Source organism: Spodoptera frugiperda, chromosome 6, assembly GCF_023101765.2.
Source record: "Spodoptera frugiperda isolate SF20-4 chromosome 6, AGI-APGP_CSIRO_Sfru_2.0, whole genome shotgun sequence".
NCBI classification, from domain to species: domain Eukaryota; kingdom Metazoa; phylum Arthropoda; class Insecta; order Lepidoptera; family Noctuidae; genus Spodoptera; species Spodoptera frugiperda.
Genome location: NC_064217.1, coordinates 461,199 through 699,043, shown reverse-complemented (window position 1 = coordinate 699,043; position 237,845 = coordinate 461,199). Strand labels below are relative to the sequence as shown.

The following is a 237,845-nucleotide window of genomic DNA, read 5'->3' as shown; positions in this document are numbered from 1 at the left end:
TATCCTCTTAATAAATTCCAATCCAAGAAAAAACTAAAAACATGGCTTCAAAATCTCAATTACGATCCTACCGAATGTCTACTTAAACCTACAAAATAAATTAATACCTAGTATAATATTAGAGAGCTACACATATACATATATAATATTATTTACACCTATCATAATCATAATATTATTTACTTAATCTTAATCATAACGCATCCATAGTCATCAAACACTCTACACACACATACATCCTCTACACTCAACACACACTTCCACCCTTTACACTCAACACAATATACATTCATCTACTAATGTTGCATTGTCCTAATTTTTATAGTTCCTAAGTATATAGTTCCTAAGTATGTAGTTCCTAAGTTTATAGTTCTTAAGTTTAATTGTTGTAATTTCAAATGTTTAAATTTCAAATGTTTAAATTTATTATTTTATATTTTAATTTTTTATTTTTTTTTTATTTTTAACCTAAATTTGATTTAAATTTAAATATAAATGTTATCCTACAGTATTTTTTTTTTTTTTGAATTTCTAATTTTAGACATTTCAGCTCTTAATAGCCTAACTTTAGTTAATAAATTTAACTTTGGTTTAATGTTTATTAGTTTTAAGTTGTAGATAGCTACTGAGTCTATTGTTTTTTCCTTCTGAACTTAAATTTATTTTCTGATAACCCATTTCACTGATCTCATTTGTACCTGATATAGTAATTATGTAATAGTCCATTTAAGCCATAGTGTTATGTTTATATCAATTAACTATCTTAGAATTTGTCATATAATTTTACTTTATAAACAATGCGTTGCGTCGATGGGTTGGCCTGGTGATCTGTAAGACAGGTTCTACCTACAACAGACACCAGTCTCTAGTTATTATATCCAAATTGTTTGCACTGTAATATGATAATGAGAAAATAAATGAATATATATATATATATATATATTACACTAGGTATATACCTAATGAGCTGCGGACAACGTAAAAGGTTACCGGGGCTCCGGCTCAAAGCAGGAGAAGGAACGGGGTGGTTTTTAGTCAGTAAGAGTCTGACACTCCCTCCCGCCTCACCCAAGGCGGGAGAAGTCATTGGATGATTTTCCCCCTCAAAAAAAAAAAAAAAAAAAAGGTATATACCTAATACAAATATACAAATAGGGGTAAGTTTTACCTTTCACGGTAACCCTGAATTCAGAGTGACGTCATAGTGACGTAGATTTTTTGTCCCTTTCAGCGACACGCTGTGTAGGATCCTCTGTGTAGGTGAACGGTTTATTAATTTACCATCGAGATACATCTATTCTGCCTATAGACAATCGTTTCAAATCATTGGTCCATCTTATAATAGTTATTATAAAAAAATGAATCGGTTAATGTGTAGCTAAATCTCGAGAACAGTTGAACCGATTTCCCTAATAACGCTAATTCTTTTTTGTTGGGTTTGTTATTGTTAGGTAAGATTCTTATCCAAGAATAAATTAAAAAAGAAGTATATCCAAGGCGAAACTATGTTCGCGGGGTCCGCTAGAGTGTATAGATTTGAAGTAGACGGATCACCTGATGATTAGCAATCAGCGCCGCGCATGGAAACATGCATGCTGTACCTGAGGCTACGGATTCGAAGATAACTTTAACAGTTAACTCACTCGGCGAACACAACGCACGCATTGTTATTAGAGTCCGACCGAAACTGGTTTTCCAGCCGAAACCGAAACCGAAACCGAATATTCGGCCGTGGCTTTAGTTTCGGCCGAAACCGAAACCGAAACCGAAACTCACGTGGTCATGTATAAAATTACTTAGAATACTGAAATTTGGTACATTTTATCGATTATTCTGCATTAATTATTAATTAGGACATGAAATGGAAACACAGTATATTAATCTTCTTGTAATGATTTATTATTTAATATAATATAGAAAAATATTAATTAAATTTTTCAATTTTTTCAAATAAAGTTGTCATAGCAAAATGTTTATTTTATAAGTTTTAAAATTTCATAGAATTAAGTAGCTAGGAATAATTATTAATCTAAACTAACACATTATTTACAACTTAAAAATACCAAAAAAATAAGGAATAAAAACTAACTTAAAACTAAAATAAAGGCAATAGGCGTGGTTAGGTGAATGTTTATTAGTTATGAATAATCAAATTACGGCGCACGACAATTCCCGAACATGGCCGCCAAAGCGTTGCTGCGAGAAACGACGTTAGGCGAGCGTGCACGACAACTTCCGAAATCAGTTTCGGTTTCGGCAAAAATTTCGGCCAATTTTGGCCGAAACCGAAATTGTCGCCGAAACTTGATTTTTGGCCGAAACTCGGCCGAAACCGAAACCGAACTTTCGGTCGGACACTAATTGTTATATTGTTGTTTAAAGCACCAGCATAATTATCTCTGAAGATGACAAATTACAATTTTAGTAAATGCGTGCCGTTGGAGACCTTCGCAAGTTTCAAAGTTGGTATATCTATGATGTTTTTGTTGTTGGTGGTGGACGGCTATGAGGATAGTCAGAGATGTTAAAAAAGGACGTCCGTTTTTTAGTAATTAAACCTTGTTGGTATGAACAACATAAAAAGAGATTGAGAACTCTTTGTGTTGACACGTCACGTGTCACGTTGCACTCGCGCCCGCCATGTGCCAAAGACAAAGGTTTAAGTTAAGAGTCTAACAGTAGAATATGTACTTACGTATAATATATTATTAATTACGATAGGTTCCTCTGCCTACCCTTCCAACTGCATTTGCGTATGAAATTCTTAAATGGTGTTGTGGATGTCAAGTATTCAGCTAAACAGAGTGTTCGTATGAGAACGATTCTGGCTGTCGGCGAATACGAGACTGGAAGCTGAAAGTCGTCATCCCATGGAAGCTCCCGGGCCGATAGCGCCGATAGCGCCGATAGCGCCGACAGAACATGGTAGAGCACCCGCGCCTTCTCTACAGCCGACAGTGGGTCAATTGCTCTGTCAGACAAAAATAGTTCTCATCATAATTGCTCTCGTTATATTGATAATAATTGCCTTTGTTCAACTCGTGATGCTACAAGTGCCGTTACAGGTCACGTATGTCAGCCCAAGGAACTCGTAGCTAGTGCAGGTACGGACTCTGGCTGATGAGTAAAAGTAAGTAAGTATCTAATGCCCGTTTTTACCAACCTCTCTTGGTTTTATTGTCCCGTTAGTTTTGACGTATTGTAGTTACATTGTTCCTACATATATATACAATAGATAAATAGTGTATCAGAGAAATTGTAAAAAACTTCTTTTTTAAAAGAGTAACGATGGAGTTTCTTGCTCGTTCTTCTCCATTCGAAGCTACACTTTGGAACGAGCGCCTAGCTTCACTGACAGACAGACTGACGGACAATTCAATTTGACGTTTCAAAAGTGCCTTATTTAGGATTAATTGAAATAAATGCTTTGACTTTGACTTTCTCTTAAATGTTTGTGGAACCCCTAAGTTAAGTGACAGTTAACAACGTTTTGAAAACTAAGAAATGGTTTTTAGGAGTGGCTGGTGAGCACGGCCATAAGTTGTACAATACTACCTACCTAGAATATGGTAATACTTCAATGTAACTTTGTACATTGTGCAGAATGCCTACAACAATAATACCACGTGTAATAGGTATCTAAATAAAAAAAATAAAACATTACATGGTGTAACCTCTGTGAGTAGAGGGAACTACTGCTAGTCTACTTAAGTGTGAGAAAGATTTTGATGAATGCTGCAGCGTGTCTGTGTGTGATTAAAGCATATGAGAAAGAACTAATTTCGAAAATAAACACACTGTAATTCGATTCCGTATCTCTAAACATTAATAATGAGTTTTCTAAAATGTTTACGTTGTGCTGTCCATAGGCGGACCTTAGCACTACGAAATTTGTAAGTCAATTTCCGAAAAAAGGAAATGGCATTCTTATCCTACTATTTTTGACATACATTCTTTTATTATTGTTTACTAGCTGTCGCCCGCGACTTCGTCCGCGTAGCATAGTGACTAAGTGCATCAGTAAGACTCAGTACATCAGCTACCTGCTAATAAACTTCCCGTCGAAATCGGTCCAGCCATTTCAGAGATTAGCCAGAACAAACAGACAGACAAAAACTACACAAATATGATTTAGGTGTATTAAACATCATGTTATTACAATAATATTACAAACAGACACTCCAATTTTATTAATTAGTCGCCTTCAACGGACGTGTGTCCAGCTTCAGCTAATGATGGACCATACAAGGTGGAGCTCCTATTTACTTGGTACTCATTTGTGACGACATAAATCGCCACAACTTGTTCATTTTATTAAGCGATTTTAATGAAATAAACACTAAATGTTAAGGAAAGGAAGGAAAGGAAAACATCGTGATGAAACCTCGACTTATAATTTCTGAGATTGAGATAATGGCATTTGTAGAACGGGTATCGTCTTGACATGACCAAGCAAATGGCGATGCGCCGATAACGAAAAACATAATTTGCACTTCTGTAAAGGGCACTAATGGCATAAACCTGCGAAATGTTTCGGATAATCATAACTGTATTTTGTTATAGTGGGTCATCTTTGGCGACTGTACTCTATTGTATGGGCATCAGGAATGGGGTAAACTTCCAATAACTTTTGACTCAAGCAAACAAACGTCGCGTCCTACTATTAAATCAAATGATGAAATTATGTCGTTTAATTAGTAGATCCTTCATCAGACGTTGGTTACCAGTGTGGCATATTTTTAAATAATAAATAGGGAAATAATCCTAATCTTCTGTCTTTTAACTTCTTCTCTGCATTCTGTACATTAAAACTATTAAAAATAAATAGTACAGGGTGTCACTAGGTAGACAGTCTTATTGACTGAAAACCATTCCGTTCCTACCCTTGCTTCAAGCTTCGAGCCGACGGCGTATGCAAGTGGCTACTGATGGTGTATGTAATTGTTGGCAGTTATTGAAATAGAGCGCGATTACGTAAAGCACTAGAATGAGTGGGGAAGCTGACTCCGGTGACACTTGAACTTTGGGCCGGGGGTGGCGCGGCGGCGGTGGCGCGGTGACGTGGGCGGCGCGCTGCGCGGCTGCGCGCTGCGCGAGGCGGTGCGCGCGGCGCGGGTCGATGCGGCGGCCTCGGCTCAGTCGGCCGCCAGCCGCCAGCGCCCAGCAGCGCACCGAGCGCAGCCCCGCTCGCCGCCGCGATCCTAGCCGCGACTGTCCGAGTGTTGCGATGAAGGTATAGAAGCCCCCCATCCGTAGCGCGGTAGTGTATGCCTTAGCTGTAAGTAGCGGCGCGCAAGGCTCGGTACGTGTAAGCTAGCGGCCGGGGAGCGCCGCGCCCTGCCACCACCTCGCCGCGCGCCTCTCCCCGACACACAAGGGCTCCATTACCATGTATCCGACTCATGTATACCCTGGTCACTACACTCCATTCCAATACCTATATTATGTATCTACTACCAATTAGTACAATCAACTTCAGACAACAGTATATTGGGCGTCTTAGCTATGACTACAGAAAAATAGGTCTCAGTCCCCAATTCTTTCAATTTGTTATTGAGTATTTCCGGTTTTCTAAAAATGGCAGCACCCACAATATTCTCTGTTGTAAGTAGCTACACCCAGCGAGGTGCGCGGTAGTGCTCCTGCCGGATCGAGATATTTTACTATTTCCCTTTGACACACCCAGACTCATATTGGTGAAGCGAAAGAAGTATGTAAGATTCGTAATTGGCATTCCATTGTCTCTGCCTACCCCCAGGGAAGACAGGCGTGAGGTTTTGTATGTATGTAGCTCTATACGTATGTATGTTTGTATGTACACCCAACCCAAACTCATTTAATTTGTCAGTCAAAAACGAGATTCATGTGATCTTGTCCCTATACGAAGTAGATTGATATTTGGTAAAGCAGTAGGTATAGCACATATTTATGAACTACGTTCGTTGTATATGTCATGTATAGGATTCATACAATCACTTCGCAATAAATATAATCACATTATTACGTATACTTTTGGTTTCTTTGTCATAAGCATAACTGCTGAGTTCCACTTTATTCCTATTTTATACAGGTCCTGTTTGATGTAATGCCAATTTTGTCTCCTCTTTTCCATAAAATATACCTGGCAAATACGTGTCTGAAGATGTTTTTATTCTGTACCTGTCTGTACTTACTAGTACTATGCTGCAAGTAGTAACACATGGAATACCTACTTAATACTTGCAGGTGCCATTCCAAGCAGTGTCGAGTTGCATAACAAAATGTAAGTTGTGCTTTATTTGTTTCAGCAACACGAAGCATCAATAACAAAATCGTATAATGCTAAAGCTACCCAAAGGTCTTAAAAAGAAGAAAAAGGGAAAAAAGTCCAAACGTAAAGGTGAAGAAGAGCTTTTTACTGAAGAAGAATTAGAAAAGTATAGAAGAGAGCATCAGCAGCAATGTACTGACAGTGGTGAAGGTACTACCAAAGAAAATGAAGAGTGGTCTAAATTCAAAGATTTGACTACGGGCATAGATACGGTACTAAAAAAAACACAAGGTGACCTAGACCGCATCAAATCCACTTCATTTTTTCAACGCATTCCTCCAAAGCAGGCCGAACCTGAAAAAAAACAGTCTCCACCTAGGCCAGTTGTTGAAGTTACCGAAGCAGACTTCCCACAGCTTATTCAAGCTCAAACAGAAGCTGACGAAGATCGGAGTGAGTACGGCGTGACCGACGACGAGTCCGAGGAAGAGGAGCAGGACGACATCTTCGATACCTCGTACGTAGAAGCTGTAGAACGCGGGGAAGTGAAACTCGGGTACGTGCCTGACTCGCCGGAGGAATTCCAGGATGACGACATCTTCGATACATCGCACGTCGATGCTTTAATAAAGGGGCAAGAAGTCAAAACCTCCAAAGGAAAAAAGTCATTAGACATCGGAATAGCTGTTGGTGTTCTTACTGGCAGAATAGATAATGTAACGGTTACTACGAAACGATCTAAGAGAGTAATTCCTGGTGATTTATTATTAGATAATGCTGACACAAATGACGAGAGACCAACTGAAACGATTACTGTAGACGAGCCCATTGAGAAAAGTATATTGGACCTCGATGCAGACATCCCTATAACGACACCTATTGACTTAAGCGTATCACTTCACACGTCTTTGATTCAACAAACGAAAGGTGACACAGAAAAGGCGCCTGCGAAAGATTTTTTTTCTGCAGATCAACCACCGGCCGATGAAGAATTTGATGAATTTACATTGCTTGCAGCAAAATCGCTTGAAGTCAACTCAGAAGTAACAAAATTAGGAGAAACCGAAATAAAGGCGGAACCCGTTTTACAAGAGTCGTGGTCAGCTTTTGAAGCTGATAAAAATGAATTTGTGTTTGCAGAGAGCATCGTTGAAGATCAGATAGATGTGCTTGATCCATACTTAGATCAAGACGATCCGTTTGATACTAGTTTTGCGGACGCTGTAATTCCTGTGAATCAGTTTCAAGCGAATAGAGAAGCAGTAATTCTCGAAGACGACGACGACTTTGATCCGCGTTCTGAAGAAGTTCGAGTAAAATTAAACAACAGGCGTAAATCTTCAGTACGTATTCATTTAACTGATCCGTCAGGCGTCCGAGAATCCATAACGTCTGACGATATTATTGACAAAGAAGATAATCAATCAGTCCGGGATTTGTTGGGAGGTAGTACCACAGACTTAACTCAGCTAGGAGACTCGCCACTGGATCCAGTGGATATCAATAACTGTGAGATTGACCCATTTGACACTACTATTGTTGATAGCATTGTTGCTCCTGGCAAGGTAGAGTTAAAGCTTTTAGAACAAGAATTAATAAGTTCAAGTTCTTCTACAATATATAGAGTGCCAAGTGATCCTGATTTTGATCCTAGGGCGGACGAACCAAAACAAGCAGAGCGTCGAGCTTCTCGTCCTGAGAACTTAACAGTTAGTAAGAGTGTTGTGTTCAACGTTGACTCAGACGAATCATTAGGCGTCGACACAAAAGTAAAGTCGAATAAACCGGTCACACCTTACTATACTCGGGAACTTTCAATCACTGAAGACGCCAGCGAAGAAGCGGAAGCAGCGGACAGTGTACCTGATACGTTGACACGCACACGGTCTGACGAAGACTTGGCACCGAAAGTCAACTATCAAAATAAAAGAAGACATTCAGAATATTCTCGGACAAGTGACATAAAGGCTAGTGACCTGTTACATAGTGCTCAAGTTGAAGTTAAAACTAAGGTACTCACACCTTCGGAGCCAGTGCAACCGGCGACGATAATTGATCCTTTCGATACTTCTTTTGCTAGTAATATCGTTCCTTGCAAAACTGAATTAAAACTTTTAGCCAAAGAGTTTTCTTGTGAAGAAACCGATAGCTCAGAAGACACCAAGCACGATTTATTAGCTCCATCTGACGACATATTTCAAGCGAAAGCTCTAACTCCAGAACCTTCAAGCTCTAAATTGATAGATACAAACTTCGACCCATTTGACACATCTTTTGCTGGTGACCTGAATCCGGGCAAAACAGAAATAAAACTTTTAGAATCAGAGTTTTTAAACAATTAAACATTAATTAAAATGGCTTACAATCCATTCCTAAGTATGAACGAGCCGAGCGCTCCAGCCACTACGGATGTTCTTAATCCCTTTATGATTGCTGATGCGGAACCTGAGGCAATTACTTGTGAAAATCCGTTCGCTACTAGTAATCCCTTTTCTGATTTTGGTAGCGGATATGAACCACCGGCCGGAGATACTGTACCCGTAGATATTTTTAGCGGTATAGAACCGACTGGCATTGGCGCCAAGCATTACGAAGAATTTTCTGAACAAAAATCTACACCACTGGACATATTCACAAGCAGTCCAGTGGATCAAGACCGATTAGTGAAACCAACTGAACTCGATTTAGTGGCTGCTACGCTCGACCATCCATTTTCGAATGAAGAAGAAGATCAAAGTCATCATTTGCCAGCCCGACCTTTGCCACCTGAAACGCAAAATTTAATCTTAACTGTAACTGGTCAAATGGAATTTACAAGTTCACATCTTTTGGACCGCATACCCCCTACACGCACTCCGAGTCCTGTGTCGGTGCGAGACATTCATTCACCTAGCCCCACGCCGGAGCCGGAGCACGTGGATGAGCCACTAGGCGACAACTTCGATATCAATCGCAACAAACCGACACGGCCGCCGCCGGCCCGGCCGCCGCCAGCGACTCGGCCGCCCCCGCCGCGGCCGCAGCCGCCGCGCCCGCCCCCAGCAGCGCCGTTGACTCAATCAGTAGCGCCACCACCCGTGCAACAATCAGTAGCGCCACCACCCGTGCAACAATCAGATGACATTAATCTATTCGATGCACCCATGCCTGCCTCTATCAAACCTACTAAGGAGGCTATTTTAAGTCTATACACGGCACCAAAAAAAGAAGAAAAGCCCATAGATTTCTTAAGTGACGATTTATTAGATGACGTCACTCCTAATGAAACATTCAACATTCCACAACATGTTCCCGGAGAAGTAGCGACGTCTGTCGGTACTGTTCCTGGGCCAACTAGTTTCGAACCAGACGAGCTCAAATCAGTGAGTGTGACAGCAAACAATGTGTTTTCTACAACAGTAGACTCCTTAGCGGACACAGTGGCACCTATGGATTGTTCGGAGCCACAGACTGAGGACGCCACTGCGACTTGTAATACTTCCCCATTTGGAAACGCTTTGAAGGACGACTTCTCAGAGCAACCGGCCGGCATAGATGTTGAACGGAATCCTTTCGAGAATCCTATCGATTCTGTAGACGTGGCAGCCCAGTTACCTGAAGCTGTAGATATATTTGGCGTGACATCAAATGATATTGTAATGACAAGTAGTAACGAAGTTTTTAGTAACACGAAAGAAAATATTTTTGAGATTTCATCCATAAATGAAGGTCAGCTGACAGGCGAAACTCCACGCGATCCATTCAATTCGGCTCCAAGTGGAACTACTAACGCTGCTTCACTCGCGTCTCAACCACTGGACCGACAGCCGGACGTTAGTGGTTTGTCACCTTCAACTACTGCTGACTGGGGAGCCCCCACAGAAGTAACTATGCAGGATGCTTTCCCCAGTAGTCAAGATGCGTTTGACGCATTCTCAGCGAAGTTTGACGCCACTGCAGCAAATAACTTGAATTCAGGTGAGTAGCAGAGTAGCAATGTGACAGTGACTGCGCCAGCAGTTTGCCTAATAAGAGTTTGATCCAGGAGCTTGGGGCGACGACAGCAGCGCGGAGGCGGCGCCGAGCGGGTTCGAAGCGGAGGCCTTCGACCCGTTCCTCAGCATGGGCGCGCCGCCGCCGCCCGCCGCCACGCCGCGCCTCGACCACCAGCCCTCTCGTGACTCGGTGGACGACACCTTTTCAGTCTTCATAAGGTTATTCAATGATCCTTTTTTACAGATACAGATAGAGAGATAGCGCTAAACACATTCACCCCACATAACATAACTCACATTGAGGCAGAACAAAGCTCTGCTCTATTCCTTTTGATCGTAGCTTGATGTTTTATAGCCTATAGCCTTCCTAAAAAAATGCACTATTCAATACAAAAATAATTAATTCAAAATCGGTACAGTAGTTTAGGCGTAAAGCAGACACAAAGACGTGCGTTACTTTCGTATTTACATAATTTTTCACCCACTGCTTGGCTCCTATTAGTTGTAGCGTGATTTTTGATAGCCAACTATCCAACACAACAACAATTATTCAAATTGGACCAGTAATTCCGGAGAGTTCAAACAAAGAAACTCTTCAGTTTTATACATAATATATATTAGTATTTATTAGTTATTGAAAAACGTCTACTCATCAAATGTAAAAAAATAATAATTAGTAATTAATATAGTATATAATTATGTAGTAAGATAGATTTCGCTTTTAATGTTAATTTCAAAATGACCTATACTCGGAAACTCAAAAATGAAGAAACAAAAGGAAACATATAAGTATGTGATAATTTTCTTAATTACGCCTACTCATTACTAACAATAATAGGTATCTATATCTTACTTCGTTACTTTATTTACTGTTCAGATCGTTAAATGCACTTAATCTTATTTTAGACACGGTGGTCCCAAATACATAGCTGAAACATCTGGTTAGTCTATTATTTCATCGAACTTTCTTCGTTTTGGAAAATCTTGTAGGTTTGGGGGGTTTGCTAGTTTAGAAACAGTGGCTAAAGATCGGAAGAAGAGGATCCTCGGACCAGGCGAGGTGACCGACTTGGTCTATCGGGCTATCTGGAAATATACAAATACGATTTTGGCCAAAACTAAAAATGTATAATTGAGATCTCTTACTTGAAGTCTATTATATTTTTCATAAATGATTTTAATCAGGTCTGGGCTTTATAATCGATCTTCCTATAATCGATAAAAGTATCAACACAGTGTGTAGTACTTGTGTGAGCTGATTGACGCCGCACTGGTACTCAGTGGCCGTACGCTGTATTCGTTCGTGATTGTTGAAAACGGCTATCTTACAATCCGTTAACTAGTTGGATGTTGAGTGACATTTATTCAGTCAACGTTCGGCTAAGTCATTCAATTAAATGTACCTGATGACTACAATAATATGTATAGTATGTATACAGGATAAAATAATAAATAAATAAAAAACATAACCCGCCCAGATGAACAACTGCCGTGTCTGCCTGCTGGCGATACTGTACGTATCCCCGTTTCACTAAGTGGAGGTAAGAGCAATAAGTAGGATGTTTGGTGTGCGGCAGGCCGAAGGAGAGCGAGGCGGGCGGCGGGGCGGAGGGCGCGGGCGGGGGCGCCGTGCCGGTGCTGGCGCCGCCGCCGCGCCCGCAGGCGCTGCCCGAGTCCCCGCGCGCCAACCCCTTCGACAAGAGCGGGTTCGAAGAGCGCAGAGACCAAGTGTTCGGTACGAACTTATCACCACTTACCTACTTCCAATATTCTCACTACGTACCTAATTACTAGTCTACTACGACTACCAGCTCAATAATACCTATGTCTGTGCAGAGCGAGGCGAGGGCGAGGTCGGCAGCGAGGGCGACGGCGAGGGCCCGCCCACGCCGCTGTTCGATGAGGATGTGTCGCAGCCGCTGGAGGACTTCCCGCGCACCAAGTACTCGGGCCCGGGCTGGGAGATGCACTTGCGACAGCCTAATAAAAAGAAAATCACAGGACAGAGGTGAGCGCCTCACACACACACACACACACATAGAATGTGGTAGTTCATACAGAAATACAGTATCATATGACTTAAATGAAACTACAAGTAGTACTCGTCCACAGAAACATAATACAACTAAAATATATTCAACGAAAACCGAAACAGTGAGAACAACTCCATGTACGTTGACCACAGAAGAGCTGTAATGTTGCAGGTTGTCTAGGAATGTTACAGACATGCGGCGCGGCTGTTGCAATGCCGTATTTATAGTGCTTAAATTAGCTCAAAGAGAAAAACTTTTTGGCTTAACTACTGGACCTTTTTCACTCACGTTTCGTATTTTGTGAGCCAAGATTGTAACAAATATTATGTTGTTTAAATTAAGTCATATAAATTTTCTTTTACATATTATGTGAGTGAAGCGACTGGCAGACCGCTTCCATTGCATTGCAAAATATCTGTGTATTTAGTGATGTTCACACTGCTGGTGCTGGCCACTGGGCGCTGATAACGTACAGGTAGGCGGTGGAGCAGCTGCGAAGTGGGTGCTTCAGTTTGAAAACTGACATTCACCAGAGTCGATATATGATGTCTTGGAACGAACTGCCGGTTCCCACTTACAGTGAAATGTAATGTAATAATGTGAGGGATGGTGCATGGCGGTGCAGGTTCTGGAAGAAGATCTTCGTGCGCGTGGCGCTGGTGGGCGACAGCCCGGTGGTGCAGCTGTACAACAGCGCCACGGACAAGGAGCCCTTCCAGGAGCTGCCGCTGCAGGCCTGCTACTCCGTGTCCGACATCGGCGCGCAGCAGTTCGATCAGTTCGGCAAGATCTTTACCGTCAAGTTGCAGTACGTCTTCTACAAGGAGAGACCTGGCGTCAGGTACTTGGCAGTTGTTCTTGTTATTTTTACATTTTGTGTTCCACACTGCTGACGCAGAAGTCATGCGTCATGCGTCATGCTGTGTAATAGTGATGTGTGGCAGTACTAACTGTGTCCCGCGGCAGGCCGGGCCAGGTGACGAAGGCGGAGCGCATCACGAACAAGTTGTCTCAGTTCGCGGCGTACGCCATCCAGGGCGACTACCAGGGAGTCAAGGAGTTCGGCAGCGACCTGCGCAAGCTGGGCCTGCCAGTGGAACACGCGCCGCAGGTCACGACATGCTTATAATCTAATATTTCTGTATTATCTTGGATAAGTCCAAATGGTGTAATACCTACATAAAATACTTGTTTTTCGTTTATGAACAAAAATGAACGATGGAAATCAAGATAAATAAATAGGTTTTGATTTGAAATTAAAAATAAAATGTTATTTTATGTAATTTTATTAGTAAATCAATAAAAACTATGGCCAAAGATTTAACGATACTTCGCATTCAAGAACCGGAGTACATAAACCGACAGGAGATAAATAGGTACCGAATAATTAAATACAGCCCAGTTAAAAACGAATGTCAACGTTGAAATCAAACACAAATTCAGAATAAAATCAATATTAATGTCAATGCCAAAACGAATACCAAAATTAAATCAATAATATAATCAAAATTAAAACCAACAATTAAAAAGCAAAATGTTGAGGCTCTAGCGCCGTGTGGCGGTGTACCAGTTTGTATAGTTTGTGTGCGTGTAGGTAATACTGTGGAACTTGTAGCGACGGAGCAACAATCAGAGGCTTGGTGTGCGCAGGTGTCGCAGCTGTTCAAGATCGGCTCCCTGACGTACGAAGACGTGAAGCAGTTCAGTTGCTGCGTGGAGGAGGCGCTGTTCCGCCTGGCCGCGCACCGGGACCGCGCGCTCACCTACAAGATGGAGGAGGTATCGCACGCGCTGCACTCTGTGCTCACACACGCACACACACACACATACACCGACGGTACTGACCGCTCGTGGCGCTGCAGGTGCAGATCACGGCGGTGGACGAGCTGTACGTGGAGCAGGACGCGGAGGGCTCCGTGCTGAAGCAGATCGCAAGAGTGCGACTGTTCTTCCTCGGCTTCCTTAGCGGTGTGTACTCTGTCCTGTCCGGCGCGTTGCGTGCGCTGTACTGTACACTGTACACGGAATGTACACGTTGCAGGCATGCCGGACGTGGAGCTCGGGGTCAACGACCTGCGGCGGCAGGGCAAGGAGGTGGTGGGCCGGCACGACATCATCCCCGTCGTCACGGAGGAGTGGATCCGCGTCGAGGACGCAGAGTTCCACGCCTGCGTGCAGCCCGAGGAATTCACAAACACGCAGATCATCAAGTAACACCATTACTTCCTTTTCATTAGTTCTGTAGTCGTTCACGCGACGTGACAATTATTTGATTTCCATTCTATATACATACGTATAAAATATTGTAGATTGGTATGTAAAATTGTCAACATGACCTTCACTAAAGTGGCCACCGGGTAGCTTCGGGTTATTTTGACCCGCTGTGGTAACTTTGACAAAAACTTTCTATTAACGAAAACCGCACTCGATCCGGTGCATCGATCCAGAAGCTACGGAGCATAGACAATAGAAAGTGACGCAGACCGACGACAGGTCCCGCTTAAATGTTAGATGAACAATACTACAAGAACGCGGTGTGCAGGTTCAAGCCCCCGGACGCGTGCTACATCGAGCTGATGCGGTTCCGCGTGCGGCCGCCCAAGAACCGCGAGCTGCCGCTGCAGCTCAAGGCCGTGTGGTGCGTCACCGGGAACAAGGTACGTACTCGCAGCACTCGCAGCACTCGCAGCACTCGCACTGTTGGCGAAACGTTACTAACCCGATATGTCTTTCAACACTTACCTGACATTTATCAAGGAAATGGTGGCAAACTTTTATGGACATATTTTACCAACTCATGTCGGTATCATAGATAAATCTTAGGATTTATACATTGTAGTTCTAATGGGGAGATTTTTGGGTGAATTGGGCGAATCGTTTTCCACCCGGGAGATACGAGCCAGGTAGTAGTAAATAGTTAGGGTGCACCTACATTAATTAGGACTCCAGATGAAATGGGGACTGAGAATAGGTGAAATCATCCAGCGGGTGAATAAAATGGGATACACCAAAAAGATGTATAGGCATAATACGTATTACTGCCATGTATCGTATAACCGTGATGCCGTGCGGCAGGTGGAGCTGCGCGCGGACGTGCTGGTGCCGGGGTTCGCGTCGCGCAAGCTGGGCCAGGTGCCGTGCGAGGACGTGTCCGTGCGCTTCCCCATCCCCGACTGCTGGATCTACCTGTTCCGCGTCGAGAAACACTTCCGATACGGCTCCGTCAAGTCTGCGCACAGGTACTCACTATACTAACACGCTCGTGGTTCGATTATATTTTAATTTATCCGCATGCCTCACACTTTCCATGTCTTTGGCCTTATTTCAATGGCTGATTCACGTACTTATAAAATCATCTTTTGCGCCATTCATGCCATGACGTACAATATTTATAATTATTTATTTAACTTAATTTTAGGGACAACCAACAGCTATTATAATTATATAGGTAGGTATTTTTATGTGGACAGCCGTGGACACGTGGGTATTTTAGTGTCGGCCGGCGTAATACCACGGCCTCACAGAAAACAGACGTTAAACACAAAAAAAAATAACAAGAAGTCCGACACGACCGGAGAGTCGGATTATTCCTAATTAGTATCACATGTTTCTTCATTTAAGAAATAAGTTTGGTACTGAATTTCAAGTCATTCGATCGACAGGCGGACGGGCAAGATAAAAGGCATCGAGCGGTTCTTGGGAGCCGTGGACACCTTGCAGGAGTCTCTCATCGAGGTCACCTCCGGCCAGGCCAAGTACGAGCACCAGCACCGCGCCATCGTGTGGCGCATGCCGCGGCTACCCAAGGAGGGGCAAGGTGAGTCTACTCACTCGCCGTACCACCGGGCCAGGCGCTGGCCCGGGGGCGCCGAGTGACTCCGTGTGACTCCGCAGGGGCCTACACCACGCACAACCTGGTGTGCCGCATGGCGCTGACGTCGTACGACCAGGTGCCGGCCGAGCTGGCCAGCCACGCCTTCGTGGAGTTCACCATGCCCGCCACGCAGGTGTCGCACATGACGGTGCGCTCCGTGTCGCTGCAGGACCACGACGGGGACCCGCCCGAGAAGTACGTGCGCTACCTGGCGCGCCACGAGTACATGTGAGTAGACCGCGGCCACGCCGCCGTGCAGCTGCACGCCGACTGTATACGCCGGTACTAGCGAGTGGCGCGTGTTGCAGAGTGGGCATCGAGCGCACGTCGGGGCAGGCGGCGCCGGCGTACGCGCTGGCCACGGCGGGGCGCAACGCCGAGCCCGCGCCGCCGCCCGCCGCCGCGCCGCTGCCGCAGCCGCCCTCCTCCGACTCCGACTCCGACTAGGGCACCGAGAGAGACGCTTGCCCTCACACTTGCCTAGGACAAACCTAGGACTCGACGAAAATATATACGGTTTTACCAGGACTATGAGTAGTTGGTGATTGCTCTCAAAGGAGTCACAGATTGCTAAATATGTTTGTAAACTAAGATGCATTCTCCCTCTCCGTGCATCCTCTGAAGGAGCTTGGGATTAAAGTATTGAACGGTTGGCGGTGGCATGTATGTGCTGTAGCACCGCCACGTAGCCTGACTTGATCTTAAATATTAAGTACCTATGTTATATGTATAAGCAGCAAGTTACATGTATTTAACGATTTCATCGTACATTCCAAATAATCATTTTCTCGATGTATAGCCAGTATAATATCTATTTGCCGACGGGTAGCCGCAGTAGGTTAGGGTGAACACTGACCACTACTGAGCAGTGAGCAGCCCTACTGAGGCGGACGGCTGACAGCTGACAGCTCGGTATATCATGTTCCATATCTATTGTCTATTGTATGTACATAATGTGATAAAGGTCGTAAACGACTGCGGACGAAACCCCACCGTCGCTGTGTAAGTAGGAGACGCATGCCGCGCCGTGTGCTGCACGTGTAAGCAATATTGTAATGTTGGGCACACCGGCCGACTGTATGGGCCCGACGTGTGACCGTCGATGTTACTCTACGCAATAAATACGTTCCCGCGTATAGTGACGTCACAGACTGCAGCGCTGCAGCCGCCTGTAACACGACGTTGCGGTACTTAGTGGTTTACTTTGCGAGTGTACGAGTGTACTCACACATACACAGTGTAGTTAGCTGTTGTGCTGTTAGATTGTATGATAATGTATTGTTGATCTCCTGCGTACTTGCGTAGCCTCACCGTCAGCCTAACTGACTACTGACACAATAATTAATCATATTATAGTAACACTATTTAGAGGGCATTGTAAAATACAAAATGATTATTTATGTATTTAACTATTTACTCCTAAAAAATGCTAGTCGCGTTACACACAAATATATGATACTGTTATATGATATACAATTACTTAACGTGTTGTAGGCGCTGTTTGACATCTGTTGTAAGTATATTAGTACCTGCCGACCTACATCGCAGACCCTATGTTCTGTTGTGAATAAAATAAAATAACATGACTGCCTGTGTACACTTTATTACAAACCTCGCCCCCTCCTTCCCCCACCGCACAGCCGGCGAGCAGTCGGCCACTGAGTCCGACTCCACCAAGTCTCACTGGTAGGGATTGCAATCCGGTCCGGCGGATCCGGTAATCCGGCGGATCCGGCGTGTTTTTGGACCTTCCGGATCCGGTGAGTCGGCGCCGGATCCGGTGGCGGATCCGGTAAAGCAAAAAATACATTTCAATACCTAACCGAAAGAGAAATAAAATTCTGAGCTCAATATAAGTTCACAATGCGATTGTGTAGTCGTGTATTATTAACTTATTACTTGTTCAGTCAGAATATTTACCTGCTTTTTTTTGTTAAATTCAGAACGGAAATGTTTATGTATCTAGGGTATAGAGGGAAAGTTAATGCTAAAACAGAAACAGATTATGAGAAAATACTTAAAAAAGAAATGACTGTGTATGAAGTAGAAGGAGTAAAATGGAAAACACATTTCGCTGATCTACAGTTACTTGATGGCGATTAGGCAAACCAGTGTTGAGGCAGAAATGGCCTTTTTTGCCGCAGGTTATATTTGTAGTGCCATCAGAAGCAGACTAGGAGACAGTACAATAAACACTATTTGTTTTCTTAGATCGTTTTTTCAGGCACAGAATTATTTTTAATTTGAATTTTGCATTGCAGAAAATAAATGCTTCTTGTTTTGTTTCTTAGGATTATGAACTGAAGTTGTTGATTTTATAAGTACAAATTTAAAAGACTGTTTTGTTATATAACTGTGTAGATTTAAGAGTTTAATAGAATTATTATTACTTAAGTACTTTCAGATACTTACATAAATAGGTACAGCAATAAGTGAGAGTCAGACTGATTACTTTATTATTAAAAATAGTTTCATAATTTGATTTAGTACAAATAGTACCAAAAATTACAATTAATACCAAAAAATATAATTAAAAGTGATTTTATTTTCCATAAATACGTATTTTATTTTCTTTTTATACATTATTATCAAAACTATAAACCACTAAATACTAGGCCCTAAGTAACTTTAAAATCCGGCCGGATCCGTCCGGATCCGGCCGGATTAGCATCAATCCGGTGAATTCCGGCCGGATTGAAAATCATACCGGATTGCAATCCCTACTCACTGGGAGCCGCCCACTAGCCGTCGCTGCAGTGTTATATGAGTGGACATGCATGATGCCTGATAAACCTTACGCTGCCACGATGCTATCATTCGGTATTTCCGTATTTAAAAATAATATTATTACCTATGTGTAGTCAAATTAAATTTTCACTTTCTTTTTTATTTATTTTTTTAAGAGGGGAAAATCATCCAATCACTTCTCCTGCCTTGGGCGAGGCTAGAGGGAGTGTCAGACTCTTACTGAATAAAAACCACCCCGTTCCTACTTCTGCCCTTCAAACCGGATCCCCGGTAAACCCGCTACGTAGCTCGCAGTTCCGGATCAAGCATCAGCCCTACTGGGCCCCAACTGTGGTGGTCTGATAGAGGCGTCTCTTTTAGGCGCGCGCAGGACGCGACGCGCCGCACGCACTGGGACGGGTCTGGTTCTGGTCGGGCGGCGAGCTACCCTTGCTCGCCGTCCGCAGGCCCGCACTTACGGTGGCCGGAGATCATCGCGCGATCCCCGACGCCCGGAGTGTCTCTCGCGACGGCTGGGGCTTGAGGAGTTTCGTTCTCCCACGCCCCCGCCTCCTCCTTAGCTAGCATGACTGCTTCGCAAAAGGAGGAGACGGCATCCCAGTCCCCCTCGCTCCGTACCCGACCGTGGCCTGAACTAATGCCGGACGCGAGAAGTCGCCGTCGCCGACCACATCCCTGAGAACACGGCAGTGTTCAGCCCATGCAGGGCACACCGCCACCGTGTGTTCCACCGTGTCCTCCGGGCGGTCTTCACAATGATGACACCCGGGCGCTTCTTCCCAATCAGAAACAGGTCCCTGCGTCAGGTAGTAGCTGGGCAACCGGCTGCCGCGCAACGTATAGCGGGTTCTATTCCCGTACGGAACCGCTCTTTGTGTGATCCACATGATGTTGTTTCGGGCCTGGGTGTCATAATTATGTGTAAGTGAAATTGTATGTTTGTAAACGCACTTACGAACCCACGATATCTTTTTTTAACGTTAGAGTGGATAATACTAGTGTAGGTAGGAAACGTAAAGACATTATTAGTGTGGATCACACTAATAATTTCTTTACGTTTCTTGTAGATCACAAAAACAGTAGCTCCCTGCGGGAATCGAACCCTCTACACGTTGCACGGCACCTTTGAAATCAAAAGTATACTTCTCTGTGGAGTAATCATATCCATCTGTCTCATAATTTATTATGTACAATTTTTATGAGACCATAACTTAACGGCACACTATTTGTTAAAAAGTAACTGCCCGCTATAATTATACCAAAATACGAAATATATCGTTAATTACTGAGTGATTTATTATAGGAACGTATAATGGTAAGCAATCAGCGCCGCCCATGGACAACCCGCAACACTACAGTAACGAGTGCGTTGTCGTATACGAACGAGTTCGATAAATTGGACACATTCACTGGAAACACTAGGGGAGCGCTAGCTAGCTGTAACAGTAGTACCTCTACATACAGTACAGCGGACTGTACACTTGTACTCCACCAATACCAAGTAGTTAGTAGAGTAATTTTTTTTTTTTAATGGGACAAGCCCGCCACAACCTCCCATACCGCTGCAACTCCTGTAAGCCAGGATCTACAGTAGATACAAACATGAAAACACCGGAACATTGAAGTCCGGCGCGTCCCAGGGACATGAATGACTGTCTTGGATCCCGCAACGAAACAAATCAGAAGATGTTATTAGAGGAGAAGAAAAGAAAACGATAGTTTCCACTTCCCTCGGTGAATTTAATGCAGGAGACAGGATGACTTAAGCCTTAAGGCACAAAAGAGACTGCACAACTGGGAGAAGCCCAGTCGCCAAGCACCACGGAAATTTTTACTTAAAACTAAAATATTAAATGCTAATACTAAATGGGTCCTATGCGTGAGCTGTTATACTTGCTTCCAATAATAGGTATGGCAAAAACGCCTAAACGCACGGAAATTTGCTCGAGACTCCACAAGGTCCGCGTAATAAACTACACCTGATGAAACAATTAAATTATCCAACATAGCGTTACGCTCAGATTGCCAGAGACCACACTCCCAGAGAATTTGATGGGCGGATTGCTCATGTTGCAACTCCGCTGTCGAACATTGGCACCATGGTGAATCAACGAGTTTAAATGAGAAAGTTTAGTAGAGTAATACCCGTTTTCACCAACTTTATCTCTTAATTTTTTAGGAACCTCTTAACATAGGTGCCGTTTAACTACATCTGGATTTCCAGCAACCCGTTAGTGACACTTTACGGTCTGTACCCTTAGTACGAGTTTGTTCGCCGCTCTGATTGGCCGGCTCGAATAAACCAACCAACAAGAGCGCCGATCGCGCTCTCGTTTCGATTACTCTGATTACTTTAAACGTAAAGCAGTCATACTAATGATAATGGTACAGAACAGTTTAGGTGCTGACTGCTGCCTCACGATAAATAACTTTTGGTTACGAGTTGGTTTTAGAGTGCTTGGTGATGGCAAAACGTGTAAAGGTATGTTTACACTGGTACTGTTTTTTTTTTTTGAGTGGGGAAAGTCATCCGCTGACTTCTCTCGCCTTGGGCGAGGCGAGAGGGAGTGTCAGACTCTTACTGATTAAGAACCACCCCGTTCCTACTACTGATTTTCGAACTAGAGCCCCCAGAGCTTTGGATCAGGCATCAGCCCTACTGGGCTCCATCTGTGGACACAAGTACTGTGCGGCGGAACCACTCGCTGGGATATGTAATATTGTAAGACAATAAACTAGTTAATGCCTAGTCCGCACTACGCCAGTATTGTAATAGAAATGAGAGAGCTTCTACTTGACTATAGCGACTAGGTAATAGTAATTTTTTTTATTACTTCTGTATTTTTATTACTTTTATATCCAATATAAAACATCACGTTTACGCTAGGAGCCGAGCAGCGGTTGAACCGCGCGGGAGTGGCTAGTAAATAGTAATACATTACGGAAGTAGGGACACGTGATTTATCGGACAGGTTTTGGGACAAGAACAACACGGCTTCATTGAATTCAACGATCAAATCATCGATTTAACAACAGTCGAACACTAAGAGTAGCAACTCGTTGCCAACAAGTCCCAAATGGGCAACGGCACGCTTACGTAACCGCTACGTTAGGCGCATGCAACAGGATCGTGCGTAGCAGGTCCGTGGAGGCGGAGGCCTACGTCGGTACACGTCGCGGCTGGCACGAGGCGCCGAGTGCGAGCAGTGCAAGCCGTGCACTACGTGCGGAAGTAGGGCGGGCAGAGCGCAGGCGCGCGGGCGGCGCGCGGGGCGCATGCGCGCGGCTCGCGTCGATGGGGCGCGCGACAGCCGCGCTGTGCGCGACTCGCACGTCCGCGGACAGCTGCGCCGCGCCCGCCGCCAGCCGCAGCAGCGCCGCCGCCGCCCGCCACGGCCAGCCCGCAGCCGCCGCGCGCCCCGCACGCCGCCCGAGCGGCCGAGAGCCTCCGCTGGCTCTCTGTGTTCCAGCGACCTCGCGCTCTCCGCCTGTAGGAACGCGGCGCCGTCCTCGGTCATCAACCCACGAAGCATATTATTCGATGTACTTACTTTGAATGATTTATGTGAACTTTGACAACTCAGGATGGACATAATTTCACGTTATCACCATGATTGCATTAGCCACAATATAAGATCATAAATTAATAAGAATAAATAATTTTGGTTCTAATCCTCCAGTGACATATTTTGACTATGTTTAAATTATCTACTAAGGAGATAGATTGGTGTACCTTTTCTAGTTGTAGGCTCAGGCTGACCACTGAACTATTACACACAGACCTGTAATATTAATATTAATTTGTACTTGACCGATTACGTTATGGTTGCGGTAGCCCGAGTGATCGTGATGGTTGTTGAATGGCGAGTGTGTTGTGTGCAGCGACGGCGGCGGCGCCATGCGGCGGCAGTAGAGACAGCGAGGTCGCCGGCGGCCGCGGCCGATGGCGGCCAGCAGCGCGCCCGTGCGCCAGCTGCGCCGCGGGCCCGCTCCGATCGCCTCGTTCGATCACGACGTCTCTGACGAGGTGAGACCGCCAGTATGTATCTTTCATATTCTTCTACTTTCTGCTTCGTTTATTGCTAGATTGATGATGTTTCCTATGTGTGTGATTAAAAAAGTTTCGACCGAATTATATCGGTTCTTAGTCTCTATACAACGTTTCACAATGACGAATAATTATGTTTACAGTCCAGTCCAGAGACGAAGCAAACATTTCGACTTCCGGAGATTCGCGAGGATCCCGCTAACGCAGCCCGCGGCGCGAGCTCGGCGCTAGCGCCTCCCGAGCAGCGCGCGCGCTCTCTGTCGACGCCGGCCGTGAGCTCGGGCCTGCAGACGCCGGCCGCGCCGCGCATCGACATCTCGCGCGCTTCCAGCTCCAGCCACCACGACTCGCGCGACAGCTCGCCGGAGCTGGCGCTGTTCGCTGGCACTGGCAGCGAGGACACGCGTGGCCGCCTCGAACTAGGCTTTCGTGAGGACGGCGCGCTAGAGCTGCGCTCGTCCACCGAAGAGCTGGCTTTCCTAGAAGGCGCGCCTGGCGAGCCTCGCCCCGCCGCGCCACCGCAGCCCAACTCGCGTCGCCACTCACGCAAAGACAGTCAAGGATCGGAAGCAGCACTTCTGGCCGTGTCTGGTCGCACTAGTCGGCTTTCTAGTGTTGGGTCGCAGTGTTCGGCGCACTCTGCACTCTCGGCTTTTAGTCATCAAAGTCGACATTCGGTAGGCCGACTCTCGGTTGTTTCGGGAGTCTCGCGATCTCCATCACCACACAGGATGTTACTGGAAACTTCGTTTTGTGGACCAAAACCTATTGAGACCGATCCAGAGATCTGCGCAGCTGCCGTAGAGGAGCGTTTGTTGGAGATTGCAAAGATGACCGCGGCTTCACCACCAGGCGTAGTGCCACACGTAATTGACGCTCGAGATCGACGCGAAGTACGCACTGAAGCTACAGTGGAGCGTCCCGTCGCCCGCGCTCCGCCACCCTCCCCGCTGCCTGTACCCCCGCCGGCGGCCAGCCAGTCGACTGCAGATTCAACACCAATAGCAACAGTAGTGCCTGTCACGGCAATAATTACACCGGTTACAAGTTCCGCTGTAGTGACTACTCCTGCACCTACTTTAACTTCTGCACCAGATGATGATAAACTTCAAAAAGAATCCCAAAATCGTGCGAAAGCCCAAGAAAGACGCGCACGACCTCGTGTGCGGCGTGAACCGTCTGAACCAGAAGTTTATAAGAGCGCAAATCGTTCAAAAAATATCATTCGAATTAAACTGAAACCTGACGACGACTACGAGGAAGAAGATGATGATGCAGCACCAGTAGCGGCGGCAATCGAAGCGGAGATAAACGTAGAAGTAGCACAAAAGCCTGCCAGCCTAGAACTGGCGACGCGTGGCGAGCGCGCGGTGCGGCCCACGGAGCTGGTGGGGCGCGGCGAGCAGCCGGCGCCCGCGTCCCCCACGCCGGGCTCCCGCCGGCTACCGCGCGACAGCCGCACTCCCTCCCCTGCTGGAGCTGCTGTCTCGCGAAAGTCTTCCTTTTGCTCATTGTTCAAATCTCGTGAAACAATCGCTTCACCCGATTCACCATCAGATGCACTTCGTCGCAAAAGGAGTCTAACAGAAGGTCGTTCCCGTAGTAAAAGCCGCGATCGTTCTGCGACACCCACTTCTGCCGGAAAGATAAGAGGATCAGTATTATCGCTATTTCGCACACCAAGGAAGAGTGCCGCGTCTCCTTCACCGAGCTCACGCGAAGGTTCTCCTATAGTTCAGCCACAAAAACAGATTACAACAGTTACGCCACAAATTACTGAGCGTGTTCGGCAAGGTGATAAACTTAAGTATTACGAGGATACAAAAGATGGAATCATACACATTCCGTTACGGACGCCACCTGATGAACGGCCTGGTTCGAGTGGAGCACGTCGTGACACAGAGTGCAATAAGACCACCGCTGAGGTTGTAACGCACCGGGAGCCACCTCGACCGGCTTCCGCTCCACAGTCTAGGCCCGTTACAGACTGCGAGTTTACACCGCAAATTTCTCACAAACCCACACAACGGACCGTTCTTCCTGATGGCAGCATTATAATACCTTTACGATCACCTACGGAGCGAACTCCAAACGAAAATCTACCAAGTCCACCTGTCGTAGATACAACATCAACGGAAACGACTCGCTCCGTTAGGGAGGAAACACAATCCGTTGTGCCAGTCGACGTCCCAGCTCCAACTACTCCTGCACAACCTCGGCACTGTGAAGACAGCGTGCCAATGCCTATCGCCGAAGTCGAAAAATTAGAAACCGCATCGAATACTGAAGACGGACGAAAACGACGCAAAGAGCGGTTCGTGTTTACGACCCATGTCGGCAGCCGAGAGCAAGTCTTTAGTACACAATTCAGCATAACGAAAACTCCCAGCGTGACAAGTGAGATATCAGGCTCCTTTCCAAGTTTTGTCGATAGTGAAGAGATGCGGACGACAACATTGCGCGATATCGCAACGACGGCCGAGAGCAGCCCGGCCGAGAAGGAAGCGCGACATTCGGGCAACACCTCGGGGGTCGGTACTGCAGCGGCGCCCAGTCCGGCTTCGCCACAAGAGCCAGTACGAGATTCTTCCGAATCCGAGCCCAGCTCGGAGTCTGCGCCGCCTCCCGTGGGTGACGAGGTGGAAAAGCGTGGGCTCGTGGTGCAGCAATCGTTCGAAGAGGAGCTGCCCTACGTGCCCACCACGCTGCCGCAGGAGCGCTCCGTGGCACTGCCCATGGTACCGGTGCGGGAGCGCGGCGGCGTGCTAGTGTCGGGCGTGTCGCGGCCGCGCGCGGCGGGCCCCGGCGGGCCGGCCGGGCCGCGCGCGCCGGCCGCAGCGGGTGCCACCAGCGGCCCGCGCGTGCCGCGGCCGGCCCCGCTGCCGGCGCCGCCGGCGGCCGCGCAGGACAAGCTCCGCATCCGGCTGCCGCGCCGCGCCGGCTCGTCCGCGCCCCCGGCTCGCCCAGACCGTCCCACTCGCTCGCGTACCCGTAGCGGGAGTGACAGTAAGTTATCTAGGCTGTCGTCAGTATCACCACCATTAGGATTTGTCAAAATTGAATGACATTGTTTTGTCAATGTTTGTGCCTCTATTCTCATAATTATCGATTCACCGAAAATGAGCTTATAAATCCATACTATTATAACCGGTACCAATCTAGACTTCGTGCTTATACTAATTTTATTAAATTGTAATCTTATCTCACTACTAATGTTATAGATGCGAAAGTTTGTGAGTTTATATGTATGTTTGTTGCTCTGTAACGTCAAAACGGCACAGAAGGGTTCGGGATGAAATTTGGAACAGGACTTAATTATGGTCTAGAATAACACAGGACACTTTTTATCCCACGGGACCGCGTGTAAGCCGCAGGCAGAAGCTAGTCAGAAATAAAAGGAAGACCATGAATTTGATATGTTATATATTTACGGTCACGTTGTCATGGAGTCGTTGTAGTCGGACACCCGTATAGTAGATAGTGAATGAACCAGCTGTTATATTTCAGCATTGTCATATTGTTCAGGTTACGACTCGCGTCCAAAAACTGAGTGGATAGACTTCGAGGAAGTGCCGGAGCGACGAAAACAACCCAAACGTATACAGACGCTGCCGGCGGCGGCGGCGGCGGAGGGCGGCGAGGGCGCGGCGGAGGGCGCGGGCGTGGTGTTCAGCTACGTGGAGCCCGAGCACTGCCGCTGCGAGTGCCACGCGGCCGGCGCGCGCGACGACGACCAGCTGCCGCTGCTGCACGACGACCTGCAGCCGCTGCGCGCCAGGTACCCCCTCACTCGCGCGATCACTAAATAACCACTATACTAGCCATATCTCATCATTTTTCCTCGGTTAGGTACCTGAGTTGCTGACTGTTATGTTCGTGGGCTCTGACTCGACACATTTGTTTCCCCCTGTCCTGTAGTATGCCAATACCTAACACTGTAGGCCGGGAGATACTCACTTCCTCACCCACTCTTGGTACGGAGGCGTACTAATGGGCGTTACACACATACACACCGACATAACAAATGTTGTTCGGGGCAGGTGCTATGGTTTCGTTACCTCGTTAGTTAGGTTTGGCGTCTATCTGACATCGATTGAGAAATCGCGTAACGCCCCTAGCGGGAAAGTGAGTTAACAATATGCAGTGAGTGAAAGTACTAGTAGTGTTTGTGTTTTTTTCAAATCCCTCTGAAGCCAACCCTATGAGTTTTGTTCAAATGTGGTTTAGTTACAGAAACCTACATGTATTGTGCAGCCGTTACTACATCACATTATACAATATGAAAACATATTTTATGTTAAATAGTTAGATAGCTGTGGTAGTAGGTAGTATTTATGACGGGTATTCTAAGAGTTTTGACTGCAACTTATACACATAACATTAATGTTTTGTTGCAATGTTCAGTTCGTCGTCGTTGGAGTGCGGCGACGAGGAAGCGCACGTGCAGCTGCGAGTGCAGATTGCGCCCTTCACCGCCGACCTCGACCTGCATCCCGAGCCGCGGACCGACGGGGTGAGCTGTAGCCAGCACTAGCACGGTCGTGTGTATGGCGGAGTGACGGCCGGCCTGCCTGGTACTAGGCGAGCAGTGTCGTGTGTATGGCGGAGTGACGGCCGGCCTGCCTGGTACTAGGCGAGCAGTGTCGTGTGTATGGCGGAGTGACGGCCGGCCTGCCTGGTACTAGGCGAGCAGTGTCGTGTGTATGGCGGAGTGACGGCCGGCCTGCCTGGTACTAGGCGAGCAGTGTCGTGTGTATGGCGGAGTGACGGCCGGCCTGCCTGGTACTAGGCGAGCAGTGTCGTGTGTATGGCGGAGTGACGGCCGGCCTGCCTGGTACTAGGCGAGCAGTGTCGTGTGTATGGCGGAGTGACGGCCGGCCTGCCTGGTACTAGGCGAGCAGTGTCGTGTGTATGGCGGAGTGACGGCCGGCCTGCCTGGTACTAGGCGAGCAGTGTCGTGTGTATGGCGGAGTGACGGCCGGCCTGCCTGGTACTAGGCGAGCAGTGTCGTGTGTATGTCGGAGTGACGGCGGGCCTGTGTGTTCCAGGAGGCGCGGCCCCTGTGACGTCACCACGCGAGCGCCGGAGACGCCGGCGCCGATGCCGCCCCGCCGCGCCAGGCGCCGCAGCATACTCTACAACTATAAAGTTATGAAGATTATATCTTACCGGCAGCGGCAAGAGATATTATCATTTTTGAGATGTAAATTTACCCAGTTCATTAGGTATGTAATGTAATGATGTATATTTTAGGGTCGTTTATAAATCTCCTATTAGCCACCGTTGATCTTTGCATTTTTTGATGTTTATTGAATTGTTTGACCGAAGTGTATATTGTAATTTAAATAATACGTTATGTATGAAATAGTTTGATATGAATGAGAGATGTGTAAAGATGACGTACGAGTATGTATGAAGTAAACATTTATTCGACACAGGTTCGTGTCCGCACAACTGCCTTATCCGCATCGGTACATTATGTACCTAGGTAACTACTAGGTGCTGAGAGTACCGCAGTAAGCCAAGCGTCGCCTGCAGATCGAAACTGATAGTGATTGTTACTCGCTACTCGCTACAAACTATTAAATTGCCTATTGGTCGAAATAAAATGAAGTTATTTTGACATTATTCTATGGAGTTTCTGCCAAAAACCAAGGTATTTTGGATTCAGCTCGACCTATAGGTTCCTTCACTACACATATACTCACGCTCGCGTCACACGTGCTTGTTAAACGTACTGAATATAATATGTTTTTTTTTGTCAATTGCCTATAAATCTGTACTCATACTTACATAGATCATACTGTGTATAGATAGGTGCAAGGGGTATCTGCCGGCGAGTTAACACTCTCGTACTGATTATTAGATTATGGGGAATACGTAGGATCTTGTCACGGGAGACGCGAGCTACTGAACCTGATTTCAGGAATTCCTTCCGTTAATTAATTTAGTATGTCTCACGATCGAAATCACACAAATATAGCTCGATGGGTTCGGTTTGATGTTACTTACACGCAGCATCATTGAATTCTTCTTGTTCCAGCATAATTTGTGTCACTTTCGTCACTACTTATTTTTAATCATCGCAATCTTCTTCAGTAGCCCCAAACACCAATTAGGCACTGCAACTATTGCAAGCTGCAACATCGACGTACACACGGTTGTATTATGGTTCAGTGGTCAGTAGGTGCTGTGGGTGCTCACATGTGGGTTATCGAAGTGATAAGTACTGTTTATTGTATTGTAACACAACTGACTAGACTAGCTGACACCCAAATCAGTGTATTGGCGTCGCTTTGATCGGTTTCTGATTTTCATAATAAAATCTATATTTAGAATTTGATTTATAATTATTAGGTACCTATATTTTGTTTTAAGTACCAAGCAGAGAGTACCTGCCTAGAAGGACATATCTAAGGGTGTCTAACACAACGATCTAAGCTTCCTCTCCCATACGATATCACTGAGTTACCGATGCATTGCAGCTTTAGACGTGCATAAAGAGGAAAGGTGCTGGAAGTTCGTATGCCCATAGACTCACAGGTTAATACAGACAGTCGTTTTGTTTATAAGTATTTAAATACACCTATCGACATTAAACTCATAAGATGCAATCTAGTGACTAGTGAGCGAGCTGTTCTTGTATAAGTTGCACGGTAGCGATGTAAGAAGTGGACCAAAACGCAAATTGTGACGTGTAATGAGGGGCAGGCACAGCCGTGCAGCGGGCGTCGGGCGCAGGCGTCTATTGTGTAACGTACTTACTATGGATATAATTCATTGCCTGTGGTGAACGTTCTCTTTTACTATTTTATCACTATGTAGGTACTCGTCCGAATTAATTAAGTATTTTGGAAGCTTTTTGAATCATGGCAAGATATGTCAGTAATTCTGTGTGCATGTTATTCATTAAACAATACGTTGAAGGAGGTGAGGGTTGCATTAAAATATTCCGTAAAATATAAGTGATCTCTGTCAGTATAATCACGCCCGTGAAGGTCCGGATGGAGTAGTACAAATTCACTGTATCTAAACTAAACATTCAGTAATAATAACAAGCACTGTACAATGTAATACTTCACAAGCATGTCCACCTTGTAGTGCTTAGTGTAAATATTCCTTCCGACAACTTAGTATGTGAGAAAATACGCCGATTTTGGCTCAATGTCCGAGATAAGTCAGTATTGTACCTAAATTGAACCAAAGTATTGTTACATAAGCATCCATAAAATTAGAAATATTAATAATTAGTTCGACTTGTCACACAGAGATCACCTATATTTTACGCAAGCACCGCGCGCAGATTAAACTTAGAGAGCTGCGTGGCAACCAGCACCTCATGGGAGCTCCTAGTTTTAAAGTTTGAGGGCGCTGTGGGACAGGCAGCTCATGGGTGCCCCTAATTTTTTTAGCACCGCCACCACTCTATGGGCAGTAGGGCACGCGTGTCTCGCGGCGCCCCACGTACTTGCCTAGTATGCCATAGCGATAACACGGCTCTGAGCTCAGGTATAAAAACCGTCAATAATAAAATTGTTGTCTCCCTATTTTATGCTTTTACGGTTATCTTAATTACCTATATTGTGTAAATTGTATTTTGATATTTTCTCTCATAGAAATGTTACCTATAAAATCTATAAATATTTGGCTCGGCTTGATGCAATCATTTCTATTCAATAGGTATTCTGTGAGCTTCATTCGTTTGTACTACATACTTAAATCACTATAAAGCTGTTAATTCAATAGAATTTGTGGTCTCATGCAGTGACTGTTGTGTTCAGTAAGACAAAGTGGAAAGAGCGCGGCCACGACCATATGCTGTTGATACTGATAACGTGACAATATGTTTACATTGTCTGCACATTCTATTGAACCGAAGCCGGACGATACGTCTGCAACGTGTAGCGACACCACTGTACCTAATGTTGTTAGTTCATTTTGTTAAAGCAATTTAAGATGTGTATGTAATAATGTTAAAGAAAATTTATCAGTTAGGCAAAAGTCTGAGAAGTAAAAAATATGAATTTTGCTTTCCATTGCCTGCTTTTTATTTATTAATTCCTATCTCGAGACTGTTACCATATATGTACCAATAAAGAACAAGTAAGTAGGTACTCACGTACCTCCAACAACCGACCGCTGGATCTCTTCTTCGCCTCGGAGTTGGTTCGTGACATCTACACTAATATTATAAAGAGGAAAACTTTGTTTGTTTGTTTGGTTGTAATGAATAGGCTCAAAAACTACTGGACCGATTTTAAAAATTCTTTCACCATTCGAAAGCTACATTATCCACGAGTAACATAGGCTATATTTCATTTTGGAAAAAAATAGGGTTCCGTAAGATATTTAGATTTTTCGGACACAAACTGAAAAAAATCAACCAAAGAAGTTACTTATTTTGCGTACGCTGCCTAAACTACAAAAGATAGAACCATAAAATGTTATATTTAATTGTAGATCTCATAAATATCTACAAAAAAGTCCGCGACACACTATACCTATCTATGTCGAGTGAGGCACAACAACCACATTTTTATTTAAAAATCTTGAATTTTTTTTGGACTACATTTAAACGCGTTTATTTTACTCATGCTATAAATCCTTATCAAAATAAATTATTTCATCAATAAGTACAGTTTATGTTGATAATATTTGGTCTTTGAATGATTAAAATTGGACGTTTGGTTTTGAAGTTGTGGTGAAATTAAAATATTACGATTTCTGCTGCACGGCCCGTTGCGAAGTGAACGTCGCCAAGGCCCTGTGCGCGTGCGGGAGAGGGGTGTTTAGATCTATGAGTAAGGTACCCCCGAACATTTTGATGAAATTTGGTACAGAGATAGAATAGACCCTGAAGAACAACATAGACTACTTTTTATTGCAAATAAATAGGGGAGAATGGGTAAAAAGGGGGGGGGGGGTGAAGGTTCATATGGAAATTCGTCATTTTAAAGCTGTTACAGTGAAACTTTGTATTTAGACGCTTAATGGGAAACGAAAGAACATCTAGGCTACTTTTTATTTGCAAAATATAGGGGAGAGTGGGTAAAAATAGGGGATGAATGGTCATATGGAAATTCGTAATTTTTAAAGCTGTAACATTGAAACTTTGTATTTAGACGCTTAATGGGGAACGAAAGAACATAGGATACTTTTTATAGCGAATAAAAAGGGTAGAAGGCGTATTAATTTTGACCACCCACCACTAACACAACCACGCGGACGAAGTCGCGGGCAAAAGCTAGTAGACTATACAATATATGTATATTGGTTCGTGACGTCGTCACACGAAGTCGAGAGTGGTGTTCACTCATTCAGGAAATATAAAGTTGAAGTTATAGTAGGTGTTAGTGATGTATCTAATGTGAATATTGACTTGAGAATTTGGACCAATAAAATTTGTCTAAGGTTTTATTTTGACAGTATGCTTGATGTGCGACTTCCAAGCCACTTGTACATTTATACAATTACATTTGTTACTGTTCGGTTCGCATCAACTTCTAATCTGGTAAGTAAACATCAAAACGTTAGTTAAAGTGGGTTGTAACTGGAATCACCATTAGGAATAAATTCTAGAGATCCCAGGAAAAGCGCGGGACTGTTAAAAATTATAAGCTTGCCTAATGAGGTTGGTATTTTTTTTATTAAGTATTAAAAACCAGTACCATTTTATAAAGGTAGAGCCGAAAGGCGGTTGAGGGAACTCCTCGGCGACTTGCAGCCATATGACCCTGTGTTTGAATTATTTGTATTGATGAGGATTTCACATTTGGATGGAATGTGATTGTCATTAGCGGTCTGATAATTACAAGTATGTACACATATCAAAAATGTGCGAATATTCGCGATTGGGAACTATCGTTACATCACATCACTATTAGGTTGTTTTTCTTACTTACGCCCGAATTTTTGGAGTCGATACATTTTCTTCTTCGGGTCAAAACAATTTTTATAAAACGGTAGGATCCCAACACGACTTTACTCTTTATTACAATAATTCTGTTATTATTATCCTGCCACGATACGTTAATTAAATCACGATCTTGCGGGAATTCTGGGATAAAAGACAAATTAAAATCCCCAAATCGACTCGATCAATGTTTGTTCACGCATCCAATTCACCAACTGTGTGTTCTTTTTGTGAGGATGTTCTAATTAATAGTTATAGTTAATCGAAATTATTTCCCTGTGTCTACATGGCAGCTGTCAGAGTTGGATGGTTGATTTCAAATAACTGCTCTAATTAAGCCTTTGATTAATTGGCATAGGATTGATTGGTATCAAGGTAATATTGCTGCCATCATAGTTAATATATTATTCTTAAAGGAAAGATATAAATGTGCATAAATAAAAAAACAATTTATTTTAACTGCCCATTCAGGATTACAAAGACACGAGTCTCCGGTCGGGCAGACAGCGGTACAATACAAAATAAATGCAAGTACTTTATACAATACAGGTAAAGCGAGGCGGCGCTCACTTGAAGATCTTGCCCTGGTTGAACTTGCGGCCCTGCTTGTCTACACCGGTCCACGAGAAGTAGTCCTGCACCAGCTTCTTGGTGTCGGGGCTGGCGGGGTCCAGCTTGGTCCAGTCGTACGACTCGTAGTCGATCTGCCAGTCGGGCGACAGTGGGAAGGCGAGCTCTTGCCCGCGCCAGACCCAGACCCCGGAGATGGTGGAGTCGTTGTCGGTTCCGAACAGACAGACGGAGGCGAAGGCCTGCTTGCGCATCTTGTCCAGGCGCTGGAACATGCCTGCAACACAAGGTTCATTGCAATCGCTTGTCTAGTCGACACGTAATGATCTATCATAATTATGTTACGTACCAGTGATAAGGTTGCAGCTCATAAACACTTTGGCGAGCTCCTCGGGGTATTTGTATTCAGCATACCAGATGGAATAGTTTTCAGGGTCAAACTTCTCCCAGAAGTAGGGGATGGACTTGGCCTCATCTTCATTTGAATAACAACGTTTGAAGTCATCCATGTTGAAAGTCCTGAAAGATTACAAAAACATGGCATCAACAAAAGTAAGCTATTTGTATAGTATATATTAGTTATAGTTGACAGAAAGTTACATACCCTTTGGGCATGGAATCGAAGGGGTCTTTCGACTCCTTGGGTTTCTCATCTACTTCGTCAGCTAGTTCTGGCGCAGGTTCTTCCTTCTTCTTAGGCTGTTCCTTTTTTTCAGGTTTCTTTTCCTTCTTTTTGTCTCCAGAATCCTAAAAGTCAATAGGATTAAGGACACCTTCAAATTTGTACAATAGTTTTCTATCGGGAAGGAAGGACTTAGGGTGCCTCGAGCTAGTCACTAAGTGCAGCACGACGGCAGCGATGCGAGGCAATTGCTTCTCAAATATCTTCTTTATGGTAAGCCAAATATCTCTTAAAAAACTTTTTTATGGGATAAGAGGCACACGCGTGTACGGATCACCTGATATTAAGTGATCAGCGCCGCTCATGGACACCTGAGGAGTCACGGGTGAGTTACCGGCCTTTACTTGGATAAAATCTTCATCAGTCCATATCATTCACATAATGTGATGATTTTCTTGGTTGGCTTATGGAACTCTTTGACACTTCTTATTATGATAGCTGGTAGAAAGCGTCAAAAAACAACACAGCACGCCGTCACACACAGCGTCAAAGAGGGCAGACGGCAGTTTCGTGACTACCGATACCGACACTGTTGACATTCAGCTGATTTTGGTACTCCAAAAATGTATGTAAGCTACAAGAAAGGAAAGACGAATACCTTCTTGGCGGCGGGCGGCGCGGGCGGCGCGGCGCAGAGCGCGGGGCGCGGCAGCACGGCGGCCACGGCGGGCTGCGCCGCCAGCGTGCTGAACCAGCGACTCACGCACGGCAGCCCCGCGCGCAGCGCCGGCTCCAGCACGTGCTGCAACACACACACTTACACTCGCACGCCGCACACACACACACGTCCACGTCTGCTACGCTGGGCGCGCGCGTTACCTGGAAGGCGTGTATGAGCGTGCAGAAGACGACGATGTCGGCCAGGGTGACGCGCTCGGTGACGAGGAAGGTGCGGGTGAGCAGGTGCGCGTCCAGTACTTTCAATGCCGCCAACAGGTCCTGCTTCGCGCGCTCTACGTTCTGTAACCACGATTGATATTTTTTTTTTATTTTGAATAGAAAGCCTCATCCCCGTATCACATACAGAGCCGTATAATCTATAAGGTAAAATAAGCTAGTGTCTAGGACACTGTTTGTGGAGCGGGACCAATAATATTTTGGTGACAGCAGCACCAAAACATATTAGAGACCATCAAACCTAGAGAGCATCTTCACTGTCTAGATTTAGTCCACCTTTCATCACATTCATTTATAAGCTACATAACAAAATTAAATGTATATGTATTGTATAATGGTTGCATTATGGGTGTTGACCTAGATGGCCAACACCATTGTACAGCACAATTAATAAATTGTATATTGTAAAATAAAAACAAAACATAGAAAGTAGTATCAGTACCTGTTTGTTGAACTGCATGATGCCAAGATATGGGAAGACCCAGGCGCAGGATGCAGGCAGCAGCTCACTGTCTGCCCAGGACGCCCACTGCCAGATGCGCGCCTGCGTGGCCGCGTCCGTGCCTCGTAGTGCAGCGTTGGACACTGGCACAACAATCCACATCAGCAACATCTATTCCATTACACTGGATCTTACAGTATCAATGAAAAAATACAGTACCAATAGCCTGTATCTAATTGCCCCCACACTATGATTTTCTTGTGTTTACAACAGTACAAATTCACTTACGCAACCTAAAATCATGATGGCTCAAACAATTGATAACAGTTGAGGTTAATACCTACTTAATTTTGTTTTCTGAAAATGTAATAATGAATAATAATTCAAGACATTAAATCATACATAACTTTTAGACAAATTAACAATCACTTCTTTTAGCTTTATTATTATTTGAGCTTTTTGGTCATCATAATTTTTAAGAGTGAAATAGGGTAATTATTATTTGATTGTACTCTTAAAAATAGGTAATATATATTTAAAGTCCTCTAAAATTACAATTTTAAATTCTATTTATGAAATATACAATAAAAGATTATTTAAAAATATAAAAATAGGAACCAAACAGACAGAAATGTCCTCACAAAGCGTGCTGTTTATTAGACACAATATTTAATTAGTTACTATGTATCAGTAAGTTTATTGTTGTTATACAAGTTACTTAGGTCATTTAGCAATTTCATATTTCTTAGTTAAGACAGGACTTTAACAGTGAGGGATTATAATATCCTAAGTAATATTGAATCACTTAAGTAGATCAGTGCTTATAAAAATGTAACAAAATTATCATTTAAGGCTTTACAATTTAGATTAGATAGCCTGCTATTTCTATCTAAAGACATGTTATCCAAGGAACTTTGGTTATTCATGGTTGGATACTTATGTACTATTTTCCTATTTCCCCTTAACCTATGATTTTGTTGAAATATTCCTGCAAACAGTCCAGCACATACCTTTTACTCATCAATAAAGGAATTCCATCTATTGTAGCCTGTAGCTAGGGTATCCACATATCCTATTAATATGGGATAGAATCCACTGCGACTTCACTTTTTCTTTTGACATTGGAATCTTAATATTGATTCCAATTCTATGCTCAATAAGTATACTTATAGACTTAAGCTGGATTCTAAATACATTTAAATTAATAGCTGTATTGGATATTAATGATTAAATATTAATATTATATTACAGTTGATATCTATATTGGAATAAGGAACCAAGTCATTTAAGAGAGTGTCAGCTACTGCGGATACTAGCTGATAATGATTAGGTTTGCTTTAGCAGTGAGTTCAACTCTGTAATTATAGATTTAAAGCTGTACCGCAACATTTTTAGGTTATGTGGCTAGCAGCTGTTTGACATTTCTAATTAACATACTATGTGTACTCACCATAATAAGCGATAGCATTACTTTCGGATAGTAGAACCTTGCCGTCAGCACTTTCGTAGGCTGGAACCTACAATTATAACAAAACTTACACGTCATCCTCACATCTTTTTAAAATTTAACTTCAGTAAGTTTCCAAAACATCCACATTTACGATCAAAGAGGCACTCACTTTACCGGCTGGAAACTTTTTCAAGAACTCTGCTGACTTATTAGTTTCACCGAACACAAAGTTAGGAGCCACTTTCACGTCCGCTCCCGAGTACTGTGCGGCGATCAACGCCTTGTATGCACGGAAGTTTTCTGGATAGGTGTAAAGTACCTATAAAAATAAAGATAACACACATTAATATGGTTCTAATGTGTGTTTCTTTGATAATATTTATAATATTTTCGGTTAGATTACGAAGATTTTTTGTGATAAATTCAAACCTACCCCGGCCGCCATGGTTGGAACTTCTGAGAGAAAGATAGCGGCAGACGAAGGGAGGGAGGGGCCGGTCAGATACCGTTTCGGTGACATTGACATTGACAAATTTGACAATGTCAATAATATGTCATAATTATTGGACGCTAACTGGTACCCAAGAAATTGATAAAACTGTTATATTATTTTCTAATAAGTATAAGATTATTTACGACGTATTAGCACTGCCACTGATATTAGTTATTGTAGTACGTGTTACAATAAAATAACTAAATGTATGTTCTTGGATAGATTACCGTAGTATACACACAATATCTAAACTTGGTCTAAACCACAAATAAATACTACATTGATACTACAATCTAATTATATTCTAATCAGCATATTTCTGTTCTGTTTCCTACTCTATTACTAACGGAGGAAAGAGTATTTTTGTTTCCCACAAGCAGGTTGAAAAAAAAGCAGTTCCATTATACATACAGAAACATAACAGCCATCGGGATAAACATTCCTTATCGCAAAGTAACGCGGTGACGTATTTCTAAGGTGGGCGGTTAAATGTGCCTGTGAGTGTATTATCAAGTATATTTAACACATAATTTTAGTTCTGCGCCTTATTTGCTGGTAAATATAGGTATTAATGTATAGTAGACGTTTATTCAAGGACCGATAAACATATGTCATTATTCTAAAAAAATACGGAAGCCTCAGTAAAACTTTGTAAAACAGTTTTATTGTGTTAAAATTATGAAACTGTTATTATTTACACGTCCGGTGCCTGCCGGACATTAATTGATATCGATTAAAATATACACGATAATAATTTGTTATAATGACTTACCTGAAAAAAACATTTTTTTAGTGTGCTCTGCTCTGTCTGTTGGGACTTGGGAGCTTGTAGTCTATTAGAATTTGGTTATCTGTGCTATCATATATAGTCTGTAGTAAAATAAAAAATTTAAGATTGATATAATCTGTGCGTTTATTTAGATCGATGGTGTGAAAGTGCAGTGGATTTCATTTGCGACGGATTACATTTTGCAAATTTTTTGCTAGTCGCTGATAGATTTCGATCGTAATACAAAGTCTATTTAAAAACAAAACAAAATGGTTAGTAAGATATTTCTGAATAGTGCTAATTATTTTTAGAACAAGGAAATTAGGAATACAGGATTGACGATAGGTCCAAGCCAGGCCCATTGCCATCTAGATGAAATGGAGCCGGTGCTCATAAAGACAGAGCTGTTTACCGCCACACTGACAAAGTTTCTTACAAAGTCACGTTGATTTTTCTATTGAATAAATCAAAACGTTATGTGTTACCCAAACAGTAATCGTGTGCCTGTTCACTTTCCAGGGTAACGAGAATTCTATTCCCATGGAACTATGTTCAAACTGTGAGTATTGTACTTGATGTATCTACGATATCTGTCCTTTCTGGTTCTACTCTTATTTTGTCTTTTCATTTAACACTTAAATAACTGCTTAATTCTTGCCTAAAGTGTTTTAGTCATTTTTACGAGTAGCTTAAATATTATTAAATACCTGATTAAATTCCCAAAATAACAATTTGACAGTAACAATATACTTTGATGACAGTAACTTCTTATATGAATTCCACATGAGTAATAGAGTAATTAATGCTTTTGATGTACTAACATATAGCTCTGTGGCTAACACATGTGCTCACCCCCAAATGACTAAGTGCGGTCGACTGAGGACCTCTCGTGTCCGTTTGAATGTATACCATGTAGGGTGTGCAAATAAAGCATAACAAGAGGTTTGTTTTCAGCGCGTGTAAACTGCATTGATTTTAAGGTGGAGAACTGTGAGTGTCGTAGTGTCACTCGCCTCCGATGTTCATCTACATGTTAGAGTACCGCACGCACACACATTAGCGTCCAGAACAATTTTTGTCTTATTTGCTAGGATGGTATTAATTACTAACTGGAAGTTGAATGCAGCCATCAACATGACATCTGTCTATAGCTTATACTCCTAGAGTGGCTTCAGGCTGCCTATACATGTCATTTTGTTGCAGCTCTTTTTGAAAATAATATTTTCTTGTGTACTAATATGGAAAAAGTATTTTATTTTCAGTATTTCCTTTACTTTCTTATATTTCTTCTTTATTTTTATTCTATTTCAGCTTCCTGTAAAATGTTTTTAAATAATCAGGATTATTGTGCTGTATTTTGCATAATTCCTCCACCTTAACTTAAACCAATGCTGTTAAAAATTGTTCTGGATGAGTTTTTACATGAGATCCATAGTTATGTTTTGTTAGTGCATCCGCGTCACAGCCAGCCTCTAGTTAGATTTTTTAAGCTCTGGATGTTAGAATGTTACATGTACTAATTAGGTGAGAGGAATCTATGCAACGGAGAGAGTCAGCTAACAACTTCCACAAGTCTAACAGGCTTTATTCATTTCTACAAAGAAGTACATTATAGCATGTCAAGTATATTATAATCAGCTGCTGTGCCATGTGTGGCTCTTGTGATGGCCACAAATAGACTAGAAACATTAAATTAAAAATTGCAGAGATAGAATCTGAAAAAATGAAGTGGTGACATCTGTGACTTTACATTCACAAAATCCTAACATGGAGCAGCAATTGACTAAGAAAAAGTATGCTTTGAAAGACTTATGGAAGTTTTAAAAGCTCATACTATACACACACATTTAGGTGCAGTGTATGTGTGCTTTTCTAAAATATTTGGATGGACTAGTAATTCCAACTACTACACCCACATACATCAAATTTAATAAATGTTTGTAATCACACCTTGAGGAAACAAATAATGTACATACTTTTTTGTTACCAGTAGTGGTGGCCTCATCCTGGGTACTTAGCAGGGTCCCCCCCTTTTTCCCAGTTGCCTACCACTTGTTTCATAAATGGGAAGAATATGATAAACCCTTATGAGTGGTGGATCTAGAATGGGAATGTTTTCTGTTGACAGGCTTAGTAAACATTATGCTGGCCTACAGAAGTACAGAATGTGTTATATTACTATTTATTATAATTGCTGGTAGTATTGATCGACACTTACTAGGTGTGATTATAAATGGCAGTTATTGAAGTTGTTGGGGTGTCTTGTCTTGAATTATTATTTCCATAATATTTAACTTGTTGCCAAATCTCTTCCGTACAAATCCGTGGCGCGAGATGTCATTCGTCTTAATTCTTTGTCCATTTTCACTCAATTGAAGGCAATGTATGCAGCTTCAATGTGTTTTTAATCTCAATGAGTGTTAGTTAATTAAATGTATTTTGGCACAAATTGCACGACATGTTGGTTCCTTGACTCTCCTGAACGGCGTAGCGCCACGGGTTCTCAAACTTTTCAAGTTTCAAATCATGGAATTAAAAAGTGACTTTAATGAAACTTGGTATTTATACGCAACATATAAAAGTCTAGAATTTTACTTGTGATTATTTTAAATCCGGTTTAGTAGACCCACGATTTTTAATTTGAAAGTTAAAATGAAAATCCGTGTCGCGTTAACGCTCTGAAGGAAAATGGGCTGAGAAATGTTGTTGAATGATTATGGACAAAGAACTCCGATGGTTGGCTCCCCGCTCGGACGGGTAGCAGCGTAATGTCGGCGCCAAGCCACGGCTCGTTTCGTTGCGCTTCGTGTTGAGCGAACGTTTGCCTGGTCGTAGATTGCTAAGCCTTCTTTGATTTTTTGTGGACAGTATTTTGTTCATATTACGCAAACTGATGTGCTGACCTTTTTCGTGGCTTGTTTAGTCGGTGTTGTGGGTCTAGGATGTTTACTATTGTTTCGTTCACTGTAGGGCTGCGCAGTCGTTCAAATAGATGAGCATACGGAACATCACGTGTGCAGTATATTCCACATTGCGTCATTTGACAAATGCATGCGTTAAAAACGATAGGCGTATTTAACGTTGCTACTTGGTGGCCAGTTTTCATTGTTTCTAAGTAAGGTGCAAGCATTTGTCATTTTTAGGCCGTTTATTCTTTATGAAGGATGCATGTATTCGTCAAATGACGCAGCGTGGAGAGTTACCCTAAAGCCCCTCGCTCCCGACGACATTTTTTTAGCTATTAACACATGTTACTTGTATGTGCACATCGCGACTATATCGCTACAAAAAGTCGCCGTGGCCGAGGGCCTAATTCAACTTTATTCTTTTTTCCCCGATCAATATGACATACAAAGGACATATTATTTAAACTTTAAATTCGTCTCCACGTGTGCCAAAATTAAAAACAAATCTGGTATAAGTGCAAATACGTAACAAACATGAACTCAAGATTTTATCAGCTACTAACAGATATTTTGCCGTGATATTTACATAAGATTATAATATATATCACTTCGATTCGATGGCTTATTGTGTTCAATTTTCGTCAAACATAAAATATCTACTTACCACATTTTAAAAAAATAGGTAACATTAATGTTATGTATCTGGTACTCATAATTTGAAAGTTATGTTTAATAATATTAAAGTACATAAGTTTCTGTAATATTAAAATTAGCTTAAAACGTTATCAAATCTCGTGTAGTGTAAAATGATTGCCAAAGAATACGTGTTGACCTTATAGTGAGCTAGTTGAGAAGTTCATGGCAGATGTTGTGACGCCGCGCCATTTAAACATCAGTGTGACCGGTCCGACAAGTTGTCTGCTGGAAACACCTCACTGCACGATTATAATTACAATTCTTACAATTCGACAATGATTTACGCGAATCTCCTAATTTGAAGAGTGTCTCATTCTGAAACAAACTCCTTAATATCGTATTACGTATCTTACTGATCTGTAACTACTTACAAGTATATTTATCAGTGTCACTAGGTGTATGAAGCGCAACTTAAGAAGTAGAGCAATGTTGTGTATGAATTAGTAAAGACGACAAAAGAATTAGAGCAAGGATGTTATCGGAGGACGGAGTAGCGCTAGATGATACACTGGCTTGTGTAATATCAGTGGTGTTTGTGTGGCGAGTAGCGACTAGCGAGCGTCCCTATTGTCCGACTACAATACCTACTGACTTGTGTAGTACATGTGTAACTAGGTGTGCATTTATAATAGGTTTCTAAATGATATGTATGTATGTTCTGAGTAGATGTTAATTCATTATTGTTGTATTAAAATGTATTTTTTCACATTCTGGTGTTGCGTTGCATGTCTTTGCGCTACACATGAATTACCTACTTGTTTAAATGATGCAGGCTGAAGTCAATTTTTATAACACAACCTTAAATACTAATAATGGGCCATGATAAGTGTTATTTAGATCTTTTGTGAATGCTGCCAAAAGGGAAGTGTTGCATAGTTTTATCTGGGTGTCATGAGAATTATGTACATTTATTTGTAAGCTGCCGCCTGCCGCGGACGCTCCAATGTGATGAGTTCAGCTGAAGCACCGTGTTATAAAGTGTGACAATGGCGTCAACGCACTGGATGCACAAATAAAATTGTCTTAACAAGCTAAACAAGAAAATACCTGTACATGTCAACTTTATAACACCAATGGACTCGAAATTAGATATTATACTAATACAATAAATGACAAATGATCCAAATGACACACAGACAAAAATGAATAAAGTAGGTATGTAGGTAGATATTTGATGAGCAATGTGTATTGTGTATATACACGTAGCAATGTGCGAGTGTCTCATGGTTGGCCTGCCGCCGGCCGGCCGGTCCCTCTAGACTAGTTCCGCTCAAAGTGTGTGTGTACGCAGTCGACGCAGATGAGATCCGGCGACTGGGCAAGAGGTTCCGCAAGTTAGACTTGGACAATTCCGGCGCACTGTCCATCGACGAGTTCATGTCCCTGCCAGAGCTGCAGCAGAACCCGCTTGTGCAGCGCGTCATCGACATCTTCGATGCGGACGGGAACGGAGAGGTAACGCACTCTGCATCGTTGTCTAAACCAAGCATATTTTAATAAGGAAGGTGCTCTCTCTTGTAGTTTGAGCAGTTACCATGAGTTACCGGTGCGTTGTTGTAGGTGGACTTCAAGGAGTTCATCCAGGGCGTGTCGCAGTTCAGCGTGAAGGGCGATAAGCTGTCCAAGCTGAGGTTCGCGTTCCGTATCTACGACATGGACAACGACGGGTTTATCTCCAACGGAGAACTGTTCCAGGTATGTATGACGCAATGGTGACACTAGGTGGTCCCGGGACCAGCAGTGTGGTTACTGCGAGCGTGGCTTGTTGCAGGTGCTGAAGATGATGGTGGGCAACAACCTGAAGGACACGCAGCTGCAGCAGATCGTGGACAAGACCATCTTGTTCGCCGACAAGGACGAGGACGGCAAGATCTCGTTCGAGGAGTTCTGCAACGTGGTGGGCAACACTGACATACACAAGAAGATGGTGGTGGACGTGTAGGCGGCGCGCGCCGTCCCGTCCGCTCTAGCTAGAACACTATTTCAATTGGTGTCGGTCGCGTCGCTACTCCTATATTCTTCGTTAGGCCGTAGTCGAGTATATTGCAATTTATTTCATTACTTTGAGTGATATCAATTTAAAATACTTATCAATTTGCTTGATGCTCGCCTTTGCTATCGAGTCGACATCTCGTTCTATCGCCTAGTGTTGGCCGGTGACCACGATGGCGTAGTGATGTAGTTATGCCGGAACCACGCGCAGATAAAGCCGGCGCGATAGTCTGGGCGAGCAGCGCGGCGGCGGCCGACAGCGACGCGACCGACCCGCGCTAGATCTATCGTAATACATTAAATCAAATCTATTTAACTTTAAGTAATACATACATTTTATTATAGTTATAAATCATTAGAGGATCTTTATCGTAGTCGAATCGGACGTAGATTTTTATTGTAGTTTTTGTTGCAGTAATTTTACTTTATTTTGTTATTTAGTATTTTATTTGGACAGAGCTTGTAAGTTCATCATCGGTAGTTTGGGTTGAGGATTAGCGGACGGCTGCTGACTCGACTGTGTTGTCAACGGAACTGTTTGTGCCAACACTGAGTGACGTCACTCGCCGCTGTCGTGAAGCCGCGCAGCACAGACGAGATGTTTAATGTTAAGATGTAGAATGTATCTACTCCATGTTTTATTCTTGTCCACTGACACCATGTCAATCGACAGAGTCCGCGTCGAGCGGACCTGCCCGCTCCCCGGCAGGCACTATGAACGAGGTCTGATCGTTGATTGGTTTCAGTGGACGCAGAGCTCTCGTAATAATCTCGTATAGGTACTCGTTACTACTATATAATAATTCTATACACTGATCTTATCGCCTTATCCGAATTTTATACAGTTAAAATTTTACGATATTAGTTGTTTAGACGTAGCTGTGTATAAAGTATGCGTCACTCAGCCCGTGCCCCCCGTCCTGTCTCACCCCCTCTCCCCGCAGGTCCTCGGCGCCCTGAAATGACCGCGGCCGGCGCGCCATGTCGCGGCGCAGGCTGGCTCGGTCCCACTAAAAGTGAATGTACAAAATATTCTTAGTATGTATTCGAGTAATTTTATTGTATTCATTATGTATCAATTTTTTGTAATATATTGTAGGAATGTTTCAGAGCTCATCCGTTCGCGGCCGATTTGTCAGTCGAAATATACATAGTTATTTATCATGCGATTTTAATTACGCATAGTTAATTCTTATAGTCGTGTGTTGTTTATATTATAATAATTAAGTCGTTTTACATGTTACCGAGTTGTCAACGGCACCTTACGATACTTTAGAAGCGAACGCACGTGAATCTTAATATCTAGTCACAGCTGTTGTGCATTATTATATGGATCATATACTTAGCTCCTTGTTAGTGAGTGACGCGCGACTGCACACGTCCAGCACGAGACAGCTTGCCTGCAGCGACTAGTCCACCCGACCACAGCTATGAGTCATTCAACGTTCAAAGACAATCTGCGTAGTGCTATTGTTTTAAGAACATTCATTTGGATCTAAGTAAGCGAAAGTTACATATGACGTCAAGTATTTCTTTCTCATAATGAAATGTCTTCAAGATCATCATTGACAAGACATCTTGAATAATTCTAGCTATTAAATATGAATATGCAAGTGCATCGAGTAGTTACACCTCCTGAGTGCTACGTACGACGCATGATTATGTTTTACCTACATACGATGCTTGGAACATGGCGGGTGGGCCATAATGTGTTATCAGTTAGTGGGCAAGTTTGGTACATATCTGTGTAGTGGGTATAGGAACTGTTAATGCTGATGTCGTGTCGTCTGCTCATCTCCATCGGTAGGTAGCTTTACAAAGTCTACCCTAAATGAAACTGAACATGTTTTATTAAAAATTTTCAAATTTCAATGATCATGGTTGTTTTATTTCTAATTCTGCCAATTTAATATCGGGTTGTAAGTCATGACATACAACAACAGCACGGAGTTTTTTGCTTTGGATAAATGAACAGCTGGTTGTCAGCAGGTGGACCACATGTTTACCACCTTTTTGTATTGATATATACCATGCTACATTTCTATGTTACTTAACATTCCTATATTGCTTAATGTTCAACATTACAAGTTAATAGCTGGGTGACTGGGTCAAAGCTATGCCACTATAATATTTGTCACACAGAAGTAAGTAAAGAAAATCCGAGTGAGGTAGGTATAATGTGAATAAATGAAACATTACCAAGGTAACATGTACAATTTATGAATATCTACATTACTAACTTACATCACTAGTATAAACACTATACAAATCTTGTTGCTATTCCTAATAGTTTGGTGTAGTCTGCTCCTTTAGAATGTGTCTTCTCTTTGAGTATGGTCCTCAATATAGTGGGGATTGGAACATGGATGCGGTTGCCCAGTGGGGTTCCATTGTCATCTATTAGCACCACATTGTTGCTGTCAAACTTGGGCACTTTAACATTTTGTTTTTGTTTCAAACCCACTAAGATACCTTTCTTTTTTTGCCCCTTGATGGCTACCATCACTCTGTCACCAATGTAGCCCACATCTGAAATAAATGATAAATAATTTTAAATATAACATAAGCTTTGGTACTGCACAGCAGTTCATATACTAGTGGAGCTCTGCTATAACTTGTATTATTTAGACGCCAAACACACTAGAATCTGTATGAAAACTAGTTGGATTATGTCTGGTGTATTCAGCATTACACTCGCCCCCATTAAACTATATAACATCTAGTCTTAGCGCTAGTATTTTTATAGTGATGTTTTCGTTCACAAACATACAAATTTACATCACATCCAGGCCCAGTACAACAACTGCCGACAGAGTTTGGAATTGTAACAAAATTAATGAATGAAATGTGAGTACATTCTTGATGCTTTCAGTAGGGTATGTGTAGGGTATAGTAGCAGTTAAAAACCTTCCATTCACAGCTCTAACTTCTTCATCGGGTTGAGTACAAGAATAAATTTATTAATAAACTGAATGTTACATGGCACAAGGTAATAAAGTGGTACTAGATGCGCAGTACGCAGCATTTTATAACGACTTGTGTAAGAGGATTACTTACGTTTTTTGTTGTAAACACATATTACTTTAGGAGGTTTTCCTTCAGCCATGGCTCGTTTACCGATCTCCGAGTTGTCGACCACTCTTAGTCGACTCAGTAGGCGTACCTCATTCAAGCAAGCGGTGGTGTGAAACGTGCGAGATGTTTGGACACAATTCAACTTGGTTATCAGGGATTTAAACATAATGTATGTTTCACTTAGTGTTTATTTTAAATACTTCAATAAACTATGAGGTTAGAAATTTCCACAAGATTCCGACTTCAGCTATGACACTTCTGACAACGTCAATCTGACATTGACAGAGTGATGAGTGATGGTGCCATGAAATTAAAGGCAGAATACATTCCAGATAGGGCCGTAGTATCCCATCAAATGGAACTGTGAACCGAATTTTAAGGTTATTTATTAGGTACTAGCTTTTGTCAGCGGCTTCGTCTGCGTTCCGTCACGGTTTTGCGTTCCGTGGGATAAAAAGCCTATGTGTTATCCCAGACCATAATCCACCCCCCCCCCTGTTCCAAATTTCACACAATTTTATGTCGTCCACATTGGTACATTCTCGTCTACCCGTGCACATTATTTTTCGGCCACATGTTTTCACGATTATACAACGTGTAACAAAATACCCATATACACCAAGAAGGGCTGATGAATACAGGTTGAATAGAGACTCTACACGAAGTTTCAGCTTAAAATACGATTAAAAAAAATTGTACCAAATACTTGGTATCGCATAATTCTTGATTTTAAATCATACAAACGTGTCACAACACTACAGGGGTCACTCGCTAATATTACGAAACATTTCTTCTGTCAATCTGATCGCCTAGTACCTGTCTACCTAATTTTGAATCACGCGGCGGCGCGATTTGAAAAATTCATAACTTGGTACCATGAAAACATGAGTTTAAAAAACCCTTACCGTATCGTTTGTTATGTTATCTAGAAGCCATGCAATTGATATGTATACCCCTTTTTGTTACACGTTGTATAATATGCACTCTCACTCACATGTCCTCTCGCCTACATGTTCCCTCGTCCACTTACAATCACGGTCACATACACTCACATGCGCTAACCATCAATATGTGTACTACTGTCACATAGTTTGTAACTATCATTGGCACTCTGGAGACCTAACTATCACACATGCGTTATCACGCAAGCTAAACTGTCTCACGCGGTAGGTCATATCAATATTTTATTTCATGTCTTGCCCGTAACGAGCACTAACCGCAAATTGGTAAAAGTAACTATGATCCAATGATTTTATTACATTCCTAACCCCCAAAAGGCCGACAACGCATCTGTAACGCCTCTGGTGTTTCAAGTGTCCATGGGCGGCGGCGATTGCTTACCATCAGGTGATTCGTCGGAACGTTGGCCGGTTAATTTTGAAAATCAACTAACGAAAACGTAGGCGTAATAATTCGAGAGGGTCATCAATCCGTGGAAAATCTTAACACTGAGATTCAGAAAAATGATGTATTTGCAGAACGCCATCTATGGGTAAATAGATAAAACGTCAAAGTGTGTTAATTGTGCGAGCGGCATTTTGCTTTTTAGTGATTTTACATTATCTCCGAAACTGTATGACCTATTGATATACTGTAAATGGCATATCTTATCTGTATGATGTCCTTGTGATACTGAAATATATTATGATAATAATTTATTAATTATTTATTTTGATAATATTTTGTTGCTTAATAATCAATCAAAGTAAGTAAGCCGAATTTTTTTTTAAACAATAAAAGATAAAATATAAAAGATAGAAATAGTGACGCGGACTTTTTTGTAGAAATCGTCATCATCATCATCATCAGATTGCCATACATTGTTTTCAATTTCCAGCAACTGTTTAGGCAGCGCATCAGCATGCATATTATTCTGTTTTATGAGCTATTTCTGTCCGACTTGCTAGACAAAAGTTGTGATTGCTTGATATATTGCTTGTGATACATGTTATAAAAATAATTTAGCCTATATCACTCAGGAATAATGAAGCTTCCTACCAGTGAAAAAAAATGTAGGATTGGATCATTAGTTCCAGATATTGCCCCCTACATACAAACATCACACCTCTTTACAATATTAGTATAGATAGTTCAACATAGCGTTGCGATTCTGTATCACACGCATTCCATAACGAAACACTTTTATTCGATTCTGTTCTGTATTCTGTCAACAATAAGTAGGTACGAATTATTGAAGCGAAGCCAGACTCGAAATTTCTTACTTAGCATCTACTAGATATGCATTTTTCATCTTCATGTTTTGTAGGTAACCGAAACACATCGCTGGTGTCGCAACTATGTAAGTATGTAGTAGTAGTAGGTAAGTCTACACCATCGTTCTAGGTTGCTTCCACTCTGCTAGTGAAATCGACTTTGTACCTATTTGGTCGCGCGCGGAGATCACGTAGATAGGAGTGTTAGGACTCAATGAAGTATTAATATTTTTGATTTGTGGAATCAAAGGGTATTGATTACAAGGAGCCGGCGCTGCGTATTGATTGCTCGTCGTTACTGTCGTTAGGGCTCGGCTCGGTTACATTGCAGAGCGCGGCGCGTCAATGATTAAAGGCGGTAACCCAATAAGGAGCGGATTGCGGCGGTTATCGGAAACAAAACAAAAGAGTGCGGGCTCGACTTACGTCATTAGGGGCGGCGGCGGGACGCGACACCTCGACTCAATGCTTTTAAAGACGTTCCTTTATCGTCCTTATAATGGTTCGTTTTCGCGTTCGTATCCGCCACTATTGTGCTGCTGTCCAAACACCGCTCCCCCCACACGTTTGTTTAGCTGATGGTCTGCCTGTCACTGCCTTTTATTGGGACAATAGGTTCAAGCTTTTAGTAGAACTATTAGTGAATTATAGTTCAATGTTTTGGTATCCTATAACGTAGGATTAAAATGCTTAATAGCTCCTCGACTCTTTTACCATTACCAGGTACCTATCAATTGCATTCGCAGTAGACAAGTTTTAGGTACCTATCTAGGTAAGTAATTCATTGCTGTGTGTTTGCAGTTAGTGGAGAGCCGCCCCTAAGATGACCCATCGACAGAGTTTTGGTGCAAAGCAGTGCCTCGGACCTGCATGAAACACACAATTATCAAATTCAAATATACATAAATAGGTAGGTACACATTTATCTACAGAAGATCCTTAGGTGATAATAATACCTAAAGCAGCTGTGATATTAAGTAATGGATGACATTGAATACTTATACTCGTTTATATTAATGTGTAAGTACGGTAAATAATTGCAATTTAATATAAATATGTAGGTAGGTACCGTAATTATTTCACACATGTCAGTGCTAACATAGTATCCATTTTAATTCTATTTTGTCACAGTCGCGTAAACAGTTTAGTTGGGACACAAACACATTGGTCTCACACACACACACGCGAACACACACGTCACACAGTCACACAATGCACAAGGCTATTGCCAGGAAAATACCAACATGATAACAAATAGCACAGTAATAATTATCAGCCACATGTAGTGGAACGAATGTATAAGGAAGGAAAAAACAGTTCACTCTGCCAGTATTAGAGTAGGTTACTTATGTAATGATTAATTATAGTTTAGTTGTTATTTATTCAGAGAATCATGTAATAGGTCCGACGACAAGGTAAATTATTGGTACTTGGTTATTAGTGGTTATTATATTATTATGCATCTTGATGTAGTCCGTTAGTTAGATAATGAAAATGTTAGATACACAGATTCTTTTATTTAAAACACGAGGTGATATAATGTTTCTCAATGGCTAGCACTATACGGACGTTGTCTTCGTGCTGTTTAACCGTTACGGGTAGAGGTAATATACCTATATACCTACTGGTAAGCACTGGCAGGTCAGCACGTCACCGCTCAGTATAGAATGTAGCATGAAATCATCCGGAGCTGCGGACTACCTAGCGGGTTTACCGGGGCTCCGGCTCGAAAAGCAGTAGAAGGAACGGGGTGGTTTTTAGTCAGTAAGAGTCTGACACTCCCTCTCGCCTCACCCAAGGCGGGAGAACTCATTGGAAGATTATCACCCCTAAAAAAAAAAAAAAAAATTCTTCATGACATCACACGAAATTTATTACTTTATAGCGTAGAGACCTATCTTTTATGACGAAAGGCTCAACATAATAATACCTTTAGTCTTAATAATAAGTAATTGTGCACGTAGCGTACTTATCTCCGGAGCTGCAGACTACCTAGCGGGGTAGCGGGTTTACCGGGCCTCCAACTCAGTAAGCAGGAGTAGGAACGGGGTGGATTTCTATCAGTCAGGTTAAAGAGTCTGATTATTCCTCCCTAAAAAAGAGACTTAACTACAATACTGATAAGAGTCACAACAAAAAAAATGATTAATATGATTAATATAAAAATGATAATTGAAGTATAAAAAAATTACCGGTCCGATGATGGCCACAAAGTAGTACCTTGTAGTAGTATCACTTAGGTAAGTAATCCGTCTGCTCGTTTGTCGATAAATGGTATTATATAAAGTACCAAAACACAGAATCTCGACATACCTAAATAGGTATTTAATGCTGGTTGCCTGGTATTAAATACATTCAGTGTTTCAGCCGGCTCTCCTCTATGTATAGGTTTGATTTTTTAATTGAAGACACACCTTTATATAATAGTTTGCGTTACATTTTGGTACAAATTCCTGGATTTAGCCTACCTACAGTATTATTTTTGTTTGTAAATCTATTAACTAATGGATTGAGTATTGAATAAAAATTAGAAGTAGGTGGCGCAGACACTCATAAAATAGGTTTTTTTTAAATGACATATTTATTTTCATTTTATCACGGGCAGGACCTTTCTTCGGCACGATTGGCCCGGCTCGGCCACAGTAACACCTCGGCCTTACAGAAAATGTAATCACGTATGCGCCTCAAAGGCTATAAAAACTACACATTCATGCTTCCATATTCTATACCAGTATTATAAATAAATGCAAAAGTCTGTCTATCTATCTCTTCTTCACGTCTAAACCATTGAACTGATTTGGGAAAGGACACAGACAACACAAGGGGTAGTTTTTATCCCAGAAACAGGAGCTATGCGTAAAAACCCAGGAATCCTAAAAATATAGAATTATTTTAAACCACTTGGCACTGAGCCTATTTGAGTGAAATGCGATGCGATGACAATAGTTTCAGATCACAGAAACGACGTGTCTATAATTGTGTTTATCGGAGATATTCCGAGACTATACACCATTTGCTTTAAAATCCTTTAAAACCACAGTGGCTAATATATGAGTGAAATTCGGTTGTTTGTTGATTGTTTGAGACCCGGGAAAGGACATAAAGATTTGATCCCAAACATCTCACGGGAACGTGACTGCAGGGAAAATGCCCTGTGCAGATTGTCTATTTTTTAAATCTTGGAAATTAACAGATGCAACAAACTTGTACCTACCTCAATCAGTCTGTTATAATTTTTATGATCTCACCTCTCACTATAAAGATACGTACTGACAATCGCGTCACACTGACTGCAGGGTCATGCAGAGACGTCGCGGCCGGTACTCGGGCACAGCTGATATTTCGCCAATTAATCCTTCCTAGCTATACAGAGGTGAGAGCATGTTGTTGTGGTGGGTTCCCTCCATCACTGGTTTTTTCCGCCATATTGAAAGAGGTGGCGAATCAAATAATGGAGAAATAATTTAATCAACACGCCCTCGTGGCCGCTTGGATTCTAAGTAGTGGTGTTAGGGTGTAATGTCGCGCGGAGCCTGCCGGAGGGTGGCGAAAAAATGCGGCGCCTCGTATGTGCAGCCGCCTTAATAGCCACCTCCCGTGTCACCCCGTGGACGAGCCCCCCTCCCCTCCCCCACCGCTCCGTGGCACCCGCGAACTCTTTGCGGTCGCAAATTGAAATGAAATTGCATAATTCGCGCACGCAGCGCCGCGCCGCGCCCGGCAGCGCGCACTGCTCGCCTGCCACTCCGACGGATGCGACAACATTTTTGTGCCTAATGAAGTCTTTTGACTTCCATTTAGATTCCATCAAGCTGCTTTGCATTAATTTTTGGTTCGCTCTGGGGAAATTACATCATTATTCATACTGGTGTATATTCAAGGAGTGTTTCCATTCACTCGTGTTTTGAGTTTCCACATACCTGCAACAGTTCAGCTTCAATCAGTCTTCATCGACAGACCTGCCCAGGAAAAAATAGATTTTCAGCGCCTAGCACTTACATTAGTCGAAGTGAAATTGATTCGATTCCGCTTATTTTTTTGTAGTTTGTGACACAAATGTTCCGTGATAAGTCTGCCTGCTGCCTGTAAGTTTTTTTTATGAAACACGCCGATAACCGAGCAGACGTATCACCTGATGGTAAGCAATCGCCACTGCCCATGGACACTTGAAACACCAGAGGCGTACTTGCGTTGCCGCCTTTTGGGGGTTAGTAATTTAAGGGTTATTCGGGAATCGGGGATTGGGAAGATTGGGAAGGGGGGAATTGGGCCTCCAGTAACCTCACTCACACAACGAAACACAATTAACGCATGCGTTGTTTCACGTCGGTTTTCTGTGAGGCCGTGGTATCACTCCGGTCGAGCCGGCCCGTTCGTGCAGAAGCATGGGTCTTGCACACTCAAAAAAAAGTTGTATTACTCCGCTGTAGACAGTACAGTCTGTTAGAAAGAATTGATAACAGACCTGTCGCTTCGCCCACGAGACTGGAGCTAAAATTGCGAATAGATGATTTTTATGGAGTTTCTTATTAGGTTTTCCCCTGATGTTTAGCCACTATCTCGCTTGGTGGTAAGGCACAATGCGACCTAAGATGGAGCGCGTCTGCTCATAAGCAACGTAATTCACTATTTCCAAAAAAATAGATTCCGGCAAAGAATTCCGTTCCTTAGCGGTTCGCACAAGGAAGCTTGAAGCGAAGTGCTTCATGCGAGTGGGTGGGGTATCGACCACGATGCGGTGGCGTCTCTCGATGTGGTCAAGCATATCTAGCTGATATTTAGCCGAAGACAACCAAAGACGAGAACAACAACTCCATACAGGACCGAACCTGTGCTTGGTATACCTACTGTCAATTTACAATGATTATCAAAATCCTTCTTTGACAATTGTGCTTAAAAGTACTGGATACAGGTCCCTTCGACCGGTCGATCTGGAGACCATTGGGGGTAACCCATGTTTAGCAGGGGACGTCTTGCGGCTGATGTACTCGGCGACGAGCGGCGAGGCAACAACTGTCAGGGTCGTGAACAAATAATGTAGTACTACCTACGTGAAAATAGCAAATAATTTATATAGGAATATGTTGCGTCGTGAGTATTTCTCGTGAATGGTCGCATACGAGTACACTACATTGTATTTTAAAGCAATCTACACGAATACCTATCGGCTAGTGTACCGATACCATGGATTGTTGGACTAATGTCCTCGCCTGAGACTGACGACGCCGGCTCCACCTCGCCAGCAGCAAAACAACATGGTTATGTTGCGTCACATTGGCAAGTCTGCAAGCGTCGCCACCGCAGTGAAGATATATAGTTGCTGTACTTTACTACTACGCTACTGTAAACTGCAGCTGTCGATTAATTAAATACGCATTGTAGTCCCCGAAAGGGCAAGCAGAGTTGCATATGTATACAATGTAGGTACCACCCAGTTCCCATCAATGATGTTATGAGTGATTCCTGTGGTATGTAATAAATATAAAGCGAGCCTATTGCCGATTCGCCATAATTTTAGGGATTCTGCTACGCACTATTTCAGACTGTGCGTGCTGATATTGAGCATTACCCCAAAAATCCTAAGATAATGGCTTGGTACAATGAAATTTTTGTCTTCATCCACCTGTATGTGACACCTAACAGTACAGGTTACAGGGTTAGTTCAGATGCTTTATTACGCTAAGTAACTTTTAGTTAAGACATGGTTTAGGGGTGGTTGGCGAAAACGGTCAAAAACTATCAATGAGACAACATTAAAATGGTTTTTCTTATTTATTATAATTTACCAACTAATTATTTATCTGGTAAAAAGGATTTCAGTACGTGGACTGGCTGAAACATGTGTAGTACAATTTCCCTAACTAGATATCTATGTGTGTGTGGTTGTAAGTTTTAGTAGTTATAAGAATATTCCGACACAGGTAGTTTAATATCAGGGTTTCTATCAGTGGGAACCTATCATTGCCTTCATATAGCTATACTTGTTGTTATGTCATATTTCTGTTAGATGTTGGTTCTCTTAATATAAAATAAATAAATACTATCATTAGAACTTGAGACGGGATATTTACCATGTTTATTTATTATTTATGTCTATGAGTTTCCGATATTTCGACACTGTTGTAAGTGCCATGATCACGGATGAACTGATGATGATGATGAACATAAATAAACATGGTAAATATCCCGTCTAAAGTTCTAATGATAGAGTTAGTGCCCATGTCAGTTTAAAAAAAACTATGTTACTGTTGACTAAGTCCGTATTCAATCCCAGCTCGATGTTGGTGTTGGCGTGCTGGATGGCTGAGCGGCGGGCTGCTGCTTCACAACATGCCGCGGGGGAACAACTCTTCATGTGGCCACTAATATTGTTTCCTTGTGTGTATTTTTTTTTTTTTCAGGGGGCAAAATCATCCAATGACTTTTCTCGCCTTGGGCGAGGCGAGAGGGAGTGTCAGACTCTTACTGGCTAAAAACCACCCCGTTCCTTCTCCTGCTTTTCGAGCCGGAGCCCCGGTAAACCCGCTAGGTAGTCCGCAGCTCCGGATCAGGCATCAGCCCTACTGGGCCCCATCTGTGGTGGTCTGATGGCTCTTTGTTGCGGGTTTCCATGGACGGCGCTGATAGCCTACCATAAGGTGTTCATAAAAAAAAAACAAATTAAACTAAAATAGATACTTTATAATTCCAAAATAACAAAAGAAAAGAACGGTAACCGTTTAAAAACGACTTCAACTTGCTCTTTTTGAAATTGGTTAATATACTAAAAACTACTAAATCTGCTCCTAACTGTAACAAACACATCTAAAAACCGCATCAAAGCTGGTTCGGCATATAGTGAGATAATGGCGTACAAACACATACATATAGTTACATACATACAGGTCAAACAGAGTATCTCTTTCTTTTTTTTAAGACGATTAATAAAAAGGCTACGATGAAATCGGAAAAGTAACAAGACAGGTCCAGAGCGGATGGGTCAAGATTTAGTAAAAGTTGAGTGCAGCCAACATTCTAATGTTCTAATTAAGAGTAACAACTAAAGTTGCTCACACATTATGTTATGCAATATGTATTTTGATTAAGAGGACTAAGTAACTACATAATTGCGTCAATTGTGAGTGGATGTAGTGGTGGAAAGAACCATTATCTTTGATGTGTAGATTACCTATACGTTAGAAATAGCCACGATATATATGCTGTTGTGAGTGGCGTAAATTGATATTTCAATTTTAAAATATCTCCTTAGCAAAGGAATTTCACATTTTCCAATAAAAATCTTCAATAAAAGAGTGTATTCTAATCAGTATATTATAATCAGCCGTTAGAACTCTTAAATATTAAAACCTCACCACTAGACTCCTTAAATGAAGTAAACAATTATTTTTCGAACATAGGTTCTGAACTAGCCAAAAAAATTCCTTCCGGTCTTAGTCCACTTCCAAACAATGTCTCAAATACCGACTCTATCTCTAACTCTCTTGTTCTCCTCGAGACAACTGAAGAAGAAGTTGAGAAGATTATTATTAATTTACGTCCTGACTGTGGTTCGGGCTGGGACAACATTTCTCCAGTTGTGTTAAAGTATTTAAAAAACATCATAGTTCCTCCTCTTACTTTTATCCTAAATAGATGCCTGACAGAAGGTGTTTTTCCAAAATGTCTAAAGAAGTCTGTAATCGTGCCTATATTTAAAAGTGGGAATAAAGAGGATGCCTCTAATTACCGACCTATAGCTATGCTTCCAATCTTGTCAAAAATATTTGAAAGGATAATAAATAATAATCTTATAAAATTTTTAGAAGACAAAAATATCCTTTCCAAAAACCAATATGGCTTTAGGAAAGGTATCTCAACCACTGATTGTCTACATAGTTTTAGCGAATTCATTGTTGACAAATTGGATAATAAGAAAAAGTGTTTGACTATATTTTTAGATTTGCAAAAGGCTTTTGATACAGTCTGTCCACGACTCTTGGTAGATAAATTAGAAAAACTGGGTATTAGGAATAATCAACTAGCTCTTTTTCAAAATTATTTAGAAGATCGTACCCAAATGGTTCGAATAGGAAACACATTAAGTACAGAAAATGACATTAACATGGGTGTGCCTCAAGGCAGTATTTTAGGCCCAACTCTATTTCTTTGTTATATTAATGACTTATGTAATTTAAACATTAACAACTGTCAAATACTATCATATGCAGATGACACCACACTAACCTTTTTCGGAGACACTTGGGACGAGACATTTAGCTCTGCTCAAAATGGCTTTAATATAGTTACTCACTGGCTCGCTATCAATAAGTTAACATTAAATGCAGCCAAAACTAAGTACATCACTTACTCAATACACAATTTCACATCCATCCCTAATAACTTTAATATTTACGCTCATTCTTGTTACTCCTCTGTTTTTAATTGTTCTACTTGTCCAAATATATCCAAAACCGACACAATAAAATACTTAGGCATAACAATCGATCAAAATTTAACTTTCAAAAAACATATTTTTAACTTAACGCAAAAGACTAGAAAACTTATTCATATTTTTAAAAACCTTAGACATGTTACATGCTGGAAAATAATAAAAACTGTGTATAAATCACTCTGTCAATCTATTCTCTGTTATGGCATTTCTATTTGGGGTGGCTCCCATAAATCTCACTTCCTTACAGTCGAAAGAGGCCAACGATTAATTCTAAAAGTAGCACTATCCAAACCCAGACTTTACCCAACTACTTCATTGTATAAAGACAGCAACGTCCTTACAGTTAGACAACTTTATATACTTGACATCATCCTTAAAAAGCACACATCTATTGATCTCCCTTCAATCCGAAACAAACAAAACAAAAGAAGATACTTTGATGTTTGTAATCCAGTTCCAGTCCACACATCCTTTGCCCAAAAATTCCTCAACTATAGAAGTAATAATTTATATAATAAAGTAAACAAAAAACTTGAAATCGTCAAACTGTCCAAATTAGAATGTAAAAAAAAAGTTACTCAATGGCTTTTAGAACTAGATTACGAACAGACAGAACAACTACTCACTACTTTATGCTAACGCATGTCATTGGTCACACATTCTCACAACATGGTATACATGCATGCGTACATCACTTCACACACAAATATGTATTACTTTTCACCACATACACACGCACACGCGCGCGCGCACACACACACACACACACACACACACACACACACACACACACACACACACACACACACACACACACACACACACACACACACACACACACACACACACACACACACACACACACACAGATTGGTACTTTTTAAATTTTATTATTAATATTTTATTATAGAAGAAGTTTTAGTTTTGTTTATTTGAATTTACTTTCATATAAATTTATATAATTTATAAAATAATTGTCCATATCCGTGAGGGAAAGGCCAGGAGCCCATAGTACAGGTTTTCCTAGTTTGGGTTCCTGAATCCCACCACTTGTTATTTCAATTGTTTTAAACCTGGTCGTGTAACTTGCTACAGAATTTATTATATTATTAATTATTATATAAGCTTAGTTTTTAAGACCAATGTCTGTATAAATATGGTGGAAAATAAATAAATTTTATTATTTTTTATTATTTTATTCTTTCTTAAAAGGCCGGCAACGCGCTTGTAGATACAAATGTATCTTTGGTACCACGCACTGTAGTTTTATTTTGGAAAGCTCAAATTATTTATTTCGTTACAGTAACTCACCAACAATATTGTGTAAAACTGGGAGACACTGATAATTCTTTGTAGGTATTATTCTGTATTTTTTATCAATGTATGTATATTAAAATATGAAATATTGATAAATGATAAATGATAAATGATAAATGATATTTATTTTGCAAATAGGTTATAAAATAACACTTTTACACGTCAATCTCTTAAATAACTAGATGAGGATTGATTAGTGGTATTTTAGATTACGATTGTAGGCTATTTTTTAACAAAATTTATGCCAATGTTTATTACACTAAAAACAATATAGGTAGGTACTTACTTATAATGACGTGACCATTTGTAATGATAGTGAAAAATAAATCATGGGTGATCTGAGGTCGGGAAAAGGGTGGATAAAAAGTCTGTTGGGACTAGCGGAAAAACTATAAGTCTTACGAAAATAAAAGGTTTGTAAAATGAGCAATTTAATAAATAAATTTTGATTACTTTTATTTTATTTTTGATGGCCAGAACTGGCACACGACCGTGCCTAGAAATGGCTTGAATATGGCCAAAAATTGCAAAAACTCCCTTTTTTTTTTGTTTTTTATACAATTATTTTTCTATTGGATGTTCTTTAAAAAAAGGGTATAGGTAGGTGCAATAGGTAAAGCAATTAATAAAATATATATTAAATGACTTTTTACAAGAAAAATGTTCATGATAACAAAAACTGAATAAAAAAAGTTAAGAAAGCCTCAAAGTCGACAAAATTCTTAAAATGGCCAAAACCGGGTCACCTGCCAATACTTACTGATAAAACTACCATGTTTAATAAAGAATAACTCTAAACGGACTAAGATTTGGAACTTGGCGCCATAGTAACTTTTTTTCAGCTTAATATTACTTATCCAATGATGTAACACATAGCTATTGAAGGTGGGACCAGATTTCATAGAAAAGCGTGCATCCTCCTTTTGTAATTATATTTTTCACGTAACCTCAAAATGGAGGCGAACATTCAAAGTAAACACTTACATGTTTATGTTGTAAATACATTGACTTTTATATCACATTATTTATATTATAAACTAGCTACTTCCGCGCGGTTTCACCCGCTCTACTCGGCGCCTATTGGTAACGGCGTGATGTTTTATATATGCCTATAGCCTTCCTCGATAAATGCACTATTTAACACAAAAAGAATTATTCAAATCAGACCAGTACTTTCTGAGATTAGCGCGTTCAAACAAACAAACAAACAAACTCTTCAGCTTTATAATATTATATTTTGGGTATATTGTACTACTATTATCTTATATTTTTGATGCTATCGTCACTGGATAGTTCAGTCGTATCGAATCAAACGGAGTGATACCACGGCACTACAGAACTACACAAGCGTTGTTTCACGTCGTGTGACTGATGTTAGTGAAGTGGAGACGCAATCCCTCTTCCATAAAAGATTGGCATCGCTCTTGTAACTCCTCTAGTGATGCAGATGTCCATGGGCGGCGTTAAATGCATATCTTCAATTTGCCGCCTATCAAAGTCAAAGTATTTATTTCAATTAATCCTTAATTAGACACTTTTGAAACATTGAATTGAATTGTTCGTCAGTCTGTCTGTGAAGTTAGGCGCTCCTTCCAAAGTGTAGCTTCGAAAGGAAAGGAACGAGCAAGAAACTCAATCGTTACTCTTTTTAAAAAATGTTTTTTACAATATCTCTGATACATTATTTGATCATTTACCTATTGTATATATATGTAGGAACAATGTAACGACAATACGGCGTCAAAACTAATGGGACAATAAAACCAATTTGTAAAGAATATAAAATAAAATAGCGGGTTGTTTCAAACATAGTGCCCACATAATTATGTACACTTATCGAATAATATACACATACAGTGAAGGAAAACATCATCAATCAATTTCTAATTAAAAGTTTGACTTCGCCAATCCGTCCTGAATTCTCTCTGATCTCTCGCTCATACCTTCTCCGTGTGAGAAGACGGTTTTCCTCAGTAGAGGGCACTTATAGACTGTTGATGATAATGATGATGATTTACATTGTGTTTGTTGACTCACAATATTTGACATAAGTACTTTCCCTCCGTGTAAAATTGTAATTGGACAGCGAGTGTAGTTTTCCCATTTTCAGTAGGTTGTATGCTATCAGGGTCGCACTTTGCATCTTACATGGAACTTATAACAAGTGAAAATTGGGTGATGTTGTTATGCCCAAGTGAATGGACGGGAGGACCTTATTATGTTTTTATTATAAAAATCTTTTTAGTTTTATTTTATATGTATATAATTTATGTTTACATTTGACTACCAAATACAATAACAGCAGAATCGTCGTTATTTTGCACGTATGACTTCGTTAAGTAAATATTAAAAAGTTGATGAAGCGAAAGAGGTGTGTCAGATTTGTAGCGATTGGCGTTCCATTGTCTCTGCCTACACCCATGGGAGACAGGCGTGAGGTTATCTATTACAAATGTAAGTAAATAGGAATGCAATAATAAAATCAACAACGTCCAAGCTATGTTTTACATAAACTTACAGATTCAAAATCCTGTAATTAAAACATCGAAGTGACACAGAAGGTAGATGACTCTCAGAACTTTCAGGTAGTGCTGGTATGACTCTAGCTTCATTAAGTAAATATTGCCCCTCACTAGGATTTTCAACTAGGTGTGGAAAATTTTAAAAAAATTCCAAGGTGTGTCAAATTATGTGTTCGTAACTACGAACACATAGTTTCACATACACGTGATACCAAGACACGGAACAACAATTTGTGAATCACTTTATATAGATAAGTGTTTACTGAACTGAACTAGCGTTATTTTAGTATTTGTAATGTAGTTAAAACCATGATATTATAAATCGGTACCAATGGACATTTGAAATGCTAGACCGACGCCAAATTAAGAAATATCGATGTCTAAATCTCTATGTTACCTTTGTAAAATGTACTAAATCAATTCATCACAACAAACAAAATTTAATTGAACTAACCTGTAACAATTTGTAGCGAAGCTAACGTCAACTTTAGGTACAGTACAGTTGTATACTAGGATACATGAAGACAAAACTAATAATGAATTATCTTTTCAATTGTACCAAAGCTTGCATTGCTTGTGATGATGTGACGTGATGCTCACTGATCAGAAATTAAGAAATGTCAGATCTAGAGTATTGGACTCTAGTAGTAGGCATAATAAAGTAACTATGTAATGTTCATATAATTGAGATCCACATTGAATGTAAGTAATACAAACAATTAATACGTAACAGTAAGCAGGGCCTTGGTTCGCTGCACTAATTCCCACATTATTAAACAATTGGCTATAGCACTCAGGATGCTGGATATTGGAGTCAATTGCTTAGGTATTGCTTTTGCTTAATTGTAAATAACAGATATCACGTATGAGTAAACTATAGACCCTGTCGGGGAAAACGGTGAAAAATAACGCTCTAGTAGTCTTCGTAGTGTTGAAACTTCTGAAGTTTGTGCTAACCCAACGTAACCAATTTTCAGTTCCTTTTTCTATTTTTAATAGGGTGGCGTTTGGCCACCATTTTGGTGGTAAGTTCAGTGAGGTGTACAATTACATACGTAAAACTGGTAGAATTTTACAATTACCAGTATTCATAGAACCCTGCCACGAATAGTTGGGAAAATGAGCAATCAAAGCATCCTAAAATGATAAAATATATAACGCTACATTTCACTGTGGTTCTGGTATCTTTGCACCTTTCCGTTTTTCTCATTAAAATACATGTCCATAGATAATGTTCTCAAGTATAAATTGAGAGTATTTAATTGCTTTAATGCCTGCCGGCACGAGTTGTGAGTAAAGTAAAAAATTACGTATTGGTTAAACGATGTTTAATTTCAATAATTGTAAATAATGATGAATGCAGGAATTATATATGTCTCAAGTGGCGTACATTAATTCGCGCGGCATGTGCTATCGCTCCATTATGTAGTACGTACAAGTACAAGTACTGCCGCCGCGCAATATTTCCCCAATGATTAAAGCCGCGGAGTCACTTCACTCCGCACTCCATTATGCGAAACTGTAATCATGGAACTATCCCCACAACCTTACCACGTAACCGTGCAACAAGTCAAACCCGCACGTTTACGTTACACCCACGTACACTCGATGCGGCACAGGTAACGGAAACGCGATTCGTGACTCGAGCGACTACGGGGTCTCTGCGAGTTCGCCTACATAATTATTTAAGTTAATGATATACTACACCTTTCTTGCTATAAATGATTTCTTTTTGCTGTGCGTGCGAGCAGGACAGGGCGAGGCGAAGCGGCGAGTGTGACAGAGAGGGCAGCAGCAGGGTGGTGCCTCCCGGCGGTAATGCGGGCTCTTTGGATTATAATATCGCGGAGTCCGCGGTCCTCGACGGAAGGCAGTGGGCTGCTTTTAATCTTGCTTACTTATGTACTCGCCCACGAGGACCTACCTATGTACTTGTGTTTTATCATTCCGCTGCAGCTTTACTTCACTCGCTTCACTCGGCGGGGGTTTGTTTGTTCTGTTACTGCGGCATAATATTATTTAGTATGCACCATTATGACATTCAATAAAAGCGGATTACTAAAGTATTCGACACAACTTGTAGGTATCTTTAGAATATTAAATAAAAAATGAGATTATTTGTACAGGATTACGTAAGCAACACATTGACAAGCTATAGGCATTACAACTGCTTTTGTAACTTCTCATTATATTAAGAATCATGTGATCAAATGAACTAAAATGGGTTTAAAAACTCTTAATTATTTAATAAAGATAACCCAAACACTACATACACATGGACATACTAAGTACTCTAACTAACGTATTATATTCGTTTGAACTCGTGAATTACATTTAAAAACCGAATAAGGAAAATCCACGAAGAAACAGCTATATGTTACATAAAAGTAAAAAAAAAACCTATCAACTATTGTAAATCAAAATGATGGTAAAAGGTTTGGATAGGTTCCATAGTGAAATCAGTCAGCAATGCTGTAAGTATACTACTTAGTAATGCCTATCAAAGGGAATTAGATCGGCCCAACCTAACCTTACTTAGATAATAATAATGTCACACTACGACACACTTGAGCTAAACCACAAGGAATTATGTTATGTTACTATTCTCTGCAAAACAATTGTTGAAACCCACGTCAATTTCGTTTAACGTTAAAAAAAGTTTAAATACACACGCTGAAAATTAGACAATTTGTTGATTAAATCATATTTTGTTATTAGGACAAAATAAACGAGAACATTGCCATATTATGGCATTAAGTCTGCCTTATGTGCCTTTATATTTTGTTTGCATTCAAGAGTAAGTAAATAAACACATTCTTATGTTATATCAGGAAAAAATGATAATATGTGAATATTCTCATAAGGAAACAGTTTTCCAGACAAAGAAAATTCTTTAATGATAAGGATAACAATAAATAACATATCACACAAATATTATAAATGTCAAAGTTTGTTTGTTTAGATGTTTGTCCGTCAATCACACTGAAACTACTGAACGGATATTGATGTTTATTAATTACCTATTATATAGACAGGGTATGTGCTGACTTTGGTGATAGGAATTTTTTTATCCCACGGAAACATGGACGAAGTCGTTGGCAGAAGCTAGTTATTACATATTTGATTATTAAACAATTTTTAATTGTATTTTAATAAAAATCTTCTTTTGAATGAATGAAACTGGAATAAAATGATTCTAATTAGGCACATCCTATTTAGTATGCAGTATTTTGAAATAGGCATGAAATGTGCACTGACAGTATAGTACATATTACAGCTTATTTAATCAGCATATTAATGCTGATTATGTATAACATACAACGGAGTATATTATACATAGAAACTGTGACATGTAATGCAACCAATGATTTTCCCTGTTTTTCTGTTTTTTTCTTGAATTTCTCCAGAATTTTCTTTGCTATCAACTTCACGGAGCCCGAGACCTTTCCAACGAATGCAAAACTGTGGAAATCGGCTGGTGCGTATTGAAGTTCGCGTCAGGAAGGAAAACCCCACTTATTTTTATATTATAGATTAGATTTTGCCCGCGACTTTGTTCGCGTGGAATAGTGACTTCCGGCACGGAGATTGTCCAAAACTGGCTATTTTTGAACAGGCTGCTCAACAAAAATGTAATTTACCAATTTTTATTTATATTTTAGTAAATGTCTGATCCTAATAACTTTGTATCAATTAGCAGTATAAAAAATCACATTCATGTATTTGTTATGATAACCAGTCAGTTGACTTTGAATTTGACTTCAGAACTGTCAATCTGTTGTGTTTTTCGTCAAATGACAGATAAAATTCGCTTTGTTCTTTTGCATTGTGAGTGTTGTTTTTCTAAGTCTTCAATGGATTCTGATTCTTCACTACTACTACCTACTATGTGTAACACATAAGGGCGATGGTTCCTATACGATTGAATATGCAGAAATACTGCCAGCAGCCTACTGGAAGGTTTCCCGCTCTCTTCAGTCATAGCATTTATTGCGTGGGAAAATACGAGTAGAAACATTAGTAGAACAACATATTTTGTATATATATTATATGGAAAACACTGAAGGGAGGGCAGCTATAAAACAATATTGCTGCAACTGCATTGGGCCGTAGAACAGTAGATTGCTGTGCACATATAATGACTATTATTTGGTTTTTGAGCTGGGCAAGGTACCAGGAAAATATTAATCCACCTGCCCAGTTGCTAGACAGGATTTTAAGTACATTTGAATCAGATTAATAAAGAATTTTAATAAAAAAATTTTTATTTCGTGCATAAACAGCTTCACAGAAATGTAAAAAAAAAACTAAATATAAATGGATACAAAACTAAGTTTGTATCTTCATTCTTACTGATATGATACTATTAGAATCAAACATATATTATTAGTCTGAACTGCTTGTTCACAAATACCAAAGTCCCATACAAATTGGTCAATCAAATTTTGGTTTTAACCACATTGTTAAGAAAAGAAATACTTGGGCTGTATAATAGGTACTGGTATATTTATACAACGGATTATAAAAAACATGAGAAAAATATGAGGAAAAGAAAACAAAAGAATTTTTTTCGCGCGACGCGCGCATGTATGCTTGTACAGCTGCTCGGGTGTCGAAAGTGGCGAGTCGCGATATTCCCTTTGATGCCGTACTTTTTCCGTCGCCAGCCTAGCTAACAAAAAGTATTTATACATAAGGTTTTATGTTCGTTCAACGTTTCCGAACACACATAGTTCCCGATTTTAATTTATTCAAAAATGAGATGTAGAAGATATTCCAGGGAACTCTTCAAAAATCTACATGTCTGAGCTCTGCGTTTGAATTTAATAGCTGTATACTCACTTAGGGCATTGAAAAAATAGTTTAAAAACGGACTTAAACTAAAGATTTTTGAAAGTAAAAACTATCCTATGTCCTTTCTGGGTTCTAAACTATATCTGTACCAAATTTCAACCAAATCCGTCAAATAGTTGCGGAGATTAATGGTATAAGCATAGAATAGTGTTCGACGTGATTCTTTAATTTGACATAACTTTTTTACATGAACCGATTGACATGAAACAAACACTAAATGTTAATTGAAGCCTACCACAATATATTCGTGAAAACCGCATCCAATTCGGATCAGCCGTTTCTGAGATTAGCGCGCATAGACGCACAGACAAACAGACAAATAGACAAACAGACAAACAGACAAAAAAAAGTTACTTACATTTTTGGGTTCGACATCGACATAACAATAACCCCTGCTATTTTTTTTATTAGGATTTTCAATGTACAGAGCACTTTTCTACGATATAATTATATGTATAGATTAATAGATACAAAAAAAAAATTGTACAAACTGCGGCCTGTAATGGTTTCAATGGAATATACGTAACATGTTACATTAAAGGTGCATTTACTTGTTAAATAATATCTTAGTTTAGACCATGCGTTACAACACACCCTGAAGTATCATAATGAAACATTGACAAAATATGTATTTTCTTTGTATTGTATTTTCTTCTGAGATAATATCTTCTGATTTATTTCGTCACTCGCACTTTTAGCTAGTATTTTGAATCTCTCCAACACTACTCATGGCCCTAGGACGTGTTGGACTCCAGTGTCGCGATGTTTTCATGGTTGTATTTACTGTAGATACTAATGCATATAGTTGTATCGGAATTGAGAGATTGTGGCGAGTGCCAAAACAAAACATGACGTAATATCACGTCTTAGGGTACGCAAAGGAGCATATAAATGGAATACCAGTTCGTTATGAATCCGACGCAAAAGGAGAAGTAAGTAGAAGTTGAGGCTATTGATTTAAACTGAGCATAATTCTAGACTACGTACTATTGAATAGATATTAATTTAAATGAAACTGAAAAAAATAAAACGAATATTGGAAAGATTAACAAAGTGGTACAGCTGTTTTTTATATTTAGTTTTTATATTCTTATACATATACTCGTATACGGCATTCTAATGGAAAATACAAGTATATGATTTATTTTACATAATAAAACTACAAAGGAAACAATAGCTACGTAAAGAAGAAATAGTTTCTCTCAGGTATACGTGGTGTAGTGTAAACTAAGACAGGGTGTCGTTTGCTCTCTACAAGCGTACTATATTTTTGTGTAACATCTATCGGAAGACACATACTAAATTAATTGAGCTTATTAAGTCACGTGAACTAATTCAGAGAATTCTACTGTAAATAAAGTTTCAAGAGGAAAACTATGTAGTAAAGTTTTTTGTCAATCATCTCATTTACTTGTAAGGTTTAATTTATGTACAAATATTCTTGAAGTATCGCTGATTAGTTAGTTGCAATTACATCACTACATAGTATAAAACAAAGTCGCTATTTTTGTCTGTTTGTCTGTATGCTTAAATCTTTAAAATTACGCAATGGATGTAATGAGGTTTTTGTAATAGGTATGATTCAAGATAGTTTATATGTAATACAGGCGATAACTTCACCATTGCACCCGATGCGAGCTGGGGTACGGGTGGGAGTAATCTATAAACACATAATACGATTCGATTGAAGACTGCCTCGTTGGTCGAGTACTTGCAAGTGCGACTGCCGGTACAAGGGGTCAACGGGTTCGATTCCCGGGTAGGCGAACATTACTTTCTTTTTTCGGTTTTTCGAAAGAATTTCTCATTGGTAGCACAAGTCTGGAAATGTACCCGGTATATGGCAATAGGCTAACCTATTACATGGGATAATTATAACATTAATTGTGAAATGGGTGTACACATTGGCAACTTACATGCCATAATGTGCACTCTGCCTTTCCTGATTAAATGATGATATGTATGTATTATGTATGTACAATTCGATTTAATCTCACATTATGTCGACGAGTCGATGCTTGCGGTCGTTGTTTTTTGCCATTGTCGTGTCAGTTAGGGGTAACCTATTATTTATTAGTTATTTAATGTTAAAATAATGAGACTCGCGTTATTTCGCGGCGTGTGTACTAACGACATGCTAATATTAGACAAACCAATATTGCAGAAATAGTCGTAATGTTCATTACAACGATGGATTTATAAATAGAACATTCTTTCTCCTTATTATTATGAGAAGAAGCATTTTCTCAGCAGAAGTGAAATTACAGGCTGATGAAGAGGATGATTGAAATAGAAGTAAGAAATATACCAAGTACAATAAATAGTTACTATGCTTTGATTATAATATATCTAATTATATGAGTTTAATATGCATACCTCGAGTCTTGACCCAGTGGGCATTTATAAAAAATCGAATCGAAATGATTAGAATTTTTGACAGTGAAATATTAATATAATATTATTAGTACCGTAAATTTTTGACCGTGCCAATTTGAAGTATGTATATGAGGCAAAGTTGTACTTCAATATAACCACTCTATATTGTCTTTAATTCAATGCGATTCAACTAGCGCTTTTTAATTAAATGAGTTTTAACGGACCATCGCGTTAAAGTTACTCTCCAAGAAGGATTTACAAACATACCACACATAACAAATAGGTTGCGCTACTTTCTATCTGAAAATGAGCCTGTAACAGTGTTACATTTGTTCGTAATTGTGGTCGTATTCATATAGTTGTATTTCATATGCTTCCGTGTGCTTTACTTCTATTGAAGTTCTTTGTGTAACTTTTTCATAAACCCCCTTCCAAAACTTCCTTCCCAATCCCTGATTCCCCAACAACCCTTAAATTCCTAACCCCGTAAAGGCCGGCAATGCACTTGTAACATCTCTGGTGATTCGGGTGTCCATGGGCGGCGGCGATTGCTTACCATTAGGATGATCGGTGAAGCCGGTAAACAAGCACCGGCTTATACAATAAAAAAGTATGGAGTATACAAAAAGCCTTAGACATGACAGAGCAGCAATGTGGCCACATTATATACCGGGTTCTGTCCGCGGCCACATTATGTGCACACATGTACATAAACACGCGTATATCATTAAATGAGGCGAGTGGGCGAGTGAATGGAGCCCGGTGTCGGTGAATGAGTGTGTGTGTGTGTGTGTGTGTGGCGTGATGTAATGACACGGCACATGGGATTTGTTTTAATTGTATGTGCTATGTGATGGCACATTACGAGGGAGGACTGTAAAGGATCCATGTGTATGCAAAAACAAAAACAAAGAACGGTTTGCCGTCACCTTGTGTCGTGTTAAACTAACATGCGTATATAATTATAGTCTATGTATGTCATCTAAGTATATAGGTATAGGTTTCTGGAAAATTAATTATGAATTATACTTTGATTCAGCATTTTTTGTTTCACTTTATTTATATTGTAACTTGTTACAAACTAATGAGACATGAACCATATTCTTTGTGTAAGAAAAGTGATACTTCTTACAAGTTAACTCCGTTGTAGTTTCTGTCGGTACTAGCGCCTGGGAGGAGTCTCCGCGCACACCGCTCCAAGTGTGCATTGCTCTAGACGAGGAGATACTTATCACTTAGGACTTAAAGCACAATTTAGCTTGTCACTAGCCGACAAGCCCTGTTAGACATCACATAATATGTTTTATTTTTTGGTCATCTGTTTAGACTTCTCCATTAAGCGTATTACATAAATACGTGGTAATACTTAAATAAAAATAACGGTTTTACGGCGATAACGGTAGACATTATGATTTTGAGGATTACTCAACTTACTTAAGAACAGTGACTGTTCTACCTGAAAGAAATTATGAAGAAATAAAATTAATCAATACGTGCGTCCATTATACCACATTCAGAGGTTACAATTTCTTACAATTTAAATGTACTTGTGTACGTTGCTGGTGGTTGGCGGCGCGCTGTCTCCTGCCTACTGAGTGGGTGAGGTTCCCATGTCTAATTAGATGAGGCCTCACAGGGCCGCGACACTAGCGCCCTCTCCTCTCTTCCTATAATCCTCCGTAATCTCGATAAATGCAATCATCTCCGCTTTCATCAAACACTGGCTCTACATCACAGCCAAGCCATAGTGAACCTTATCACATCGACATACAGGCCACGGAAAATGATTTGATATTTTGCCTGTTTTCATCAGTTAGGGCTGTCAGTAGTGAAAATTGCTTCCGATCTTATTAACTTTTGTAACAGGGATGGAACCCCGCGACCTTATACATGTTTCAATAAAATAAAAATGAATTTTTGTAATCGAAACAAATCTCACTGGATTTTGTTAGTACTAAAACTTTTTTCTCATTAATAGAAGATAAATGTAAATATTGTATTGTAAATAATAACTTGGTAGCAGTGGAGCAAAACAACGTTCCAATTATTACAAAATAGATCACGATTTTTGTTGGACGTAGGTATACCGAATACTTTAGTAAAGTAGGCAGTAGGTGTGTGTGTGTGTGTGGTGTCAGCCCTGCCGCCACTTACAGTATTAGGGCTCCTTGTTCGTCGTATAATTTGATAATTCGCGGCTCCGCCATGTTGCGAGCCCGCAGCCTCCAGCGACGGAGTCGGCTATTGATAAATAACATTACGCTCGCTATATCGTCAATTTTCTCATAGAAAACGAGAACGTTATCACTTGTATTTTGGAGCAAAACGCTCTTTATATTAACCGTACGAAGTAAATAAATATAGATATTTTTCGATCAATGCCAAAATAGAAGTTTCATGCAAAATCGAGATGAAGTAAGAAATGAAAACAATAGCTACAAAAGTTCGTAGCAACTGCTACGCAATCAGATTATATTCTGTTTTTCTACAAAGTCAAATATTATAATTTGCATTTTACTTACATCATTGTATCGAAGTATTGTACAGTAATCTAATGTGAGAAAAGTAGTAGCCAGTCATATTGTAAACATGTACTTTTGTAAACCAAGTGCTACGCGCGTAGCCGCTACGGCGTAGTAGCAGCGTAGAATGTCTTAGATGCTGTGTAAATAGTTAATTTATGCATATCTACAGAGCTTGTACATTAGAAATAATTTATAATAACTCTGATCAATGTCACATTGTTATATGGAGGCACATATATACAAATATATAGGTAGTATAGTAAACGTACTGTCTGTCCGTTTATATAAATCCGTTAATACTTTACTTTGAGTAAATGTTAAAGTATTTGTGGAGATTACAAGAATAGCATGACAGGAGAGTATATAAATATGTTGTAACAACAAGTAATAGCACTTACTTGGAAATGTTTGGCAATCGCTCGCAGAGTAAATCTCATCGGGAGTTTGATCTCAGTAATGTGTCTGTGAGGCCATTGTGCGGCAGACACATTGATCTGCTTTAGGTAACTATTAGAAAAGGCTTTTACGGTAATTGTTAGTGGAGCGAGTCACCGATACATGAGCACTGTCCTAGAGTACGTAGCTTGCAGATTGGACACACTCAGGTGTTCCTATACCACTACAATATAATTATACAAAGTCAATGACGATATAATAATGTAACTACATATCACCCTATCGATAATATCGATGACTCCGCTTGTTTTCTTCCGCCTGTGTTCTTTCATACTAAATGATAAAGCGATCAAAATGAAATACACTTCATGTCCTATTTGGTACAGTGATTCTCAAGATATTTATGGTGTATCCAAAGAGAAACTGGGATTAAATGATTTTTCTTGTGACGAATAGATTTTGTATGTTGAAACGTTTTTTTTTTGTATTTGATGGGTCGACGTTTGGCCGCTATCTCGCCTGATTGTAAGTGATGATGCGGCCTACGATGGTAAAGTAACTAAATATGTAACTTGTGTGTCACGTAAGTCAATGCATCTATCACATCTGCGAGTTGTTCAGCGGTGCAATGACGGGCAATAGTGTAAGTGCTCAGTTAGTGGCGCGGGCGGCACTCACTCACTCACTCAGTGGGCACTCACTGTAATCACTCGTATCGTATCGTATCACTGATCTAACTACTAGTGCATTGCCGACGACCTGACTCAGTTTACCATAAGGAATGCTAGTACCAATAATTCAAGATATATGTTTTGTTAAAATTTGCTTTCAGAGATTGAGAATCCTAGTTTCTCTTGTTCAAGTACGTAAATTAAAGTAAAATATGTTGTTTTATACTCCCTTTTCAACCAATTTCACAAATTGTGCCACCGCAATAGGATTTTCTCTTGACTCGTGGTTGTTTTGAAAAATATTTAGATTCACATTATATGTCACATACGGATTCGGAACAACAACTTGAGGATCGATTCACACAATGATCAATATTATCAATGCAGAATTCTAATAAATTCTTCGACAATCAGTCAAACAGTTACTTTACAAAACCCTCATATATCACCTCATGTAGTGATTTTAGCAAGTTGACATTTATTTAAGAGATATGGCGTATGAGGGACCAGTACTTGAGAAAAAGTCAGTGATAGCATGATGAATTGGGTGAAGATTTTGTTAAGACATAGTTTCAATCGTAACATGACAATGAGTTGGCTGAGTTAAAAATTCTAGGTACATACTTCAACTATTGTGTACTCAACTCATATGTCGAGTTCATAACCTTATATTTAATTATGATTAATAGTTTTTCGACAACTTAAATAGTTGAGCTATGTACATAAACTTTAACTGTAACACTATGTACATATGTACACACGTTCTAGTCGCGCGCAGGTACATAGCTACATACATAATGTACTCACGAGTAGTGCTGAGCGCGGGTCGCACCACTCACTGCTCACCACATAATTATCGCGTTGAAGGCTGCACGCGTTATTTACACCAGTAATCAGCACATGGGACTGTGTGCACATAACTAGTGGTGCATGTACGCGTGTGTGTGTGTGTGAGTACAAGTCTGTGATTGCTGTGCTCATTATCGCGATGACGACGGCGGGCGCCTGGCGAGACACTTTCGATAGCGAATGCTACGCTGCGATAGAATAGAGACATGGGAAAAATATTAGTTGTAGATTTGAATGTAGTCTCATATAATTATGTTAGATTTATGACATAGTTCGTTGTAGCATTTTGGTACGTAGGTTAGGAAAACTGAAAGTACGAATGATAATAAACTGAATAATGTTCGTTTATAACTTTTTTATTTCTTCTAGCAATCCCAATTTACATGCTTAGTGATTAAATATAACAAACCAGTCTCATATCATTAATAAAAATATATTAGAAAGCTTATAGAAATAATCGTAGCGTAAAAAAGATTTCGAAAGCGATCGCACTCCTATAGGGCACCGAACTCAGCATTACTTGATAGTGCATTTGATATATTTTTACATTCGGTACATTTTCCATTTGGTACAAAACGCTCATTATGGAAGGCATTCGTTAATGAACGAGCGTCGTGCGCGCATTGTGTGAGGGGGGGGGGTTCAGTCTCAATTACAGCGAGCAGTATATAAGGGGTATGACATGCTTGGCGTGGCATGTGTTATGTATTATAACTTGACAATGCTTTTTGTGTATTTTTTATAAAAAAAAAGAGCTATACATAAATGAAACGCCGAAACAAGCACGTACGAGTAATGTTCTAATGATTCAATCAAATTGGATGACTGGGTTTCTACTTCTCTAATAAAAAATGTCACCATAATCACGCGAAGTCACTGAAAAAAGCTGCTCATGCTCTCATGAGCAGCTTTTTTCAGTCACAACGACAAGAGTGTCGTTGTGACTTGACACTAGTAGAGCTTTTCTCAATTTGACAAATTTCACGATTCACGATAGTTTTACAGAAAAAGGTTTTTATGAAAATTCATTAAGGAAAATCGGCCAATAATACTTGTGGGAAGCTAGGTAGAAACGATATTTATAAAATAATCATGATTTGCAGTAGTTATGCAATTATTAAGTTATATTTAATTTTATTTACTTTTGAGTTATCGGATTAACTAGTCGCACCAAGCCCTCCCTCAGAAGTGAATATATATCGTGTTAGCGCCAGCACACACTTTTACTGCAGGCAGCTACAGCATCAAGCTGCTAAAGTTGACAAATACCGTTATATATGAGTTTGATTGGTAAGTATCAATTTAATTGCTATTTACCACGAGTGGTTCACGTGCTGGTTCATTTAGGTATATAATTTACATAGCAGGTATATAAGGCACAGTGGGCAGCTCCGGCGCCAGTCGGCTCACAAATGGCCGGGTACATGGCAGCAGGCTTTGTTTCAGCTAACGACGTAGTTCCGGCCCGTAACGATGTCCTCCCGGTAATGACTCCCCCCTCCCCCGCGGCCCGCACCCCGTGCCGTCATCAGCCCCCGCGACAATGACATTAGCGAGAATAGTTTTTATACACCCACTCTGATGACAATATGGCGGCGAGGGGGGCTCCCACCGGCCGCGCTACCGGCTGCTAAGAGATTGTTTTCAGACATTCTTGTGATTGCTGAGCGTATTGTGGGGGGAGGATCCCTGCGGAGAGGAGGGCAGCACTAATGTGCGGCGACTGAGGACACGTAGGTACATATAGGGACGGGAACTCCCTAACTCGTCCCCGCAATGGTATAGCGAGCACTACGCTGTAATTAATATTGATTTCTTAAAAGCAAATCACAACAGACTGTAAACTTGTACAATACGAGTATATAAGTGAATAATATCTGCGAGTGACGACAACTGCTCAGCAGTGCCGAGTGCACAGCCTGCCTACATAATGTATGGCGGCATGTTATATTCATGAGCACTGCGGGTCGATTCCCAATCGCGCCGCTACATAAGTTACTACTAAGTTATCGTAAGTTATTCAAGTGATTTGTACTGACGGCACAACCTCGCCCCCCTCCCCCCTACAGCGCCTCGACCAACACCGCCGAGACTTATTTACATTTATATAAAGAAGGTGACACATCGGACGCGGTTTTCCAATGTGTATTTGTACTTTACTGTTCAAACATGTCATGTAATGCTACCTAATGTTATATAACTCGGTATATAAGAAATAATCGATGTAATTACTATTGCAGATGCAATTTAAGAACAGTCCGCAATGAGAGAACAAGCTGCGAGGTAACAGCTGCCCGATTATTATGACGAATATTCTGAAATGATAATTGAATAAAACAATGGGGGTAACATATTGTATGGTACATTCTTCTAAATTATTTAATTCTATGTTAAATACTTAAACTAATTGTGAGGGTTTTGTTTCAACAGAGAACAAAAGACATCAACGCACGACATAATCGAATAGCAAAACGAAAACTTGTAATTTATTCTTGGAATATAATGTCAAGCAACGACATCTAGTTGACATGAGTGCTACATAAAGTGGAGATCCATTGTGATGTTTCATCCTGTGTCATACTCAGGTATATAAGAAAGTAACGACATAAGCCTGTGTAAAGCCAACCTTACAGCTCGCAGTATATAAAAAGCACATAAATTATACAAGGACATAATAACGGCGTCCAATTTTCAAAGAAACCTCTCATTTCAATGAAAATGTCGGGAGCCGTCGTTTGATGCGGCCTTCGTTAGCCGCGGAGGGCGCCTCAAACAAAATAATATGGAAATAAATGAGAAAACATCAGACGAGCGCCGACACCGACACTGATCCACTCCAATCAGATAACAATACTGCTTTGTGGACCACCGGGGGAACGAGGCTAGGGAGGGGGGGTGGGCAGGGAGAAATATAGGTATTCATAAAGTAAAAGAAAATTATTTCGTTTCAATCCGAGTGTAAGTAATGAAGCCTTCATCATTGAATTGTTTACTCGCCGCGTGTTGTGGTTTCAGCACCAGTTTACATATATTATGTAAAGTATGTACGTGTACTGTGTTACTACGGGGGTTTGTACAAGTCACAAACTCGATAGCTCGACAACGTGTTTTTAGTAAGTTACATAATAAAAACTTTGAAGTAACATAATAACCTTATTCAATTATTAATCATATGGACTCGATTGTGACTCAGAGTTACTTGAAAAGTTATGAGGATAGTAATGAGACAAGGTAAAGGTTTATCTCAACTCTATTAATTGGTAGTTTTTGAGATGGTCGTCAGGCATTGTACACCTGCTGCTGCGAGAAACACGGCGACGGATACTGGTAGCAAATATTTTACAAACATTAACGTGCAGTGGGTTAAATACGACGTTTCCGTGCCTGGTTAAACGCGACACTAGTCAGGTCGAGTAATAATTATATTATACCTAATTTCAAGTTTTGTTATGTATCAATATATAGGTTTATTTGATATACATATTATTAATTTTCTATTTTAATTTAATATTATAATTTTAATTTATGTGAGTATCGTATTTTCTATGGGCCATAGGTGCCTGAAATAAAGGGAAAATTAAAAAAAAATATATTTAAAAAACATTAGACGCCATTCAATAATATCTATATATTAATACGTGATGCAAAAACTTTGGACCGCTATTTACGAAAATTCCGCGGACGTAGGAGCATAAAATTTGGTACACTTATAGTTTATGTGTAGGAGAGTGCTGAACGCTAATATTTTTCAAAAATAATGCTTATAAAGTAAATTAAATCAATAAATAAAACATTACACACACATGCATAGTATCTGATCGTATTTGACAAAACGTCAAAATCGATAGACATTGCGATGATATTGACGTCTCATATGAATAGAGTTTTATAAAAGAGTTTGTTTGAGTTTGAGTTAAATAAAAATTATCCTTGAACGTATGTTAAGTGGTATTGTAAATTAAATCGTATATGGTTGAATTTCAACCACTAGGCGACCACTAGTATTAATTATTGTGCTCGTGTCTTGCAACATTTACTCATGTACGAGTAGGTGTAGAGTACGAATTCGACTCATAATTTCATGAGGTACCTAGAGAAACCAACGATTGTACTAGTTGAGATATTGCACTAGATCTACTAAAACGTATTCTTCTGTCACAAAATTATTAAATTGTCTAAACCTAGAACAGTAATAACATAATTTTATCAATGTCAATGTGATGATATACTCGTAAACAGCACATTTGACAATTCGCTTGTAATTCAATAAAAGTACAATAAGATGGTCGTTACCTGGCTTCTGAGCATTTTGTGGTGAATTCTATTTAATTTAAATCAAATTGTGATTGTCGTGATCTGTTATAAAGGTGTATGAATGAGTGACACAGCATCCTTGTATTGTTGTGACAGCGGCGGCCACGCCCTCTGGCCCTCACTCCAGTGTTGTCAACACAAACAACGGCCTCCGGTTACAAAGCTGCGCGTACGCACACACAGTGTGCACTGTATTGTCATACTGTCACACAGCATCGTGACAGTCGTTGCTGACAATAGTCCGCAGCGTGACATGGTGTGACAGTAACGTGACGCGGCTGTCATGTCGCTACTGCGTAGGTATACTACAATACCTACATATCTTGTTTGTTTAAATAAACAATTTATTACTAATAATATAACTTATGTATTATGTTAAGGAAATGTTCCTGAAAAGTTTCTTAATCTCGCTTTCTCGGATGTAATTCGGGCCCTGAAAACACAAGTTAGTTGACATCATTAGTTTATATTAAGCGTAATATTAATGGGTACAAACATCGACTACTCGGATTACAAACCGGGTAGCAGTCGTATTAGTAGCCACTCGATAACATCCAGATACAAGAGTGTGGTTAATTATTTTCTCATTTAATACTTATATAATACACATAGTTTGTGTGTACTACATTTGTGAAAACTATGACTCATGAACGTGGCACTTACAAGATCATAATTTGTGTGTAAAAATAAGCAAAATGATTATTGCCAAAGTAAATTAATTCCGATTAACTTTATTTTAATCTTACTAATTCAAATTCATAGTTCTTGATTGTGGATCATAGGTTTGTACATAATACAGATAAGCCATGTCCCGCCCGTTTGGCATACAACCATCAGGTATAAGGAGTATGAGTAGCATATGCATAAGTGCAATTATTTCACGACTGAGGGAGACTATATTGTAGCAGTGATTTGTTCGATAAATACAAGAAGGTACGCTGTAATTGCCTTCACAGAAGTACTTACCGTATGTTTCTAGATAGCAAAATAAAAGCCAATGATTTGTGGTGCAGTTGAAGATCCCACGCCTCTCACCCCCAGCCTCACCCCCCACGGACCGCGACACAAGTAGCGACACTTAAAGAGTTGACAGTCGCCACCACTGACCACCGTCCGAGGCCGACACTGTCTGTACTTGTATCAATATGTTGGTTCACTTTGGTAAATACGAGCAAACTATAATTAAGGAATTACAATTTTCCTATTCGTAATAGTTGGTTAAAATGAGGAAAGGTATTCGTTTGCTTGCATTTTCTGTACTGAATAGGGTCTAAAGTTACTGGACGTAGATTATAAATTCTTTCATTGTTAGGCACCTTACTTTGGATGCCTTTTGTTCTAATATTCTTGGTCGAAGCTACAGACAGACTGCTAGAATTTATATTCTAAGTAATTATCTTGCTTCAGCTTGTAGCTTGTTTACAACATGAATGTAATGACGTGCAGTGTTCTGGACAGACTCAGGCGACCGCGGCGAGTTAAAACTGTAGCTCAATGAAACGTACTGAGATACTAGTAGGTGGAAAAATGTGGATATTTGTGATATACAGTACTTGTGTGTTATGATTGAATTTTAGAGAGAACTATTTAAAACTATAAATATTCTTACAGTGCCTTCTCAATTCATTTACGAAAATATTATGTACGTGAGAGAAAATCAACAATTGTTTGAAAAAAGAAGCGACAGACACTATTTTAATACGAGAGGTAAAAATAAGTTAGCTATACCGCAATTCCGATTGTCCAAAGTGCAGAAATCCTTCATGGGATTTTGTGTTAAATGTTACAATAAACTACAACTACCATACTGAATCTGAACGAGAAAAAATTTAAATCTTGTATAAAGCGTGAACTGTGTAAACAGGCATATTATAAACTGTCAGATTATATTGAAGACTAGCTACTTTAGCGCGGTTTCACCCGCTCTGCTCGGTTCCTATTGATTGTAGCGTGATGATTTATAGCCTATAACCTTCCTCGATAAATGCGCTATCCAACACAAAAAGAATTATTCTAATCGGACCAGTAGTTCCGGAGATTAGCGCGTTCAAACAAACAAACAAACAAACAAACAAACTCTTCAGCTTTATAATATTAGTATAGATAAAAATGCGTGGCAGCATGTTGGTCCGGCTCCACTGGGCACTCGCTCACACTAGACAATGCTCTAATACGATCACTAGTTTCACGTTAACTTAAAGTATTAATTTATTCCAATGTAGTCTAGGGATCCTGTGGCATCAAGCAGTAATTTTTTTTTGATTTGAAAAATTAAATTAAAGATTATTTTTTATTTGTATAGAAGCATTATTTCAAAATTGTAAGTGTACATATGTGGGCACTATGTTTGAAACAACCCGCTATTTTATTTTATTTTCTTTACAAATTGGTTTTATTGTCCCATAGTTTTGACGTCGTATTGTCGTTACATTGTTCCTACATATATATACAATAGGTAATTGATCAAATAATGTATCAGAGATATTGTAAAAAACATTTTTTTAAAAAGAGTAACGATGGAGTTTCTTGCTCGTTCTTCTCCATTCGAAGCAACACTTTGGAACGAGCGCCTAGCTTCACTGACAGACAGACTGACGGACAATTCAATTTGACGTTTCAAAAGTGCCTTATTTAGGATTAATTGAAATAAATGCTTTGACTTTGACTTTGTGTAATGACTATTCTGTGTACTATATACACTGCTACATGCGTTCATGTTCCCCAGCCAGTTAACATATTGAACAGCAATAACCGATGTCTCAGGGTGGCGGCGGGTGGCGGCGCTGTGTTCAGGCGATTTGCGATTTTCTAAAGAGTGCTCACACGAAGCACCCTCTACGTAACCGTGCACCTCCCCGCACGCCTCTACCTCACCCCTTCCCCCCTCCGAGACCCGCTGGAGAGGATAGAGGGCACTTCTTTAATAGCACCTTGTGACGTGCCTTCTTCGAACAACGGCCTTTATTGAGCCAGTTTGTAAGTGGGAAACGATTTGGATTTAAAGTCTAGGTTTTGTTTGAAGACTTGGGAACTGTCGGAGTGTCGGGATACGAGTACACTCGGGACAGAGGACCAGCGAGGACTGAAGAAAAACTATCCATTCACGTTCTCTGTAACTTAGTTACTGGACTGGTGTGAGCTTAACGATATTCTATGGAGCGTCATTTAACTTATCTTTTGTTAGTTTCTAAGCTCAACAAGTTAATGTCCGACACTTGTTAGAATGGTTATTTAAATTATCATATTCAAACAATCTTGGTGCTAGAGTAAATAGTTGAAATACATATTTGTGCCATTTACAAAACAAATGTCCTGCGACTGCTGCGGTTGTTGAATGTAAGCGGGGACACTGGCGTAGAAAATTGGATTTACAATCTTGAACTAAAAACAGGATGATGTGGAGTCATTCGTCGAGCTCCCCTCGCGCAGCACTCGTCGTAATGCGATAGTGCGGTGGAGCGCGAGCACCCGCAGACGAGCACCAGTAATGTCATCGGCGCGGCTTGCTGACTGGCGCGGGGAGATCTGCTGATACATGCCTTTGTGGTGAACCCATTACCTCGAGTATGTACTGTCGACTAGAGCACGCTACATAGGAAGCTGACGGGGCGCTGATACATACACTTGTGTGATGTACTGGAAGTAATCCCACTCGCAGTTTCCACGAACGTTTATTTATAAATATTGAATGTTCTGTTATCTCTTTCTAGATATGACAATGTTATTGACGATATGTAGTTTTGACATCAGCAATAGAAAGGAAATATTTGGTTTATATTGTATCTCCTTTTCTGAAAGTGAGGTAAGATTATAACTAGTAATATCTCATTGAGTCAATCAGCACATTGAATGCCACCAACCTCGCCCCGACGCTGGGGGCGCGTGGTGCTGCTGCGGACATGTTTGGACACGTTTACTTCACTCCGAGCAAATAAATAACAAGTTTAACAAAATTGCGTGCCAGGGAGGAACGTGATCGGCACTCCTGTCGGAGGGAACTGGAGGGTCCGCACGAAGCCTGTGAGGGGCCGATGTGCCTCGTAACGCAATCAAACACATTATTGGCAATCTGCGGAGATATTCTCAAACTCTGCCGTTACTATTAATGTTGCGTGTCTCGAACACAAATTAAATGCTTCAATACCAATTGATAATGACACAGATTCACAGTTATTTAGACCTGTTGTAACCCGTGTACCTTCATGAATTTTCGGGTGAAAATTGTGGTGAAATATTTTCAAACAAGTTTCAGAAACACTGTAAGCTAATAAACATACATTTAAATGAGGAACTGCAATAGTTTGACATAAACTTATAACATTTGAAAAATAAACATTTCAAAATTCTTTTACAATTTTTGGCTCCCGTTAACTCCCCTCGCTAGGCAAGACGTTCCATATATACCAACATACCCACTTGTATGTATGTGTGTGTGTGTGAGGTTTCAATCATGTAACTGATTGGCAATTTGTCGGCAAAGAATTTGATTACATCTCTCACTGCCGCCGCGTCACTGTCACCGCGTCACTGGTTGCTCGCGACATCGTAACAAGCAAACACTCGAAAATAAATCATTTAACTCCTACTTTAATGAAAAATATAAAAGAAAAAAGCTTTTATACAAGCATATATCCATAGCACAGCTAGTGGTGCATGATTTGAGAAGAAAATTAGCGATTGGTTTGTGGAAGTTATCTAAATTCGAAGCATCAGTTCTGCGAGTACCTAACTTAGTCATATTTTAATATGTTCTATATAGTCCATAACTGAAGTTTCATCGGTCCTTGGCATCACACTAACGAGGGACAGTGTTAATCACATCATCAGTTATGTCGGCTGTCAACAGTGGGTTGTGGTCGTCGCGTTATTTAATTGTCAAGTTCAGTCCCGTGTGACGCACACCTGCGAGATGTAGATAAGTAGCGGCGGACACTGCGGCTTAAATACTCGACCAACATAATTATAATAATGCACAAACTTTGCTTTTTATTTATTTATAATGGACACTATCGCGCCATCTGACACGGCGGCGCTCGTTACCGCCTCGTGTTGCGGGGGTGGCGACTACACATACACACTGTTTGTCTGTTTGTCTGTACAATACATGGGGTTTGTTGTTACGTCTCATGTGTCATGTTTTGTGTCCCCACAATGGAGAAACAAATTATTGTATTTTGTTATTTACATAATGGATGGCATTACATTGTAGTCGGGGCGCGGCGAGTGTTTTAATAATATTCGTCACGTCTCGCCTTTGTTGTACCTCCGTGTAATGAGTCATGTGCCTCAGTAATAATATTATTGCTGTAATTGTGAACAACAAACGGGTGACGTTTGTGTGCGGCTCGAGTGTCGCTGTACGAGTACTGCGGGTACCTAATGTTGACAGATTTGAATATGTCCATTGTTAGCAGAGAATTAACCTCAGCATTATGTATATAAGCTGCGGCGCTGTGTATTGTTACTCCAACAATGGTGGGCCGCTTCCCTTCACAATGCTCTCTAATAATATAATTGTTCCAATTTATGAATTTGTTGGAAATTATTAACATGCAGATAAAACCTTTCATTGTCATCATTTATATGAATCAACGTCAATCAATTTTAATATGCTCCATTTTTATATGTATTTTTAAGAGCTTTTATTCAAAGACGAGAAGCAACCGTTAGGGTTAAACTAAACACAACATACATTTGTAAAAGGGACGCTACTTCACTAATCAATACGATGGTATGATGATGGTATGCGTGAAGTGAGGAGAAATATATGAAACCATTTAAAGTAAAACTGTTTCTCTACAAGTATGACTCCTGCCAATATTTTTAGGATTATAAGGCGAGCGATTTTATAGGTACTGGCAGACCAAAATCTGTTTGTAAAATTAAACTTATATAAAATATTCTTTTAATGTGCTTTTAGAGAGACCGAAATTAACTTGAAAGGGTTGCATAACTCGTAGCAAATGCCTACGAGAGTGCTACGCTGCTACGCCGCTACACTGCTACGCGTCTCAGCGTAAATTAAATATTGGAGTCGAAGTAATCCGATCACCTGTAATACAATACTCCTTTACTTGTTTTGTTGATACGAGTGGGAGAGAAAGTTGATTTATTTGTTGTCACTAATAGATCAATGAGAGCACGCTCAAATAACGCGAATCAAGTAAAAAATAATCGCCGGATACTTACACCGTGATCAAAGACATTCAATAAGGATTTGATCCGAATGGATCAATCGTCGATCAGTCAAAACAAAGCGTCGATGGCAGCGGGTCAGGTTACACCGTCGCTGCACGTCTCGCGGGTGTCGGCGGGCGGCGGGCGGCGGGGGATGGTGTCGATTGCATTATTATGGCGAGCCGGATATTTACCGCTAATTACTTTGTTTCCGCTCCAAACTGGTTGTGTCGGTATAGTCTTACCGTATTGTTTGTAAGCAATCAATAAACCCATTATATCGGAGCTTTATCAAGTTTGGTACAGAGAGGATAAAGCATGAAAACGACAACTACATTTTTTTATATAAAATCACGTAGTTTTTGTTAACTGGTGTACAATCAAATAAATATCAATAAGAAGAGGCGTTTGACGTGTTCGTCAAAATATTGTTAGATATTGTAGTATTGGCAAAGAATTGCAGTGTCATGTGTCCACCTGTCAGCCCTCGAGTTGTGTGAATGCGTAGTGTCGTCCAGTATTCCTCCACTAATAGAATTAATACAATTACAGAATGTCGGTCAGCGGCCGCAGCTGCAGGTACCCATTGTGCGTGTTACAGCTCGGCTGCAGCGCGGCGCGACGTGGGACACTGGGTAGTGCCGCGTCACGCAGCCCGTCATTATATTTGTTGTGAAATTGGACACAATGAGCCTCTTTGTGTGCGACACATTCTCGAGTGCGGATTGACGAGACTATCTGAACACGACATGTCCGTTGTCTACCTGTATTTGTATTCGCAAAAACTGTTGAGATCTCCTTTCACGGCGTTGTTCATACAATTGACGATGAGCTGTGAATGAGATGCGTTTGATGGCATTAAGATGTTGTTGCGACGTGTTGCGGAGTGCGGTACAATGGCGGCGGCGTCCACAGCTGTGTCGGCGACATCTCGTCATAACATGGCCACCATTGTGCTGTGACATGTATTTACATTGCTCAGATGACAGCTACAGATAAACATTACTACTGATCGATTGTTATTGATTAAATATAGATTGTTATGAGGTGTTTTATTTATTTTTTGTTGTAAACGGACAAACCATAACACAACTTTAGTAAAATGCATTGTGAATCACGATAATTGTTATATTTTTCATTAGGTATACTGACTTGTTATATTTAGGACTAGCTTTTGCCTGCGACTTCATCCGCATGGGATGATCACTTTCTGGGAGAAAAGTATAGAAATCTGTGCCCGCGACTCCGTCAGCGTGCAACTTTGGTGTTTATATATCGACTTATAAGATTCTTGTTTTATTGAATAGGTAATAATGTTAACTTTTTTTAATTAGAGATGAGTGAGAGTGCTGAAAACGTAAGAGTAGACAATTGTAATCAGAAAGCTCCGAGCTGCTTAGCTATCGGGAGTAACACGTGATATTATTGTGAGTCAACATGGAATATTTTTATATAACTTTAAAAAGAACATTTCCGTCAATCCACAAGATTTCGGTATAGCTTTAACCTTTAAGACTACACATGCGACGGAAGCTTAAATTGAGTAACATCTCCCGTTTTCCCAACATTTCCCTTCACTGCTCTGCTCCTATTGATCGTAGCGTTCGTCGAGTAGTTTTTGTTTCTTTAAAGAACATACAGACCTTTTAATCTTTTACCTTTTAACTTATTATAATCCTAAAATGTAATTATTCATCTTCCCAGGTTGAAGATAGACCATGGACTATGGATGTGTAGAAAAATCCTAGATTGGCGGGTAAATGAGTACAATTCCACTTGTTTTAAGCTTAATTCTACGAGTACCAATGTCTTTCAAAGAATCTCCTGCTGAGTAGGCATGTACAGTGTGTCGTTATGTACCGCGGCCGCTGTAGACAAGAGCTGGCGGAGAGCGAACCAGTTACGCGCTGCAATCTAATAACAATCAGTGTCGAGCAATTTTCTGATTTGATTACCCGTACATGTTCCCTCGCCACCGCCGCCATTTGCAATCGCAATCACAATTACTACCACCCTTCCTCAGTGCTGCGTGCTCCTGACTTTACTAGACGTGATGCACCCATATAATGGCTCGTATTGCTGGGGAATAAGGTGTATATTGCGATGCTTGATTCGCATTTTCACTTGTAAAAAGAAACCGCGACCCAAAGCCGGAGGCTGAAGTGAAAACACGAGTGGTGAATTGAGCCGAGCATAATGTTGAGTTTCTTTCGAGCGTCGCGGCCGCTGATTGGTGGAGGGCGTCAGCGTCGCGGCTCGTGATTGGTGGGCGTTGCGCGGGAAAAAACTGGTCTTTGTACCGCGCGCCGATTTATTCACGACTATTAGTTATGGTTGGGTGAGCGTTTGCTCCGGGGAATAGTGATGCACCGCGCTCGATACTTCGGTACTACTCGATACTAACCTAGATGAATGTAATATTGAAATTATAGATTTCTTTCTCTTAAGAATATTGCCAAATGAAAAGAAAACGAAACGGGGCTACTAAAAATTGTTGATCTGGAACTTTTGAAGATGATAAGCTTTTCATTGAATTATGCCAGGTATTTTTAATTAAAACCTTTTTTGTTTGTGCTGTATTAGTAGTTATTGAGTATTTCCTTTAAATATAGGAATAGATACGTAATCCTTAATAATAAATAACAATAAGTAATGTGGCCATCAAACAGAAATGTATCGACAAATGTCGGTCGCCCGGCCGTGTTTACTGTCCTCGAGCTGTATAATGGGACCAGTGGCAGTTGCCAGTTACCGACTCAATCATCCCACCTTTTACTTACTGCCAGAGCGAGACAGACATACTCGCTCCACTAACTAAACAGGGACGGCGAACACGCATTCAAATACTTTGTGCATTCAATTTTATGAGTACTTTGTGCAGATTGAAAGGATTTGTGACTTTATCGTTGGGTAGGTAAGGTCGAGGTTTGAATGTGCGATGTTAAGTATATTTTCGCTCACAATATTTAGCATGTATGTTTTCTTTAGATATGAATGCAAATAGTAATGGCGCATTTTTATTCCGATGTTTACATAGAGGGTCTGGGGCCGGAGGGAGGTAAATACGGCGCCATCTTGTCGTACCGTCAGCACAAGCAGCGGGATTATGTGGCAGCGAGTATAAGTGGATGGTGGATAAGTAAAAGCCACTGGGCCGGAGGGCACTCCATGTCAATCGGCGACTCATTCCGATTGCGTTTGATGTGCGCACTTCGCCGCGGCCTGCGGGCCCACACAGACACAGTACTCAGTACTCGTGCTACAGTATACACACAAACTGAACGACCTGCTGGTACCTGAGTAGTTACTTTGTGATTTTATACACATCCTTGTTTCTGTAGGTAAGCAGTTACACGACAATATTTGTTGTAATTTAAGTTTATTCTGAGAGCACTCAATAAGGTGCCTCGGTACAATTTTGAAATATTTGGTACAAAGGTCTGAGAACTTTAAAAAAAAACAAGTAAGAATATAAAGTAGTAGTCGATAACATTCATAAACAGATGTAAATGAAATTAAAATATATACCAATATTTTACTTTTAGGTAAATAGCAAGTAGGCGATCAAAGTTACCACGAGGCGAAATAGTGGCCCTTCAAATATAAAAATAAATAGTTTGTATTGTAGTCTCCATGGGCTGAATATTAGTGCCATTATTACAAAACAAATGATTGGAACACTAATGCCCAGACTTGTTAATCCCTGTCTATGTTTAGATTTGCTTACTAAAGATACAATTAGCTATAAAAATGTGTCAAAATTGTCCGGTACACACATCTACAGATATTAATACCTAGATATTATATGTCCGTAAGCAAGTTGAATGATTATATTATGTATAAGTATTTATTTCATTGGAGAATCGTTTTTATGACGCCGTTCATATTGTTACAACTAGTCTGGCTATTCAGTTTCAAACTATATAATTAATTTCAAATGTTTGAGCAACTACATCGACCGTACATTGTGAAGCTACACAAAAAATACTTGTGTGGGTATCTGTCTGGGTATAACAGCGATGTTGCTGGTAATATTTCCAATATTTCAGGTGTTGCAGCCACATATTGCAGAAAAATAAAACCTTTTTAAACATAGTAAGTAGTGAATAAGTGAATATGAAATATATTACAACATATGTCGATCAAAGATATCTCATCGGCCAAACTTATAAGTAATTGTACAACGTGTAACAAAAAGGGGGTATACATATCAAGTGCACGGTTTCTAGATAACATAACAAACGATATGGGAAGGGTTTTTAAAGTTATGTTTTCATGGTACCAAGTTATGAATTTTTCCAATCGCGCCGCCGTGCGAATCAAAATTAGGTAGACAGGTACTAGGCGATCAGATTGACAGAAGAAATGTTTGGTAATACTAGCGAGTGACCCCTGTAGTGTTGTGACACGTTTGTATGATTTGAAATCAAGAACCATGCGATACCAAGTATTTGGTACTAATTTTTTTTTAAACGAATTTTAAGCTGAAACTTTGTGTAGAGATTCTATTCAACCTGTATACATCAGGGCTTCTTGATGTATATGGGTATTTTGTTACACGTTGTATAAGGTATTCATTAAAATGTATCTCTGGATTATTTGTTAAAGAGCTCTGCTCCTAATAAAACGTCGGTTTACTCGGTTTGGTCTTAGCCTGTATATTTACAAAATGCCCTATGATAGCATAGGGCATTTTGTCAATATACAAAATGCCCTAGCTATAGAGCTAACGCTAAGGTAATAAGGTATTCGGGGGATTTGTTGCCACTATACTAACGGTTCTATTCGACTATAAATCCACTACTTATTAAAACGTTAGAAATAAAGATATGCCTACAAATTATTTACAACATATTTGTAGATCAATGAAACCTCTTCTAAGTACTAGAATTGGAAACCATGTCTATCGGTGGTAGAAATCAATAATAAACAGGGAACAATATTATATTATTATTTTGGTTTGCCTATTAAAAGTAAGGCCAGCAAGTAGAGGTATCTGGAGCTGTAGCGGGGCTCCAGCTCAAAAAGCAGGAGTAGGAACAGGGTGGGCTCAGTCAGTAAGAGTCTGACACTCCCTCTCGCCTCGCCCAAGGCGAGAGAAGACATTTGATGATTTCCCCCCTTAAAAAAGCAAGAAGAGGTGTACATTAGAATTCAGTGCTCTTTTCTACAACTGCCACTATGCATGTGGTTAATAGATGTACGAGGAATAAAAACACAAATAACCATATTCCTCTTATTTCGTGAAACATACTAAATCAAATAAAAATGACGGTTTACGCACGTAAATATATTAAAAAAGCTAGTACCAGCACTAGATAGATGGGCGCGACGTCGCCGCGTATGCACACGTTGCCCATTATGCAGACTCTGTGACTCGAAACTAGTAGAGCTTTCTCAATATTATTTACGTTAGCAATAAGATCCTCTTGGTATAAACGCAGCCCATTTCAAAGAGTGACTAGAGGTTAAAGGTAAAATAAAAGTATAGCTGTGACTTCATTGGACTGAAAATTACAGCAGGCATACGTAGAAGATATCCTGAACGTCAAGTTTTTCAATTATCTGCGTAGATTGTGCTCCATATTTCTCTCTTCTTAGAAAGATAAGATGGAAATATTTAGTGATACATAATACAATAGAAGCTACGGCGTAGCACATAGATACCAACTGTCTTTCCTGATGAATTACCCATTTTTATGTTATTCAAGTGTTACATTGAATATAATGAAATGACACAACAAAATGGAAACATACTAATATTCATATTAAGTGCATTCTTAAGATATACTTTATATATACTTCAGAGCAAATGTAGTCGTGAAAATATTGGCATTTAGGCACAACTGAAAGTATTATCAAATCCCTCAACAATAGTCTGTGTCGACAATATCATAAATGTAGGTACTCGTAGTGAATTACTATTCGTGTCAATTTTTCGGTAGTTTACGTTTTCGTTATGGTAAGTGAATTATAACAACACTTAGACCTGCACAGCCACAGATTCATTCATAAAGTCTTGAATACAATATGTAACAGATAGACTATACCAATCTACAATGTACGTGGATTATTGAAGGTCCTAGTAGTGAAAATAAGTACAGAAGAAACAAGTAATACTTAAAAACATATTTTTAATGTTAAACGGTTCAAATGTGTATGGTTATCAAGAATGAGAGTTTGTATCAAAAATCAGATATCAGATAGATCTGTCTTCAGGAAGGGGGGAGGAATCACAATGACTAGATCCAAACGTTTTAAGGAAAAATTTTTGAAAATGTCGTGTTTTGCTGAACCCCAAATCAGCCAGTTTTGAACTCAACTGAAATTTCAAATATTCTGACATACAGAATTGTGTTGATTTGTTCAAGGCTCAATCATCTGAATATGAAAGTGCATGAAGAAAATTATACAGTTATGTTATACAAACAGATATTGGACATAAAGCGTATAATAATACTATTTCGTGTTAAAATGGAAAATATTATTCTGTAAATGTAGAGCCTGGCACACTGCTTTTGTGTGGCCATTGTCCAGATATTTGTGACACTAGTCATAGGTCTTCTCTGAAACCCTAAATCAGTCTCCAGGAATAGCTTGTAAATGGAGCATGTTAGTACTTTATCCCCATATAAACGGTATATATTCTTTAATTTAGAATATGAATTTCATAAGTTGTTTTTATTTATTTTATTAAAATTATTTTTACGTTTTGTGATGAAGAAATGATGTACCGACATCCAACACTACACGTTCGATGTCGGTATAGCTAACTACGTACAGGTCCGATCGAATTATCTGATCATATCGATGTTAATTACTTGTTGCATTTATTGTGAACGACATAACGTAGGGCACTATTTTTAACCGACTTCAAAAAGGAGGTTCTCGGTTTGACCTGTATGTATGTATGTTTCTACGTACTGACTTCTGCTAGCGGCTTCGCCTGCGTTACCGTGAGATAAAAAGTAACCTATGAGTTATTCCAGACGATAATCTACCCCTGTTCCAAATTTCTTCCCGATCCCTTCAGCAGTTTTGATGTGATTGAGTACCATACACACAAACTCCAAATCTTTCACATTTATAATACGAGTAGTATGATGTAATGATGTTAGTGCGCGATTATCTCGCGTTTGGGAGAACCGTTTTTAAGTGGTTTTCAGTATAGTATTTGTCAGACTTAGGATAAAGTTTTAGGTAAATTACCTTAAAAAATGAAGGTTTGTACTGTATATTTAAGAAATCCATGAGTACGGATACAGACGACAAATTAAATCTGTACATAAAAATCTTAATTATAAAAAAAGTGAGTGAATATTTCAACGTTAGAAGGGACGGGGAGGCTGTCATCTTATTACATGAACTGTGTACCATTAGATTAGTTTCGTATAATAGGAGACTTATACCAACTTGTCTAACGTACTACTGTGGTTTAATTATGACAATTATAATGATAAAAAGACTGACATTTCAAAAGCGATGTGATAGAAATACAATATAACTGTGTGATTAGACTCAGTTTGCTGGTATAATCCGCGGCTCCTCGCTGCCTATTAAAACTTATTTAGATCTGCGAGCTGCGGACCGCTCCCCCTCCCCCCCCTGCTACTGTAACAACAGACCGATAGAATTTCCGATCGCCGCGAACAAAATTAAATGATCATAACTTTTCATTTTACCGTTAACGTTCCATTTTACAGCTTAAAATCGGTTGTAGTAACAATTAGTGAGGGCATGACAAAGTGCGACCGCTGCGGGGGGCGGAGGGGGGCCGCGGGGTGCAGGGGGGGAGGGGGTGCGATACGACTCTCATTAGCAACTTGTCCAAACTCGTTATAAGTTGACACCGGCACCGCGATTGACTCGCTCGCCGCCAACTGCTGTAAAAACTAATTCCTCCTGCAGGCAGGGCTGCCGGGGACGACCAGCTATATATACGAGTAGCTTGCTTCCTACTGTTAGATAAACATGAGCTTACTTAGTTACAGATTAGAGTTCAAACTTATGTATGCAGTGCAGCTGATCAGTAACGTCACATAACCAAGATTGAGAGGTGTAGGAATTGTTGCTTGGCTTATGACTAACACGTTAACTGCCACGTAGGTCACCGGTGACCTACCTTAGCGGAGGATTTGCCTTCAACAGTTTTCTAATGACAGTTAATGGCTTAAGGTTTCTCTGTTGTCAGCATCCTTGTTGTTCCTGTGTTGACAATGTAGAACAGTGTTAACTTTGGACAATTGTTTGTTATGAAATGTCCACCTCATACCGCCCTTACATTAACAGTTTGTCTGGTAGAGTCCTGTCAAACATTACTAAACTTATTATCTAAATTTATAACGCACGTTGTCTCAGCGTGACACAGCGTGACACTTGATGAATTGAGTTGATACAATCGGAGCTAGGTGTGACATCGGAGCACGCAGATATATAAAGTAGGGTGATTATGGCATCATTAGAGACAGCCCTGGGGCTTGCGGGCCGCGCGGGAGCCGGGTCCCCGCGCCGGGCCCCGCGTGCCGGGCCCCGCGCGGTGCGTGACATCGTGACGTTCGACCGCGCGCGGCGCCGACGACAAATTATTTTATATCATAATGTATTGCCGATAATTTTCATGCTCAATGGATGTACAGGGTGATGGGGGATTTAATCGCATTCGTATGCACAATAAAAGTAGGTATCCATTCATGCTAAGCTGATAATTTTATTAGCTTTCCATCATGATAGAGAAGTAAACATATCAACTATCTATGAAAGACTGTAAATTATTTCTAAACTTGTGTGATGTATCTCTGAAATGAACCCACTAAACTAGTGTCAACTTCAAATAAAATTGTAGTATAGGTGCCGCTGAACATAATAGTTTGGCCCCGACACTCCACACTAGAACATCAGCGACGTGTTGGAAGATACTGTGGCATATAAATGTGTGAATGTTTCCAGCAGCACCCTGTGCTTGTGATTGAGGGTATCGGCGCGGCGGTCGCTCGTTAGTGACGCGGTAATGAGCATTACGTCGCCACACCGCGCCACACCGCGCCGCTCCGCTCCGCACCGCGCCGCTCCGTGCCGCCTCGCGCCGATCGTGCTTATTGAACTTATTGACGACATCTACATATCTAGCCATGATCTTGTTTCAGATAATTGCGATGTTGCCTCTTCGGCGACAATTTTGGGTTATTTCTGTCGAAGCGGTGGAGATTGGGGAGAATTTTTGACTGAGACGCTCCAACTGAATTATCCTCCACTGATCAGTGAATTATGTTCTTGATGGAGCCGCAGTTGATTGTGCGGGGCTTTATTACAACATTGATTGATTTTATTTTATTACGCTGGCTCTTTATTGTGGAAGATATAGTATTTTTGTGGGATATACAGGGTTAAAGGGTAAGTCGACCTAAATCCTTTAAGACGTGATAGTTTACATCATTCCTGACTGATTTGACCATGGGACCCCATATCCCAAACTTAACCGTTTTCAAATTATTGGCATTTTAACTTTTTTGATAAAATTTCCCATTTTTTTGGCTATTTCTCCCTTGTTTTGTCTTTGGTGGCTAAATTTTGTTTTGTTTTTGCTTTTTTGTGTAGTAGATTAGTTGCTTTATTATTTAGAAAACTAAAACTGTAAATAACTGTACCAACTGAGTCGTAGCAGACGATCGAATGTTAAAAAAAGTAAATAAATTTGTGATAAGTTGTTTTTCTTTGTAAGATATTTAAAAAAAAGTCTATGACAACTGTTCTGCAAATGTGCGTTAAAATATCTACAATTCTTCAGCTTTCTGATAAGGTATAACATGATAGGGACTAATTTGAATTCTTTGCCAAAACATCGATGAAGTACTACAAGGTAGTAATAAGAATATCGATATTTAAGCTTCAAATTTAACTTGAGTCAGATAACAAAATAAAACAAACTGGTTCACTTCACTTCAGAAGGAGTGTCAGGGAGTGGCTTTTTTTTTGAGTGGAGAAAATCATCCAATGACTTCTCCCACCTTGGGCGAGGCGAGAGGGAGTGTCAGACTCTTACTGACTAAAAACCACCCTGTTCCTTCTCCTGCTTTTCGAGCCGGAGCCCCGGTAAACCCGCTAGGTAGTCCGCAGCTCGGATCGGGCATCAGCCCTACTGGGCTCCATCTGTGGTGGTCTGATGGCTCTTTGAGGCGCGCGCGGAACGCTACGCGTCGCACGCACGGGTCTGGTTCTGTTCGGGCGGTGAGCTACCCTTGCTCGCCGTCCGCAGGCCCGCACTGGACACTAATTATCCCAATAAGTGGATCGGGAGAGGCGGACCTGTACCGTGGCCAGCTAGAAGTTCAGACCTGACCCCCATGGATTTTTATGTGTGCGTACATCTTACAAAGAAAAACAACTTATCACAAATTTATTTACTTTTTTTAACATTCGATCGTCTGCTACGACTCAGTTGGTACAGTTATTTACAGTTTTAGTTTTCTAAATAATAAAGCAACTAATCTACTACACAAAAAAGCAAAAACAAAACAAAATTTAGCCACCAAAGACAAAACAAGGGAGAAATAGCCAAAAAAATGGGAAATTTTATCAAAAAAGTTAAAATGCCAATAATTTGAAAACGGTTAAGTTTGGGATATGGGGTCCCATGGTCAAATCAGTCAGGAATGATGTAAACTATCACGTCTTAAAGGATTTAGGTCGACTTACCCTTTAACCCTGTATAGTATTATTTAATATTTTTATCTACAGGAATGTTATATTTATAGGTAGAGACGAGCTATCACGTACTGTTCCACTTACAAGAGAAGAGCAAAATATCTACATAAGTACGGTACATATGTATAGTACCCTAACCAAATAAGGCCTATGCCCCAATAAAGCCTATTTTGAAAATTTCCCTCTTCCCGATGTCAAATGGTCGCCAAAGTTTGTAGAAGTGTGCATGCACATTACTTAACTAATTTGAGCACAGCAAGCAACCCGTGCCGCGATTATGTTGGAACCTACAGACGAAAACAATCACGACGTGGAGCTCACTTTAGTTTTTATAAAATTCGAGTAGCGTAAACTGTTAGTATTTTTATATTTATCAGTATACGACGTGCCGTGTTTTGTCTGTATGACAATTATACATTTAGCCATCTCCTCACATTAGTGAAATAGCTATAATATCGGTGTATTTCATATAATCGTTGTTTTGTTTACCAATGTGCCATGCCCTAATAAAGCCTACAAAAAAACGTGTAGGCCTTATTACGGCATAGTTGTTTTTCAGTAATTTCAAAGAAAACGGATCACCAGCTTCTGTCAAAAAGAAAGCCAATGGATTTTGCAAAAGATGGAAAACGCTGTTAAAATGGTAGAAAGGGGTAAACGGGGTGAATAGATACAGAAAAGGGGTGAATGGATATCGGGAAATTCTTCATAGTATCTATTCACCCTTCGAATTTTATACACCCTGTTTTACCCGGTAGGCTGCTGCAGCCAGATATAACATCCAAAGAAGTACGCATCATCTAAAGAGTGGTTTCCACTACACGAAAGCTAGGTCGGTCGCTAAATTGGCTACAGAACAAGAAGTTATTCTCATTCGTTTGACTGATGCTGGGGTGCCGATGACTTCAAAGATGTTACTTGGGTATTACATGATGAGAAACTCGTTTAGCCTGATGTATAATGACAAAAATTAATTAATAAGATCTCATTACATTTATTATAAGCATTGACAAAGTTTTGTTATAATTAAGAAGTTGAATACTTACTAGTTTTTATTGAGGCCTTATTAAGACATAGGGTTCCCAATAAGGCCAAAGTGACACTTTAGTTATTTGTGTTTATAAAATTGTAAATTTTGTTTCTAAAGCCATTTTGTTGTTGTAGTAATGGCGTTAATTTGATCCCATTATTACAATGTTTAATAAATAAATATAACATTTTGAAATTATCAGCCCATTGTCATTTTAAACCTACGAGCTAGATGGTAATAAAAATAAGGTAGGCCTTATTTGGTTAGGTTACTTATATTGAGCATCAGCATTACCTATGTGTGTATGAAAACTGTTTCGATACTTAAAGGTATATGTATACTCCAGTTCATCCGTGATCATGGCGCTTGCAACAGTGCCGAAATATCTGAAACTCATAGACATAAATAAACATGGTAAATATCCCGTTTCAAGTTCTAGTACCAGTGTAAGTGACCATGTCAGTTTAAAAACTTATATACCTGAATTCTGAAGTAAATTAAACAAGATGTAATGAATACGGGTGTTTTTGTTACCTGTAGCTATTTTTGTACTAAATTCTAATCTACCGTTTAAATCGAAATACATCGTTCCAAGCCATGCCAAGCCATTTCAAAAAATATAGCAGGTAAATATTATTTTTCTATACTGTTTGTGAGGTGAAGTAGCAGGAAGGTCTTGTTTAAAAGAATAAACGTTATGGTTTAATGGTTATGATTATGGTGTTGAAAAAGATATATATTTCAGGACATATCAACAACTACATAAATTGGCCACTGCTGACTAAACCTCTTCTAGCATGGAGAAGATTTGAGCATTGATCACACTTGCTCAGTTCAGGTTGGCGATTTCTAACTTATAAATAGAAATTATAAGGCTAGGTCTCCTCACTATGTTTTCCTTCACCGTTTGTCAGTGGTGTCTAAATAATCTTAGAAAGTACATATAAGCTGAAAAGTCACATTGGTACTTGCCGTTGGTATCCTCATGCATGAGGAGCGGGCCGAGCGTCTTAAACCTCCGGGTCACAACGACATTATACTATTACAGGACACAAATAAGTAATTAATCACTAATGACAAATATAATACTTAATTAAGTAGTATATAATAAGACTGAAGTTTCAATAAAACTGCTGTGTAGTGTCTGCATATAATTCGCCAGGTGTCCTGTCAGTCAATATCTGAGAAGGAGTGCAGATGTAAGGAAGTGGCTGCGTCATCGTATCCATTGTTGTATGACATGTAGCATTGCAGGCGCATTGTTAGTTTTCTAACGATGTGTGTTGGTCTGTTGTGATGTTGTTGTAGTAATGGCGGTAATTTGTTAAAGTTATAAATTGAAAGTGATAGTACACTTACAAGGTAAGGAAACGTGTCTGGTGTATGTTATATGGATGTTTAGATGATGGTTATATGGATCACCCTCCGTAACATGGTAGTCAAAGTGAAATTTATTTCGATTTATCCTTAATTAGGTACTTTTGAAACCTTAAATTGAAATGTCCGTTAGTCTGTCTGTCAGTGAAGCTAGGGGCTCGTTCCAAAGTGTAGCATCGAATGGAGAAGAACAAGCAATAGTGATAACATAGGTAATTGGAGAAAAATAGGTGTAATATTTTATTATGCGCACTTCTGCCTTTGTGATTATGTGATATAATTTTGTGTAGAACTTAAAATACAATGTTTATTTACACGGGAGACTCGACCGCAGTGATAACATGGCCTTGCAGAAAGCTTGTGAAAACTGAGAGAATCTATTATAGGTAAGTTATAAAAACATTAGTCAATATATATATGTACCTATTATTTTTTCCATTTACATAACCAATAGGCCTAATAGCCTACCTACAGATACATATAGGTACCTAATATTTTACTACATCTTCAGATGTAGTAGACGTAGTTCCGCCTGGCCAATGACAGGATCCAATTCAAAGAGCTGACTGCCAACCTTCATAAATAAAGTAGCACTACAAGACGAAGAAAAAGGGAGAAAAAATTACAAATACAGTTTTGAACAAATACATGTGTTTGGATCATTAAAGTATAACAAAAACTATAATACATACTTAAAAAACGTAATTTAGTTTTCTATTTCTAGCACATTACTTACTATTGTGCCCAAATAATATAGAATGATTGATCCAATGTGTTTCTATTACTAGTTCCTAACATTGATAACCGTTTTGAAGCTATTTGAGTATAAATGCTTAAGATGCAGTTATATAACGTTAGAGACTGATTTAACATTTGTGTTTAAACAAATTATAACAGTAATTGTAGAGTATGTTACACGCTATTGCAAATGTTATATTGTTATACGTAGTTATAACAATATAACGTTATATAACTGCTGTGTGGGAGCACCTTTAGATGTGTAGCGAAATACGAGTGACAGAAATGAGATTATTGGAGGAAGCTTGAAAGTGGCGCTGGTTTCAGGGAAGCAATACGTAATTTAGGTACCTAGTAGCTATACCTAAAGTAGTTACCTAAATTGGGTACTATTAGCATTATTTGTATTTTTTTATGTAATCGTCTGTTTAATGTCATTGTTTCCATGATTTACATTGAACTGTATGGCTGTTACGTTGTTTAGGTGATCGGTTGATGTGCGATGGAAAACATTGATGTATTCTTGTAATTAAAATTATCATTAAATTGTAGGTACTACGAAAAGTAAGCTTAGGTGGCGGTCACTGTTGTAATAAACAGTCTGATACCATCGAGGCGAAATATGAAAGTGGTTTACCTAATCATTACCTATAGTGCTGAGAGAGGCAGATGGCAGTCGCTCCAGGGAACAGCAGATATAGGACCATTGCCATTGAGATCAGGGATACCGGTAGGTGATGTTGATCTTGTAAACTAACTGTAGTTGACATACTAACGTGTAGGTCTGGCAGTGTGTGTGGGTATTATATCAACGGAAACGAAATAGTGTTGTATACTTTTCACCTTTTGTTTTCCTACCATACTCCCCTTTAACCTCCCCAAAAACAAAGTTACAAAATACTTTAAAGAAATATGAATAATAATTCGAGTCCAAAATTGAATAGTGAATCACATGAATTGATTGTTATGTACTCATGAATCCGCTGTAAAAACGTAATGACGGTTAATGAATGGCTTTGTGACGCTTTACGCAAACGGCTCGGAATGGTTCTGAATGCGTAATCTCAACATTATGTAACAATCTAATCACCTCCCTCGGCGCGACGCCGCGTTTAGCTAAAAAATTAAATCCCCTTTCGCATGAAAGGCTTCTAATTACGAATTAGAGCGCATTGTATCGTAACGAAGTGTAACGGTCGCCGGCGGCCGTCGGCAGCGCTCGGCCGCGCTCGGTGCTGCTCGGTGCTGCTCGGCTGGTGCTCGGCGCTCGATGCCCAATCAATGTAATTAGCGCTCGCTGTCGACTGCGACCGTTAATGTTCAATTTGGCGCGTTGTCCGGCCAATGGAGTGCGCGCGGTCGGCTCGCGCGCCGCTGATTGGCTGCGAGCTGTGCAGCTCCTAATTATTGGCCGTGGCGAAACAATAGCGCGGTTTGATGTTCGACCGCGCTAATATGGCCGCCGGGCGCCGGGCGCCGCCGGGCCGTGACTATTGTTTTATCATTTATTAGCGCACAGTTGTAATGGCGGCGCCTGATTTATCGGTTGTTTACTACACGACTAGTAACTGTGACGCGATGGAGCAACTCAATCAACTCGGTCAGCTCACCCGGTAAGTTTATGTTATTTATTATTGTGTATACGTACGCCACTGATGTTACTTATTTGTTATTTACTTGTTACCCATTAAACGACAGTAACGTTGTTTTAAGATCAAACAAAGGGTTTTAAAATAGCGTTGTTCTCTATTATACTTTATCGCGTTATCCGGATAACATCACGCGTAATTTCGATAGTTAGAACTAGGTACATTTTCCTCATTTTCATCAAATAAGTATTTATCTAAGATACAACTGAACTGATTTTCGGTTATTTACATTCGATATTTGTATTTCTAACGACGTTTCTGTTTAAACGAGTTAAACATAGAACTACGTAATATTTACTCCGGCGAAAAATCTATTTAACAATATACCTATGTGTATTTCTTTGGGAAATAAATCTCGTTTCATTTAACTGTTTAGGTGTAGAGTATAGCAATAAGTAAGACGTACCTATCTGCCAATGTCCTTGTAGATGAAAGCGTTGCTCACCAAAGTAGGCTAACGTTAGGTAGTGGAGTCAAAGGCCTGATACAGAAAGCAGAACCTACAGAGATGCTGCGTTTCGTGACCAGATAGACGCGGCGCGTATTTTCCGGGCGAAATTCTCACTCTGGAGCTCTGACCACTGGTAGCTTAGATATATCTTGTTGGTACTTATATTTTAACATGATTTCTTTAAGAAACATTTAAAAAAATCAGAATAAAAAATAAATAATGTGTATGACTATCATTGCTAAACAATTATTTTCGTAACCTCCGTTTACGTTAGTAAGATCATAACACAAAAAATTTGGTAAAACAAAAATATATTTTTAGCATAGACCAATAATAAGCTATTAATTAAACTGTCCATGGTTTTCTTCATTCCTGACCGCTAACGTAAAAATCTAAATACCTACGTATCGAATTAGATCTTAGGTTTATCGTAACGAAGTTAGTTTGAGTGGATTGTTAAGATTGAACATTACAGAAACTATTTAATTATAAACAATATTATTTTTACTTAGGTCCTAGCATACTAGAAACATAGCACAAATGTTATAAATGACCAGAAAATTTCAATCGGATAAACCGCTTCTCTTAATCTTCACAAGTAATAGGGATGATGACGGAGTATGAAAATTAAAAATCTATTTAGTCCGTCAGTAAGGTAATGAAAACTATTACACACTTATTTTTTTTTTATTTGTCATACAAGATAACAATATATACTTAGATAAAATGAATGAAAGTTTAGGAGTGGGAGCAAATACGTCATTTCTACGTATAAAAAGTACCTAGAAGTGACATCACGCGACATTTCAAATTGATATATCTTCGAAAGTGATTGTTTTCGTAAGAATAATGTTTTAAAGTAATCTACAAAATGGTCACTAAAATAAACATTAATCATTTATGCTATTTTCTTTTTATTTCATCTTCTTCTTTTCTTTTATTACTAAATTAAATAAGTCATAATAAGCGTCATAATATTGACGTGTAAAAGTGTTATTTTATAATCTATTTACAGAAATAAATATCATTTATCATTTAAGCCCTTAGTCTCCTTATAAAGTTATATTAAAACGTACACTGCAGGTTTGTCTCGTGCTATTGCTATTAATGAAATGTGAACACAAAATCATAAACTTCCTATTTCTAAAATGTTCAGTAGATGTCCAAAACCAAATAGCTCTTCATTCAAGACTAACATATTAAGATGTTATTTTGGGTATTCTCAGGTGTTCTAAAACGTTTGATATTTGTAATTATCAATTTACATATTTAGCTTTTGTTTATTTAATAAATGGTGATGAAATCACATGTAGTCGTTACTACGATATAAATGGATTGATTATATTATTTCGAAATAGACTTAATTTCTTAATTATTAAGTCTCAAACCATGTGACATATCGGTATGAATAGTACTTACCTATAACTTTGTAAATATTGTAGAGAAAACTTCGCTTACCATTACAAATGTCCACACATTGTTTTACAAACTACCGATAAACAATCAAATGCTGGTACATAGCAATAGCAATACATATTTTGAAGCTTGTGATATGATATAATATAATCATTGATAACGTATCAGCTGTAAGACGTCCACTACTGAACATAGGCCTCCCCCAATGACTTGTAGATGATATTATATATATATTAATCTATGACGTAAATAAAATATATCTCTTGAAGTATGGTAATAATCTGATAGTGTAAAGTTGTTGGGTATTGGCTCTGATGCTAAATGATCAGTTAACGAATTAATTGAAATGTCAATGTGCCACTGAAACTCGACAAGCTATGTCAAAACTTATTTGGACTAAACTAGCATGTACTTACTTATGCCATTTGTCTAGTAGGGAATGGGGGTTAACGGGGGACGGTAGACTGAGTTACTGACACTGACTGAGTTAGATTGACAGTAATCAGGTTAAGTTTATAGTTTAGTCAAACTAAATCTGTTAACTTCAGTCAGATAAAAATCATGATCTCAATCTCCAGTCCAAAGCTAAATATTCCTGGATATACTTATTGGTTGAACAAGAAGTCATTATGGAGTATGAATATGGAGGAGTATGGAGAAATATAGATACTAGCAAATCGACTAAATAATAACGGTTTTAATTTAGCTACCGATATACATAGACGAGTGTATCTCTTTAATGTTTGGGGTGTATAGTTGTTGTGATTGGCCATTCACATTCGACACAATATTTCAAAATATGACATCCACATACAATCATAAATCTCGTTAATGATATTAGTCCAGCGTGGTGGCAGCCCTGGGCGCGAGGCGGCGGGTGGCGGTAGGGTTGCCACGCCCCGCAACTTAGGTTTTTTAATCAACCGCCCTCTGTCATTAGTATTCCGTATAATGGAGAGCACATAGGCCCGCGCCGCCGCCGCGCCCGCCGCCGCTCTAATGCGTTTACACAACACTATGTAGGCACTAATATATCGATATATTATATAGCCGCTGTCACTCCTCCACACTCGACACGTAGCTACTGTTATACCTACTACACGTGTCATGTCAGTACACGGTTAATAAATTAATAGGTATCAATCTCATAATTACATGTCATTTTTACATAATATAGAATTTATTTTCTTGCTTTCTGACTATAGCACCTGTACGATGTTAAGTAGGTATAGACTGCATGTAAGATGGTTAGTCAAACCAGATTAATTTAGGTAATCATGTAGGTACTTAATAAATGTAGCTGTTTGATACATCATGAACGTGTCGAGATGGACAGAATAGAGAATGAATTTCCAAAATGTAGATAAACTGGTACAACCAACGAGACGATGCAGTCCACAATGAATATTCAAGCAAGTCTCCTAATAAAGCCGCGGGGCGTGCAGCCAAAAGCCAACTCGTTCGCAGCTTCAAATATCTAACAAAAATAAAACGTCGCGAGCTGTCGACACAAAACGATACGCGTCGCAAAATGCCTATAACTGAGTTTGGTGGGGCTCATAGGTTGCATAGAGGTGCAATGGGTGCGCAATTATGCACCCTCCGGCCGAGGTGGCGGCCCACCCCAGCGCCCCCTGCCGGCGCCCGCGACACTCAATAAAAAGTAGTGTTGCGCGAATTTGTGGTGGCCCTACGTGCACGTCACTGCGTCAGGGTTGCCACCAAGGTTCATGCTGGATGTTATGGCAAGGAATATCAAACAACTTATTTTTTATTAGTTTAAAGTTTAACTTTAATGCAACTTAACTACTTATTTTTAAGATTTTTAGTAGTACTGTGTGTGTAAATTTAACGAGTGTTTTTACTGAATGATTAATAAAAATGTGTATTGAATGACTAAACAAAAAAATCGTCTTAGTGCTTTAAACGCTTTGTCATTTTCATAATTGTTTATCAATTTTTTGCTATTAAAGAATACTCGGTAGCAGATACCCATTTACTTAATAATAAACTTAAGTTTCAGGTGTTAAAAGATCGTACTTTGTCTGAAGTATCTTTAATTTATTTATATGATGACGACACTTAACACAAGCTAATTATGTACGTCAGTGTTACAGTGAAATTGAATGATTTTATTGAAATGGATTACAATTACAGTAGGCACAATTATTGGACTGCTTTTGCTGTTTACACTTATACTATCTTTAACTTATTGTGTAAAACTTTTTTGAAGTTATCAATAAATAGTACAATCCTGTAGTTTACAGCAAATTAAATTGACATAATTAGTATAACCTACGCTACTTATATCAAATGTAAATAAATTAAAGCTTTGCTGTGGAAAACCTGTTACATTTTGGTCATAAATGTTGTAAAAATCTAATTTGTTTACCTGTTCTAATGTTTATTTGCTAGTTAAAACTAACAAAATTGAGAATAAATAAGTAATAACGGAAAAATGAACCAATCAATTAAATGTTTTAAGAAGAGTTTTTAGTTAATTCGGTATGTATCACGATAGTTATTACAATAATACAGTACACTGTTAGTAAAAGTTGTGCTTTGACAATAAACTAACTATGTCTAAATGACTCTTCCAGCTAGACAATAAGACAACGTTAACCGAGTAGGTTTAATTAAACTATCTCGCGATTAGTACGGGGCAATAGTTAATATTCCCAACTTGACAGGTTTAATATTTATTTTGAAATGAAATATTTATTGTGAAGAAAGTTTTCTATGAATTTTGAGTGAGATTGTGTGCTATGGTGTGAAGTCGTATTTTTTGCGTAAAATACTCGTATTATATTTTTTTATAAAATAACTAGAAATATCATTAGTGTATCAATAAATCAATTAACCCGTGCTATAGAAACGTAGACTTACGTGAGAAATTACCTGTGTTCATTTTCGAACATAATTATAATCTACCTACTAGTAATATTAATGTGTGTAATAATAGGTCGACGCAATTTGTTTTTGGTGTATTAGGCAGGTTTGGTGTATATTTTAATAGTGTTAAGCGTTGTTTAAAGTGAGTGAGGTTGCATGAGGTATTATTATATGGTTATAATAGGCCTAGACGTGTCCTATGATTCATTCGAGTCAGTTACATCATATTTTAAAATTGGTGGATTTATGTCAATTTATATCAGAATCTCGTTGAGATGGTAGCAGCCTCTAATAATAGATAATCTTAAGATGTCATTATTATTGTAAAGCAATTGCTTAATCTGTCTTCTTGCCTTTATCACAGTAACTAGACAGATTGTCCCACACCAATGCAATACGGAGGAAAAGTACCATAAAAAGAAACACAGTACCTTGGATAATTTGACTAAGAGAAGACTTTATAAATGACTGACGGGTATTACCAAAAATTTAACTGCCAGAAACATATTGCACTGTTATCATATAAATTATGTTTCGCTAAACAATATAGCATGATTGAAGCAGGATTATTAATTAGGGTATAAGTACGGTAATGTTTTTCGAGTAAATTGAAGGAAAAAGTATAATTGAAGGAAAAAGTAAAATAAAAGAGCCTTACAGGACTTCGCCTAGGAATGTTGTTAAGAAATAGTAAATTGTACCTGTGGTCTTTGTTAAAACCTTGACGCTGTTATTTAGGAAAAATAATCCTTTTGATGAAGCTTTCTGAAAATGATAAGTTCTAAAAAGTTATCATAATTGAAATGTACCTAATACCTAGAGTCAGTTTAAGTGTTCGATTTTGTTAAGTCTGGAAATATGTGAAAAGAATATGATTATATAAAATTATTAGTAAATAATGCTGCCTCATTGGTCGAGTGGTCGCAACAGCGACTGCCGAACAAGTGGTCTCGGGTTCGATTCCCGGGTCGGGCAAAGTATTACTGGGCTTTTTTCGGATTTTCGAAAATTTTTTGGTAGTAGCACGGAGTCTGGAATTGTGTCCAGGATATGGCAATAGGCTCACCCCCTATTACATGGGACTTATAACACAAATGGTGAAAAGTGGGTGTACATTGTATAGCGGCATTACGTGCTGTAATGTGCATGTGTACCTCTGCCTACCCCTTCGGGGATAAAAGGCGTGACGTTGTGTGTGTGTGAATAGTAAATAATATAGTTAAAAAACTTACTTTATCTATGTGTTATGACAATCGAATTGTATTTTGTTTATTATCTTATTTTATTAAGGACAACAAACATCACTATATTAAACATAACATACTAATGAAATTGTAAAATAATAGATTTAACAAATGCACTACTCACAACGTTGTTACAGATTAGGTACTTAGCAATAACAATGAGGCAAATTTGTTCCATACTTACTATCTACACACTAGTGACCGGTTGTAGCTTTGCTTCTGTAGTATTCCTTGTCTTTTCGGTGACTGACAATTATTTAACATACAAAGTACCTACATTCGTATCACTACACTCATACAATAGAATGATGAGGCATATTGGTTACAAAAATGTAACACCCTTGTGAAGAAAAAAATCAACTGACTCTCGGATAATGATTTCTTTCTTAACCTTCATGATGAATGAATTTCATAAACTAAATATTATTTATCGATTAGCTGAGTCATTACTTATTTTAAAACTACTACACCTAGCTTCACTGACAGACAGACTGACGGACAATTCAATTTGATGATTCAAAAGTGCCTAATAAAGGATTAATTGAAGTAAATAACTTCCTCCATTTGAATTTTAATAAAGTTGCAGTACGTAGTGTAGCAGGCTATAGGTTCCTACGTATTATTTACGTGCTTATGCTCTCTCTGCTCTGTTACCTGAATCTACTTTTTTTAAACGTCACGCGTTTTATCTCCTAGGGGGTAGGCAGAGGTGCACATTACGGCACGTAATGCCGCTATACAATGTACACCCATTTTTCACCGTTTGTGTTATAAGTCCCATGTAATAGGAGGTGGACCTATTGCCATATACTGGGCACAATTCCAGTCTCCGTGCTACTACTAAGAAATTATCGGAAAATCGGAAAAAGCCCAGCCATACATTGCCCGACCCGGGAATCGAAACCTAGACCCCTTGTTCGACAGTCGCACATGCGACCTCTCGACCAAAGACGCAGTCTGAATAATCTAAATGAAAGGAAAGCAAAACCAAGTTGAGATCTGAGTACTTGATTGAATAGTCATTAGGCGTGTAGGTACTGATCGTGTAAGTACCAAGTACTCTTGGCGCTTGTCATGATGAGAGGCGAGATATTGAGGAGGCCTGTATTGAACTTGTATGTGCAACCCGTCAGATTTGTTAACCGAAAATGAAGGCACTCGTTTTTAATGTTGATTTGTGGAAGCGCCTATAGACTTAAATGAAACTACAAGTATTACTAGTCCACAGAAGCATAATAAAACTAAAATAAATATTTCAATGAAAATATAAATAAAAAAATTGATGTTTCAGACAAAATAAATAATTATATTAAACAAGTATTATTCTGTATGAACAGCTCCATGTTCCTTGACCACAGAAGAGCTGTAATGTTGTAGGTTGTCTAGGAATGTTACGGACATGCGGCGCGGCTCTAATAATGTCTTATTTGTAAAGAGTGTTCAAATTAGCCCAAAGTTTTCGTATTTCATCAGCCAAGATGATAACAAATTGTTGTTTAAATTAAGTCTTAAGACGTTTCCCCACACGGTATTTATTTTCTGGATCGTACAATTATTATGTAGGTACCTATCATAAATATTCCTTTAGATACTTTCAAGAGCTTCTTTTCTTGATTTTTTTACTAATGATTCGTGAAGCAAACCTCAAAGTACAGATTACTTAAGTAATATATTGTGTCATGTCTCTGGGACACATCCGAGTTCATTATTTGTTGTTTGTTTTAATAGTTGTATCTGCCGTAGATTGTGATCCTTGCATACAGGAGTTGCTGTCTTTTGTCAAGTTTATTGTCAGTAGCAGTAATACGCATTGAGTGTTTTAACCACAAACGTCACTCAAACATATTGAGTAATATTGTTCAAATTTTAGATTAAAAACTTGTCTGAGGCTATTTCTTCGCTGTTCTATTTGTGGTTGCCATTCACAGAATATCTTAGTGCTCATCTGTGTAACAAAGCAGTGCATATGTTTTTTCTTCTAAAATTGGTAATTGAAAACAGTTGTTCTCATATATCCATACTAACAAAGATTGTAACTGATAACCAATTTAATTGAAAATCAGTTGTTTAATGGCCTGTAGTATTTAATTAGATCCTTGATTGAGTAAAAATGGTTTTATTTGAGAGAATTATTACATGAAAGATCAATGGCGTTCATTTGTAATAACTTGGTACTTACTTTTTATCCAGATGAAAAATAATTCTAAACTTTTTTTAAATCTCAGTATCTGTAACTGAATTGAACTTGAAATTGTACTAAAACCCAGTTAATTTTAACATTATTTGTTTGAAAATTAATTGCATCTACCTAAATAGTAATTTGGAAAATTATTATATTTTTTTCATTAATATGTTTTATAAAAAGTTGACACACACATTGTCTTTATGTATGTTTATTGATTAGAAATTAATTTGTTTTACTTTGAGACTTTTTGTTCAGCGCATTTTATTTTAGATTTACCTATATCTGTAAAAATCCTAGGTTATGTAATTAAACATCGAGTATCAATTAGTTTTAGAAAAAATTTGTCATTTTCATTTAAGTATCTTCGCTTTCCTTGGTTGGTTTAAGAAACCTTTTATAAATAATAAGTAACCTTACCTATCTGCTTACAGATCTACCTAATAGAAACTGCTAAAAAAATTGATGATTAAGTGCCTAATCTATTTTCCTATCGACTGATATAGAATACAATCGATATGATAAATGTTCATTACTTATTTTCTGTGTTGCGACTGTGCAACATTGTACTTCTTGGTGATGTTACATCCCATATAACTGTCACTTTCGCTTTCAATTAGTAGGTAGTCCTCTATCAGTTGTTAAATAAATATACCAATATTTTCCATGCTACCGTACTTACCTAATTGCATAGTTTTTAAAACGTACAAAATACTAAATATATTCCCCTGTAGTCATTACCTATAACCTACATAGATTACTGTCATATTTCCTCATATAGGTATTTACATAAAGTTTTTATCGATTTTACGAAGAAAGATTAAAACCTGAGCAATATAATATATCTATCTTTCTAAGTAGTTCTCCATAAGTAAGTTATATTTAAACAATCATTCATATTATTGATATTCTATTTAAATATTAATTGTGTATAATGAAATTAAATAAAACTAATAATAACTATGTATTTACAATGCATTATTTAAATAATTAATGTTTTTTTTATTAGGTATAGAAACAGATACAGAAATATGTCTTACTTCTGGAAATCAACCACTTAAGTAAATATATAAGAACCCAATTAGAACACTGATTGATGTTCGTACAGTACGGCCAGTTAGGCTACACGAACTAAACTAAACAAAAAGATTCTAACGCTAGAAAGATTCTAAAAACACAAATCCTAATAGGCAGGTTGTTAAGTTATCCGTGTCATTATAAGTTAGCACATTGTTCATGTTTTTTAAGATTGCTCTTCTAATAGTAATTGAGCGGTTGACCGGTTGCTGTTCAATGTGATGCGGGTTCGATTAATGCGTCAGGAAAAGTATTTTTTTCTATCTAAAGGACCACCTTTTAACCCTCATGAGTTGGAGAGCACGATATGTCACCGCTCGCAGCTGAACATCTATACTGGTACTTAAGTAGGTACCGGTCAAAGATCTGAGAACAGATCTAACCAGCAATGTATACGAATTACCTGTCCACTCTTTGTGGAGGACAGATAGAAGTAAGTAAAGGAACTTAGTTTTAATAAATGTGCCCTCCACACCACAAATAGTACCTAATTGTGAAAAGGCCTGGGAGATAGATAAGAAAACACTTCTGCTAGTGTGTAGATGGGAATCTAATCCTAAAACTTATTGTGTCAGACCAAGTGTTCAGTTCATAGTCCTATATGTATAAAAATGAGTAAAAGTAAGTAATTAGGATCACTGTGTATTATAATAGATAGGAAATAAAATGTTAATGCTGATAAAGTTTATGCATAGGTTCAGGTTCAACAAATAAAATCTTCTGTCCTCCTGAATATGATATGTATAGTTCACACGTTTCATAGACAATCATTACACTATTCACGATTGTTTTTATTCTACTGAAGTAGTAAATGTGAAGAAGAAAACTATACAATATATTGTATAGATTTCCGCAACGTAATGGCTGGTTATACCTATTCTATGTAGGAAATAAGACACGACTGGAGAAATATTAAACTTAGGTAATTCTAGTTGCATATTTTTCAGATGTTCATTTTACATTACGGGCTTACCTGTTAATTTTTATTAAATGCAACTAAGTAATTGTTAGGTTAGATTAGGAATTGAACTTGAACGCGTTATTTATTCGTACGTTTTATATGATTTTCTTATTGTTCTGGTTGAAACTATACTAGATCACAAGACAATATTTGAGCAGATTTAGCCCAAACAAACAATGCCCGTGACACCTACCTAACGTGTATTGTGAACACGTGACGCGGTGGCAGACAGCAGACAGCGTGGCAGCGGCGCAGTAATAGACACCGCCAGCGCCACAATATTATTGTCAAACAAAGCCATAGAGCACACAAAACGTCTTCACCTTAGAAGCGCTGCAAAAAGAGAAAGTCGTCGTGTGAACGCGACGCGGCCGTGATCCGCTTGTCACAACACAAAGGCGGGGCCTGACGTGCGCGGGCGCGGCATTGTGCGCGTAAACTGAGCCGCCCCCTCCCCGCGCCCCGCCCCGCTGCGCGCGCGCACCGCCGCCGGACGCCGCGCGTGAGAACACACCTTCATTGTGCTCACTACACAAAACATATCTTTCAGTTATTATACACGACAATATACTAACCTGTATTACATTTTCTATCAAATAGTACCTGTCTAAGCATAATATCTAAATAACATAAATGATTTTGAAACTGAAATTAAAACGGATAGATACTACCTACCCACTGTTGTCCACATTACTTTATTAATTATGTTGAAACTGATACAAATAGTTTCAGCAAAAAGTAGTATAGCACACAGAGGTCTCTACCGGTTGGTTTGTGAAGAATTATTTCCTACTATCTCGATTATTTGTAAGTGAAGCAAAAAGTTATTTATTTGCAATGAACAATGTGATGAAACTTTTCCATTTCTTCTTGCGTTAGAAGTAAAGGTTTCTTTCATGCCAAAGTTGAAGTAAAATCATTTATTTCAATTATGTACATTATTAGCATAAGGCAGCCTTTTTGTTGCTCTATTTGCTCGTTCTAAAGTATAGATTCCTATGGAGAAGAATGGGTAACAAACTCCATAATTTTTCAATCAGTTTCACAATACAATTCTTGCTGACATTGTTTATTTTTTGGGAAATGAAAACTCATAAAGAGTTTGTACAGGATGTTGAAAGCTCTATCGATAAATAAAATTGAATAAATTACCCACGATGCATTACATTAAAATCTTGCTAAAACACCTTTGTAGGTATAGTGTAAACAAAATAATTAGGCAATGTCACCTTGGCTGAAAGTTTGCAATTATGATTTTTGGTTTAAATGTTTTCAATAACGTAGTATTTTATTTGTCAATAAGTTGATGATCTGATGATGTACGTTATAATAATGCATCGCGATATTTGACTATGTATATTGGCGATAAATACCTAGGTATTTAGAAGCGCGTGTAAGGTGAGTTTAGTATGGCAACACGGATAAGTCTATCGATGAATACCTACCAGGTTAGATTATTAACCAAAGCTTATTCTTTTTTGATATTTTAAAGGATCTTAGAATCTAATTACCTTAATACAATAATTATCAGATTTAATAGTAGCGAGAAGTAGTTCATGATAGGAATTTTCTGCAGTTTAAAACAAGCCTTATTAGCTCATATATGTAGAATAAACTCAAGTCTTTAATTCCTTGATGATTAGTAAGCTTCTTCCAGTTGTGTAGTATTCTTTTCCCGAGAAGGTAAATGTAAGTCATTTTATCTACTGTATAAAGTGACTGAAAGTATTAATTGTTCATTATTATGTTATCGGCTAATTCATGTAACTGTTTGACGAGGAACTTGACTAACTTCAACAATGCTAGAGGCTCATAATGAAGAGCATGTCACATCGACACACGACGCGGCGAAAGTCGCGCTGCTATTGACAGTCAGTTGTCAAACAGTTAGGGTATGTCTCTAAGAAAACTATAATATGTTTATTTCTTTTGCTGAATTTGTTCTGTATAGGAGCAAGATGTAAAGTAAATTATTTTATTGGAAATAAAATTCCTGATGCTGAAAATTGACAATCCATTTTCATTAAAATAATAATCAACTTTTTCTATTATAAAAAACCCTAGTACACACGCATGTATACAACCTGTATGAACGTTTGTTAAAGCAAAACAACAGCAGTGGTAGTTTCTTAGTAGTGTTTAGTTTGTAATAGAGGAATAATGATGCAGGTACGAAAATATCCAATTTGGTCCGGTAGTTTGGAAGTTATGAGCGGACAAACACTAATAGTGATTCTTTTTTAATTATATTGTGTTTTTTAATAATTGTTTTAATTATATACATGGTGACATTAAATAAATCTACATGATTTATTTAGTTTTGATTAATTACATTATATTACATAGAGTTTATTTACTCAATAAATTTTAATAATTTACACATCTCTGTGAATTGGTTTGTATCCAGTAGTGGTATAGATCTGTGTGTTTCACAACTTACTAATTTCAAACTTTTTCGGCAAACCTTCGCTGTCAGTGACTTAATGCTAAAACAATATTGGCAGTTCCATTTTAGTTCTATATAATAATATGTATTAATAAATACAGTTAGATCAACCATCAGGAGGTACAGATACATGTATTTAACTTACTACTAAGTATCGCCAAGCTGTTCAACAATTTAATTTTGTTATTCGTTACTTGCCTAACTACGATACAGTAAAGTCTAAGTCAAAACATTTATTTGTTTACTAAGTGAAATCTTAATTTGCACTTACAACTTAGTGATAATACCTTACAACTAGAGTAGTCATAATAATTGCTTGCATAAACAAAAAATATGTCGATTCGAGAGATGAATTGGCTGAATAACTTAGATGGGATTTAAGTAACTATCTGCATCTTGTAGAAAGGATCAACTTCATACCACAGTTTGTAGTGCAGACAATAGCCGCCTCTCTTATACCTGCAGTAACTGAGATAGAACTCCATTGATCTACTACAGCGCCATCTATGGTGTAACATTTTAGTTGTCAGCTGTTTTATTGAAATTACTGAGAAGTAAGGATACAGGGTGCAATGCAAGATTAATTAATATTTACTGACAGTTAATATGTAAGAGAATGAGTTCTTTTTATAAGAAAATCTCTGCACGGTTAAAATAATAATCACAAATAAATGTATCTAAGAAGTAATTACTTTTGCAATTACCTACTACACAAGTACCTACCTGCATAATTAAAATGAGTGTAAACAGGAATGTATGGAGTGTAGTATAGGCAATGAGCCGAGGCAGGCGGGCAGTATTGTGATACGTGATTATGTGAGTAGTGTATGCAGGCAGGTAGAGTTTCAGCAGAAAACGACCAATGATTGATAATGCAGCATTATGAGCAGACGCAGGCTTTCACGCGCCTCCGCCGAGCGACGGAACACCGCGCCCCCCTCCCGCCAGCGCCTATTCATTTCTTACAATTAATCAAAATTAAATCAACCGCCACAATACAACTCATTTCAATGTCTAACTACTCGCGGTAGAGTTCCATTTCAGGTGGCACGCAGTTGAATAGGCGTGTCCCCGCGAAGAAATCTGGCCAATACAGTGCGGTAACAAAATATCCGTATTGGCTATTAGTAGGCCCCGCCCGCGCGGGCTGGGGGGTTGGCGCGCGCGGCGCCAAACGACGTAACTCTGCGGAGCTCCGCGGCGCTTACGTCGTACTGCGGGGCGGCGCGCCGCGCGCGGCCCAGGAGCGGAAGGTCGCAGGAGGCGCGCGCCGCGCGGCGGATACGACGTGTCGGCAGCGAGCCGCCGCCTGACTCACGCGGCCGGGGGGTGCTCGCCGGCCGTACTGCTGCCGGGCGGCGCCGCGCACAGAAGCGCTGCAGACGCCGCGGCGAGCGCTCGTGTCGTGACAAACTGACAATCAAAACGATATTTTTCGCGAATTTTCCACCGCCTTGGAAAAACTCTAAAATATTTCTTTCAATTTTAAAATCTTCAGCCTAAGACTTAGGCCTAATTTTATGTAGACAAAATAGTTATTATCTAGGGGTAGGAAGTGAAACAAAACTTTGTGTGAATTAAATGAAAACATTAGCATTAAGAATAAATAACAGCACGACCTAAGTAAATTGTGATAACATAAATGATAAGACAAGATGTACAATAAGAGGAGAGTAATGTAAAGTCGCTGCGCTACCAGCGAGCAAGCAGAGCGATGCAAGCAATGAGTGCCAACGCGAGCGCGCCGCGTGCGCCGCAGCGGTCGCCGTTCGCGATCCAGGAGCTGCTGGGGCTGTCGGACAGCCGCGAGTCCCGCGAGCGATACTTCGAGAGCCGCGACGGAGACCGCGTCCTCAACCTGTCGGAGAGCCGCGAGCCGCGCGCTGCGTACGCGCCGCAGTTCCCGCTGCCCGCGTCCATGGCCAGCCGCGTGGCGTACGCCGCCGCCTTCAACGCGCAGGCTGCAGTGGCCGCCGCCTTCCTGCCAGGCCCGCCACTATTACACCCCCCGCCTGGTGAGTCACTGCTCCACTTCTACCACAACTCCTCACAAACTTACTACAACACAGTTATGATCCAAACACAGCTGACTTACAGTTGGTTTGGGTAGGATTCGTTCCATGACCGTACCGTACTTATGCACATCGAACAATCACATCAAAGATATCACTAATAGGGTGCTCTAGGAATTAAAATACATATTATAAACATGATCCAAACATTTGGGCTTATATAGCCTTATTGCAGCTCTGTATCTGTCCTGATAGCTGTAAACACAGAATTCAGATGTTATTATATTGAGCAAACCAAATAAAAACATGTTTCTTAAACTGGTGTAATGCAAAATGAGTAGCGTGCCGTCGGCAGTGTTCAGGTGTGCCTGCAGACTACATGTATGTGTGTGTGTGTATGTGGTATTGTGTGGCCGCGCCGTTTAATTAGCGTTTTGTCTTATTTGTTAATTAGCGTACAATGCCGCGCTTTGTCGCGCCGCCGCCGCGCCGCCGCCGCACCGCCGGCTCCGGTTACCGGCCGCCACTCGTACGACTCTGTGCATTACATCTACTACTTGAGTCTTATAATTAACTTCTCAATAATGAGAGCTATCCGCGAACCATGCACTAAATTCTATGTCGCCATTGGCGGATACAGAATACCAGATATTTACTATTTCTTAATAGACGAATGTGAATATAAGTACAATTATTTAACAGAGAGAACCCCTAGAATCGATCACATCACAGTTAACAAATTGTAAAACTCAGTAATAGTTGGTACAAAGTTGTAAAATCTCAGTCGTAGCGAGAAGATTAGATGAAGTGTAGCACATTACTAGGTACATAGATATTTATCCTCCTTTATAGACAGCTGACAAACAGTCTGTACCTATATCGTAAGAAGATTTGTACGTTACTCTTTATAATGTAAGGCAATAACGTTACTACTTTCTATAATGTAAATTAAAATAATTAGTTAACCGACTTCATACATTCTGTTGGTACGATGCACATAAGTTAAGATTAAAGTAAAATTAATTCAATACTAACGCCTTACAATACTTCAAGGGGCAAGTGAACGAGAATAATATTTGATACGGCAAATAATAAATATACCTACCTATAAAAACAAATGTTGTAAGATATATGATTCAAAATATTGAAAATACTGGAAATATAATATTGCTATTTCCCAATTTCTTTCTATTTCCAATAAGATGAAATAAAAATTAAAAGAACTAGCCCTGTAGTATCGTCGAGTCGCTAATGTATGCTGTTACATACTTTTAGTTACTTTTTTAATGAAGTACCTTAACAAAAAGCTTAAAAAAAATAATATATTATTTTACATATTAAATTACTATACTTTATTATAAGTTTACAGTAAATAAATTATTAGAAATATGTACCTGCCTCAACTAGCAGACAAATGCACGGTGTAACTGAGTGTAATGTTGTTTGCCGTCGGCGGCCGCAGCCGACGTGTGCCATATCTCCTCAGTAGAGATGCCTACATATTATATTATTTCTTGTAATAATATTACAAGTGTATTAATAATATTTGCCCTGCAGTGGGAAGACCATGGCTGAAAATAGAAATAAAATAGAATAGAATAATATTACACATCAGCACTGCCACAGTAATTTTAACGATAGCAATTTTAATTCGATACATAATAAATTCTATGCATCCTTATCTAATTCATGCTAAGGTGTCCTATGGCATCTCAAAACTAAGCTGTCCTAATATCGTGGTAAAGTGTTAATATTATTACGTTACTGTATAAAAAACATAGCAATGAAATAAAGAATAGATAAATCACAATTCGTCAATATTTAAATTGAGAATTTACTTAAAGCTTTTGACAAATATTTGTTGCTAATATAGACAAATTAACGGAAACGGATTTCTTTATATGTTCAAGCAGAAAAATGAAATTGTAATAACGTAATAACTACATATTGTAACAAATTGTATCAGCCTGCCACCATGGTTACATTATCTTCAATATAATAATAAGGTGACGTTAATAAAATAACCATGATAAAACATTACATGATGACAATAGAGGAGTAAGTAACTAAAACACTTTTGAATTAAGAAATTAATTGACTACTACTTACATAAGATTGGTTCCTTCATAAATATGAGAAGTTTGTTCAATGGCGGACTTCATGATGATTTTGATCATAGGTAAATAATTTCACCTCCTATTGCAAGGGACATATAACACAAATGATGAAAAGTAGGTATACATTGTACAGTGACATTACGTACCGTAATGTGCACCTCTGCCTAACCCTTCAGGGACAAAAAGGCGTGACGATTTTGATGATAAATAATGATAATAAACTACTGCTTCTTTCTCCAGACCAATTACATATTTGTAGTTTAGGTACTTACCTGTGAGCATGATCGCTACATTGTATTTAATTCTTCATTAACTACACTGATACGTACAAACATAACTGTGCAAAATTTTGTTAAACGCAAACTGAAAGTGGCGATCCACAACCAATTCATTGCAAAAATTAAAAAAATAGAAAATTTGGTCGCCAATTTTTTCAGTCTCATGTTATCACCAGGTATAATTATTTTTTGTGACTATTTTATGTAATTGGAACGAGTCCATGAAACTGTAATTCACAGGTACAATTACATATTCCGTGCTATTACTGAGAACTAAGAAGTATTAAAAAATATGAAAAAAATGAGTTCATATTAAAAAGATAGATACTTTACCGAAGCAAGCTTTACAAGAATGATTCTAGTTACAATGTAGACAGTAGGCCATATACCAATAAGAGTTAATACGTTCATTTTCGTGGCTAAGTAGTAAGTAATTTATACTCGGAAGTCACAGTCAAGGCAATTCACAACAAAGATGATCTTGAAGACATCATTATTGTCTATAGCATAAGTAATAAGTCAAAGCACAATTTTAATGTTTCACGGCACAACCGTAGTCATACATTGAGGCACGGCCTACAGTTCCTCTGCATATTTTTAACAAGAAGCTCATTAATTCGAAGGCTAATGAAGGTAATTGTGCGAATTATCTGGCAACACCTGCGCACGCGCACAAAAACTGTTGCTTGTGTCGATAACCTAACCTTCACATTTATATGTTACATACATAGTATACAAAGTAAGTACGCACCATGTACCATGTAGTATTGGGTCTATAGTAAGTCAATCAAAGCTAAAATGTATGACTAACTATATATGTTATTACTGAGAGCATATTTAAAAAAATACAGTTTTATTCTTCTAACAGTATGTTGTATATAAACATGGTAAACCTTATATCTTTAAGATGAATTATGAAATTATTATGTAAACTATCACACCACAGCAAATAAAAAAAGAGCACGGGAAGCTTCAGTACAGTCGGGCATACAAAAGACTTGCAATGTTAAAGTGATATCGTTTGACCAACAAGCAACAATATCGCATTGAATATAAATAATCGCATCACATCGCAATCTGGACGAGGATCTGCAGGAGAACAGACAATCCTCGGAGTACCTCCACTCAGCGCACAAAAGAAATTCACACACCTACTTATGTGTGACAAAGCGTGTTAGTCTTAACGGAGAATCGGATCGAAGCATTGAACCCGCCACAATCCAACACCTCGGCAAAAAAACAAGCCCTTACAAATAGTGGTTGAAAGGAGAGTGGTTCGACTCACACCTCCCAGAATAGGCCTTTGTGAGCCACAAAGAGGCCAAGATAAAGCCTCTTTGTGGGCCAAGATGTGTGATAAAGGGCCAGTGGATCAGAAAGAGGGCATTCACTAAATTAGTGGTCACTCCCACCTTGTCTTGTGATTGATTTCGCGTCTCCAGTGACAAGCTGTTTAGTTCTGGCATGAATGGCAGACAATCACAAGTGAGACGCTCTACACACACACTTCCTACGCAGAATAACATTAGATGTAAGAAGCTGGCTGGAGTATTCTCAGCGCATCTCAACTATATGTGTCATGGCAGCATAATGCAGATAATTAAATACTATCACGGCCTTGTTGAATAGAGCAAAGTTATTGCCTAGTCGCTGTACACTTTGTTTTACAAATAACTAAACATGTCATGAATTGAAAATTCTAACATTTGGTTTTATTTCTCAATACATGCATCGTAGAATGTAGGTGTAGAGTGAAGCGCGATGTAGGTCATATGTTGTCGGGTTCCGTATCGATCGCGGACGGCTACAAATTAGACAAGCACATTAGCAGAGTTATTAGCGAGCCCGCGGACCCCCGCTCCGGGCGGCGCACACTCGCTGATGTGCGATCATTAGCACTCGCCAATGTATCGCTCGAGCCACGAGTACTTTGTGACCTCTCTGGTAGAATTTGCTTTTAATGAGCATTAAGATAATGTTTGTTGATATTTTTATATATGGTCCCATCGTGAGATCCTGGAAATTTTGCAGTAACACTTGATAACAGAACTATTGCTACGCCGTAGCAGTTTATGTAGTACAATTTATAAACATTATATTCTTATTACTTTCTATATGTTATTATTAGCGAGCATTAGTAATATTATTACAGCGGGTCGTACAACATCGTATATCCGTCGGTGATGACGACTCCTAACCCGAAAGGGTTGTCGGTTATTGGTTCGCATAACCGCTAGTACTCACACACACACGCGCGGCTCACATAATGAGTTCCGTTGCGTTGTGTTTGTGTGCGCGCTAACCCTTCCCTACAACCAGTTTGTTGGTGTGTGGTGCCAGTTACAGCGGTCGACGGAAGATATATTTCCACCAAATATTAGCCAAATAAATGCCACGTAGAAGAAAGTTCTAGCTCAGAATCACTGCAACTTTGATTTCAATTGACTATTGATTGAACATTATTAAATCCAATACAAATGGTCTCCGCTGTTTATTATTAACTGGGATTGTACATCTGTAAGCTAAGTAAAAGTAATAATAATTTAAAAGAATGATGACTTATTGTTACACTCCCTGTAATTTACAAAGCAGTTAGATTGATAAATACACCGTATCATCAATCGCTGTGAGTGCGACCTCCACCCCGCTGGTTGTCTGGTGGTGTGATGCTGCGGCTGCCGGCAGCTCGGAGCCTCGTTCACCACACACTACATGTGTTTCTTGGGGCAGCACTGACTACACTAATAGTGACATCTTCGAAACAAAACGAAAACCTTTGTGTAGTTCGTCAATAGACAAAAATCAGTTAACACTATGAATAATAATTATAAAAATGTTGTAATATCAGTTAGTTTACAGTGACAGTGTTACATAAATATTACACAAATATCACGCCTTGAGGAGTAGGTAGAGGTGGATATATACAATTTGTAAAATGTTTTCTACAGTTCTAAAACCGTATTAATTCACCCTTACTTGATTACTTATCCATTACTAAATTGCACATTATTGAGTACAATTTACACAACAATACTACAATTTACAATACAAACATTCTATTTTTTCAAAATCTTTTGATAGTGTCTGCCCAATCTAAATAGAAGAGCGACTGTCTGTATTAATAAAGTTCAAATAAAAAGGGAGTTATAGTGTTCTAGTTAGTCCGGTTCTAAGTTTAATGCTGATTTGAACTTATTACAGGGATAAATAATTTAGACAGAAACAGATAGATGCGTGTATGTAAAAATAATAGAATGTTAAGTAATTCAATGCATTACTCTTATTTATGAAACTGCATCTGCATTAGAAAGAAAACTAGCAGCTCGCAAAAGTAAGAGTGATACATTGAATTATTGAAAATTCTTTTATTTTTATCTAAAAGTATTTACAAGGTTTACATCACTTGCCTTCTGATCAAACTGCTAGAAATGATCTAAATCACTTTAACCAACTATATTGCTTATCTTATCCCGATTATTCTTACAAATCAGAAGTAAAACAACAATTAGTATTTGGTGCACAGAGCTGCGACACCTTCACACACACAGATACACACGTGTGTAGGAACATGATGTGTGTGTGTGTGTGCGGTGAGGGAGTGGAGAGTGTTCGGGCCGACACCTCCGCACAAAGCGCGGCGCCGCGCGACTCTAATAGCTAGTTTCACACAACTAGCAGGAGTACTGGCTGCGCCTGCCTTATATTATTCATTTACCATTTACTCTATACATGTACTGTATGATTTTACACAGAAACATTATAATTATAATGATTATATCGGAAAGGAAACAAATTGTTACAATGTCGTAGCGCGCTACGACATTGGCTACGCCGTAGTAGCTACGTAGCCATTGTAGTTGGTAGCGTTATCCTAGTTTGTTACAATAATCTAAATATTTTATCATTTGTGTGTTTACGTTATATTTAAACAATAAAGTGAATGTACCTATCTGATACCGGTTGGATCAAATCGCGATAAGTGATTAAAATGTTAGTACGGTGCACATTTATTACTCAAGTGAAATCTCCAAAACAAAATAACCAACAGTCGTATTTAAGTTTCGCTAGCAGTTAGCAAACAAACAATAAGTCAGGCGTGAACACCAATATATATTCTAGTGGCGGGCGTTAGGGTTCAAATTTATTTAGTCGCTACAACTGCCTCCCTCGGCTCTAATTAGCCTGAAAACGAAACTATCAGCATGTTGGTATAATTTAGACCTTGGACTTGGAATGATAGGGTTTATATTGGGGTGTGGCAGACGCAACAATAATAGAGGACACTCGACCTCTCAGAGGTGCGAGATTTCCCGCGCGTATTACTTTTTATAGTAAAGTGTCGCTGAACACTTTGTGCACAGAATTAAGAATATTCTTTAGCACGAGCGCCGCGACGCGCGCTGTGACGTCACGCCGCGTGTGTGGGACCTGCTCACACCTCGCCGTACTGTGGCTGAGTACTACTGTTGGTACAATTGATTATTTTATTTTCTCTCCTTTTCGTATTGTAGAAGAAATATATTCTATACATTAAAATAAACTGTAAGTAACAAAGCAATTACTAACTACAAATCATCGCTTTACTTAACATTTTAATTCTGAAACAAACACAAAGGACTCGGCACATAGACAATGGAGCTTTATTTATTAGAAGTAAAGTTATTGGAGCTATAAAGTAAACCGGAGCGAGTTAACTGAAACATAAGTTAGCGTCAGTTAGTGCTGGAATTATCATAAAACGTTTTATTCGCTGAACAGAAAGGCTTCAGTGTTGTTCATTTAAAATTGTAATGTTCAGACTGTGAATGACAACATATTTTAACAATTTCTTGTAATTGTGTTTAGTGGAGACTGTAGCTATGTTATTGCGAGTGATGGAGTTGACTCGTTAACTTAATTACATTATGTACTTATCTGAATAATCATTATTATAGTCTTATGACATTTTATTTTATTAAAGTTAATAAACGGTGGCTTTTTTGCTTCTTTTCAGTTAAATGTTTTAAGGTTCCGAATACTTTTCGTTCAATGGTTTCATTCAGTCAATGTATTTGAACCCTAAAACTATTCTTTGTTTGGCTTATAGTTATTTATATCGTCCTATAATTTGTTATTGGCAAACCTTTGACACAATATCTCACTGGCCATTGTAACTATGTATATAATTACATACACTATGTCATCTCGACGTGTTACAGCAATCTCATATGTTAATGATCTGACCCTGCAGCAGGAGTACTCAACAAACAGGCCGCCGAACAATGAGCCATTAGCATCACGTACCAATACAGCATCAGTAAGTGCCGAATATGATGCCCTTAATGCCGCAGCCTATATAGCGCCATTACACACTGGAAACTCCAATAAAAACCTAACATCTCGCTCATATTTCAGCTGAAACCAAATAGCAGTGCTTTGTCTCTGTCATCCGTAGGGTACTCTGTATCTGGTGTCTCGTTCTCCCCCGCGAGGCTGGCAAAGCAAGGGCCGATTATGATAATCTCCCCCGGCTGAATATAAATTGGGCTGTTATTTACAATGAGTTATTTAGCGCTCCGAGACTATCATGTTATTATGTAAATGTTATGAACGTATCGCGTAATGAATTCTTATATTCGTTATTTATTTAATAATGGACGATATTCATTCGTTCCCGCTCGCTGTCTCCCGATGGGAGGAGGTTCAAGTTAATTGGGCGCCTTTTTGTTTGACTAATTGTAATGTTGACATCCAAGGCGAACGTTTAAATTTTTTTTTTAATATTTGTGCCACTATAACAGTGTCCTTTAGAGCTTTCTGTAGTAGGTACCCGTTTTAATAAATTAACCATATAATTATGGTAGGCTTTTCAGTAAATTAATTAAAAAATTGAGTCAAATCAAAGATTCAAAGCTACCTCCTTAGTTAATGCAAAGATCATGTTTTGTCACACAATAGTCCCAATTATTAAAATTTTGGTTAAATGAAATTTGATCACCTTTGAGAATAATGTGTACAATAATAATTATGATGAAAATACAATCATTACACCTTTGTCTAAGAAGTCCTGCGACTTGGTGCCGGCGACACGTTTCCGGCAACAGTATCGGATCGCATGACTCAGTAATTGTAGCAACAGTATCGTCTAAACGGTTGTTTTCACGCGACGACAAAACGCACCCCGAAAAATCTATAGCTCCCCCCCCCCCCCCGGCCGGGGCCGCGCGACCCTGCCTCACCGCCGCAGACGTCCTCCCGACACACTCCACTTTTGGACTTTTTAACCCAAGATGGCTTAATTTTCTTCTCGCAACGATTATTCTGCGTTTCTTAAAAAACTCCATTAGAATTGAGCCCAGCGGGGCGTAACGACGATAGCGGGGTGACGGCTGAAGTGGGGGGGTCGAGTCCGGGTCGAATGTTCCGGGATTAGCATTTAGCAGGTTTTTGCGGACAATGCGTGGAGCGGGAGTTGAGCGGAGCTATCGCCGAGGAATGCGCTTTTGTTTACGAGAGCGGCGCGAGGGTTAAATTGCTTCATTGAAATGTTCCGAATATTTCGTGCACCTCCGACGTGTTTTATTAACTCTACAGCTATTTGCTTTATTAAGCCGCCACCGCACGAGCGCCGCTCCACTCGCCCGGCTCTATCTGCTTTATAGCCAGTCGTTCTTTACTCTAGGTAGGATCCTTGTATTGGATCATAGTGATCAGTAGGTAAATAGAGTAGCAATATGGTTGAAGGCTTTCATCGCCTTGTTAAATGCAATATTGCATGGCACAGTACCTTGCATCAGATTGGATACAGAGCACGTTCATCTGTGCTAACTTATTCTCTGCTGAGAAATCCAGGTCACGATAATCAAAATTTTGGGATGAAAATTAGCGTTGGATTTAGGTCATACCTTACAACACAATGGTGGTCGCAGAATAGAGGTGATGACTACCTAATAACTTAGAACTGAATAAGATTTGTCTAACAATTCAAAACATTCCTTAGATTCTGATCTAAGTTTCTTCAGACTAACCAAAAAGTATCACTACCAAGGACGTTATCACGTAGACTGGACGACTGCGGGTTTGCTAATCGCAATTGCTATTGATGTTGACATAATTATTTAATGAGCCGTGGTCCAAATTCTTAGTGGCGAGTTAAAGTGGAGCCTGCAGGCAGTGGCGCGGCAGTGCGCGGCGCGGCTCGGTTGCGGCGCGGTCGCGGTGCGTCCGGCTCGGAAGCGCCGGCGGCGGCGGCGCGGCGCGGCGCTTATTGTTAATTAATTACAAACGATTCTGCCGAGCCCAGCGCCGCAGATACACTCAGCGCGAGACACACTGCTCGCGGCACACTTACCTACTGACTACTTCTACTCAATTTTACTACGGAATAACCAAAATTCAGAAACCTTGCAAATCGAAAAAAAACATTAATAAAGCATCTAAGAATTTCTTATTAGATTTGACCGATTTATTCATGGGGGGAACCTCCGAAAGACGCCTAGTTTTTTTGGGGAGGAAGATTAGGTAGTGTTAGATTCTTACTTTACTAAAACCACCACAGATACCAAGAGGCATTATTTAATTTCACATTAGCAAACGTTTTAGTGTAGGCAATAAACAAATGTTGAGTGCTCAGTGTGTCACCGCCGCGGGTGGACGGTTCTAGCGTCTTTGTGTGGCGTTTCTTCAGAGGCGCGGAGGCAATGAGGCGCCGTTTAATGAGGCCTTCTCCGACTCCTGCTAATTGATTAACTGCCACACAAATGCCATTAAGGGCCCATTGAATATTATAAGATTTCAGATTTGATAGCCTTTATAAAACTGGACATAAAGAGTAAAGAACAATCTCAACATAGCAAAATTGGTGATGTGTCTGAGCCTGTGTGAAGTTTTTAGGATATTTTGAGGCGTCCCAAGAAACACGATTTATATGTAATGCTGATCGATATGGTTTGATTCGATATTTACTGTCTGATTTGATATATTTATTACTTATTAATACAGACTTTATGTATGCTGGCAATGACTACAGTTCGTGGAATAAGTGGGTCGTTCGTTAATGTCCTCATTGGCTGTCAATTGCTAGTTAATCGAGGACAATACTGCTCAGGAATGCGGTCAAGGAGACGTCGCCGGTGGCGTGCCGGTGGCGTGCCGGTGGCGGCGGCATCTGGCTAATATCACGGAGTACAGCCTCACCGCACTCCTCGCGAATAATGCTCATTATGAGATAGATATTTGGCCTTAATTAGAGTACTTTTATTGCTGCTTTGATTTAAGTGAGTTACTATATAAGTAGATATGTATAGTTAAGTGGATTTAGTAGACTGAACACTGAGCTCAGTGATCTGTCATTGGAGTGGATATGTTCAGCAGTGGAAAGACATGAAAGTCTCGCCAAGAAGGTTATTTAAAGAGGTCAGTGTTATGAATCAAATCGAATTCGGTGTAATAGGTATTTTTATTAGCAAACTTTTGTCGAAGTTTTTTTTTCTATGTTACATAAACTGTACGTAAACAAGTTTGAGTACAATTTACTTGTATGTACAGTCGTCACTAAAGTTGTGTATGTGTGTGTTACTTCCGTAATGCCGCATTGTGTGTGTGTTTGTGGGTGTTTACGAGGACATCAAAGCTCGCCGGCGGCGATGTGAATGCCAATTGGTTTTTTATCGTTTTCTCTCTAGGCTCGTGATAACACTCCCTCCCCTCCCTCCTTTGACTCAGTACCCCTCGACTCCCCTGCGACGTCTTACTGACAAGTCTGCATAGTTGGCAGGTTTTCCGTGCCTCTAGTTTGCCTGCCGCTGACTTAGTGGGCGGGTCATAGTGACCCGCTATGTCTAGACGCATGTCTATCGGCAGAGTTACGTAAATAAGAGATATTTCTGTATTTCACAATACGCTGAAATATATCACAATTTAGACTTTCGTCGTCTAATCACAGCGTCCTAATTAAGCCCCATGTCTGCCACACAACCAAATATTCGAACAATACAAACTCTCGAATCCAATGAAATTAGTTGATCATGTAAAAACAGCGAACAAGCTCCAGCGATACTCGCCTGGGGCTCGGCTGCGGCCACTATACGTAGCGCGACCATTATTACAAGAGCTCCGAAGCTTACCCTATCAACTTATTCGTTCTTACATTCGCTACAGGAGCAGAGTTCAACGTAAACTGGGCTTCTGAGAGTATTGATACTTGTCCAGTTTAGTATGAGCCGTGTGAGTTGGTCTGCCGGAGCCTGCGTGGTGTGTTTTGGCAGAGCGGCGCGGGGCGCGGCGGGTCTGGCGCGGCTGGCGCTGGGAGTGCGTCGCGTGTACTAGTGCTCACTTCACACGTCGTACAAAGGTCGCTAACTGCCTGCTATTAACTGCTCGACCCCCCTCCAGCCTAGTGATGTACCACCACTACTTGGTTTATCGAATTACTCCGCAAACTGCATCATGTTCCATCTACACTCTGTCAAGTTATATTTACTACTGATGTAGGGGTACATACTCGAGCGTTTTGTTTTTCATTTCCACCTTTATCACCTTCGAGCATTTTATCTGAAATATTCCCCATGCTCAGTGCCACTATAGTTCAGTTATTCTGTGTAAATACAATAAATATTTTTATAACTCGGTAAGATTAATGCTGAACTGTTGAAGAATCTTAGTAGATCAATGATTACATTTATTGAGAATAATAAAGAAATTGAAATATGTTCATTAGTAATTCATTAAGCACCTCCACAATCTCGAGTTTATCGCGAACCAAACAAATATAATAAATCGCCAACAGAAGTAAATCTGCGACAAGTACGATTTGTGCCATCACTACCCTCGCACCGCCCGCGGCTCCTTTCCCGGCAACTAATCAAGCGAAACAAAACCATACCACCTACATAATAAGATCTTAATTCCATTGTGTACTTATCTTATTATTTTTCTATAGCTCTTACAACCAATTTGAGCTCTATTTGTAGAGGGACTGAGTTGATATTCGTGTGTCGCTGGAGTATTGTATAGAGTCAATGATTTTGGTAGGAACAAGGGCTGTGCTCTCCAATGGTCCCGATAAATTATCCGCTTTCGCTTGTTTTATAATAACTGAACTGATACAATCGCCGGCGCTAATTGCGAATCAATTAATTGATTAATTTCGTGCAAATTGTTTCATGGACACATTGTGTTTCAGTTATTAGTTAATTAAAAATACATTATACGTATTACAAAACTCGTGAACGTTGAAACAGCAAAACATAAATTGAATGAATTAATTTCTGAATAAAAACATATTTACCTGTTACATAATATGTCACTGTAACTGTTGTAGAATAATGTATTTACTAATTTATAGCTATATCGAGAGAGAAAAGGACTGTTCACATAAATACACACTTATATTCATACAATCAGTCACTAGAGCGCACCATATGAGGTACCAGACCATCATTACACGCCATCCGCATTCGACACCGTGCATATTCATAAACACACACACACACACACACACGAACATACACATAATAACGTAAGCATAATGAGCATAATTACAAAATTACACGTTTTGACAGAGGTGGGCCCGGGTTGGTGCCTAGTGGCAGACCCGCGTGAACCCTTGCAGCCATTGTGCGCCGGCCCAAAATATTGTGACAAGCGTCCCACCTCAGCCACAAAGGCGACACTGTCACATTATTGTACCGATACACCATTGTGTCACTTTGTCACACTTTCAAATGTCGCTTTGTTATTTTAATAGGATCTGTGGCCTCTTGTAGCTACTGAATAGATCAGCATCTGGAGGTCGGAAGTGCAGTTTCTACAACGATGTAGGAACTGGTTCTTTTTGTTGTGCACGATTTGTTTGATCAAATGTATTAATTCTATAAATTAGAGGACAGAAATGGGAATTTAAATCAACACTTTCTGAATAAAAAGACCCGTCATCATCATCATTATCATTTCGGTTCAGGATCAGCTACTGTTGGGTGTAGACCTCCCAGCTTTAAAAGATCGCCTTTAAGATAGCCAAAACTACTTTTTCGGAAAAAAAATGTGTACGCGCGAATCACAGGTACAATTTCACCGTTACAACCAAAATTACCGGAGCTGTTATTATTTCCTTAAACCCCAAAAATAACAAAATTAAACATTTACAAGTGGATAATGACAGGAGCCCACTTGACAGGTTTTTGCATTAGTTTCGCGGAAGTGTGTGTTTGTGTAGGGCTGCGCCCGCGCCGCTACTGTGCTGTTCCCGTGCAACTGTTGTTGTTACAACTCGATATGATTGCGCCGCTAGCGCCGCGCTGTTTGTGTTGCGCTGTTTTTTCAGCACCTGTTGTGTGATGTGTGACTTGTAATTGGTTGGGAACCAAATGTGGACTGGCCGTTAATTGACGGCTGGGGTGAGGTCCTTATTGATTCTTGGAAAATTAAATCTTTTATTTTTTATATTGTAACAAGGAGTAAATAAGCAGGTTGAACACACTTCAATTAAGACGGTTTGTTAAAAAGTATTTTTTCAATGTCATTTGTATAGTATGAGGGGAGGGGGTGAAAATGTACAAAATATTGTTCTGTTTGTACTGACGCAGCATTAGTAACATTTGGTCATCATTATCGCAATGAATGGTCGCTTCCATGAAAACACTTGCAATAAAATTTCAATTACCTTAAACCAGGGACTTAGCTTGCATCTCAAATTATAAGAGCTCTTTGTTGGCGGATTAGCCGACAAAATGCGGAGGGCACGCGGCCCGGCCGCCGCGGTAATTGAAATAGCTCTGCGCATTAGATGGTATTACAACCACCAGCGTAACCTGGCCCCGGCCGCCTCCCCCGCGCGGTACTTGTGCGCCTCGAGCTAGTTCGTTGCATGTCGTGCTAAAGGTCTTCTTATGCTGGTCGCTTCTTGCACAGTGGTGTGCAGAACATTCTTGCAGGATTACAAGTTTAGTGTGACAGCCGAGCTCAATTAAGTAACCCTCGACTCGATTGGATATTAATTTATTGCCGTCATATAATTCAGTAATGCGGCCGGAATGTGGACTGTTTAATAGCCTCTCTTCCGTACTAAACTTTATTATTCGTTTCAAAGTCATTACTGCAGTTTGTGGGCTAATTTCCTAATTAAACGTTAAGATAAACTCACAAAAATTAAATAGAAAATTATGAAAATAGGTGCTATAACATTAACAAACATTTGTATCGAATCGAAAATTCGCAGATCAATATCTACACATTGCTAAAGTCACTAGGTTATAGTGCAAGCTAGTCTAGGCCTGCACCCGCACAGGCCGGGGCTCGTGGCTCATAGCTCCTGGTACAACAACTGCACGGAGCTAGCGAACGTGTCCGGAATCGTAATGTGACGTTTAAACCAAGATGGCGGCGGCTCGAGAGCGCGCTAATGAATTATGACACGGGTTAACGGCAAATTAATATACATTATAAGCAGTTTACGCAAACAAGCTGTGAGATGCTGCAGCTAATTTTATTACAAGCTAACCGAGCACGGAGATATTTAGTTTACCGTATCTAGTAAATGTTATTTTGCACTTGGTTTGGCTTCATCATCTGAAACAAATACATCACAGAGATGTTGACGTATATCAATATTCCCGCGTATTTCGAGAGATGTGATGATTTGATGATTTAGAAAAACATTGTCCTGATATTATTAAAAAGTATACAAAACACACCAGTCCCACTATAACAGAGATGAAAGAATCCGTTACCTAATTACTGTCAAATTCCATCCCCGAAGTGTACACTTGAAAAACCTCAATTTTCTTTTGAAAGTCGGACGCCAATAAATGCAACAATTAAGACGAGCAATAAAGCAGCTGACAACGGAGTGTCGATAGAAATAAAATAATCATGATGACTCATTACCGGCGCGTTCTCGTTGAGGAGGCGCTGTCAGGCCGCGCGCCGCCTGATTGACTCGAGTGGGGCTGAGACTCAATTAAATCCCTAACATTTGTATTAATTAAACGAAAGGAATTTGATACGAATCGACAATGGCGCTCGATTGACGGTGAGCCGTACTTATTGATGCTATTAGTTGGGGCTATTGTCAGTAAACATTTTATGTATAATTGTGTTGTCCGTGTAATTGGTGGTTAGATGCGAAGATCATCTCGCTGGTAACCTCATTGAATTTAGTTAAATACATCATTTGTACCGCCTCGTTATAAATATTATCTCACACTAATGGCGCGTCAGGCAGTCGCACATTGTGTGTATTATTTTAGATCAATACACATCAAATTGTTTTCAAACCGTGGCTGTAGCGCTGGACGACTATTGTGAATCATGAATGGGTAATTCGATATCTCTTTTTCTGTCATCTTCAGTTGAGACAAAGCGAGGTGCGCAGGCGCATTGTGTTCTAATGACAACACTGGAGTGTAGTGAGCCAATGAAGTGTGTGCCTCGTGCAGTTGACTCGAGCAAGGAGCGTGTCATCCTGTGCACACACTTTTTTGTCATTTGTTGACAAAGGATTAAGACAAAAGAGTGTCTGCGTGAGAGCACTCGATGTCAACAGCGGTAATAGCTAATTAAACACTCGCTTAACAAGCGTTGGATTACCCATATTGAAGGGTATGTAGTGTGTTTTGTTTCTTATAATGACCGTGTAATTAGTTACCTGAATATAAGTAGGTTGAATGTTTGCTCCTTAACAAGGCCAATTAGACTGCCAATATACCAGATATTGGAAGTCTCACTAATCTAACCATATTTGTGGTTTACACTAAAAAGAAACAGCTAAACGCTAACAAGACCTCAGACAGAAGATCTAACTGATCTTGTGAGCTTAACGGAGTCATGATTACAGTAAATATAGGCCTTGTAGAACATAAGCGTACAATACAACTTAGTCAAATTACTTTTAAATTATAACAAGGTAAACATGTACATTGTACATATTTGAATTTACTCAACAGTTAAGGACTTTCTCAAACGATTTTTTAAGTTACATTGTAGAGAATATGTGATTACACAACACAACATGTCTGGGGCCTCAGTTCCAGGTCAGCTACTTTCTCAGGCCGGCCCGCAGCGAGCCTGGGCTGGGAAGTGCACGGAACTGTCACCATTGTTCTCCGACAATGGCGGTCAGTCCGCGCGCGTCTATTTATCTTACACCTAACATAATTGAGGAAGTATTTAACTCCGCTTTTGTTGCGTTTTTTCCTTTAATATTGTTAAAATTGTACGACAATCAGGTAACTGACAGCCGTTTGAAGCCGCTAGGGCTGTCAGCCGCGAGAATGTTATTTTTATAATTATATGTGAAGGGTTTTTAGTTAACTTTATCAAGTATTTATGTAATGGTTTTATGGCTTTTAAATAATGAAGAACTTTAATAGCGTTTATGCTATGTTTTAACCTTGAAAAGACAGTTAATTTTTTTTATTCAGAGATGAAGTTACTTCAATATTCGTCATGTGTTCTGGTTAATTAAACCACTCGCCTGGACTATTTGGAACAGCTACAACTAGCAGCATTTAAATTAACATGTTACCAATAACCCAGATAAGATATTGACAGCCCTGCGTGCGCGTGCGCAAGTCGTGGTGCTCAATAGAGCTGTCTTCAAGTTACGCGCACATTGTCTATGGCTGAGAGGCTCCAGCGACTATGCGAGCACAGTTTTTGTGTCGATTGTCGATTGTCGATGGTAACCCAATAGTATTCCACTAGTTGGCATTGTTCACGTGTAAATATTGAAACGTAAGACGATTTGCAATCATTGCTCCGGTCCATTGGTCTATCACTCACGCGTTGTGCCAAATTGGTAGAAGTTGTTTAATTACGATTTTTGCTTTGGTAATAAGATCCAAAATGTTGTAACTAAGCTGATTTAAAAGTATAAATGTTTTTCAACATTCCTTTTACGTTAGAATATAGTTCTAGCAATTTTTCGTATTGTGAAGAAAAAGATAATAAACTAACTATAAATCACCAAATATTAATTTAGAATTTCTACCATTCTAGGAACCATTATTTTTAAAGTTTACATGGCTATTTGAATGAGCCAATATTTCACCTGTCTACTCAAAGTAATAACTTTGAGTAGACAGGCGAAATATTGGCTGGATATGATATAAGAATTCAAAATTCTCTAATGACGTACCACCATACCATACACCTTACAAATGCCTTTACAATAAAAAATATGTATGGAGCAAATTGAAGGACCTAACTCAGTAAAATTAACAATAAATAGATAACGACGTAGTAAGTAGTGCAGACTAGGCGCCGCTCCGGTTCGGTCCCGGCTCGGACTCGGCTCGGCTCGGCGGCGCTGAATCTGAGGCAGCGAGCACTTTTAAATTGGAATTCCTAGCGGGAGTTGTTTGTACTTGGTAGCTTAATTAATGAATGTAATTGTTGCAGGGTTCCCGCAAATCAAGTCGCCGTACAGCCCCGGCTCGCAGCCCCATCTCACCGGTGAGTCGCATTTTTGTCTCCAACTCATTACATTAAGATTTGCAGCCGATCAACGGAGCACGACGCGGCCCTTGTTTTTACTTCTTTTAACTCCCTGTTTGTCTTACTTCATTCAAATTAAATGACATTTTTCATTAGCGACATGGTTCGTCTTATTGCAAAAGTTATCTTTCACAAAGTTATCTATTAGACTACGTGTCATTTTCTTTGTTCTGAAATCTGAACTTTTATAAATTAGCGGTGGACGAGCACTTGGAAAAGATTTCATAACAGCCAGGTAACATTTACAAGTGGTGTCTAGTAAGAGAGTGTAAATGAAAATAAGTAGGTACTTGCTGTGGACCATTCATCAACAACAAGTGCACGTGAGACACGTCTCAATACAGTACGGAGGGAAATTATGTTTGCTGTGTGTGAGGCCGAGGCTGATGGAAAACATTCGCCGAAGTATTTTGATTAACAGAGTGGCTGACGATTAGTAACCATAAATTAGAGACGGGCGCTGAAACTATGGGGAACAATACATTTGCCGGTGATTTAGGAAAGTGGCTGTGTGGCGGAGCCGAGGCACGCGGGGGAGGGGGAGGGCATCCCTCGTGTGAGCCCCCCCCTCTAACACACCCGTGTACATCACCCCCCGCCTTTGTCTCAGTAATGAATCCGGCAAACGCCAAACGTCACCGCGCAGCCGCTCGACCCAGCCAATACCACAAATCATACTCCTATCTATTAGCAATCGGAAATTCAACCCTATTTATGGCCACCTAGAGTCGAACCTTCATTAGTCCTTATTGGACTTATTACCCTCTTAAAACAGATGGGCAAATTCGCTTAGAACGTGACGTTTGAGAAAATATTCAGTTAAATGCAAATTAGTTTTTGTGATAAAGATATAAGTCGGGCTCGAATTACTTAATATAACGAAGGTCACGCGGCGCGGGGCCGGAGGAGATTAATTAACTCTCGGCTGTGAGTGATGAAGGCGCGGATTGTCTGCCTGTAGCGCTGTAGTGAGGGCAGGCAGACATGTGTTTATGGGCTGATGACACTAGTTGTGTACGAGTGCGCACGTAATAGATAACGACGCGGGACGAGCCGAGTCTCGTTTTTCATTCCGTAACCGCAGTGTTGTGGTGTGGAGGCACTAGTGCGGCATGCGATGCGAGCGGCGCCGCGCGGCGGAGTGCGGTGTGCGGCGCGCCGTGTGTCGCAACCCCAACGCATGAAAAGCGTCACAGAAAACAAACCTGGCTCCCGCCGGCAGCCATTTGTAAAAATTGCCTCCGCCGCCATTTCTGTGCGGGAATTTCATATTTGGAACGCCACGGGGCGGAATCCGCGAGTGGATTTTGACATTTCCATCATGGCGGCAAGTTTTATTGTTTTCTAAAACAATTGCAGCGCGCCGCTGCCGCTGCGATGCCCGCTTTGCCGCTATTGTTTAGCGGCAGACATTTTTAATTTGTAAATTAGGGGTAGCTCATTGTTTCTCCAGTGCCGAATAAAGTCACGAGTGTAATGAGGCTGTGACCTCATTGGTCGCGTGGTCAGGCCGCAGCTTTTGGCCTCTCGGAACAAGACTTTTATGTCTGAGTACTCCAGTAATTTCCATTAATTAGTGCCAATCTCTGTCTATCTGCAGAATGATGTCTTGTCGGCACGTTGTCTTCAGCTGTATTTAGGACGTCATAAACATACTAATTGGGCAAAAATGACACCTACAGAACAGTTCTTAGTTTATTTTTGTTTCCTCAAACTTGTCTGTGTATCATGTTCATCATTAGATACAAGAAACAAGTAACCGACATGTCAATGAAGCTTGTCAACTTAATCTCCATGTAAATGTGTGTCGTGTTTACAAGTTAGTGTTGACAGTTGTGGCTTCTCCTGAGCGTTCACACTCGGCCGGCGCCGGGCCGGGTGCATTACGACAAACATTTGTATCAAACGGTGGCCGAACGCTGAGGAAATTATTTTTTGTTTCTGTCAAACTGAGACAAGTAGCGACTGTGGATACAACAACACTTCATTACAAACTCACAGCTGCAGGACGGAGGACTCTTATGTCGTGGACACAAGGGTGGGAGTGGCGTGGCAGGGCTCGCGTGCTGCGGTGGTGGCGCGGAGTATCAGGTGTCAGAGGAGCCGCAGTGTTTAGTCACGTTAAGTGGCGACAGCGCTGTAATAACAGGCAGTATATTAAAGTGCGGCCAACACTTGCCACTTTCTTCCTCGTAACGAAGCGTGTCGAGTTACTGCGGTGTGCGGTGTGAAGTGTTGCTCGCTGCGGTGCCGGCCGTCGCCTCACATCAATCTAACACTGTTTGGTTACACATCTTCTTTTTATCTATTTTTCGGTAGGCCATTGAACGAAACAAATTCATTTTGTACAAGATTTTAAAACTTAAGAGTTTAAATACAATCTTTCTATCCCACCAACAACTCTAACACAGTCGTAACTCTACTCTACACTTTTTAAACAATTCAGCAAAGCTTCGTTTTTAGTTGTATGTAATATTAAGCAGATTTAATTTACCCAGCAGAAACCACCAACACTAAACCGTTGTTATCCCAAACCGGAGACTTACCACAGGACATTTATGTTTAGTACTTAATTAACTAGTTAAGAAATCCAGTTCCCAGTGAGATAGTAAAGATTGAAAGAAGTAATTGAATCACTCAGTGTGTGAGTGGTGTGAGTTGTCTATAATAAGTGTAATGAGTCAGCCGGGCGGGCGGCGCGGGCGCAGAGTGTTGCACAAACACGCGAGAGTGGCGCTAATTGTCGCGGTGTCCGGTGCCGCCCGCCCGTGGGACACTCCATGTGCTGCAGTATCCGTGTTTAGACACACGTGTCTTACGAGATAAATGTGAGATCATTGGAACAGAGAGAAAAGGTTCACTTAGATATAAAAATAATAATGATTGCACTTTTGTTTCGTTAGTCAAAGTCAAAGAATTTATTTCTATTAATCCTTAACTAGGCATTTTTAAAACGTCGTCAATCTGTCTGTCAATGAAGCTAGGTGCTCTTTCCAAAGTGAAGCTTCGTATGGAGAAAAACAAGCACGAAACTATATCGTTACTCTTTAAAAAAATAAGTTTTTTTGTACAATCTCTCTGATACATTATTTGTTCCGTTGTTGATAAAAGTCCATATGCATACCGTTAATAGACCGTTTGTTCGACAACGATGACATCTACCGTCTAACAAAACTGCTGGACTGTAGAAGCTTTTAAATAGATCTATTCTATTTAGATCTACTCTATATTACATGCATGGATCAAATCCATGCAAAAATGTACTTAAGTAACATTTTATTTTTATTTCAGCCTGTGGCGAATATTACAGTGAATGTAAAGCGCCTCGGTTTGAGCAAAACAAACATAACTTTATACCAGTTTATTATTCTAGTAGTGATATTGAAAATGTGTTCTGTTATCTAAACTACACAGTGACGGCATTCAGTAAGCAATCTGCTAATTCAATAGGATTGCTCGTTACAATAAATTCATTAAGGCACCGACTTGCCGAGCAAACAGTCAGTAGGTGTCTAAGTACTTATAATATATCTAAATATTACCTCAACGTCTTAATTACTGGCATTGTTTCACTTTATTACGCACATACAGACACACGGCCGAGTATCAGTTACACAGATATTGCGCCAGATATCGGCTACACTCGTACAATGCTCAATTAGTGCCTGCCGACAAGTATGGCGACTAACGAGTTTACCAAATGGCCGAAACACAATTACATCTTATTGTTTTATTAATTTAATTATTGTATGTGTGTATTAACTTGGAGAGATTTATGTACATGTGTGTGTGACGTCAGGAGGTTGCGAAATGTTATTTTAAACCATTTTAATTCCACATAAGGTACAAATTGCCACAACGCTAATAATGTTAACATATTTTACAATACCAATATTTTACGTACCTACTATACATTTTACGTAATTGCTCTCAAAAGGCATTTGAAATTTTAATACTACTTGGGTACTTTTATTCTAGTTAGTAAGCCAATACGCAGGTAATTTTACATAAACGTAACTAGCGGTCCCAAACTTGAGTCCAATCATTAACCAAAGAAATAACAATACCTAACTAAACTTTTCTTACAAGATGAAAGGATTTGTATCAAGTAAACAAAGTTCCCAAAACATGATCAAATTACATCCACCGCGGGCCACGGGGCACGGAGCTAAGCCTTTACTGTGTAACATAATAAGACGGCGACGAAGATATTAGGCGTTAATACAAATAATATAATTTGTCAGGCGACAAGTGATGTGGCGGGGAGGGAATGATTCGGCCACCTTCCCCCGAGGCTCGTTACGCGGCACTTTCCGCGATTTTTTGAAAACGATATTGTTGAGCGTCCCCCGCGCCGTAATGATGTAACCATATCGCGCCGCTCCAATCTGCTAAGTAAATAGTTTCCGTGACACTTCAACAATTCTTCAAGGAGGGAGGAAGCTACGTGGTACATAATAGGCATTTATGTTTTTGAGTAATTACATCATTTTAGTACGAAATTCTTCTTTTAAATGCTCATCAATAGAACGTTATTACACCTATAGAAAATGACCCAAATGTATGTATACATTACTTTGTATCAATTTAAAAAAACTTCTTCAGCTCATGATCCATGGTAAGCCAGATAAAACCATTAATTTTTTTACACAAATAGCTTCACTTAAATTTTTGGTTTGACGTTCAAAAGTGCCTTCCTTATCTCATTGAAATAAATGATTTTGACTTCACCATGGTTAGTTCTAGCTGAGCGTTTCAACAACAGTTTTTCTTGAGTTGCCTGCCATGTACTATTCCTAGGTAAATACATAAGGTGTAGGGATGTCAACAAGCCGATACAATTAGACGGCAGCGGGCGGTGCGGGCGCGGGCGCACCCGAGAGGAATAATTTAAAAAGCCGCGGCCGCCCGATCCATCGCACACTCCCGCTCAATTACACCATTTTAATGCCCACTCCCGGCTTCCTCGCAAGAAGGTTTCTCGTTAAGTGTTACATGTTTATTGTGTCGAAGGGAGCCAGGTTGTTCTTGTGGCAATTTTTACACGACACACTCGTGTTGACTAATGACGGACTGGCTGGCTCTCTCGTAAAAATTGTTTACGAGGGGCCATCCCCTAGCCATCTATGAATTTATTTCTAGAGAGTGCTCAATATTTACTATTTCAAATTTAGTGATGAATCAAAATGTCTAGTTGATATAGAATCACTAATTCACTAAACCTATCAGAGGGTGATGAGCCACCTGATACATTCGACATATACTCGCAATGCTCCCATCACACCTGGAGCTACGCTACAGGCACAGCGCTGTACAAGTCAAAGTCACAACTAAAAGTTAACATGAACAGTTACGAGTTCTCCCCCCTCTGTCTCCCTGCGGCGGGTGGAGGGGGGTGGGGGCGTGGCCTGACCGGACACTGTAACTGGCACTTGGTTATTGGCCTCTTTTCATAGCCGGGAGTGCACGGCACTCGGCACTCGGCACTCAGTAGTGGGCAGCGGACGGCGGGCACGTGGTGCCTGCGGTGGCCGGCGTGGCCGACATCGCTCATTACTCGTCAATTATTGTTACCGATAACCGACAGTCTGCTCTCACTGCTGACTTTACCATGATAGGGCAGGAATAGCCTATCTTTGTGTTACACACGATGTAGTTACTACAAACGTCGAATAAGTTCATTTCATCGTAGGAAAATAAAACTTGTAGATAAAGATACAACTTCACACTAGACAACACTTAGTACTTAGTACTAAAGAAAATACTTAAATCTAATTTGAGCCTATTTTGAGCCAGTACCTCGTACACAAAGACACGCTCGCCTCGAATCCATTTCCTGTAGCGGCAACAATAATATTTTACGATTAGAACCTCCTCCCTCTCACTCCCTCTTAGAGGCCACTGATCGCATAATGACTAACTTTCAATAACACGCCCGGTTGCGGGATAATGAACCTTACTGCGTTGTAATATAGGGGATTAAGGTTAGAAATACGTTTTGTCTACGTCCTCCGAAATATCAAAGTGAAGAGCGTCCCATTAGCAATTATAATGGCTAGTGTCCCGTGCTGAGTGCCTGCTCATTACTCGCCGCTCGCTGCCGCCGCCCGGCGCCGCCCGCCGCTGGTCACAGCTTGCCAACTTTGTTGGTTAATTACTTGACACTTCTACGAGCGTGCTTCAATGTTATCGCAACTTTTCATGGACGTTTTATAGCTCCAAACTATGTGAGCTGACTACCCACTGTTAGACCAGTCCATCAGTAAATATATCAAATTCAAACGATGAAGTGCATATCTCATACCTCTTCAGAAAACTCTGACTGACTTTAGTTTTATCCACAAACCTCATGCTTAGCTTGCACCGTTAGCTGTGACAACTGCACATCGGGCGGATATAAGGCAATCTCTGCCGTTACCGCCCGTGGACTGCTCACCACGGAGATGTAAAAATGTATTATTGTACACCTCTATATTGATATACAGATGTAGATGAGTTTGGACGTAGCTATACAGTACAAACGTCCTTTACAAGGAGTCTCGAAGCAAATTCAAAACAGAGTGAAGTGGTTGACCAAAACGGTAGAAATAAGAGCAAAGCGATCGAGATCATAATATCTGGCGGAGGCTGCATTGTGCGCGCTGCGAGCTGCTTTGTGGGGACTTGCTCTATTTTTGTTAACACCTGCGCGGTGGGAACAACGAGCCGTAATGTGATAGCTGTGCACCACTCCGCACTCCGCACTCCACGCACACAGCGCGTATTGTGCGCACTGTCTTAGATAGCGAGGACGAGGACGTCCTAACTTAAGACTTGGTGACCTTCAACATTTACTACAATACATCTGTGTCCAAAAAATAATGCCATATTTTTGTATCCTTATTTTACCAATGAATAATAATTTCTAGTACAAACCTACATTTTCTATCATTACGAATTTGTAGCAAAGTTAATTTTAGATTTTGTTTTGTTATTAAACACATTTGTATGGTGTAGGTTGGCATTATACTAGTCTAGGCCTGTAGGCTTCCTGCGTTCTTTATTATTATTTCCTCTATTCTTGTTTTAATTTATTATTTTTATTTGTTTCATGTAATTCGTAGCGGTCCGACAGTTTTATTCAGGTAATTTGTGAATCGTGCACTTTATCATTTTGTATGCTTTGACTAACAAACTGCAATGCTCTATCACTACTAACAATTTATGTGCAATCTATCACATACTGATATGTGTGCAATGTTCTACTAATATATGTATATTTAATTTGTAACATAATATTCGTAAAGGTGCAAGTATATAAAAAATAAAGGTGTAGCGACACATGCGGCGGTGGCGGCGCGATGGTGGCGCGACACTCGTGGAACCAAACAAGCGGCGGCCGCGCGTCAATTGGCTTGTCGCGGCAAATTGGCAATTCGTACGCGCCCTAATTGCATCACGTCTTATCGTGTTACTCGTAAACGTTTTACCTGCAAGCATTCTTGTTAAGCTTTTTATTTGAATGAGATAGCGACTCGAGCATCCGTCTCGTGCCTAAATTAGATCCTCGCCGATTTTATTTTGGTTCTTAACATTTCTCGCCGAGAACTGACAATAATTTTATTTGTAAATAATAAAACGTCGCTTTGTGGACTGAAACGTTGGCTCTTTCAGTCCTTTTGACTTAATTTTACCGACTTCATACCTGGTATACATATTATAGAATGGATAACTTGGACATTGTACGTTTTGTCAACAATACCAATTTCATTAGATTTACAGTAAGTACGCTTTTATTACTTGACCAATCTCCAAACACGACATTTTAAAAATAAAAAAAATACATCATCTTTTACAATAAAAAGCCCGCGTTCAGATATGTAAAAGTCCCAAAACAACACGCGTCGCCTCAAATATTTCTCTAACACAACAACGTAGGCGAGGTTTTCGTAGGCAAATCTTCACGTATGCTGACGTCACAACGTCACGCGCGTCATCGCGTCACGTCGCGCAAACATGCGACACGTTCACGCACAGGCGATGTGCAGCTATAGCAGAAGTCAAACTCAAAATTATTTATTTCAAATAGACCGGGAAGGCACTTTTGAATGTCAAAGCAAAATTAGTCAGTAAAGTTATTAGAAGTACTATAACCACAGATTTTTATAAGTTTTGTTTGATTTTGACAAATCGGTAATTATGGAATCAATTTAAAACAATTTTGCGTCTTTTGTAATAGCCGTGGAGTAAAAACGCCGAAGGGAGCTCAATTCTGTCCTATACTTACTTTTAATCGCATATACTTAATTGAATTGTTATCTAACAACATCAATATTGACACTGAAATGATACATAGAGATCTATGTTATTACAACAAAGATTTAATATTTTAGTTACGCAATATAGGTAAGTATTGGACTCTAGAATGAAATAACAGACCTTTTAAAATGTACAAAGTGTTAAGAGATTCGAGTTCTTTAGATTAACTAACATTTTAGACCTATCTCTACAAATTTAATAAATAAAGCGTTATTTACTAACATAAATGTCTTAATGAAAGATATTTTTCGAAGATTGCGTGCAATGAACCTTCTCCCATCGCCTGCGTAGTGTCGCTTGCGAGTGTGAACGAGGAATAAATCTAATCGTCAGCTGATCTCAACAAATTGGCCGCGCGACGATTGCCAATTTGTTCAGAAATCGCGACTGTCGCGATTGGCCCAATATGTGGAATAAACGTTCGCAATGTTGTCGCGTTTGCGATATATATTATATTACGGTTGGAGATATACTGTAACGCTTTGTGCTACATATTACAGTTTATGTTAGTTGCCCTTGATGTCATAACAACAAACAAATGGAAAGAACTAACCAACTACGTCAGTCAAAGATATTCAAAGTCCTAGTCAAAATATGTATTTCAAATAGACCGGAAAGGCTCTTTTGAATGTCAAAACAAATATTACAATATAAAGAAAACAAAATGTCTGTCTGTATCCTCAAGTGAAGCTATTTGCATTTGCTCTTCTGCGACAATGTGTAACTTTAACCGTTTTACCCATTCCTTAGAGTCATTTAATGATTACTTAACCCTTAGCAATTGTTTTCGGAACAAAATCGTTATTAAGGGGTAGTTTAAGTAATCATTAAATGTCTCTGAGTGCGGCAGATAACAAATCATATAAATAATTTATTAGAAGTGTTAAGACTTGGGTAAATCTCAAACATGCTGCCTACAAAACATTGTTGCTATATTTCTTCTCACTTTGATTGGTGCTTACATATTTTCTTGAACTTAATCTATGCTAACGGTTACATTCCAAAATAAAAGCTCAGCGTTCGATATTCATCAGGTATAACAATTGATACTTGGTTGGTCACCAATTGGTGGTATTGCTTACATGTCAATTACCAATAACATTTCAACTAGCTGGCATTTCAATGCTTCAATGTAGAATCCACTATTTATTTAAATATCTTTTGGGTATTTGTTGAGAAATCCTCTTGTATTTGATTATTATATATTGACTGATCAGTTTTAGATCGGAAATCTTGAAACTTTGTTTATTTAGACAGGCGTCTCGATGTAAAATAACAACGAGCTTAGCCAATAAATAAAAATATGTGTAGCTCCGTCCGCGATCATTTAGCGAGAGGTTTAGATTGGCGCTGATGGGGACCGCTCCGCTACAGCGAAGTATTTATATATACACCATAATTTTTCCATAACACATTTTCATTTGGCGCACAATGGCGCCGCCGCCGGCGAAAGTGGCAGTGTTCTTCACGACAAGTAGCTTTCCTTCAGCAACACTCGGCCCTCCCGGCAGAGGGGAGGGCTCCCGCTATAAATTATACTCGTTCATGACACGAAATAGACTTTATTTATTCAGTGGCAGGGTCCAGAGTGCGTTGTGCGTGTAATTCGTGTTAACGCATACATTATTGGTTCGTTGGCGTCGTGTCGTAATGATCGCCGTATTTTTATAATGATACAGTTTTGTCGAGCTGTGTGGGCTGTGGGCACACTGTGCACTGTGAGCCTTACACCGGGAGTACACTGTAGGTGCGGTGTAGTTACACGTGCGGCTGATGCTCGTAATTAACGATCACATTACGAACTAGGACTCACGTGATCGTCTCACTTAACACTATACAAAGATAACCAATTGTTTATTAATTTTTTTCACAATACGATTTATCTTGAAAATTACACATTTAATCCGCATACAGTAACCATTATTAGTACGTAGCACGTGAAAGAATAATTTTATATAAGTAAGTAAATTAAGTTTATTTCAAGTCTTAGTTTGAGAACGGATCGATTGGATCTCATATGGATGTTGTGTAGTACAAGTTACTTGTTTATCTATCTAAACATACCCGAGTTGTAACTTTTTCATTGAACTTTATATAAACGGTGTATCATAAACACGTATTTCAGTGGTCGCTCCCCAACTGAGTGGCGAAGAGACCCGAGCCCTCCCGAGCAGTCCCGAGGGACGGGCGAGTGTATTGCGACACAGTTTAAGTGATTACCTCCTCACGATACTGCCTTCACTTACTTTGACAAACCAACGATATCCTATCACTCACTCCAACCTATTTGTATATTGATAATATCTCGTAGTAGCGTAGTAGCGTAGCGCGTAGCACTTCGTAGCAAGTTACTGGACTACGCGCTACGCGTACTACGACGTTATTCATAAACTTTTGGATTACTTCAATTGTTTCTGTTTTAAGAATGAATCGACTACGGACCTTTTTGACCAATATGTGAATAGTTAAACTTACTTAAAGTATAACAATAAAGTCTATATACGAATTTATACATTCTAATGAAATTGAGACAGCTCAATTCATATTTTATCAAATTCTAAGTTATGTTATTTAAGAAGTATGATATCTGCTGTTCTCACATTCCACTGTTTATAAAAGATACAGAAGACAAATCTTTATCCGTGAAATTACATGATGAACGTAATAATATAATTTATAATCTTGATAAGATAAGATATGATAATTAACTTGTTATTCAAAGCATTAACAAATAAGTTGTCCCAACATACCTTACTTAAGCAAACATATTTGTTTTTTTTTTTTAACTTAAAGTTATCATGCAGAATTGTAGTAGGTGCAGTATTGTAGGGGACTGGTGTGTCGGTAGTGTGACCAATCGATTGCTGGACTCGTTGGACACGCTCGGACACGGAGCGGGACAAGTGGACACATGCTGCTGTTGCTACTGCTGACTTTGTGACTTTTAGTTTAGGTTGGGTTACTATTAGCACCTGGAGAATTAATGAAGTAACATTACAAACTGCATTCAGTCATTCTTTTCCAAAGTTTTACGGCGAGGAAGGTATTGGGCTCAACAAGTCAAAGTCAAAACTGACTAATACCTGTTAATAAAACAAATATATGTTATCGTCAGAGTGGAACAACGATTTCATTACAAATGATTAGTTGTTTTTTAAAATCAATTTGTACTTATCGATTTATATTGTATTGAGTAAGTGATAGTAATCGCAATAATAAAACATGTTAGGGCAATGTTGGGTTGTCCGGCTGTACAATAAATAATAGATTACTTTCAAAACATTAATAAAGTTAACACGTCTGCTGACCTCATAATGTGCTGCCAAACTCGCACCCTTTACAAAACACTACCATTCGCGATCCGTCACGCACCATCGCAAACAAATAACATACCGAGACTGTAAACATCCCTCCGCCGTACATTGCCGGCTATCTACGGAGTTTGGATAGAGCTGTCGTTGTTGAGGAGGAATGTATGCTGTGCAACAGGGTTGCAACGTTAGGCAGTTTCTCGGTAGATCCATGAGCGAACCGCTCTAAATTTAATAATTCATTGTCGTATTCATTGGCGCCAAATTCAATTACCCGCCGTCCCAGAGGGCTCGCCCCCGCCCCGCGCCCCCGCGCCCCGCCCCGCCCGCGCCCCGCGGTCCGCCGCCGGGCGGCCGTCCCGGGGGATGCGCTCGATCTATTCTATTAACCCGCCACCGCGCGCCTGTTTACTAATTCATTTGGCAATCACATTCGGTAATTATGTGACAAATCCCCGGGCGAGTGTTGTGTCGTGTTGTCACACTACTTGTTAAGTGGATTTGGGAGCGGGCGGCGATTTGCGCGGGTACGGCGCCGATTATCCGCAAGTTTGTGAGCCCGAGCCGGCGCGCAGCGGGCGAGTGGGCGAGTAAGTGAGCGAGTGAAATGGACTGGTGTTAACGACAGTTTTTCTTGTTGTCAGGAGTGTCGTCGTTGGAGGCGGCGAAAGACTTCACAGTCGACGGTCTCACCGGGTACAACGGCAAGAAAAAGAAGAAAAAACGTAGACACAGGTAACTTACAGCACGATACTACATCATTATTTACTTACGACAATAATACCTACTGAATACACTTATTTGTATCCTACAATAGTTTAAGAACAATTTTACACTACGAGATTTGTTTACATCGTGTATTATGGAGATCGATATATCAAGCTGAAAGGTCTGCATTAAGCTTGAGATATTTCAGTCATCAAACCGACCAATTTTCTTCAAGATCTTAGAAATGATATGTGGTAAAAGTAAGAAATGATATTAATGTATAATGATAGATAGATTATTTGGTTCGGAATAATAAAATCACAAAGAACAGTTCAAAAGACTCGATTTTAAGATAATTTTATGAGCTGAAAAATACTGCTTCGTTTCTCGGTGCACTTTAGTTGATCTTTAACAACTATCGATCAGAATTTACATAATACACATAAACAATGTATTCGGTGCTTTACAATTAATATAATTGACTTGTTTAACATTGAATGAAATCCTAAGTTCTATGAAATTCAAATAAAAACTATTAACTTAATTCTTCTTTTGTAAGATTCCTGAAGAATGTTACGGAAATATTTTTAAGACGTGACGATATAACAATCGTTTCAATATGTTGTTAGAGTAAGTATAAGAGATCACGTTGTTCTCTATGTCTACCAAAGACCTTAATCACAATATTATTAGGATTGGTAAATAAGAAAAGTATTCATTACCTCAGGAAGTCACTTTTGAACGTCATATGTATGATTTCGAAAACTAGACGAAATAGGAGATCCTCCGTTTTTCTTTAGTTAAAATTAAAGATTGCTGGTTAATAATTTTATTACCAGACTTTAATCAGATATTCACTTGTGCTTGTATTAATTTCGAAAGTTTATATATTATATGTTACCTATATTCAACCGTTACCTTCATTGTTTACTAAGTACCTACTAATAAATAGTATTTTCATAATTATGAAGCACGACTTAAGTTCCTTCAGTGTCAGAATTTTAGTCTGCACAATCTAAGAGGTGAACTCTGACGTTTGTTAGTCTATGTACAGCTGTAACTTGTTTTGAACGTCCTGGAATGTCCACGTAAAAAAATTCATAAATCTAATTCTTAATATAGAATTCATTACTTTCTCTACTCATAGTTACACTTTCCTAAAGGATATCATCTTATAAGCTTCAAATTTATCTTTATATTATAGAAAAGCAAAGAATAATATGCTAAGAGGCCTCCATTGTAATTTTAAACCTTTAAGTAGGTTACCATAGCGATGTTACGTGTCGGTTGTCCGTTTTCAAATCGTAGGTACCTAATTAATATTCTTAAAAGTCGATTTTATATAATTTGTATTGTAAAGTATTGAAAGATAGAATATCAAAATTAAATTATAGATTTTCATATTTAATTTAATATATGATCAATCATTGATATTGTGTAGTACATGTTTCAAAAACCTTTTTGTCATAATGACATTGATTTGTCATTGCTCTAAGCAGTCACACGCTATTTCGTATGTTCTTGTGTAAGTATTATTATATTTTCTAATCCAGCGATTCTAAACTCTAATTACTTTTACTCGATATGATTTAGGAATCGGTAATGATCAGCAATCAACCTTATTTACTCTTACTACATGGCAACTGTCAGAGTTGACTTCCTAGACTGTGTAGACTATAGATAATTACGTTGTGAGTCTCGCTAGCAGTTGGTACAATAACATGTCCTGTTCCGCAGCCGCACAATCTTCACATCGTACCAGCTGGACGAGCTGGAGAAGGCGTTCAAGGACGCGCACTACCCCGACGTGTACGCGCGCGAGATGCTCTCCCTCAAGACTGACCTGCCCGAGGACAGGATCCAGGTGAGCACATACCAGTCATTATCAGGCCACTTGTGGGGACTAGTATCTAGGAACTGCGGCCTTTTTTGGAAGTGTACATAGAATTATTTGTTTTAATATTACGTGTGTCGACGCGATTAATTAGTTTTTCGTGGCGATTATAATTATGTAGGTGTCGCTTGAGTTTCTTCTTTTTGCGTCACTGATTTTATGAATGAGATAACTCCTACACTACAGTAAAACCTATTACGTAATATCTAGTTTCTTAATAGGTACATCGTACAAAAATATTTTATTGCTTTAGAAGGAGACATCTCTCAGACTAAAAATTGAGAGAATTATTGAGCGTAATCGTTTAAAAACGGAGTTTACTTCCTTCTAAAGTTACATCAATTAGAATTGGATCACAACATTCGTCCCACTAGACAACAATAGAGATGCAACATAATAGCGACACAGTCTGCCACAATGTGTGGCGTACTGTGGTGTGGCAAAAAGTGGTTCCTTTATAACAAGATTACTTCAATTGCCATCGATTAATGTCGCAGTGTAACACGATCCACTGGCAGCAACTATCGGGAACATCGGTGAGAATGTATTTACGTGTACGGATATTTTTTAATGAGTTAACAAGATCCTTCAGCTTCACTGCGTCAGTGGCCAGTTGATGTCGTTAAATATTCTTCCACGTGTCGCACGTTGTGGGTGCAACATAAACTGATGACCTACATTTGTTATTAACTTCGACCACAGATAATTTAATGAGTCTCGTTAACTTAAAAATAGTTTAAACTGGTTACCATATAAGGTACCAATATTATGAAAGATTATAAATAAATCAGGAGCGGTGGGTATTTGCAGTAATTGCAGTGTTTGGTCTAAGGTCGGACTAAAACAGCATAAAAACACTGCTCATACAGTTTCAAAAGATTAAATCGATTTGGTCAGCGTGGTGCAACAAATTGGCTAGTTCACTGATGCAAGCCAACAGTCATTGCGTAATTGGGACATCACCAGGTAATCCAACCCGCGACTCTCCGTTAAATCCCTGCAGTTCTCATTTTTTGCGTCCCCGGTGTGCATTTGTTGCCCAATAGTGGAGTACACGTCAGTCCGCATCAATCGCTGTTGACGTGAATTCGACACCCGATCCGTGCAATACGATATTTTGTGCAAACAATTGCTTAAAGATTTCGCGGAAGGAAGTTTTTTTCAACAACAATTAGAGTGCACGCACGATTGAATTGCACAGTTTTTGTGTATTGCGAGGCAAATCTAATTATTGAACGTTTTCTATGAATGCGATGAAGGCAAAGCTTTAGTACAGTTTTTTATTGTTCTATACTTGGTAAATAAATGATCATGTACTTATATACTATACAACGTTAGACAACTCATACGATGTCTTCTACAAAAATATGACCCTAGTGTGTTGTCGTTGTGCAGTATAAAATAATAAGTTACTACCTATTGTATGTAACATCTATTATATAAATATCAATTACTGTTCGTTAGTCTCGCTAAAACTCGACAACGGCTCAACCGACTTGGCAAATTTTGGTCTTAAATTATTTAAAGAAGTCCAGGGAAGGTTTAAAAGGTGAAAAAATAATGTTTGAGGCGGTTTGCCGGGTCAGCTAGTTTTATAATAGAAGAAAGTGATAACATTCCCAGGTCAGATTTGATCCCTTGAACCAAATACTAATTAGTAGACTTATATACATCTGAGCTACAACGGAGTCGATGAGCGCCTGTTTGCTAGTAATAAACAACTTGTTCCTTCGGAAACGGATGGATCATTCGATGAATATAAGCTTTGCTAATCTTGTTAAATATTCTATCGTCACTTGTAAGTCAATGTCACCTACTGTGATACACCACACTACTTCTGAAATTAATTAAAAAATATTTATATAGAAGTGATGAGTGCTGTTACCTCCTCACTGTGTGGCTGCAGGTACCTGGCTGGTTGTCCCAGTAATTGCTAGTCATAATTATTATTAATAGTTTTTCCGTTCGCTGGCAACACACAACAAGGGCTCAAGTGTCGCGCCTTCCCTACTCGGAAGCTGCGGGGAAAACACAAATATGGCCACCCCCACGACTACCACCCCCCCCCCGCCCCGCGCCCCGCCAGCAACCCGCGCCCTCCACGCACCCGGCAACCACCGCACATTTATGAAAATTTCATTTCCAAACTCACAGTCCTCATACCAAACTAAAATAAACCCTAATCTGACCGCGTAGAGTTTATTGCCACTTAATTTTCTCAAGCAGGAAAATTTCACGTCTTACACCAAAATGAAATCTATTTCATACGTTCCAAAGTACGTTTTACAGCTGGAGTGTAAAGTTATGAGTGATGGTAGTTGAATTTTCGGTATAATGGCTTACTGGGGATTAGGTTTCCCCAATTTTGGGGCGCGCACGTTTGTGAGACGTTGCAATAAATGGATTATTATGCAATCAAACGTCTCGTAGGCACGGATACTCCGACCTCTTTGTCCAATACAATGTAGCGGTACAACAAGTAATATCTTACATTGTTGTCTAGTGAATGTTCAACTCATTTACAATGATGTCAACTCGAGCTAGGTATGGAGGTTTTGGGACTTCGTTACTTTTGAGTCGATATAATTAGCAGTATAATGTTTGGTAGACTTACATTTACTCTGTATGTTTCGATATTTTACGTATAGGCAGTCATTGTAGATGCTCAGATTGGAAATTGGTAATAGGTAGATATGAACACTATTGTATTACAATAGTGTTAAACATATTGGTATTGGTTAAACCAATACCACTATTTTTAACAACAGTGACCAATTTAATGATCACCACTGATTACCAATTAACGTTAGAACATCTTCATATAAATAAGCTCCGACATAAAGTCGAGTGCGATCTGTAAACTATTTCCAATCCATTAATTATATCGTAAGTGCGTACACACCGCCATCTATCAGGCACTCGCGCAGACTACGCGTAGCTATGGCAACCGCTCGCTGATTGGCCACTTCTACTCTAGTAAAACGAGCCAGAACGGTGTAACCACCACCTGAGGCTACTCAAATCTGTGGCTTAAATAGTAGGGTACAAGGTTTATTTTAATTAATCAGCTGTACGGTGTTATTGTGTTCGAGTTTTGTGCATTTGTATTATTAGCTCCGCCCTCCTTAGTGGCATGGCGGACTGGGTTTTGTCTTGGCTCGGTTTGTCTTTTTGCGTCCGTTTTGTTTGTGTAATGTACTACTACACGTACACACACCTGAGTACGGAGATATAGGCAGCAGTCTGCGAGGACACTATAGTTGTGTAGCCTCTGTACGTGCTAGACAAACGGACTGATTTAATTACTCGTATTAATTAGATTGAGTTTGTAAGAGTGGAGAGAACCACGGCTGCGACACGGTAGATATTGCAATGTTTGAGTTTGTATATTGACTCAAATGTTGAACACGTCCGTTAATATCTTCTTCATTAATGTTTTTTTGTATTTGTAGTCACGTGGCCGTGTCACTGACCTCCAGGACGCGGGTCGATATTTGGAAAACTAAATATTCGTTTAAAGTTTAAAAATATTAAGAGCGTCAATGTAAAATTCAAAATTCAACATGACAGACATAGTTCTGTCACCTGGCTTGTATTCAGTTTTATGTGTGTGTAGGTGTATGCGTGTGTGTGTTTTTATAACAAATTAAATAATTAGGTTATAGTAAAATGAATCAGTCTATCCAGCTAGTTGTAACATTTAATAATGAGCCGGGTAGCGACGCGCTCTCTACTAGATCCGTGAACCATCCGCGCCGCGTCGCCGTCGGTCGCGTGCTCGCGTGCCTAATGAGATCGCTATCTGTCAGATATATTGTTATTGAGCTAAATACTGACTGTAAATACTACTTGAGTATATTTTAGTTTTGGCTCCTAATCTCGGACAATGCTAGAAAATAATTATGTTCGTCGCAATCTTAAAATAAACATTGAATCTTGTTGTTTCAGTACAATTGTGGTGAATAATAAGAATCACACATATTGCGTATGATTTACCCAAGTACCTAAACAATAATCTGATGAGGTAAAAGACAATCTACTCTGATTCAATGAAAAAAGATTAATTCATTAAGTTCAGTGTTTGATAAACTGAACCACATTCAGATACACCTATGAATGTGTCTGGAGAAAGATACTGCGTAGCTTTTGTTTAAAATTTCTTGATATAACTAAGTTCTAATAACCAAATCTTAGTAGGAGTCGAAGTAAAAAATCAATAAGCTCTTCTTACATTTTTTTTAAATCAAACCTTCGTCAATACCAAGCTCACAAAACATTTATAAATTCGTCCTATAAATTCACGTCTATACTACAATAGTTATATTTAACGAAATACCTAGTGTAGTGGATAGATGAGGCGATACCTAGCCTGGCTCACAGGTAACACAGTGCCGGTAACTCGGTAACACGGGCAACACTCGCCGGCGGCGGGCGGCGGCGATCACATTTCTCGCCAATTACGCGTCGATAGCGGATATATCCGCATCTCACTGCACTCCTCTAATTTGTGCCGGATCCGATCTACTGCGGATATCTGCCCAGTTGGCTACCTACTCCTTGCTGACCACGGGGCGGGAAGTTATTTATTGCTTTATTCATATTTACAAATAAAACATTAAAGTATTCTGTTTCCATAGAACATCTGTTATACAATTATCTTTTAACGATATTATCAAAATGGACTTACAATAAAACATCCTCAATGTATTCTGTTTCCCATCTAGTTTATTTTCTGTATTTATTGACTGGCGATCTAAGTTTGTGATTTGATATACCACTAAATATCTATCTGTATTGATGAATGATCTTTTCCAAATATTTCCGAAGAGTACTCTGTATAATAACTGATGATATTGATAAAGAATAGCTTAGAAAATTATTCATAATTATTCTTCACTAACGTTTAGTGTGAAGTTTAAACAACTGTATAATGATCAAGAACTGTCTATAAAGTTTAATACTATGTAATTGTCTGACAACATATTAGAACTATTTTAGAAAAAACAAAATAAGGCAATCATCCTCCACGTTCTAAGTAGCCAAAACACGTTAAACAAAATCTTTCCTACAACATAGCTAGCTCGCAGTATCGGTGAGTCAGTACCAATAATGGAGGTAAGTCGGGCGCCGGCTCGGCTCCGTCTCGTGCCCGGATCGCATCCGTGGCGCTCTCGAGACGTTGCCTGATCGCATTTCGCGGCAATTACGCCCCTTCAGCCGGTAACGAAAAGCCGATACGGCGATATTATGTACCGGCGCGAGCACGAGCACTGTAGCCTCACTATTACACTCAATATTCCACACAATTATGCGATCTATCGGGCCGGTGCTGCGCTGTATGGCAGTGTTTGGGAGGTATAATGTTTAATAGGTTGTTAATGCACCAGCACAACTTTCTGTAGACAAAAATGTGTAGACAAACACATAATTGCGTTCCTGTTACAATAAAAAGCTAAGAGCAGACAAGACCAATACACGATCATTTCTATTTATTTTACTTCAAGTTTCAGTAGAGTAATATTACTCGTATTTCATTTTTACAACATTCTACGTTCTCTATTCCTCTAAGAGTATGTTCCCTATTCCTCTATATGTTGTACCTAGAAGTATAATAATCAATAGTATTCATAGACCTGAATGAAAGTAGGATGGTTTCAGGAATCGCTCTTTGTATCGCATAAATATTGTAATTTCAATTGGAAGTCTGTTTGACACAGATATCGAGCGAGCAATTTATAGAACCTGACAATACAGCTAAGAGTAAAACACCATTTGATATGATAAACATATTACTAGGTACAGTAATTCCAAAACCTTTAAAAATATATGGTTTTGTACCTCTCTCTAAGTTTACAGAAAAAACAAAAAGTGTAATCACAAAAACAGTGAAGCATTTGCAAAAACCGATAAATATGTGTATAAGCAGCCGGCAGCCGGCAAGTCGCAATAAGCTGGAGGTGGGGGCAGGCCGTCCCCCTTCCGGGGCAAATTTAGCAATTAGCGTGCCGGACACGGGGGCCGGCCGCCGTCCGGTAATAGCCACCTAGTCGGCCGGCCGCGTTCCACCGACTGATTATTCAGGACACATACCAGGAAAACACAAAAGGTTCACAAATCTCGTACAGAGTTTGAATGGAAACTGGGCAATTTTAAAACACAATATAAATGTAGTACTGATAAAATGCCAGAGAAAAGTATTTATAATTAGTAAGCTAGCCAAGATGAATTGACTCGATAAACAAAATGTAGTGATCCAGCAGTAGACACCGTGTGTACCTTCTGCAGTCCGTGCCTGCTATGTGGGCCGGTATTAGTGCGTGTATTTGCGTGTATCGTGCGCGCGGTTATTAGATCGCTCGCCTAATTGATCGGAACGTTTCGTTTGTTATCTGTGCACAGCCTCCTCCACTCCATCTGTAGACAACACACGTGCTCTGTTTCTCTATGGACTATCGGATAAGCATAGTTCCTTGTTTCATAAGAAATGAACTTCATGAATGAAATGAAATGAAATTAATTTCATAAGAAATGAAACAAGGAAATAGTTTCTTAGCTGTATCATGTATTTTTATAACTTTTATTTTTGTTTTAAACGAAAATATGTATTGTTTCCTTTAATTTTATGCCGTTGGAATACACTGGACTACATGACTATTATATACGAAGCATTACCCGACTGTAGGAAGGGTTTAATGTCTTTATAAGAAGTTAAATCACTAATCTTAAGATAGGGACTAAATAATATTTCCATTGTAATTGATAATTTCCAATTTATTGAAACAGCAACCAGCTTACTTGGCGACTAATTCGTCGGTTTGTGTGTAGTGTATAATCCGGTATTAGAGCCCCTCGTACCTCCGGCCCTCGAGTGCCGAGTGCCGCTGGAGTGCCGTATGTTACAATTTGTTACAACTTGCCCAAACATCTCTCGCTTGTATCATCTCTCCACTCGGTTAGGGAGTCGTCTTGTTTTCATAAGACAAGATAAACTGTGACAACTTTGTAGTATAATATTTTATTTTAAGCTTGTGATTACATTTGTCCATACCGATAATTTTATTGCGATGCAAGGTTTGTCTACGTTTGCTGAATTAGTTGTGTGAAGATAACTGGCCAAGCTTAATATCACGAGACTCCATTATAAGTCGGAGCGGAATTATTTGTAAACAAAGACTAATACCGAAGAGCTAACTAACTGAAAAATTCTGCTGTGCTTTCTCTACTAACATGTAAACTACTAACGTGAGGCAATTGGACTATTCAACAACATTTCCTTGCTTTTTCCTCCAAAGAAGCTACAATTCGAAAACGTACATCTTGTAAGTTTAATAACTCCTACGGTAATAATCTAGGGCACAAAAACATTCTTCATAATTATCATGTCTTGCATACCGTACTTTTGAACTACTTTTATAAAACAGTTTTATAACTGAATTAGGAGCTCGAACATTGTTTATTAAATAATCGTCGCTATTAATATCAATTACAGCTGACGGGCACCCCGCACCCGGCAGTAGGCAGTACGGCACTGATTTGGTTATCTAAAATAAATGGCTCGCATGTGGACCTCCTCGTAATAAAAACAATTCAATAACCGCAAACATCACCGAGCGACTCGATACAATCGCATTAGCGGTGATTTATATCACCACTTCTGCACTAATCATCTATTTACGAGATAAACTATAAATTATACCATCACAAACATAAATGAAACACCCAATAACTCTCTTATTACAAAGTTATAAAGTTTATATTCCCTTGTGTGGGTGCTCAGAGTACCGTGGCAGAAGCACGCCCCCAAGCATTTTGGCTGGGGCGACTAGTACGTGCGCCCGGCGCTGCCTGTCCCCTAATTCCTAATAATGAACTGGTGCGACTTAAAACCCGTAATGTGTATTAATGGACGTTTGCAACGACTGCGTCACTGTTTTATAACTTATATTTATTGAGCAGCTACTGGCGCGGAATGATTTTGTTAAAAAACTGTGATTGTTAAAAACGTCAGTAAGCTACTTCATCTCTAGTAAGAGTAGTAAGTAGGTACACAGTCTCTATAGCGAATGATAGCTAGTATCGTATCAAACCGGTTTAGTTTAGTTATTTTAGAAACCTATTTATGGATGGTAAATAATATAACCTAAATAACTTTACTTTTATATCGCTAGAGCTTGAACTTATCGCTTACAATACCATAGATTTATTTATATCACAACGGTGGCAAGAAAACACACGGCCCACCTGATGGTACCTGGCTACCGTGATTGTTACCGTAATTGTTTTAATATTTATAATTCAGCATCACCCTGTCTCTTACACATCATACTACAGCAATGTATAACTCTAGTAGTTATAAATCTAGTATTTATATTTTATAACTCTCGTAGTTATAATAAATTCCGGAGCTGCGGACTACCTAGCGGGTTTACCGGGGCTCCGGCTCGAAAAGCAGGAGAAGGAACGGGGTGGTTTTAGTCAGTAGATAAGAGTCTGACACTCCCTCTCGCCTCGCCCAAGGCGAGAGAAGTCATTGGATGATTTTACACCTCAAAAAAAAAAAAATTATAATAAATTGCTTCGTACGTCTTTAGTGTTTTACATTACTATGAATAGAGCTCACATTAGATATCTTCCCTACGAAAGATTTTAAGTCTGACACCCACTTCCAATACTCACGCAACATAAAATTACAAACACATAACTTCATTAAAACTAAAAAGCACTTACATTTTAAAGTTAAACGAATTTAATGTGACAAGACGAAGTGATGTACCCCTGCGCTTGCGACTCAATAGTGCGCGAGTTATGACAGTGACCCCCCACCCCCAGTAGTGTAGCGCCCCCCGAGACATGTTCGTGGGATGTTTATGGTGTTACAATGTGATTAGGGGTTTGGGAGTTGTGTGAACTCGCTAACTTGTTCGTTTTTGTTGAAGTTAATTGTTATCATTGTCGTTATACAAAGAAATAGATAAATAAGTGGGTGGACTTTGATTTTAGAAATGGCAATTTGTTATGTCGTTAAGAATAAAAAGTTTTAACTAATGCAAGTTGGTGTAAAGATTTTGTTCAAATAAAAATTCACATCCTCATCTAGTTATTTAAGATATTGACGAGTAAAAGAGTTACATTGCAACCTATTTGCAAAAATAAATATCACATTTATTTATCACAAAGAACATTAACATTCAAATAATTATTAAGAAAATAAGTTACAAGTTTACCCAACCCTTTTCCCGCTTCATAAAACAGTTAAATATTCAGTTAACCCAGGTAGAAACGATTAGCAGCAAAATACCCACAAATCCCCCATTAAATATAAAAAAAAACCATGACAAAAGGATGCGCGCACGCAGCCGCGCGGGGTCGGACAATAGCCGCGTGCGCACCGCTCAGATAATGATCTAGCACAATAGTCTGACCACTAGGCTATTGTAATTACAGAGTATTTAGTCTGTGGTAACTGCGGTGTAATCAATTATAAACATCTTTAACTCTGTTTGGTTTTCTAATATAGTTATTGTTGGAGGAACAAATGTAGAGGAACTTACGTAAACAGTAAATCTTTTGTCTTTATAAAACAATATCTTATTGCCATGTTTGTTGGTTTAGGGTAAAGTAAAAAACGCGTCAACAGTTTTCCCCAAGATGTTTATTAGCAAGTGGAAATAGTATTCTAGGGGACAATTTACTGTAGAGCGGGTGAAGCTATGTGTGGAAAGCTAACTGTTAATAGAAATAATGTTTATTGTTTTGAATACTTTTTTTAAAACTTAACCCCATACTTGAATATGCTCTTATATCGCGTTTAGAAACATACAATTTCACATACCCGTGACACCCAGACCAGAAACAACAATTTGTGGATCATACAAAGGGTTGCTCCGTGCGGGATTCAAACCCATTTACACGTTGTACGGCAGCTAGTTACCCAGCCACCAAACCAATCGTGCATTTCTATTTATCTGGTTGGGAGTAGTGACAACCTCAGTTCCCACTCCATTAGTTACATATAAATCTCACAAGCTAGTGTTAGCTAGTGTGAACTAAACCCGGAGGCGCTAACACGATTACGGCAGACACTATCATTAAAAAATGCTCATTTGTAGTAATTGGCGCGGCACGTGCCGGCCGCGCGCACGGCCCGGACCGCCGGAGTCGCCGGACTAACGACACGGATTCCCGGACACCCGCTGCGCTCTAGTTGGACCCAGTGTTACAGTGTAGATATTGTTCCCTCATTTGTTTTGTAACTGATCACTACAATGTACTGATGTGTGCCACCCCTACAATATTATTTTTTTTTTTTAGATGTTTTTCTTTTTGTTATTCATAATTTGGAATGTTATAATGAGAATGTCGATCATATGCTTAAGATTTAAGAATAATTAATATAAACTTCTTTTTAATTAAGTTAAAGATTCAACACTATTATCTAATAGGTATCTAATAATGACTAAAATATTTACAACTTAAAAATAAATAATTAATATGAAATGATTTAATATTTCAAATCATTCAAGCTAGCGAGCTTTCAAGCCTTATAAAAAAAGAAAAATTGCACAAATCAAAAAACATTTATTAATCTACTAACAGTAACCTACTTGACTTACTGCTATTCACAAAATACTCGCCCCTAAGTCCACTAATCTAATACGAGTATCATGTCCAAGGCACAATAACATAATTTAAGAAAGAAATCGTCCAGCCTCCGCCCGCCTCACAGAATCAGATATAACTGAGTTAACCGTGGCCATCAATAACAATTTGCGGGAGTAATCAAATTAATGAAATCTCTACCGACGTACGAGTGTATTGTGTGACAGTACGGAGTCGTATTACTTACGTGGTGACGTCACCGCGGTCCTCCGCTGCCCTCCATCCTCACACGTAGTGGACACAACTCACACTGTCAGGGCGAATGTCCACTGCCCACTGCTCACTTAGTGGAGTCTTAGAGGAGATTAATTCAATCCTTTTAAAGTTTATTGTGCCATGGTTTTAATAGTTACAACTATACGGACGCGTTGTTAAGACCTAATATTTAAAAGTAAGAGAGTATTTGAAAAAAAAAATCGTTTACTTCATCTCTTACTCCTAATCTCTGAGTCTCTTTCATAGTATCTAACTAATAAATCTAATACATATGTACCCTGTCTGTATACCAAATTTCGTCAAAATCTGTTCAGTGGTTTCAGCGTAAATGACGGATAAAACTTGAAATAAACAAACTTTCACATTATATTAGTGTGACTATCTAATCATAAAATCCGCTTTTGTAAAGTATATATTTTTTTAACCTACAAGTCATATAAATTCTAACTCCAATACAATTTCAGTATTACCACAAGTCAACCGCTACCACGGTGTGACATGTCGTCCCATCATCCACTCGGGAGCCATCGACCGCATTTGATTGCTGACCACTGACTCACACGGCTCACTTAGCGATATTGCGATGAGTTGCCAAAACGCAATGTATTGTGTGACAGGCTCAATTGTCGTCGCTTCATTGTAATGCTGGTTATTGTGGCCCCCTTAAGTGGAATTTCTCTTGTAATGATATTGAGTGAGTGATTTTATTTGTAGCGAGTACGTAGGATAGGATTACTGGTAGAACGTTTTCAGAATGGACATATCAATTACTGAAAAGGTTTAAGTAAATTAAATGTTATTTAATAAATCTCTATATTATATTATACACACATACATAACTAAACTGGTTTAATGTATAAAACCAACTATTATACTAATAGTCACTGAAAAATTGTACGAGAAGAAATTCTTGTGTTATAACTTTAGAGCTGTTCTCCGTATAATATATCCCAGCGTTCTGGATCAATAACTTGGTGAACCGAGTCCAGGTGTAGCCGGGGATTGCAGTAACTACTCAGCCAGCGCTCGATTGTGAAGTTAACCGGAGACTGCACTGTGGGACCAAACTGCTCAAGTAGCCAGTAGGAAATAGAGCTGAATGTACGATACCGACGTATCGTGCCAATTAAAATCAATACTCAACTAAAAGTTATTCAGAATTAGATCTATTTGTTGTTTTAAAACATGTGTAACTGAATTATTGTGTGAACTATGTGATTATTACACCGTTTTAAGGAATCAAATGAAACAATCAAGAAAATATAACTTAAATAATACTATAAATATAACTTAAATATCTTTATATCTAGACACACGGCAGTGTGTCCGCCAAGTTCGAGCAAAAAACCGACACACCGGCCGTGGGTTATATTACACGAACCATTTCGGGCCAAGTTCGACCCACCTATAACTCAAAATCTATTTTATCTACGCATATGAAATTTCTAGTATCTGTCGAGATCTACTTGCTTATCTAAAATACAAAATTTCATAAATGTACCTATTGTAGGTATTGAGATATCGACGTCAGAAAATCGCTATTTTTACTATACACTCACTGACTGACTGACTGACTGACTGACTCACTCACTCATCAAAAACCTAGACCACTTCCAATGGTCGTATTGACTTGAAATTTGGCATGGAGGTAGGTCTTTAGGTCAAAGTAAAGGAAAAAATCTGAAAATGGCCAAGTGTGAGTCGGTTTTAAAAATAATGAAGGTGTAAATTCATACCCCTAAGGAACTAAAACAAAAAAATATCTATATCTTCCAATGGTCGTTTGGACCTAAAATTCGTTACGAAGGTTTGTATTTAGTCAAAGTAAAGTAAAATAAGAAAAAAAGAAAATAAACCTTACAAAAATAAATGAAATCCCACCCAAAACATAAATGTGAAAGGTTGCCAAGTTCGATAATATTGGAATGCTTCGCCTATAAAAGAAGTGAGATCTAAATAAGTACCAAGTTCCATACACAGACCTCAGTTAAAAATGATATAACTTGGCAAGTTTTAATAGAAAATTATATACCTAACTCATTGCGTTTAGTAGGTTTATAACAAAGTGTGTGAAAACTTGCCAATTTGTTATATCATTTTTAACTGAGGTCTGTGTATGGAACTTAGTACTTATTTAGATCTCACTTCTTTTATAGGCGAAGCATTCCAATATTATCGAACTTGGCAGCCTTTCACATTTATGTTTTGGGTGGGATATATAATTCTTCTGTAAGTGTGTATGTCACTGAACTTCTCTTAAACGACTGGACCGATTATGATGATTTTTTTTGTGTGTGTTCAAGGGGGTCTGAGTTTCTGAGTCTGGATCTCATGGTTTAGATTCACAATTTTGTCCGCTGGACAATGTTTTTTTAATTAATTTTTAATTTATTAGTAGTTGTTGATTTTGGAATGTTTTACATTGGATCCGACAAATTTTCAAATTAAAGACGTGTAGACAGGACAACGTCTGTCGGGTCTGCTAGTACTATATATAATAAATACTTAAGTTTGTGACATCTATGGATATGACATTTTGGATATGATTAACCAGTAACAAACTGAAACAATTAGTTAAATAGTTTTCAATGTAAAGTTCAATAAGAAACGAATTACCCAGTGTAAGTAGTTGTGAGTTGAGAGCCTCGCCTCGCTCCGTAAAGCGAGTGAGGCGAGTGAGGCGAACGAGGCGCGAGTCAGACCCGGGACAAGTTTTAACAGGCGCGCTAAGTTCGCAGACTGTTTACTGGCTTCTTATTCAGTGCTATTCACTGGCTTCTACTGGCTCTGTGCAGCGCTGCATGTCTACTTATAGTGTAGCCAGCTCTGCTAGATTAGCGGCTTTACATTCGTAGGCGCTGCAGTGTAAATGATAAGTCTAAATAGCGGAATAGGTAATAGAAGGCAAGAATATTTCGATTTAAATTAGGTATTACTGAAAATCGTATTTTTTATACAAATAAAAGCAAAAGCACCCTGTGGTTATTGCTAACAACATTCCCAGCCTCGCATCACTGGTCAGATTTATACAAAAAGTACGAATAAGTGTAGGGGATTTAAACAGGCAAATAAAACAAATGAGCGCGAGCTGTAGTGTATCACTTTATTGAATCATTTATGTAAAGCAGTGGGTAAATGACGCGACACTAACTTGATAATAGCTGCCCCCCTCCTCGGAGACGGGAGACAAATGATGGGGCCGAGCTGAGCTGATGGCGCGGCCCAAGATGTAGCGCACGCGACATTGTGATGTGGTACGGAAACATCATGGATTTATTGTTCATCTTACTTTGTTTTGGAGTAAACACGTCACTTGCTAGGACTCTATAGTACTTATGTAATGTATGTAGGTACAAACAAAGAAGACACAAGTTGGAAATGCGTCAGAAATATTCTGCAAAAACACAATACAACATGCGAGTTTTTCAGTTTTTACCAATTTAATGTTTTTCATATTCTCTTCAACTTAGGTTAACTTAGGTTCGTAGTGTTTGAGAAAGTATTGAATAACATACTCTATGAATATAATTATATCATTATGACTATCTCTTAATAGTGTAGGTAGAGAACGAGAATAGGGTAGAGAGGTAGGTAGGGTCTTTACAAAAAACAATGAAACGAATCACATAAACAATTAACATGTGGGAACTAAACAACAACCCGAGGCGACACAAGCCGTGAAACAAGCCTCACAAGCGGAAGACATTTAATTAACTTACAACTCATAACAGTTGTATAATAGTAATTCGATTAATCGAGTGAACAATGAGTCGATTGCTGCATCGATTGTAATCGATTAGCGGCGGTGTCGGGCACAATGCGAGTGTCACGCACAGGAGTTCATTAACTAATGTAACGTGTCACGCCGCTCGCAATGTTCGGCCGTCACGCTCCGCATTGTGTTCATAATGCACTACTGTTTGATGTTCATATTGTATCCTCTACTCTGTATTAATTCCCTTGTTTGCATGGAAACACTTTTCAAACGTATTACTTAATTACTGCAGCAAACAGGTACATATCTTCTACATTAACATTAAATGTTCTTTTAAACCTATGTAGGTATAAAACTATGTAAGGTATCGATGAAATTCCCCGCCCCCAGTAAGTAGATTATATCGTCTGTCTGTCCTGATTACGTGAGCCATCGTTCCCTGACGCTTACTGACGGTGAGTCGATGACGAGGACTTGATGAGCAGATCTTCACTATTTACACTTGATCTCTATTAGACAAATCCCTTTTCATTTCTGTAATTTTTCCTTAATCTACATACCTAGACGTGTTGGCATTAGCGCTTTTTATTTCCTAAGTTTGATTAAATTTGCAATTTGACTTTACTGTATGTGAAAAAATGTTTAATCACATAATAATATTGTAAATGTAAAGATTTGTTTGTTTGGGCGTTTGGCCGCTAAACAAGCTAAAACTTCTGAACGGATTTTGATGTTTGGTATTCAGACACAGTATGTGTTGTTAAAAAGGATAAAAAGTATCAGCCAAGACGTGAAAGGATACTTACGGTAACCCGGGCGAAGTCAGCGAAGCTGGCAGAAGCTAGTAACTTCAATAAATGGAAATACATAATAATAGCATAATTTTCTGCTTTGTATAATGTCCTTCTTGTTCAATTGCAAACAGAGACAGTCTACTGCTGGACTATAGGCCTCTCCTATATATGAGAACTTGCCATAAGCTCCACGCTTGATAGACGGGTTGAAACCAATCATGCAAATTTTACAACAGTGTATAAAATAATATAAAATGCTACATACACCAATTGCCTGCGTTTGCGTTGTTAATTAATTATAACTACAACTACATACATATAGTGCAATGCAACAACTGCGCACATAGTACTATCTCACACGGTGTAGCTGGATGTGCTGGTGACGCATGTACTGCTACTGACGCCAATGTAGTGTTAATGAACTTGACTTTGAAAATGTAAAGTTAAACAAATACTGGGCCAATTTTTGCATGACATGAAAATATTCAAAGCCTTTCTATTCTATCTCAAAATGTTTACTCACAAATATTTTTATTAATCTAAAAGTACGAATAGACACCAATTCTGATATAAATGTCAGGCATAAATGTTTATACTGTTCACACCTACATGGATTATAGTAGAGCGGAAGATGCGACACTAATTATAGTGTCACAACCAATTTTCCAATTATTGATACTCGTGTTCACATAGAGACATTCGATTTATACACTGAGTGTATGGTGTTGAAAGCGATTTCTTAATAAATTTAATTCTTTATTCAATCCTTTCATATTTAGTCTAGTCAAACAGAGGAGTACAACACGTGAGAGTGACTCACAAACTGCTCACAATCTTTGCTAACCCACTACTTTACTACTAAGGATTGTATAAAGTAAATAAATGTATTTACTCATAACATCCAAGCCACGCATCAATTATTCTCATCCCCGACCCACATACTCGGCACATATAGAAACAATAGAATAAAGAATAAACAACACGCGGAGACAATCCAATAAGCAGCCAACTGTCCGTGAGGAGCAGTAAATAACGGTTTAATACACCCACATACATATACATATACAGTATACTTGTATACTTGTATCTCATAGTGTCTCGAGTTGCAGGCGGTAATCCACTTATGATGGGATGCGCCCCGCCGCGAGATTTGTAGCTCAGTCGCCATGGTTTATGGCACCGCCTTCTAATTCCTTAGAGTATGTTGTAATAGTTTGAAGATCCCAGCACGCCATTGTATACTGCCGAGTATTGTTTCGCCAGAATATCGATCGGGAGCTGACCGTCGTAGATTTACAATAAGGAAAAAGTTTGTTGTTACATGACTTACGATGAGCTGATAGCTTTGGTAGATAACTCATTTTACTAAATATATACAAGACTATCGCGTTGTTAGTATGGTAAATACATCTCCAATGACTTCCCACTTCGTGTATGTTTCGCAATGACTGAACGACCGAGTTCACCTTTCAGTTCTATGAAGCTGGTACTAAGTGTGTGTACAATGGTATCTAAGTACAGTATGTTCGACAATGCCACTAATGACCCGGCGGCTCAGTGGACACAGGTGCGGCTGTGTGGCGTCACGCACCAGAACAGTACCTGTTAATTAATTACAACTGGAGCGCAAGCGCACCACAACAATACAAACATGTTATTAATTGTTATTTGTTCTCCTTTATCTTTGTTGAGAATGTATCAATAACAAGAGCTATTATTGTAATGTAATTGATTGTAATTATGTTTATTGCGGGCTGCGAGTTCTGCAACCTTCTACAGTATAATGGCCTCACATTCAAATATTCTAGACTTTCAATTTCCACATTTACAACGTAATTAACAAATCATATGGCGACTAATACTATTTATTTTGGTACTTTTGTCCCCCAGTCTTCACCGTGAGATTTTGTCTAGAAATCTGTCACACAGTATTAGATTTCTTAACATTATGATGCAATTTGTCACTGTGGAGCACAGCTTTATGAAATAGATGCAATTTAAATAAAAAAGAAGTTAGCCAACATTCGCGTTCCTGTAATAGTGCAAGTTGCGGAAGACGGCGAGTACTTGCGAATGTTCAATAGGTCGGGAAACGAAGTGGTAGCAAGGTGTTGTGTGCAAACTGTCGCCGCCTCGAGGGCACTCCGCGCTGTTTGCCCGGACACCAGCGCCTTTTTATACCCAAACAGATGTTAGGTTCGCCGCACTTATTTGTACACTACAGGGTTAAATATTTGAGCGCTTAGCTGCTACTGGCTGCGGTTTGCAACTCTCTAGGTGTCAATGTAAGGAAACTAAATGTTTTCTGCATCGGATAGTCACTCGTGTTTTGTGACGATGCTGTACTCAACACTAAAATTATCATCTAATCAAAGATACAAACCTATTTGAACCGTACTTCATTCAGTTGTAAAACAAAGAGCAAATAAAACATTCAGAGTAAGTAGAGGCAACATTGTCCCGCTGCCGACGAGGTGTAGTACTCCGTACCCTGGCGTGGAACACAAAGTACGTGGGTTTAGGTACATTTAGCATTCACGTGTGACTACAAAAAAGGTCGTGTCCAATTTGTGGCAGGTCTTCAAATTGGACGGCTGTCGGCTGTCGGCGGCTGAAGGGTTGTTTGCTCCAAAACTATTCAGCAATTGGAGCCCTTTCGTACCGCGGGGACACGGAGGATCATTATTCTATTTTCTCATCTCTTGACGGCACGCACTCCGGCTCGAGATAGGGTCAACTCTTCAAACTGCTCTCCACACTTTCTCGAGGATAAACAACATAAAGGAGTGCGTGAGTTGTCGAGCGATACTTTATAATGTGGTCGCGGATGTGGTGCGTGAGTAGGCGCGGAGCTCAATATACATTTGTAAAGGGGTTTCAATGTAGTTGAGTTATATCTAGGATTAATAAACATTATGGAAGAGTTATTTGTTATCACCATAGGAATATGGATAATTTTAGATCAACACGTCACTAAAATTCAGCCAATTACGCGAATTACACTGAAACAAACGCAGGTCGTATTTGTTCAGCCGCGCGTCCGTGCGATGCTCGGTCATGGCTGTGTAGCGTCGATAATGTTGTACAAAACGTTCCTTCACACAGTTTGGTGTGAAACAAGGCGTTGTTTGTCTGCCATTGTCTGAAACTGCAGCAGTGTATGATTGCATGCGCGGGCGGTGCGCGTGCGTCGTTAGCCGGTGCAGCGCGCATGACGCTCATTACGCGTGTTGTTGCAGCTTGCAGCCCGCCACGGTGGTTGCACAGCCACAGCCGACATACTCTCACATTCTGTTATTATTGTAACAATATATAATGTTATGTATTTTCCCCTCATTATGTGCGGAACTGAGGGTTTTTACAAGTCGAGTGTAGCGAGATTTCTTTTCTACAAATGTTTTTTTTATATAATTCGACACTAAAAAGTATGTCCCATTCCTTATTTTTAATTTTTTTATAAATGTTACAGTACGGATGAGTTCCTTTTATTGGAAGTTGCCTGTATGACGAAGTTAATATTAAATTATAAAATAGCTAAAACACAGCATTACGAGCAGTTTCGTGGCGACAAGTCGAGGGCCTAATAAGTCAACACTCGAGATGTCTGGCCGGGTCTGGCCGGGTCCGGGCGGGTCCGGCCGGGCTGGCCACACACGCCAGTTCCCCGAACACTCGACAATATTCCACTAATCATAATTACACATTTATTTTCATTCAAAACTTCGCCTGACACTTCGAGATGCACCCCGTGTCACTTCTTTGTCCGACGCGACCAACTTACCAATGCCGCTACTAAAACATCGCACACCCTTATTAGCACGTCATAAGGTTCGTATTCGGTTAGCTGTGTCGATATTGGCAGTATTGTGAGGTTGTGTTAGTCAGGTGCCTACACGCTCATTAGTGTGTAGGATAAATAATGCGCGTCAGTTATTGTAGTATTGCAACAATATTAAAATAATATGAAGATAATAAGGCGCTTTGTGTGGACAGTGACGCGGCGCACAATGCGGGCGGAGCGGGGCGGCGCGCTAGTGTCGCGGTACACCGGCCGGCTCCTCGAGCGGAGCACAAAAAACGACAATAGAGATAACTCGTTGAGTTTGAGATGGAACACTAATCATTAACATTTGCTGTATAACACGACGCGACGTGCCAACACCCACTCCACTGCCATTTGTTTTTTATACAAGCGTCATGTAGGAATCCAATTAAATATTATTTGAATAGAAAACTATTGTAGCTCGACTCTCATCGAGCGGTTAGCTACATCAATACTTCTTGCAGAATTTAAATAACACCTGACGTAGCAATTATCTTGGCAATTGTCAGAACACTAAGTACTAGCATTCCTAGCACTGTGATAATAAGATAGCGCGTGTCATGGGTTTTAAATAACACTTGCATTACTAATCACTATCACCTACCGATTGCTACGCGCGTAGCACTTCGTAGCAAGCTACGCGCTACGCCAGTAATTACCGGATCAATAGTCAGTTAGAAACAGTTATTTGGCACAGGTTTTACTTTGATAATACTACTCATAGTATACATTCCTATTCTTATAGTCATATGTGTGTGTTAAGGAATTTAATTACAAAAAATGTCTAGCTATTCGATCGTTCCTCATACAATAGGTAGTTTTATTATGTGGCAATCAAGATCAGGTTACGGGGCTCGTTAACAATTAAACCCACATCTCGAGACACTTAAGCCAATACGTGTACGCGACTTATCTAACAAAGAGCGATATGAAAACATGTGTTTGTGGAGTAAACAGGCGCAGTTAGCCTAATATTGTAACAATGTTGGTGATTATGTTGGCTCAAGTGTTGGCGTGACATTCCGGCTGTGTTGGCGTGTTTGCCCAATCATGTGGCCGGTGTTTGGATATCGTTACCGCGGCCGTCACGCTCTCCCTGAATCCTCTTTGTCTGCAAGGACGGAGCTACACGTGCTCCGTGCCTGACCTGGCCACTGTATGCTGTACACTCGTGCCCTAAACTGGACTGAACGGGAACACCGTGGTGTGGAACTAGTTATATGTTTGTCTCAACGTCTACGAATGTGCAAAAGAACACCTACATGGAACAAATACTTGAAATAATTTACAGTTATGTACTAAACACGTGAACAGCAAGCATGACGTTAATATAATCTATATCAATTCCATATTACTAATAGCATATTACCATGATAGTATCCACAAACCCGCCACATAGCCAGCCAATACATATTATACATATTCAATGCAGTAATAATCCAATCGAAACATTTGCAACAATTTCCAAATCCCCAAAACGAGCTATCATAGTAATGTTCATTAATTCGTTTTGTATTAATTCCCGTAATCGCATCGGAACTATTGGATCGTTCCCGCTGCGAAGCAAATCCCAGTGAATATGATAATCGTATGATATTCATTGCGCCGGCTAACGGACGCCGGTAATTAAAAAACATATTAGACGCCGGGACTGGCGGACCGCGGGACTCCGAGCCCGGGACTGCGGGACCCCGGGACTCACCCCCAGGAACTCAATCTGCTTGGACTTAAGTAATCCGATTGCATCGCTTTCAAGTAGGTACCTTTTTAAAATAAGATTATGGAAAATGCTGAATAGTCGACCGATTGATAAAAACTTTGTGTGTGGAGTACACGCGTCCTGTGCTCCGTGTCTCTTTGCATTTCTTGTTATGGACAGCAAAGCCTTGTAGGTTTTATTTGCTTCAAACATAATTACATACGAGTAGGAGTAAGTTAATGACACACAGCTCGTGTAGAACTTATTAAACGTCCTCGAGGTAGCTGTCAATTAATCCCAAGCGATTATATCTGAAAGTATAAGTTATTAGGAACATAATGAGTGTGTGAGGAGCGCGCCCAAGTTCGGTAACGAGTCCAAGTAACTGCCCAATCAGAGGCGCGCACCCAATTACGCGATCTCGTTTTGATTCGTCAAACAAACACTTCGATATTAGACGTGCACATCCAGCGGGTCACCATACAGGCAGATACAGAAGGTTCAAACATTAAAATTTACTGTGTAAGTCTGTAATCTATACAGCCTAAATTAGTAACTCTTATAAAAAAAATAATTTCGAATACCACTGCCAATTAATTTAACGCCTCTGATCTCTCTTTGTTCATTCGTATTTCGTAAAAATGTTGAATAATCATAATATCCAGTCTCTTGTTTCTGTACCACAATTATCTCAATACAAAAGTAAAAAAGGAAAACAAACAAATATTTATTAAATGACGTCTAAAACAGGGTGTGTCCGGTGTATGTCCTTTAATTACATACTTATAGTAAATCGGTAGTCCGTAACAGTCGTTTAAATAGACACAACATAAAACGGACAAATTGAATACTACATTATATGACATGTGGTATGTTGGCCTTCTGTCACGTTATTCATGATTAGTCAGTGAAATTGTGTGCGTAATTACGGAGCCGTCCGGCCGGCCGGGCCGGGCCGTGTCCGGCGCTCCGGCCGCCAATTGCCCGAAATCGCTTATTCACGGCCGCTAGTTGACTAGTTAGTGCAGCTGCTCGAATGTGGGGTAGGCAGAGGCGGTCCACGCTGATACTCAGTGTAATATAGCTGATTTGAATTCTAGAACATCTTGTTTGTTGTTTCTGTTTAGGAGAAGGCTGTTATGGAACAGAAACTACTTGTAATTTTGACTGGATAAAATAAAAGTCAAACCATTTATTTTAATTAGACCGACCGATGTGAGATCCAGGTAGAACTTAATATCAATTAACACAACAAATGTTAATTAATTATATTATTATTTATCGGCTCCCTATTTGTGACATCGTTATTCAAATGTGTCTCGCATAATTTTGACATAATGAAATCCGAATCTACGACCAAATTAATATGAGACTATCCGCGCTCGCTGCCGCTCGTGGCTGTGACCGCTGGCTCGCACGCAGCATGTAATTTGTCGTGGACATGGCGTCTTGTTTATTTTACAGGCTGTTGCCTCATTTTCTCCTTGGCATTATATGTTCATATAGTTATTATATGATTAGGGCGCGCTATTGTTGCCCGTGACTTGCTGTATTTACCCGCGTATTACTGTCTCTTTACATGTTACAGTGGCTTCCGTTTCCTCTCAATCATCTCTAATTAACGACGTTTCTGTTCAAATGTTTATTTTTTGTTAAAGGCTGGCAACATTGGGAATTGGCTCATATGTCCGCCTAACTAGCGTGAACCTGCCATTAGCTACCCACACGTACCTGCCTATTATATTTGTAAATGGCAACTTTCAAATTAGGCGCTCGTAATAAAACATCATGGTTTGGAATGAGTAGCAGTCGTGTAAGTTTTTGCGTATGAAGCCAGGAATTAGATTCAAAGTTATTGTGGCGATTTGTAATTGTATTGTACATACAATACTTACAAACTTCAATGATTGATATTCATTTTCGCTCGAGTAATTTGTAGTTTGAAACTGATTTATTTCTTTCAAAAGTTGATAGTTATCAGATTTTTATAAGCCAAGCAAATGAATATCGGATATAAAAATAAACCGTGTGTCGGTTTTCACGTAAAGATATGAAGATCTCGCATTACCTAATCTATTATATAAAAATAAGTCGGGTTTTCCTTCCTGACGCTATAACTCCAGAACGCACGAACCGATTTCCACGTTTTTGCATTCGTTGGAAAGGGCTCGGGCTCCGTCAGGTTTATAGCAAAGAAAATCCAGGAAATATTACAAGACAGGAAAACAGGGAAACTCAGTGGTGGCGAAACGGAGTTCGCCAGGTTTGCTAGTATAGTATAGATTACTGTGTACCTACTTGTGTACTACAAAATCTAATATAGTCTAATACCAGAGGCATCACAAGTACACTGCTGATCGCATACGCAGAGAACTGCTTAATTGTGTCATCCTTTTGGTAGAATACACCTCTCTGAAAACGATAGCACAACCTAGTATCAAATCCCGTTGCAGTTTTCCTAAAAAGTCGATCCAATAACAACATAAACACAATATCAATATAAAAAGATATAACTTAGTAACCCAATAAATGAGCAAGGCTCGATGTAGTCGCAGCCTAATATAATTGAATACGTCAATAGGTTTAAAGCTATTGGTCGTTTGGCCACCGGAGCCGGCCCGGTCCCCCGTCCGTGAAATAAAACTCAGTTATGAAATAACCGACGGATTATTGATTTTATACTCCGCCATTGAAGTAACACACATTTTCCTTGTTTGTTGAATGTATTGCCTGTTGGTGGAATTGGTTCAAATACTTTTTTACATGAAACCTTCTCGAAAAGCGTTCCGTTTCTGATTTTAATAAAAAAATAAATGTGATGCAGTTCTGTCATTCATACCGGTTTGTTTGTAATCAAGTCATTTGGAAATTTAAAGCATGCAGACACAAACATCCTAAGGAGACTATTTTGTACATTATAATGGCAATACTGGTGTAGTCAGATCACTAGTTCAGTACTTACTCTCATCTCCTGCAACATTTTTAAACGCTTTTTAAATTTATTTAAAGTTTTACATTACAAAATATATGACTAGATCAGCTGTCATGAAATCCTTAATCAGTTTAACAAATGAGCGGTTACCAGGCCGGCAGTGAGGCAATAAGTAGTAGGCGTAACTCCAGACACGACCCAATTACTTGTGAAAGCGAAGCAGTTAACCTGCCGCAGCTAACCGCGTATTAACTTATTGACTAATCAAAATGTGTCGGACGCACCCCAAATTGAATAATAACCTGTTAAGGCGAGTCGGCGACAACAGAATGACGGCATTGTGGCGCAAATTGCCGCCAAATTGGGAACAGACTCGGTTCTCGCAACTCCATTTAGCGCGCGCCTGCACGTGATTGGTCGGCACGCCCCCGCGCCCGCGCCCGCGCCCCGCGCTCCAACCGAACTCCATTCAAACGCGACCAAAGAAATGAAATTATGCACTACGTAAATAAGAAGCCCTTTGTGGAGCTCACTTGCTTTATTTAAGTGTCACTCGCGAGCGGACTGGTTCGCCTTTAATGACATCGTCCGACGCATCATCGGCCGACAGCGCGCGACTGCGACACGACTGCGACACGACCGCGACACGACCATGATGCGGCGCTGCCAATCGATATCTTGTTTAATATGATTGCTGGTCGCATGTATTACTCTGTCATATGTTAAATGAGCGAGGAATGTACCAGCAGCACGTGTTGGGAAACACTTCGTTAACTCAAATGATTCTGATGTTTACACACATACAACAACAGCATACTGATGTCATTATGTTATCTATTGAACTGCTGATCGTCCATGTCTCTATTCACAAACAACTTTCTTGATTTCCGCGACGTATTGACCCAACAATCTCCCGCAATATTGTCGAGGTAACCCTTGCAACGCCCGGCCAGTTAATCAATTGTAGCTGTTTACAATATAACGCGTTAATAGTCCCAAATGTTGCGCACCCCCGTCCCTAAGGGTCGGCGCTCACTTGCGACTACACGCGTTATCCCCTTTATTCAGTTGTTAGTAAGGATTAGCGCACACTACGGGCCATTGTGGGGATTTCGGCAACATTGTAACAGCTTGGTGATAATTATCTCAAGTGTCGTCGGTCCGCCGGGACATTGTTCTACCAATCTGTTAAGCGATTTTGATTCTAATGCTAATATTATTTGGGGTCTGTTAACAGGTTAATCAAATCTATTTCTTGCCATCATTGTATCATTTTGTCATAACATAAACAGCTACAGCTTCTGCTTAAATAACAGCGAACACAGTACAGTGAACCATAAATTATCATTAACAAAAATTTATTTTAATCGATTAACTATTACTAGTATAGTACGCACGTAAGGGAAAGCTTTCAGAATAGTTTACAGTACCAGGGGTTGCAGTGAAACAAAACGGGCTGAAACAAAATTGCCAGTTCACGCCGACAACAAAACTGTAATTTTAAAATTAGTTTCGAAACGAAAGTAGCACTCAGAACATACGAGCCTACGCAATCACACAGGCACCCGACAAATTGTTTCACAAGCAACATTACAAATACTACCCTAAATGCGACCAGCGCGCGCGGACCCCTCCTTGCGAGCGCGGCGCGGGCGCCGGCGGGTCAGCGCCGGCTGGCGGCTGCCACATACGAGTAATAAATTGTCGGAGCGCGCAATTCCCCGCACCGACGTAACGCATCATTAAAGGGCGCGAATGTGCTGCCAAATTAACAATTACGAGGAACCTTTGTGAGCGTATGTTAATTAGTAAATTCGGAGATCCGGCGGAATGCGGCCGTCGTTGTGCTCCGAATTAATTAAATAGTGCTGAGTGTTGTGCTCGTGTCTACCTGCCGCCGCCCGCCGCCGCCAGCCGCCGCGCTGTGAGATTTTAATCCACTGCCGATCAATACTTTGAGGTCTTTGTTATTATTTGTATATAAATCCAATATTATTGGCAAAAATGATTGCAAGGAAACTTCGTATGATACAATATACAAGAAGACCACCATCAGTCCAAGTCTACGAGTTCCCAACACAACAGGGTGAACACAACACAGAATCAGTGCTGATAATCCCAATAAGCTGACCAATTCCCCGGCAGTAGAGTAAGCCTGCAGACTGCCGGCCCCGGGCGCTGTCACGTGATTGTCCGCGAGCAATCACTACTTAGTGCTGTAATCGCGGGATAATCTTGTTTGCCCAGGATTACCGATAGGGTTCACCCCAATCTTCACTTCCAGAATTACTTCGCTTACTTACTTGTTGGATCTACAAAGTTTTTGGAAATAATGATCAATTGGTGGACATACTACTGAATTACCTTTAGGTAAAGGCGACGTACCCAAAACCCTTTCTCAATATCTAACAATTCATTGAATGAGTACCTACTGCACAGATACACTGACAACTTATTGACATTACTAACGGGCACTTATGTGCTCTAGACCTTATTTCTGATTCGCTCACCGATTGACTGATCAGAGTTGTATGCATCAGCACTTCTGTGCTGATACAAATTTTACTACATCATTGATATAGTGGTATTCGGATAGCAATCCTTAGCACAACTGTCATTACTTTTATTCTTGTGTCGAACATCTTTATCTAATTATTGGTTCCAAAAGTCCAAAAGTTCACAGAAGACAGAACGGAATCTATCCAATCAATCACGTTGATCCTTCATAAGCCGACCACTAACGCGTGTAGTACTCAGCAGTAACAATGTAACAATCACAGAGTTAAGCATTACCTGTTTAAGTAGATTACGGGGTGCAGTGACCCTCGGTCCGGGCCGGTCCGAGCCGGTCCGGAGCTGATCTCCGACAATTAGTCTGTCACGGCGCGGCGCCGGCCAATCAATATCGTCCCGCCGTCCCACCGGCCGGCTTCTCTCCACATACGTCATGCGTAGCTTTACGGCTACGGTTCATTAACATTAGCAATGAATTGAGAAAATAGGTGCTTTCCATTGTGGGTTTTACAAAAACGGAAGAGAATTTATTTGACGATTATACAGTTTAGAAACATTCTTTTAGATTCAACAATGCCTTAGATTCAATGTTCGTCTCGAATTCATTTCTTAGATTTTTTTACTCTAATAGTAGGAAGCCTAGAATCCTCTACGTCCCCGAGCGAGTAAATGACAAGACGTTTTAAGTCCATACAAATATAAACTCACATCTTTATTCCATAGGCGTAGGTAAAAACTACAGAGGCGATCAAGTTTTAGTCACTTTTCAAATCAAAAATGACAAAATTCTTCAATTAAAATCCAAGGCAGCGGTTTCGCGTTACATTAGCAATGCCTGGGTACGAGTGATGAAGCTAAACATTACGTATTCAGTGCTCTCGAGACGGCCCCGCTGAGCACAGCCTGCACAGCTCCCTGCACCGCCGCACTCTGCACACATTTGGCTGCATTACCATAGTCAACACGCCATGCAGGCAGGCAACTTTGATGGCGGCCGGGCAATCATCGGTGACATGCATTAATGAACACTTGTCACACATTATTAGGAGCTTGGAATGGAAGAAGTGTGTAAGGGTTGTATTAGATAGCTCTCTGTATCTTTTGCTTACCATCTGGACGTGATAGGATGTGTATTAATCCGGTACTGTTAGTATCATCACCATCGCCATTTTTCAGTCGTAATACCATAAACAACGAGTGCACTAATTTCTACAACACTTTTGTTTTATTTTTTGGCATAAGGCGGTAAACGGGTGGACGGATCACCTGATGGTAAGTACCCGAAACACCAGAAGCGTTACAAATGCGTTGCCGGTCTTTTGAGGGTTAGCAATTTAAGTGTAGTTGAGGAATCGGGATTAGGAAGATTGGAATGGGGGTAATAGGGCCTCCAGTAACCTCATTCACACAACGAAACACAACGCTTGCGTTGTTTCACGTCGGTTTTCTGTGAGGCCGTGGTATCACTCCGGTCGAGCCGGCCCATTCGTGCCGAAGCATGGCTATCCCACACATAATAGTAACCTATTAATAAACTTATTATTCGGATTGGTCATCCTTCCTATAAACTCGTTAGTTTACCTTACAGCACGGTATGGATGTGGAGATCTATAACTGTCATCACTAAATATCCATGCCCCGCCAGTAGTAACTAGGAACTACTGAACTATAAATACAGGATTACGGGCGCTTCGTTTCCTTTCTATAAGAATTATTGCGCTTATCGAAGACAGACGTTTACCGGTAGTTAGTTCGGCTAAGATAAAGTATTGTGACAAACATAAACATTGATTACACGATTGCCACATTTCTCCCCTTCCCAATCCCCGATTCCCCAATAACCCTTAATAAGCCCCAAAAGACCGGCAACGCACTTATAACGCCTCTGGTGTTTCGGTTGTCCATAGCGGCACCTATGGACAACCAAAACACTAGATGTGAGTGATTGCTTACCATCAGGTGATCCGTCAGCTCGGTTACCGGCTTACTCGTATAACATAAAAAAAAATAACTGAACAACCGGTTCCCGAGCATAAATTACAATATTTACATGATCTGCTAGTAAATAATTATTAAGTCGGATTTTTAAGTTTGCATCATTTAAAATTACTTAATACTCGTATTTTGAAGTCTTCTTACGCCTATACAAAATTATTAAATAAACCTTGACAATAAACATTTTAGATTTGTGTTCATTTTTATTGTAATCTCGTATGAAATGAGCACATCAACGTATATAATTGTATTTGATAACATAATTACACGGGGAGGTAATGAGAGCCGTTCAAGGCTTTATAGCCACACACATACGCAGGTATGTAGGTGGGTACATAAGGTACATGTGCGCAGTAGGAAGACAGTGGTTGTAGTAATATAATACGGGCGGTATTAATTTGCGCGGAGTGCGCCGCTATCGGGTTTAATTAACAAATTTAATTAGAAATTAACCGTTTTGCGCGCGGCGTGCGGTGCGCTCCGGCCCACATTCGCAGGGCTGCCCGGCTTGGCGTTTGTTTTATTTATTATTGTTACAATTATCATGATAAGTAAATATCAGTGTAAACAGATTAGGATTTGGGAAAGAGTTTGTGAAATGTTTAAATCGTTTGTCTTTTCATATTTTACTCATTTTTATTTAACTTACATTGATATTTTTATGTAATATGCTGCATTAAAAGTTTATGATCATTTGACTAACTATAGTGTTATCCTTACTAAACTTTTGGTGACTATCAATTTTAAATTACTTTTAGTATTATCATAAATACTAAATATAAGCACTACAATATCTGAACAAAGCACTAACTAACACGGCTAGCTAAACACTAGTGTGACACGAACTACACTGCCGAGTGACAGTGGCAGCCCTGGCTCACTGTGTACAAACAGCGTCCGCTCCGGCGGTGAATTTGAAAATTTAATTTAGTTGCGTTTTGTTCCCGATAATTGGTTTGTTTTCCATGCTTAGTTATCAGGCGGCCGCCAGAGGGAGCTGTTACATCGTTCTAATGGTTATATCCGATCGCTCATTCCAATTAGAACCGAGGCTGTATTGTGTAGTACGGAGGTTCTCTCAGTCCTCGCGAGATATGGATACTGCCAACTCGAGATCTTTCGTTAAATTATGTTTTGACCTTATTTGTTGAGGATCGATGCTCTTTCTGAAGGTTAACTTACTTTTTGAGCAAATTCTCCTAAGTTTTCCATATAGCAGATACGTATAATAAATCGGAATGACATTTGCTTAATAATAATTATCTGAGACCAATATTAAGTGAATGCAAGTGGAGTATCTAACGCAAGTCAGGCTAACCTGACTAGTCCTAATACCGTAGTCCGTTAGAAGTGCGTAGTCCTAAGACTACGCTTGCATTTAGAAATACTGAAAATATAGTTTTGTACTGAAAATATAGACGGCAATATGAAATCTGTGATATTTATTTAGACAATTCCTTCACAGGTCTGGTTCCAAAACCGTCGAGCGAAATGGCGTAAAACGGAGAAGTGTTGGGGCAGGTCGACGATAATGGCGGAGTACGGGCTGTACGGGGCCATGGTGCGCCACTCGCTGCCGCTGCCCGAGACCATCCTGAACAGCGCCAAGGAGAACGACGCCGTCGCGCCCTGGCTACTCGGTGAGTTCGGTGAGACTGCTTGATGTCACTTATATACTGCTTCGTAGACTCGCAATGCAGAATCAGTAATGGAATAAACGCTATATTCTCTCACAGTGCTACAACTATACAAGTTCAATTTGATGTCAAAGTCAAAGACTTAGTTAAGTCTTTGGCTGCCAATAGAAAACTGTTGAAGGCAAATCCTTCGCTAACGTCGGTCACCGGTGACCACCACGACGTTCAATGTGTTTAATTAAACTACATAAAGGCACTATTGAACGCATGGCCTGAATCATCATCAGTGAGATGTTGCATTTATTCTGTTACTCTCTGCATAATATACAATAGATGTTTGTACATAGGAATTGTGACTGCCTCGTTAGTCAAACGTGAAGAACAGATGACGAGTTCTGGATTAGGCAGGGTTCGAATCCCGTGTCGGACAATGGATTACTGTTGTTAGTGGAAAGGACATCGGGCGTTTTTTACCCGATTTTTTAAAAGTCGCGAACATAAACCAAAACATTTTTACATGATAGTGTTTGCAATCATATTTAATATTGTGTAGTTATTTTGATTCACAATAATGGGAAAATGGAAATAATAAGTAAAATGAGTGAATAAGTTGACTATTTTTCCTAATTACTAAACGACCGCTCAGTAAGTTAAAATATCACTCCGTGGTATTTTTGTAAACCCAATTAGACTAAATCCGTCAAGTTGATGTGCATGTTTCGTTCTCACTCTCGCCCATAGTCCTAAAACTGGTATACATATGTTGCGCTCGCGCAGGTAACTAGCTTATCTTACTACATCGCAGTCCTTCGTCATCATCATCGCAGTCCTTCGCCAAAAGTTAAGAGAAAAATATGTTGTTTTAATTATTTTTGATTCCCCTTTTCCTCTTCAATTATTGCCCAAAAACATTTATAAATATTTTTTAAATGTCCAATTTCTCCTTATTGCCACGACCCACAGATATGGGAACTATACCATTGTGAACTAGATTTAATTGCCTATCCACCGTACCTAATTTTATTTTTGTTCGCCGTAGGTAAGTGTCCCATACAAAAATGCCCGATGTTCTTTTCAATAATGGTCTGTAATTGTACCTGGTGTATCGCAATAGGTCCTGTATCATAACATCACTGGCGAAGTATTGACATCTAAATGGGAACTATGTATTAGTTTTCTAGTCCTCCGAAGATATTTTCCGATTAATTTAATTTCGTAATAACTTAATTTTGTTGTTCTTTAAAGCGGCCCGTCTGTATTTTGTCTGTTTCAACTATTAGTAAACCTATAAGTAGATTATTATACTCGTAGCAACTGAAATACTTAAATCTGTTAAGATAAGGGTTTCTGAAAGCCAGTGACGTTTGAGGAACGACTCCGCGGCGCAGTTTATAGCTTTCCAGGTTTAGATAGAGTACAACATTACTTTTATAAATTCTATGTATGTAAAAAGGCACAATATTAATATCATATCATAAAACTCCACGCGTCCCTTGATAATTATAATATTGTGCGTTTTTACATTAGTTGTAATAGTGTAGTTGTAGATATGAAATAAAATTCTGCGGTAAATTGGAGGAGCCGGCGTAAAGGTAAGTTTATAGTTCTATTTATAATAGTTTGGGCAAATCCCTTACGACAAGACAAATGACTAAAACTAAAAACAAATAAAATGAAGTTACTCGCTTGAGACGTCGGCTCAGTTAGGTTGAGCTGAACATATGAGGGGCTGAACACACCTCACGTACCGAGGAGGTTCAGTGCTAGACAATGTCTTACCGTGATGATTTTGTTCAAGAGTCGAGAGCAGTAGCCGATAGGGGGCGGCCGTAGCGGCGAGCCTCCCCCCCTCCCCCCCGACCACCGAGCTCTGGTGAGTCACACATACTATCATACAAACATATACTCTGCGGAGCCACGCAGTAATTAGCCTCGCGTCTTGAACAAAATTGTCACGGCACTAATTAGGTCGCCCCGGTCGTTGACCCCGACTTGTTTACTTTAGGGATGCTCTGTTGTGCTCTTATTCTGATTTGAAGGTTGCGTTATAGGGACAACGTGTGAGCCCAGTAGTAGATGAATATATTTTTAAACATTACGTATAAGTTACTCACAAGTCATTGGTATTTTAGTAATTAATGATTGCGCAGTTTAAATAATGAAAAGTATTTGAGCAAGATTGTTTTAACATTCATTCAAACAGTTTAAAATGTATTAACGTCTTGTATTTTGAAATAAGCACCTAAGTAATCACATCAACTAATCGTCTTCGCAAACAGTAAAACTGGTTGAAGAAGTTAATGTGATATCAGGATCTACTCTCAACCATTAGTGAATGAGTGCGTGATACTCTGACTACCTTAACATCCATCCTCGCTCCACGTGTAACCACGACAGACTTCAATTTAGGTCACAACAACGCTGCAGTTTTATTCCCAAACTAATCTAAACTGTCAAAGGTAAAGCCAGAACAAAATGTGTTCAGGAGCCGAGCGACGCGGGCGACGCGGGCGACGCGACAACTCCGCCAAAACAAAGCGACGTATAATTTTTAATCCCAACAACAAGAGATGTTCATTTTTCACTGCGGAAAGGCTTCTGGGAAAAACAAAAATAACTTTACTCTCCCAACGGGCAATTTTCAACTATATTCTCTTGTAATAAGAGCGAAGAAGGCGATATAAACAAAATTGTTTTCAGTATGAAAACAAGAATCCGTTGACAGCTTATGAGGAGGTTTTATTTGTTTCAGTGGCGACTGTAGAGGACGTTTGTAGAACTGTTTGTTTGTTATTTGGGAAGTATCTCTCAATTAAGTGTGTGTTATGAATTTATTACATTGTTTGTTTTGTGTACAACTGAGTCAGCAATGTTCTTCATCACCAAAATATGTTTAATGTTGAGAATTGCAACCAAATTACAAGAATGCAGTTTATCTAAGGAATATTTATATAAATAGCTTATTATTGTGTATACTATAACTATATATTCAGATATTACAACTCGTATAATTCAGAGTGCTCATTACAAATGATTTTATAACATTTACTACAAACAACAATGACAGAAATGTTTCGTAGACATTTCGTAGCCGTCGTAGCAAAGTGCTACGAAACGACTACGGCTTATTATAAAGTAGAAATCCTAGCATAGTGAGTGACATAGGATCCGTGAGGTATAGTAGCCGGCAGCTTACTTACAAAACGCGTGACTGTACACCATAAACACCATAATTTGAATAATAAAGACGCCACACAAAAACTGAAACGAGATCTACAGATATGAATTAATAAAGCCTAAGTTCTCCCCTAAAGCCTGCGTCGGCGAGTGGGGGGCACTCCCGCCGGGCGCACCGAGGGTAGGGGTGGGCGGTCCGCGGGGGAGGGGGGGGGGCGGCAAGATGGCGGCCGTATTGTCTAAGCCTTGATTAACGTTGATTTAAGGGTTGCCAGCGGGCTTACATATTAATTATGTACTTAACTGTAGTCGGGCGGTGTTTTTCTACCTGACTGTATTTACGTGGTCGGGCTAGGTATTTGTAATGAGGGCGTTTTGTGGCCACTGCCTGCTCGCCTCGAGTATTGTTGTGATTAATGACCTCCCGGTACCAAGAGAACTCCGCGCGCTGCCGCCGCCGTGCTGCGAGTAACTGCAGTATAGCAAGCTTTCTAAATGTATTATTTTCTGTTAAAACTAAATTATCATTATCATCAAATATTTAATATTAAAAATGTTTGAAACATTATGCAGCTAGTTACTAATAAAGCTTAAAACATATTGGTAATTCTAAATCAAATTGCAAAGTTATTTTAACTTAATTCTTAATTAACGCAGCTTTATTAATTATTACTGAAATATAATTAATTAAAACTAATAATAGAATAGGAGCAATAACCGAATAAAGCAAGGAGATCTGTATATAATATATTCAAAACATTTATTAATTCAGAGCCTCACATCGCTTCAAATGAAAATCAAATAATTACATAATCAACTATAATGAATTAAACGACAAACAGCGACATATAAGTTTGATTGCATGCGAATGAGTATCAGAGAGTAATGGGAGTATGGAAGAATGGCGGCAGTAGTGGAGCAGTCGACAAATGGATAGTAATGCGCGAGAGTGCGTTACTGAATTATCTCCCTATTACCCACTCGCTTTGTGGCGGCCGCTTTCATCTCGCCTGATGACGACACTAAACCATTATCTAAAGTGAAAAGTATGACTGCGGACGACACAAAAGGACACCGCGCCATTCAATTTTATACTTTATACCGCGCAAACACTACACTGTTTCACACAAGTGCATGGAAAATGAATCTGACTGCACTTGCAAGTGACTCCCAAGTGGCTCGTCTTTGATTTGGATGCTCTTCAGACGTCAATGATAAGTCATCTCCTGTTCCGCGTGATGCATAGTTCGCACTCGGAAGTAGCCGCCGAGTTTCATTGAGCTCTTCACTAGATCTAAGCTAAAATATTACGAGGGCACTTTGTTTCTTTATCATAAAGGCAGGAAAAGTGCATTTGTTAGAAAGTAATTTGTTAAATACTACAATAACCCTTTTTCAAGTAATTTATAAAAACGTGTGTCAAAGAAAGGGAGCTTAGGTGATTCATGTGCCCAGATAGGATTTTGTTTTCTGTAGTTTCAACTTGGAAGTATATCTGTCTGATAGTAAAACTATACGTACGGTATTTAGTTATAGTCGATAATAACAATATTATTCTGTTAATTAAGGTAGGTTACCTGTAGTCTTTAATATGAAAATGAGTTTCTAAAACGTGTGCGAGTTAAACTGAAATTGGCATCGGTTGGCGTCTAAAATAGTCGCCAACCGTTTGTATATTAACTCCATAGGTGATGTACAGATATTTATCAAATTGTAGTTTGTTTTTTTAATTCTATGTAAATAAACAATACGTTTAGGAACCAGTTTATGAAAGAAAATCAATTTAAAATAGAAGCTACTTGGCAAGCTGCTAAATATACAACGTCTAACGTTATTTCAATGTTTTAATGTTAAATTTCACTAGTAAAAATTATAAATTCTCCATGTGATTACTTAACCCAATATTTAACAACTGTTTTTCAGAACAAAATCGTTACTAAGGAATAGTTTAAGTAAAATTTTCATTGAGTACGCCAGTTTAACCATATTTTGATCTTCTGTTAGTTTTCTATTTACACACAAAATCAAAAGTAAAGTAAAGTAAAAAAGTAAATTTATGCATGTTTATCTAAGTAAATAAATAGTGCATAATAAATAAAAGATTAACTTCTATTTACTTAAAATAAACCTTTAAAAAATGTCGTTGCGAAAGTCTTTATTTTGTTATTACAATGTTCAATATCTTACTCAGTTGTATATATATAACAGAAAAAGGGATCGGTCGAATCGGCTCAATTTTTGTTTAACAATTTCTTATTTATGTATAGTTTTATTCTTATTTAGGTAGTTAAATATTCTCTGACTCTTTCTCATAACGAATAAAACTAACAAATCGTAATATGTAACGTTCCCCATGTGAAATATTCATCTACATCCAGAAGACCATAATTCATTATTAAGGCAAACGTAACACCACTTCCTAACATTCTTAACGAGTAACTTGAAACCAGTGACACGCGACTTTGTACCTATCCACGTATTCTTAATGAATCTCCGAGTCCTATGTACTGTAGTGTGGGAGTTCTAAATCAAGTGGATTTACAGCGCGGCGGTGGTGGTGGTGGGGGGCTGCTAATGGACAAAGTTGTGCTAATGGCACACAAATCACACAGTATTGGAGGACCGCTGCGCTGTATCGGAGTTAATGTTCAGCTAACTTTGTTACCCCGTTGATTGATTAGGGTACGATAACATGTGCTGTATGGAGAGGTTGTTTGGTTTTTTGTATGTCAGTGGATATAAGCATTGATAACGTACTTACTTGCGGAATTTCGTAGGTCGGATAAGTTACAATTTCGCACATGTTTGAAATTTAAAGTCTAGCTTATTACATAAATAAGTTATGACTCGTGCATAAGTGTGGAATGTACATAAAATTTTCCACTTATACTTTTTTAGCGAATTCCATCTATATGTTGAATTATTTCGTTTAAATTGAGTCATGTAATACATAGAACGATGTAAATAAAGTGAGAGGTTCGGCAGACACGCTCATCTCAAACATTTCCTGGAACTTATAAATACAGATGGCGAAAAACGGAGAATAATGCGTTAATGGCTTATTTCCCGAGGATATAGCGATAAGACGAACACAAACGAAGGAAATTGTGTTTCCTTACTCCGTGACACAGGCGGCTCCGTGTCACGCTGAACATATAATCAATATCATTATGTATATTACCCCGACGGTAGAGGAAATTACATGTTCAGGATTAACCTCCTTATTGTAAGTTAGGTTATACTTTTTCTTTTTTTATGGAACAAGCCGGTAAACGAGCTGACGGATCACCTAATGGTAAGCAATCGTCGCTGCCCTTGGACACTTGAAACACCAGAGGCGTTACAAGTGCTTTGCCGGCCTTTTGGGGGTTAGGAATTTAAAGGTTGTTGGGGAATCGGGGATTGGAATTATTGGAAAGGGGTCCGCAAATGGTCCGGTAACCTAACTTACACAAGAAAACACAACGCAAGCGATGTTTCACGTCGGTTTTGTGTGAGGCCGTGGTATCACTCCCGAAGATTCTTTTTCATACATAGATTATGAGTATTTTTCTATTTATATCGATAAATAAGAACAATAATAATAATTCAATGCATGTTTGTAGACGAGCGACTCAGTTTAACAGCCAAACTTCGCAATTTTTCATATTAATAACTACTACAAAGTTCCCTCCATAAAACGACTGACAAATAAAGTATTCCGGGCTCATAACTCACAGTTTAATATGAACCACACAGAAGTATTTGAAACAACAGTCGGCGGTACGTGTCGGCGTCTGCGCGCAGTAGATCAGCGGTCCTGCCGCTGCCGGCGATAAATACCGGCGACATGATTAGATATGCGACGTGCACTGCCATCACTCTCGTAAAAATACTAACCGCACTGATATTAAACCAGGGCTAGCAGGGTTGTAGGGTTGTACAGTGATATGTACGAGCTGCTTTCAATTTATTATTATCTTCTTTGTGATGGAAAACTCTACAGTGCGATCGTTGTGTGATCTACAAATTGTTGTTCCAGGTCTGGGTGTCATGTGTACATACACAATACATGATTCTTGAAGTTTGAACTTGTATATTTATAAACGCACCTGCAATATAGGAGAAAATTCTAGAGTTGGGCATTTAAAAAAAGTGCGATAGTTCGAATTGTCATTCTCTCCGTAATCTTTAGGACAAGATTTTAAAATTTCAGAAAATTCAAAGTTTTAAAATATTATAAAACATTTCTTGTGTTTTATTTAGAACAAATATTGGTAAGATTGGATTAAATCAGAGAGATTAACATGAAATGATATTGCTATTATACGAATACCCGACTTACGACACACTCCACATTTAGGTCTCCTAAAACTAATCATGGACTACTTCAATATCTAAACATAAAGCTCATTAAGATTTAAGTACTATTCTAAACATGCATACCAAAGATTAGAAAACACGCTTAAAGTAAAGACAAATCCCACGAGTACTACCAGGCAAGTGATTCTCTGAATATTTCCCAAACCAGACGTACTTATGCAGCGCGTCACGGCCGCGACATTCATAACCTCAGCCACATTAGCAATGCGTGATGTCGCGCGGTCGCCATCCGTCGCGCGGTAGCCGCATATCATTCATTTACATTTTACGTCGCTTGTCGCTTGTCGCCCGACAGACATGCGACATGGACGCAGCACACACCCTCAGGGTTCACTCACCACATTGTTGCGAGACGCGGCCGCGAGGGGGCGCACTCGTAAAACATAAATTACGTTATGTAGATACCACAGACGCGGTTGTAACTCGACTTACTGAGGTAGAGCTTTGAGCTCTCTAGTTGAACTTGAATATAGTAAGATTATACATTTTATTGTAGAAGTTAAAGCCCCACAATATAGAGACCTATCAGACTATCAGAGACTAGGACGCAAAATGAACTAATTTGAATACATTGAGCGAACGAGCTAATTAAATGTATAGTAACGCAAAGTCAACGATCGTTAAGATTTAAAATTAAGTTCCATGTCCTAGCGATCGTTGACTCTATTGAACAGTGATGTATAAAACTAATAGATAAACCCTAATAGGGACTAACTTTATAATTTACTAGTAATATGCGAGATTAAAATGTTTATGCAGCTAGCTTACTTGAATGCTAGAGCTTTTTTGAGTAATGTCCGACTAGTATCAGGCCCTATTGACGTACGTCATAAATAATGAACGAATTCTATAGTAATACAGTTCCCACTTACAAAAAAATATACCTATATTTTACTACTTTCTGTTAGTTTATGTCACATATCCCCATGATTATAAGGTTGACTTTGTATCGGCAGGCATGCACCGCAAGTCCATCGAGGCGGCGCGCCACCTCAAGGAGTCGGGGTCAGAGCGCGAGGGCTCCGAGGCAGAGCCCGAGCGGCCCACCTCCGCCTCCTCGCACCACCACGACAACCACGACGCACAGGTGAGGATTGAGGTAATGTCTACAGATTTTTCATGAAGTAAAAGTTACAATTGCTACGGGTAGAATCCGCTGTGATACTAGTATTTCTTGCGTGAAAGTTATCACATCAAGAGTTCAACAGAACTTGCTACGAGACTTCCGCATGCTGCATTGGCTACTAAACTAAAATTACATTTTGTAATGATTAACAGTTAAGGGTCGCACAAAAATAGGTATAACTGTGTTTTTATTAGTTATTGTGTCAAAGCATTAACTGCCGAAAGGAAGTTGTTGAAGGCAAAACTTCCACTAAGCGTCGGTCACCAGTGACAGGCGTGGTGGTTAAATGAAGTTCTATTTATATTTTCGCTTAAATGTTTTCTTATAGATTGGATGTTATTAACTTTAGAGGAGCAGAAACTTCAACCAGACATGTAAAGTACCTATAACCCACGAAATGCTAATTGGAACCACTGGTGATGTTAAATAATTATGTCAAGATACAAATGAGTGCAAATTTCGATAATAATCAGAATATTTAATGAACGTTTCCAGGCACAGAGTTCCCCGGCGAGTTCCACAACGGCGTCATCGTCAGCGAAGGGTCGCGCGTCTCCGGAGCCCGGGCGGGAGATGTACGAGGACGCGGAGGCGTTCCGCAACAACAGCATCGCCTGCCTGCGCGCCAAGGCACAGGAGCACCAGGCCCGGATACTCAACCACAACATGCTACTGCAGGTACACACCACACACACTAGTGTCTACTAGTTATAGCTTAGGGCGGTAAACGAACAAACGCATTAGCTGATAGTAAGCAATTCAGCTGATCATGAAACACCAAAGGAGTTATAAATGCGTTCCTGGGCTTTTAGGGATTGGAGATTTTGAGATTGGGGATACGAGTGATGTTTGGGCCATCGGTATTCTTACTCAGACAGCGAAAGACAACGCAAACGTTGTATCATGGCAGTTTCCTTTAAGTCCGTGGTATTACTTCAGTTGAACCGGCCCACTAGTGCCGAAGCATGGTACTCCCGCATGAAATAGTTATTTTAACCGATGTTGACAGTTTATGTTTTCGCACCAGGTGCGAGGCGTGGCCCGCGCCGGCAGCGCGGAGGAGGAGGGCCCGGCCGACATCGACGTGGGCACGGAGGCGCCGCCGCCCGCGCACCACCACCTCGCGCACCTCTACTGACCGCGCGACCCCTCCGCGCGCAGGGAACACTCGCCAACCAACTAACGAGCACCTACAACTAACGCTGTACCTTCTGAAGTTAAACCTAACTTGAAACAAGCAAGAATTCTTGCATCGTCATCAAACAAAGAAGTCCTTTTTGGAAGTCCTTTGGCTTAGAAAGAAATCACTGAATATTTTGAGTTGTGTTGTATTCACCTGGGTCTTAAACAGAACATCACCTTCTACAAAAAGGAGGCTTGTCGTGTTCTTGTTACCTGGTGTGCAGAGTGTACCTCCTGCAGTGCAGGGTTGGCCAGTGCGCTGTGACACCGCGCGTGTCCTGTAAGTATGTACATTAGTAGCCCCGTCTCGTGCAATACCTTAGTTAAGTATTTATCTGTGTAGCCCGACTTGCAATGTATAAAGTTCCCCCGCTTAGATTTAATGTGTGACGCGAGTTGCCGAACTGACTAATGGCTGATAAATAATAGTATGACTACAACATAAACCCATGTTTATGTGAAATTATTAATGTTTAAGCCGGATCGTCTTATCGTCGTACATACATTAACACGTATGAATAGTTGCAAAGCTGTAGAATTCGGCTTAAACTAAACTGAAGAGAACCATTTCATAACCTATTGTTGTACTTACCAATTAAAGAAGTACTTAACTAATTATAAGAGCCAGTCCGACGACTCGTGCCACCTCGTATAATGTTGTATAATGACTCCTTAATATTACTTAGACATATTTGTGGCCAGTGTAGTGTAACTTTATCGGAGGCATTCGAGGCAAGGAAAAGACTATGTAAATCGAACTAGCTGTATAAATGTACTAATATCGTGTTGTAAGTTGAAACCGGCGTTACTTTCATCGGCTATGATATCTGTTAGTGCGAGTAGAGAAATAATCTTTTTAATTTATTTATTTGTGAACAGAGCTGTGTGTCTTGTTCACTATGATAGAAACCGCGGCTTCTTGAAACCAGATCTTTGTAAATAACAATATTGTTGGATTGTGCCTCGCTTTTCCTGAGTTCTAAATTAAATTATTTTAATATCATTACCGTATTCTCATCCCATGAAGATGTGCGCAACACACAGCTCTGTAGATACCTTCCTTTGTAATTATAAATTGACTACTTACAACGAAGTGAGCCCCTGCGTCACTATTGTCATAGGTTTACATGACACGAGTGTTATCTTACTGTTCGTCAAAATAATTGGCTTTAATACTGAGAAACGTAGCCTACTACACTAAGTGTACCTTTACGCACTCAAATAGGTACTTAACTACCTAGGTATTTAGGTAGAATTTGTTAAAAAGCAAATACTACCTGCCCTATGTATTGTATGTGCCTGCTGAGTATCTAAGTATGCTTGTATGTGGCTCGTTAATAAATCGAATGAACATCGAAGACATTCCAATGAAGACTATATTTTCTTAATGCTATAAATATGTATTTTTCTTTAAAAGCGTGTTCTAATCAATTATTGTATTTATCAAGTTTATTAGCAATTTAAAAGTGACTTTCTGTTGTATAAAATACTTCAATTAGCTACGAACACTACGAATAAACCATTATGTATTCAGCGCCTGTACAAAAATACAGAGCAAACGATATTGAGGAACACGCGTGCTATTACTATTCAACCAGGCTATCGACTTATAAATTACAATAAATTGTTAATTGTAGATATTTTTGTGGAAATTCTCATTTTTAAATAACATTAAAATGTTGCTTCTGATTAAAGAAAAATGCTATCGAAGGACCAATTTGACATGCAATTTTAGACCAAGTCTCGTATAAACTGGCGGCTTTATGCCATAAAGTTCATTATTGCTTATTTCACTTGCATAATAATGTATTTATCAAAAAAGCATTATATTACATAGTTGTATGTTAAATTGGTCTGTATAGGCAGTGCGAGCGTCATATTGACGTGGCGTAACGACTTGTATAGTTCGAGAGAAAGCTCGGAAGGCCTCACATCTATGAAACATAAGTTAATGAATAAAGTAGCAACTATCGTTGGTACCGTACTACGCATAGAGTTGTAATATATTTATTGAAATTAAACAAATCTAAAGTAATGTGAAACGTCATCGTAATTACAAGTTATTCCGATGAATAAACAACATGTATAAATTATTCGTTGCAGTTTTATTTTTACCTACAACCATAACATATCAGACCTTTTAATGTCCAGGGATAGTCGGTGTTTAGCACATATAAACAATGGAACACCAGTAATATAATAGAACCCACTTTCAAATAGGTCGGCTTGACCGGAGTGGTACCACGACTATACAGTGAGTTAGATTACCGAAGGCCCTATTAATCCCCTCTCCAATCTATTTAATCCCCAAATCCCGCTCCCTAAAAGACCGCCAACGCACTTTTAATGACTCTGGTGTTTCAGGTGTATGCGACGGCGATTGCTTACCATCGTAGCCATATTGCCATACACTGGACGCAATTCCAGACTTGTTAAGTTACATTGTTAATATTCAATCCCTATTATAGTTTTTTCCTTGAGTAAACACATCAACCCTTATTTTAAAAGTCTATCAGGTTATTAAAGTTAAAATAAAACCAAAAATTTGGCAAACAAAGCCATAAAATAGCAAATTTAATAAATACAGCTGGCGAAAAAATTATACAAAAATCCTTATCGACTACACTTATAAGTACACTTATCGGGAACGATCCCACTCTGGTTACATTATACAGCTGTTAACAACATATTCAACATTCATAGACATACTACACTTGTATTCTCTTGTTCATTATTTATTATGACAACTCTTTTTATAAGATTTTCAACTTTGTTACCATGTAAGACAGTTAAAAATTCAACAAAAATATTAGGACACTTAACGAGCTATATTCGGTATAATAAGAGCCACTTCTGACCAAGATTCGACTAATTGAACTGGCAATTACCATCTCAGTAGAGGTATTGACTACAAAATGTGTTAAAACATGTATCAACTCTAAAAAATACACTAAAATTCTGTATAAAGTCGCTAGGTCCCTGTCGATTTGAGCGACATCTATTGGCACACGTGGACAAAAAGATTGAGAACGTTTATTTATAGTTAAAAATACATAATTGTTTATTTTAACTAATGTATCAACTTTATCATAGAATTCTTTTGACATTATATTTGTAAGACACATTTTCGGACGATTTTATTTAAAACAATAGTAAATATATTTTTATTATAAATACTTTTCTATATTTCTCAATTTGAATAGGAATATTTTTTCATTCGAAGTTGTTCGTAATCGACAATATTTCATTTCAATAAGGTACTTGGTTAATTAATGTAAATATATCAAAAAGTTGAGGCAAGTCGTAAGGAGCACTTGTAGTGATGTCCTCAGCAGAGGTATTGGCGCGGAGGTATAGCCCTCACTTAGTTACACTCACACGTAGAAACGCGACATAAGTAATCATTTAGCTATTATCTAAGTTATGTTTTTCCATTATTTGAATTACACCTCAAAATGTGTTCAGAAGTGATACATAAATTTTTAGTTAAAGTAATAAGGAAGTTTCATTTAACTCCTATATTTTGGTTTTCCTCATCAACTGATTACATAAGTCACGTTCCAGTCTCCACATCAAATACATAATTATTATATCAATATACTTCTACAACATTATTCGCATTAACTCGGCATTAAGGATAAACATAATTATGGAATTCAGCTTATTGGGGGTCAAATTGGACCAATACTTATTGTAACATGTGATGTAACATTGGATCATACATACATAAAGTCATACCTTCGTCTCTGGTGATAGGGATAAACTTCGTGTAGTGTTCAGAAACATACATTAAAGCCAAATTAATCTATCAAAAACACGTACAATGTAAGCATATGTTACACTGTAGGGCCAATTTTACCCCGAACGACTATAAACAGCACTACTATCCGAGCCAGCTACTATTCAAATTATTACACTTGGAAGTAAAGAAAGGGTACCACTAGCGTATTTATTATTTTATAGAATGACTATGGCGTAAAACAAAATATTAGTTTTCTAAAGAAATACTCTCATTTGAAAGGTAATTAAATTACCTTTCTTACGACATACGTTATCAATTAATAAAATACTTGTTTCACAAAATATTTATCAAGAAATGAAAAAGTAAAAGTGGCTCTGTTTCTTTGCTCCCGATTGTAAAAGTTGCTATTTCATTTATTAAATCTAACAACATGATTGTTCAAGATTAAGTTTTTCCAAACATTTGACTAGAAATGCTTACGGATTCGTCCGCGTAATTTGGAATACAATTCATTACACAGTATCAATCAATATCATATTTAGAATTTTCTAAGATTCATTTCCAATTGTATAAACCATAATATTTAAAACATTGTATTATTAAATAAACTCTAGTTATAATAGCCCGCCAGGCGCTACAGTAGAATAACTAAGCATTAAAACACATTTATAAAATGTTGCACTTATATCTAAGCCCTGTTGCACGCAGTAAATGCAATCGTCTTAGTAGAAAAGAAGTATTCGTTAAAATGTAAATGAACTACCTATTGTGTAAGATCCAAGGAAGAAATTCCAATAAGAATATTTGTATGTTTGTACATTAATAATAAATAAATAAGTTGGCTATAATCACACCTTTTATTCCCTGAAGGGGTAAACAGAGGTGTAAGAAATGCATGCATAATAGCGATCTATTGCTACAATTATAATATACGATTCCCGACTTCATGCCACTACTGATAATATAGTATACTAAATATTTTTGCTTCGCTTTAACAAATGCTTGCTACCAATTAGGTAGCCAGTGAGATAAGATAAATGTGTAACGAAAGCAATACAAATGGCTTCCATTCGAGCCGAGTAACCTTGTCTGGTATTTCGGAACACTGCGCGTGCAGACGCGATGACATCACTGCAGAAGCTGTGCGCGAACACATTGTAATGTCTACTAAATATGTACTGAAAGAACATTACGTCTAATTATAATACAAAGCTTTATCATAATCATAAAGTAACATCTTCTATGTCCTAGGCCATTATGAGCCCCGATCGTGACTTGAAATTGGTCGGGCACCCTCGAATACTTACTTGAATAGGCCTTATATCATAACATTAATTAAGTATGTCTCACGATAGTTTTTAAATAAGATTTCGAGTATATTATGTGTATACCGTGCAACAGGGTACTTCAACACTAGACATCAACTACTACAATAAACAGACAAATATATCCATCTACTGTCACTATATTATATTTGTACGTAACAAAACATTTCCTCATGTACCACGATTCTATTCAAATTAATATTTAGTACCATTTGTTTTTATTATGTATAAGAAAATTGTTTCAAATGCTCTTTTTATTCGTTTATCATTGGTTCTTAAAACTCGTACTTTTTTAAGTAGCCTTAAGCTATAAAATAAAGCTACATAAATATTTACTTGGTATTTCATTTCCAAGTAAAATTAATTCAACGACCAACACAACATGCAACATTCATTGTCTGTATGCATGCATTGTTATCTCAAAACACAGATATCAAATGTGTGTATAATAAAAATCCTTACGATTTCGAGATTTGGATCTTTTTCTCTTTCATATTTTAAGGCTTAGGTAGCTAATAAGCATTTATTATTTTAGGCACCATAACTTTAAGAATTCATTCTAACAGTGTAGCACAAGTAGCTAACCTGTTCGTGTATTAATTTTAAATACATCCCGATCAGTGGGTTCATAATTTGTTCTCCTTTGATCAAGTCATTTCAACAAATCAATTATATCTGCTTTGTGTTGTGAGGTGATGTTCATAAACGAAATAAGTACGTATCGTGATTACCGATGTCTTCCACTCGGAGTGCTGTGTGTAGGCGGTTAGTAGACGGACTTGTGAGGGCCCTCCATGTCCTCCGCACTCTTCAACATCAGGTAGTAGCTGTTCACGCACAGGATGCAGTAGGCCATCACGCCTGGAATTCAAATATTATGTTTGTTAATACATATTCTGATATTTTGTAAAAGTATACCTACTGGGGTCGGACAGTACATTAAGTAAACGGTAGCTATAACAAGTAACAAGTGACGAACAAGTTGTAAGTCACCAGACAGACAGTTTACATAATGAGTTAAGTTATACATACATAGTTACACGATACATGTATGTATGCAATGAATGAAATTGCTCAATTATATGTTGGTTTGTCTGTGTGACTCTTAATGCAAGGATAGGTAAATGTTTTTTTAAAGATTTAGCTGTGGTAAGAACAGTTTTATTTGCAAACAAGCCAAACCATTAGCTTAACCAATGGGATTATGATAATATGTAGGTACCTATTGAGATATGATAACACGAGTTAATGTGTAAAATCCCAGGTCACAATAATTCAAGTACCTATTAATGATAGGACTGCTTTGAAACCCTTGCAGAAATTATGTAACAGATATACATGCATTATGTACCTATTAGTTAAGTTACAAAATATAATACACAAGCAGTTGACAGAAATTTCCATAGTTCAGCATTTCGCGCATCGTTTCACATTTCAGCGCTGTAGGAGTGTAACAAAGAACTGTAGTACTGAGAGAGGACACTGACTAAGTACCTACACAGCGAGGTAACTGGCATCTGTGCAAACACCTTGTATCTTTGTTTGTTCACTTACAATGATAAAAACGTCTAATTTTTTAGTGGACGTCCAACAAATACCTAAGTGGCCTTGCTAAGTGGTTTTGTTGCTGGTATTGTTGCTAAATTGTTTTTTATCTGTTTAGGCTTTTGTCAACCTACAACAACTATTAATTGTTAAAATATTAACTGTTTTACCCGGTACATTGAGTGTGCATTATTTTTATTTCGATACTAGTATAATAATCTACTCCAATCTGTTAACTAGTTTACTGCTAAATTCAATTTCTTTAATCTTTCCGATCTCAATCCGAAATCTTTAGATTGATCTTCATTTTTGACAGAAACATTTAATAAATCTAAAACTTTCTTCCTTAAAAAATAGAAATCTGGTAGATTATTGGAGTCTTCATTGAAGTAGAAGCTGACTGTCTATTCATTTCTTTAGGGAAATATCACGAAGAATACTATACTCACTTAATGTGTTAGTTAAGCATAATATGTATGTATTAGAAGCCAGTACTCACCGAAGAAGACGAGTCCCTCGAGGAAGGAGAGGAAGATGTCGGACCCGGAGCCGGAGAGCCCGTGCATGGCCACCAGCACGACGATGCACAGCAGCGCCGCCACGCACAGCACCGACATCACCCACACCCACACGCGGATACCGCACGACTTGCGCTGGGGACAAACATTACATACTCATTACTACATATTATATTACATTTTGGCAATGCACGGTCAACGCATTGGCAACTCGTCACGTGTTTGATTCCTGCACGAGACGACTATTAAGAATTTGATGGAGAAACTTATAGTGACGATGGTAAGATATGAAGGGAACAAGGAGTTTGTGATAGTTAATATTACACCTGACAGATGAGAACCAACATAACTGTTCTGTCCCAAACGACCAGAGACTGGCTTATTATAACAGGTATGGTAAAAGTCACCTACAAAGTTGGAGAACTCATAAAAACGATGTAGCGTTGTTGTTTATAAACGTTAAGATTGTTAGTAATTTTGTTTGTAGCTTCGACCTTGTGTTCTATCGTAAAACAACAGACTCATAAACTAGTAACATCTCATATATCTTCGGATATCAAAGTATCCGGACATTTCGCACACTTTGATGGTCTACCGATAGGTGATTAAAATTAACTAGATTGCCATTCGTGTTGCCATCAATGACACAAAGTCAGTCTGTCTTCTTAAGACCGAAAATTTACTGCAAAATGCTTTAAGCTTTCGCTTTAAGATTTTATTTAATACATGAAATGCGAAAGTAACAGTTAGTTATTTGTTTATTACGAATTTTATTGTTTAGCGACAAATGAAAATCATACACTAGACTCTATAAAACATATCCTCATTATTTTTTCAACTAAACATCTAATAACATTACATAAAAACCGAAACCAACGAGTAGGTGGTACTCGTAACGACTATTAATACTCCCACAAAGTACCTATAGTAGTGTACCGAAATAAAATGATTATAAAAAAGCTCAGCGATACGAAACATTTATGATTGCCGCGTGCCGCATTTATTTTGGCAGCGGTTGCTTATGTTAAAGGGTAGAGAGGATTATTCGTAATATTTAGCAGACTAACATTAAACTACGTTATGTATTTCTTAATTTCTAATAGAATCAGGGGCTACTTTGCGGAAATGCATGCTATATTAAAAATACAATGGCTTTTTAGTTTTTAGATTAGAACCGCGGGATCCGCCGAGTCAACACCTCCTAAAGATGTTCTGTGTGTGTTCTGTGTTGCACCTGGTGCTGCATTGAGCATTTAACTGGGTATGTCTATTATTTTTATAATAAGTTTCCTACTGTAAACTGTACGCGTTTGTAGACCAAAAGCTAAATATGTCACAATGATATATAAGGATCACACACAAAATGGTTCCATAATGGTAACAAACAAAGCAGACACTGCGACAACCGAGCAGCAACTAAGGGAGCTATACTTACTACTACTAAATAGCTTCACTAGTGGACTGAGCCACGGGTTGAAATTGATTGTAAATTGAAATTGGTTGAATGATTTGGTCTTGGCTTACCTTGAAGACAGAGAAGAGCAGCGTGAGCGCGAGCAGCACATGCACGACGGTGACGACGGCGGTGGCGACGGCGATCTTGTACCACGTGGCGTACAGCGCGTCGCCCGCGTCCTCCGCCGTGCCCACGAACCCGCGCACGTTCTCCGCGAACACGGAGCACAGGATCATCAGGATCAACGACACCAGCTGGTCAACATCGGAGATAGAAGTTAGTATTTTTATAATAACTGTCGTGAGACATACTAAATTTACTAAAAATCACGGTTTACTCACGTACATTAAAGGAGAAAAGCTCTAGGAATAGACTGCACGACATCAAAGAAGGGTTCTTCTGTGACTCGAAATTAGTAGAGCTTTTCTCCATTCATGTACATGCAAATGCAATGCATACCGTGATTTTTAGTTAATATGAAGTTGGTATACTACATGGTGATATTTATTGTCGCATAATAGTTGTATAGTTAGTAGCGTACAGTATCTAACATTAGGTAGACCAAATGTTAGGGTTTCTATAATGAAGCTGTTACACTATGAATCAAGAATGACAAGTGGACATTCCATATAAAATACTCGACTGGCCAAATATAAATTAATGAACTAACAGACCTACCCAGTTAGAAAAGTCCAGGGAAAATGGGGCTACGTTTCAAAGAGACCCTCAGTGCTGCATCAATCATTATTTTCTTATAAACTCTGCTGACTGTACATTCAAAATGAAATGTTCAGTCAGGGTTATTAAGTTTATTATCTCTGCTAATCTCTGTAACGTACTACAAATTGTCTCGTTTGTACAATTTAAAGTAACAACAGCCAAACTAAGAGCTATTGTCTGTCGGGTGTTTATTACCATATTTATGAGGTGAACAAAATGTGGCTCGTTTTAAATGCGACATGTGACCGCTGTACCGTCTCGAACGTGATCACGAATACCAATCGTAATCATCCAAAATTCGCAGACCAACTGTGACAACAGTAGCTAGTACTTAGATATCTAAGTAAATAGAGGGAGATATACTACACGAATGTATAGGTGTATGATATGCATCTACATTATGCCTATACATACATTACATAGGTATGAGTACTCAAGGTAAATAGTAATTTATTCACGTGAAGTTTTTATACTAGTTTTTTATTATGACAACAAAAGCTAAAACAAAAAACTGATGAGACTATCAGCGTTCATGTTTACTAGACTAGAACGTAGACTGTGTATAGATCTAATATTATCGACTTAGAGCATTATTAATTAATTATAAATAATACTAACACAGTACTATTCCTAACAATAATTTATTGTCACAACAAAACATTAAATTAAAACAACTTCCATATAACCGGTCTCAACTAAACAGAGACCAGTTTTCAAGGCAATAAAAAGGCGAAATAAATATACTATTCGCGAATACATGTCTATATTATGTATCTAGTTACCTACACACTTTACATAGCTATCACATATATTACTGAACACTCTTACGTAAGAATGTAAACAAACAAAAGATAGTATGTAACAAAATGAGCTCACCAGGTGTATGAAGCCGACGCACTTGGCTCCGACCTCGAGTCCCATGCACCAGCAGAACGAGGTGATGTGTGGCACGCCCATCTTAGCACCGGCCTCGGCGACACGCTCGCGGCAACTGGAACCCGAGCGAGAGACAATGTCAGCTATACCGCGCGAACTGTGCCTGATACTAGCGCCGTGATCCGTGACGTCAGGCGCCGCACGCTGACGTCAAATGACGAATACTTCCTTGAACTTGATTGCACAAGGGAAAGCCCTTACGTATTCGAGTAGTAACAGCTACACGTGTTTGCAAGATATTTTCGTGCTGCACGCACCTATAACTCATTCATAGAGGTCACTACCGCCGCCGACTGCCAACATGTGAAAAAATAGATTGTTTCGTTTCCACAAAATGCGTTTGCGTTGGCACAGTGCATAAATCTCAGATCTAAATATGATAATCCTCTGTGAAGTGGCAAACTGATTAGTAGTTTTATTATACGCTCAATTTTATGGGTCCAAGTATAAATATAACTATATCAAGCCTCCCTGATACTAAGAAAGAACCTACTGACCAGACTGCAGACAGTTAGTTGATTTTTGAAGTGAATCACTACTTCAGTTGCCAATATACATAATCGCTATTGCATAATCGTATAGGTATATTTTTGCGAATTTTGTCTCGTGATAACAGGCACGTGTATTCTTATCGACTCAAATAAAACTCAAATGATAAAACCATTTACATACACAGATAGCATGTCTTGAATACATTTTGAAGAAAGTTTAACATTTTTCTATAGATTATCCAAAAAAAATCGTTACTCATAAATCTTTTGAATAGCAGAATAGGCTGTGGTCTGACGCAAATGATTATTAAATACGTTCTCAAAAACAGAAATGTTTATAATTTAAATGACCTAAAAATAAAACATAATGATTTATCAATTTATTTATAATAAAACCCGTTTAATTATACAAGTTGTTTACATGCAGGAACTGGTCTGGTCGTCACATAAAATCCCCAGTTTATCAAGAGGTATCGGCGTGAGTAACCAATGACATCTGAAATCATCTGTGACGTCGCTGATCGATACAATAACTTGAACTCGAACGCATCCAGTTAGTCTACCAAACGTGCATCGCTAATTATTTTTATCAGACATGAAAATAGTCTTGAATACACATGGATTTTCATACGTATAGAATATCGACTATAAGGTTCAAAATAGAATACTTCATATTTCCATTTGACCTTGTAGTCCTTCATCGCAGACAGCCAGACACAGGCACGCCTCGACATTCTCAGGTCAAATGAAGATCATATCTTCAATGTTTATTTCGTCCTACATACATAATTATAGCATATTAAACTGGGAACACCAATAATTAATTGTATCAGGACTATTTAGTTGTTCCATACATTACTCAACCAGGAAGTTTTCATTGATATAAATAGCATTCAGACGGAAAAAAACTATTGCAATACAAGCATATTTACTGATTAATTTGCTAGTAGGTATATCCACAACACAATACAACGGATAGATACAGTTATATAGGATCGGTTTCGTTAAACATGGATCATGAATGTTCAACACTGGTCTATGAAGGTGGAAGCAATAAAGTTCGCCATACGCTACATGGTTCGTTCGTATAAGCACTTGGTCCGCGACAAATATATTCATACCAAGTTGGTCTATCCAAATTTCAGCTTGGAGCAATGACCTCAGCTTAATTCGAGACAATAATGCTTTATGTATGCTCGTCAATAACAAACTATCGGCTAGAAAGGCATTGCATATAATATGTAGTCTGATTTTTAATAGACGAAAATAAGACTTGGCAAAACCATAAAGAAAAACGATCACGTAGGTATACACGAAAGTAGATGCAATAAAAATATGAAACTGGAAGTGCCTAAACAAGCATAGTCTAAGGAATAAAACAATAAAAGAAGAAAGTGTCAACTAAATAGGAAAATGCTTCCAAAGAAATGAAAGATCCTGGATAAGAAAAAGTAAAGTGAAATAGAAAGAAGTAGGAAGTACCTATACCGAAAATCTTTTTTAAAGAAATGTAAGATCTTAGAGAAAGGGAGAGTGACTTACTGGGTATCGTCGGACGCCATTGTCAGAGTAACACTGAGCGACAGATGCAGCAGGACGCTGGACGACTTTGAAACGAGTCCCTGCTGTTTTTGCACGTTAATACGTGTGCACTGACAATGTAATTATCATTGATGCAAGTACCCAGAGATCAAGGTATGAGCGAACCGCGATCTCTATGTGAAAAACTGCCTTTCAACATGGAAGCAGACACAAGACACTACAGAGAACAAGTTTTGGTGCCAACATTTCTAGTCGCAGTAACTATTCTGAACTCCAATTTAAAACCTTATTTAACTATATCTTCTGTACATTCAAAAGAAGGTGAAAAGAAGGCTAATTAACTATATCTTCTGTACATTCAAAAGAAGGTGAAAAGAAGGTAAAGATTCAAATTTTTATTTTTGAATAGTTAATTTTGCTCCATATTTGAAAGGTACTCCGAGTATCAGATTTTCCAAGCCTGGCCGGGCTGTCAGTCAGCATCAAATAAACACATATCTAGTGCTATGCCTTGCACCATACACCTAGATCCCGCTAGTGATGACAGTGAACTTGCCAAGGACAGCAGTAATTTTGTTGATTGTCCTTATACAGGGTGGACGTAACGTAACATTAATAGACTTTATCTGATCTACCTGTCAATGCATGACATAAACAAATTGCTAGCTTCTTGCTAGGTATTTGTTTCATCCGCTTTATTCAGACTTAATACGTGTTCGTAAGAGGTTGGCAAAAATATTATTTTCAACTGCTGCAACTTTTCGAGTGGCATTCCATTAAAAATTCACTCTTCAGTTTTATAACATGTTTTCTGTTTGTGTAGTGTAGATATTAATCCGATGAATCAGTGAAAATTTTAGATGCCAATAGTAATAGTTACATCAAGCCTCTGAACAGAGCAGTACCTACATACTATGGTACATAGAGATGGATGTTTGTCTAGTGCAAATAGTTTGTTCATCTCGTGAGTGGTGTCGCTAATGCCGTCCGTGACCTATTAAACCTCGTGTCCCGTATCATCTAACATGTTTACTTGTGCGCAAAAACAAACTGTCTCGCTTCTATCGATAAAATATTTTGGTACCTATGGTAATTGGTAAAGAATTCTTTCTTTTCGACATCAAAGTCCTTGATGGAACCATGACCCCCCATGACCGTTACTGAGGTTTACGACCTGTAGCCAAAGTAACCAACAGTTAATTGACACCGCCATAATTACATTCATGACAGCTTTGTCTGGTCGTAATTGATTGGTGGTACATTTACACAGTAAAGGTAATGTATAATTGCACTAGTATCCAACTTTAATGGAGGCAATGTTGACATACCAAGCCAATTAATTTCGGCTTTTTGGGTTAAATTGCGTTTCACTGCTATAGTTAGGTGACTGTCATCCATGTCGACTGAAATGGCTCCAAAATCAGATTAAATGGAAACAGAACATTAAAAGTAGTTACCGAACAAGGTCAGGTGACGTAATACCTTAATAAGCTCTGGCGCGGCGTTTCCATACTATTCAATATGTACTGTCTGGCGGCCACAAGGCCTGTTTATTCAGGGACAGCATCTAGCATTGTTTTGCTTAGTAACTGGGACACGCTATATACTCAGTAATGCAGATGGTCAATATTGTTGTCTGGACCAAACCGGCTCCCGCACCCAGGCAGGTACATCAATACTCCCGTAGCCTCTAGCGCCACTATTAATAACGGTCAGTCTGCGCCGGCGCAGGCCTCACTCCAAGGTCACGCGCAATTTAACAGCGAAGATGTCGCTAATTGGTAAGAATTAAGGCGAGTGGCTAGATCACATCTAAGTTATGGTTATTGCTGTGTCCTGGCTGATTTCATGGCTCATTGAATTCGGCGCCCTGTTAGATAACCAGCTCAGATACATAAATCACACAATCATTGTGTAGATAGTTAAAAAAGATAAAAGCCACCACAGACCTAGCTATAATATTTTAGCTATAGGTATCTTATTTTATTTTTAGCCATGATCCTCTACTACATGGCAAAGGTTATTTGATAACAAGTGCAATGTTTATTTAAATTAAAAATTCACCATTACATAATGTTATGAGAGTCAATAAGGTCATACTCATACGTCAGATTTATTATTCCTAATTAATTTTAAATAAAGCTGTCAAGCTGACATTTAATTATATCTATTATTTCCTGTATGCACATAACTACACTTTATGCTATATTTAGTAAATTTACTTAAAGGATTTTTGATAATAACTAATCATATAATAATATCTAATAGCCACAATTGCCACAATTATGAACCAATCTATCTTCAAAATAAGGACTGATTTTTTACAAAAACTCCATACAAATAAGTCCTTATCTGGAGATTTAGGATTAAGATTGGTTATTATATAACTAGTTAATTTCAACTGTTTAATTGACTTTGTAATTTAGATCTAAGTCACCATAGTTGACAGTATCCAGGTCTTAGATATATGAGTACCTTTCATAGAGAAAACAATACTCCAGCAGAAATAATATTGTAAATTGTTTTCCACAAGCACCACAACAACATTATTCAACAAGGAACTCAAATAGTAGACTCGGCTCATACTAACAAACAGTAATGTGAGTAAGCCTATAACATAATAATTAATTTAATATGTCTCACGAAAGTTACATTAAAATTATCATTTAAAGAAGTTTAATTTATTAATTACTAGCTTCTACCAGCTGCTGCTGAAGGCGGGACAGAGGGAAGACGGGATAAAAAGTAGCCTATGTGTTATCCCAGACTATAATCTATCACTGTTCGAAATTTTCTCTCAGTCCCTTCAGCTGTTTTGACATGATTGAGTAACAAACAAACACAAAAACTTACAAACTTTCGTATTTATAATATTACAAAGATAGTAAGATTGATTCACCAATAACTGTTTACACTGGTGTTGTGATAAAAGGTATTGTTTGTTTACACTTTTTGTGCACCTCTGCCTTTCATCATTGATTAAAAGGAGTGACATTATATAGGATATGCTGCAACCTTGAATACTCTGTCCATTCCACTAACATTAAAAGTTATAATGTCAACTTGATTACCAGCAAAGGTGATGATAACATGTGTATTCTTACATGCATGTAGCTCCGGAGATAAGAATATTTAAATATTTAATTAAGCATTGTGGTTTTTGCGATTTTTGCTTTTTATGAGTACAGATTGTAGTTATTTTCATAATCATAGTAAAAATTATCATTAGAAGTAGTTTGCAAACATTAGTATAACACACAAATCTATGTCATTGTCAAATGATGATCTTGACCTCTGAGTTTGTTTTGACCTCTGAGTTTGTTTCGGCATTTCTTCTCAGAGTAGTCAGATAGGAAATGCCGGCCTCATCTAGCTATTTGAAATATTGACGTGTAAAAGTGTTATTTTATGACCTATTTACAGAAATAAATATCATTTATCATTTATTTATGATGTGGAACAGCTTACATACCCTACCTACTAATTTATTTTTAGTGTATAATTACTAAATACCTATGACTTTAATTTTTATTGTTCTATGGTCCTGGCTCACACAACCTGTACACACACTTTCTGAGCTCTTAGCAACAAGATAACTTTAGTATGTTGAACTATGGGAGTGCCTATGGTTGGTAGGTTTGACATGTTTGCAGATAATTCTAAACATTTTAGTGAGCCTGGAAACTCGGAATATCTACCTAATTTGAATATTGATAACACAAAGATTACATTTTGAATCGAAAGTAAATTCACTCAGGAACAAAGTCTTGTGTTTAACTATTCTTAAGAATACTCCTCACGATTTATAAATAATATTTGCCAAAAATATCTTTAGAATAGGTACATTAAAAGATAAAACCGGAATGTAAACATCTGGTGGCTGAAAATCATAATCAGCAACGCCGACAGACGACAACCTTGTAGTAAAATAATAAAATATTTTAATATGTACTTACATCGATAAATACAGCAAAAGCTTTTTCTTCAGGAAACTCCGGTAAATATTGTAAGGTCACTATCTTATTTAGTAACAAATTGCAATACTAACATTAATTTATTTTTCGTTTGTAATTTATTACGATTTCACACACTCCACAACAAAACCAACCCGCCTTGACGATTTGCGCTGCTGAAATAAAAATCTCTACTCTAGGAATAAAATTTTGGGCGTGAGTGAGATGCATAGATCTATCTTTAACGTGTACGACAGAGATAACGTATTGTTGTCGTTTTGAATGGCGCCAACAAGACGACGTTTTTCTGACGTAAGCGGCGCGTTCCGTTTCACTTAAAACAACTTGACTAGGAAAAGGAACGTCTACAAGATTCAATAATTAAAACCAAACAAAATCTAATTATTTCAAATGACCGAATGAATAGTTACAACTTAATATTAATTAGTCCTACATTTTTTAGACTACGTGGATGCAGGTAGACATTTAAATAGCCATATTGGTTACAAAGATGGGTAGGCCAATAATATTTAATAGATTAATAGATCAAATTCAAACACCAAAAATATATGAACACTAAGGGCTCCCACACAAAACTACGATGCGATGCGATGCGATGCGATTTAGGGCTCCCATACAAAACTACGCCGCACTAAATCGCATCGCAGAAATTCGAATCGCATCGCAGTTTTGTGTGGGAGCCCTTAACAATGAAATAATTTATTAAGGTACTTACAAAATACTTATGATTGTGAGATACGGATACTTTGTACACATTCGTTACATTGATTCACAGGAACTTGCATTGTTACAATCTCACTATTTTCTTAAAACTACTTACGCACGAAGGTACATACTTTATTTAATCATATAAGTATTTAGGTACTAGAAATTCGTTTAAGTATAATAATTTTGCTATCACAAATACTTTTTAGGTACAATCATTTGCACTTTACAATAATTACCTATTTACCTTAAAAAATGCAGGTATTTTTAATATAGTTCACACACAAGGTACACTAGACTATTAAAAGTTTAAATACACGTCTCCAGACACCTTAAAAACAGTAGGTATGAGAAACACTTAAGCATTTATATATTTACTTAATTAATTTGCGTTTATGCATGTAAATAAATGCAAACTAAAAGCTTAGCAAATGTTCTGGTAACATTGGTTATAGGTACCTATACTTGGCTATTATTCATATTAGTCTATAGGACGTGGTCTTCCACCTTCACGCTGACAGGGTGGTAGATGCGCCCAGAGTGCTGGAACCTGGTCTCGTCCTCCTCGTGCATGATCTGTTTGTGTCGGCTGTGCACCACCACGATGCAGTATACTGAGATAACTGGAACAATAATAAATATTGCATTATAAAGTTGTTCTGATTTGATGGCTGTCGAAAAAATACTTTATTTAAGTACAGTAAGTGGGGTAGTACATGTCGAAATATACATATTATACTATACTATTTAAACTATTCTACATATTTTTTGCCCGCCCTTTTTCTAGTAATCAGTAGGCGGGACATGAAACTATCAAAACAATAGCATAAGTTTGGAAAAAAAAACAAATGACGCGACCTCAGGCTTGAGCGGGCCATGAACTCACGGCAGGCGAATATAAGAACATTCTTCAGTTCGTAAGTACCTACTTATGTTCAATAAATGTTTAACTGTACCTACATAGGTGGAGATACTCACATGACCTAGCGAGGTGTATGAAGATGACGACGGCCTCGACCTCCAGCATCTCCCCCTCGTCCTGCAGCACCAGGCTGATGCCGGTGAAGGACAGCAGGAAGTATATCGCCGTGATGATCCCCGTCACTATCGTCCACGGCAACGTTAGGGATGCTAGTTTCTGAACAAAGAAAAAAATAATAGATAAGTACCTACAGTAGCAACTGCGTAATACCTCGTCGACTGAATCATCGCAAGTGCGACTGCCGGGGAGCAAAAAGGGTGTGAGTTTGAAATTTTGCAATTCATGACAGAAAGCTGTCATAATTTTTTTTTAATTTAAATTAATTTCACGTCATTTCTGCAAAGTCTGGCATTACGTGAAATGATAGACTTGATCTTCATCTGCATTAAAAATCTGCCTGAATCAGGTAACTAAGTATTTACTGTTATAATACTTCTGTCTACTTCTAGAAAAAAAATCGTTCTTTTCTGATATTCAGATTCTTAACTAAACCATGTTCCCAGTATAAAAAATTAATTAGTGTTATGATTAGTGTTCTCAGCTCCTTACCTTATAAGCGGCGACTACCAGGAGCACAGAACAGATGAGATGTGTCCCGCTGACACAGGCTGCAGTCACGTAGAACACATATTTGTGCATCGACACGTTCCCATCTTTGCCGAGAGGGGCCAGCGTCACCAGCAGGCAGTATATTGTCAGTTCTAGTAACGCCCATACCTGGAACAATAATAGTTTTCAAATGTTAATCTTAATTCATAATTATTGAGCCCTAATTGAGATTTAATTGCTTTGAGATAACTTCCAAAGTGAAGTTAACGAGCAATAATTTTCAGATTAGATAAACTATAGAGGTGCAGCGGTAAGCCTTAGTTTGAGTTACCTGTTTTAATAAAACAATAAACAATGTTCAATGAAACTTCATTTTGTCTCCGGAAAATTAGAAAGAATTTTTAGTAACCTGTTATCGCAGCAACGTGTTGTATTCCGTGCGAAAGAAAACATTTTGTTCAGAGAAAAACTTCAGGCGCTACGGCATTCTAACCTTGACATTATTCATTTTATCTGTTTGCTGTGTAAATATTGGCATATATAGCACGTGTAGCGCACATCATGGTCAGATCACGATATATTAGCAGATTATATTTAAAATTAACACAAATTACAACCTGAAACAACGGAATCTGTGACAAACCGAAATGAGTTTCCTTATCACACAGCTGTCAAAGCGAAACAAAAAAAAACAAACTCACGGAATAAACATATCCTATAATCAAGGTTCCTGTGTGGAGGGTGGCGCAGTAGCAGCATTTATTGATCATGGGCACTCCCATCTTGCACTTGCAGCGTTAATGACCTAGGAGCGTGGCGGGGTATTTATATCCCATCGGAGTTCCGAGTGCTATTATTAATCGTTGAGATCACGTTAGCTCTGCGTCAAGGGTACGTTATCACTGTAGCACGGCTGTAGTAATCGCTGGCCGCCATGTTTTCGCGACTGATAACGATGCACTAGTGACGCCCGCCCCTTATCTCGTATTGTTTAATTCTTTCTATTAAACTGATACGTGTGATAGGCGATATGATTTAAATTAAGGTGTTCTATTTATATTTTTTCAGTGATCTCAGTACTTGCATCGGTAATGGACATGAATTTGTGGTCTCGTATCAAAATGGGTAATTTTAATACATGTAGGTACCTATGCTTTACTAGAAGTCCTATGTACTGCAGTGACCGCCCTTTCTACGACGACAAAATACTACCTGTTATTTATGGTACCTTTCCATTATCCGTAAAAGTTCAATCTATAATGAAAACTATAACAAAATACTTACTTAGGTAATTACTATTCAACTATGTATTTTGATGAATAAGTATTTTGGAGCATGAATCACCTATTTATTTGTGGTTTCCATAATACCTATGTGTCTATCTTGTCATTAACACTAACTTGTAACGGCATGTACCTATAGACTAACTATTTTATAAATTGTGACAAAGTTGTAAACTTAGACGACCTTCGTTGAGTGTTAATTCTCAAATGCAAACACATGCTCTAGACGTGCAATAAAAATTTCAAGATCGCAACGACGCGATTCATTCTGCTATGAAAAAGTTTTTTATGACTACTTAGTACTAACCATGTAGATACTTAATTATTCTATTATATAAAAATAAGTCGGGTTTTCCTTCCTGACGCTATAACTCCAGAACGTACGAACCGATTTCCACGGGTTTGCATTCGTTGGAAAGGTCTCGGGCTCCGTGAGGTTTATAGCAAAGAAAATGTGGAATTTCAAGAGAAAAACACAAAAATGGGGAAAATCATTGGTAGCGAAACGGAGTTCGCCGGATTTGCTAGTCTATTATAAAAAATAAGTCGGGTTTTCCTTAACGACGCTATAACTTCAGAGCGCACTAACTGATTTCTACGGTTTTGCATTCGTTGGAAAGGTCTCGGTCTCCGTGGGGTTTAGAGCAAAGAAAATTAAAAAAAAATCAAGAGTAAAGCAAGAAAACAGGGACAAAAATTGGTGGCGGAATGAGGTTCGCCAGGTTTGCTAGTTGGTTATAAATATGGGATGGACGGGTTAAGATAAAATCAAAAAATGACTATAGTACCCTAACCAAATAAGGCCTATGCCCCAATAAAGCCTATTTTGAAAATTTCCCTCTTCCCGATGTCAAATGGTCGCCAAAGTTTGTAGAAGTGTGCATGCACATTACTTAACTAATTTGAGCACAGCAAGCAACCCGTGCCGCGATTATGTTGGAACCTACAGACGAAAACAATCACGACGTGGAGCGCACTTTAGTTTTTATAAAATTCGAGTAGCGTAAACTGTTAGTATTTTTATATTTATCAGTATACGACGTGCCGTGTTTTGTCTGTATGACAATTATACATTTACCCATCTCCTCACATAAGTGAAATACCTATAATATCGGTGTATTTCATATAATCGTTGTTTTGTTTACCTATGTGCCATGCCCTAATAAAGCCTACAAAAAAAACGTGTAGGCCTTATTACGGCATAGTTGTTTTTCAGTAATCTCATAGAAAACGGATCACCAGCTTCTGTCAAAAAGAACGCCAATGGATTTTGCAAAAGATGGAAAACGCTGTTAAAATGGTAGAAAGGGGTAAACGGGGTGAATAGATACAGAAAAGGGGTGAATGGATATCAGGAAATTCTTCATAGTATTTATTCACCCTTTGAATTTTATGCACCCTGTTTTACCCGGTAGGCTGCAGCAGCCAGATTTAACTTCCAAAGAAGTACGCATCATCTAAAGAGTGGTTTCCACTACACGAAAGCTAGGTCGGTCGCTAAATTGGCTACAGAACAAGAAGTTATTCTCACACGTTTGACTGATGTTGGGGTACCGATGACTTCAAAGATGTTACTTGGGTATTACATGATGAGAAACTCGTTTAGCCTGATGTATAATGACCAAAATTAATTAATAAGATCTCATTACATTTATTATAAGCATTGACAAAGTTTTATTATAATTAAGAAGTTGAATACTTACTAGGTTTTATTGAGGCCTTATTAAGACATAGGGTTCCCAATAAGGCCAAACTGACACTTTAGTTATTTGTGTTTACAAAATTGTAATTTTTGTTTCTAAAGCCATTTTGATTCCATTATTACAAAGTTTAATAAATAAATATAAGATTTTGAAATTATCAGCCCATTGTCATTTTAAACCTACGAGCTAGGCGGTAATAAAAATAAGGTAGGCCTTATTTGGTTAGGTTACCTTACAAGGAGGATTTGAAAAAGGACTTTTCTATTAGATGGGTTAACAATAAATTAAACAGAAAAGGAAATTGATAATAGCTTCTTGGCAGCCTAATGTAGGTAGGCACCCACTTTCCTAAATGTAAAAAGATCACTTGCATACGGTACCTATGCGTTACGTAAACGAGTGCAGCAGTGAGCAGTGAGTAGTGAGTGCAAATAGTGCAATAAGTGTCTCATTCGGGAGTTCCGTTTAACCCAGTTATCCACTTACAGTATCACATAGATAGCGGCGCGTGACATCCTTATTAAGGAACAGCTGTGTTTACCTAATTCACAACAAGAAGTACGTTGGTCCTACCCGTAGCTATTCGGACCACTCCCTTTCGTACTAGGTACATTTTGATACGGAGATTATTAATTGATTACAATATTACCTAATTCAAATAAAGAGTAATTAATAAAATTGCTGCCAATAACTCCAGTCATGCAGTAATCTTTCACACCTTAAACCTCGATTTAGGCCCTTGAGACAAGCAACCAAATATCTTGAATGAGACTGATAAGGAATCTGTGCCCTTAGTACGAGTTTCCTTGACGTTTATTCGATCCGGTTTATTGATTGGTTGGTTTATTCGAGCCGGCCAATCAGAGCGATCGAACGCGCTCTCGTTTCGATTACTTTAAAAGTAAAGCAAACTCATACTAAGGTTACTGTTTGAGTGTGTGACGTGAGTAAATAGGTAAGTAGGTACCGCTAGCCGTAACCTTACTCTATGTACTATGCTTATCTCGAAATCTCTAAATAAATGTTATAAGTAACACGCTTCTTTAAACAACATGGTCACGGTCATAAATCCACAAGATAGTCGTCCTATTTACCGATTGTTTCCATGGAAATTACATTTATCAATATGGCACCTTGGGCACTAAATTGATTTAACAGATACTAATTCTGCAAATTGCATAAAAACTTGTCTTATTGTCGTATATGTACTGAAAGTACTGATATATGTAGGTAGGTTTCGATGATTTATATGCAGTGATGTCGCTGAAGGCTGACAGTTTTATTAAAAACACAGATAGTGTGTTATAGTGGCTAGTATAGATTAACATAGTGCTGATAATTGGTCTCACCCTAGCGGCAGATTGTGGCAGTTTAAGGAACCTTATCAGTTGCCTAGTGTCCGCGTGACGAGACTGACGGGTCACCACGTTACACGGCTGAACGAGCCGGTTCGATAGTTTAATTATAATAATTAGTTCCATTAATTATTTAGTCAATTAAACATGTGTTTGAGTGTCGACAACTGTTGCTGCTGCTTCGGCCTGGAGCTTGGCGCCAAAATCATCGGTATACTATACACTGTTAGTATTTGTTTATTTTCCAAAATCTGGATATTTCTTGTTTGTTTACATGCGGTTGTGGACTGAATTCGTTTCCATTTTTATGTTGTATTTAACTGTGAATGTACAGGTTCCTATAAAATGGATTTAATATATAAAATACGTGTACTAATTACACGCTGTTATCTCGATAGGTGCAGCAAATTATCTACTGGATTAGACCTCTAATTAAGTATGTTCGACCTTTTGTTGACTTCATAGTAATGTGTTTTTAATCTATATTTGTTAGTTAATATATCTAGTTAATATTCTTATATATAATATCAAAGCAAAAGAAAATGTGCTCCATTATTTTTACAGTCTGTCAAAGCAAAATGTTTTCATTTCAGTCATAAATTAATTTGTGACAAAATCAAAAGATTTCAAAACGAAATTTATGCGCAGACGATGCGATGAATCGTATAATCGTAGCGTAATTATGTATTTTTTTGCACGTAATTTATGCAAAATGTTATTTCAATTTATTTTTACTTTTTAATTTAGAATCCAAGTTTGGGTAGGTTTATTTGTGACTCGCATAATTTTTACTTATAAGAATAAGTAGGTACAGGCCTTTTTTTGCCCACTGCTTTGCTCGTATTAGCAATAATTTTGTCCACAAAACAAATCAATGATTTTATTTTCCCATTATAAATGTAAAAAATCTGATAAATAAATAGCTGGTATCGATAAAACTGCGCGGTTGTTGCAGTGGCTGGGTGACCGGCTACAATGCAACATGCCGCTTAGGTAATTGCTCCAACGACCGGGGAGAATCTTAGTGTGGGCAATAAAATTGAAAGAAAACCTATATCCAGAAACAAAACAATAAATAAACATAACTTATATACATAGCGGCAATAGTTCTTGGAACATGAGTCAAGAGTTACATCGGTAGGCACTCACTCATACTGAAATACCCAGTAGTGGAGATTGGGGGGAGTTATTGCGAACACTTCGATAAGCGGTCACTTTATACTTTATACATATATTGTGCAGTTACAAAGAATTGGTACATAATAAACTATGTATATCTGTCATCAACACTTGTAATAGTGAGCGATAATACAAGTAGGTACTTAGTACGTAGATACATACCTAGGTTAGGTAAAGAGTTATCTATAGTCCACTTTACATAAAAACAAAAGAATCAACATTAGACTCAGAATTCCAGTACCGTTGTCGTCGGCTTATTGCAAAAAGTCATTATGTGACATATCCACTATTCTGAGATATATAAACGGTAAGTATTGTAGTTTGCATTAGGTATTTTTTGGTTGTTGATTTGTCCATATTATCTACACTAATCTACACTAATATTATAAAGAGGAAAACTTTGTTTGTTTGGTTGTAATGAATAGGCTCAAAAACTACTAGACCGATTTTAAAAATTCTTTCACCATTCGAAAGCTACATTATCCACGAGTAACATAGACTATATTTTATTTTGGAAAAAAATAGAATTCCTTAAGATATTTGGATTTTTCGGACACAAACTGAAAAAATCAACCAAAGAAGTTACTTATTTTGCGTTCGCTGCCTAAACTACAAAAGATAGAACCATAAAATGGTATAATTAATTGTAGATCTTATAAATATCTACAAAAAAGTCCGCGGCACACTATACCTACCTATGTCGAGTGAGGCACAACAACCACATTTTTAATTAAAAATCTTGAATTTTTTTTGAACTACATTTAAACGCGTTTATTTTACTCATGCTATTAATCCTTATCAAAATAAATTATTTGGTCTTTGACTGATTAAAATTGGACGTTTGGTTTTGAAGTTGTGGTGAAATTAATATATTGTATTATAGAAGCATTAAATTAAATAGGTACCGAATCATCGTACCATTTCAACCTGAGGGTGCCGTAAAAGGCGATTAGGGGACTAACCTTTAGCAGACAAGAGAATTTCGGTAATCTTCGAAATTACTGATCCGATTCCAAAAAATCTTATACTAATATGAAGCTACAATAGCGCCGAGTGTAATCTTATGTTAAAACAAGAATTTTCCGCGGGCGAAGTCGCGGGCAGAAGCTAGTCCTAAATATAACTACGTTGATGAAATTTGTTTTTACCTAATGTGTCAAAATAAGTCCTCTATAGATAAAAACGTATAAAGTGATTTTTTGTAGTTAATGATCTCTTGCAATAAGCCGGCGATATATTTATTCACAAATATACAATTTTAATTTTGAAATACATACTGCATTCGATTAAATAATATAATCAAAGATTTAGATTGTGATTGCAAAAACCCGGGCGCCAAACGCCAAAAGGCGTACGCCTAAGGACAAGGAGCTGGCGAATTACACTTCTTAAATAAATAAATAAGATCTAGATTGTTTTAAAATAATTACAAACATTAACTGCAACTTATTCAAATCAGTCAAGTCAAATCGAATCATATTTATTTGCTCAAACACATGTGAACAATAAAATAATTGCATGCTTTGTTATTCGAAGTTATTGTTACATATTTGTTACTAAAAACGTTATTGGAAGTAGCTAAATAAATAAAATTAACAATCTATGTACAATCGTTACATATTATCTATTGTACTATGTAAACAGTATGGCACAGATGAAAAGACACCGACACGACGAGATAAGCCGTGGAAATTAATTTCACAGACCAACAACGTTTCAAAGGGCCACGTCGTGAATAGTACCACGACATTACACATTTTATTCCGCAAAGTATACATACACGATATAATAATATACAAGTTATATGTATATTCATAGTCCCATTATAATAATAATGTTTCAATGGTGTAGTTGAAACAAATGCTTTGAGTTTGACTTTATACTTAGGCTTAGGGGTAATAGATTTTTAGTAGGTATAGAATTCATAGACTGAGTATCATAATGGTTATTGAAAATCCAGATATTTCGGAAATCAGAATAATACTATTCATTTGCTACACAGTCACACCGGTGACCAATCAACTGTCGAGGCAGTCAGCACTAAGTTAGCGTGCAAAATAAATTCTCACATTTAGGTAGTCAGTCTGCTAGTTATCTGCTAAATAACTGGGTAATTAGATCATACGAGATAACACTACAGCTCCGAGTCCAAGTTTAATTACGTGCATATAACGTACCTACATGCCTATGTAGGATTATATACAGTAAAAATACATATTTCAGTAAATTTTAAAATTTGCGCATTCATAGCATGTATCCATCACAAACATGTAATCCATTATGTACCTACTCCGTCTTTTACCCACTATTAAATCATTTAACTTCCGATAATTTCTTATCGAAACTTCAGCAATAGGTAGAGGTACCATACCTTATTTGCGATTCACTATAAATATTATGCTTTATTTTGATAACACACCACACACAATCAACAGTTGAAAGGCTAATTGCTCTAAGCGACATTTTTTGTGATAGATATTAAGTTATATATACATATCAGAATCAGAGAATTTTTCTCCCATATAATGATGTATGTACATATATAATTCAATATCGCAAAACAAAATGTCACTTAGATCAAGCCGTTTAAGCGTCAGGTCGTATATATTGAGCCTGCGACATATAGCACGACTGTCGCTCTCAGTTTCAGTCAAAATTTCTTTTGAGTCCAACCAAAAATTACTTGTGGTCGGTCGGTACAATGTATCTTCTTATATTTTCACAGTAGACACAACATATAGGTTATAATTAAGTTAGGAGTGTATAGATAAAAGCGTGGAATCAATTGATTGCAAACACTCGCCGCGTTCTGATAACACACAGCTAATTACAAACAGTGGCATGGTCACACAATTACTTACTTCTAATTAATACTCCACCAAGTACATGTGATCGCGTCAGAGCATCACTTCACCTTGTTGACCTGTTCAAGTGCACATCTGTTCTTTTCCAAAGTAAATAGCTTAATGTATGTAAGATATGAAAAAATGTAGGAATATTTAATGATAGAGTGTAAGCGTCTCGGCACAGGCGTTTTGTCAATTTCAGCATCACCCTACACTAGGAGTTTCTCCTGTGTCGTGGGTGCGTTTACAAACATACAATTTCACATGACACTCAGACAAGAAACAATAATTTGTGGATTAGCAAAGAGTTGCTCCATGCGGGAATCGAAACCGCGACACGTTGCACGGTAGCCATTAATTGTCTAGCCACCGCACCCACCGTGCAGTCAACTATTGTAAAAACATTCGTTTCATGGAGTTTATATCAAAAACCTAGATTTAGAATCAAGAGATTTTGGAACGCAAGTCGATGAAACATTTCCAACAGCAATTTTTCTTTTGGATCATTCTCAGTTAAATTATTTTCTATTTGGTTCGAATCAAGCACGTTGACTCAAAACACTTAATTACGAATGCAGACAGACGACGTTCGCATTGTCATTTGATTTATTGATAATCAGTTCATCGCACTCGCACTCACATTGGATTGGGACATAAATATAAATAGTTACATGAGTAGTATTATCAGACGTTACTCAGTATAATTATATATCACAATTCATATTAGCAATACCTGTGTACAGTTACACACTCACACACACATATTAACTGAAAAGATTGTACATGTAAAAAACTTAGGTAAATGTGTACCGTATTTATTTAATTCTTCAGGCACAGTACACAAGGCGGGCTTAATGCCGTAAGCATTTTTTACCAGCCAAATCTTTTGGATGGTGTAGAGACAAACCAGTGTTAGGTGCATGGAGCAAGCAAATCTAGAAAAACTTAAGTACATAGTAGCAAAATACTATATACTCATTTACACAAATATATACCAATACACAGTGTAATATCACCTGAAACCTAGTAACCTTTGAACAACAGTATATTTATTTTCGAATACTATTCGTATATCGTATCTGCAGTATATATTAATACTTAAAAATGTGTACGAGTTACGATATCTACTGAAATGCTATCTGCTATCAGGCTAATTATTTTACAACTGCTGTAAAATTCATTCAAGTAAATATTCAAGTGATTACGCTCACGTACTAGGTGTTTTTGTAATGACATCATTTTCGTAGAAAGCTAGATAAAATTAGTATCTAAGTTCTAGCTGAGTTATTAATTTGATCCACATACAAAAACAAATACTAATTTAATGAACATACTAGATTAGATCAAGATATCTGTCTAACCACTCGTTCTGACATTCGTCAATAGATGGCACTTTTTAGCTAAGACCGTTTTCTGAATCGCTATATCAAGATTTTCCGACAATGCTGTAACTCTGTAAGTATCCTAAGGATAAATTTTTAGGGTTTATTTTATTCGGAGTATAAAAGTGTTTGGTAACCATTACCAAGCACTTTTATGTAAATCAACCCCCAGCTTAACCCCAACGATACGATACCCAGGCTGTAAACAATATCACATATAATTGTCACCACAATGTGCGAACACATAGGTAATGCGTTTATGCAGAGTCTGGCGAGTGGTGATCTAATTCAACATACACGGAACTGAAAAGGAAATATTTTCATAATGATAAACATGATGCAGTTAATACCTTGTCTTACATATATATATAAACACGAACAAACAAGAAAATTCGTAGTGTATGTCTGACAGAAATGATGTCATAATGTACTGCATTATCTTAGTGAACTAGATATTGAATGAATATGGAACTTTTACCGCCGTACTCAAAGTCATGTAGTGTTTACTTAACCCAGTCCTTAGCAATTGTTATCGATACAAAATCGCTATTAAGTAAACATTAAATGTCTCTGAGTGCAGTAGTTAAGGACATTTCTTTTTTTGTCTTAGGTTGTAGTTACAATAATAAGTAAGGATGTAATCAGCCTTAATCGAAATAGTATAAAAAAACCTTGAAAGATGGAGTTTGTAGTTTAATATTCTTCATACGAATTTGCAAGCATCTGGTTATATTATGACATATAGATGGAACTCAACCACACCTGTACCTAAAAAATTCGTAGATTTACAACAACAAGCTTATAAGTGCCTCCGTTTTTCTTTTTTGAGGGGGGAAAATCATCCTATGACTTCTCCCGCCTTGGCCGAGGCGAGAGGGAGTGTCAGGCTCTTACTGACTAAAAACCACCCCGTTCCTTCTCCTGCTTTTCGAGCCGGAGCCCCGGTAAACCCGCTAGGTAGTCCGCAGCTCCGGATCAGGCATCAGCCCTACTGGGCCCCATCTGTGGTGGTCTGATGGCTCTTTGAGGCGCGCGCGGAACGCGACGCGCCGCACGTACGGGTCTGGTTCTGTTCGGGAACTGTTTTTATCATTGCCAACAAAAACACCAACGTGTGCTCTATCTTGGCTGTACATGTGTTCCAGTTCCTGGCAGTATGTGCGCTGATGGTGTACGCCCCGCTGGCGGCGCTGGGCGAGCTGCCGCAGAGCCGGCTCATCTTCTACGTGACCCTCGCGCTGCTGGCCTTCGCAGAGATCTTCATCGGGGGGCTGTTGATACACGCCTCGTTTAAGGTAAACATTCCTATGTATTAACTGTGCTGTTGAATATTGTGTCCGTGCTGATGCTATGTGGTTCCTATGTGTAAATTGAAAACGAAGATTTTCAGTTACGGATCACAAGATGGTAACAAGCAATCGATGCAGACACCAGAAAAGGAGTTACAAGTGCATTGTCGACCTTTGAGGGACTAGAAGAAAAATGTTTTTGTGAAATCCTATATGAATCTTATATGTAAAATACAATCGATTTACAAACACTTGTGGACAAGATTATGAGATAGTAAATCAAATTAAATTAACCTACAGATTACAATGGTTTCTAGTACGATTCGCAAGTGAAAAAAACAATTTACATTTAAATAATAAAAAAACAGAAATAGTTAGAACAATCTGATAACCACTGACCACTAAGTATATCCAGACTGACCAGTGGGGGTTGGGAATACCACGTCCCTAGTCCCTACTGTAAATACATATCTTTGTGTCGGGGAATAACTTATGTGCTGATTATTAATCGCGGAGCACTTCAGCATAAGTATTTCAAGCATTCAGTGTAGTAGGCAATATTGGGTGCAGGTACACCTAACCAAGCACATGTAATGTCAAGATTTAGATCAATAACAATACAAAACGTTATGTTATTCGACATATATAGAATTAAATGCAATAAATGTACATGCCAACAGCATACTACGAGAACGATACTACAATCAAAATAATTCCAAATAATATTGATTTGATGATAAGTGTGTACATGCGTGCGAATTATGACATGTCTTATTTATGTAGAACAACAAATACATACAGGATGTTCAAAATCAAAAGATATGCATAGCAAAGAAAAGAATTAAACATTTCTAAGTATGACATTTTTCAAGATAACAAATTTTTTTTCGCTGTTTCATTTTTTCACAAATATTTATTTTTGTGAAGAATTATCCATCAAACTAACAAACAATAAAGTTGTTCACAAAAATAGATCTTCGGCTAAACACCTAAGATACAATTTGATTCCCATATTTCACGACACAATCAATATCTATCTACATAGTACTACGTATTGTTACATACATACATACATATCGTCACGCCTTTAATCCCCGAAGGGGTAGGCAGAGGTGCACATTACGACACGTAATGCCGCTATACAATATACACCCACTTTTCACCATTTGTGTTATAAGTCCCATGTAATAGGGGGTGAGCCTATTGCCATATCCTGGACACAATTCCAGACTCCGTGCTACTACCGAGAAATTTTCGAAAATCCGAAAAAAGCCCAGTAATACTTTGCCCGACCCAGGAATCGAACCCGAGACCCCTTGTTCGGCAGTCGCACTTGCGACCACTCGACCAACGAGGCAGACTACTACGTGATGTTATTGTACATATGTGTTTACGAGTCTAGAAGTGGGTGTGGCACATTTTATAATCGTTTCTTGTAAGTACCATCCGCTGAATTTGATAATTCGGATTATTCTGTTATCTATATGGTATTTATGACTTCTTTCCTTTTGATAGTGACTTAACTATAATAATAAAATAGTTTTACAGGATACCGTTTCATAAAAGTTATCATCATAGAATTGTACACAGAAATCGAAAGCTCTTGATTCTCCAATGTTTGTTAACTAGAGATAGGTAGAGCTCTACGAACTAATTTCATTCAGAAATTCTAATTCCACTTCACTTTTCTGAAAAAACTTGATTGAACTAGGTCTAAGTTGTTCATGGGCAGACGTGCTCCATCGTAAGCCGCATCATCAGTTACCACCAGGCGAGATAGCGGCCAAACGTCGACCCATCATATCCAATAAAAAAACATCTGGGGATTTCTTCGTAGGACATTATTTCACTAAAAAAAAACTGACAAAAAAGACAAAACCCAAGTAATATTACTAAATGTATAAACAGTTTTAATTTAATAAAACCATGTATCCGACATAAATGAACCTTATTATTCAACTACTTCATTATGGCATTCCAGAGGAAGCCGCAGCTGATGTGGCCGTGGCTGGTGCTGGCGTGGTGGAAGGGGCTGGTGCTGGTGGTGCTGACGGTGGCCGCCATGGTGCTGCTCACCTTCAGCAGGGACATCGACACCGTCGCCGAGGCCAGCGCCGTCATCTCCGTCTACTTCGTCTACTCCGGTAAATAGCTTATTGAGATCCTTAAACATGATTTGTACCTATATCTGTGTTTAAATGACCAGATGTAAGAATGTAATAGAAGCTAAAGACGTACCGTACCTAGTTTGTTAACAAGAACCTACGCATCTAAAGGATAAAAACGTAAGTGTCCAGAAAGCTCTAAGACCTACCTAATCAACATAAATACCATTAAACAAAAGTGATAATAAAGAATGAACCTATTTACTTTAGTATTCAGCCACCAGTCCCTTTAAGCCCAGAGCTGCGGACTACCCAGCGGATTTACCAGGGCTCCGAATCGAAAAGTAGGTAGGAACGGGGTGGCTTTTAATCAGTGAGAGTCTAACGCCTTGGGCGAGACGAGATCCCTCTCGAGAGATCTCGTTTCGCCTAAGGCAGGAGAAGACATTGAATGATTTTCCCCCATTAAAAAAGTCAATTTTAGCATGACGATGAAAATTATCTTCTCCAAACCTAAAAAGGGGATTTCCTAGAATCATAATAGAAATAGATTATGATCCAACAAATGAAATGGTCATTGCACCTATAGATAAGGTCAAAAAATTCCCCTTTAAAGAACTATTTACAACACTCTAGATATCAGAGTTTATATTGCTTGTTAGTGGAAGCACTGTGGAGGTGCCTGTAGCTGCTACTTGGTACTGACAGATAACATAATACGTTTACGATAGCTAACGCTGATGATTAGACAGATTTGCTTTCCGATTGATAACGCGACACTTTCCCTGAATTAATATATTACGTTATCAATACTTGGCGCCAATAAACTTTCGTCAATTCCGCAAAATATTTTGTTTTTTGATACTTTGAAATCTTAAACTCTTATCCATATTCGAAGCTGCGGACTACCTAGCGGGTTTACCGGGGCTCCAACTCGAAGGGCAGGAGTAGGAACTGGGTGGATTTTAGTCAGTAAGAGTCTGATTCCTCTCGCCTCGCTCAAGACGGGAGATGCCATTGGATGAAACTCTTACCCCTATAGATTAATTATAAACACTCGTGTTATCAATTCGTTTGCATCTAGAATTAGTTTTATGGTCTCGAAATTTTCATTTGTAATAGCTACGGCTATGTTATCTCTGCATTGCCACATTCGTGCAAATACTTAATCAAGCTTCGCAGTTTAATGTAAATAATAAAGATTCAGAGACTTAAATAAAAAACGAGAGCAATAAAAATATCTAACTAAGACTGAAAGATTCTGTAGAAACTCCGAAAATTCCAAAGAAAACAAATATATCGTAACAAATTCTTTGGTTAACACACGGAGAAGAAAAGCGTGACATTAACATCTATATCTACATAACATTTACCTAAGCATAATTTGTGAGACAAAAGGGCTCTAAACTAGTGATTACAAAGTACCACAAATAGTTTCTGTCACACTGCTTTACGCCACAGAGCGTGGCGCGCACAATGCTGAGTCGACGGAGTGGTGCTTGGTATTGTCAGGCAGGGACATTTGTGTAACCATTGTAATTACCCGTGTTATGTGGTTTGGGGTCAAAGATCCCGCGCCTGAGAATGTGTACTGACTTTAAAGTCGTTATTATTCACTAAATCTAGTCTTAGGCTATGTATGTGTTTGGCTAGATGAATCTTCAGAAGATATTAGAGCTTGTGATATGCTTGTGTAATATTTTCATTGTAAAATTTCATTCTGGTTTCTTTTAAACTATTCAGGTATTGATTGCATCCATAATATACACACGTGTTGGAATGTACAGTGTCAAGTCACAATTATGGACCCTGTCGGTCACAGCAAATTATAAAATTCGTAGGAGAGAGGAAGTTATTTGTGTAGAAATGTAGATTTCTTTAATTTAATGAAAAAAGACATCACTCAGATACAAACTTTGTAGAAACAAATTATGATTGTTAGTTTCCTTAGTATCATCACCTATACAGCAACAACATCAAATCAACCACATGATGTTCCCTGTTGAATATAGGCAATGACATCCAGATTGACTGGTTGACAGAGACTTATCGATGGTATAAACTGTTCTGTTTGTATTTCCAGCTGTCCTGCTGTACTTCGCGGTGGTGGTGAACAGCAGGCGGCAGGAGCTGGTGCTGGAGAACTACTGGGCCAACAAGCACGTGCTGCAGCACGCCAAGACACAGTACTACTATGTATAGACAGGCACCGACAGACACTATCGAATCATAGACGTAATTTATTTATAATTAGTTTGTAAGGATATTAAATTATTTTTTTATAAGTGGAAGACTTTTAATCTTAGTCGTATGAACAAGTCATTTTGATGTTTTAATCTCTAAAATATTTGCTATGTTACAATACAATAATAAAAAAAAAAATTTTTTGAAAAGGCCGGCAACGCACCTGTGACTCCTCTGATGTTGCGGGTGTCCATGGGCGACGCTGATCGCTTACCATCAGTGTGCTAAGCACGAAAACTATCGAGAAAGTATTCGTATCGCAATCGAAAGAATTTTCTATGGGATTTGAACAGCGCCCCTACCGTGCGTAAAAGGAACTAAATATCGCAAGCACGAATGTTTTTGATAACTATCGTATAGTAATCGTATCGTATTGGTATCGAAACCTAGAACATTTTGACACAAATTGGAAGCACGAACGAGCATTTGACGTACGGTAACGTAAATTTCGAAAGCTGGCTATCGAAACGACTCGACACATTTGTCACTGAGAATTTGTCGGTGAGAAAGGTATCGAAATTTGTAATAATACAAAAATTATTATATTGTGAAGTCAGTGAGTGCTTGCAGTGATTTTTATAAAATGCCAAGACCGTCGTTGTACCAACAAAGTACCTACAACAAGTACTTAAGATCGTTAACAACGATTGTACCACAACAATGAATACGTTTAAGGGTTGTTGGGGAATCGGGGATTGGGAACATTAGGAAGGGGGAAATTGGGCCTCCGATAACCTCACTCACACAACAAAACAACGCAAGCGCTGTTTCACGTCGGTTATCTGTGAGGCCGTGGTATCACTCCGGTCGAGCTAGCCCATTCATGCCGAAGGATGTAATCCACAGTAATAGGAAATAAGTAAAGAAAACTACTACTATAAAAAACATTTTGGTGGACAGAATAAATAGACTCCATAGTTATTTCAAGTGTTTTATTACTTTTTAGTACAAAATCCTCTTTTTATAGTTAATAAAATGTATATACCTACATATATAACTAATAACGTAGTTATAATTAGCGAAACAATTGTATAACAAGGAAGAGCGAGGCTTATCCCAACACAAGTATCTTCGGATTACTTTTTGGGAAGCCCCGGCAACTTATTGTACTAACTTTTGTCAATAAACACATTTTTATTTATTATTATTTAACTAACTTAAAAACTATTTTATCCTAATCTTAATCCCAATAATATATAATTTATTTATTTATTATTATAAGACATTAATGAAAAACAAGATGAAGACACAAGATCATGTGCTTATGCCAATTTTATTATAGACATACACCACATTCACAGTATTGACACAGTTAGAATAATTATTATAAATACAATGCCATTAACAATATTTTGATAATATTTTAAAATAACATAAAAACAGAAAAATTCAAATAAATATAAAATGAACAGTAAGTTATAAAAAATAATCAACTAATAAAAAATAATAACTTTTCTCATGCTCCTTAGCATAGCATTCTTGTCATTCTCTATACACATTTTAATCAAACTCGCTTTAGGTTTTTTCACTGGTGGAGGATTCCAGCTATCTTCCTCGGATGGAGGATTGGTGGTGTTGGTGGAGGCGCTGGCGAAGGGTAGGCTTCGTGAGGAACAGTGAGTGGTGTGGTAGGAATACAGTAGGCCCACTGCTCCCAGAAATATTGGACTGGTCCCACAAATATTCCAATCTGTAAAAAGATAATACATCAAATATTACATTACAAATATTGTTTAAGTATCCGCTGCTGCCTGAATGGCTCCTTCCATTTAGCCTGAATGTAACTGCTAGGGGTTTGCACCGGAGCAGTGAGTACCGGAGAATAACCGGTAATATACCGGTAAAAGTACTCGATTGAAATCAATCGGTTGTTAACCGATTAAACTCTGGTGATTGTATTATATCTAACTGGAATATTTTTATGTAAAAAATATTATTTTTCAATACTATATTAATACTACTAAAATAATAGAAATATTTATTAACCATCAGTTTTTAATTTAATACATAATTAAGATAATTTATTAATTATTATGTTATCGGCTTACTCACGTAACGTTTTGACGAGGAACTCGACTAGTGCTCATGAATATGAGCCTCTAGCATGGCTTGAAACTAGTCGAGTTCCTCGTCAAAACGTTACGTGAGTAAGCCGATAACATAATAATTAATTTAGTATGTCTCACGAAAGTTACAATAAAATCAAGATAATTTATTTACTGATTTGCTTCTTTCGAATGATATTATTTATTTCGGTCATCAAATCAAAGCATTCCTGGCAGTTTATGTTGCACAATTCACTTGCTACTAGCTTTCCAAAGAGTTCAGGGTTCGTTGAAGTCCAATTATCTATTTTGTTTTGTTTTTCAATTAATAAAAACTTGATTTGAAATTAATGGTTTTCATCACCGGTTATCACCGGTGAATCTCCGGAGATCAGCAAATCACCGGTGAATTTCGCCGGTACGCCAGATTTCGCTCCGGTGCAAACCACTAGTAACTGCCACCCTGGGGAGGGTTTAGACAAATCTCCGTTAAACTATTGTCCATCACATAAAAAAAGGGGCTAATCAAAGAAACATTTAGAAATCTTTACTTACTTTTGCATAAATTCCACCATTAGCTCATATTGGAGTTGAATCGTCCTCATTTTAAATGTAACATGTAAAAATTGTTATTTTATCTTATTATCTTATTTACATAAGATAAAATAACAAACAAACAACCGGCATGACAAATGTGATGTCAAATACGACGTTCGGAAATCATAAAAAAATTATAAATTTATGAAACTAAGTACTTATTTTTTTTCATAGATAATGTCACGTTATATTTCTCTTAACTCGCTTTAAGAACTTTTTGCACATAATTAATATTTATTTAATAAATATTATTTCATAAAACGTGTAGACAAAGGTGGAAATATATTTAAAATTTAATTTAGTTTTCAGACGAAATCTTTATGTTCAACAAGTCATTCAAATCGTTCACTTGGCTGCTTCTCTAGTTTACATTAGCATGACGTCACTATCGAATTCGATGCGAGCTCTCGATAGTTGAAAGAATAGGCTTCGTGCTGCCACACTCCGTTAACGACTCATGACGTATCGTCATCTCGATACGTTTACATTACGAATGCGATAGTTATTCGTGCTTGGCACTAGGTGACTCGTTTGCTCGTTTGCCTCCTATTCCATAAAAAAAATAAAAATGATGCAAATTAACTATAGAAAGCATGTTTTACCATCATACATCATACATGTATCATGATACAACTACAGGACAGAATATAAACAAAAGAAAATACTTATACCCCTATAATGTAAATGGGCGTTACGTCAAAAGTTGCGCAGACGTGGAAATAATTAAACAGCAGGCTGCGCGTCGGTTTGTGCGCATGCGCGGCGCGGAAAATTGCGCGCTTTTCACCTGACGCCACAATGGCGGCGCGTCTCCGAGATATTATAAATATAAGACAATGTTATACTGCTACAGAAAGTTGTGACATGTAGTGCGTGCAGGATGGTGAGTGCACCCCCGCTTCATATTTACTGTAGTACTAAGACTAATGCACATAATAAATTATCCCTTGACTTAATAAAAGCTTTGAAACCGCCCACGCAAACACATATAACATTCAAATCCATTGTAAATACCTCAACTCTTACAAAGGTAATCCCGCGAGGAATGCGATTAGAGATATATTATTACAGCCGACTGCACAAATCATAAACAACTCTCTATTTTAACATAAAACTATATATTAAGGTGCTTTTCCACCAAAGATGTGCTATGTAGCTATGCTACGAAGATGTAATAGCCAAGCTGTGAAACTATGTCACCGTTTCCACCGATACTAAGCTATGTAGCTGTGCGAGTAAGATGTGCTATGAAGATGCGATAGCTCGAGTATGCGATGGTTCGACAATAGGGAAGCCATCCATAGCACGCATCTTTCTAAATAAAAAACATAGCTTAGCTGAAGCTGTGTCCACCAGTGCTGCTTAGCACTTAGATCCTTAGCACACACATATAAAACTATGTGTACCAATGAATATGAAAAAAAATATCAGACACATCCACAGCAACGTAGCATAGCACATCTGTAGTGGAAAAGCAACCTCAGTTGCATAACGATACAACCGATGCCCATTACCATCACAAACAAATAATTCGATAAAACTATTGTAAAACACAATAACTCTATTAGACCAAGGTCCAAGTTGAACCATCGAGAGATTAACTCACGGACGTTAACTAAGATAACTCGATAACGATGTATCGATTATTTATATCGATATTCGATTGTGAATTTGTGATTGATCGTAAACTCAAGTCGTTTCGTAATAGGCCCCGTGTTGCAGGCACTTGCGTAAGATAGGGGAATGATAAAAATACTAATATATTTATATATGTGATATGTCATTCATTATATTGTGGTGTTGTAAATAATAGTACGCGATAGTATGTTGTATATCACGTGGTGGTGATATCTATTCTTATGAAATAGTTTTAGGGATTTAGATAAGGCGGCTCACTTCTAGGATGTAACATATTGGATTGGATATGTCGGTACTACGCGTTTCGGCGTTTTAATTTTGTTTTTCCATGTATTAAATAATAGACAACCTTGCCGAGTAATAGAACTTGTATCTACACTATATTATTTGTATAATTCACCCATAGTCACTAATGCGCAATATATTCTTAAAGATTTTTAGCTTTTACATAGTATCTGCTATTTTAAGGTTTCATTAATTTCGAAGAGTTAAATTTTCGTAGCATACTGTAACAGTAAGAGCTCCAATAAACTCCATCTCAAAACTAGTAATTTTACAAAACGCACGACATCTCCACATTCCTGCAACGTATGAGTATAATTATATTACATCTGGCATCAATAAAACGTAGCGTGGAGTATTCCCACGGTGCCGTGGCGGTGCGCACTGCGCAGCCGCAGCTCCAACACTTTCACTGTCCTCACCTGTGCGGCCAGACACCATGGTGGCAGACACCGTGCCTGCCATTACCAGATACTTGATGGCTTTATGATCTGTACAAAATAAACATATACGTAGACACATAGAACAATAAATAGTAATAGTATTTCATTAAACTCCACCAATTACACTATTAATGATAAAGCATGCGCAACTGCTCGCACAGACGCAATACAGACGTCCTTGGACGCCATAGACCTTAATTTTTGGTTTAACATTAAATAAATAACGTTATGTGGCATAATTACTATGCTAAATGGAGATTAAAATACGAGTAGCTTATCACGCTTGTAAAAATGCACGTAGCATTATGTAAGGCAGGAATTCCAATAAAAGATTCATAGCAACGATTAGTCACTGTCATTAGTCCCACCAGCCAGCCAGCTACCCTCTCTCTCAGTCACTTACGTACCTCTTTCACCATGGTCCTCATAATTACTTCGGACCTTGTTTGGGCCAGACACAGGCGCGGCCGCCAGACCCCCTCGAATAAGTATACGCTGCCTATTTTGGTAAACAATCATAACATCCTGATTGCAGTACCAATAACGATGAATGGGTAAATAAATTAAAACATTCCTTTCAATGAAACCGATGGTAATGTAATTAAAATACATGGGTGCAATTTACGTATTCCAAATTCTTACCGCTGTACTCAGAGTCGTTTAATGGTTACTTAACCCAATCCTTAGCAATTGTTTTCGATACAAAATCGTTACTAAGGATAGAAGATTAAGTAAACATTAAATGTCTCTGAGTGCGGCAGTTATAGACTACACCCTCACTAGATGTTTTCATGTACATGTACTAGAAATAGACGCGGAGCTGCGGACTGCCTAGCATGTTACGGAGACACCGGCTCGAAAAGCAACAGTGGGAACGAGGTGGTTTTTATTCACTAAGAGTCTGAAACTCCCTCTTGCCTCGCCCAAGGCGGGAGAATTTTTCCTCCTTAAAAAAAAGACAAAAGTATCTACAAATAGGAAATAGTTCCACTTTATTACGAACCCTATAGCTAATCAAAAACCACATTACAAGAAAGCATCATATTACTGAAAATGTCACAACCAATAAGTCTAATTTGTGACAAAATCTGTTCCCAAAGAAGGGAGTAATTTATCATATTATTATGCATGTGACGACTAAACTAACTAAGCACTATATAGAGCCAGGTAAGTGATGAGAGAGGCATATATCTTAATTATGAAATTACAAGCTATTTCATATTCATACAACATAATGAATGTATATTTTATGAACGTCATAATCAGCGAGCGTTAATTGATATATTGTGCTCATTAACATAGCTTTGTTAATTAATATATTCAAACCTTTAATTTGTCGTCGGTGATAAACTGGAGGCGTGGACACAGGTGTAAAGTTACGCCTACATTTACTATTATTAATTTAACTCATTAATGTAACTTGAAAATCGGGCTTTAAAATAAAACATACATTTTTATAATAACTATCGCGAAACATACTAAATTAACTAAAAATCACGGTTTACTTACATAAATTAATTGTGAAAAGCTCTACTACATCGCAGCCGCGTCGACGAAAAATGAAAATTATATTTAAAAAAATGTAAGTAAAGCAACTACACTAGTATTCCCCTAAAAATGAATGGTGTGATCTCAGAAAAACATTAAATACCACCATATATTTATAGTCCATATATGTATATAGGTACTATGATCTTGTAGTTACAAGTTCGAACTTTCTCGATATCGGCTGTAGTACACATTATAACATAACATTAGTACATTATGTAACAGTAATCAGGTTACGTCACCATTGAAGTATATCGACACTTACAGTATTGGAGAATATTCCTAACATAACATAATATAATTAATTTAACATTTTTATCACAGACTTCGTATAAACGTAAACATTATTATATTGTTCTCTGCTAACCCCTTCGAGAAATAAAAGGCGTGAAGTTATATTGAATGCAAAAAACGTGAAATGCTTGTACATGCCATTAATCTAAAAGTGTTAAATAGGGCTTTAGTCCAAAAGGTCCACCTTCTCCTCCAAAGGTCAACCTTATTAGTGATAGTATCGTAGGGGTACGAGTGGCCCGTAGCTGCAGGACTACTTCCGGAGCTATGGACTGCCTAGCGGGTTACTAGGGCTCCGGCTCGAAAAGCAGGAGTAGGAACGGGGTGGTTTGTCAGTTAGAGTTTGACAGTCCCTCTCACAAGTCATTGGATGATTTTCCCCCATCAAAAAAAAAAGGATAAAAGTAGTATTGATTAGTTGGAACATTTTAATCCATTTAAAGAAAAACCGTGAATAATGATTGATTACATAAATTAATTGACACTAATTGTTTGAAACGATTACAATGCACCGTTATATCATTTTATTCTTCCATTATACAAAATTACTGAAAATAACATTCACAATCTCCCTAACCCGATTAAGGCCGTGAAACAAATAAACAAACTCGACCATTATAATCGCTGAAGAAAAAGTCCATTAATGGAAGATAACTGAAATAAAATCGATTTTGAATGTAATGAGTGTGGTCGGCGAGGCTGACCGTGACAGAGTACCGGGCGGTGCGCCGGCGCAGGCTCGCGGTTATGTAGCCGTTGCATAACGCGCTCACTTTCACCCAAAACGGTAAGTCACTGACCGATGGTTGCTCCCCCCCTCGCCCCCTCCACCACACAATAATCCTAGTGCGCTTACACCGGCGCTGGCGCAGGTTGCAGATTTGACCGACTAAAAAATAATTCATATTCGATTTCAATAACAAAATAAAACTAACAGGTTAACAGGTGAAATGTATTCAAAGTATTGTAGAGAGCGATTGAATTTGTGCTGGCATTTGTAAAATGAATCAAATGGGAAAAATAACCTTATTATATGTATATAACGTAATTTAGATAATATATAAAAAAACTACAAAGCTATTAACAATTAATGTGTTATTTTACTTACTTTATCTATGAAGGCTGTATTTTATCAACAATTCTTTAAATACTTGTTAAAATAAATAGCATTAGATAATCTCGAGATTATCGCGCTCAAACAATAAATGTTTAATCTTTGTTTTACACTATTAGGTACGTGTATGTATAAACCAAATACGAGTGGATTAACCACAGAATTACTGGAATAATATTAGCTAAGTAATTGCTCGTAATAATTACCTACATATAATTTATAGCCTCTTTTCACTTATTAGGTGACAATCGTTACAGTTTTCAATACTTCATGAGGCCTTTGAGCATTATAATAAGCGTTATCAATCCATTGAGCAATAATTAATCATCATGCTATTTTTTCACGAACAGTAGTCGAATTCGAGACCTAGAGTGTACATACATCTATACCAATATTGTAAGAACATTGCATCAGTGCAGAGAAAGTCATTGGCATTTATACATATTGGACTGTCCATGGATTTTCCAAATATACAGGAAAATACATACATTACACAATAACTCATAAATTAATACAGGAAAACTCAAGAGACTTCTATATAATTAAATCATATTTTTTTAAGACAAACATTTCTAGCCTAAAGATGTTGCTTTTATTAATAAGTAGAAAAGTTTTATCAAGACAAGGGTGCAACAAGTTACAAAGTAATATAGAAATACATTTTAAATTCCAAAACCAAACAACCCATGACATTGTTATAGTCCAAGTCTATGGACACACATAACATTAACACCACCATTAATAACGTCTCTTTTCGTACGGACAATGTTTGAGCATTAATCACCACGCTTGCTCATTGTTGGTGATTTTACACTTATAATTAAAAATTTTATTTAGCTTAGGTTAAATAATCCTAGAAAACACATATATCTCAGAAAAATTGTCATTGGTTCTTTGTCATTGATAGGTTTCAAACTATCAACCTCGTGCATGAAAAGCGGGTGACTTAAACCTCCGGGCCACAACGACATACCACACATACCATACATACACTTATTAACCTCACCTCAAGTATAACGTGTCCAACCAAGAACCTCTCGACTTATTAATTTGAAGAGAACATGTTCCTCACAACGTTTAAAGCGTGGGTGTCCGTCAGCCTCTCAGTCAGTCCCCAGCAGCGACTGATGACATGCGTTGACTTCTGAAGCGCCGCCATATTACATGGTTACATAAGTCATCAGTAATGACTGAGGTATGCGGCTAATGATAAGTGATGTAATAGCACTCTCGACCTCTGTGCTGTGTCAGTGGTTTGTAATAGATTGTCAGTTAAACTCATGCGCACGTAACTAAGTAATAAACAGTTAACAATAACTGAGGTCATGTAACACTCATTAAGCACGCGCTGTAATCAGTGGTTGGGAGCTTACTCAAAATATCATCAACTTAGGTATGTGAATTATCGAGGATTACCATCCCATTCATAAAAACTTCAATGAAATATTTTAACTTTTCTTCACATTTATTCTGCTTCTTTAAAATTCAAGGCACATTATATCATATCCACACTCCATACTAGAAGATGGATGCTATGCACCCCTATGCAAATAGTTCGCAATAGTTATGTAAGTTTCACATTTAAACAAGTCGAAAACAAACAATAAAAGTAAACAATCGATAGAATTTACAGCCGAATCAAAGAACACAATCGGATTTCCATCACGCTGACGATAACAGCTGACACCCTGATCAAGTGATACCGTTGTTAGCGAGGCTCTCACTGCCTTATTTGTCTCTGTTTGTCACGATAAAGCCCATAACTAGTCAGCTCGGGGTTTCTCCGCCGCGTTCCCGGATCTATACAAGTCTGTGTAGCGTTTGTTAGGTACCGATAGTGCGCCGGTGTCGCCGAGTTCACGCCGTGACCCGCGGTTCAGTGAACATGCCTCGCAGTGGCGAAACAATTCGGATGTGACATAACAACGTTTTAACAGGTGGAAAACAATGTTTATGTAAACGTATCAGAGTTTAGGAAGAATGAGTTGGCATTATTTCATTACCATGGTGTTCTTGTTTAACCTACTCAAGTATCTTCTTTCCAAGTAATAAATATGCATTTTAAACACTTGAAGTGTTTAGTGATTTCACGCCTACATCTTACATAGATCACTTTCGATCATAACTGATCTACTTTTCAGATTAACTAAGTTTCCCAACCCACTATGTTTCTTCCTAACTGAATGTGTTGAATACTTTCCCGGCGACCGGTCGGCGCTCGTCCGTCTTTGTACTGCAAGCAGTGAGTCTGGTGGCCACGCCTGCTTACTACCAGTTGTACACTACTACGCTATGTAGTACTATAACGACACTCTGATGTAAACGCTTTTGTCTCATATTTATGTTATGGCTGTGAAAGGAAAAGTGCGGACACGGAATTTCGCGTTTATCTAAAAGTATACAATACTAAGTATGTACAAACAGTTAGTCACTCATCGAAACTCATAAAGTTTTTCTAACATTAAAAAACTTGTACCCTAACTAGTTGAAAATTTACAGATTACTGAGGTTTAAACTACTAGGATTACTTATGAATCTATTTACATAAACCAATGTTTCCATTTCCACAGTTCGCTCTATGGATTCTGCCGCTAATCTCCATAGCATCAACACTCGCGGAGACTGACACAGCTAACACCAACATCACCACCTTGTACCCAGTGTCCAACAGAAACATCAGCAGAAATGACATCCGAACAAGGTTCAATGACCCTCAAACCAAGCCCAGTACTACAGAAACTATTGTCAACAAAACTGAAAGTGCTATGAACAATGTTGAACCAAACAAGTCTGAAGTTAAGAAGAATCTCCCCACACAGACTTGGAAGATAGAATCTTCTTTCGCACCATCGAATTTGACTGAAGTAAATAATAAAACTAAGGAGACCAAGCAACTGCTGAAAGACTTCAAGCCGAGCCAACATCTCGGGAGCTTCTTTGATGATGAGAACGCTGAGGTTATTCGCACACCAGCTGTAGGTCCGGTCGCCAAGAAACCTGCTAGTGGGTTCTTAAGGTAAGTCTGAAAGTTACTGATGATTCGTTTTAATACTGAGTTAAATAATTCGTATCAAGTTAGAATCATTGATCATCATTAGAACTTGAAGTAAGTAATTTTTAGAAAATTGATGACGCTCCATTCACTTTTTTTCTTTAAAAAAATCTTTGCCCCACACTAGGATTTTCTCCTAACAATATAACAATTTGTGAATCATACAACGAGTTGCTCCGTATGGGAGTTAAACCCGCTACACGTTGTGTGGCAGCCGGTTGTCCAGCCACCGCGCCAACCGTGCAGCCATTGCAAATGCTACTATCAATACTAGATATTCTACTTTAAACCCTCAAAAATATTCTCGTCAGCTCACCAAAAGAAGTATACTACCAGCATCCGAGCCACAACTACATCCCGAAGGACATCTACTACACGCACGAGGAGTTCCCCTACAAGTTCGAAGACACCATCTACACGAAGACCAGAGAGGGATGGCAGGACTCCCTGGACTCCAAGCCCACTGTCGAAGCCCCCGTAAAGGTCCCTGCTGGAGGACTCTACAAGTCACCAGAGGCCTTCAAGGATAAGCCACAGAGTGCTGAAGAGTACGGCTTGGAGTATCACGAGGAAGAGAAGGAGCATGCTATTAAGAAACGGTAAGTTTTTGAGTAAAATTGTAACTTTGACTTTGACTTATTCTTTCTTACTTGTCTCTACTTACTTAAGTCAGTACAGAGTATTCCTCTTCGATCCTTTACTACCTATCATACATTCTAATAGTTACATACTTCGCCACGTCTCTATATGTACAATTCTTATTGTTGTCCTCGGGCTATATCATACCGACAGAGTACCAATAATAGCTTAATTATCAACTATTCCACTGACAATGGCCATTCCATGTCCATTTACGTCACTTTCGATGACACGTCAGTGTCTGAAGTGGCACTTCTGAGTGTCCACTGTCATGTAGCTCGCAGCCGACACGGTGCGACCTCTTTGTATCGCAAATATCCTTTCACTCACCGACCATTGGTTAAACATTCGAACATTAACAATAATTACTTATCACTGGAACTATTATAATAAAGAAGTTAATTTATGTTAAGTGATAATTTTAACTAAGTATTTTAAAGTGGAAAGCATGGAAATTAAATAAACTCTCTGAAATATTAACGAACTCCAAGAGTTTAGCTTAGCTAAGATAGGAGACACCTAACAATATTGTTGTTTTTACCAACCTATAAGTAACACTTAAAGGCACAGGTAAGGGGTTAGTTTTCGCAGCTGCGAACTGCCTAGCGGGTTAACGGATTAGCGGGTTAACAGGAGTAGGAACGGGGGTGGTTTTTAGTGTGACACTCCCTCTCGCTTCCGCCAAGGTGGACGAAGTCACTGGACGATTTCGATTTCGACGATTTAGGTCCTTATGTTAAACACCAGTTAGTCAAATGATGGCTCAGGATTGGTTGACGAAAACAGCTATTACTCTTCGCGACAAAATCTACTTGAACATGTTACGTAACACCCATAAAGTCATATGACACGTTACAATAAAGCACTTAAGTGACACACTCCGTGAGAGAAATGTAAATGCACGCGACGACACGAGACACCAACCATTGCTCGGTGACAGTCGTTTGAAATAGAGTGTGACGTCATACTGCATTGTGTCACTAGTGTCACTGGAACCACACAAAAACGTGAAAACTTGCCCCCACGTGAGAAAATGTAAGAACACCTCGCTTGGGAAGTAATCAACTAGTCGGCTTGTGCAACAAACTGTTTGAGTAAACATAATTACCTATTGAAAGTTTTGATCATAACCATACCATTTCCAAATTGATAATCTTCTATATACATAAAAATGAATTAATGTTCGTTAGTCTCGCTAAAACTTAAGAAAGGCTGGACCAATTTGGCAAATTTTGGTCTTGAATTATTTCAGCCAATAACTACTAAAACACTGCGTACGTAGATTATTGTAACCATATCTCTTAATCTAACTTCTATTTACCTTTAAATTACGGATGGAACAAACAAAATAAATCCTCATTATTTCCCGCGAGCCAACCCACAAGTCAAACTTGTCCAGCAATAGTACTTGCAAAGCAAACGATGTATCAAAAGAGATAGAATCAATGATTGATAGATATCATAAACAGTAATAGAGATAGATGCGCATACGCAAAGTGATAGTAAATGTGAGACCACCGTGCTGCGCAGTGACCGACGCATCACTCCTGCGCCGCCCCGTGTATGTACGGCGGTAATTTAAATAAATAGACATGTAGATATATGATGTAGGATCTGTTTGTTGCTAGTCCACTTTCCAAATGTTTTAATGTACATAGATACGTATGTATGTATGTACATATATTTTATAATGCATTGTGTTAGATAAGTCCGGGAGGTCTATTATGTCTAGCTGCTAATAGTGCTATTAAAACTACGTCTAAAGACCTCTCGTTTCACGTAATTATTTGCACAAACACGTAATAATTACAAGTTGTAGAGTGATTTAGGAATACACACAAACACACAGACATGTAATGTCTGTCTTCTTTATTACAATGCGGGTAATTAAATTTCGGTTTCATATTAGGAAATAAAAATCAATTATTGTAAAATAATTGATTTTTATTTTATTAATTACACAAAGTTTAAGTAGTGTTTTATTAATTTAGCAATTTCATTACAATGTTACACTTTATTTATTTAATGGCTTACACAATGATTACAAGACTTATCTACGTAGCTTCTGTATTTCGGATATCCTCAACTAGTTTCGAGCCACATCGGGGCTCTTAATCTTTTACGAGTGTTGTTAAAAAGTAATGATGTACTGTTCCAGTGTGAACCCGTGGCAGAACCTGCTGCGGCTGGTGACAGCGTTCATCCCGGTGGGGCTGATCATCTCTGCGCTCACTCCCAGCGTCATCACCATACATAATGTGGACGACAACATGTCAGTATACCATCAGGATACATTATGCTAACGTCAGTAAGGCTGATGCCTAATCCGGAGCTGCGGAGTACCTAGCGGGTTTACCGGGGCTCCAGCTCTAAAAGTAGGAGTAAGAACGAAGTGGTTTTTAGTCAGTAAGAGTCTGACACTCCCTCTCACCTCGCCCTGGCGAGAGAAGTCATTGGATTATTTTCTCCCCTCAAAAATACGTAAGCTTTGTGACCATAACCATACATATCATCATAGAAACCCAGATGAAACAATTCCAGCTTCATCTACAAAATAATTTACAATCAGTTGCCATGTGATTTTAATGCAAATATTGTAATTATTACGCAAAATGTTATCAGCAAGCGATGATTGCTGATTTGTGTACTTGTTAAATCATATTATGATTACTACTGATTAGAACGTATCACAATATACTGATAGCAATTAGAAACGATTTCTGTAGGTCAATGACCTGACGGTTTCAATTTCACAATGCTATAAAATTTTATTTCAATTTAAACACACAAGCACATACATGCACTTTTAAAACATCGTAATAAAATGATTTGTCAGTTATTACTATCGTACTCGATATATATGTATTACCAAGTATCGACGCAGGCTCACACTACACCTACAGATTGTAATTGTAGTAAAAAAAACAACGTCACGCTTATCCTTGAAGGGGTAGGCAGAGGTGTACATTACAATATGCAATGTACACCCATTTTTCACCATTTGTGTTACAAGTCCCATGTAATAGGGGGTGAACCTATTGCCATATACTGGGCACAATTCCAGACTGCGTGCTACTACCGAGAAATTTTTGAAATACCAAAAATAGCTCAGTAATACTTTGCCCGACCCGGGAATCGAACCCGAGACCCCTTGTCCGGCAGTCGCACTTGCGACCACTCGACCAACGAGGCAGTCGGCAGAGGCAGTAATTGTTGTAATTACCCAAATATTCCAATAGTACAAAGGTGTGAACAGGATTCTGTACTTCCTCCTCTACGGTCACTCCATGAACATAGATGTATAAATAATAACGATGCATGGAAGAGTACAAGGCAATATGTGCAGAGTTACTGAAAGTCAACAAAGACGTGTATCAATTAAACAAATTCTTACTATACGGTTCCAGATACGCTTTTTAAGACTGAACTTTGCTTTTCAGCACGAATAAAATTCACATTTCTCATCACCATCATCAACAGCTTGTAATAATCTACTATAGATAATGTACTATATATAGTACAGTCCTATATCTCCATATCTACAGTCCTATATCTGTGTCTGTAGTACAGTCCTGGTTTGAATTGGCTCGCGAGCTGTTGATTATGATGAAGAGAAATGTGAATATATTTATGGGTTACAGTTATCTCCATAAATGCATAACATAGCTTAAACACTAAGAACGAAAATCAACATTTAAAATTCTTCAATATTGAGTAGGCTCATCTCACATCACAACATCTATGTTTTCCGATCGATTACATTTGCGTGGCGTGCGGGTATCGCGGATATAGGAGTACGGCGCGGCGTGGCACGCGATTACCATGCGCTGCGCATGCGCACGACACACGCCAGCGCTGATTGATGACACGAGAAGTAAAGCCATTCCTTCATTATAGACCACAACTAGTATACAGTCCTGTTCATTAGTATCAGCCCGTAATCATCCATTTGTAAATATTGGCTCATTCATAATGGACGCGGACTGAGTTCAATGTTTATATGCAACCACTACAACACACACTTATCTCCACATGCACTACCTACATAGTAACTTTACATGATCTACAATATATTTCCAGAGGTTAGGTTCAGCGACAAATCGACGGTTGAAAAGCTAATTGATATAAACGATATTGAGTTATCAACATATTCGGAATCAGTGATTTTTTCTCCATCAAATGATTTATATAACTCAATATTGGAACAATACTGGGATTAATTTAGCCTTTCAATCATCGATTTGTAAGTGGCCCTCTGCCACTTCAACCTACTAATCTGTACCTAACTTATATTTTTGGCAAAATCTCGACTTAAACTTATTGCGTTCATTAACATTCAGTTCTACCTACAAGTACAGGCCCACTACAAGTAGGCAGATAATTATTACCGGGGTTTTTATCCAGATTACTACTGAGTGTACAGGAATAAAAGAAACACAACGTATGCACTGCTTATCATAGAAAGTCCAACGTTTGATGTGTTGCGGAAACCGACGCGCGATGGTAATCGTGACCAATAACTTACTGTTAGGGTTTTACGCGGATTTCATGTTCACTGACCAATGACTCCGATATATTGATTTACATAACTTCATTTATTGCTAACTTTGATCATTTGGATATATTGGTTAATTAAATGATAAATGATATTTATTTCTGTAAATAGGTTATAAAATAACACTTTTACACGTCAATATTTCAAATAGCTAGATGTGGCCGGAATTTTATTTAATTCAAATAATGTTTAAAACCTTTTTTAAACTAACTAAAATCTGTTTTAAACAAGATTTTATGTAACTTGCAATATAATGACGTTAGAGGTTAAATCATAAAATGATGTTTGAACATAAATTGAAGACAATTAGTCATTGTTCAGACTACGAGCTACAACCTACGAGTTAGAATATAGTAGATTCATATTTAATTTAAGGGATAAAGAAAATACTTAACGTCATAATATCCTTCAGCATACAGTGATGCAGCGGTGCATGTGAATAGGTCAGACACACGTGGCGCATGCGCGGAAGAGACGCGCACCTCCGTATATTACGCAACACTCAGTGGGTAAATGTGCATGCATATATGTACGTACTTAGGGAAACTACGTTATTTATATGTGTGTTACAAGTGCATGTTTTTACTACAAATGTATAGCACTCAATAATTATTGCAGCTACACGATTCACTTTGTAAGTACTGGAATATAACACGCATGCGCCGAATGTATGCGTATCCACACGAACTTGTGGATGAATCATGAGCCAAACATCAAGTAGTGGGGGACTTTAGAAAACAAATATGCCTAGAAGTATATAGAGTAAATACAAGGATGAAATAATATGCCTTATGACATCATATCAACAATTCGTGACGATTCACTAGTGGACTATTGGTCACTTTTACATAAGAAGAGTTTGCCAAAAAATCTCCATAGTTGGCAAGTGAGTTGAAGATACTAAATACTTCCCAAGATCCCCATTTATTTCTTTATCAATTTATACTAATGTTTCAGTAAGCCTTCTTCCCTCCCGTATCGTCGCTCGGACCCCGGCGTGACAAACATGGCGCCGATCAGCGAGCGCTGCCGGAGGAGGCTGCTCTGTGAACTACATTCTGAGAAGAACTACGTACCGTAAGTATTATTATTTAAACAGTAAAAAAATATATAATTGTACAGTAAGTACTAAAAGGGAACTTATTATAACTCTCCAATGTTATGGTATTACAGACCACGAACACTGCCCCGGCGCACCATGAAACAATGTTACAAGATCCATTGCGAGGACACGGACGCTCTGTGGAAGATGCTGCGGTGGCTGTTCACCTACAACCAGGAGCCAGGAGACCAGAGGGGACGACTTATAACTTGATAACATAATGTTTTAAACTAAATAAACTTGTTGATGTTTTTGTTGGCGCGTTTATGTCTTTTGTTCTACAGAATTGCAAAATATTTCAACGACTTATTTTTAAACTTTGTTCTAAGTTTCGCTTATATAATGTCTATGCCATTATAGAAAACAAAAATCAAAGATATGTAAACACATGAATATGCAAGTTTACATATCTAGAATTACAGGTTTTAGAAAGAAAGCCAGATATTTTCGATACAACTAATTACATGAACGACAGCTCGAAATATTTAGTACCGACATATTATTTATTGATGTTTTGATAGTTCCATTGTATTTTGAAAGAAGCAGAGCTCCACTTTCTTAATGATGATTTACGACTTGTCTGGAATTTTAATTAAATTTAGAATTCCATCAACACTGTCTGCCTGTAGCTCGTGCAACTTATTTTGGCTCACAGACGTGTTAAAACCACATCATTATGATTTTATTATTTGTTGGTTTCAAAATTAGGATATTAAAAAAGCAATCGAAATAGACGGATCTACTGATGACAAGAGATTAGCGCCGTCTGTACACATCGATTAAATTAAAGTGATATTATATTCTGTAAATGCATTATATAATGCATCTAAACAGGCTACAAAATAGTACTTTCATAAGTTATATTAATGCGTCAAATACCACCAACATTTTTAGAAGTCGGTAAAAAGGAAGACACAGATTATTCTTTAAGATCCACGCTTATATCAGATGGAGTCGAACTACAATTGTTCCACCAGTACCTGCTAAGTGAGACTTACTAACTCACTTACTACTTGTAAACTAAATATCAATACTTATTAAGCTCTACCGTTGCTAATGAAATGTATTTTCATTTAATGACTCCTAATAGCGGTGTCGTTTTCAATTAACCGGACCGGATG

General features: G+C 38.9%; 11 protein-coding genes and 3 long non-coding RNA genes across 23 annotated transcripts; 8 read left to right on the top strand and 6 right to left on the bottom strand.

The window, feature by feature from the left end:
• Nucleotides 1-5,140: 5,140 nt before the first annotated feature.
• Nucleotides 5,141-17,717, top strand: LOC118267508 (protein stoned-B). Its single transcript, XM_050694052.1, has 15 exons — nt 5,141-5,233; nt 6,288-10,207; nt 10,275-10,443; nt 11,802-11,959; nt 12,061-12,232; nt 12,883-13,098; nt 13,224-13,368; nt 13,908-14,036; nt 14,120-14,225; nt 14,299-14,467; nt 14,800-14,914; nt 15,333-15,496; nt 15,920-16,074; nt 16,152-16,359; nt 16,440-17,717. Exons 2-15 carry the CDS (start codon nt 8,605-8,607, stop codon nt 16,576-16,578), a joined length of 3,648 nt encoding a protein of 1,215 aa, XP_050550009.1. The 5' UTR covers nt 5,141-5,233; nt 6,288-8,604; the 3' UTR covers nt 16,579-17,717.
• On the top strand, nt 6,319-8,539 carry LOC126910791 (protein stoned-A). Its single transcript, XM_050694471.1, has 2 exons — nt 6,319-8,262; nt 8,495-8,539. The coding sequence occupies exons 1-2, from the start codon at nt 6,319-6,321 to the stop codon at nt 8,537-8,539; spliced, it is 1,989 nt and encodes a 662-aa protein (XP_050550428.1).
• A 4,458-nt stretch (nt 17,718-22,175) lies between the features above and the next one.
• Nucleotides 22,176-30,963, top strand: LOC118267504 (uncharacterized). 2 transcript variants are annotated; one of them, XM_050694334.1, is made up of 6 exons: nt 22,176-22,422; nt 22,762-22,906; nt 23,071-25,933; nt 26,453-26,705; nt 27,332-27,440; nt 27,976-30,963. In XM_050694334.1, the coding sequence occupies exons 2-6, from the start codon at nt 22,823-22,825 to the stop codon at nt 27,991-27,993; spliced, it is 3,327 nt and encodes a 1,108-aa protein (XP_050550291.1). In that variant the 5' UTR covers nt 22,176-22,422; nt 22,762-22,822; the 3' UTR covers nt 27,994-30,963. The 2 variants fall into 2 exon arrangements, with proteins under 2 accessions (XP_050550291.1, XP_035437434.2); XM_035581541.2 differs by having other exon boundaries at nt 22,762-22,918.
• Nucleotides 30,964-33,268: 2,305 nt separating this feature from the next.
• On the bottom strand, nt 33,269-37,474 carry LOC118267505 (elongation factor 1-gamma). The gene is made up of 9 exons (XM_035581543.2): nt 37,315-37,474; nt 37,051-37,200; nt 36,882-36,948; nt 35,432-35,574; nt 34,912-35,052; nt 34,691-34,834; nt 34,015-34,157; nt 33,760-33,929; nt 33,269-33,687 (listed from the first exon to the last, which is right to left on the bottom strand). Exons 1-9 carry the CDS (start codon nt 37,405-37,407, stop codon nt 33,407-33,409), a joined length of 1,332 nt encoding a protein of 443 aa, XP_035437436.2. The 5' UTR covers nt 37,408-37,474; the 3' UTR covers nt 33,269-33,406.
• A 733-nt stretch (nt 37,475-38,207) lies between these two features.
• Nucleotides 38,208-45,613, top strand: LOC118267506 (calcineurin subunit B type 2). Of its 2 annotated transcripts, XM_035581544.2 has the most exons (6): nt 38,208-38,415; nt 38,663-38,702; nt 39,098-39,133; nt 43,037-43,200; nt 43,306-43,440; nt 43,517-45,613. In XM_035581544.2, the coding sequence occupies exons 1-6, from the start codon at nt 38,413-38,415 to the stop codon at nt 43,685-43,687; spliced, it is 549 nt and encodes a 182-aa protein (XP_035437437.1). In that variant the 5' UTR covers nt 38,208-38,412; the 3' UTR covers nt 43,688-45,613. The 2 variants fall into 2 exon arrangements, with proteins under 2 accessions (XP_035437437.1, XP_035437438.1); XM_035581545.2 differs by lacking the exon at nt 39,098-39,133 and having other exon boundaries at nt 38,245-38,415.
• A 324-nt stretch (nt 45,614-45,937) lies between these two features.
• On the bottom strand, nt 45,938-47,096 carry LOC118267507 (39S ribosomal protein L14, mitochondrial). Its single transcript, XM_035581546.2, has 2 exons — nt 46,795-47,096; nt 45,938-46,266 (listed from the first exon to the last, which is right to left on the bottom strand). The coding sequence occupies exons 1-2, from the start codon at nt 46,976-46,978 to the stop codon at nt 45,998-46,000; spliced, it is 453 nt and encodes a 150-aa protein (XP_035437439.1). The 5' UTR covers nt 46,979-47,096; the 3' UTR covers nt 45,938-45,997.
• Nucleotides 47,097-94,279: 47,183 nt separating this feature from the next.
• On the bottom strand, nt 94,280-206,713 carry LOC126910770 (uncharacterized). The gene is made up of 2 exons (XR_007705373.1): nt 206,416-206,713; nt 94,280-94,605 (listed from the first exon to the last, which is right to left on the bottom strand). It is a non-coding gene; the product is annotated as an uncharacterized LOC126910770 (long non-coding RNA).
• Nucleotides 94,493-95,206, top strand: LOC126910771 (uncharacterized). The gene is made up of 2 exons (XR_007705374.1): nt 94,493-94,641; nt 94,690-95,206. It is a non-coding gene; the product is annotated as an uncharacterized LOC126910771 (long non-coding RNA).
• Nucleotides 112,836-187,637, top strand: LOC118267767 (visual system homeobox 2). 7 transcript variants are annotated; one of them, XM_035581943.2, is made up of 9 exons: nt 112,836-113,636; nt 131,407-131,460; nt 138,606-138,626; nt 143,756-143,846; nt 145,557-145,683; nt 175,526-175,709; nt 184,193-184,335; nt 184,858-185,040; nt 185,372-187,637. In XM_035581943.2, the coding sequence occupies exons 1-9, from the start codon at nt 113,336-113,338 to the stop codon at nt 185,498-185,500; spliced, it is 1,233 nt and encodes a 410-aa protein (XP_035437836.1). In that variant the 5' UTR covers nt 112,836-113,335; the 3' UTR covers nt 185,501-187,637. The 7 variants fall into 7 exon arrangements, with proteins under 7 accessions (XP_035437836.1, XP_035437840.1, XP_035437838.1 ...); XM_035581945.2 differs by having other exon boundaries at nt 112,837-113,636; nt 184,193-184,323; XM_050694385.1 differs by having other exon boundaries at nt 112,838-113,636; nt 175,526-175,700; nt 184,193-184,323.
• On the bottom strand, nt 188,089-201,965 carry LOC118267435 (uncharacterized). Of its 2 annotated transcripts, none has more exons than XM_035581432.2 (5): nt 201,776-201,965; nt 195,727-195,841; nt 194,199-194,384; nt 192,656-192,809; nt 188,089-191,472 (listed from the first exon to the last, which is right to left on the bottom strand). In XM_035581432.2, the coding sequence occupies exons 2-5, from the start codon at nt 195,805-195,807 to the stop codon at nt 191,378-191,380; spliced, it is 516 nt and encodes a 171-aa protein (XP_035437325.2). In that variant the 5' UTR covers nt 195,808-195,841; nt 201,776-201,965; the 3' UTR covers nt 188,089-191,377. The 2 variants fall into 2 exon arrangements, with proteins under 2 accessions (XP_035437325.2, XP_035437324.2); XM_035581431.2 differs by lacking the exon at nt 201,776-201,965 and adding an exon at nt 197,820-197,865.
• Nucleotides 202,471-204,982, bottom strand: LOC118267436 (uncharacterized). Its single transcript, XM_035581433.2, has 4 exons — nt 204,731-204,982; nt 204,030-204,197; nt 203,477-203,636; nt 202,471-203,121 (listed from the first exon to the last, which is right to left on the bottom strand). Exons 1-4 carry the CDS (start codon nt 204,809-204,811, stop codon nt 202,985-202,987), a joined length of 546 nt encoding a protein of 181 aa, XP_035437326.1. The 5' UTR covers nt 204,812-204,982; the 3' UTR covers nt 202,471-202,984.
• Nucleotides 206,714-208,355: 1,642 nt separating the features above from the next.
• Nucleotides 208,356-219,456, top strand: LOC118267722 (uncharacterized). The gene is made up of 4 exons (XM_035581871.2): nt 208,356-208,595; nt 214,923-215,072; nt 217,048-217,210; nt 219,255-219,456. The coding sequence occupies exons 1-4, from the start codon at nt 208,518-208,520 to the stop codon at nt 219,371-219,373; spliced, it is 510 nt and encodes a 169-aa protein (XP_035437764.1). The 5' UTR covers nt 208,356-208,517; the 3' UTR covers nt 219,374-219,456.
• An 876-nt stretch (nt 219,457-220,332) lies between these two features.
• On the bottom strand, nt 220,333-222,631 carry LOC126910743 (uncharacterized). The gene is made up of 2 exons (XR_007705348.1): nt 222,016-222,631; nt 220,333-221,105 (listed from the first exon to the last, which is right to left on the bottom strand). It is a non-coding gene; the product is annotated as an uncharacterized LOC126910743 (long non-coding RNA).
• Nucleotides 222,625-237,033, top strand: LOC118267721 (uncharacterized). The gene is made up of 6 exons (XM_035581869.2): nt 222,625-222,940; nt 229,947-230,392; nt 230,740-231,027; nt 233,226-233,339; nt 236,580-236,699; nt 236,796-237,033. Exons 1-6 carry the CDS (start codon nt 222,938-222,940, stop codon nt 236,935-236,937), a joined length of 1,113 nt encoding a protein of 370 aa, XP_035437762.2. The 5' UTR covers nt 222,625-222,937; the 3' UTR covers nt 236,938-237,033.
• The last annotated feature ends 812 nt before the right edge of the window (nt 237,034-237,845 follow it).

Excerpts from the sequence above, each read along its gene's own strand:
- LOC126910791 (XM_050694471.1), top strand. The coding sequence starts at position 6,319 with ATGCTAAAGCTACCCAAAGGTCTTAAAAAGAAGAAAAAGGGAAAAAAG. Across the intron at positions 8,263-8,494 it reads AAGTTGAAGTTAAAACTAAG|ATACAAACTTCGACCCATTT; the intron begins GTACTCACACCT and ends CTAAATTGATAG.
- LOC118267508 (XM_050694052.1), top strand. The coding sequence starts at position 8,605 with ATGGCTTACAATCCATTCCTAAGTATGAACGAGCCGAGCGCTCCAGCC. Across the intron at positions 10,208-10,274 it reads AGCAAATAACTTGAATTCAG|GAGCTTGGGGCGACGACAGC; the intron begins GTGAGTAGCAGA and ends AGTTTGATCCAG. Across the intron at positions 10,444-11,801 it reads ACCTTTTCAGTCTTCATAAG|GCCGAAGGAGAGCGAGGCGG; the intron begins GTTATTCAATGA and ends GGTGTGCGGCAG.
- LOC118267504 (XM_035581541.2), top strand. The coding sequence starts at position 22,823 with ATGGCGGCCAGCAGCGCGCCCGTGCGCCAGCTGCGCCGCGGGCCCGCT. Across the intron at positions 25,934-26,452 it reads TACCCGTAGCGGGAGTGACA|GTTACGACTCGCGTCCAAAA; the intron begins GTAAGTTATCTA and ends CATATTGTTCAG. Across the intron at positions 26,706-27,331 it reads CTGCAGCCGCTGCGCGCCAG|TTCGTCGTCGTTGGAGTGCG; the intron begins GTACCCCCTCAC and ends TGCAATGTTCAG.
- LOC118267505 (XM_035581543.2), bottom strand. The coding sequence starts at position 37,407 with ATGTCAATGTCACCGAAACGGTATCTGACCGGCCCCTCCCTCCCTTCG. Across the intron at positions 35,053-35,431 it reads TCATGCAGTTCAACAAACAG|AACGTAGAGCGCGCGAAGCA; the intron begins GTACTGATACTA and ends TCGTGGTTACAG. Across the intron at positions 33,688-33,759 it reads GAGCTGCAACCTTATCACTG|GCATGTTCCAGCGCCTGGAC; the intron begins GTACGTAACATA and ends CTTGTGTTGCAG.
- LOC118267506 (XM_035581544.2), top strand. Across the intron at positions 39,134-43,036 it reads TGATTTTAAGGTGGAGAACT|TCGACGCAGATGAGATCCGG; the intron begins GTGAGTGTCGTA and ends GTGTGTACGCAG. Across the intron at positions 43,441-43,516 it reads CCAACGGAGAACTGTTCCAG|GTGCTGAAGATGATGGTGGG; the intron begins GTATGTATGACG and ends GGCTTGTTGCAG.
- LOC118267507 (XM_035581546.2), bottom strand. The coding sequence starts at position 46,978 with ATGTTTAAATCCCTGATAACCAAGTTGAATTGTGTCCAAACATCTCGC. Across the intron at positions 46,267-46,794 it reads ATGTGTTTACAACAAAAAAC|ATGTGGGCTACATTGGTGAC; the intron begins GTAAGTAATCCT and ends CATTTATTTCAG.
- LOC118267767 (XM_035581943.2), top strand. The coding sequence starts at position 113,336 with ATGCAAGCAATGAGTGCCAACGCGAGCGCGCCGCGTGCGCCGCAGCGG. Across the intron at positions 113,637-131,406 it reads ACTATTACACCCCCCGCCTG|GGTTCCCGCAAATCAAGTCG; the intron begins GTGAGTCACTGC and ends TAATTGTTGCAG. Across the intron at positions 184,336-184,857 it reads ACGCACAGGTGAGGATTGAG|GCACAGAGTTCCCCGGCGAG; the intron begins GTAATGTCTACA and ends GAACGTTTCCAG.
- LOC118267435 (XM_035581431.2), bottom strand. The coding sequence starts at position 197,839 with ATGGCGTCCGACGATACCCA. Across the intron at positions 194,385-195,726 it reads GCGTCGGCTTCATACACCTG|CTGGTGTCGTTGATCCTGAT; the intron begins GTGAGCTCATTT and ends GATGTTGACCAG. Across the intron at positions 191,473-192,655 it reads CGAGGGACTCGTCTTCTTCG|GCGTGATGGCCTACTGCATC; the intron begins GTGAGTACTGGC and ends TTTGAATTCCAG.
- LOC118267436 (XM_035581433.2), bottom strand. The coding sequence starts at position 204,811 with ATGGGAGTGCCCATGATCAATAAATGCTGCTACTGCGCCACCCTCCAC. Across the intron at positions 204,198-204,730 it reads TTATAGGATATGTTTATTCC|GTATGGGCGTTACTAGAACT; the intron begins GTGAGTTTGTTT and ends TTATTGTTCCAG. Across the intron at positions 203,122-203,476 it reads CATACACCTCGCTAGGTCAT|TTATCTCAGTATACTGCATC; the intron begins GTGAGTATCTCC and ends TTATTGTTCCAG.
- LOC118267722 (XM_035581871.2), top strand. The coding sequence starts at position 208,518 with ATGTGTTTGAGTGTCGACAACTGTTGCTGCTGCTTCGGCCTGGAGCTT. Across the intron at positions 215,073-217,047 it reads TGATACACGCCTCGTTTAAG|AGGAAGCCGCAGCTGATGTG; the intron begins GTAAACATTCCT and ends ATGGCATTCCAG. Across the intron at positions 217,211-219,254 it reads CGTCTACTTCGTCTACTCCG|CTGTCCTGCTGTACTTCGCG; the intron begins GTAAATAGCTTA and ends TTGTATTTCCAG.
- LOC118267721 (XM_035581869.2), top strand. Across the intron at positions 230,393-230,739 it reads CCTGCTAGTGGGTTCTTAAG|CTCACCAAAAGAAGTATACT; the intron begins GTAAGTCTGAAA and ends TATTCTCGTCAG. Across the intron at positions 236,700-236,795 it reads TCTGAGAAGAACTACGTACC|ACCACGAACACTGCCCCGGC; the intron begins GTAAGTATTATT and ends ATGGTATTACAG.